The sequence below is a fragment of the Hemicordylus capensis genome, chromosome 5 (genome assembly GCF_027244095.1).
Source record: "Hemicordylus capensis ecotype Gifberg chromosome 5, rHemCap1.1.pri, whole genome shotgun sequence".
Taxonomy (NCBI): Eukaryota; Metazoa; Chordata; class Lepidosauria; order Squamata; family Cordylidae; genus Hemicordylus; species Hemicordylus capensis.
Window position 1 is genome coordinate 47,837,998 of NC_069661.1, and position 288,358 is coordinate 48,126,355.

The 288,358-nt window shown below is 42.3% G+C and overlaps 1 protein-coding gene and 1 long non-coding RNA gene across 2 annotated transcripts; one reads left to right on the forward strand and one right to left on the reverse strand.

Annotated features, from left to right (window-relative positions):
* Positions 1 to 27,552: 27,552 nt before the first annotated feature.
* Positions 27,553 to 200,690, forward strand: FAT4 (FAT atypical cadherin 4). The gene is made up of 17 exons (XM_053254941.1): positions 27,553 to 34,002; positions 113,196 to 113,327; positions 117,008 to 117,269; positions 118,155 to 118,505; positions 125,648 to 126,570; positions 127,390 to 127,564; positions 140,839 to 141,019; positions 151,940 to 152,190; positions 153,151 to 157,503; positions 177,230 to 177,334; positions 179,623 to 179,930; positions 182,434 to 182,519; positions 184,085 to 184,264; positions 188,295 to 188,419; positions 189,290 to 189,507; positions 191,739 to 192,000; positions 196,931 to 200,690. The coding sequence occupies exons 1-17, from the start codon at positions 28,738 to 28,740 to the stop codon at positions 198,796 to 198,798; spliced, it is 15,045 nt and encodes a 5,014-aa protein (XP_053110916.1). The 5' UTR covers positions 27,553 to 28,737; the 3' UTR covers positions 198,799 to 200,690.
* Positions 178,017 to 186,173, reverse strand: LOC128326975 (uncharacterized). Its single transcript, XR_008308373.1, has 4 exons — positions 185,953 to 186,173; positions 185,122 to 185,269; positions 179,870 to 181,243; positions 178,017 to 178,401 (listed from the first exon to the last, which is right to left on the reverse strand). It is a non-coding gene; the product is annotated as an uncharacterized LOC128326975 (long non-coding RNA).
* Positions 200,691 to 288,358: the final 87,668 nt, after the last annotated feature.

A 288,358-nucleotide genomic window follows, 5' to 3' on the forward strand; every position in this document is an offset into this window, starting at 1 on the left:
CAGGACTGGAATACAAGTAACTAAAGCCCCATTCAAAAACTGGTCTGGATCAAGGAATGGATTAACCAAAAACACTATGAGGCTATACACACACGCGTGCAAAGGGAGCCCAGCCTGGTTTTGAAGTGTGTGTGAAACGCTGGGATCGGCCTGATCGGTGGCAAACTTGCCTAAGTAGCCACCCTGTAAAACGAGGGAGCGAGTGCTTAACCTCCATGTCTCCCTTGTGGTTTGTTCTTAGCTTATGAGCCCCTTTGAGGCAGGGAGCCATTTTCTTATTTCTGTTGCTAATTAAACCACTTTGAGAGGGGTTTTTTTGTTGTTGTTGCAAAGATCTATCTATCTATCCATCTATCTAAATAATTGTCAGCACCCAGACTCCGTTAGACATGAGCAAGTCCCATTGAAATAAATGGGACTTGTTAGTCACGCCAGACTTGTCTCATTGATGTCAATGGTGCATGGCCATGATCTACCAGTCTAGATGCTGCCTAGTGTTGCTTTTCTTTCTGCATATGCATATGAACAGTTTTTCACAAAGCTCCTGTTCACCATTTGCAACTCCATGACTATGCCGCTAGTTTACTTCTTATACAGTGGTCCCTCGACTTACAAACTACTCGACATAAGTATTTTTCGAGTTACAAACGGCAGTTTTAGATCCGGTTTTAGATGCGGTTTTTTCGACTTACAAATTTTTAGATGGGGTTTCCTCGACTTACAAATTTTTAGATGGGGTTTCCTCGACTTACAAATTTTACATGCGGTTTCCTTGACTTGCCTGCCTGTTTACTGCCTGTTTATTCTTGAAAAGAAATGTTCCTGTGCAGTTTGCAAGCCTTACTGGGGGTCTGGGTCTTTTTTCTAGGCTCAGGAACGCATTAATCCGTTCCCAATGCATTCCTATGGGAAACCGCTTTTCGACTTACGAATTTTTCGACTTACAAATGTGCATTCGGAACGGATTAATTTCGTAAGTAGAGGGACCACTGTACTATGCAAGTTTACTTTATTATACTCAGTATAACTAGCTTTAGTGTTAGACCTCTGTGTACGTGTTTAGGGGTTGACAGCAGATGGAGCAAAGTCCATGCAGCTATTGTCTATCTTGTACAACCTTGATTATTCCAGTATCACAAAAGACATTGTCTATATTTGCATACATGAGACTTGGATAATCTAGGCAGTTTTCACTCTAATGGCTTTCTGGGATGACTTTGCTTTGTAAAACAGGTAGTGTCAGAAACATGACATACAGACAGTTGAGACTATATTCAGTACAATCAGAATGAAACACCATGCATTGGATCAGTTTTGTTTTTTAAAAATGAATTTATTTCATTTGCATAGTTTTACTTTACTCTTTTCCCCAAATTCTTGTCTGGATCTGGAGCCACTTCATTATATGCCAGAAAGCAAGCAAGCAAGCAAAATCAGGAAACATCCACACATCTTAAATAATCTTTAAAACAAATATCTGCTATATAGCTTTAATGAAATCATATTTGTAATCAACAATAATATTGTTTGCTTCCAACAAAGAGAGATGATCTTTATTTTATGGTGATTCCTTTAGGCTTTTGTAACTGAAGTTGCTTAATCAGTGCTTTATTTAAATTTAAAAGCAATTATAGTCATGCCAGGGGTTAGGCTTCAAAAGATTTTTTAAAAACATCATAGTAGCTTAGTGATGAATATGCAGAACATTCCTCCACATTAAATAATACAAAAGAAACCCTGCATGCTTTGAGATCAAATGGTTGTTGGGATAATATTTGTTAGTGTTTTACACAGTTTAAAATAGAAATGGCACTAGCGGCCTCTAGTGTTACCCATGTCTCCTAAGATGCTTCAGAAATGTGGTCCAAAGTGTGGAAGGACAAAAAGAAGCAATTAAAGACTTTGCTTCTTTGCATAAATAAGTAGATGAATCAAATATTGTGCTCAGCTCAGCTTTCCATATGATTTGCCAAAGGCAAATTAATTAAGAAGAATTAATGGGGACTCTGCAGATACTGAAAGAAAGCAGAGGAAGAAGATACCAGCACTCTCCTGAGGCCACATATGACTAGAGGCTAACTGCACATAGGCGCCAACCTTTCCTATTTGGCAGAGACAATCCCTACTTTTTACTGTCCCTGGTAAATCACATCTTATTTTGTCCCTGTTTGTGCTCTTGGGGAATGTCATGTTCAATTTTGTTCATACGAGTTGCTAAGCTTGTCATTCTTCAGGATTCAGCTCCCTCGCCAGAGTCTCTGGAAATGAAACCGCTAAGTAGGTGGGAAGATGCATCTGGTCTCAGACTCAGTGCAGCCACATGGAAATGAGTGAATAGCACTACAGCACTATGCAGGGCATAGCACATAGTGGGTAGATTCCAGTTTTCAGCAATGGATAATAGTGAGTGTAGGGCTTGGGCAGTAATCCTTGGCATGAGAATTGGTTGTTTAAAATGTATCCCTGTTTTCATCTGCAAAATGTTAGAGGGCTGAAAATGGATCATAAAATGTTGGAGGGCATAATCTACACCAAATGTTGGAGATTACTCTAATATATACTACTCTAACATAGACTACTACGGCACCCACGTACCCTTGTGTATATCTGTGCAGACCTTGCATTGATTGATTGATTAAGTGCCATCAAGTCTGTGTCAGCTCTTAGCGACCACATAGAGAAATTCTCTCCAGGATGAATTGTCTTCAACTTGGCCTTTAAGGTCTCTCAGTGGTGCATTCATTGTTGATCCACCTTGCTGCCGGTTGTCCTCTTCTTCTCTTTCCATCAACTTTTCCCAACATTATGGACTTCTCAAGGGAGCTGGGGTTTTGCATAATGTATCCGATGTATGATAGTTTGAGCCTGGTCATTTGTGCCTTGAGCAAAAATTCTGGATTGATTTGTTCTATGACCCATTTGTTTGTTTTTCCAGGCTGTCCATGGTATCCTCAAAAGTCTTCTCCAACACCAAAGTTCAAAAACGTCAATACTTCTATCTTGTTTCTTCAAAGTCCAGCTTTCGCATCCATATAGTGTCATGGGAAAAACCATTGTCTGAATGATTCTAATCTTTGTAGGTGTAGACATGTCACATCATCTACATATCATTTCCAAGGCCTTCATTGCAACCCTACCAAGTGCTAGTATGTGGTATATTTCTTGACGACTGGATCCTTTACTGTTGACGGTGGATCTTAAAAGGCAGAAGCTATCCACCACTTCAATGTCTTCATTATCAGTTCTGAGACCGGTTGCTGTACCTGTTGTCATCAGTTTAGTCTTTACATTTAGTTGTATTCCCATTTTTTCACTGAGCTCCTTGACTTTCATTACTATAGCTTGCAGATCATCCGCATTCTCAGCTATCAGAGTGGTGTCATCAGCATAGCACAGGTTATTGATTTTTACTTCCTCCAACTTTAAAACCACACTCATCTTCTTCCAATCCAGCTTCTCTCAGTATATGTTCAGCATATAAATTGAATAAATAAGGAGAAAGTATACAGCCTTGTCTTACTCCTTTGCTGATCTGGAACCAGTCTGTTTCACCATGTTCCATCTGGACTGTGGCTTCCTGTCCTGGGTGTAGGTGAGGAAGAGAAAGTTGGACATTGGGTGACAGGCTAACTACAAATGGCCTTCTTGGGCTTATTTTTTGCTTTGCATCCTAGAGAAATGGAAAGTGATTTGTTTAAATATGGTTAGTGGTGGTCTACGTACTGATACAATGAATCTATGTCTAGGGATGTGCATGAACCTGTTCAGCATTCTATTCCTAAAGCGCCGAACGGGTTCTGAACCCTGCATTTGAACTGGTTTAAAAGCATGGGCAGGGACATCTTTAAGGACAGGGGAGGTGCACTTACACACACACCCCAGCAGCGTTTCCCCCCCACCGGTGCTCCCTTGAAAACTGAGGCAGCAGGGAGGAAATTGGACACAGAAGAGACCGCAGAGAAAGAAGCAGGAGGTAAACAGGGAAAGAATATGGTATTTTCAGTAACTAATACCTAGACTTTGTTGTATTTGGAGCCAGAAGTGAGAGACACCCAGTGCATACTTCTTCATGGAGTGAGTAGTGATTTTTCACCAGTAGCCTGGGTGGGTCCCCCACTTTCTCTGCACCTCTTATGTCTTGTTGTTCCATGACGGAAGCTTGAGTTAGCAACACAGCTACTTTAAAACATCCTTCAGCTGTTAAAACAGTATCATTATAGTTCTTCAGTGTGCAGCTTGCTGTTAAAACTGGCAGGTGGTTAAGTTTCCTCAGGAAGTAATGTAAGTGGAAGTCTTTTGACACTTTCTGTGTAAGTATATAATTGCAGTAATAAAATGTTATGTAGAGTTGGCCACAGCATAATTGGTGCGCCCTTGGTATAGGACCACCAAGCTGGTGCATGTTATGAATAGAAACTTTTCAGGAGGCAGCGCTGGGAATCTATTTGCTCATATTTTTGTACAAGTTCTTTTTTGTGCTTTTTTGTCTTCCAAATATTAAAACTGCTATCACCCCTCTTGCCCCATTTTGTTTCCTACTTTTGAAAACACAGTGCTCAGTCAATACCTTTTTTGAAAGGGTTCAGAAAAAAAAAATCAGGAAAATACTTTAACCTATATGCTTTATAGTTTTGTTTGGTTACCTTCTGTTATGTTGTCATTTTTTTCAGCGAGTTAACATGAATTGCACCCCCAGGCCCCAATGAAGACAGGACGTGCTTAGTTGGAGTCTAATAAATAAGTAAATAAATAAATAAATAAGGGCCACTTTATTAATGTACAGAGATAACGACACTTGCAATGGGGACCCAACTAATCAGAGTGCAGGTATTCCTCTCATGTGCTGGCCCTTCCTAGTGAAGGGCACCCCACACCAGTGAAGGGCCAGGTCCTGATTTGGTCAGGCTCCAGGTCCTGACCTCCTCTCACCGTGGGGCGTCACCCCACCGAGGGGTGGTGCTGGTCCGACACCCCCCCCCCAATCCAAGCTGTCAAAGCTCTGAGCCAGTGAGTCACACCCACCCCCTGAGTGGGGGCCATCCCCAGCCTTACGGGCCGTCGAAGCCCTGAAAGGCTATTCCTTGACACCCCCTCATCCAAACCGGCCCTCCAGCCAAACACCGATCCTTGAATCTACCTACCCAACACCCGCACTCTCCTGCCAAGTGACCATTTGATTCCCCATGCCTACCTACAACCCAGTGACCATAGTTTTACAATGCCTACCTACGGCCCAGCTCCGGAGCCTCAGTGAGAAGTAAGTGAAAAAAGGCGGCACCCCAAGCCAATCTGGCGTGATTAAAAAAATTCCTACTTGGCCCCTGCAGGTTACCGGCTATCCCTCACTGAGTTCCAGGAGGGTGGGTGGGTGCCCAGAAGCAGAGAGACTGCTCATGAGGTGGCTGCTGGGCTAAGACATTCCCCCAGCCCCCTCTCCTGATTGGCCAGGCACTGGCCACGTGGAGGGGGCCAAGATGGCGCTGCCATGCCTGCTTCTTCAGGCCGGGCATACAACCCCGCCCCACTGCTCGGGCGCAGAGGCGGGAAGCGGCATTGCACCCCTAGGCCCCAGTGAAGGCAGGACACACTTAGTTGGAGTAAATAAGGGCCACTTTATTATTGTACAGAGATAACGACACTTGCAACGGGGTCCCAACTAATCAGAGCAGCTGATCGCGATCGGCCTGCAATGTGGCTGCTCGCATCTCCTCCCCAATGCCGGCCAACAGATAGGAAATGCCCTGTTTGTGACTGGCCTGCACACGTGGCCGATCGCTTCTCTCTTCCTCCCTGCTGGCCGACATGCATGTGCTCCTGAGGAGCAAGCACGGAGCACTCCCTCCCCTTGCCCGGCAGCCGTAAGACTGAAGACGAAGAAGGCTGCTAGGCTAGATCGTCTCCCCATCCCCTCTCCTGATTGGCCAGACCCTGGCCATGTGGAGGGGGGCAAGATGGTGGCCGCCGTGCCTGCTTCCCAGGCCGGGTGCACAACCCCGCCCCCGCCACACCGCTCGGGCGCGGAGGTGGGAAGCGGAATTGTCTCTTAACAGGTATCTTTATCATATAAATGATGAGGACTGTGGAAGAAAACTTGGTCTTCACACTATGTTTTGGTCAGAGAGAGCCAGTGGAAGTCACAGACCTGACCAGATTCCAAAGACCCCTTGCAAAGTAAAGAACACAGTCTTATCTTGTCAAAAGAGGACATTACATCATTTGTCTTAGTTTGCTCAAACATTTCAATCAGTTAGCTGGAGAGTTACACGTGTATATTAAAACATGGAAGCTACAGTAACAACCCATATTTACCCTGCATGATCAGAATGCTCTTAGACAGGATTTTGCGAAGTGCAGTTCCCGTCATGGTCTGCTATGAATTTTTCAAATTTCTAGGGACCTTTTCTCGAAATCTGTTTCAAGCCAAACTCCAAGCTCACCATTTCCTGCCTGCTTGCTTGTTTTCTCCTTGCATAGCATTTCTGCTTAAAAAGCTCTTGCAGCGAGCTAGCAAAATGGCTGCAGTTTGGTCAAGCGAGCAAAACGATTTCCATAGGACTCATAAAGGAGATAAAGCCTGGAGACACTGAATTCCTAACATATGGAGCTGCCTTATACTGAGAAATGTGATTGGTCCATCTAGCCCAGCCTTTTCTACTCTGACTGGCTGCTGTTCTCCAAGATTTCAGACAGGGGACTTTTCCATCACCTGCTATCTCATCTTTTTAAAGTGGAGGTATCAGGAATTGAACTGGGGACCTCAAGCATGTGTTCTGCCACGGAGCTATGGCCCCTGTGCACATTAGTACATTAAAGTACTAATCCACCAGTACATTAAGGTACTAGTGCCTTCCTCTTTGAGGTAGACAGGGAGATCACATTTTTGGAGCAAATAAGTTCAAAATTCTGCAAGAGGAAAATGGTTTAGGTCTGTCAGCAAGTAACTTGAGAAGTGACACTTCCATGTAAAAGAACCACTGTGAGTCTTGGCATAAACAAACTTTGCATAGCCCTCCAGGAAGGGCATGAAAAGAACTGGAGGATGAAAAGTTGAGCTGGCAAGAAGTGAGATGGGCCAGAAGTAAGAGCCAGAGGTACTCTTACATCTGGACTTCAGGACCTAAGTCCAGGGCCTCTATACCCCCTGGGCCCCCCCAAATCCTCTTTAGTCCATCCTGGGTGGTGTGGCACTGTGCCAGTTGGCCGACTGCAATTGTGACCTGCACCGCTTTATTGTTGTTGTTGTTGTTATTATTAATTCAATTTCTATACCGCCCTTCCAAAATGGCTCAGGGTGGTTTACAAAGAGAAATAATAAATAAAAAAGATGGATCCCTGTCCCCAAAGGGCTCACAACCTAAAAGAAACATAAGAAATACACCAGCAACAGTCACTGGAGGTACTGTGCTGGGGGTGGATAGGGCCCATCTTTTTAAGAGAAAGTAAAGATTTTTTAGTTCTGTTTTAATGGAGACCCTCTTTAATTCTTACACTTGTTCCAAGGCTTTGCCTGATTCTACTACTGCTGTGTAGCTAACGTATACGGAGCTGCCATGACCCACAATTTATATAGCTTGACAGTGGACCAGTTTGAATGATACTTCATCCGCTGGCCAAAATTACCATCCAATCCAGCCCAGAAACACTGGCAGCCATCTGTTGCCATAAGGAAGTGGTGTTCCTGCACAGGATGCCCTAAGCTCAGCCAATGTGTTACCAAGCAGGAAAACATGCATGGGGTAAGGGCAGAGCAAAGTTTGCTGATTCTCCCTGCCTCCGTTAGTGCTCAGAGTATATAGATGTATTCATTTGGATGTATTATATACAACCTAGTCTGGATAATTTTCAACCATCCCGTTTTATTAGTATGATATTGAAATACTAGTATTTAGCATTTGGATTCTTTTTTGATGCCTTGATATTGTCAAATCTGAACAGGATTTTGTTTTCTGTACTGTTGTTTGCCATCCAGAAATTTGTCCTTGGGAGTCATACAGCCTTCAGGGGTGTATTTCTGGATGGCCAACAGCACTAGTGGAGGTATGGAAGATCAGCAAAAATGGCTCTGCGCTCATTCCGCACATGCTCTGCTTCTGGACAAGATGTCAGTTGAGCTTGGAGCATCCTTGCTGTGCAAGGACGCAGCTCCCTTATAGCAGAAGATGGCTGTGCAACATGTGGGCCCTTGTCTAGGATTCAGACTGCCTGTTATTCTCTTGACCAGAGTTTATCCAAGTCTTGCAATTCTGTAAAATTGAAATGCCAGAAATTGAGCCTATGAGTTTTGTTTCGTGTCAGGTCCTTCCCCTTTTGCGCTGCAGGTTTTCTGCACCTACACATTACAGATGGAATGAATGGTATGGGATGAAGAGCATCGCCTACAAACAATAAAAATGCCAAGTGTAGGCTTTTCTTAAAGCGGATTGTGTACAGAACTATGCAATGCCAAGACCAACATGGGAGATATCAGTTATTTATTTATTTATTTATTTATTTATTTATTTATTTATTTATTTATTTAACATATTTTTATACCGCCCCAAACCACCCAAAACTTACATCATCATCATCATCATCATCATCATCATCATCATTAATTCTATTTCTAGTCTATTTCTTTATGACTCTTATGAGATCTAAAGATCACACAAAATGCTTTTTTTCTTTATTTACAATCATATATTAATTCATCTAGCAAATAATTAATGATTTGAAGATAATATATTAGCAATTGATTTTCTGTGACAGAAACCTAATATATTAAATTATAATAAACTTTAAGATATATATAAAAGAGATACAATTATTCTTAAAAAGCATTCCCATCCTACACATCCACCTCTATAAACAAATGGAAACTCAGTTTAAGTGAATTCTACCACCTGGTGGATTTCCTGAAAACTGCAGCTTCAGAACTGGATTTACCTAATTTGGTAAGGTACTTGGACTAAAATATCCCTCAACCTAATGGTGCAGTGGGGAAATGGCTTGACTACCAAGCCAGAAGTTGCTGGTTCGAATCCCCATTGGTATGTTTCCCAGGAACACCTATATCAGTCAGCAGCAATAGAGGAAGATGCTGGAAGTCATTATCTTATACTGCATGGAGATGGCATTGGTAAACCCCTCCTGTATTCTATAAAAGAAAACCACTGGACTCTGTGGTCGCCAGGAGTTGACACTGACTCGACTTGATGGCACACTTTACATTACTCTCTCTCGAAATCGATCCTTATATTTAACACATGCTGAGGAACAAACCTAAATGTATTCCCTAGGAAACCGTTGTTTCTGCAGGAATATAACAGTTTTAAAGGAAAACTTACGAGTTTATTGCTGTGTTGCTGTAGGCACTGGAACACCCTTAAGAAAAGAGATTCTATTTGTATGATTGTATACAACTGTATGTTGTGTCTCTTAGACTGAACCTCTTTCTTGGTGTCCAAAATTGCTTGGCAATTTCATTCATTCATTCATTCATTTGGATTATCATCATGTTCTTCTATCCCAAAGGTTCAGCATCAGTTCATAATATTACTAATGGCTGATTATTGTCAGTCATTATATGGGCTTCAGTTCTTCTATGCAGCTCATGGCCATATGCAAATCATCCCTGTTCTTCCCCATTCTTCTGGACTATTTTATTTCTACAGCCTTCTACTTGCCTTGACCCATTGGTTTCTTGGGTTCCTGCTTTCTCCTACCCTAGCCCATTTCTCCCACTCTACTTTCCTTATGCCATCGTGATGGTGACTGTCCTGTTCTGACCATAAGCATGAGCCTAAGGAACACAAGCAGGAACTTGAGGGTAGCAGGATACGTCTAGGGGTAGGGCTGGAGCTTCAGGAGCTCAGAGAGTGGATAACCTTTGCCAACAAGAGAATGAAACCTGAGACTAACAAAAGGGAATCAGGACAGAGATAGTGTGGTCAGAGGAGAATCCCTTACTCACCATCTCTATTCCCTAATCCCCCTAGTGGTCAACAGGGTTGCTGGTGCTAAGAGTCGATGCCTTCAGGAGCTGCATCTCTGCACAGTCTGGCTGTCATGGTTGGAAGCAGGGGCAGCCCTTCCATGAGGTGAAGTTAGATGGTTTCCTCAGGCAACTGATGACTGGGGCACCACGGAGGTGTCAAGATGCCCTCCTGCCCCCTGCTTGAAAAAACAGAATAGAAAGAGAGGAAGGTGTGCCTCAAGGATGTGGCATTTGGTCCTCTGCCTCAGGTGCACAGAGATCTCGGGACAGTGCTGCTCAGAAGGGATCTCCATGTGTTCTTATTTTCTTCTGCTCCTCCCTAGAATCTGAACTGCTCAGCTCATGGCAGTCAGAGACAATGTTCCCTCTAAGGTGTGCACAAGTGTGCACACACACAAGTTTTTTTGATGGCCATTCAATTAATTTTAGATCCCGCTCAGGTTCCAAAGGCCCCATTCAGCAAGGCCCCACTCTGAATGCACATGTGTACATACTGCCTTGATACTGCCACCCAGAAAAGAACCCATCCCTCACACACATGAAAAAAATATATAGAGGGAACACTGGTCAGAGAGTCTTCTGTCAGGGGCATAGCAAGGTTTGAGTGGGCCCAGAGACAAGGTTTTAAAATGCACCCCCCCCTCACTGAAGCTCAGATCATGAAGTAAAGAAATCTCCTAAATTATTTTTTAAAAGGTTTTGTAAATTGTGGACGATGCAAGTCGTAGTACTAGAGAAAAACATGCTGTTCTGTTAGCTCCAGGTCTTAACACTCACATCAATTTCGGAGGATGAATACAACTGAAGGAAGCCCAGCGGGTGTGTGGCTGGGGAATCAGTCATGTGACTTGCCTCTGGCCCCCCCCCCAGGCAGTGGGCCCCCAGACAACTGTCTCCCCTTGCCTTATTATAGTTACTCGCCTGTCTTCTGTGAAACTAGAGCAGCGTCTATTTTCTGGAGGAAGGGTCAGATTGGCTTGAAACTTCCTACCTTAGGATGAGTTCATCTGATGATTATCTATGTAAAATTTCAGATTCTCCCCCTCCTCCTTGCACTGAGCAGGGGGGTTGAACCAAACTTCTCCAAGGTGTCTTTCAGCTCTTATCATTCTCTGTGGGGGGTGGTTTGGGTGGTATTAAACACTTGTTCGTGTGCAATGCTAGATACAGCTGCATAGTTCCCTTGTGTATATTCTAGTGAAGAGACAAATCTGGAGTTTAGATCCACCATTCTGCCACTGCCAGACATCTAGTTCCAAGGAAGTGGTAGCACTGGAATGAACCACAATGTAGGATGTTGCACAATGTCTATATTACCTAAATAACACCTCTGCTATGGCTGTGGCCTTAACACATATAATTTCCTGGCATTTTTGGAGCATATGTGTGTGCGTGCCCAATGAGGCACAGCTGCCTCTGTTTCCCAGCAGCTCTGGTTGCTCGTCTCTCTCCCATCCCACTCTGTTCCACCCTGGCATTAATGAGAGTCGTGTTGTCTGTAGGTTGACCATCAGATAGAGCTGTGTGGCCTCTTGTTAACACCAGGGCAGGGTGGGATAGGAGAGAGAGGAGCAACAAGAGCTTCTGGGAACTGATACAACTGCGCCTCATTTGTTGCGCTTCCAATAAGGTGTTGCGCTTTCAATAAGGTCAATAGCCTATACTGTTGTTGACTGTTGAATTTTCTTCTGCTCTTCACTAGAATCTGAGCAGTTCATCCTGTGGTAGTTAGAGCACCTTCTGTGACATTAGAACTGCTCAGCCAGTGACTGCCAGAGTCTTCAAATTACCCTGTCTCTACCCCGACACATCGTATGATCCTTTAAGGCAGGGCTGCACAACTTTGGCCCTCCTGCAGATGCTGGACTACAATTCCCATAATTCCTGACTACTGGCCAGTGTGGCTGGGGATGATGGGAGTTGTAGTCCAAAAGCAGCTGGAGGGTTAACATAAGAACAGACCTGCTGGATCAGGCCCAAGGCCTATCTAGTCCAGCATCCTGTTTCACACAGTGGCCCACCAGATGCTGCTGGAAGTCTACAGGCAGGAGCTGAGGGCATGCCCTCTCCCCTGCTGTTACTCCCCTGCAACTGGTATTCAGAAGCATCCTGCCTTTGAGGCTGGAGGTGGCCTATAGCCCTCCAACTAGTAGCAGATGATAGACCTTTCCTCCATGGAGTTATCCAAACCCCTCTTAAAGCCTTCCAGGTTGTTGGCTGTCACGACATCTTGTGACAGATAATTCTACAAGTTGATTCTGTGTTGTGTGAAAAAATACTTCCATGTGTTGTTCCTAAATTTCCCAGCAATCAGTTTCATGGGATGACCCCTGGCTCTAGTGTTATGTGAGAGGGAGAAGAATTTCTCTCTATCCATTTTCTCCACACCATGCATGATTTTATAGACCTCTATCATGTCTCCACGCAGTCATCTTTTTTCTAAACTAAATAGTCCCAGGTGTTGTAGTCCCAGGTGTTGCCTCATAAGAAAAGTGCTTTAGGCCTCTGATCATCTTGGTTGCCCTCTTCTGCACCTTTTCCAGTTCTACAATGTCCTTTTTTAGATGTGGTGACCAGAATTGTATGTAGTACTCCAGGTGTGGCTGCACTACCATTTTGTATAAGGGCATTATAATATTAGCAGGTTTATTTTCAATCCCCTTCCTCATGATCCCTATCAGGGAATTGTCCTTTTTCAAAGCAGCTGCCGCACATTGAGTGGACACTTTCAATGAGCTGTCCACCATGACCCCAAGATCCCTCTCCTGGTCAGTCACCAACGGCTCACATCCCATCAATGTATACTTGAAGTTGGGGTTTTTCGTCCTAATGTGCATCACTTTACACTTGCCAACACTGAACCATATTTGGCATTTTGTCACCCACTCACCCAGTTTGGAGAGATCCTTTTGGAGTTGTGCTGGCCTGCCTTAGGGCATTACAATTTTTTATGTAATGGTAGCTTAATCCCAGCCACAGAACATCAGTAACAGTTGAAAGGTCTCACACTGCATTTGGCAGATGTCTGGAATTTGCAAGGAACAGCAGAAGCCACTGGGAGTGCCTTCCAATCACAGAATATCACTATTCCGTACTGCGGTTGAAAAAGGATGGAAATTCCTATTCCAAGGCAAACATTCAATAGGCAAACATTCATTCACTTATTTTAAAATGTTCTGCCCCACTGCTGCTATTAAGGCCCAAGGCAGCTCAGAACAAGATTAAGAATACAATAAAACCCTGCTAAAATAAAATTACAGAAAACAACCTGCTTTAAAACACTGGATAATTTGGAGAGCTTAAAAACATTCTAAAATCACTTTCAGTTAGGCTATAATGGGGAATGCCAGTCTAAGCAAATATGTCTTTAACAGATACTGAAAATTCAAAAGAGAAGCAGCCAACCACATCTGCTGAGGGAGGAAGTTCCACCAAAGCCCTATTCAGACATTATGCTGTATGTGCACAAAGATGTTTGTACATATATACACATTTTTGGGTGAATGGCCATACAACTATTCACTTTTAAAAGTTCAGTCCCCGTCAAAGGGTACACATAGAAAGGAAGTGCACTACTGTATGTGTGTTGAACATAATGTGTGTATGTGCATGCACTGTACATACAGACTGTAATACAGGCTGCACATGCATATAACATAACATGTGAATAGGGCTCAAATTACGGTCAAAGTATGCAGCTGGAATTTGCATGCTTGTTTTTTTTTAGTTTGTATAGCAGTCGTGGGAAGGGGCTTAGTGTGGGAGTATTGTGTGGTGGAGGGAGGTTATCTTCTGGGGCAATCCAGGGCAAATGGCAGCAATTGGGTTATCTTCTGGTTTGGGACTGTGATGGGGGAAAGGGTTAAAGCCCCCTGCACCACACTATGGTCCTGATCTGGGCTGTCCTGTCCTGTCCTGTGGCAAGAAGCATTCAAATGCACACTTAAAATGAGGTGTAAAGGTAAAGTGTGCCGTTGAGTCGGTGTCGACTTCTGGCGACCACAGAGCCCTGTGGTTGTCTATGGTAGAATATAGGAGGGGTTTACCATTGCCATCTCCTGTGCAATATGAGATGATGCCTTTCAGCATCTCCCTGTATTGCTGCTGCCAAATATAGGTGTTTCCCATAGTCTGGGCAACATACTGGCAACCTCTAGCTTGCTAATCAAGTCATTTCCTTGCTGCACAAGTGTAGTTTGGTCTTTTTCTATCCATGGAGTCCCACAGAGCCAGGCTGAAGATACCAAGGCACACCTGATAAAACCTGTCTCTTGAACAAGAATCATGGGCTACCAACCTGTGACTAACCTGTGGCAGGTATATTGTCTTCAGTAGGACAAAGTGTATATAGCAGCATGTAGGGTTGTAGCTAGATTTGTGCTGCCATCCTATGCAAACTAGTTTGGAAGGAAATCTAATTACGAATGGTGGGCTTGCTTTCAAGCATATATGGAAATGACCAGATGTTTGTAAAATACACCGAGATGGCAACAAGCAAGCTGTGTTACAGGTGAAAATATTCACAGAATCACTAACCAACCTGATCTGAATAAAAAATCTGCTATCCTTCATAGAGGATCATGAGTCACAAGAGCAGAACACAGCATGCACATAGCATCATGTAAATTGAAGCCTAACAGTCACATAGGCTTCAAGACAATACTTGAATCAAAAGGGCTATTTCCAAATAATATCATCCCCACTCTATTTTTCAAGTAATATCATTTTTATTTCGGTCATCACCAACCAGCTTCATCCAAATACAACAAAGTTACAATATAATAAAAGCATACAATCATTATCCAAGCAATCCTTATTTAGCTTTAATTAAATCATCTTGTCTTTTACATATTGCAGCACACACTTTTGTAGCCTTATAACTCCTGGATATTTGTCAGAAAAAAGATAGGTTAGATAGAATTCATCCTTGAAAACTTGAAAACATGTCCTTGAAAACTTGCTACTAAGGGGGAAATTAAAGACCAACTGATGTCATTATAAAACAGGCAGTAAAATATCATATACCTTATCAACTTGACCTCCTCTACACCACATATGATCCCCCCTGCCTATATTTTTAGCCTCTGTATTTATGACAATGAGAGCAGGAACATCCCTGCTAACTTGGCAAAGAGGCATCTTATGTGATGATTCTCTTTTTATTTAGCAGGAGGAGAGTAACTGGCCCTATCCACCCCCAGCACAGTACCTCCAGTGACTGTTGCTGGTGTCTATCTTATGTTTCTTTTTAGATTGTGAGCCCTGTGGGGATAGGGATCCATCTTATTTATTTGTTATTCCTCTGTGCAAACTGCCCTGAGCCATTTTTGGAAGGGCGGTATAGAAATCAAATGAATGAATGAATGAATAAAAGTACTGTCCTTGAAAGGCTTATTGGCCAGGGCTTTTGGTGACTTCAGTTGGCTAGATGTCCTGCTCAACATTATCTTTATATATACAAGCCTTAGGATGTATGTAATGAATCCCGTGGTATGTGGCACATCTCGCGAGAGTTCTGACTCGAAGGAGGGGGGGGCATGGAGAAGGAGGTGGCTCAGGAGTGGATGGAGGGGCAGCTGCTGCCAAGGAGGGGCAGCAGAGCCAAAGAAAGAGCAGCAGCATCACTCCAAGCACCAGCCTCCGATGCCTCACCAAGTCTCCTCACGAGGAGGATACCAAGCCGGGGCTTCCCATCCAGCCTGCATGGATGGCCCTCAGCACTCCCTGCCATTCTTCTCATGAAGAGACTTGGCAGGGCATCAGAGGCCAGCAGTTGGAGCTGAGGGAGTGAGAGGCCGTTGGGTGAGCTGAGAGAGCAGGTGAGTAGAAGAGAGGGGGTGACCGCGAGTGGGGTGGCTGAAAGTGGTGGTGGGGAGGAGTGGCTGTGAGTGGGGTGGCTGAGAATGGGGGAGTGGAGACATGGTTGTGAGTTGGGGAGTAGAGGAGGGGGTGGCTGTGAGTGGGGTGGCTGGAAGTGGTGGATGGGAGGAGAAGGGTGGCCGTGAGTAGGGTGGCTGAGAATGGGGGAGTGGAGGGGAGATGGTACCTGCGAGCAGGGTGACCCAAAGTGGTGGTCTGGAGGAGAGGAGGGGCTGTGAGTGGGGTGGCTTAGAGTGGGGGAGTCAAGGAGGGGATGGCTGCAAGTGGGTTGGCTGGAAGTGGTGGTGGGGAGGAGAGGGGTGGCTGCGAATGGAGTGGGTGAGAGTGGGGGAGTGGAGGTGGGGTGGCTGTTAGTGGGGTGGCTCAAAGTGGTGGTCGGAGGAGAGGGCTGGCTGTGAGTGGGGTGGCTGAGTAAGGGAGTGGAGGAGAGGGAGTGGCTGGGGTGGCTGGAAGTGGTGGATGGGAGGGTAGGGGAGGCTGTGAGTGGGGGAGTGAAGGAGGGGGTGGTTGCAGGTGGGGGGGCTGTGAGTGATGGTGGGGAGGAGAGGAGTGGCTGTAAGTGGGGTGTCTGAGAGTGGGGGATTGGAGGGGTTGGCTGTGAGTGGGATGGGGAAGAGAGGGGTGGCTGCAAGTGGGGTACCTGAATGTGGTGGAGGGGAGATGGTGGCTGTGAGTGGGATGTCCTAAAGTGGTGGAGGGGAAGAGAAGGGTGGCCATGAGTGGGGTGGCTGAACGTGGGGGAGTGGAGGGGAGGAGTGGCCGCGAGAGGGGTGGCTGACATTGAGCAATAAATCAGGGGCTGTGATGGGACTTTAAGGAGAGCAATAAAGTCCTAGCACGCAGATGTTCTCCGCAGGGCCAGCTAATTTATTTTATTTGCATAGCACCCACCATTTACATGGTGCTTTACAACAGAGGAGAGGACAAGCCCCTTCCTCAAGGGACTCACAGTCTGGAAACAGATACAAAGGAGACAACAGAGGAAGGAGAGAAGCAAAGGCAGGGGGAAATATGCAATAACAGGGGGAACTATGCAATTGTTTCATATATATGTACATTGGTTTCATTGTCATGAGTTGAGCATGGTGACTATTCCTCCTCAAGCCCACCCTTTCTGTGACGTCTATGACACGAGAAGGGATATGAGGAGAAGAGGCATCACACAGGAGATCTGAGGGGGAGTTTCTGGCTAAGGAGCAGCCAAGGGAAAGGGTGGATGGTTTGAGGGAGCAGCCAGGAGACTCTCCGTGGAGCTGAAGAAGTGAAGGTAATGTAATGGAATATGAGGTCTGCAGGTAGGGATGGGACAGGCCATGAGGGATTATGAAGGTAAGGATGAGGAGCTTGTGCTAGATCTTGGAATGGGCAGCAACCAAGTGAGGAGGGGTATGATGTGATCAGTGACTAAAGAGGTGAATGATTTGGGCAGCAGAATAGTGTATGAAGGCATGTGAACAAACGCAGAGGAACCTAGGAGGGGAAGGAGAGGAGGATAGTCTAGTGAAAACAGTATCCGTCCTTGTACATACACTTTCAGGTCTTGCTTCTCTCTCAAAGCCGAATGTGAGAAAAAGTGTCTGGCAGTTACTAAGTTTTTTTAAAAAAATGTTTGCAACCTGGGTGAATGCAGAAATCATATGTACAGTATTAGGCTAGGGGTTCCAACCTGTGGCCCTCCAGATGTTGCTGAACTTCAACTCCCATCGTCCTCAGCCACAGTATAGTGGGAGTTATCATTCAGCAACATCTGGAGGACCACAGGTTGGGAACCCCTATATTAGGTTATTTATACCCAGACATGCAAATTAGTCACAACCCTCTGTTTCACATGTTTTTGTTGCCCAGCTTTTTCTTGTGCAAAGGTGTAGGTATGTATAGGCTGTCAGCCTTAAAGTACTTCTGGGAGGGCAGTTTAGTTCCAGTTAGCTAGTTTCATATTTTATGAAAGAGCTGGTGGGTTACATATAAAAACTTTATTGCCCCCTCCATTGAGCCCAGATGTTGGGTTGCTGCTGGGCACAAGGTTGAGGGCCCTGTGTGCTGGAAAATCCAGTCACCAGTGCAAGTGTCTTCTCCTTCCTGTTTTGCACAAATGAAAGGGGAAAGGACAGAACGTGGAAGAGGAAATGAGAGGAAGTGCTCAGCTCCGTCCCTCCCACTTAACATGACATTAGCATGAAGGGGTGGAAATGGAGGCTCAGTGACAAAGGAGGCAGTGATGGAGAGTGCCTTCTGGGCTGGGATTTTTTAATTCTAACCCAGATCTTGTCCCCTTGCTGCCACCACCTGTTTCATCCAAACACGGTTGGTGGTGAGGGGTATACGGAGCAAACAAGGAGGGAAGAGGTTCAGGGTGTGCACCCAGTCAATCATTTGGGACGTATGCCTCTTGTGCCCAGTGCTAGCAATGCTGATGATATCCTATGACTTAAATCTCTTTTCCTCACGACATGCCCTGTACTCACCAGTGATATTTTTCCTTCTCCCCCCCTCAAAAGATGCTGATTTTCTTGCAAGAAATAGTTACAATAAAGAGTGTTTATTTGTGTGAACAAATCACAACCAAGAGTAGCAAAAGAAATCAGCAGTAGCCAGACAACAGGATGCAGCTACATGGGAGAATCAAATGAACATCAAAGTCTTGCTCCTTTTGCCATCTGTATTTCTCTCTCTCTGATTCTGAAAGATTCTAATCTGTAAAGACCATAACTGAATATCTGCTGCTCTCCCATATTTATGCCAGATGCCAAATTACTCATATGAAAGAACAGGAGACTTGCAAGAATTAATGACCTGTGATATCTCTTTGTTTTAGAGAGCAAAGTCATCCAGGAATCAGCCCAAACATCTCTCTAGTAATGAACTCCATCCAAGGATCCAAGTAATGTTTATATTTGATCTCCCTCTTTCATTGTAGCCATGGGAAAACACTACTACCACCAACACAACAGAAAACCTCTGGCACCACACACCGAACAGGAAACTGTGATTCTTTCTTTCTTTCTTTCTTTCTTTCTTTCTTTCTTTCTTTCTTTCTTTCTTTCTTTCTTTCTTTCTTTCAGAACAAAATATAATATTAAATACAATATAAATAATCATGTAAATTAACATGATCATACACCCATAAAAACTATAGGTAAATATAGGGGTGATTCTGTCCATCAGTTGCCCCATTTTACTTCCAAACAGTGCACATTTACCTAGGAGTAAATCCCACTGAATTCAATAGGACAATTTCAAGTGATCATGCATAGGTTTGGATGATCGTATCCAATGTTATCTGTGGATGCTTGGATGACATTAGTAGCCAAGAATACCTTTTACAAGCTCCAGTTGGTATGCCAGCTCTGTCCCTACCAGAAGGTGGATCTAATATCAGTCACCCATCCTTGATTACAACTAGGTTAGACTGCTGTAATGCACTCTACACGGACCAGCCTTTGAAGATGTTTCAGAAGCTTCAGCTACAAGAATCCTTGTAGAAGCTCACCAATATACAAATAATGATATAACAGCTATTCTGTGGCACAGGCTACTGCTTTGCTTCTGAGCCAAACTCGAAGTGTGGGTTTAAACTTTAAACACCTATACAGCCACAGACCCAGGGTACTTGAAAGACTACCTACACCTGTATGAACCTACTTTGGGTTTAGATTAGTGTTGATTTAGATGAATATCCTCCACTGCATGCAAGAAAGATACAACTGTGGCAAGAACACTCCAATTCCCATGTTTCTAAAGAACATGCCGACACAATCTTGGCACATCCTTTAAATGTGTGTTAGAGGTGTTAATCAGAATTGCCCGTCTATATGCACTGCAAAACCCTGTTGTTTGGAGTGGGTTTACAGTGCATGTAGAAAGGTGATTCAGATGAGCACCCCCCACAGACATAGAACATTGAAAGCTGGCATATACAAAGTTGGACCACTGGTCCATCTAGTTCAGTTATGTCTACACAGACTGGCAGCGGCTTCTCCAAAGTTACAGGCAGGAGTCTCTCTCAGCTCTGTCTTGGAGGTGCCAGGGAAGGAACTTGGAACCTCAGATGCTCTTCCCAGTGTGGCCCCATCCCCTAAGGGGAATATCTTGCTCACATGTAGTCTCCCATTCAAATGCAAAGCAGGGCAGACCCTGCTTAGCAAAGGGGACAATTCATGCTTGCTACCACCACCACCACCACCACAACAACAAAAATTATATTCAGCTTTTCAACAAAAATTTCCAATGTGGTTTACACAGAGAAATAATAAATAAACTAGCTGACCTGGTGCAAAGCATCTGCAGCCCTAGTTCTCCCTGTCTCTCCTCCCCCATCTTCATTTCATTCTCCCCCCTTCAGCCCCATTTCATTCTCTCCCCTATAGCCCCAGTTTGTTCTCCCTCAGCAGCTGGTCTGGCCACCACTTCTCCTCCGCGGCCAGCCAGCCTGGCCGCTGTTTCTCCTCCGCGGCCAGCAGGCTGGCCTGGCTGCCTGTCCCCATCGCTAATTGGCAGCTGCTCGCAAATTCTCGCAAGAGCTGCCACGCATGGGATTAGTGACTGGTACGCCTTAGGTGGCACAGCGGGGAAATGCTTGACTAACAAGCAGAAGGCTGCCGGTTTGAATCCCCGCTGGTACTATACCGGGCAGCAGCGATATAGGAAGATGCGGAAAGGCATCATCTCAGACTGCGCGGGAGATGGCAATGGTAAACCCCTCCTGTATTCTACCAAAAGAAAACCACAGGGCTCTGTGGGTGCAAGGAGTCGAAATCGACTTGATGGCACACTTTACCTTTACGCCTTAGAGAAATATATATATATATATAAAGAAGATAAAGATGGATCCCTGTCCCCTAAGGGCTCACAATCTAAAAAGAAACATAAGATAGACACCAGCAACACAATGGAGGGGTACTGTGCTGGGAGTGGGCAGGGCCAGTTGCTATCCTCCTGCTAAATAAAGAGAATCACCACTTAGTACAGACACAACACTACCATAAGACTAGCTCTCCTCCCATGATTAAAGGATTAAAATGATTAAAAGATGTGCTGAGATCACAACGGTATGTCCTTTAGTGACATGGGGGTGGGCACATTCTTGTCATGGCCTCTCCCTCCTTGCATGTACAGGAGGGTGTATGAACCAACCCATTATCTCACACTTTAATGGTGGCGACCAAGGACTACAGAGCTTTTCCAGCTACAGAAGTAAGAAAGGTCTGAAGACTTTCTGACATCCTAACTTGAGGAAGTTCCATTGAAATTAAACAGACAAGTGCCTAACTTGTCCTTTGAATTTCAATGGAACTTCCTCAAGTAAATTTGGTTAGACTGTCAACCTCTTTTGTGGAGTGGGGAGATTTTAGGTGAAATTTGTTTTAAATGTCTCATGTGGCTTCTAATTAATCATATTAAATTTTAACTATTCATCTAGCATATTTTCTAGGATTTATGCTGTTTACATTTTGATTTCCATGTTTTTATCAAATAATGTTTTGATTGTATGTTTTATAGTTTCAATTTTATTGTGAGTTGCCTTATGAAGGATTTGTTTTTGTTTCAGTGATATAACAAAACCCATTAGATAAAATAAATTTTAATTCAGGGGGTTTCTCACCAAGGTAATATTCAGACATCTTCATATAAATATGTAAAAAAATAAATAAAGTATGACGTTGAGTCAGTGTCGACTCCTGGCGACCACAGAGCCCTATGGTTGTCTGGTAGAATACAGCAGGGGTTGCCATCTCCTGCGGAGTATGAGATTAGCGTCTTCCTATATCACAGCTGCCCGATATAGGTGTTTCCCATAGTCTGGGAAACATAGGTGTTTCCCATAGTCTGGGAAACATACCCATACCCGTATGTTTCCCATAGTCTGGGAAACATACCAGCGGGGATTTGAACTGGCAACCTCTGGCTTGCTAGTCAAGTCATTTCCCCACTGTGCCATATCTGATGCTTTATTTAGAGCCCCTCCTATTTTCAATTTATCTTTGTTAAAAGAACCTACATTAAAAGATTTGAAGAATTGATGGCATCCATTTGGTGCATAAAGGATACTCTATTTCTCTTTGGTGTAGATTAGTTTCAATTAGTATTATTTTGCAGATTCCTGGACCTTTAAAAAGGATAGTTTTAAAATTCCCAGATTAGGCTTCCCCTATGTGCCCTTTTCAGTCCCAGATAAACAGGGAGGGAGGGAGGAACTCCTAGCCTAATCCTGAAGTCAGGAACAGTATACTTCCTTCCTATTAGTTTACACAGGGAGAAAGGAGAACCTGCAAACAGATATGTCCTATTTGAAAGCGTAGCAGGGTTTGAAGGAAGGACAGCATCTATAGGTTTTGTTTAAAAGTGTGTTTGTTGTGAGTAATTCAGAAAATATGTCTTCTGCTAGCAGGCACATACTATCCTACCTTTCAGCCTCAGATTTGCTTGTGATAATGAAAGAAAAAAGCAACAGACACAGAGCCCAAAGATGGAATCTGGATAAATGCAGACTAATTCATTTAAAAAACAAAACAAAACTCATTGTTTATGCATTGTTAGAACAGCCAGAAATAAAGAGCAATTCGGGGAACTGAAGAGGCCTTTCTTTGAATCTTGGACTGAGATGACCTGGGCCCTGTCTAACACAAAAATCTCATAGAGACTAAACGGCCAGTTTTGCAACGTCCCTGCCAAAGTTGGAAAGTGAATACAGTATATGAAGCTGCCATATACTTATCAGCCCATCTAGCTCATCATTCTCTATTCTAACTGGCAGCAATTCTCCATGGTCTGAATTGCTATCCAAGATCTTTTATTTATTGTATTTATTTACTGCGTTTATAGACCATCCATTACAAAATGTATCTGGGTGGTTTACAAAAGAATAATAATTTAAAACTGTCATCAATTAAAACAAATTTTAAAACACCTTAAAAACAATATATGGATTTGTTTAAACCAAAAGCCTGAAAGAACAGGTGTGTCTTCAGCACTTTCTTAAAGGCAGCCACCAGCCAGAGATGGGGAAGCTCTTATTCAGACAGGGAGCACGTTAAACAGTCACACATGCTTATCCCTCTGGGAGCCAGTAGTGTTGTTGAAGGGAAGACAGACGTAGCTATGATTCTTTACAATTGTGGAAACATGCACTATAGCACTAGAGAGGACACATGCATAATATCCACTTTTTTAAAAAAGAGGGGGTCCACAACTTTTTGTAGAAGGGCCACTAAGAGAGGACTTCTCCTAATGATCTCAGTAGGTAGTGGGGTTCATGATGAAGGACACTTTCTTAAATACCGTGGGCCCAAACCATTTTAGGAAGCAATCCTATGCATACTTATCTGAAAGTAAACCTTACTGACCTTACTTACAGGTAAGATTCATAGGACTATGCTGTTAGTTGGAGATGCCGGCAGTAATTGTACCTGTGTATACATATAAATAATATGCTCTACCATTAAGCTATGGCCATTCCATTTCCTTTGCTCAAAAGACAGTAGACTAAGGCTGCAGTCGTATGTCCACTTATTAGGGAATAACTCCTATAAAATTCAGTGGAACTTACACTCATGTAAACATGCATATGATCAGAGGCTGATGCTCAGAGTGAGGAGAGAAGAAGTAAGCTGAAGTTCCTTTTTTTAGCTCATATGGAGCATATACTGATTCTGGGATCCGGTGCCTTTGCCGTAATGTCTGAGAAAAACCGATAAAGTACCAAATGCATTACAAATAGCTCTTTTGCTAGTATCCAGATTTACATTTATTTAAATGCTTGGTGTACTGCCATTCCCTGATTTCCATAATATGCTATTTAGTTTTTGGCAGTTTGAGACTCAGGATTGCCAGGAAGTTTCTTCTTCAGGAAATAACTAGTGGTTGAATACAATTTGAAGTTATTGTAGAATAGAAATTATACCTTCTCCCAAAAGGTGCAATTCGGAGATTCCTGCAAATCTTTTTTCCCCCAGCTACTATCCCAAGGCAATAAAGAGGAAATAGCATTGTAATAAGAGACTTCTATTCTCCTAATAAAATTAAACGGGACAGTTAAATGAAACACACACATAGGCACACGATGTTTAATAGCACAAAGACACCAGAGGGCACTCTTTACCTTCTGTTGAATTGCTCAAGGTTGTCACTGCAGAAACTAATCTGCAGAGACTGAAACTGCATTAGGAAACCGAAATATAAGTATTTATAGCTGAATTACAATTGCTAATTCATGCTCTACTTTGATAAACAAAGGGCCTTTCCAGACAATAAAACTCATGGATTTTATTTCTAGTCACACATGCTTATCCATTTGGGAGCCAGCAGTACAATATACTTCCCCATATTACAAATTGGAGAGAGGAAGGGAATCTTACTGGTCTTAGGAGAAGAGCTGGTCTTAGGAGAGGAGAGTTGGTCATGTGGTAGCAAGCATGACTTGTCCCCTTAGCTAAGCAGGGTCTGCCCTGGTTGCATATGAGTGGGAGACTTGATGTGTGAGCACTGCAAGATATTCCCCAGGGGATGAAGCCGCTCTGGGAAGAGCAGAAGGTTTCAAGTTCCCTCCATGGATTCTCCAGGATAGGGCTGAGAGAGATTCCTGCCTGCAACCTTGGAGAAGCCGCTGCCAGTCTGTGAAGACAATACTGAGCTAGATTGACCAATGGTCTGACTCAGTATATGGCAGTTTCCTATGTTACTTAGCTAGGTAGTGGGGATAGTGTTGTTGAAGGGGAGACAGGTGTAGCTATGTTTGGTTCTTTACAACTGTGGAAATGTGCACTGGAGAGGACAAATGCATAATACATGCACACATAAACACATGAGTTCAAAACATTTTTCAGAAGGGCCACTAGAGAGGAGATAGATATATATATATATATATATATATATATATATATATATATATAACTATTTGTTGCACAATGTCCTCAGAGATTTAAAGGTGGGGAGCGGGGATCACAAAATGGTAAGGCATTGCTATAGTGGGAAGCATTAGGCTTGCTAGAAAGTTATTTTTAAAGATGAATGTTACTGTGTTTCCATGATACCAGGTGAAAGCAAACGTGATCAATTCAAATTCAAAAGCTCATAAATTAGTAGAGGCATAGGGATGGCCAGCCAGGGGCGTAACAAGGCTGGAGTGGGCCCAGAGACAAAATTTTAAAATGGGCCGCTCACTGATACACACAGTGTATCACACACACACATTGTGTATCACACAGTGTGTGTGATACACATGTGTGTGATACACACAATCACAGTGTATCACACACACACACACTTCACAATATACAGTCACGTGACTTGCCTCTGGGGGCCCCCTTGAGGCGTGAGGGCCCTCAGGCAGCCGTCTCCCCTTGCCTAATAGCAGTTACGCCCCTGTGGCCAGCTGTGTCACATCATCACCACTCATGCCATAGTGTCATCATGAGTGCTGTCCAACAGGTAGCCATAACACTTGCTCAACTGGTATAGTCAGAAGTACATCTAGGTAATTTTGGCGCCTGGACCTAAAGGCCTTTGAAACCCCCACCCCGCTACAAGTTAACCACCATTTTTTAACACTTAGGCTCATGAGAGCACAAACCAAACCACCCAGGACAGACTAAAGATTATTTGGGGGCCCCTAGGAGCTGTGAGGTCCTGGACTTTGGCCCTGAAGTCCAGGGGTAAGAGCACCTCTGGGCATAGTTATAGAATTAGTGTTCACAAAATGTTTTGTGCCAGCCTCAAATCTGGAAAGGCCTAAATATGAAATGCATCTGAACATTTACTGCACAAGTATGGATATGGATATTCCTCTTAATAAAGACTTATTTTCAACCCAGTCCACTGTCTTGTATGTGTATGTGTGTGTGTTTGGGGGTGGGGTTTTTTTGGGGGGGTGGTCTTTTTTTGATAGACAAACACTATAAATCATTGTCTTATACTGATGCATATCATGGCCTGTGTGCTTTACATTAAAAAAATAATTATATGTATTGTTAGGAATGTCTTACCAGGATGACTTTTTAGATATGTCTTGATTGCACACACATTCAAATTATCTAACCATCTATAAAGGAGTAAAATTAGAAAGGCAAAACATAAAAGTTCTACCTTTCTGAATCACAGCTGAAGAGGAATTAGATTTATAGTGATACAAACTTTTTGAATTTACATTTGTGCCTCCCTGCTTAACCCTTCCATCTCCCAACATCAAGAACATGCAGATTGATGTCCTTGCAGGAAACTTATAAGAGCTGAAGAAAAGATCTGTTTTCATTTGGAATATATGTCATAAAGAAAAGAATAGTGCATGATCCAGCTAGAGGTAAAGATTTTGCAGCTGGTTGATTTCAAGAGGAAACGAAGCCAGAGTTTAAGAATTAAGTTTAAGTTGCTGCCATTGAAATCAAGGGAACAGATATAGCCTTATATTTGGTTGGATAACTTGTGTCCCTCTTTGAACAACCTACAGAGAGCCTTACCTTTTTTTAGGTTAACAATAGCTAGTCCCAGTCCCATTTCAATGTTTGGAACCCCCTGTCTGGTGGATAAAAGATTAAATACCTTTCTCTGCTTCACATTAAATACCCTTCTCTGCTTCCCCAAATACATCTATGTGTGTAAAGGTTAAGGGCAACATAGTGTGATGATCATTTGTGAGGAAAAGGGGAAACATACGCGATTTTCAGATATGCTTTGACCCTACTACCTTTTTTTAAATCGAATGTTTCATCCTCATGCCTGAGATGCTAGGACCTTTCTAATCAGAGGTCTGCAACACCTCAGGAGGGCCCATCGGCGCTGACCCCCAACTAGCTGCAACTAGCTGAGAAGCCAGCAGCAAGTGCCCCCCACCCCGAGACTAGACCCCCACCGCAGTCCAAAGCGGGCGAGCGAGTGAATTCAAAACTCTCGGGCGCAGCGTTGGGCAGGTGAGAGGAGGACGTGCCTACTCCCCGGCCCCGGGCAATGACAGCGGGACGGAAAGGGAGCAGCCGCAATGATCTCCACGGGCGCGCGCTCTCTCTTTCTCTCTCTCTCCTGGGACAGGGAGGGAGGGAGGGAGAGAGAGGGGCTGCTGCTGTCCTGGGCGCCCCCTCAGCTGCATAAGCGGTGGAAGCTGGTGCCAGCCGGGCAGGGGCAGCGCAGGCGCAGCAGTCGTCTCTACGCAGTGCTCCTCTATCCTGGACGGCACCGTGGGACGGCGGGCGGTGGGCACCTAAAGGCACGTCCCAAGGGCTCTCTAAGGCTTGCGACCGTCCTTGACGGAGGCATTAGCTTTCCTCACGTTGAAGGAATTGGGGAGTGGATCTCGGAATCATCCATCTACTCTTGCCAACGCACAGCAAACGACATCCCGTATTTGGAAGCCCAGCGGAAGATAACAGAAGCCCTCCGTTGCAAAGGAGAGGAAAGAGTTAACGTTAAATCCGTGTCGCGCCTTCCCAGACATGCTTTGCTTAATCCCTTTCGGACTTATTGTTTATTGCAGTAGCCCAACGCTGCCCCACCCACCCTCTCTGAAACCCTGACAAGCCCTTCGCTTTCCACATCTGAGAAGGCGCCTCAGCAACAAATCCTCCTTGCTCTGCTCGGCCGCTGCCCGACAGCTTGTTGCAGAAATCCCTGCAGAGCGCTTCCCTTGCTCTACCCCGTCCCCAATCCCCGCTTGATTGACACGCCGGCCAGCCAGTGGAGCCCAGGTCAAGGGAGCGGAGCGCTTCGTGGAGGGCGGAATTAGGCGGAGACTTGACCTGGTCTGGCTCAATGAGAGGGCGCCTGGGCGGGGCGGGAGATGACAGGCCAATTGGAGGCGGAGACGGAGACGGCGCGGCCGGGGAGGGAGTCGCGTCTGGAAGTAAAGAGTGAAGCGCTCAATGAGTAGCGAACAAAGTTTCTGCCTGGCTCGCTGCTGTGCGGTGTGTGCGGGCAGGAGGCTTTTTCGCCCTGCAGAGTCCAGATCTGTCCGAAGGGGCTCCCTTTGCCTCCCTGAGTGGCTGCGTCAAAGCTTTCCAAAGGAGAGCGACAACTTTCGGGATTACAAAGGTGCAGCCGCTGATTCTGCAAGAGAAAGGAACCGCTCCTTCCCCCTCCCCGCTTTTCCACGTTTTGCTCCTGCGGTGCGACGAGCGACGCCCCCATCACCCCTCACCTACTTGGGCAGGGTACCCGGGCTGGGGACGCTGGGCGCAGGAGGCTGGCGGACAGTGCGCGCGTCGGATGCCCAGCCTGGAGCGGAGCTGGTGCGCTGAGGGATGTACAAAGAGCAGCCGCGCGGCGCCCGCTTTTCCTGAGAGGAGAACTTTTTAGCAATGCCCAGGAGCGCTCGGGGCTGCGCGCACGGCCAGAAAGTCTCCAGACGGCAGCCCCAGCTGCGGCGAAAGGAAAAAAGAGCGCAAGGCTCCAGTAGCTGAGGCGGGGCTAGCCTGTCGGTCCTCTCGGCAAAAAGGGCTTTCCTCTTCTGAGCACAGAGCGGTGGCAGGAGAGGAGCCCAGCTGAAGCTGTGGAGCTTGGCAAGTGATCCGCCTCGGAGTGTTTTTCTTTTTTCTTCTTTTGAGGGACTGGCTGGACTTTTCTCTCGCTGGGACTAATCCGCGGCGGGGGGCTTTCCTGGTCCCTGCAAACGCACCCACGGCAGCCTGCCGGACGGAGGGAGGGGAGCGGGACAAGCCGGCGTCTTGCTGGGAGGCGAGGACGGCGCTTGGACCGACGGTTCTTTGCGCGGCGCTCGCCCTGCGCCCGCTCCGAGAGGCGCTGACAGCCCGCGCTCCTCCCCTCCCCCGGGTGCCTCTGGTGATGTGGATTGAAGCTGCCCGCCTGACGTTCGCGGGACCTTTGGCATTGCGGGACTTCTGCCCCTTCGACGCTGGCTGTGAGGGAGCGTGTGCTACCCACTAGGTGTCCTCACCTGCGCCATGGGCCATCTGGGGACGGGCACTTGGCTGCTTCTCCGTCTCACCTTGCTCTTGCTGCTTCCACTTCATGCCTCCGCTGAGCCCAGGCAGGTTTTCCAGGTGCTGGAGGAGCAGCCACCTGGTACCTGGGTGGGGACCATCACCACCCGCCCGGGCTTCACCTATCGCTTGAGTGAGCACCATGCTCTTTTCTCCATCAACGCCACTTCAGGTGACTTGCACACCCACGCCACCATCGACCGAGAGAGTCTGGCCAGTGACGTGATAGACCTTGTGGTGCTCTCCAGCCAGCCCACTTACCCCAGTGAGGTGCGCATTGTGGTGCTGGACCTGAACGACAATGCTCCTGTCTTCCCAGACCCTTCCATTGTGGTGACTTTCAAGGAGGACACAGGTAGCGGCCGGCAGCTTATCCTGGACACAGCTACTGATGCGGACAGCGGGACCAACGGGGTGGACCACAGCTCTTACCGCATTGTGGGTGGCAACGAAGAAGGACGATTCCGGCTCAACATCACTCTCAACCCTAGCGGGGAAGGTGCCTTCCTGCACTTGGTCTCTCGTGGCGGGCTGGACAGAGAGGCCACCGCTGCCTACCAGCTCCTGGTGCAGGTGGAGGACAAAGGGGAGCCACGGCGGCGTGGATACTTACAAGTCAATGTCACAGTGCAGGATATCAATGACAACCCACCTGCCTTTAGCAAAACCCTCTACCAAGCTCGTGTGCCTGAGGATGCTCCTGTAGGGGCCAGTGTGCTACAGGTGACAGCAGCAGATGCTGACGAGGGCACCAATGCTGACATCCGGTATCGCCTGGAGGGGGCAGAAAGTGCTGGGGGCGATGGCGCTGGGGTGCTTCCTTTTGAGGTGGACCCAGAGAGTGGGGTCATCCGCATCCGGGAGGCATTGGACTATGAGTCGCAGCGGCAGTACTCCCTGACAGTTCAGGCAATGGACCGGGGAGTGCCAGCTTTAAGTGGTCGCGCCGAGGCTCTGATCCAGCTGCTGGATGTGAATGATAATGAGCCCCGGGTTAAATTCCGCTATTTCCCAGCCACCTCCCGCTTTGCTTCAGTGGATGAGAATGCAGCACCTGGCACAGTGGTGGCATTGCTGACCGTGAGCGATGCTGACTCCTCAGCGGCCAATGGGAATATCTCAGTGGCCATCCTGGGTGGGAATGAGCAGCGCCATTTTGAGGTACAGAGCAGCAAAGTACCCAACCTCAGCCTTATAAAAGTGGCCGCTGCTCTTGACCGGGAGCGCATACCCACCTACAACCTTACTGTGGCTGTGACTGACAACTTTGGAGCTCCTCCACCGTCACCTGTGAGTCCAGAAGGCGCTATGCCGGCCCCAGTGAGCCGCTCTTCTGTGGCTAGTCTGGTGATCTTTGTGAATGACATAAATGACCACCCACCTGTCTTTGGGCAGTCAGTGTACCAAGTGAATATCAGTGAGGAAGTGCCACCTGGCAGCTATGTACAAGGCCTGAGTGCTACTGATCGTGACTCTGGGCTCAATGCCAACCTCAAGTACAGCATCGTTTCTGGCAATGAGCTGGGCTGGTTCTGTATTAGTGAGCACAGCGGCCTAGTTACTACCAAGAGCCCTGATGCTGTCATGGCTAGGCCTATCCTTGGTGTTTCTGGCAAAAGCATAGCAGCATCTGGTGGGCTGGACAGGGAAATTGCTTCTCAAGTGGTGCTGAACATCAGTGCCCGTGACCAAGGTGTGCAACCCAAAGTTTCCTACGCCCAACTGGTGGTGAATATCCTGGATGTTAATGATGAGAGGCCCCAGTTTAGCCAGCCAGATGGCTATCATGTGTATGTGGCAGAGAATTCCCCTTCAGGAACTGAGCTGCTAGTTCTTAATGCTGTGGATGGTGACTTGGGAGACAATGGGACAGTGCGCTTCTCCTTGCAAGATACTGAGCCAGGGGGAGTGACCACTGGTTCATTGGTAGCCCCATGGCGGATTTTTCGCCTGGATCCCCTGTCAGGCAGACTCAGTACAATTTCACAGTTAGATAGGGAAGAGCAGGGACACTATACACTTCAGGTCCTGGCCACCGATCTGGGCTCTCCTCCCCTCTCCTCAGTGGCTCAGGTCAATGTGAGCCTGTTGGATGTAAACGATAACAGTCCTCTTTTCTATCCTGTCCAGTACTTTGCCCATATCCAGGAAAATGAACCTGCAGGCAGTTATGTTGCTACTGTGTCTGCCAGTGATCCAGACCTTGGGCCCAATGGCACAGTCAGGTACAGCATTTCAGCAGGAGACACCTCCAGGTTTCAGATCCATAGCCAGAAAGGGGTCATCACCACCAAAACTGTCCTAGATAGAGAGGAGAAGACTGCATACCAACTGCAAGTAGTGGCCAGCGATGGTGGCAAGCTCCAGTCCCAAAACCAGGCAATAGTCACTGTCACTGTCTTGGATACTCAGGATAACCCTCCAGTATTTAGCCAGGATATATACAGTTTTGTGGTGTTTGAAAACGTTGCCTTGGGTTATCATGTAGGCAGCGTTTCTGCTTCCTCTATGGACCTCAACACCAACATCACTTACCTGATCACAACAGGTGACCAAAAGGGTATGTTTGAAATTAACAAAATTACAGGCCTATTAACCACAGCTAGTATTATTGATAGGGAAGAGCAAGCTTTTTACCAATTAAAAGTAGTGGCAAGTGGTGGAGCCATAACTGGAGACACATTGGTCAATATAACAGTCAAGGATTTAAATGACAATTCCCCCTATTTTCTCCATGCAGTAGAAAGTGTGAATGTGGTTGAGAACTGGAGTACTGGGCACACCATATTCCAGGCCAAAGCTGTTGACCCTGATGAAGATGTCAACGGCATGATCCTTTACAGCCTAAAGCAAAATCCCAAGGACCTGTTTCATGTTGATGAGCAAAGTGGTGCCATAAGTTTAACAGGGCCTCTGGACATAAATGCTGGATCTTATCAAGTGGAGCTTTTGGCCTCTGACTTGGGAGTTCCACGGCACTCTTCTAGTTTCATTTTAACAGTTTCTGTTCATGATGTCAATGACAACCCACCAGTGTTTGACCAACTTTCCTATGAAGTCACCATTTCTGAATTAGAGCCTGTGAATTCTAGATTCTTTAGTGTGCATGCTTCCGACAAGGATTCAGGCGCAAATGGAGAAATAGCTTATAATGTAATTGAAGGAAATACTGGGGATGCCTTTGGCATATTTCCAGATGGTCAGTTGTATATAAAGAGTGAGCTGGACCGTGAACTTCAGGAAAGATACATGCTAGTGGTTGTGGCTTCTGACAGAGCAGTAGAACCGCTAAGTGCCACAGTAAATGTCACCATCATTCTAGAAGACGTAAATGATAATAGACCGTTGTTTAACAGTACCAATTATGTTTTTTATTATGAGGAGGAGCAGAGTGGTGGATCATTTGTGGGTAAAATTAAAGCTGTTGACAAAGACTCTGGATCTAATGGTGAAGTCAGATATTCATTTGAACACATGCAGCCTGATTTTGAGTTGAATGCAATAACTGGGGAAATAACAAGTACTCATCAGTTGGACAGGGAATCCCTTATGAGGCAAAGGGGTGTAGCAGTGTTTACACTCACAGTCATTGCAGTGGATCAGGGGTTGCCCAAGCCTTTGAGGGATCAGGCTACTGTGCAGGTTTACTTGAAGGATATAAATGATAATGTGCCAAAGTTTTTAAAAGAACTTTATCAAGCTACTATATCAGAATTAGCAGCAAACCTGACACAGGTTTTAAGAGTTTCTGCCTCGGATGTTGATGAAGGTACTAATGGACTGATCCACTATTCTATAATTAAGGGCAATGAAGAAAACCAGTTTACAGTAGACAGTGGCACTGGCCAGGTGACTTTAATAGGCAAACTAGACCATGAAGCTACTGCATCTTATTCACTTGTCATCCAAGCAGTAGATTCTGGGGCGGTTTCCCTAAGCTCAGTTTGTACATTGAACATTGATGTACTAGATGAAAATGACAACAGTCCTTCCTTCCCTAAATCAACATTGTTCGTTGATGTCTTGGAAAACATGAGAATTGGGGAACTTGTATCTTCTGCTACTGCCACTGATTCAGACTCGGGTGACAACGCTGACCTTCATTACAGTATTACAGGGACAAACAATCATGGGACGTTTAGCATCAGTCCCAATACTGGCAGCATTTTTCTTGCAAAAAAGTTGGATTTTGAAACACAGTCCATGTATAAACTAAATATAACGGCAAAAGACAAAGGAAGGCCTCCTCAGTCATCTACCATGTCAGTTGTAATATATGTCAGGGATTATAATGACAACCCGCCTAAATTTCCACCTGGGGACATTTTTAAATCTATTGTTGAGAACATTCCTATTGGGAGCTCTGTCATTTCTGTAACTGCTCATGATCCAGATGCAGATATTAATGGGCAGTTAGCATATACAATCATTCAGCAGATGCCAAGAGGGAACCATTTCCATATCGATGAAGTCAAAGGAACAATATATACTAATGCCGAAATAGACCGTGAATTTGCTAATCTCTTTGAATTAACAGTGAAAGCCACTGACCAGGCAGTCCCTGTAGAGTCCAGAAGATTTGCTTTGAAGAATGTAACCATTCTAGTAGCTGACCAGAATGACAATGTTCCTACTTTTGTGTCACAAAACGCTCTTGCTGCAGACCCTTCTGTTGTGATTGGTACAGTCCTAACTACTATTCTTGCTTCAGATCCTGATGAAGGTGCCAATGGGGAGGTTGAATATGAAATAATTAATGGGGACACAGACACTTTTGTTGTGGATCGCTACAGTGGAGACCTGAGGGTGACATCGGCCTTGGTACCATCTCAGCTTATGTACAGTTTCATAGTTTCAGCCACAGATCTTGGCCCTGAGAGGAGAAAAATAACCACTGAGATGACTATCATCCTACAAGGACTTGATGGCCCTGTTTTTACTCAGCCAAAGTATATTACCATTTTGAAAGAAGGTGAACCGATTGGGACAAATGTGATATCTATAGAAGCAGCTAGTCCCAGGGGGACTGAAGCTCTCGTGGAATATTTTATTGTCTCAGTGCGTTGTGAAGACAAAATGTTTGGCCGCCTCTTTACCATTGGGCGGCACACTGGTGTTATCCAGACTGCTGCTATTTTGGACAGAGAGCAAGGAGCACGTCTTTATCTGGTGGACGTTTATGCCATTGAAAAATCTACCACTTTGCCACGAACGCAGAGAGCAGAGGTAAAGTCTTTTATTATATGTACACATATTGTAAAGTAAGTAGTTTAGCAATGTTTTGGTCCTGTTATCCATTTAATCTTACGTGGAGTTTATTTTACAGATGCGAAGTTATTTTTATTATTAGCATTTCATGGTATAATAGTAGCTTTTGAAACAATTCACAAGCAGATATGTACTTCATCAGTAGGAGTATCTGCACAAAGGACTGTATTAGAACTTAGCACAAAGCTATTTCCACCCTCCTCTCTGAGATCAGTTAACTGATTAGCATGCTAAAGAACTGACTTTTCATTCTAGCTTCATAAGCCAGCAATTGGCTTTAACTGTTTAGCTTTCACTGTGGTTTGTTTCACACGTGACCTGTTATCCATGTGTGAAGGGGTCTGTTACTGATCATTTGTTTACTTAACTTGCTAAGTAGAGCATCAATTTTTAGCTAGTAGTAACAGAGTGGTCCATTTCTTTACTGGTCATTGTGCAATACTAGAGTGTTTTGGACAAGGCCCAGGAAAACGTAGCTGCTTCTTCCAAATTAGTTTCCCTTCACCTCTTAACACAGCTCCTATTCCTCTGGCTTTGCCAGTATTGAGGTCTGTGTTCAAAGTTTTGCAGATTTTCTTCTGTTACGAAAGCCACATGCTGACTGCTAAAACAATTCGGTTGTAATCTGATTGGTGATTCAGACTGAATGGATTCTAAAACTTTAGCTATAATAGCAGAACTATTTGCCTACTTACTGTTTACTAAAACAGTAAGCTTAATGGATAATATAATTGTTCATGCTGTTAGAAACACCCCGGCTATTGTTTTGCAGAGAGATTCAGAAATCACTAGGTCAATCAAGTCAGGGCTTCTCATTTCCCTTAGGACATTTTTCAGGTTCTGATTCCTGCTTTGCACTCTGAATCATTGGATTTTTGCTCATTGAGCAAAGCCTGTTCAGTAGTCAACCAGCAGGGGATGCCGGAAGTGTGGAATGATTCAAACATTTCCCTCATGGTCTAAGCACTTGAGTTCTGAAACTGAACCTAGTCAATTTCACATTCCAGGAATTGCTATCAAGTGCTGCTACATTAAGGCAACAAACCTATGTTCACTGAAATGGAGATAACGAATGAGTGATACTTATTTTGGAGTAAGCACGTGTAGGATTGGCTCCACAAATGCTGCATTTGGTTTTAAATTACATTTTCATCAGTTAGTGTAATTATTTGCTATGATATATAGGGTTGTTTTTTTGTTTTTTTAAAAAATTGTGATATTGACATATGAAGCTTTTGGTTTTAGAAAGGTTTTTTGTTTTTGTTTTTGGTATGGTTCTTATGTAGAGCTCGTAAGACTCCATAATCTCTTCTTTAATCAGCATACCACACTGGCTTATTCTGGAGTAGTACCTTTGACTTGAATGAAACTTTTATGTGGTTGCATAGGTGTGCTTTGATTTGTATTTTCAGTGTTTTATTAGAAACATTTCTAATCAGAAGAAAGGTTAAAATGTGTAAAGCAGTGTTATTTAATATTAAACTATTTCACAGTTCCATTAGAAACGGCAGCAAAGAATTTACCACTTTAGTGATTTCAATTATTACTGTCAAAACTGCATAATATAGCTTCCTTCAAAAGGTACCTTTTTGTGCTTCATACTTGGTATAGTGTTAACACTGTGAATATTGGTATCAGATCACAAAGACTGAAGCCATAAACAGGTTTACAGCTTTTTCTACAAGTTCAACCAAAGAAACTGACACAAATATTGGCTTCATATTTCAGTTTAGCCTGATTGTGGTTTGGCATGTTAATAAATGTTTCCTATCTTTCTGTAGTGGTATCTGATTATGGTAAAAGGTACATCCAAGACTTCAAACCCTTATTTGCAGTAGCTTAATTGAAACTTGGGGTATCAGACTATTCCCATGAATAGGAATGATCAAGTGTTTTACTGTAGAAGGAATAGATTGTTCGAAGAAAGATCAGCAAGCACTTTCAGAGTACTTTAATGAACACAAGCAAGCCATGATTCTGAAATATAGAATATAAAATAATCAAATTAAAATTAAATATACCATAGCAGAACATAAAAAAGCTAGAAACTGATTTTTTCACATTGCTATCGGTTGTACTTTTAAACTGTCTAAATTCTGTAAGTAATTCGGTGTCAAAATAATTTGTCATACGTTTTTCTGTGAAATGAAAACATTTCCTTTCTGGAAAAAACAAACAAAGAATTTGTGCTTCTACACTGTTTAGTGTAGTAGTAATATAAGTTTCTATGGCAGGACTTTCTCACTCTAAGTTAAAGAAGCAAGGTGGTTGTTCATAGTGCTAAAGAAGCTTATACACTAACTGTTACTAGATTCTGAATAAATACTTTGATCAGCATGTGTTTATTTTCATGTCATATGTTAACTTCATGAATATTCTCAGAATTGCCACAAAGTAAGTGACCATTCAAAGAAAGGTTTTTAATTTCAGTACTTTATCTTCCATGTTTGTTTTTTAATATGACAATTTAATAGGAATTTTACTATGGTATTGCAAAGGAATTCAAAACTTCAGTTTCAGCAAATTAAAAACATTAAAGTAAAAGAATGCTAAAACCTCTATGATTTGCTATACTTAAGATTGCTACTTTTCAGGACTTAGCATATAAGGTGAAAGACAAGCAGGCATTTCAGTGGGTGCTGCTTATATCAGCATGATGAGACACCATGAGGAAAGTTTCACCTGTTAAGTATCTGCAAATTAACAAGTGCAAAAGTTCATGAATCCTTTAGAAGGAGATAGCAGCCATAAGGTCTGCTTATCACTGGTGATTTTTTAAAAAAATCATATGAAGTCAAAGCAGACTCTAGAACCAGTTTGCAATGGTACAATTTAGCCATGGCCATTTTAACATACGAAAGACATTCCTCTGAATATATGCAAAGCTGGCCCTACTGGGACTGCCCACACCCCTGTCTTGGCAAGACTGCAGTAGCAGTGGTCAATTTCCTCCCTTCTCTCTAGTTTGCAGTCCTTCACTGAAGCCACTGCCACTCTCAGTTGAGATACTGGATCTGTCCTTGCATTTCAACAAGACATGATAATGGCAATGAGTGAACATATGTTCTAAAGGGGGAAAAGGTTTTGGGGGGAACTCTTAGCCTGACTTGCAGCCTTCATCCAAGGCACTTCAGCCATTATTATCTCAATGAAATCTCAGTAGTTGAGGGGTAAGACTGTCCTCAGTCCCAGTCCAGTTCCTACAAATTTGCATTGTTCCATCCTTGCCCTGACTGCTTCTTGGTAATGACCAAGATGCACTGTGCTTTTCTATGTAAAAATGATGTTTAACCTACCCTGGAAGATTTGTTTTGTTTGTATGATGGCATATTTAAAATGAACTTCTATTATAGCATGCATTAATAAAATAAATACAGCGTTCTTCTTATGTACAATCTTGCTCTTGATAAAATCAATGGAAAAATCCTTTGATTTGAATATTGCAGGATTTGTTGTTGTGGGTTGCCTCTAACCAGAAGAGTATTGACTTTGATCAATATGCCATATTTGCAGAAATATATCCTGCTTTCTGTAACAGTAATGTGTTCTGTTAAACGCCATAAATATTTCTGGTCTGTAGACTTGAGTCCTGCCCACTTACATTATATTAAAGTGTCATTGATTTCAAAGGAATTTAAACATAAGCAAATGTGGACAGTGATACAACTGTATACCATAATCCAAAGATGATGACCCAAAAGCAATAATGGGTGTCGAGCAGGGAAGGAGGATGGCATCTAAACTCAAGGGTAAACATGCTGTATGAGGGATGGAACTTTATTGTGACTTTACTCCTACATGTGCATCTGTAACTTTGGTTTATAAAACTCATTACTTTCACTTGACTTATTTAAGAAGTCAAGAGCTTTCTGTAGGAATACAATAGAAGGATTATTAAGATGCCTCAATTATAAAATTCCTCTGTACAAGTAAAGATTGATGTTTTCTTTGGAGTTTTCATATAGCAATTTAGGCCCCCTGGTGGTTTTTCTCCCTCTCAATTTTCCCTTTCTCCACTATTGTTTTTGTAATCCATCATAAAGCTTCACACTGTCTGAATGATAAAGACATATTGCCACTAGAAGAAGAAATGGCTGACTTAACTAGTTAATTTTTGTTTGAAAATCTGTTCTGGTTTCTCTTTGAATAGGTTTGTTTACTGCCTCTTAAATATACCCTTCTGTGCAATTCAGTTTTTTAAAAAGCTGCTACCTGACCTGCAGCATGAGCAGCTCTAGATACTAGATACTAATCAAATATAATTTGTTTTCAGAATAGTGGCAAAGGAATAATATAACAAGGACTAGAATGCTATCTAAGCATGCTGCATAGTACTATTAAGCCTGATGTATAGTACTAAAACATAGGGTCCAATCTGGCCAAAGTTAGTTGTGATTAAACCACATTGAAAGCAATACTTCAGTTGCATCTAACTTTTTCCATTGGTTTATAGTGATGGGAGAACTCTCCTAGGTTTGTTTGGAATAGAGCTCAACTATTCCCTCCCTCCCCAAAGTAGGGAGCTAGTTCATCCCCCCCCCCCCGACCAATTTTCAACCAGAAATGCCATCTCTCTCCAGTGGGGTATTTTCCTAAATTTAAGAATCCATTGTGTTGTCAACTAGTACTCATACAATACCTATTGATGGGCGGGGGGTGGGGTGGGATTAATGCTCTAACTGATATAGTTTTCCTAAAAAGTTAGCTTTCCTATAGTTTGCCTTTAAGGTTAGCTGAAAACTGCAATCCTGGAAAGCAACTGAAGATACATTGGCCGATGTGGCTGATGTGATTATGACATCACTTTCCTGTTCTGCTCTGGGGCAGAAATACTTCAGCTTATTCTGCTGGGTTTTCTCTGCCTTCTTCTTTGCTGCCAACTAACAGGCCCTAAAATTATTAAGGTGAGAAATTACATGAGTTGGGGTGCGGGATTTATTCAACTTTGCTACCAAATGGTGTGGAGCTTGCAGCTCTGATTTAGGTGGGATACTGCTGGGTTTGGGAAACTGAGGAACTCTTTCTTTCTCATATACTGCAGGCCTTTGGTATGTGATGCGGTAGTGTTGGAGACTTTAATTGTGCATGTTCTGTTATTAGAAGCATATTAGCAATAGTATTGATAAGGATAACTTCGATTTGACCAAACTAGTAGGCCTCCTGCCCTCAGGAGTGACCTTATAGAAATTTATGAGCTAGAAGCTGTCTGGCTGGGAAATTTCATAAGTTTGTGAACAGGTAGTGTGGTATAAGAGCTAATGATGAGAAACTTAATAAATTTCATATTGGAGGCAGAAAAACAAAAAGCCGCAGATATCCTGCAGCTGGTCCAGTTCAAACCGGGGCTGGGCCGGTTCAAACTCAGACCGGCCGAACTGGGCTGGTTCAATTTGATGCAAGAGAGCAACAGCAAGAGAGAGGGCATGCCCTCACCCCCTGCCTGTGGGCTTCTCAGAGACATCTGGTGGGCCACTGTGTGAAACAGGATGCTGGACTAGATAGGCCTTGGGCCTGATACAGCACAGCTGTTTATATGTTCTTATGATTCAAACCACAGTTTGAATCGAACGAGCTCACACATCCCTACCACCCAGCACCCCTGCCAAGAAAGATTCCATGTGCCATAGAATCCCTGCTCTTTAACTTTGGGTGTTTGGAGGGCACTCTGCGTTAACAGTAAGTCAAGAAATACAGCTCTGCAGCTAATGATGGAAGAAAGTAAAAACCCTAGAATAACTAACAATGGTGCCAACATATATGCAGAGTATATTTTTCTTGCAAAAAAAGAAAAATGTAAAACAGTTTATACTCTGCATACTTGTTAGCCAACCCCTTCCTGCTCTGATACTATCTTCATTTTCTTGGTGCTCCCAGCTCAGGATCTTCTTCCTTTTGGGAACATGGACGAGACTCAGGAAACACAGGTTCCTTGGACTTTCAGTGTAACTAAGTAAACACACTTTTGAGAAGATCCTATCTGTTAGCTTGCTTTCTGCTCCCCTCACACTCCAACACCACTCCCAGGATCACTAGAAAGAGAAAGAGTTCCTCAGCCCCCCTCCAGTATCCCCCAAATCAGAGCTGCAGTTGCTTTGTTCACCAAAGGCCTGCAGTATCTGAGAAAGAGAGAGAGCTCCTCATTTCCCCAGCCCCAACAGTATCCCACCCAAATCAGAGCTGCAGCCTCCTCATTACTTGGTAGCAAAGTTGAATGAATGCCGCCACCCCCCATGTAGTTTCTCACCTTGATAATTTCAGGGCCTATTAATTGACAGCAAAGAAGAAGGCAGAGAAAACCCAGCAGAATAAGCTGAAGTATCTCTGCCCCAGAGCAGAACAGGAAAGTGATGTCATTATCACATCAGCCAAAGAGGTGTGTTTTCAGTCTCCACTGTTAATAGGCTAAATTTAAAGTATATTTTCTTGAAAATTATAAAAGTTAAAACAGTGAGTTTTGTTTCACTACCTACTAATTATGTGATTGGATCATGTTATGGGACTGATTCAGAAATCTGAGTTAGGAAAACATCCCATTTGCAAGCATCATGGGATTTCCAGTAATCTCCTGCAACCACCCCAGCTCTCCAAACCTAATAAGCAGTGGGCCTGGGTGCTTTCCAGGTTAGCTGCTCAACAGCAGCAAAATGCTTCTGTTCAGGGAAATCAAAAGTTTAACGGAAACTAACAACCTGAAAAAACAGCAACTTCTTTATGCCAGATATACGATGTCATAGCACTATATCGCAGTGATTAAATTCGAAACAAGGCATTGAAAATATGAACGGCACCCTGCTGTCAGCATAGGGACTGCGGTGTCACAACGCAGGAAGTGTGGAAGCACACTTCAGAGATACAACGTGACCCCGTTGCAGGGTCTAATCTGGAAGGCACCCAGGCAAAGCAACAATAGCTTTTTGTTTTCATTTTCCCGGCCTCTTTCTGATGCTCTACAAAAGCAGCATCCTAAGTACAAGGAACCAAGGAAATGTAGTTCTCTAATGCTCCTGAGTATGGGCTCATGGTATGCAGATAAAGTATGGAGAATTATGTTTCTCAGGACTCCTTTCACCTGTGTTATTGCTGCTGCAGAGTTCTAGGTTTTGGTGTCCCACCAAAGGGGAGAGAGGGAAAGGCTTTAATGCTGCTGCCATAATCAGGTGAGTTTGAGGGAAAAGAAAGGAATGGGACAAGGGGAATCCCAGGAGAGAGGGCTATCAGGCAGTGTGAGCAAATACCAATATGCAACAATAAAGGTTAGGCCCAAATTTTGAAGGGCCTTATATTGGGGTGAGGAATTCCCGGTTGCGGAGTTTGTATTCTAAATTAAAAATATTGGTTTTAGTGGTAATTAATTGTGACTAACTTTAGCTGGATTGTGGCTTCTTTATCTCTCTGTCTCTGTCTGTCTGTGCATAGTTGTAATTGTCATGATTTGGGATAGTGCTGTCATGTTGATCAGATGTAAAGAAAGTAAATATATTACATTTTATTGGACAATTGCTGGAGAAAATAGTAAGTGTGCGTACAGAATGGTTTGTCAGCCTTAAGGGAATACGTGTACATCAAATGATAATCTGATGTACAATAATAGGTTTGTGGAGAAAGGCCCTCAGGACACATCTCTGAGAATGCTTATAGGTTCTTTAGCTAGAAGATATTGGTATGAGACCTGAAACACGCTTCACTCCAAACTTGAGTGGAGAAGCAGAAAATGGGGAGTGTAGGAAATTTGTCTTGTGATATATATTTTTCTCTTGATGGGCAGAATGAGAGGTAGCAGCAAACAAACAAACAAACAAACAAACAAAAAAGAGAGCATTATAATTTGGAGCTGATGCTTGTGCTCAGAAAAATAAATGTCAATTCACCAGAATCAATTAACCTTGCCCTTCTTGAACCACAAGTTTTTGTACTGGGCAGAGAATACAGAACACAACTGTGTTTTTCCTACCTTTTCCTCTGTGAGGATAAAACGACTTGGGGAGGGCAGTTTTGAGGTGACAGCAGTTTTTGATTGCAGCTTCTGAGTCTGTTTTTCAGCTAGCTGGGAAAGAAAAACCACCATATATGTAATATGTAGTTTGATTCCCCCTCTCTCAAAGCCAATTTCAATCATCCTATTGGGCTCACACTTAATTAAACATAGTCAATGATACCATATTATTTTAAATCCAATCCTTGACAGATTTGAAACACTACTTGACCTTTGTGCTGATAAAGAAAGAAGGAACTGGGAGTAAACAGTTTCTTTGCAAGGCTAGATCCTATTGGATAGGAGCGGGAAATACACATGTCTGCCAAAATACTTGGCTCAATCTAAAGGAATACAGATGGCTGTAACTGATAAATGTGTCTATTATTGCTATTTTCTGATCAGCATTCTGTGTAGGAATATACATATGTGACAAGAGAGAAACTAAGATAGTAAGAGCAGCAATCTAAATTGTTTTTTTTAAAGGGTAAAATAAATGTGATGAATGCATTGTTCTTCTGTGACTTTATTCAATACCTTCAGGCCAAACATAAGGCACTTCAGGCCAAACATAAGGAAAAGCACATGCAGATTATATTTCTATCGATATAGTAGGTCTGGGCTGCAGTAGTTAAATCGAGTTCTAGAAACCTGTCCATGTTTGCTAGTGAAAAGCCCTGCAATTGGCAAGGCATTTGAATGCTTCTGCTTTTGCAGCTGAGATTGTGGTGATGATTCGGGCCCTGACAACATTTGTGGATGCTGAATATATTGCCGCCATCTCATATGACCCACATATTGGATGGTTTTCAGGACTATGATCCTCAGAGAGTTACGTGTGACTCTCTAAGGAGGTAGAAAGTTATGTGTGCCTTCCTAAGGAGAAAGTTGCTCAGAAATATGTGAAACATTTATCTCACTCCACGGTTTTGATGTGTCCTGTCCTGGATGAAGGCTGCCAAGGTGATACCTACTGCAGATCCCCATGTGAAGTGGGGAACTCAGGTGAGTTTCAATAGAAGTTTGTGGTAAAATCAAGCTGAGCTTTTTATTGAGCACTAAAATAGCTCTTGTCCCTCCCCCCATCAAGAACTGGGTAGACATACTGGAAGGGTTTATTGATCACTCTCGCTCTGTCCATCCATTTTTTCAGTGCAACATCAGTCTAGTCTGGAGGAATGCTTATTTCATATCTTACTTTATTTATTTATTTATTTATTTAGTTAGTTAGTTAGTTAGTTAGTTATTTAAAATATTTCTGACCTTCCCCCAACAACCTGCCCAGTGTTGGTTGGGGTGGCTTACAAAAAATCAAGAAAACATACTGTGGTTGCTGTGGTCTTTGGGATTTTGTCTTCCTCTCCAGAGTTGTTGTATGGATGATCTCTAGTTGTGTTGGACAGTTGGGACAGATTCTTCCTGCCTGAAGTTGTCTCAGATACATCACTAAGGACCTTCAGACTTGAGAGGACCTCAACATTCATATCAGGGCTGCCTTATCAGTGGCATCTCAGAGGGATTTATTTACCTATTTGTGAGAGGGAGTGATCTCAGCCAGCTTGAACATACATATGCACTGTTCAGTAGGCTTTCAAGGTGTATAGCTGTATGCACACCAAGTTGACAAAGGGCATGCTCAATTTTTAAGCATGTACAAGTTGCACTATCTCAGTACTTCCTTCTCCACAACTAAATATCTACACAGGGCTGTTATCAAAGTTATTTAAAGAAATGCCTATGTGTTTGCTGTTTGCCATCTATTTTTCTTGTGCTGCTCTTGGGATCTTTTTTACTGGTTATTACACAATCCACCTATGTAGTCAAGATGAAAACTGCATTATAAAGCCCTTTTAACATATAATATTCAGATTTGATCAAATTATATATAATCTGGAGAATTATGTTCGACCATTGTAAATATAATTATGGAGAAATTGTCCCAAGATGAATACTTCCTCATCAGCATTCAGCTTCGGCCAAAGAAGTGATTATTTTTTAAATTGTGGTATTCTTCACCCTGTAATTTGACAGTTTACATGAGGAGAATTTGTTAATTAGAATTGTGAGACGATTGTGTTAACAAAGTACCACTCTGAGTGAGGTTAGTGATAAATTCAAGTACTAGGAGGACAACATGACAACTTAATGGAGAACACTTCTATAGAAACCCCAGTCAGGCAGTCAATTAGATTCTATGTAAACCTGTCTATGTAAACGCTTTGGAAATAGGCATTTCTTGATAACTGTATTATTTTCCAGCTTGTTTTGAGTTGTAAATTTAAGAGGGGGGAAATATTGCCAATTTTTGTTTATCTGAAAGAAGTCAAGTGAGTTGAATTCTGCTTACTCTGGCACCAGCAAATGTGGTGATGCAAATGAGAAAAGACTGTTTAATAGCAGGAGAGTATTGTAAGTCCTATGCTGTGTGGGTGACTTTCATGTTCGTTTCAGCTGTCTGTCATTTCTTATTCTTTTAGGTGAGATAGTTCAAGGGGCTAATTTTTTTTAGATGCAATTATTATTTATGGTTGTTTTTCTTTTTAATATTTTTTAATTTATTAAAAATTGATGGAAGATTGTTGACTTACATATTGTTTACATAGAAAAGGTGGGGTCAGACGACACAAGTTGGGGAAATGAGATGCAAGAGTGCATGCTCTCAGTGGATGTGACATCTGAATCCAGGCAGCATTAGTTATTCATAGGATCTTCGTGCCAATATAAACTTATCTAGTAAGTTTGTTTAATGAAAGAATGATTAACAGTATGTGCAGTTTCAAGTCTCACTTATTCATGCTAATACAGTAGTGCAGGGATGGGCACTAGGTCGCTCGGAAGCTCCTGAAGCTCCCAGGGTAGCTGAAGTCGCTCTCCAGGTTTTGGGGCTTGCTTCATGGAGGAGAGGTCTATCATCGGCTACTAGTTGGAGGGCTATAGGCCACTTCCAGCCTCAGAGGCAAGATGCCTCTCAATACCAGTTGCAGGGGGGGGGGGAGTAACAGAAGGAGAGAGGATATGCACATACCTCTTGCCTGTGGGCTCCCCAGAGGCATCTGGTGGGCCACAGTTTGAAACAGGATGCTGGACTAGATGGGCCTTGGGCCTGATCCAGCAGGGCTATTCTTATGTTCTCCTTTCTAGCCAAAACTGCAAATCTGAATGGCTGTCTGAGTGGGGGCATAGCCATGCTATTTTTGATCTCTCTTTCTTCCAGTACCCAGCATTGCTTTTACTTTGCCTCCCAATATTTCCCTTCCACTTTTTTCTCTCACAAAGCAGCACATCTTGCTCCCCTGTCTTGCCCCCAAAGTCTCCTAGAATTCAGAAGTTTTGGTCATTTTAAAATCAATTTTAATTTTTGTACAAGCTGCTATTTTTGCAACCGGCTTCACCTCTCCAAGACGCTGTTTTGTGCTGGTAGTTCTGAAGGCTCTGACCAGAAGAAAAAAAGTAAAAGTAAAAAAGAAAAAAAGTTTTAATGTAAACCGCCCTGAGCCTTTTGGAAGGGCGGTATAAAAGTTTTAATAATAAATAATAAATAAATAAATAACTCCCAGAAGCCTTAAGTCTGCAGTAGTGAATTGTCCAAATTCTCCTTGGTTTTCAAGGTGTAATGCAAATGCACATATCTTGCTGCCAAGACTTTGCGTTCCTGTTATGTGTACCTTTGCTGTATTAGAAATAAGCTCTATGGTATTAGAATAACATATATATTCAAAGCCAATGCCAAGTGGTGTTCTCTTTTCATTGTGAGTTTACTGTTGACTTTGTACAATCTTCCAAGACACAAAGGTCTTTTATTCAAAAAAGATTTTACAGGGGTCTCTCCATTGGTTGCTCAGAGATGCTCTTGGTAGGCAAACAGTCTGAGGCATCCCTGGGGTTTCCTACAGAAATCTCCCCTTTGCCTATTTTGTTACTAGTGGATTATGTGCATTAGCTGTTATCCCATTATATGGTACATTTTTAACTGTTCTGCTTGGATTTTGAAGTGACTAGGATGGAGCTGCATGTAGCCCTTTTAATATAATGCAACCATAAATAAAAGGGGAAAGTGTTTGATGCTATTGAGACCTTCAGACCTGCTTTCCCTGTAATTAGTGCTGTTCATTTTGGCCATAAGCCGAAGTTGGTTGGTTGTTTGTTCTTCTAAAATTGTTATATATAAGGACACCTGTTTTGTAAACAACTGTGCCTCATTCTGTTGAAGACTAAACCACCTCCCCCTTGTTTCCCCCCAATTTTTTTAATATTAGAAATTGGGAGGTTGTCTTAAATTCAGAGTCCTGTTCCTTTTGAGTAACTGCAGGTACAACCTTTATTTAACCTCTGCTTTTTAAGGGGGTAGTCTTGAATTTGGAGTTGTCTTCGATTTGGGTAAATAGGTAATAAGGATCAGAGCCATGAATGCAAGTCAGTTGTGCTGAACTCACAAGAGACTACAGTTGTGATTCTGGCATTCATGTTGTGGGTGATGGAAGCTGCTGTTTAACTTGACCATCCTGTATTCTTCTCAAATGACTTCTTAAAAATCAATTGTGGATCTTAATGATTCTCAGTCATATTGTGATTTATTCCCAACTAGCCAACCCCACACAGAGCATCTGTGCGGCGCTTTGGGGCTGGCTGTTTTCCCCTCCCTCTTCCTCCTGCCCTGGTCTCTCCTCTCTTCTCCTTCCCTCTGCCCGCGCTCTCCAGCCCTCCTCCCCTCCTGTTCCTCCCCCCCCCCACAGAGCCATGGTGGGAGGCCAAGAAGGGCCCCAGCGCCACCGTTTTTACTCCTTCCTGCCCACCCGCTGCCTGCCGCTGCCTTTCTCTCCATCCGCCCGCCACCGTTTTTCTTTTCCCCCTCCTGCTGCCCGCTGCTGCCTTTATTTTCCCCCACCTGCCGCCGCCTTTCTCTCCCCCTCCCGCTGCCCGCCGCCTTTCTCTCCCGCTGACCGCTGCCGCCTTTCTCTCCCCCCCGCCCGCTGACCGCTGCCGACTTTCTCTCCCCCCCGCCCGCTGACCGCTGCCGCCTTTCTCTCCCCCCCGCCCGCTGACCGCTGCCGCCTTTCTCTCCCCCCCACCCGCTGACCGCTGCCGCCTTTCTCTCCCCCCGCCCGCTGACCGCCACCGCCTTTCTCTCCCCCCTCCTCCACCGGCCGGCCGGCGGCCACTGACAGCACTTTCTTCCCCCTCTCCTCCTCAGTCCTCACTTCGGAACTCTCACAGCCTGTTGCAAGAGTTCCGCCGCATGCATGTCCCACTCACCAGCTCTGGTGCCAGGCCAGGGCCAGTCCTTCCGACTGCCTCCTGCCTCCCAGCCCAGGCTGCAGCTGAGACGGCCCCTCCTCACAATGGCCCTGGGCCAACGCCCAGCCAATCAGGCGCCTCCGCCGGCCAAACAGAGCTCAGCCAATCAGGTGCCTCCCTCGCTGGCACGCATTGCCTTGCGACATCTCCATGCTGGCTGGCTAAGAGAATTAATTATAAAGATAAAAGGAATGTTTTGGAATGCAAACTGTCAGGGAGAATAAGAGATAAACCAGACCTCCATCCATAGAGGTTTTTCTCATGCACAGCCTAACCCAGGCTAGGGATGCCAAGCCTGGTTCAGGCTGAGTGTGAGAACCACCAGTATTGAGCCAGCAGCACCTAGTCCAGCTTTTTAGCCGGGCTGCTAGCCAAGGTTAAGAGGGCAAGCTTTCCCTTAACCTAGGCTACTTGCTTGTGTGTGAGCTGGGCTGCTTCCAGCCCAGCAGCACACAGAGATGGGCGCCTACAGTGCCCATCTTTGGGGGGAATCCCCCAATGCATTGTACGTGTTGCACGGTGCATTGTGGGATCTCAGGAGGCCAGGACAATGATTCCTGGCCTATGTTTACCTGTGCTGCCTGGAGAAATGCAGCGATACATCCGCATAGCTCCCAGCAACACTTGCTGCTTGCGCACCTTTGGGGCTGTGAGCGATCATCTGGGGGAAGGTAGGTTGAACCCTGCCTTCCCCTGTGCACAACTGCGTGCACAGTTGTGTGAACAGTGTGTGAACACTACACTGTCTCATTGAAAAATAAAATGCAGATTCAAATACACAGGTAAAGATGCAACCACCCTATTTGCACTTTTTTAAAAACTGTATTTTCCCCCAAAGATGCACTTTATAATTCCTAGTCCCAGGCTGTTCTTTGAATTCTCTCAAATTGAAATAGTGGTATGTTGATTAGATACTAAAAGTTTTCAAAAGGATACAGCCACTGGTGATGAAATTTCCTTCTATTCTCTCCCTCTCCCCCACTTTCCAATTTCTCATTTGAAAGCTTTTGTATCTAGTAATGAAGTTGACAGAGATAAAAAATAAGTGCTCACATTCTGAGATTCATCTTGAAAGAAGGAAACTGGAGGGGAAAATGCAGTGCACCCATGAAATCAATGGTGGCAGATGAGGGCAGTGCATGGTGAGAGGTTCTTTAAAAAAGTTATTACTGGTGGTACTGCGAGTTCCTGCAAGTTGCCATGAACAGCAGCACCCTCCCCAATATCCCATGTTGTGGCTACTGTGCATTTATCTGCTTCTGCACTTGTGAAGAGGCCATTTGGCATGGCATTACCCCTGCTAACTTGGCAAAAAGGCACCTTTTAATGTGGTGATTCTCTTTATTTAGCAGGGGGAGAGTAACTGGCCCTGTCCACCCCCAGCACAGTACTTCCAGTGACTGTTGCTGGTGTCTATCTTATGTTTCTTTTTAGATTGTGAGCCCTTCGGGGACAGGGTTCCATCTTATTTGTTTGTTATATCTTTGTGTAAACCGCCCTGAGCCATTTTTGGAAGGGCGGTATAGAAATCTAATGAATTAATGGTCAGCATGGTGTTGCATGCACAGAAGCCAGGTGTGTGCTAGAGCCGTGGCAGCCGCCATGTGGGATGCTGGGTGGGGTGCCACTGCTTGCAGTGGCTTGCAGGTACCGGCGGTACCATCAGTATCACTTTTTAAAGGTACCTCTTGTCTGCTCCCAGCACCACCCTCATTGGCTGTCACTGCATTAAATATATTGGTTCCAAGCCACAGCTTGCTCTGGTTCACTACACATCATTAGCTATTAGGCTTCCATGGCTGGCCTGGAGAGATTACCTGCTCCACCCCTCTGTTGGGGCAACTGCAGCTATTTGTGCTGCTGCACATATGCTGTGGGAAAGCCCTCCTATAAGGCAGGAAGGAAGCCGATTCTCACAAATGTTGCACCCAAAGGGCTATGGAAGCAATTCCACCCCTCTAAGGACAAAATTGAGGCAAGTGAGGCAATGCTCTTCTGCCCCATGTGCCTGATGCTGTTGCAGCAACTAAAGCTACAGGCTGACATCCTGAGTACCAAAGCACATGTGTAAAGAGGGACTGTGAGGATACAATTGGAGCTTGTGTGCAACACCTCCAGTTCCTCTACAAATGGGCAGGTAGAACTGTTAGAACAGGTAGAACTGTTCCTTCGCTGCCTGTGCTCTGGAAGTGCTATAGAAGAGACGAAAAATATCGAGCATTTCCAGACCATAGGTGGAACAGTGACATTTCTATCACTTGTACAACTTTGTAAAAAGTATATGTATAGAGGGACTAGGGGGGTTGTGTACAAGCTCCAATCATGTCTCAAAAGTCCCTCTTTGCACATTCACTTCGATATTTCACTCTATCATTTCATAAATTAAGAGTGATTTATGAAATTACTCTTACCTACACAAGCTCCTTGATTTATATTAATAAATTAGGAGAAGAGTATAGGCAACATTCTGACGGTTGCTTGCATGCAGCAAAGAAAGTATGCATGCAGCTGCTGCGTTCCAGAGTAAAGCAGCACATGGAGGTCACGTGGGGGATTTTAGCTGCTCTTCTCTTCCCTCTGAAGTGCTCTGTGCTACCTGAAAATATGTCCCCGAGGGCTGCATGATCCTTCAAATATATTTCCAGGCTGCACAGGGCACTTGAGAGGATACAGGAGACTGGCAAAGAATTACCTCTGCTGCTTTACTTAGGATGTTGGCCTATTGCATTAACAATAAATATATTTCAATTTGAAAGATGTATTTCATTCAGATATCCACTTAAAATCGTGGCTTTAAAAAGGCCTGCCTTCAAGTTATAGTTGATCCTATCAGTTTTAGTTGATAGTGTTCCATCAGCCAACATTAAGTAGATTTCCATCTCATTGATTTCACTGGAAGAATTAAGCATGTGTTTAACTCTTTTCTGTTGAAATCAATGGGGCCTGAAATTCCTTACTTTTGTTTATTCTTGCCATGCTTGCTTTGTGTCCAGATTTTATTGCGTTGGCGATTATGACATGGTTAATTTACTGAACAGATAGAAATGTTAAATGCTCACTCCCTTTCCACTCTCATTACCTCCTCCTCCGCCTACCCCATCTCAGGTCAAACCATAGTATATGAGAATAGTCATGGTTCATTTGGGTGCATCTGATCTACTGGAGATTAGTTGTGAACAGGATATGTGATTTAAAAAATTATTATCATTTAGTTTCCTTTCTACAAAAGAGGCTTTTGAAAAAAAGTAATGCTCTTAGAAGGTCATTAGACTTTTGAGGACTATTCACTCTTTTGGCCCTAACACCAGAACTTTGGATTCTGATTAGTGACGCTTTAATAAAGTCATTTGAAGTTCAGTAGACTGCATCTTCTACCATTTCTAATGTTTCTATGGTCACCAAGAAGCAACCCTCATTCAAGCCCCTCTGTACAGTCTTTTTTGAGTGCAAATCTTTGAAAAGTAAAAGAACTCTTGAGTGTATATGGTTCTTCATTGGCTGAATTTCTAAACAGCTACAAACATGGATCCTACCCCCATCCCCAGTTATTTCCTTTTTAATCTTTTATTTTTTATTTTTGATGTGACGGCAATTGACTAAACTTGGGCCTTTTAAGATGACAAAAGTTTGGGGAAATCTTTAGACGTTTTATTGCTGTATTTTCCCCACAATAGAACATGGCAGATAAAGGCTGTTTCCACTTGATTAGATAGTTAGGCAAACACAGTCTGCAAGGAAAAAAATACCTTAACATTCCCTGATTTCCCCCCCCTTTATTTCTTTCCTTTTTCTTTTCTCTGGTTTTTTTTTTATTTGACAAAGAAGAAAACTGTGCCTAATCAGTCACAATACAACCATTCAAGAAGAACTTAACTTTGCAGGAATTAATGCATTTTTGTATTGGCTAATGACTTGAGTGAACATTTACAACACGTGAAAAGTGGGGGGAAGAAAAATTATAGCCATCTCTTGGTTCACAGGAGCAAGAGATGCAGGTCATTGACTTGATTTTCATGGGAAGACTGACTCTGGCCTGCTCGCATACTCAGAGGCTAAACAGCCTGATATTGACAGCTGTGGTATGGGGAGGGCAGCCTGCATCAGCATTGTGCCTTGGTTTGTTGAGGCAAAACAAGGCAAGATTTAAAAGAAAGCACTGAAAGAGAACAGTAGTTCTTGTGTCCCGGAGCCGACTGGCTGCTTCTTATTAGAGGCTGATAAAACTCCTGCTTTCTTATTGAAAACATCATTTAGCATTGTGACAGGAGAAATACTTATCATGAAAGTGAGAAATGCCACTTAATTAAATGGAAGGGGGGAGTACACAAAACACTCTAACAGAATACATTGTTTGGGGGCAGGGAATGAAGGATTTATACTCTTTCCCCTCTCAACAATATGTGCAGCACCAAGCTTTAGTTATATAGATGTCCTTTTGGGGGTAGGGGAAGTTGTTGAGCATATTTTGACAAAAATGATTTGAAATGTCTTTTTTTTTTTAAGTGTGCCTTCTAAAACTAAGTCATCATTGGAACATTCCTTGAATGTCATGTTCAGCACCAGTCAATTTCTTTCACATTTCTGAATTTTCTCATGCACATCCCTGAAGCTCTTATGTTTTTAAATCAATTTGATTTTCTCTCTTGTGCGCACACACACAAATTAGGTGGTTATACCTCAACCTTCTAACTCCATCTTGATTCTTAAGGATATCTGTTCTCAGGACCATATTTAGCATTTCCACTCATAAGTACACTTTCCTGCCACACCTCCAGGGAAAACAGCAATGTCAGAAGGCCTTATACCTGTGACTTCTCACAATTCAGAAAAGCAGGGAATGCTGGAAGTGGGTTGTCATATTCCTTTCTCATTGGTGATTAGGATTGGGTATATGTTCCTCTGGCACTATGAGTTCTGTTATATAAAAGTATCATGTAAGATTATTTCAATGAGTGGAAACAGGAAGGCGGCAGTATTTAGTCTATTAATCAGTTATATTAATTGATTTTTAAAAAGCTTTGATCAGCTAGAATGATGCCCTGATTAATTGCACTGGCATATATAAGTTTTCAATATGGTTTATAAAAACTGCAGGTTGCAATCCTAATCTTAAAAGAAAAATTTGCCTTTTTTTCCTACACAGAATGCCTCTTCTAAGCTAAAGGCTGCTGTAATACAGCCATACATTACTTACAAACAAAAAAGGATTTGTTTGCTTCAGAAGTAATGTTTTTGCTAATATACATATTTAATCAATCAATTACTAAAAATTTGCATGATTAATCAAGATGATTTCTTAATCAGATGACAGCCCTTGCACAGAGCCATATCTGAATCTGTTTCCTTTCCTTTCCTTATTTCAATTTGATTCCACAGCTTTGTCTAGTTTAAACACAGTAATACCAATATCCAGTACTGTATAACAATTCTAAGGTATATACATTGTCCACCTAACCAGTGCATAGGCAATCATTCAATGGCTGCTGTGCTGATTAATGTTTTTTCAGTACTACTGCTAAGGGAGTAGTCTAAAGGACTTATACTTTTCAATAGGACTTCCTCTAGTAAATTTAGTAGGCCAGTGTCCTTATCTTAGATCTAAAATGTCTGAATGAATTTGTCACAACAAAGCACTGCAAAATGGAATTGGTTTGATCAGTAATCTTGACACTCAGCCTAGGAGATTATCTCTCTGTCTTACTTGCAGGGTGACACCGTGTTAATCCTAAGAAAGAAAAATGCCTTCTACAGTTCTTACTCTTACCCCCACCCCCAAGAGCTCTTGTAATACACACATGAATGAAATTGTTTTCATTCAAGCAGTCAGATTATACGCAACACAACAGCCCATAGCCATCATAGAACCATGAAAAGGGGAAACTGAAAAAGTGTCAATGTTGACAAATGATGACAATAGTATTAAGAAATATTTATGTGCTTATTTGGGTAACAGGTAACATTAAAACTTAGTTCATGGAGCTCCATGGAATTCTGAGAGGTGATATAATAAACTGCTATGCAAATCAGAATTGCATGTTAGACCAGACTGCAAGAATGAACATACATTCACATTTGTAAGTCTCATGGCACAGAAACTTAATTTTTGTTGTATAATCATTGCCAGCCTTATTCAGAGATATGTATTAACATCTGCTTTTTGCTCTTCCTTTTTCATGGCTGAAGACTGAAAAAAACTGCTGATTCTTCTCTCTACCAGTAATATACATCTGTGATTGGCATCCACGTATGCATAGGTGGGTGTAAGATTGCTTCCTGCCTTTAGGAAGATAGACTCCCCTAAGCAGATTAGCTAATTAAGATAGCATAGTTAAAACCCATTATTAAAAATGTGCTTGACACAGGATTAAAGCTTTTGGTCAGAAGCCAATGCAAAAGATAGGATGTGAAGGTTGTGATAATCCCAAAGAACATCAAGGTTTACTCAACTCCATGTGTTCTTACATGCTAAGCTCTGTTGTTGATGAATGCACAATTGTTCAGCAAACAATAAAATAAATAGTTCCTGCATTAAATGACTTACTACATGATAACACAGATGAGGAACACACAGTTGCATTTATTTAAGAGTTACAGGTCTTCAGTCTGCTCTGCTAATGAGTAGACACAGCAGATCCCTTGGAAACCGAAGAAACTTTTATTCCTAGCATTTCACTGCAGTATCTAAAGGTAAACCCTGACAAAGACTGGCACACCTAAGTAGCTATAACATGTTAAAAAGCTGTCTGTATCACAGCTGCACCCGCTGATTGACATGTTAATACCCTAAAAGTAGCAGCCCTGCTGTTTTGACTGTGTTTTGGTATTTTTGTCAGCAGTATATCCGCAGTATTTTTTGCAATGGGCACAAGTTTGCAGTTGATAAAAGCTGCCTTGTCATTGTAACTCCCTGTGAATTATTTCAAAGGCTAAGGTGGCAGCTGCCTTATTGCTCACATGGACAGCTAGGGTGGCCTCGTTTCTGTGAAACCTAATAATTTGTTGCTAGCAAAGTGGTGCATGTCATTATATGGCTCAGCCGCCCTCCTTTTATCTGGTAGTGACTGCAAATAATGAACTGCTGTATGTTTTTAATGGGTCTTTATAACCCTTTTAAGGCTAAGAACTTACTATAGCTGTGCTGAAGGCATCATATTTTAAGATATTATCAACATCAACACTATTCTGAGTTATTTATAGCAAAAAAAAAATATTATAGCTGAGCAGAATCCCACTCTTTCCCCCTAGACTATACAAAGTCATTGACTCTCACTTCAAATAACAGGGGAAAGAGATATGCTGTTGCTGCCATCCCACCTCCCTGGTGGCTTTTACCTCTTAAAGTCATGCCTGAGAACATGAAGGGAACATCAAAAGTGCTTTGCACTGATGTCTCTGTGTGTTCACTTACAAACTTGCCTGGGACTTTACCATTTCAGAATATAGGGGTGTGTCTGAGGGTAGGGGGAAATGTCACATGAAAGAGTGCTCCAGTGCCTTTAAATAAATAAATAAAGAAATTCACCTGTATTTTGACGTGCTCTTGACGTGCCAAGAGGCTTATACCACATTATTTTTCTGAGTGAGTAGAATAAATGTTATGCATTCATTGTTACCTCAGGAAATTATGCAATGGTGAAAACCAGGTTAGGAGGTGAGGATAGTTCATCACAACCACTGGGTGGGTTCAGATGATCAGAGAATGGTTAGCTATCATATGATCAGATGATGGTTAGTTAGGAATAAGGATGTGATCTGAAGCCAAATGAGCCCACATTGTACCTCCTCGCCCCTCTTTATCTCCTTACTCCTGGCTCAGAACCAGGATTTTCCTTCCTGATTTGTTTAAACCACAGCTGCATTGCTTGTGCAAAGCAAAGGAGCCTGGAAGCTAAACCAACTTTAAATTTTGGTTTAACTTCCTGGTTTGTAGACCAGAGTTAAACCATAGTGCCCAGCTTTGCTTTAGCTGTGGAGCCATGGTTTAAAGAAAATGGGAAGTTGATGAGATAAGCTGAGGTGCTAAGGGGAGGTGGAGGAAGGAGCATGTGGGCTTGTTAGGCTTAAAGACTGCATTTCCAATCCTAATTAAACATATTCCATAGATCATGTGAACCCACCCATAAACTGTGTGAACTCCCCCTCAGATGCTGTGATTTTTTAATCATATCCAGCACAGGCAATTTCTTAATGAGGTACACCATATTTATGTATAGCACAAATTAGCTCAACTGGTTGCTAATAGAATTACAGTAGATAGGCAATTGGCATGAAAGGATGTTGTGCTATCACTAAGGATAAATTCAGAGGCCCCACTGAACAGGCAAATGACTTTTGAGTGGTGGGATCCCTGGGAACAGACTTATTCTGTGGCATCCCATGGCTACCTAGAATGCAAAACTCTAGTTTACTGAAACTGTGGTTAGCATGGAGTCAATCAAATATTGGCTTCCTTTCAGATAATCTGGCTATACAGGAATCCATTCCCTGTACTGCAACCCCCAAAGCTGTTGTGTTATAGGGTGAGAGAAAGAAACCCTGGTTACCTGAATCCACCATTAAAAAGAGAAAAATGATCTTTGCTGCTGAGCCTGAAAAGTTGACACACAAAGTATAAATTTCTGCACACTGTGGTTTCATGTACTGTGGAGGTTTTTGCAACTTAGTTTCGAAATGGTATGTCCTTTCTGTAAGGTTTTTGGCACCAAACTTTATTTTTCCACCTATAATCTTTTGATTAATATTACATGGTGCAATAGAAATAATGAGATCCCGAAAGATTTACAGGTAGTGGAATTTTTTTCACAGATATATTTTAATTAATCCTTTCTTTACCATAGTGCTAAAGCTCAGAACTTTTAGTTCTTAAATTTCAAATTTTACTGGTGTAGCTTTCCCTTTGTGCGTTTCTTGAAAGAATTTAATAAGACATTGATGCAGCAGAATAGATTAAGTGAAGTACATGAAGAGCACAATTTGCCAAATATGGTTGCATAAGAACCACCATTAACTTCTGTTGGGTTGGTGTGAGAATATAGGACACTTCCTGTTAGAGAATGTTCGTGGCTGACAAGTGCAGTGATTTGGCTTAGTCTGGTGTTGATCCACAACAGTTTAAAAGGCCAAGCACCAGCTAGCTCAGGCTCTGGCCTGAAGACCAGGGCCATTAGAGCCCTGAGGAGTTTCCCAGAGTCCAAAATCGTGCAGTAAAAAAAGATTGCGGCCACTGATAAGTCTTCAAGCTGCTGCTACTGAGGTCTTCAAGCTGCTGCTACCTCACCACCTTCACCAAGATAAATCTTCCCAAATGCTGTGGACTTACTTTGGTGGCACTGCATCAGCAGCTCAGAGCACTTCTTGGTATCTGCTCTGATGGTTGTCTTATTTGTACCAAAAATATAATGGTTACTGTACAGTTAATGTACAGTTGCCAAAGAGCTTTAGAGATAAGCCTGCTCTAGGAAATGGAGTGGTGATCATCAAGGTGCCTGGTAATGGCCCTCCTTGAACCTGGAGCTGGCCTTCAGTATTCTAGATAAGTATTATTGTGAGCATGAGTACTACAAACAAAGCAAGGAATTGCCTTAATGCAAAACCCTGTGCAATGCTCCATCTCTTTTTTCCAAGTTCTACTGTATCTTTGGTTTAGTGTTCATTTGTACAACCAGCAATGCCAGTGGAGCCATATTTTTGCTTAACTAATTGAGCTTTCTGCTTCAATTCTTAATGCACCTAACATAAAGTCAAGTTCCAATGTAATCAACAGGATTTTCTGATATGTATTTAGGACTGGGATTGTAGCTGGATAAATGAAACTATAGGCCAACTATATATCAAAATAGTAATGAAACTGCTCTGTCTCACTAATCCCATAGCCAACAATGTGGAGTGTTTCTTCCCCTGTAATATCAGCATTGTAGTGGTTGAAAACGTATTTTTTTAAAATGCCAAGTTAAGAAAGTTATTTGGAATGAAAGGTCATTGCTCTAGGATCATTACTCTTTGTCTATGTCCCAGTTATCTTTAAGTCAATACATTACTGTCACCATTGTGGCTAACTACAGAATGTCTCTGCTATCTCCTATGGATTATAGAATCCAGCTTGCCTTCTTTATATAATTAGAAGCAATATTAATGTTGATTCAAAATGTTTCTTGGTAGTTGGTATACACCTCTATGTTTAATAACACAGTCATTTTTCTTTGAGTTTACTTCAGTCTTTGATGGGATTATTGTGTGTTGCTTTACTACATTCAGTTGGTTTCATTTAGTTGGACCTCATGTTTTTACAAACCACATAGGTGATGCCTCCAGTTGTTGAGGTCACATGTCCTCTGTTGTCAGATTGTTACAGCCTTATGTGAGTAATGAGCTGAGCAGGATTTGAAATCTTGACCTCAAGGTGAAAGGCTTTGTATCCCATTATAAACTTCACAGCTCTCCACTCCTTTCATACAGGTTTTTTTCCTAGAGAAGGATATGTATTGTGCCTAACATTAAAACAAATAATGACAAAGTTAATGGTTCCCCCAAAAAATTCAATTAAAAAACCAAAACAAATAAAATTGTGTAGGCTTAAAAGTAAAATTAGTCTGAATAGACTCAGTTCATTAAATTAGTGGTAACTAATGTGAATAGCCATTCTTATTTTAGCTGTACTGTTTTTTGGAAGTAGTGCTATTCCTAGGAATAATTGTGTTAGAATTCACCCTGCAAGAGGAACAGTGACAACTAAATTATGCTGGAATTTACTACTACCCTGTTGAATACAGCTCATTCTTAAAGCTTGCTTCACCAGACTTTTGCTTATTAGTGCTAAACTTGAGCACTTCTTATTCTATAAGAGCATAAATTGTATGAAAACTGTATCTGCATATCTGCTGATCACCAAATTTAAGGGTATGCTCGAGTTGCTGCAGCTGGCATAGGTACACACATTTCAGAATGAGATGCAAGATGCTAAAGAATCTCAGATAATGGATCATTACCGCCTAATAATAAAGCCTTTTTCTGTGAATAGGATCTCAGTGTATTGTATAAAAGCATTGTCTGTCAACCAGACTAACAGAGCAGTTGTGCAATGAAGAAGTTGCACACCTGCAAGAAAATCACATAGCTGTGCAAAACCCTGAAGTTGGGCTCTGGTGCAAACTAATGCTGTAGCGTAAATGGAAGGAGGAAAAGGTTTGTCAGCAGGAGGTGCACTTATAGGTTGTGAATTTTGTTGCTTAAGCACAAGGTTTTTCTTAGTACTCATCTGGAATTCAAGCTCTCAACATAGTAGTGCTAGCTAGTGCAACATACTTGTGCTTACACAGCATGTTTGCACAAGCTCTTTATTAGCATGGATGTTAGCCACTACCTTGCAGTTGACTGCAAAAAATATGTTACAAGAAGAAAATATCCACAATAAGTTGTTAAATGTTCAGAAAGTTTGTTTAACTACTCAAGTAGGCAGTTCCTGTTTGTTTTGTAAAGTTCTCATTTATACTTTCATAATTGGCTTTGCATATATTTTCTTATGTTCCAGGTGTATTATGGTTTAGGTTAGAAGAATCCTCCCAAATGCTGCAAGATACAGGAAAAGCAGCTGAGAGTGAAAGTAATGGCAAATGGCATAAAGGCCAGCTGTAACGTTCTCTGGTGTGGGGATGGAAAAAAAGTCGGATGTCTGACATCCTTCATGCTTTATTTTTATTTTTATTCGCTATCTTTGTAGTTCAAGCCTTTTCACGAGTAGCCAGTGAAAACAAAGGCAGGCTCAGAGAATCTTTAGAAAAAGCACATGCTAGGCAAGGTACAAAGGGGAAAAATACTCAGGTTCCATTTGTGGGATCTCTACCCTTAGTAGGTAAAGAAAACATATAATTTGTGCAACCTCTGTGTCTTTAGAACTACTTGTACATATTTTTAACATATACATTTTTATGCATAATGTACATAATGTACTCTAGAATGTGCTTATCATTTGATTTGAGGATCTTTGCTGGTGTCACTCTTATCCAATTTGTTGGTATTATTATGAGAAAGCTTGAATTGAGGTCTAAGCATAAGAATAAATTCTAAAAATTGAAATTAATTTTTTTTTTGTAAAACAAATTCTCATATTGCATTTTCATCAGTCTTGGTCTCTACAGTTTTAATGGCATAAATATGTACATCCATCCATCCATCTATCCATTCATCCACCAAGAGATGAGCAGGATTATGCTGATAGAGGAGTGGGATTATGCAAACCAGAAGTGGGATGTGTTTTTTTCCCATTTTACCTCCATCCATCACTTGTATGGTGAGGCCTTCTTTGTTGCTCTTCAATTTAATTGGGTATTAGTTAACAGCTGCTTCACATATATGCAGCAAGTCTGGTTGGTGTGAACCACTGCTTCCTGGTGAGCATGTGCTCCTGGCGTGAGTCACAAGTGCCATTCCCAGCATGTCATGTGAACCCACCAATATCCAGTTCCCCATCTACCCTTCTGTCTGCCACTAGACATCCCTAACCAAGATCCCTAACCAAGTTGGGTGGTGGAGGGAAGTGCAGCTGGAGAACTGGCACGTCTGCATGACATGGCAGGTCTGGAACTTGTGTGCTTGCAGGGAAGTGGTGGTTCACAGCAACTGGATATGCCATGTGTTGCGTGAAGCTGCCCTACATGTGATGTGTCTGCCCTACATGTGATGTGTAACCCCCAAGGAATGTGGTATGGCAATCAGCTCAATGTTTCTCTTTTCATCTTGCTCCCTCACAAGTGATATGCTTCATGTAAGAATATAAAGAAATTGTTGCATTTTAAATTAATAAATAAGTGAAAACTGATTTTCCTATTGTGAGTAGGACAGACGTGAAGAAAAAATTATCTTTCAACAGTTGGGAAAAACTCAAATCTTATGTTATGTAGGAGTATTTTTTAAAAGTATGATCCATTTTTCTTTCATAATTCAAAGTGATTCACAAAAAAAGTTAGAACAATAAAATAAATAAAACATAAGCACTAGTATTAATGAGTTTATTCCAAACTCTAATAAACATCTTTATAATTAATTCTCTTAGCCGGCCAGTGTGGGGATGTGGCAAGGGTATGCGTGCTGGCGAATGAGGCACCTGATTGGCTGAGCTCCGGTTGGCCGGGTGCCAGTTGGCCCGGCCGCTGTGAGGAAGCGGCAGTGGCAGCAGGCCTAGCCCGGCTGTGGTTGCGGCCATTGCGGCCGTGACCTGGGCTGCGTAGAGGCAGTGAGATAGACTGGCCCTGGCCTGAGTGGTGCCAGAGGGGGTGAGTGGGGAATGGGTGGTGGGGGCGAAGGCCCCATGCCTGTTGCAGACTGGGACAGGAGGGAAATGGGTGGTGGGGCACAGCCCCCAGAGCCCGTTGGAGGCCGGGGTGGGAGGGAAACGGGTGGCGGGGCTTTTATGTTTGCTGCCCAGGAGTAGGTATGGTGGTGGAGGGGTCCTTTTTGGCCTCCTGCTGCATCTCTGTGCAGGTGTGGGGGGGATGGAAGGGGGGGAGGGCAAGAGAGCATGGGGCCGGAGGGAGGGAGGAGAGACCGGGGCCGGAGGGAGAGGGAGGAGGGAACAGCCGGACCCAAGGAGCGCACAGATGCTCTGTGCGGGGTTGGCTAGTTGATATAGAAAAGACTGAAGCCAGTGTCATTTTGTTGCCGGAGACAGCGTAGTCTCCACTGCTATTATTGCAAACATTTTTGGATCACCGCTATGATTGAGCTTTGCGCCTAGTAAATTCAGGATGTTTTCCTTACCCAATTCCATCACCAGAGGATGAAAGTTGGTATCTTAAATGCCCCCAGATTTTAAGATTACTGTAAAACCATTTTAAAAGGACAAAATGATGCAGGTTTGAAGTGGTTTTTAACTCAACCTTTGTATCAATCATCCTGTCCATGTTTATATAAATATCACTGAAATCTGTGAATTTGAAGTTTGTAGTTTAAAAATTAAGCATTATATTTGCTTAGCCATTGAGTTATATATCGCAGGGAAAAAAGAGGCAAAGTTCATTACTGTAAATGATTTTTTAATTAAAATTGCCAAAGAAAGAAAAGCTGATATAGGTGACCATCAACACACTATTTTTTCTCAAATTCTAGTTACTAAATAGTAGACTTTCTCTTGTTGAGTACTAAGATGTTTTCCAAGTAGTGTATGTGTATGAAGTATGTGTGTGTGTGTGCGCGCAAACACACACACACACACACACAGAGTTCTTACATACAGACTAACCCCATTAGAGCTAGGACCATGGCAGCATCAGCTCTCAGATGCAATGTCCCATTGTGACCTTTGGGTGGTGGTGGTTAGGGTCATGGATAAAAGTGCTGGACGACTCTCCTCTTTGTTCTTCCAGTGTTAGTCTCCATTTTGTCTCTCCAGAGATGGCTGCAGGCTTTTTAACATTTGTAACTTTCCTTTCAATAAATCCTTGTAGTTCTTTAATAGTAAAGAACTGTCACAAGACCTTTTGCTTTGCTGCTTTCTCACCAAACTGGTTTTACTTTGCTGTTTGGGGACTGAACTGCCATTCGTCCCCTACAAACCCAGGCTCGGAAAACCCACCCTGGGTTAGGCACAGGGATTGAGAACCACAGGGATTGGGCCAGATCCTGGTGGGGCAGCACCACCTAGCCCGGATTTTAGCCTGGGTCAAGGGCATGAGCGCTCCCTAGCCTGTATTTTAGCCTGGGTTAAGGGCACGAGCGCTCCCTTAACCCAGGTTCTGCGGTCGTGTGACTGCGTGGGCTGCTTGTGGCCTATAGCACCCATCTCCTGGCAGATTCCCCCAATGCACCGCACAGTCATGTGAATACCCTTAAAGAGCATTATGTTATTGTAGGACTTTAGAAGACCAATGAAAAACTGGAGTCAAAGATTAATCTTAATCTTTTCCCACAGAAGAGGTTCTTCCTTTCAGTTAGAAAAACTTTCTCCCAACAAAAGCCCCAGCTCTACCCAGAAGTGCTGTGGCATCAATGGTATCAAATATATCTTGGGGCTCTGGACCTTAGGGATGGGCCCGGACCGGTTCGGAGGCCATTCTAAAGGCCTCCGGACTGGTCTGGACTGGTCCGGACCTGGCCGGTTCCGTTCGGGTGGGGGGGGTTCCTTTAAGGGTGGGGGAGGGTTTACTTACCCCTCCCGCCGCTTCCCCCCCTCCAGCGCCCGTATTCCATGTAGTATTTGGGGCGGCAGGATAGCTCCCTGCCGCCCCTTCTCCCACTTGCGCTCAAAAGGCTGCACGGAGCCTTTTGCGCATGCGCACATTGTGCGCGAACTTCACGTCTCCCTCACATGCGCACGTGTGGCCACTCCTCTTCCTCCCTCCCTCCCTTCCTTCGAGGATCTCTCTCTCTCACATACACACACTTGGGCAAAGTGTTCGATTCCACCCTCCGCCACAAAACCAAGCTTTCCTTGGCCGCTGCCAACCCTCCTCCTCCCTTCTCGCTTTTGTCTCTCTTGCTCTCAAGTCACCCGACGACGCTGTTGTTGGGTCAGGGGGAGAAGATGCTCAAACACGCCCCTCGTCGCCGGCTCCTGCTGCATCCCAGCAAGGTCATCAGCCGCCCCACCAGCCTTCCAGCCGCCGCCTCCTGCTGCATCCTTCCCGCATCGGAGTGTCCGACGGCCGCCCGAACCCCTCTCTCTCCCTCCGCCCTCCCCACCCATCTCCTCCTCCTCCTTCCCCTGCCCCTGTCCTAAGCTGGCCGGGAAAGGCGACGCTGGAACTGGAGGCGACAGCGGCCGAGGCTGCTGGCCGCTCCTGGACAAAGCCAGCAGCGCCAGGAGGTGGTGGCGGCTCAGGCAAGGTGGCCACGCGCGCGCACGTCGGGGAAAAGTGAAGCTCGCGTGCGACGTGCGCGTGTGCAAAAGGCTCCATGCAGCCTTTTGAGCTCAAGTGGGAGAAGGGGCGGCAGGGAGCTATCCTGCCGCCCCAATTACTACATGGAATACGCGCGCTGGAGGGGGGAAAGCAGCGGGAGGGGTAATTAAACCCTCCCCTGCCCTTAAAGGAACCCCACACACAGTGCCGGACCACAGCTCTGCGGTTCTGTGCACACCCCTACTGGACCTCCGAACAATATGAGCCAGTCTCATACAATATTCCATTATAGGAAACCTGTGATGAAGTTATTTTTATTTTTCAGATTCTTATGCCGTTTATCTTTAAATAAATCAATCAATCTCAGAGCTTGCAGGAAGGTCCCTTTCCCTTATCTTTCTTTTCTCTAAGCCATAATGTTCGTTCTGTGGTTTACAGGTGAGAGGGAAATACTAAAGGACAGAAACACAGGGAGCAGTGTGTATTGCAGAAAGGTGCTGTCATACACAACAGGGTTCCAGTTTGACTGAGTTCTGCTCTGTCATTTCTCATGTACAATGATTAATCCAGCCCTGCTAACCAATTTCAATACCTATAGAGAGTAAACAAGTCCGGAGGGCTCAAAATTTAACCAGAATTAAGACACAAGATGGCTGTTATGTTGTGAAGTGTTAAGAACAGTAAACAGGCGTATCCAACCCCCCCGCCCCTAAACTGGGTATATAGTGCTTTTGAAGCAGATGTGATAGACCTACCTACACTTACACAACTGCTGTGAAATAGATCATCTATCGTAAAATTGCTTTAAAAATATTAGATTGATGTCTTAATAAGAATAATGTAGTTGACACATAGGAAAGGTAGAGGGATAGAATAGATGTCTGTTGGGTGCTTTTCAGCTTTATATTTTTATTACCAAGAGCTTGTCTGTAATGCACTGATAAACATCTCAAGATAATGTTATCAGAAGGGATACCACTATTTATTTTAGTATAATATGCAACTGTCCCAACCTCTGGGTTCAAAAAGACACATTTCCTGCTCTGACATGGACCTCGCAACATGAATCCTTAGCAGATTGATGAGGTTTCTTTTGCTGTAAAATTAGAGCAGTTCATCACAGCTGCCTTTGGAAAAGAATGTCTTGTATTTCAGGTTTAGGAGACTTTAAAATAATGCAAAATATATTATTTCCATCATCTAAAGACTATTCTCTTCCTATTTTATAGTTTCCATTATAAAATGTTTTATGTTTTTCTTGAATGTTGCAAATATCAACAGCAGGAAAAATATTATAAATAAAAAGAGAAATAACAGACTAGATTCCTTTGTGCTTCATATTTTAGAATTATGAATATAATAGAATCTAAGAAGTATCCTAATGTACCAAAAGTCTTGGAGGAAGAGAAGTCAGCCATGTGATTATGTACATTAATTAATATAATAATACTAGCTGGGCCGGGTGCAGAGCATCTGCGCCTCCAGCCTCCCACCCCCACCTTCTTCCCTCACCGGCCCGCTGCCTCCCCCCCGCCACTTTATGGTGAGCCAGCTGGCCAGCTTCTTCTCCTGCCCACCCCGCTGCCAGTTTCTGACTGGCCAGGCTCCAGCTTCTTCTTCTGCCTATCCCCACCCACCCCCACATCTTTCTGGCTGGCCGGCTGGCTTCTTCTCACCCACCCACCCGCCCGCCACTTCATGTCCCTCCCCTCCAACTTTCTGGCTGGACAGGTGCTGACTTTTTCTCTCTCCCACCTGGCGGCTTCTTCTCCCACCCGCCACCACTGCCGCTTTCTGTCTGGCTGGCTGCCACCATTTTCTTTCCCCCACCCCTCCTCTGGCTATCTGGCAGCTCTCAGAACTCTTGCAAGAGCTGCTATGCCTGGGATTAGCCATGGGTATGTCTTAGAGAATTATATATAAAGAAGATAATATATAATATAATATTCCAGGACTTGGGAGGTCCTGGAAGCCAAATTTAGACTGATAGGTAGCATATTGAAGTCTAGGACCCCCAAGCAAGCATTCTCAGAAATGCTACCTGTTCCACATGCAGGTTCAGCTAGACAGGAAGAGCTGAGGGGTCTCAAATGCATGGATAAGCGGTGCTGGGAGGAGGGGTTTAGATTTGTTAGGTACTGGGATACATTTTGGGGCAAGCAAGGCCTGTACAAAGGGACGGGCTGCACTTGAACCAAGATGGAACCAGACTGCTGGTGCTTAACATCAAAAAGGTTGTAGAGCAGCTTTTAAAATAACACCTGGGGAATAGCCAATAGGAGCTGAGAAGTATCCAGTTCAGCAAATGCCATCTCTTAAGGTGTGAGGGTGTAAAATTTTTATATAAAACAGAAGGGGACAGAGCAGAACCACATAAAGAGCAGACAGAAGGCTGTGCTACCTGGTCAAAGAGATCAACAAGCCAAAAGAAAGATAGCATACACAAGATAAGAGATTCAGCATATAGGTGCTTATATGCCAATGCCAGAAGCCTCCGAGCAAGATAGGCGAGCTGGAGTGCTTGGTTGCTAACGAAAAAATAGATATAGTGGGCATAACAGAAACATGGCAGAACAGTGAGAACCAGTGGGACACGGTTATCCCTGGATATAAACTGTATAGAAAGGAAAGGGAGGGGTGCCTTGGTGGTGGAGTATCACTGTATGTTAAAGAAGGGATAGAATCTAACAAGTTAGAAACCTAGGAGGACCGGAGACCTCCACAGAATGGCAATACAAGGCCTGAAAGAAAATGTGCTGCTGGGGACTTGCTATTGCCCTCAGGATCAAAACTCTGACAGTGACTGGGAGTTGCAGAGGGAAATCAGGGAGGTGTCAAGGAGAGGCAGGGCAGTGATAATGGGTGACTTCAATTACACACACATTGATTGATTGATTGATTGATTGATTGATTGATTGATTAAGTGCCGTCAAGTCGGTGTCGATTTAGCTGATAGATTAGCGCATAGATAGATTCTCTCCAGGATGATTTGTCTTCAACTTGGCCTTTAAGGTCTCTCAGTGGTGCATTCATTGCTGTCATAATCGAGTCCATCCACTTTGCTGCTGGTCATCCTCTTCTTCTCTTTTCTTCAACTTTCCCCAGCATTATGGACTTCTCAAGGGAGCTGGATCTTCGCATAATGGGTCCAGAGTATGATAGTTTGAGCCTGGTCATTTGTGCCTTGAGTGAAAATTCTGGATTGATTTGTTCTATAATCCATACATTTCTTTTCCTGGCTGTCCATGGCATCCTCAAAAATCTTCTCCAGCACAAAGTTCAAAAGTGTCAATACTTTTTCTATCTTGCTTCTTCAAAGTCTAGCTTTCACATCCATATAGTGTCATGGGAAAAACCATTGTCCAAAGGCTTTTTAGTTTAGAAGAAAATACGACCGCGGGGAGACATGATAGCGGTCTATAAAATCATGCATGAAGTGAAGAAAGTGGATAGAGAGAAATTTTTCTCCCTATCATGTAACACAAGAACCAGGGGTCATCCCATGAAACTGATTGCCAGGAAATTTAGGACCAACAAAAGGAAGTGCTTTTTCACACAATGCATAATCAACTTGTAGAATTCTCTGCCACAAGATGTGATGACAGTCAACAACCTGGATGGCTTTAAGAGGGGTTTGGATATCTTCATGGAGGAGAGATCTATCAACAGTTACTAGTCGGAGGGCTATAGGTCACCTCCAGCCTCAAAGGCAGGATGCCTCTGAGTACCAGTTGCAGGGCATGCCCTGCCTGTGACTTCCGGCAGCATCTGGTGGGCCACTGTGTGAAACAGGATGCTGGACTGGATGGGCCTTGGGCCTGATCCAGCAGGGCTGATCTTATGTTCTTAATAATTTGGGATTTATCTAAACATTGGAGGATAGGAAGACATTATTAGTAGATACAGGAATGGTTTATACAAACTATTAATTTATGCACGTATTTCATTCACTTGTGACTGATATGTGTGTCCCAGCCACAGATAGTGTAAGCTGGTCATGAGAAGAGTCCCCAGACCAATACTATATATTACTAGCTTCGCCACAGAAGGAGAAAAAAGTTGCACTTTAAGTGATGTTACAGTAACTGCTTGGGGGAGATGCAGGGAGGAATGTATGCGGGGGCCATGAAGTGATGATCAGTTTAAGGCTGCAAACCATTTTATTAACTTGAGATTACTAGTCAACTTGTGGAGCTTTGTTTGTAATCTCACATTGGCCGCATTTGTACGTAACACGAAACTGGAGGTGAAGGGACCTCCATTTCATTTTCAGTACATTCAAATGCGGGTAACCACAGTTCTGCATAAAAATGGACCTGCAGTTTTCCTCCCAGGACAGTTGATTGGTACCATTTGGTTTGTAGTGAGGTACGCTCTCTGGACCTCTGGTTCCATGGTGCCAGCATTATATCTGAACATTGGCACCGAGTCTGGTTGCTTTTCAACCAGGGTTCAGGGAAGATGACCATCTCTTGCTCCAGCTTCTATCGGCTGCTGGGGCTGTCCTTCAGTAAAGAAGAAACCTCAGGCAGCCAGTTCCCCCTCCTCTCTGCAGGCAGAGAGACTGCAGAGATGGAGCTCTTCTGAACATCTGAATTTGGATGGGAGAGCCAGGGGGCGGGAGCAGAATCGTGGGTCCATTGAACCTGCAGTTCCATGTTACATCTGAAGGTGGCCATAGTAAATACCCTAAACATGATTTTGTTCACAAACTTGCATTCTTCTGGAAATTAGAAAATGCACCTTAGTGGGTTAGCAACCATTCACAAAACCATATCTCACATGGATCTCTTTTGCAAGAAGGGGAAAAGAATAGTTGCATTGATTCATCCAAATACATTTCCTTAAGCTTCTAGAAGACTGTCTAGTTTAGTTTAGTTTGGAATGCAACTCATTTACCATATAAAAGGTTCTGTGAACATAGGGTGGTATCTTGACCTGTGGAAGCAGAATGGAGCTCGTGAAGGGGAATTTCCCAACCCCTTCCCCCCTGCAACAGCCTTCTGTTTCCCCAAAAGGTCCCTTCTAAGGGTTGAGGGATTCTTCAGAAGATGGTGGGATGTGGCATGGGCATGGGGCACAGGAAAATGGAAAGGGGAAATTCAGCCATAGGCACTTTCTGTGAGTTGAGCTTCATTCACAGAAGGTACCTCCACCCAGTTTTGACAGATTCCTTTGTCTCTCTATTGTCATCCTGTTTTCAAACATCCTTCAACTCTCAGAAGAGGCTTTTTAAGGGGTGCTGTAGACTTTGTAGTTGGGAAGAGAAATTCCCTTGTGCAAGATTTTTTCTATATATGGAAATTAGGATACAACCCCTTCTGTATCTGTTTAGTCAGAGATGAACAGATGAACTGTTATTTAAACGATTGATTTTTGGATTGTGGAGCACACTAATTTGAATTTGGGGACTTTCACAATGAAGTTTTATACTATTGTAATTCTCTTAACAATATGGTTTACTCTTCTGCCATAAACATGGACTGTTGGCCAATCAGTTCATATTCCTGGGGGGGAAATCATACCAATAATTTCTGTCAATTCCTGATAAAATTTCTCACTGGCTGCTGTGAATTTGGTAATTTTAACACAAAATTTTGCATAAAAATATATGAATTGTCTGAATCTTCATCATTTTGTGTATAGGTTCAGACAATCACACGTCAGACAACTAAAATCCACAATTGCTAATGTTGGAAGAATGTTTAATTAATGAATTCCTGGAAAGTAGAGATTAGTGATTGGGAGATGAGGTGCATTTGGTGGAAATGAGTACTGGGTCTGCTTTTCACCTGTTCTCATGAGAAAGCCAATAAGAGAAGGTAATCGCACAGCTGTGGTATGTCTGGCTTTAAATCTTATTACCCTGAGAATATGAGTGTTTGAGAATTATTTTAGTTAACTGCTTCTAGGAAGCTCTATAGTTTTCAATAAACAAACAAAATGAATGTATGAAGCTCTAGACCCAAATTGTATTGTCACAAATGTTTCACAGGTCTGTTAATTATTTTAGTGTGGCACAAACACAGAAACTCACTCTCTATGAAATAATACATTAGACCACTGTATGGTCTTTGTGCTTGAAAGTTTTATTCTTTATTGGAACTCTGAGACTCCTGTTTTATACATGTTGAGAGAAGTATTTGAGAGGTAAACTTTTTAAAGAGTGGAAATTAGAATAACTGAGAATAAATAATTAGCTCAATTTGTTGTTTCAATTGTTTCTGGCTGCTTAAAATATGCAACATCATATTTGGCAATGCAATAGTTGAAAAGGAAACTGAAGCTTTATAACTACTATATACTGCTTTCTAATCAATTTTGCCTTGATGAAATTAAAAATGCTGTTTCACAAAGAATGCATGCATTTATGCAAAGAAATGTAATCATTTTTCTGGGGCATCTTTCTTGACTATCAATTGTCTGTTTCTTGGAAGCAATTATTAAGATACCTTTTCTTGAACTGTATCATGTGCCAAAACAATCAATAAATCATTCATTCTGGTGAATGGCCAATGTTGAATGGTTAAAAACAGGAATAATTAAATGGAAAACATAAGTAGGAAGTGGCACCTGGGAAGTGACCTCTAACTATTGTATTCTTACTAGAGAGTAAATCTCTTATCCTTGCAGTTTAGTGCTGAAATCTTACATGCAAAGCTTAGCCTCTGACTCTCATCTTCTGCTCCCTGCCTGCGTTCCCAGTTTGGTATTATGTATGTATTTGTAATCAATGGCTGTAAGTGTACAGTAAGGATTATGTTAGAAGTACAGTGACACAGACATAATTGGAATTCAGACTCTTTGGGTATTAAGCCCAAGGCATTCTGTTGTTTTTTTCACAGGATTAGAATTTTTACATTCATGGGTCCCTGAAGCACAGCCCCAAATGGGTCACAGATGTATTTGTGCAAGGCTTGTCATATGCCAAATGAAAGCTTTAGGAATTTACCTCAGAGAAGAAATGCCAATAGCATATCTTCCCATTGTTGTGTGGCTGCTGTATAAAATAAAGGCTACCAAAACATGCACAGTCGTACGGTAATGAACCTAGATTTCTGAATCTCTTTTAGAAATCACAAGGAAGTACCCTTGTGGGCATAGACTATATTAGTGTTAAAATAATAGTGGGGTGGGGGATGGGGAAGAGTTTTCATAGGAACAATAAGCCTAGAGGACAATTTCATCACAGAGTGCCCCTTTGTCCTTGATTTCCTGAGCAAAATATCCTAGATCTTTGCCTATTTAAAATATTTCTGTAGTGATCACAGAATGTTCACAATGTTTCTATGCAATATTTAAAAACAGTCAGGTTCGGCACATATCACATTTTATAATTTCATCATATCTATGTGTTAAAGCAGGGTGTTGTTATGAATATAATTTCTCTCTCATATGTGACATTTCCAAACTGGTAAGTGAAGAAGTTGCAATATGAAGATTGACTGTATTTGGTAAACTTTTGACTTTTACAAAAACTTTTAAAATAAAGGCTTCTGTCCTTAGAAGCCTTTAAATTTAAGCCAGTGAAGCCACCTAATGGTTCAGCGAGGAAATGACTTGCCTAGTGAGCAAGAGGTTGCCGGTTCAAATCCCCACTGGTATGTTTCCCAAACACCTATGTTGGGCAGCAGCGATTTAGGAAGATGCTGAAAGGCATCATCTCATACTGCATGGGAGGAGGCAAAGGTAAACCCCTCCTGTATTGTACTAAAATAAAACCACAGGGCTCTGTGGTTGCCAGGAGTTGACACCGACTCGAAGACACACTTTGCCAGTGAAGCTACTGCAGAATGACACTGCCCACACAGCGCATGCTAGGTGCAGTGATTTTGCCCACAGCCTTTGATAAAGCATGAGGCTGGTGGGGTTATTTGATTGGGGGCAGTGTCTGGCAGAGCCAGAAAGTCTTTCGAGCTCTCCTCTAAACCCTCAGTCAGTATTGGAGAGGCATACCTCCCCCTTTCTCCATGGAGAACAGTTTGGGTCTCAGCTGCTTGTCTTTTCAGGGGTTGGTTAGGAATTTTGGCATCTCATCAAACTGGCCAATGGTGAGGGCTGGTTTTTTGCATACTGTGTAAAGTTATGTTACATACCTTGGGTATACTTGAGTAAAGTTATTAAAGTTGGGTAAAGTATACTTGGGTAAAGTTATTAAAATTGAAGCCAAAGTTAGCTAGGCTTCATGATCATAACTGCAGGTATGGTGTGTGTTGGAGGCTAGTTAGGCCCAGCTTATAGTAAGCACACTATCAGTGGCATAGCAACTATGGAATGGGTTTCAATTATCTTTATTACGGTCCTAAACCAGCATAAAACAAGACAAAAGGGTACATGCCATAATAACATACAAGCAATAGCAATCTATAAAACTGTAGCTAATAAAACACTGTAGAGTTATGACATCTACAACTGCAGGGGGAATGGAGCGGGGACAAGTGTCCCCCACCCCCAGGCTAATAAACACTCAGCTGGGAGGCTGATGGATGGCACTCCTGGTTTTTTACCTGACCACTTTGCTGGAACATGATGAAGATGATGATTAATTTACATTTTATATCCCGCTCTTCCTCCAAGGAGCCCAGAGCAGTGTACTACATACTTAAGTTTCTCCTCACAACAACCCTGTGAAGTAGGTTAAGCTGAGAGAGAAGTGACTGGCCCAGAGTCATCCAGCAAGTATCTTGGCTGAATGGGGATTTGAACTCAGGTCTCCCCAGTCCTAGTTCAGCACTCTAACCACTATACCATGCTGGCTCTCCATGGGGCATGGTTGGCACTAGAGCACAATCCCACAACCTGTCACTTGCCCCATTCGGTGAGTAGTTCCTTCATCAGCCGAATGCTTAAAAGGAGAAACTAATATGACCAGTTCTTCTGTCAAGGCACCTGGCTTCACACACTAGGGTGTGCATGGACTACAGTTTGAGCACTGGGAGCGGGGACCAGGAGTTTTAAGAAAGAGGAAAGCAGATCCTTATCCCATGCACCTCCTGCATGTTCCAAGTACCTGTGCACAGCACCAGCACACACATGGCATCCATGGATGCATGGGCACCATTTGCGTGGTCTGCAACACTATGCTGCCGACCACAGGTGGTATTTGGGATGCACGCTGCCCCAGCAGGAATCTGCATGGTGCGGCAGAGAACCCCTGCTCTCCTCTTCCTTAACACTCCTGGTCCCTGCTTCCAAACAGTACTCGAACCGCCGTTCAAACTGTGGTTCGTGCACACCCCTGTCACATACACCCCTCCTCAAAAATGTGATGGTGATTAAAAACAGACTCAACCTATTCCTGAGCAATTAACCTACATCAAGAGTCGTTCTCATGTGGTTGCCCACACTTGACTTAGCAATATGTCAATTACTGAAGTAACAGAAGACTGAAACTGATCCAGGTGAAAGTGACAATGATAGTTCTGGCTTACAGCTGTCTAAATTCAGAGCAATCTTCTCACATGTATTAAATGTGAGATGTGCATAATGGATACTGCCCCCCCAGGGCTTGGCTCACTTCCAGTCAGTGGGCCTGGCTTGCTTATACACGTAGGCAATAACTGCATTGTTGGCTGTATAACTTGAAATCCCAACCCTATGTGTCACCCTTGAATTTTCTAAGTAAAGGTTTGTTCTATCTATCTATTTATCTGTCTGATTTGTACACTGCCCCAAACTGCCTCTGGGAGGTTAACAATAAATAAGTGTGCCTATGTGAATTAAACTTTACAAATAGGTACCACTAGTTGTTATGTCTAATGTGCAACTATTGTCCAAGGGAAGCAAATAAGTATACCAGAACTTTTATAAATCAAACAACCTGCTTTTTAATTATCAGACAGAACTAAACGTGATTTGTACTTCAGCCCTATAAGTGACTCTGGGGATGGGGGTGGGGGAGTAAATGAGATGTTTTTCCCAAATAAAACAACAACAAATGGAGATTTTGAAAACTGAAATGGTAGGAATATGGACATTTCCAAATTTATCTCTTGCCAAAATAAGAGACACAGAAGTTTCTCAAAGTATCTGGCTAACTTTATTTGTGTGTCATTGAGAAAAGCTTTCACAATTTTACATTTCCAAACTGCCCACGGCATATCTTTAAGGGAGAGTCCACAAATATCCAGAGGAACAGTGCCTCTGCTCCTGTGGGGCTGGCCAAGTGGTATATCCTCTATGTTTTACACTGTCCCATCTATGATGTGATCAGGGAAAAATGCTGGGACAAATTATAGAGAAATTTAAGGGCTCGGATGTGGAATGTTTGACTTATCTTCTTGCTGATATGTTTCCATATGTCAGTTGTCAAGTTGCCACCTTTGCTTTACTTTCTTTTAAACTCAGAAAGAAATTTATAGCTGCCACGCTCTGTCCTAAATTGTAGCATTGGTTTTAGCTTAAGTAGACTGTTGAAGTAACTTTATGGTATATTGAGTTCTTTTTTTGTTTCTCTTTTATGTCATGTCTTTGTATGCCATGATATGACCAGTGGTCACAACAATAAACTTATTACTTACTAAATATCATTCCAGCCCTCCTGCTCTTCCCAGCAGATCAGGTTATATAAAACTAGCTCGCCCGGACACAGAGCATCTGCGCCTCTAGTTCTCCGTCATTCTCAGCCCTCCCCCTCCTCTTCCCTCCTCCAATTTTTTTCCGCTCTCTGGCTGGCTGCCTGGCCTGTCTCTTTTTCTGGCCAGCCGCAGCTTTCTCCCCCCCCCCGCCCGCTGCTGCTTTCACTTTCTATGCCCCCCGGCCGCCACTGCTTTCTCTCCTCACTCGCCTGCCTGCCTGTTCGCTGGCCTGTCCATTGGCCTTATGTTCCTTACTACAATTGCTTTCCTCTCCCATTTCCCTAGCTTGCAAACTCTTGTGAGAGCTGCCATGCATGGGATTAGCCACAGGTACATCTTAGAGAATTATATAGATAGATAGGGAGATGTCCATGGATTATATGCATTCCATATGTTTGCTTAAAGGTGTGTTCAAATGTGTACTTTGTAATCTGTTATCGCACTAGTTGTTTGGGTAGGAAGTATGTGTGAGTACTTTTTAAAAGGATATTTTAATACTTTCTTTCAGTGTCAGAAAAACATATGGGATTTTTAGCAGATGAGGGTAGAACAACCATCAAAGAGAACCATGCAAAGTTCAGATAGACTGGAGAAAGAGAGAGCCAACCATCCCCAATCTAGGAATCAACAGTTAGTGTATCCTTTGTGTACTGGCTTGATTCACTGAAGTGTTCCATCTGTAATTGTGGTAGAAAAGCGAAGTAAACTGAAACTTCTATGTACAAATCTTTAAGTGGTCGTTTTTTGTTTTATGATGTCATAAAACAAAAATTCCACAACCAAACATCAGTAACTTAACATAAGATTGTTTTAAGTACCTTTTTTTAAAAAATGAACTCAGTTCTACAATGCTGAGCTTTAGTTGTGCATTCCCAAATCCAACTGATTTTGAAGACATATCAGCTGTGCAGAACTGCAGTCCAGTTCTTGTCGCAATTTACACAAGTGCCTCTCAGGACATATACCTGACACACCAAAGGCCACTAAAATATTAATGTAGCACAGCAGTAACCCAAGAAAAAGTAGGCATATCATTTACAAAGGCCACAGGATGTGTAAATAAATAAGTTAATAAATAATGTTGGTAGCTTCTGAACATATTCCTAACATTCAGATTGCCAACAACTTTGTACTTGTGAAGAGAGAAACATTGTTCAGTGTCCGTGAATTAGTATTTAAGGTACAGTTGGCCCTCATTATTTGTGGGGGTTCCATTCTTGCCTATAGGCGCAAATATGGAAACCGTGAATAATGAAATCTTGAGTCAATGGGAATTGTAGGGTTAGATTCCTAAAAACAACAAAAGGGCAGAAAAAAGGGTGGGGGAAGGGTGGGCAGAAATAAGAAGAAAAGGACAGTACCTTATTCTCCAGCTCTCCAGCAGTGCTCCCCCAAATGGTAAAATATTTGCTAAAACCCTTTGAAAAAGAGCAACAAAATGGCTCTACACTGTAAAATGGTAGGCCAAAATTACACAGGAAGTAACTTCCAGGTCATTTTTGCTCAAAACCGTGGATAGGTGAATTTTGTCTATTTTTCTACCCATGGATAATGAAACTGGGTCTCTGAGATCCAAACATGGATATGTGAAACCATGAAAATGGAGTCTGAATAACGAGGGCCAACTCTACTGCAAATCTCTTTTCCTCTTTTGTTGTAGCACACTAACATGGCTACCCTTTTAGAATTTTAGCTACTTGTGGATACTTTTTATGTGATGAATGTGAATAATAACATGTAGCCAGACCCTGAATCTATGAATGATCATCATAGACTGTCACTTTCCCCCATTAGCTTTATCAGGTTGTCAAAATTATTATATGCAGAATTCTCCGTCTTAAAAGGCAGCAATGCAGAACAAACATTACAATTCAGCATATATGGGTGATGTTTTTAGATCTGTGGTTCAGGAAGCCTGTGTTGCATATCTCAAAACTAACTGTGGATTTATTTTACTGAAATCATAAGGACTGTTCTGAAGTGACTTGAATGTTGCTTTTAAAAATGTTAATGAGTGATAATGGGGCCTTCTCTTCCATGCTTTCATCTGTGAGTAGAGGGTTATTTTCAGTGATGGGCTTGAAAGGTGTGCAGTTGAAAAGTTATGGTTTAAAGTTGTTGGTTGAAATGGGTTATATTGCAAGAGTTTAGGGCACAAGAATCAGAAAAAGGGGGTGTAAGTTGCACCTGCATATGCTTTGTGTGGATTTAGGACGAGGGTAGGAAGCACATCCCACTCATCTGCTTTCCTTTGTGAATAATGGAAGTACCCTAAGCATATGCTGGATGCTCTTTATAGGGTCCAGGAGGGAATTTTTCACTGATTGGCATTTGAGCAGAAGAGTTTTGCCCTCCTTTCTTGTTCATGCAGTTCATATGTATTCATTACCACATTATCACAACTTGTGGGGGAAGCAGAATGGTGTGTCCAGTTAGCTGTACTGAGAGGCTTGCATGACTCACAGAAGAGACATGGAGGTTATTGGGGACAACATGACCAGCAGGGCTGAGCACCTGCTGGCTTTGACCTATAGTCTTTCCCTTGGCTATAGGTTGTAAATAGGATCCCTGATTTGGATAGTTATTGCCTCGGACAGTTAAGGGGGATAGTAGCATACATGGCAGGATAGTTCAGCCAGTCCACTAGGCAAATTTTCAAGTTCTAGTCCGGCTTTCCACCCGGCCACCTGTGTTGGGCTACTGTTTTGTTTTAATAAGGTTGTGGAAATTTATTTTATCCAGCTCGTTTGTGTCTGCCACTTCCTTACTTGCCGCTGCAAAAGGGTTTGCCTCAGAAATAAATGGATTTTAAACAGTTTATTCAAGATCTTTAAGTCATAATCAAACAGAAGTCATAAATGAAGAAAAATGAGGTTCTAGGATGAGGGACTGAGTAAGAATGAGAAAAGTTGGCTGCAATCCACCAGTCATTCACTAGAGACACACTAACACTAATGATATTAATAGATTTATTCAGTCTGAAGTTGTTTGGAGGTTGCAGTGACTGTTGCTTGGGATACTATAAGAATGTGTTGTTCTTTAAGTGCAGCTGGGTTTTTTGAAAAAGAATAAAGTTATTGTGAATCTCTAACAAACAACTCATACTGAGTTTTATTTAAAGACATTTCAACTGCAGTGTCTCTGTGTGTGTGTGTTTAACTACATGGAAATGAAAGCATAAAAAAGCAAAAATATGAAAATGAAAGCTTGCAGGAAAATTTTTTATTTTTGAACTAGTTTTAAATGTAACATAGCATAGTGTACTACCTGGGTCACCCACCAGCCTACCCTGGTAGGATCCCTGGCAGTTCTCAGGATTCTGTCAAATCCCACATTATCTAGGTCTCTTATCTAGGCTTCTTAACTACAGGAGGGCCTCTATATTTGCAGGGGTTCAGTTCCTGGTTGTAACTACGGATACGGAAACCGTGAATATTGAGTCATTGGGGGCTATAAGATCACGGGGATTAGGTTCCCGGTTGCCAAAAATGCCCGAAAATTGGCCAAATATTTGGGGCAATGCAGGTGAAGCTCCCTACTGGCTTTGCTGCCCCCCCCGAGTCATATTGTGCCTTGGAATGCCCCCAAATCAGCCGGAAATTGCCATTTTTTATTTTTTAACAGAGCAATTTTGAGGCTCCGAAATACAAAATGGCAGCCAAAAATGACCTCCGGAGTCATTTCTAGTCACCCCCGACCCATGGATATGTGAGGTTGACATGTTTCTCCCCCCCCCCATGTATGCCGAGGTCGGGTGTCTTTTACCTGATTGCTGATACGCAAATCTGTGGATAATGAATCCGTGGATATCGAGGCCCTCCTGTGCATGCAGAAAGTGGCATTTAGTTACTGTGACTTATAATTAATAACAGCTCTAGGTGAATCAAGACTATCATTCTGGGATGGGACATAAACACTCATTCTATATATTGTAACACAGCCCCTATATATGAGGAAGATTGTCTGTACCCAAGTTATAAAAATATTGTTCAGTTAGGTTCTGTGGCTGACATATACCTGTAGAGCAAGGAAACACTGGCACAGCAAGATAACATCCTAACAGAACTTCCCAACTAACTACACTGGGGTAGTGGCAACCTTTGACACCAGTGTAGTTAGTTGGGAAGTTCTGTTAGGATTTGACACGGAGACTGCAGGAAACAGCGCCACAGCCACATGTGGCCTTTTGAAGAGCGGGTGCCGCCGCTGGAAAAGCAGCAGGGTGGGGATGAGCAGGTAAGGCGCTCTTTACCTAATTTTAAAGGGAACCACTCTTTGCCCTGCTGGCAGCTGCACAAACACCTCGTGCACATCCCTAGTTACAACTAAGTTGTCTCATTGATTCCAATAGTCCTTAGTCATGATTAATTTATTGATCACAAGTTCACAACCATTAGGTACATCTTTATTACTGATGTTCATAGATATGTTGACCCTCTCATCCTGAACATTTGTTCATCGCTTCCTGAATCACTATGGTGCAGGTAGGATGTGCAATGCTTGCATTACACTTTAAAAAAATAATATAAAAAGCACAGTAATTGGTATGTTCCATCCTAAACATCATGGGAATCAAGTCTTGGAATTAGGCTGTTATACTCATATCAATCAAAGAAATAAATGTTGTAAAGAGGGATGAATCCTTTTATTTCCCTTCATTTGAAGATACCATTAGATTGTTTAGGTCCCAGTGAAGAATGAGGCTTAGCATAAATTAACTTGCATTCTTTGCTCCCTCTCTCTCTCCCCACCTCACCCCTGCAGTGGAAATTTCCCCCATATTGGGGGTGGGACCCTTATAGTGATCCGGCTCTTAAGGCTAAAAAAGGGTCTCTGTTGAGTGTTCTTGCCTTCTGATAAGAAGCTTTGTTTGAGGACCTGCCGTCTTCTGACCATTGCATTCTTACTTAATCTGTCACAATGGTGACTGATGCCGCCCAGAGACCGGATTATCATGGGTTTGTACTAAAGGCAGTATTGTAATTTCCCAAGAAACACTTGTGATAGAAATACTATAGCCTAAGTGATTTTCTTCCCCTCTCCTTTCTTTCTTTGTTAGCTGGTTTAGCCTCAGAAGCCTTTATAACATTAAACTGCAATAATTCCAAGCATTCTTAGGAGGTATATCACTTTTAAAGTGAATACATTTCTAAAACTTGTTTAGGTATTTGATATGTTAACAGATTGACAAAATACCCTGCCTAAATTATTAGTTATTTATGTATACAAATGGTGAAATAAGCAATACACAAAAGTTAAAAAGATCATCAGCTAAATTCCATGTAATATCAAACAACACCATTCTTATTTGCATTATCACCTTTTGCATTCATTTTTGGCCCAACCCTTTACTCACCATACTTGACTGTAACTAAGCCTAGTGTAATACATGTAGCAGAAATAAATGCATATACTTCCTCTATTTATCTCAGACTCCATTTACTTGGCCTTCCTCGATTGTTTCCCCTGTGTTACATTTTATATTGTAATCTCCTTGGAGCAGGGACCAGGCCTCTTGTACTTTGAAATGCATCAAGGACATTGATGATGCTATTTATAATAAATAATAAATCGTTAGTATTTCTGGGGAAAAAGTTATATTGAAAAGTATTACATCAAACTGGGAAGCCCAAAATATGAGTGTTCTTTTCTTAATAAACATTTGGATGATTGAGCACTATTCTTCAGTGGTGAGAAGAGTTACTTTTCATGAGATGCATTTGATGCCATTGCCTGTAATTATATACATATACAAATACAAATACGTATACAACAAATATTTATATACTGCTTTTCAACAAAAGTCCCCAAAGTGGTTTTCATAGAGAAATAAAAATAAATGGCTCTCCTGTGCCCAAAGGGCAGACAATCTAAAAAAGAAACATAAGATAGATACCAGCAACAGCCACTAGAGGAATGTTGTGCTGGAAATTGATAGGGCCAGTTGGTCTCCCCCTGCTGAATAAAGATAAACTTTTCCAGCTAGAGTTCCCTCCTATAACTAAAACATGGCCCTGTCGCTGGGAGTGCCTTAGCTGCTGTCCGAAGCCGTTTTTACAACCTAATTCCAACCACCCGTATGACCCAATGATTTCCACTTCCCCCCTGCTTAGTCTGTTTCAGCAAATCCTGGTGCTGACAGTGAGTACAACCAGAAATAGTTAGCCAAATGTTATGATGATTAGCAGCACTCAGTTAAAAAGTGTAATTGAAGCCATACAAAATAAATTTGCTTGGTATGCACTCAAAGACCTAATAAGTCCTGTTTGTTTGTTTTGTTTTGTTTTATGTTTATTTAAAGAGTGGAAGGTTTTGAGGAATGTGATGGGTTTTTATATGCTATATAAAGTCAAGAGAGGGAAATATTTTATTATGCTGAGACATGAAAAATTTATCAGTTTTTGTTTCTTTGTCTAAATATTTGTTAAAATTGTGCTGTTGGAACAATTGTTTTTAATAGTAAAAAACCCCAACAATACCATGTTCACCGCTCTGAACTCCTCGGAAGAAGAGTGGTAAATAAATAAATAAATAAATAAATAAATAAATAAAATCATTGAGCAAATCATGCATTTCTCCATCACCATTTTTTTTGTTTCAGCTCATTATGCTCTAGTTAAGCATAATTGTATGTTGGCTTAGATCATTTACTTTTTTCAGTACTATGAAACGAATATTTCTGTCTTTTAAAAGTGTATTTCTTTTAAAAAAAAATGCTTATGCTTTGTCATTGCTTTACACAGCATAGTGACTTTAGTTGTCTATGTAGTTTTGAAGGATGGTTGACATCGAGACTAACAGAGTGCTGGTACAGTGACATTATGCAGTTGCTACCAGGGAGGGCAGATTTCCATCAATCCCCCATGAAGCCAGCTATGGCTCTCACAAATATGTCCCTGAGAGGTTGCACTGCCCTTAGTGACATATTTTTTAGAGTTACAGTGGGCTTTAGAGGGAAGGGAAGCTCAATGGAAATTGTTCCTCCCTTATATCACCAGCTCGCCATTTGCAGCAGCAACACTTTGTTAGTCCAGATGTCAGCCAGTATTTATCCCTTCCTGTGGACTATCACAAACATTAAATATTGCACAAGTTTTAAATTACCAATAGAATTTTAAAATGTTGAACATTTTCAACTTTTGCATGATTGAACTATGAGGCTAAATAAGATTTTCAAAATGTACTCAGGATCTTATGTAAGGAAGTAACAAGGATTATTTATTTATCCCTTGATGTATTCATTTTGAGCATATTGTTGTAGGCTCACATTTCTGGTCATTATATTGAATATGAAAGGAAATTAGAGTAAAAACAATTCCAGGAAACTTCTACAATATCTACAAGCAGATGGGATCTTCTTGAGCATAGAGCCCAGTGCTATTTGGGTGTTTTTCCTTTTTTAAAACCTAAGAGTCCATGACTTTGCATATTATGTTGTCATAAGGATTGGCAGTGAAGCGTAATAAAGTAATAAAAGGGCAGTGTGTCCAGCCAATTCTGTCTGGTAGTGATTGTGGTAGTGGTATGCTCAACGGCAGGAAGAGCAAATTAAATGCAGATGTTTTTACATGGAGACTTTGACATTTATTAGCGATATGGTGCTCAAGGTGACATTGACAGTGTGAAAAGGGGATAAAGAAAGGCGTGTGCTATAAACTGTTTATATATGACTATCCTTGGTCTCCCTGATCCAGCAGTTGACTGAGACATCTGGTAGTTGTCTTGTGTGCACAGAACAGCTGTTCTGTGTGTGCAGACTTCCAAAGTATTCTACTGCACTCAGAGACCAGTGGGTCCAGTGATCCTGCATATAGGTTGGTGCTGGATCATGCTGCGTGTACATTAGCTGATCTTCTATTGTGGATCTTCAGGGACGGGATGGATGGATCTCCACCAGCCAGTCATCTATAGCATACAGTTTAGATAACGGCTGAACAACTTCAGCCCTCTAGCTGTTTTTGGTCGTCTACTCCCATCATCCCCAGACACAATGGCCAATAGTTAGGAATGATGGGAGTTGCAGTGCAACATCTGCAGGAGAGCCCAAGTTGTAAAGCCCTGGTTTAGATGAAGGTGCATATTCACGTTCTGCCACACAGTGATGCTGTTCTCACATGCATCCAAGACCAGGCTAAGAAAGCCAAGCCTGGACTTGGCTGTGCATGAGAACTGTCAGGATCGCACCCAATCTTGGTGGTGCTTCGGTGGCAAACCTGCCTGCAGAGCCAACCTCTTAAACCAGTTTAAAGGAGTGAGTGCTCCCTTAGCCCTGCTTTCCTGATCGTGTGCAGCGTAGGCTGCTTTCAGCTGACACTGCAACACTGACGGGTGCCTGCTTGTTGCTGGGGTTATCCCCACAATGCACCATGCACCTGCAGTGCACTGTGTACCCTCACTGTGTACCCTCAAGGGTCAGGACAATGCGTTGCAAGCCCCACACCTCTGCACTGCTGAGGAAAGCGGCAGAGCATCTGGGCATGTGGGAATGTGTGCACCCTGACCCTCCCAGACTCAGCAGCCGGATCATCTGCTGCCTTCACTGCCGCTCGCTCAGAAGCCCTCTAATGCGATTGTGAGAAAGGGCTCAGTGTGAATGTGTATATGCTGCTGTGTCACAGTCCACCCACTGTGTGGGTTTTCTCCATGTACTGCATTTTGCATACAGCAGTCTTTGGACTGGGGATCAGCTAGTTCAAGAGTGTGCTCATAAGTAAACAATCAAGTTAGGGAACTTTGATGAGCAGTAAGATGGCACTTCTTTTTCTGCTGGTAGAAAGTTAGATGCTCATTTGTTTCTTATAATCATTGATAGTTTTATCTAATATTTAAGACATCAGTCAGGGTGAGCATATGCAGAATTTTTATGGGAATAAATGCAGATGCTGCAGCAAAGCAGCTGCTGTCCTTTGGGTAATATTTCAGAGCCAAGTTCCTCATCACTCTGGATGCATATAATGGTGTATCAGTTATAAAATATAGGAAGTTGTAATGCATTGACTGTATGCAGCCCTCTATATAGTCCTTCTGCTACTGCATCCACCGGTAATGTCACTCTTGGTACAGGAAGGATGTAGTTCCCAATATATATTAAAAAATTATACCCAGATTGCACCTTAGATTGAGAATAGTATGGAAAAGTAAGGAAGGAGCTATTTTTCATAGACCAGAGGAGAGAAGATCCAGCCAGTTCTTATTCACAGCCTATAAATAATCTTTAATGGAGAAAACTAAATGAAGGAAAGAAATTATTCATGACTGCAGGTGTGGACTAGAGGGAGAATGACAGGATGCAAAAGCAGGAAGTGTGTATGATGTGAACTGGTAAAGTTTAATGGTAAAGACATGTAGAGGTCAGATGGATGGCTATGTTATTATCACTGTCAATAGCAGCTTTGACGAGATAGATGAAAGTAATGCACTGTGTCAGACTGGATAATTCAAATTAACCTTTCTTCACTGGCTATACAGCAGAACTTCACTTGCTTCCCAAGGAAGCTCTACCCTCTAATGTGTTATCGTTGATATAAACTTTTGATATTTCTTGCTGAACCAAATATAAAGGGAATCTGACAGTTACTATGCAATTTTCTTAGGTCAGTACATTACATAGTTATGCATGAATGTGCTGCAGATTGTGGGCTAATAACAAGAGTAATTGTTATTTGTAATATAACATATTATATTGCAATACATTACATATTGTAATATAACATTTTATTTGTAATATGTATGCAAGTGTATACTAGGAACAAAAGTATTAATCAGGTTTTTACTGTATTAATGGATGAACATCATCAATTTAATTTATATAGTAATTAATACATGACAAATGAACGTGAAAACAAACAATCAGCAATAAAATTCAAAAACGTTATCACTAATCCCAGAGAAGCTATAATATGAAAACCAAATGTTAATTAATTTGCAAATCTTTGCAATTCATTACATTTGCTGGATGGCTTTAAGTGGGGTTTGGATAACTTCATGGAGGAGAGGTCTATCAACAACTACTAGTTGGAGGGCTATAGGTCACCTCCAGCGGGATGCCTCTGAGTACCAGTTGCAGGGGAGTAACAGCAGGAGAGAGGGCATGCCCTCAACTCCTGCCTGTAGACTCCCAGAGGCATCTGGTGGGCTACTGTGTGAAACAGGATGCTGGACTAGATGGGCCTTGGACCTGATCCAGCAGGGCTGTTTTTCTCTTCTCTTCTCTTCTCTTCTCTTCTCTTCTCTTCTCTTCTCTTCTCTTCTCTTCTAAAATAGTTCGTAAAAACATGTAATATTACAGGCATAAATTCTGCGACGACATATGTTCCCGTGGTTCCTGGTAGACTGTTAAAATCAAACACCAGGGAGACACCAGCAACAGTGTCTCCCTTGTGACACTTCCTTGTGACACAGTGGAGATCCTGTGCTGGGGCTGCATGTTCTCCTTTCGATCTGGTAGACCCCAGAACTCCTTGAAGGAACTCAGGACTGGAAATTCCAATGGCATTCACTGGACTCAGGCTTGGAAATGAGCGTTGGGTGTTCATAATGCTTAGCTTGTGGAAGAGATGAGATTCTAAAGCACTCAAATGCTTCTCTGGATCAGATCTAAAATCTGGGAGAGAGATGAATTCCTGGCTTCCCTTTCATCCACAGACTCCTAAACCCTCTCCCTACTTCCCTTTCAACAAAACTCATCCATCAAACTGCCAAGAGTGGCAGCCCTCCTGGAACAAGGAGGACAACTCGATTCCTATCTCCTATCTTTCTCTGGCATGCTGCCAGAGTCAGAGGGAGAAAGGCCTTAGTGGGTGCTGGGAAATTTGAATTTTGATGAGACTTACTGCCACTGAAGATAGGTGGTCCTCAGTTCCAATTCTGGTTCTTCTTGACTTGTCTGTTACCGCAGTATGTGCCTATTTGATAAATGGTTGTATGTAGTCATTCTGTTTTGCATAACTGTATCATGAGTAATGGCTAGGCCTACTGATCATTCCAGTCGTATTGCAGGACATAAAGTTGCTGCACCAAGTTGTAGATATTGCTAAGGTTGGTAATGTAGAAAATAGAAAGCCCATCTGTGATTCCCCTTGATTGAAATGTGTCATGTGAAAGGGTTGAGGCTACAGGTCTCTCAATATGCTGCAATATGCATGGACAGTTGTTTCACAGAACATTTAGAACCAAAGTTGACCCAGACATTTTCTAATGCTGGAAAATTGTTAGCCATGTCATATCTGTATGTGTCTGGGAATTGACCTCTCACTGAGATAGCAGTAGATACATATGCTAATGCCTGAGCTGTCATGAAAGGAACACGTTATGGATGCTACTTCAGTTTGCTATACTACTGTACTTACCAAAAGAAACAGAACTTATATTCCCCTACTGATATACATATGGTTTGGCTTGGTCAAAGTACTAGCAGTTTTTCAACAGTTTTCAATATAATGCAATTATACAGAACTTACTGTTAAGGAATTTATTGGGAAACTGTGGGTTCCCTGCTAAGAGTATGCAATTTGGAAGGTGTGCATTTAAAAAGTCATTTGGGAACTGGACTGGCTAGGTGAGTACCATGAAATCTGCATTGCAAGAATAAAGGTCAAAATGGTTTAACCACAAAGTAATAGAAATCATATGCTTTTCAGTTTTCGAAATACTCCCCCCCGCCCCACTCATTCTCCTTACAAAGTGTTTTGCCTGGTATTTCAAAAAATATATTTGTGTATTATTTAATGGTGGACAATGTTGAGAGTTTTTGCAGTACCGACATGAGGATGCAGCAAGGGTGTCTACAGGGGTGGCAAGAGAGGGAACTTCCTACCCTGTGGAATTCTAAATTTACTGGTGGTGGGAGGTGGGGGCTGATAGAAATTCATTAATAGCAAAACCCCTATTCAGGTGCTCAAAACAATGCTACTCATCATGCTTACAAGTGCTGAAAGCAGGTCAGAAGTCCCACACCAGCATGTCACCCAGCTCGTTCTTGGCGCTGCTCATGGAAACATTAGCATTTGTGTGAAGAGGGAAGCACCATAACCATGATGGCAGGTGCTTCTGTGATTGGCAGCCTGGGGCAGGACTTCCAATCCACTTTCGGCACTTGAAAGCATGATGAGTGGTATTCTTCTGAATACGGGAATAGGGCTAAAGTCACACTGACTTTAAACCTGATGCCTGTTATTCCATAGCTTCTGTGTAAAAGGTGTGAAGTGTAGCTTTGGGGACATGACTTGAATCTGGTCTAGTTTCTGATTTCATGTCTGTCTGACTACCGTTCTACTGTATTGTTGTTTAGTGGACAAATTAAAGCTGGCTAGTTCTGAAATGTATGTTTAGAAGCAATTTCCTGCCTGCAAAACCTGATACAGCTAGTTATTTGTTAGATATGATATCTGAAGTGGAGTGGAAAAGGCTGTGATTATTCAGTGGGTGAAGATTGAGTACTGTATCCAAAAGCACGTACAGTAACTGGGAAATCAAAGATGTGCTAAAGTGGTGTGTGCTACACCCACAGAACATATATACTATGACTACAGCCCCACCAACTCGTGCATGCATTTTTTACTAACATTGTTGACCGTTCCACTTAAAACCCAACTCAGCCATGATCATGTGGTGGTTTATGTACTGGGGAAGTGCCTAATTGGGTACCAAACTAGAGGACATCCAGCCCTTGGGAGGAGTTTTGCAGGGGGAATGCTGCTTCAAGGAAGAGCTTTAAAAACCCCATGAATGAGTGCTGCTGCTGTTCCCATTGGTCTGTATCCTGCCCAGTGAATGCCAACATGATTTGGCTGTATTATTATTATCTATTATTGATATGTATATAGCACTTTTCAACAAAAGTTATCAAAGCGGCTTACTTAACAAAGTTAGAACATGGTTCCCCGTTCCTAAAAGGGCTCACAATCTAAAAATAAACACAAGGTAGACACTGGAGGGACGCTGCACTGGGGACAGAAGAAGAGGCTTGGACTATGACTTGGATAAGTGGGCAAGTCAATTTGAGCTGACTCAGAAAATGATACACCCCCTCTGGCAGCCTGCCTGTCAGCCCACATCCTTGCTTTGAAGCAGCCCTTGGGAAGACTCCAATTTTCAATGCCTTTGCTTGTTGCTCTACAGAGCAACAAGGGGATGGAGTAGGAAAAAGTCCCTTGGGCCCCGCACAGCAGTGCTGTGTTCACTTCTCCCATGGTGCACTCTTCTGGAGCATGCCAGGAAGGAGAAAAAGAAAGCCTTTATGTGCCACCAGCACTGCTGGTACTTCTGTCACAAAGATCATAATTAAAAGGTGGAGGGCTGATGGAGAGGGGAGCAACTTCTCTAATCTTTGTCAAATTCGCAGGGTTCTGGAAGTTTGGCTCTCCTTTCAACAGGTATGCAGACCGAGGGGAAGCCTGAGGAGCAGCATCACACTTACTATTTTGGGAGGAAGAGGAAAGATTTTTTTGGGGGGGAAAGGATTTTGGGGGTTTGGGGGAGGAGAGGAAATACACTTGTGAGGAAGAAAAAGTTTGTTTTGGGAACTGAAGATATGGTGGGGGGAGTACAGTAAAATGGGGTGAAACTTCTCTAATGCTTGGTGGGAGGGGACTTCTCTAATGTTTCCCCCTTTCAATCATTAGGGGCCAGGGGACTACCTTATAAGCTGTCCCTACCCCTTAGCTGCTGCAGTTCACAGTTAGCTCATTTTTTAATCTTGGCCAGTTCTTGAACATAAGTCTCTGATTTCAGTAGACTTATTTCAGAACTTTTCTTGCAAGCATTTGTGCTTCGGATTTTTGACTGATGCTTTCCAAGGAGATAGTTGTCTTATAATTTATCATTTTTGAGATCAAACTATTTCATTCATTCTTTTTAAAAACTTATTTAAACTTTGAGCAACTCTTTCATTAAATAAGGTTTAAGTATGTTTTGTCTTTATGGCAGTAGGTTTAAAAATGCAAGTGTATAAGTACTGAATATCGGAGATGATCTTTGGAGATACAGCTGTGAAAGGCTGAAATCACATAGGCAGGAACTATGTTTGAAATGTAAACAAATAGGTAAGGTCAGAATGCAACAGTGATTAATGTAACTGAAGGCACAATAGTAGGCGATTTATATTGCAGAAACAAGATAATATGTTCAGATGAAGATATCTCATTTTTAACTGTTGCAGGCCATGAATCTTTAAAGAGGAAGAGGCCATGGACAAGAGAGCTTCAGAGTTCTCCCCTACTGTTTGCATCTGCAATTGGATTAGAATGCAGAATATAAATGTATTCATAACTGCATGCCCAGTCTACCTTTCTTCTGTGCAAAATTTCCCATATGTTTTTTGACCTTTAACAACTTTTTGTTGCTGTTAAGAGTATATCCATGGAATGTTATGGCCATGTTTAGGATTTACCATGCCCTGAAGAGTGCATACTAAGAAAGGCCATTAGATTGTAGCAGATTCCATTGCTTAATAGAGCATTCCCTGTTGCATTAAAAATCATAGACTATAAAATATATAAATACCACAACCAGAGGAATGGCATAGATTTTTCTACAGCTTTTATTAACATGATGCAGACCATGTAGGTTCTGGCAACCTAGGAAGGAGAACTGTATTGTTTCCTTCTTGCCATCCTCATTAATTTTGACAGATCTGAGTAGTTTGCATTTTTGCACTAGCATGTTTTGATTAACCTTTTTTTTTGTTTTTTGCTTCAGAGTTCTTGCTCAGCAAAAGTGAACTAGTAAGGCAATTTATGTAATGTGAGGCGAGGGCCATTGATACAATTGGATTCATTTGGAATTTATAGTGGTCTGACACAGTATATCTCAATACTAATATAATATACAGATTTTTTTCCCCTTTACAGCTGTTGCCTGCATCTCAAGTTATTATGTTCATTTCATATACTGAAGCACTTTGTGAAGAACTAGAATGCTGAATATATTAGTTTACAGGCACAGTGTCATGTTTTGTGTTTTAGAGGTTTCAGGGCAACCTGAACTGTTCCATACAGAGGTGCCATATAGGGTTATGGGATGGGAAGGTTGACCTTAACCCCATATTTCAATATGCATGTGGTTATTCCTCAGGACCATCTTTGGCAGGGATTCTCAACGTGTGGGTCCCCAGATGTAATTGGACTTCAACTCCCATAATTCCTACCAAAGGCCACTGGGGCTGGGGATTATGGGAGCTGAAGTCCAATCACATCTGGGGACCCACACGTTGAGAAACCCTGATTTATGGAGAGGAGTTTGGCTCAGTAGCACAAGCACATGTCGTGCACGCAGAAGGCCCCAGGATCAATTTCCTGAATCTCCAGGCAGGGCTGCAAAAGACTCCTTCTGAAAGCCCAAAGAGCTGCTAACAGTCATTGTAGAAAATGCTGACTTAGATGGACCAATGGTCTGACTCAGTACGAGGAAGCAGCATATATTGAAAAATGGATCCCTGCATGCGCAGAAATTCTATTTATAGAAGGCTCTTCAGCTGAGAATATGCTGCTGCACCAAAAGAATGGATGCCACTGCAAGAGAAACTGTTTTTTAAACAATTAAATAGGCTATGTGCTAGCTATTCTTTGCATTGTGCACCTCACTTCTATGCATGTTTTATTAGAAGTTCCACTGAACACAGTCCCAGGTTTGCATAGGATTTGTAGCCTTAATATTGAATCTGTATAAGAAAGGACATTTAAACTGTGCTAAGAAATTTTCTATCTCTCAACCCTCCCTCACCATCAATGGCTCCCATGATCAATACAAGAACTGGAAGGATAAAGGATGTGCTGTAAATGCTACGTTTACTTATGGTACATCACTCTTAGAAACCCAAAACTGCTATTCATACACAAATCAATGAGATGGACTGATCATATTTCATTGAGGAGATACTAGCATTACTAATGGATTAAATAGTGGTATAAAGTACCAAATGCACATTTCTTTCTCCTGATATAACTAAAAGTTAAGAGAACACAAATAGAATAATCCAGTAATTCAACAATCATTTTGACTCTTCCATTTTGACACTATACTTGCTTCTGTTCTTACTGTCAGATCATCACTGGTCTTTTAAGAATGTTTCACATTCCTGGGATTCAGTTGTGCAGAAAATCTACTCAAAACACAAATATTGCACTAGCAGCTCACATTTTCCAGTTCCCTTTAAAGTTATCACTTTCAACTGATGTTCCCCAAATTATGGTTGTAGTACTACCTCATTCTCAGATTTCACTCTTCAAAAATCTATCCCTGACTTTGGCTTTATGCAACTCAGATAGTCCCATCATCCAAGCCTTAATGTTGTAACCCTCCCATTTCCCTGTGGATGCACATCCATGCCCTTTCTTATCCTTCCCATTTCTTAGTTCCACTTAGCTGGGACTGCACCACCACTCTTGTTATATTTGATTTGTCATCCTTTTTTAAAATCCTCCCTGTTATGAAATATTCTCTATTCATACCCTCATATCTACAACTTCCATGTTGCTAGAACTGTATGTTCATGTTTTTCTAAATCAACAGATGTTAAATTTGTGCAATTACATGTGCATCCATACACAGGTACATTTTCCAGTATGCTTTATGCGGTCACTGACATGATGCACAGTTCTGATGTCTTCAGTAGAACTAGCAATGCCACTGCTGCAGAGCCGGAATCAACAAAGCTGCTCCAGAAAACTGTTGATAGTGCTACAAGCATTACCATATCTATTCCCATTGTCATAAATGGGAAAGACTGTAGCCAATTTAGAGATTACTAGCTGGGCCGGGTGCAGAGCATCTGCACCTCTAGTTTCCCCTGTCTGCCTGCCATTGCCACCAATTTCTTTTCCAGCCCTCCTACTACCACCGCTTTCTGCTGCTGCCGTTTTCTTGCCCACCCTCTGGTGCTGTTTTCTTCCCCCGCCTGCCACCGCTGCCGCTGTTTTCTCCTGCCCGCTGCTGTTTTCTCCCACCCACCTCCCCACCACCACTGCCGTTTCCCCCCTCCCCGCTGCCATTTTGTTTCCCACCTCACCATCACTTCCCTCTTCCCCTGCCGGTAGCTTGCTCGCAAACTCTTGTGAGAGCTGCCATGCATGGGATTAGTGACGGGTATGCCTAAGAGAAATTTATTTTATTTATTTATTTTTACATTTCTATACTGCCTTTCGTTAAAAGAAAACCCCAAGGCGGTTTAAAAAAATTAAAACATACAATAAAAGCAATAAAAACATCAAGCAATAAAAACATCAAGCTAAAAACATATAAAACAAGCATAAAAACAAGACAACAGATAACAGATAAAAACACAGAGAAACCACAGTAAAAACGATTATGCAAAAGCCTGGGTAAAAAGCCAAGTCTTTAAAAGCTTTCTAAAAGCCGTGATGGAGTCTGAGGAACGAATGGCCACTGGGAGAGCATTCCAGAGTCTAGGGGCAGCAACAGAGAAGGCCCTGTCGCGAGTGCACGAAAGCCGGGCCTCCCTCATTGTCAGCACCCAGAGCAGGGCCCCTCAGATGTCCTTGTCAAATGGGCAGCAACCCTTGGGAGCAGGCGGTCCCTCAAATACCCCGGGCCCAAACCGTTAAGGGCTTTAAAGGTCAAAACCAGCACCTTGAATTGGACCCGGAAACTAACCAGCAGCCAGTGCAGCTCTTTCAAAATGGGGGTGATATGTTCCCAACGGGCAGCTCTGGATAACACCCTCGCTGCCGCGTTTTGCACTAGCTGCAGTTTCCGGATACTCTTCAAGGGCAGCCCCACGTAGAGCGTGTTACAGTAATCCAGCCGCAACGTGACTAAGGCGTGGGTAACCGTGGCCAGATCTGCCTTCCCGAGAAAGGGACGCAGCTGGCGCACCATCCGAAGCCGTGGAAAGGCACCCCTGGCCACCACCTCCACCTGAGCTTCCAAAAGCAGAGCCGGGTCCAGTAGTACCCCCAAGCTGCGTACTTGCTCCTTCAAGGGGAGTGCAACCCCATCCAGAACCGGTAAAATCTCCTCATCCCGATTGGCTCTCCTACTGACCAACAGTACCTCCGTCTTATCTGGATTCAATTTCAGTTTGTTAGCCCACATCCAACCCATCACGTCCTCCAGCCCCCGATTGAGGACATCCACCACCTCCCTAGGATCAGATGACAAGGACAGATAGAGCTGAGTGTCATCCACATATTGCTGACAACTCAGTCCAAATCCCCGGATGACCTCTCCCAGCGGCTTCATGTAGATGTTAAACAGCATGGGGGACAAGACCGATCCCTGCGGGACCCCACAGGCCAACGGCCACGGGGCCGAGCAGTAGTCCCCCAGCACCACCTTCTGGACCCTCCCCTCAAGAAAGGACCAGAACCACTGCAACGCAGTGCCTCCGATTCCCATACTTGAGAGGCGGCCCAGGAGGATACCATGGTCGATGGTATCAAACGCTGCCGAGAGGTCCAGCAGAACCAACAGGGACGCAGTCACCCTGTCTAGTTCCCGGCGTAGGTCATCCACTAGAGCGACCAAGGCAGTCTCAGTCCCATACCCGGGGCAGAAGCCAGATTGAAAAGGGTCCAGATAATCCGTATCATCCAAGACCCTCTGCAACTGGGACTCCACCACACGCTCCATCACCTTGCCCAGAAAGGGAAGGTTAGACACAGGTCTATAGTTGTCTAGGTTGGAGGGATCAAGGGAGGGCTTTTTTAATAGTGGTCTTACCACCGCCTCCTAGAGGCACGATGGCATCCTGTCCTCCCTTAATGAAGCATTAACGATCACCTCCATCCATCTGCCCGTCCCCTCCCTGGCAGCTTTTGTTAGCCATGAAGGGCAAGGGTCAAGAGCGCACGAAGTCGCCCGCACACTGCCCAGGATCTTGTCCACATCCTCAGGCCGCACCAACTGAAAAGAATCCAACACAACGGGACCAGATGGTACCAAAGGCACATCTGCCGGAACTGCCAAAACTCTGGAGTCCAGGTCAGCACGGATGCAAGCAACTTTATCTGCAAAGTGACAGGCAAACTGATCACAAAGAGCTGTAGATGACTCCTCCCCCATTGTTTGGGGGGATGTGTGGAGCAAGGTTTTCACCACACGAAACAGCTCTGTTTGTCTGCACTGAGCAGACGCAATGGAGGCGGAGAAAAAGCATTTCTTCGCCGCCCCCACCGCCACGGCATAGTCCCTAAAATGGGCTCTAGCCCATGTTCGGTTGGATTCGTGACGACTCTTCCTCCAGCGTCGCTCCAGCCGTCGCCCGAGTTGCTTCATCGCCCTAAGCTCTGAGGAAAACCAGGGAGCAGAATGGGCTCCACCAAGCCGGAGAGGGCGTTTAGGAGCAACCGTGTCAACAGCCCGGGCCATCTCTCCATTCCAGAGATCAACCAAGGCCTCAACAGGGTCATAAGTAAGTAAGTAAGTAAATAAATAAATAAATAAAGTGTAAGTGTGTGTGTGTGTGTATAGAAAATATGTTGTACGAGTGTGCAGATATCTGTTCACTTGTACATGTGTTTATATGAATGACTGTACCTGTATTCATTTTAAAAGTGAACCTGGATACAGGCCCTTCAAATGCATGGTACAGATAGGAAGTGTACTTCTGTTCCGATGTTCAACATAACATGTGAATGACTGTGCCTGTGTACAGATCTGCACTTGTGTATACTGTACGCTCATTGATGAGTATTGAACATAATGTGTGAATGGGCCTTGTGATAACACTCATATTGAAGATGTTAGAACTGTGCTTTGTGTCAGCCATCATGTCCCTGGACCATAGGGCAGCCAAGTTCTAGGATATGGGTTTTTAGATTTTACTATTTTACTAGTTGAAACAGCAAGTGTCTAAGTGTCTGAATGCAAGCGTACAACCTGCAGATTAGCCAAAGAAAGAAAATAAAAAGGAGGGGGGAATTCCAGTAGTAGAGGAGGAGGGGTGGGACATTGACCTGGGAGAGGCATAGCCTGAGAATAATTCTATAGTATTTGGTCATTGATTTAGGGAATTTTACAGTCACTTTTCTTATAAATAGATTCAGATTATGACTCTCCTGTCTAACCTTATAGAAACAGCAGTTTAGGGGCCTGACACAAAAGGTAAGAGGACGTGCTGTAGTTTGAGAACCTGTGTAGCAATCTGTGTTTGAATTTGGAAATAGTTCTTAGGGTGCTATGGTCTCCCTTTATGGTACCACCCCTTCAACAATGAGTGTTGGATCTTTTTTAAAGAAAGCTTTACTTGATGACCTAATCAAGTTTTCAGTTGCCTTTAGCTTCCAGATGACAGGATAGTTTGTTTATTATTTATTTAAAATATTTATATCCTGCCCCGTGGGGGTATAAAGTTGAAGGATCTGGCCACATTTACAATTACATTTTTTAAAAAAGTTTCAAATTAAAGCTAAAAATGGAGTTGTGAATGAATTCAGTATTAAGGAAGATGTTATCTTTATATGTATTTGTTTGTTGCCAGCGTGGTGTAGTGGTTAGAGTGCTGGACTAGGACCGAGTAGACCCGAGTTCAAATCCCCATTCAGCCATGAGACTTGCTGGGTGACTCTGGGCCAGTCACTTCTCTCTCAGCCTAACCTACTTCACAGGGTTGTTGTGAAGAGAAACTTAAGTATGTCGTACACCACTGTGGGCTCCTTGGAGGAAGAGCAGGATATAAAATGTAAATAAATAAATAAAAATAAATATTGCTATATAGTGCTTAATTTGCCTCAGGATTAGGGGATAAACAAGTATAAATTGGTTATTTTGCCTCATCTAGATTTTTTTTTTTTTAATAGCTTTTTTAATTCCCTCCTGCCAGACCTTGGCTCGCCACTCCATATTCTTCTTGATTTTTAAGTCAATCCGTTCTGCTTCTAGGAGAACCTAGGATGCGGTTCAAAAGACATTCACTTGGAAAGCCCATTGAACTCAAATGGATTTAGCAAGTAATACAAGTGTTTGCAACATTCTTAATTGCCACTGCGAACTTTATAGGTCAGAAATTATTATGGTTTTAGGCTTCAGTCAAGCATGCTTGAGGATAGAAAAACCAGCAGGTGCTCTGCTATGTTTTACCCTGCAGTCTTTTGAAGATACAAATGGCTTCATTCAAACTTTGCACACTTTGGGTTCACTGGTTTTGCTAATAAGGCAAGGAAACCCTACTGTGAAGTTATGCAGCAAAGGTGCTGAGATCAGTCAAAACCAACCTTATAAAGATTTCCTAAGAAGTAAATAGCATTTGTGTTTTTTGTTTTGTTTCTGAATGGTGTTATACATATTTCTAATAAGATTATTTACTAAAGGGGAAACAGTGTTAATTATGTTTCATGGGGTACTTAACAGAAAATGTTACCAACTTCTCATAATTAGAGAAGTTGAACTCAAACTAACCTCTGCTTTTCAATCATCTTATGAATTATCTTGTTATCACAATGGATCTTGTTAGAAAACTTAAATACTAAATTGCATTAAACAGAATAGTTGTTTTAGCTGTTATTTAACCAATCACTTGGTTATTAATTCAGTTTTTAAAATGGTTTTCTGAGCAAAACTTGAGCAAAGGCAAATATTCCTTTTTATTAGATTTCATATTCTTTAAAAAAAAGATATTAACATTTTTAACACTGGACCAGTTCAGTCATAATGGGGAACCATGGTTTAGATGTAATAGGAAGCCAGCCAGCTTTAAATTCTGTTTTCACAGCCTGGTTTGGAAGGCTGAGTTAAACCACAGTTCTTGCCTTTGCACAAGCCACAGAGCCATGTATAAACAAGCCATGATGGTAATAAGTGCAAGCCGAAGACGTGAGGAGGGAGGAGTACACAGACTTGGGAGAGTTTGAAGCCGCATTCATGTAGTGGGAAACCATGGTTTCCTGTTATGTCTGAACTAGCTCATATACTTTAATGTCGTCGTTTAAACATAATTCCATCTCAAATACTTCGGAAAGAATATTTATTCAGTATAATATTTTCAAATTTCTCCTTTTTTCTGTGAACTGTGTAGTCATTTTTCAAGTACAAATGAAGCTATTGTATCTGTGGGCAACTATGGTTTTGCCAATAAATGTTCAGTTTTGTTGTTATCAAGTGGTGGGGGGACTCAAGTGAAGTTAGACAGTCTGAAGATAACCAACGAATAGAAGAGCCAATAAGCAGATCTGAAGTGTATTTTTAAAATTTCACTATACTAGTAAAGCATATTGTTTGAGAAGATTTGCTTGTTCCTGGTCCTCTTAACAATGGGTAAAGGGGTGAGAAAGATGGTGTGCTGTCCTGGGCGTACACACCAGACACCATTACAGTGTTTATAGGTTCCAGAGATAGATTAGTTTTGGGTGTGTGAAGCTGAGGTTCGTTCTTGAATCCCAGAATGTTGCCCTGAACATATCCTCTGTTTCTGCTGCTCCTTAGAAATCGCAAGGAGTTCAGGACTATACCTAGCAGAAGCTGGGTTTGGATCCACAAGGCTGTGGGAGACTTTTCCCAACAGACAGAGATATGAGCATCAAGGGACTAATGGACTTTATAGCGAGCCTTGGGGGCGGGGGTGTCTCACTTCTTCCTGTAACTGTTCAGAGCATAGATCTGGAACACATGTGGGGTTTGAACAGAGCAGATGGATGAGAGGCCCCAAGCTGCCAAATGGATACTGTGTCACTGGACATAAGCTTTGGCCTGGGTCCATTGTCAACCCTACTCCTGACGCCCTGGAGTAATGACGGAGGGTCCAGAGCTGAGGCGGGAGTCACAAAAAAGTTGCTATCGAGCACCCTTGGGTAGAGTGACATCTGAGGGGGTGACCTTTGACTATATCAGGGAGTACTGTGCCCCTCAGATCTCCATCTGTGTTAGGGGTTGCGACAGGATCCTGAAGCTCATGGGATTCTCTTCTTCAACAGAAGACTTTTTGGGTCTGAGTACTGGCATAACACTTGCATGCTAACTTTTCCATCTGGTAACATATTCTTTACATTACATATTACATTGCATGGTCTTCACATCTTTCCTCTCCCTTGAAAAATAGGTATGGGGTTGAACTGATTTTTGTACTTGAAATGCCATTTTGCTGTTCAGAACTTGCTCACCAACTTCCATCTCATTGTCTGTATAACTTTTAAGGGAGATCATATCTTTGCAATAAATTGCATTTTCCTTCTCCCCACCCCCTGCCTTTTAAAATTGGTCTTGAGTCAAACAGGTACTCAGACTAGAATGTCCTGAAAGTGCATACTAAATTTCATTCTGATATCTCAGTATTCAATGAAGTTATCATTTTACAAACAAACTGACAAACAGACTTACAAATGGAATGCTGAATCGGCCAGTAGTTAAACAAAAAGCCTCACTTCACCTAGCCAATTAATTTCTCATCGTTCTTCTTTGGTTACAATCCTTGTTTTCTTTCAGAGGTTGACACTGATGAAATTTGTAACTGCTCTACGATGCTATCTGCAAAAATCATTAGTGGCTCTTATATTTCACTGCTAGGATGTCATTTTTACATAATAAGTTTGCTCTGGAACTGAATGGTATGCAAAAAAGGAGAACTAAGCAGTTTCAGTGTTATACCATGGTCTCCAGAGTGATTAAGTAATGCTGAAGATTGGAGATTTTGATGGGAATTTAAAAAAAAACCTTCAATAAATTCACCCAAATGCTCGCCATATCTCTTTATTATTTTAATTGCTCTATTATGGGCAATTTTATGATACAAGCCTTAGCAAATGAACTGCAGGCACATACTTTTTGCCATTTTAGCTCATTGATGCATCATATACAATGTATATACATCTCATTGCATGTGTGTTGTCACAGAACGAGGTGGAAGGAAGTCATGCTAAGCAAACAAAGGCGTTGAGGGTGCCTTTTCTTCCTCCCTTGAGGCTGTGACCATCTGTTTTTACTTTCAAGAGGTGGATATGCCTCCATGTGTGGCCCTAGAGCAGGACTGCACAACTTCAGCCCTCCAGCTGTTGTTAGACCACAACTCGCACTGTGGCTAGGGATGATAGGAGCTGTAGTCCACCAACAGCTGGAGGACTTAAGTTGTGCAGTACTGTCCTAGAGCACGACCGGCTTTATCTTTTAACTTCCTGCCTCTTGCCCACGTTTCTTTCCCCCCACTTTAGTGTTGAGAATGGCTTGCCTGCAAAGCCTACATTTGCTTTATCTGTTTGGGTCATGATCCTTCCCAAGACTAGTCTCCAGTTGAGGAATCAGCCTTTTCTTCTGTCCAAGATCTTCCTCTCTTACTTAGAATAAAAATACAGGTCCACACTTACATCAGACAGTATAGGAGGCTCAGACTGCCTCATTGAGTTCTGAAAGTTAGAGAGTGATGGGTTTTAGAAAATTCTGTAGGTGGTTTTTCTTCCAACAGGCCTTTGACAACTTTTAGTCAGCTTTAATCATTTCTGGTGAGTCAGTTTGAGTGGTTTATTTTTAAAAATGATTAAAATAAAATGATTTCATAAATATGTCTGTAACATGTAGGGCTACGCACAATTCTGGATCAGATTCGATCTGATCCAGTCTGGAGCCACAGATGTTGGTTCTGGGTCCCTTGGACTCTTCAGAATTCCGGTATTAAAAAAATCCCCTTAATTGCTGGGAGAGGTGGGAAGCTTAGAAAGAGAGCTCTAAAAGTTATCACACAGGGCTGGATTCTGTATATTTAATCACAGGTGAATCCAATTATGTGTTTTTAAATTATTATTTCTTAAGTAACCTGGAAATTGTATTCACAGGGAATTGCAAAATAAAAGTGATGTAACAACCAAGAATCTTAGGGGAAGTGCTGAAACATCAGAGAATCTCAGGGGAAGTGATGTGACATCCACGAACCTACCACTTTATTTTTTAAATTGTAAGTAAAACTGGCTCTGAAGACACTGGAACGTGAACGCTGCTGAAATAAGAGCCTCCCCAGCTCTCTCTAAAGTCTCTAAAGACATTTTTCCCCACCCAAGCTTTTTAACTGGACTGTGGTTTTTAATTGTGTTAAAGTCTTAATTTTTAATCTGTTTGATGTTGTAAACTGCCCAGAGTGAGATGGATGTTTGGAGCGGTCTACAAATTTGAAAAATAAACAAATAGATAAATATTGCATGGCCTCAGTAGTATGTATGCATAGCATCCAGGGCGAGGGAGGTGGAGGGGCTTCCCCTTCAGGAAAGGAAAACTTAAACATTTAACCACAAGAATTTCACCTGATAAGTGTTAGGACTCTGCAGTTCTCAAGTTTGAATCTGAGTATTGGTAGAAGTCAGACCTTTCCATTTAGTTGCACAGGAGAAGTTTAAGACTCTGGCTCTGCGCCTCTTTAATAGTCTTCTTCATTACCTCCTCTGCCAATACATGAGGTTTGGCACAGTTCCCAAACAGCTGAAGGTCCTGTGTAATCAAAGGTGCAAAGCAGATCACTATTAGCATTTTGTAGCATTTCAGCTGCAGAGATAAGATCAAAATAACAGCAACCTGCATACTCATACAGCCCCATTTATATCTTGCTCTGTTATCTGGCTTCTTTCATAGTTCTTGGTTCTTATTGATTTGGGTAGAGTCTTTTCTCTGTTAGTGAAATTTTACACCTGTTTAGAAAATCAATGCTCTGAAAGGAAATTCTGTACACCTTTCTCCTTAGATGTTTACATTGCAGTCTTGACGACTAATGTAACTCAATAACTACATTGAAAAAGACACTAATAAATAGGGAAGCAAATCATTTGGCAATAGTGTTTAGCCAAGTGATTTACTACCCTATTTATCAGTGTCTTTTTAAGCAGGAAAGGTGTTGAAGTCTGAATTGAATTTCAATTTTGATTTGAATATTTGATTATGTGTTGCCACTTACATCTGGACTATTTGCTGGTCATAGTATTCTGTTTGCATGCAAATGTAGTGAGAAAAACCTACTGTGAAAACCCAAGCAACCTGCAAATGTGGGGCTGCATTTGATGAAGATGTCCACCAGGGTTCAATTTCCAGTGTAACTGTTGTTCTGCTACTGCTGCAGGAAATTATTCCAAATCTTCTTTACGTCCAGTGCATTGAGCTTACTTCTGGTAAAGAAAAAAAGCAGAGGCTGAATGTACATCCGAATTCATGGAATGCACACCCAAGTGCAGATGTCCCCAAAGGCTGAATTCAGATGTACAGTGTAACCACAGTTCTAGCTGGTCAAGGTTGTAACTGCAGTACACCAGAATGTGTGAAACCATGGTTATGGGCCAAAATCTAACTCTGCTTTGCCTTGCCAAACTCCAGTTGGAACCTTCAGTTATCTCTAAGTTTTGCCACTGACAGCTGAGGTTTTGCTGCTGAAGCGTTACGCCCGAATGCTACTCAGCTATAACCGTAGTTTCTTGCCTACTCCAAACTCCAGTTGTAGAGGGGATGTGCCTCACTGACCGGGCAGCAAGGAGGAGCTTCCCTCCCCTTCAACTGGAGTTTGGCCAGCCATGGTTTGGTGAACGTCTGTGGCATGATTTGGAGTTAAGAATTGAAACCTCGGCCATGGTTAACTCCAGTCAACTTGTACATCTGGACTGGGCCAGTGTATCATTCTCAGTGGGATGCACATGTGCACTCAAATGCACATTCCCATCTACAGTTAGCACAGCTTACCACACAAAATTAGACACCTTTAGAGACTGGGCATATGTGAGCAAAGTCCAATGTGAAACAGAAACAGAACAAAACAATGTGGGTAGATGAGTTATTAATGACTAAGCACTGTTGAAATCAATGAGTCAGGTTAATCCTGACTAACTTGTTCCATTTATTTCAATGGGACTTCATCAGTACTAATTTAGTCTGGATGCTGCCCAGTGTTTTCATCCTGTAGCTATCACTTTGCAAAACAGTCTATGTGCATGTGTTTGCAGATCTGGCTTTACTCTTCTATTCTCATTGCACACATACATGGGGATGCATCAAGACAAGGCAACAAAACTGAATGGGAATTGAGGCTCAGCCATAATACTGTATTTGCACTACATTATAACATTGGCCTGTTAAAATGTATATCTGTTTGTGTGATTGTTTAGTCAGGAAGAAAAACATTATTCATCAAAAAAACAACATTATTTGAGACAATGGCCAACTTCCTGACTAAGGCAGAATACACACAAAAGGAAGAAGCATCCGTGCAGTGAAAGGCTTCCCAAACTGGTGGTCATATGGCTGGGGCAGGTTGTGCTGATCTCCTTTTTCCCCATAAGTGCCTTGTGCCACCCAGAAATGTGTCCCTGAAGGCTGTGCACCCTTCATATTTTGGGGACATATTTTTGGTTGTGTTTCCCATTTTTGCTTTCCCACTTACAGGGGAGAGGGAGATTGACGAAAATTCCACCCCTTGTGCAATTGACGCAGCTGCATTAGTATAAGTTTTCTAATGCACAGGCACTTCTCACCTAGCACACATGCATCCTTAATCAGGATGACAGCCTCTCTGATAATAATGCTTAGCATTTGTATAGCACCTTTTGAGTGTATAAAGCACTTCTTGTGTATCTTGATGCACATCCTTAAAACAACCCAGTCAGGTAAGTAAGTATTATGCTTGTATTACATCTTGGGGACTGAGGTTGAGAGGCAGTGGCTTGCCTAAGACTAGGGAATTAATGGCAGAGGCAAGATTCAAACCAGGGAAGTCCTGATTCACAGCTCAATATCACAGCCACTACTGTTGAAGGGGGAAAAACTCTAAATATACAGGATAACATCTTGAAAATATATCTCCTTTGAACATTGTCAAGACCAATTTGATCAGTCTTTTATTCCTGTTTCTTCTCATGTCTATTCCTGCGTTGCATTCCTGTAAATCTTTTAAGAAACACTCACAAAACACTTCAGACGTATGCAATGGAAGTAAGAGAAGAAAAGGTTCTGTATAGAGGTGTTGATGTACAGAGACATACCACAAAAGCAGGTTTTGATTATCTGTGTCTGATGTGATGTGGAACTATAGGCTAGTTCACATGACCACTGGAAGGGTGGGAGAAGTGTCCTACCCAGCTTTGGGAGCTGTGTGCACTCCAAATTTTTGGTTATGTGCTTGCAAAAACATAGATAGGAGAAGGGGAGTGTAATTGCATGTGAAACAGCAGCTGGGTAGGATGAGCATGCCTTACCCAGATTCCATCCCCAGCATTTTACCAAGGTAGGAGGAAAAGCTGTTCTGCTCAGCTACTGCCTTGCACATGATCATGCTCCCTTCCTCCTACCAAGATTTTTGCGAGCACATGACCAAAAATTGGGGGCCCTTATAGCTCTTGAACCCAGGTAGGATGCTTCTCCTATCCTGCAGGCAGTTGTGTGAACAAACCTTATATGCTCTGTAAACCGATCTCATAGATCTACACATGCAAAAGAAACATTCTCATTGGTTTCAACCACCATCCAGCCTGATGAGGTTAATTATTTTCTGGGCTCAGTTTAAAAGGCAGTGTTTAATGTGTAAGTCATATGAAATTACACCTGTAAACTTAATTGTTCATTTATTAATATACTCTAGGTGACATTCCTGTCTTTGACATGCAGACTGGTATTCCCCCCCTCCCCGCCAAATGGTAATGTGCATACCTTTGAAATCCATATATTATTAAACAATGATACATCTCATTTAGTTAAATATAAAGTTGTAAACTATATGATTCCCAAACGTATACAATTCCAGTATTTTACCCTTAAAGTATCCAATGAGAAGGTGCTTGCCAAGCATTTGTATCAGTTTGGCAGATGGCTAAAACAGATTTTAATGACTAAAGGTAATGCTAGCTGCAGGAAGCTTAATGTAGGCTTAAAGGAAAATCACCAGACCTTACCAAAGGGAATGACACACTGTCTGTAAGACGAGCTGAAACTCAAGTTATTCAGGTGTAAAGTGTAAAATATGCATGAGAAGTCTCCTCCCCTGGTCAGTTCTCCTGTGGAGGACCGTAAGAACAGCCCTACTGGATGAGGCCCAAGACCCATCCAGTCCAGCATCCTGTTTCACACAGTGCCCCACCAGATGCCTTTGAGAAGCCCACAGGCAAGAGGTATGTGCATGCCCTTTCTCTTGCTGTTGCTCCTCTGCAGCTGGAGGTATCTTGCCTCTGAGGATGGAGCTGGCCTATAGCCACCAGACTAGCAGCCATATTAGAAGCCGCTGACAGCCTCAGTCCAGCTTGTTGGTGGTGCCCCTGCCCCCTGCCATACTCCCTGTGTCTGACATCAGACATAGGGGGGTGGCACACTCGCAACGGAACTGTGTGCCCTGTTTTCAAGCATATTCTGCTCAGTGCCGTGTTTGTAGCGAGACGGGGAGTGGCTCTTCCTGCTTTAAAAGGCGGGGAGCTGTGTTCTCGACCAGTCCGAGAAGCCGGCGCTGGCGAAGCTTCTCAAAAACAAGAGTGGTGCAGCTCCGTTTTTGAGAAGCCTAGCCAGTGCTGGCTTCCCAGCCTGGGCAAGAACACAGCTCCCTGCCTTTTAAAGCATGGAGAGCTGCTCCCAGCCTAGCTGCAAATGTGGCGCTGGGCGGAATATGCTTGAAAATGGGTTGCATGGCTCTGTTTGCAAGTGTGCCACACCCCCTGCATCTGACATCAGATGTAGGGGGCATGATCCTTGACCCCTGAGTGCAGCGGCCTGGGTTCTTTGAACCCGTTCATGTAATGATGGCTCTGCTCCTGCTAGTAGCCATTAATAGACCTTTCCTCCATGAATTTGTCTAAGTTCATTAGAACATGGGCTTAGACATGGGCTTAGACATGGGCTTAGACAGAACAAGAAGCCTAGTCAAAAGGGCACATCTCATAGGGATGTGCACAAATCATGTTTCGAGATGCAATTTGGAACACATCCCCGCCCCTTTAAAATGGAGGAGGGTAGGTGCATACCTGCTCTTCTGCTGCTCACCACCACTTCCTGAATCGGTAGTGTTCCTTCCAGCTAGCTTTACGTGCCAGCAGTGATCCCTCTCAACTGCTCCCACATGACACCAGCACACTCATGGCCTCTGTGCATGCATGGTAGCCATGTGCATGCTGGCGTCGTGTGGGGAGGCACGAGTGGCAGACGAGCAGGTATGCACCCACTCTCCTCCGTTTTAAAGGGTCAGGGGATGTGTTCCGAATCGCTTCTCAAAATGTTATTCATGTACGTCCCTAACTTCTGATGAGAAATGCAGCCTCAGGGGAACTGGCCAACTAGATAAGGAGAGTCGTATCTTGTAGGAACACTTCCAGATATGAAAGTTTCAATTCCATGTTAAACTTCCTTTTTCAGAAACAATTTACTTACTTGGTCAGTTTCCCTCTGGAAGCTTTTTCAGAAACAATTTACTTACTTGGTCAGTTTCCCTCTGGAAGCTTTTATCATCCAGGAAGGACACGGGTTATTTGCTGTCTATGATTGTCACCAAAATTGCTTCCTCCGTGCATGCAGTAAAATGAAATGCCTCTTCTGAATGTCTTGTTCTAAACCAGGCCTGCTCAACTTCGGCCCTCCTGCAGATGTTGGCCTACAATTCCCATAATCCCTGGCTATTGGCTGCTGTGGCTGAGAATTATGGGAGTTGTAGTCCAAAAACAGCTGGGGGGGCCTAAGTTGAGCAGGCCTGTATAAACCCATGGAACATTTACAGACCAGTGCCACAGAACCCTGGGAGCAGCTGAAGCTTAATGTACTTGGACTGACAATAACAACTTGCAGTTCTCCTCTCAAATGCCCTTCCTTTTGCAGATTTGAGGGGATTCTACTACTACTGTTACAGCGAATATTTATATACCGCTCTTCAACCAAAGTTACCAAAGCTGTTTACATAGAAAAAGAATTCATAAACAAGATGGTCCCTTGTCCCCAAAGGGCTCACAATCTAAAAAGAAACATACGGCAGATACCAGTGGCAGCCACTGGAGGGATGCTGTGCCAGGGTTGGATAGGACCAGTTGATCTCCCCCTTCTAAATATAAGAGAATCACCACTTCTTTTCCAGCAAGGGCATAAACCAACTATGGAACATCTGAGGGAGAATACGAGGCATCTTGGGGTGGAAAGAACTCGCCTATCTGCACATGCAGAAAGAGTTCCCCTGAGGTTTATACCTTCCACTTTGAGTTTTTTAAGCAGGAGAACCATTTTGATGGACCAGCTGAATACTTTTGCAAGGACACAACCACCCACTTTTCAATTAGCTTCTTTCAGAAACTAATATTGTTGACAGGTCCTGCATTTCCTTTTTTGCAAGAAGAAAAATATTCTCATATCTACTTAACATTTTTATTCTTGATCATATTTGTGTTACTTTGATATTTCTTTCATTAACTTCTCAGTTGGGTTGCTATTTTTTATTTATTTATAATAAATGTCTTCCATGCACACCTTATACTCCCTCAGATACATGTTTTGAAACCCCTATAATTTTATTTTGTTTTCCATATTCTTGGATCTGTTCTTGTAGACTCAACATGCTTTCACTACTCAAACGGCTACTAAATGAAAGCGCTCTATTGAGGTCACTGGTGTCTTTGGTGGCAAATACCTTTTGAGAATCAGGCTGTCAGTTACAAGAGAGATAGCACTTCTCTTAAAAAGACCAGTGAAAGACTAAAACAATCACTTAAACTGTATTAATTTCAAGTGAAGCTAAAAAAGGGCAGTATGACTTAGGGAGTGGGGAGGGACTTACTCAGTCCCAGCTTTTCAAGGAACATTATAAACTCACAAAAGCCCCACTCTTTATTATGTCAGCACACACTCAGTGTGTTTTTGAAGGTATTTTCACGTCAAGAGGAGAGCTAACCACTTCTTGTCCACACTACTGGCTGTTCCTGCAGTTCTTGGCTGTTTGCCCAGTTTGTCTGTCATTCATATTACTGCTTTCCACTGCCCCCGTCCCCCCCTTGATAAGGAATACTCTCAGGTCCCAGAAACAGATGCTGCTGGCTGCTAGGTGATACTTAGTGATTAAAAGAAATAAGCATCTTAATTTGAGAATAAAAAGCCAACGGTGGTCACATGCAGACTTAGACTGTGGAGGTGAAAGACAGTCTGTATTGCTGGCTCTTATGAAACTGGAAACAGCGCTTAGATTTATGTTTCTCCTTTCCCTCCCCCATGCCCTGGAGGGGCTTAACCCAACACCACAATAAATCTTTGCCCAAACTAGTTTGACAGAATATTTAGACTTATAAATGAGTTTGTTTCAATCAGGGAAGCAAGGCTGGGAAACACAAAGTGCATTTTTGTTTGGGAATTCAAGGCAGGAAGTATACATTGGAAGGGAGAGGGTTGGATCAATCCCTGGACCTAGTGTTTATTGCATTAGACAATGTATCAGAATTTTTGTTTTTGCATGCCTGCAAATTTTATGGCAAGTGTGTTAGGATTAAATAGTACAAACAATGGTATCTAAGTGACTATCTGTGTATACTGTAGTGTTTATTCATCTGTTTCCGTGCAACTTGAAAGGGATAAGAATTATCAGGCACACATATGTCTTGACTCACTAATCATTTGGCTTCTCCTGATATAGAAATTAATGAGTAGTTTTTATTGTATGATAGATTTTTCACACAAGGAGATTAAAAGGTACGCTACAAGTCTTTACCAAAAATAGCATTTCCATGCTTCCTATCCTCAGTAACTCAGTGGTAGAGCACATGCTTTTCAATAGCATGCAGAAAGTCCCAGGTTCAATTTCCAGCATCTCCAGGTAGGGTTGGAAAAGACACATCTCTGAAAACTTAAAGGGCTGCTGCTAGTCAGTGCAGACAATACTGAGACAGATGGATTAATAGTGTGACTCAGCACGTGATAGCTGCAAATGTTCAAACATGGTCATTGTTTCTTGTACTAATATCATTTGAACCACCTACTCACAATAATTTGATTCACCAACAGTAGGAAAGCAATTTCCAGACAAGATTTTATTGTCTGCTAGAGCAAATATGCATACCGTCATGGAATGATGTTTAAATTGCTGACCTTTTGACATTTTGATGTAGAATGTTATAATAATGTTGATGCAAATGTGCTTTATTGTGGCCTTTCATCGCTCAAGAGTGAGGCACTTACAAACCAGAACAGATTTTGGCTATGCGGCACATGATGAAGTGTTCTGAATGCAGTGAAACATTTAATCCAGACCCCAGACTGTAAAATTCTGAGTTCTCTCTTTGAAAATAAGGTGCAATGTGGTTTGTTAGTTTTTTTAAGTTTAAATGTTATGATTATCAGGAGTGATTATAAATAAATATTTTTAAGTAACCAGTATTACAATGAAAAAGGTATGGATTTAGTTAATTGGACATAGAGTAGCCCGCTGAATTTGGGTGATCAACAGAAGATGTACTTTGTCAAAAAGTTGTCCACTTAAGTTGGAATAATTATATCCTAGAAGAAGAACTGTGTAAACACACCCTTGTTTCTTCAAGATTACTGGGCACTGAATCTTTCCTTTTGTTTTTGTAGATCTTCATTTTCTCAGTGTGAACAAAGTGTGATCTATTGTACATTTGTGCCCCTGTAGGAGAGGAGAGCTGGTCTTGTGGTAGCAAGCATGACTTGTCCCCATAGCTAAGCAGGGTCTGCCCTGGTTGCATCTGAATGGGAGACTTGATGTGTGAGCACTGCAAGATATTCCCCTCAGGGGATGAAGCCTCTCTGGGAAGAGCAGAAGGTTTCAAGTTCCCTCCCTGGCTTCTCCAAGATAGGGCTGAGAGAGATTCCTGCCTGCAACCCTGGAGAAGCCGCTGCCAGTCTGTGAAGACAATACTGAGCTAGATAGACCAATGGTCTGACTCAGTATATGGCAGCAGCAGCAGCAACAACAACCATAACCATGCATCTAGGCACTCAGGGATACTAGGGTAAATGGAATAGAATGTCCTGGGTCATTCCTATACAGATATGCTTTCTTATGCTGGTGGGGGGGGGGAATCCCTTAGGAGCTGATCAGATTCTTCAGAAGAAAAGAGAAACCCATTTGAATACTTATGAAACAGAAGTTTAAGCATAAGCAAGCAGCATCCTTTTCTGCCTCTTATATCAAGGCGTAACATGCTGTCTTTATGTGAGGTTGTCTTTCACAAGTCTTTCAGAGAATCCCACTGCAGCAAATGAAAAGAAAGTGTGACCCAAGAATGTACAGGGTGGGAGGGAAGAAGAGAAAATTCAGATCAGTGGACCACTATCCAGCCAGGTCTCACTGTGTTTTATCTTTAATAAAATAGTAGGAGTGCACACATAAATAGATAATTATAAGACATCTGGTAGTCCTTCTTCAATCAGAAACTGTCTGTAATATTCTGATAAAGTACATATACAAGGGCACAGTGGTTGGTAGAAAGGATTACTGAATGTATGTTACTTTGCCAATCCAAACTGTGCTTGCCACATGTGAGCTGGCTCAGCATTTCTGCGGCCTCTTAGTTTCGTTGCTTTCACTGGACAGTGGAAAAGCTTGGGGGAAGAGGAAAAAAGCATTGTGTTTCTGCCTCTCATGCAGAACATTATTCCCCATTTTTGACTAGTGTACAGTAAATTATAGACCTGTTGTTGTTATAACACAAAAAAGAGCACTTCGAGTCAAGGATACTTTTAAATAGCAAACTCTGGCCCACTGCCACCTCAAGCATTGAAAAAAATCAACAACATAATTTAACAAATGTGTCTTGGTAGCAAATACTAGGACTCTGCCATTGTGAAGGTCCAACATACTGTACATGCTGCTCTGAAGGGCACTGCTGGAGGAAGTTCTGCAACAACAGCAGGGAGTCTCTGACAGTCAGAACTGTCAGGAGACTCCCTACAGTTGCTGCCAAACTCTGTTGTAAGTCCAGCATATCTGTTGGGCACCTGCCACTGCCCTCTCTTCCTCCTCCTCACCTTTTACTGGATGGGGGCAGGGAACAGGGTTGCACATTGCTTTATCTTCACTTTGGAGGGCGCATTAAATCAGCTGCCTTGTCACCTGAGGCTTGATTTTAAAAATGACCTTTCCCCCCTTTTAGCTCTCCTTTTGGTGCCCGAGTGGCCCAGGTAATCCCAGAAGCAGCTGGCCAATTCAGGCATCTGGCAGAACAGCTTTTCTTTCAGGACTCTGAATGGCCCTCAGGGTTCTAGTCAGAGACCTAGTGGAAAAGCTGTCCTATTAGATGAAGCCCACTGTGCAACACAAAAATATGTCCTCGAGAGGTGCACAGCACTCAGGGATATATTTTTGTAACTCACGACGGGCTTCAGTGGGAAGGGCAGATTGCCAAAAACTGCCCCTTACCCCACTCATGCAAAGATGCACTGTTAGTCTGGAACTTAGCACTGCTGCACCAGTTCAGTGCATGTCAGCCATAGCCTCCTTTTACCATGAAATTAGGAATGTAGTAAGCTAATTTGTACTGAGGCAGACCACTGTCTAGCTCAGTATTTTCTACGCTGACTGACAGCAGCTTATTTTGGGGAATTCAGAGGTCCAAGCAAATTCCTTGTTACATTAGTTACCCGAATAACATTCTGACCCAGAGTATTTAAGGAAGAGGCAAACTGGAGATGGTTTAGAGATAACTAGGGCCATCCCTAGTTAGGGGGGCGGGTCTTTGACATACTGGCCCCACTCTAAACTCAAATTTATCAAGTTTTTCTCTTAATTTGCTTGTAAAGGAGCTAAGGTTGTGTAGAGCTCTAATGTGGTCCAGCAGATCAGATATTATCAAGTTGTTTTATTGTAAGTTAAATGACCTTGGAAAGCTTACCTTAATTTGCTAATAGCATGAGATGTGTGTGTCCTAAGGATGTTCACTGAACCGCACCTCCGTGGTTCAAAGGTGGCGGGTGTGCCTCTAAGGGTGGGGGAGGGTGCACTCACTGCTCCCCCCACTTTTCTCCCACCGGCGCCATTTGTTCCTAAAAACCTTTGGGGCGGCAGTGTACCCCTGCCTCCCCGTTGCCCTCATCAGCCGGAAGTACCGGGCGTGGGGGCGCACGTTGCATGCACGTGCGCACCCATCCAACATGTGTGCACACGCGCATGCAACATTCACACATGCACCTGGTATTTCAGGCCACCTCTGGCCGATGTCATCAGTGGGCGGCAGGGAGGTACACTGCTGCCCCAAAAGTTTTTAGGAACAAACAGCGCCGGTGGGGGGGGGGTTAGGAAGCAGCAGGAGGTGTGAGTGCAGCCTCCCCTGCCCTTCCCTCCATTGAACTTCGAACCGGGGGCTGTTTCAAACCTGTTCGGAGGCCCATAAGGGCCTCCGAACAGGAGCACATCCCTAGTGTGTCCAAACCTATTGGGCAGGCAGTATCCAGCATAGTTAGCTATGACTAAGCTTCACTTGAAATCAATGAGACAAGTTTGTCATTACTTAGTTAAATCCCTTTAATTTCAATGAGACCATCATGACTAACTTAATCTGGATGTTGACCACTGTCTTTTAAAGCTAGATGACTTGTACTAATGTTAAACAAAAACAAAAACAAAAACTGTCACAAACATTCCTAAAAATGCAGCCTATTCTGTCTTCGATTGGTTGGCGTTTTCTTTTCAAATGAACTTGGTAGTCCCTAGAATTTAAGTGGGACTTCAATATGAAATATTACTGCTGTGTTTTATGAAGTGCGCTGAATTTTCAGGATAAGCTGCACAGTCATAGGTTGTTCCTAGTTTTCCTTCTTTTTAATCATTCTTAATGCCAGACAGTTGGCCAGCTTTCTTTCAGTTAATTTTCCCTATGCTTCATGAGTTCAGCCTTTTGTGTTCCTTCACAACATAACATATTAAGTCGTTTGCAGTTACTTTAGAACAAAAAATCTTGGAATTAAAAAGTTGTGTTTGCACATTTCACAATTGCACATTGTGAAATCAGGTTTCTAGTGGTAAAATGTCAACTTGGAGTTGCAGCATTAGCTGTGCATGATATATATGGTATTAATCAGTAAATTTCAGAGCTTTGCAGCTGCTGTACCTTGAAACTGGATCTGCTGAAATGTAATAGGTTTGGTAGAATGACTGCTTGCTCTAGCTGTGTTCATTTAAGGGCCAAGACTTGATTGGCAGCTATAACTATAATATATAACAGTCCATCTTTTTTTTCTTATGTTCACTGGATTGTTGATGTTTCTTTTAATTAATTATCACAATTCTGCAGAGGTTCTTTTTTCACAATGAACTTTTCAGGCATTTTAATTATTTGAAAATTAAACTCTAAAGCTGCTTAATTTTAGACTCTCTGCTTTGGATGCTATATTTAATGCTGTATCAGCAATACTTATGCTAATTCTTACTTCCAGAGTCTTCCACTTGTTATTATTATTATTATCAATATATTATTCCACTTGTCTTACAAAATCTCCAGGTGCAGATCTGGTACAAGAGGGCCAAACCCAAGGGACTCATTATTTATGTTTAATTTAATTAGCTTGTGCTCAGTTCATTGATTTATTTACTTGCAAATAAAGGGCCTTTCAGTGGCACTTCCAAAGCTGATTAGTCCCAACGGTGATATCTTTAAAAGATTCTTGGCTGATTTGGTACTTTGAAGGCTGTTTTGTGGCTGGGCTGCTGGAAGTATGGATGAGCTGCAAGTGAGTTGATGTCATAATAAATGACCAATAGGGAAGACTATGACGGAGGAGTTGGTGAAGATGCAAAGAGGTGTGCTTAAGAGAGAGGCCCTGTTCACATGACATGTAATTTAAAGTCACCTCTTTGCCCAGCAGTGAATGTGCTTGGATTGTGAATTACCTGTTTGTTGTCCCTTTAAAGAAGCCATATTTCAAGTCTCCTCCCCTGTTACCATGATCTAGGAGAAATCCTGTTGCATGTAGAGCCCTGCCCAACCACTGTACACAACCTTGTTAAATCTGTTAATTACCAACACTTGTATGGAGCTTGAAACCAGTTGTCAAGGTTCCACAGGGGACAATTACACACCCCTATCCCTACCTCCTGAGCCATTTTGGAAGGGCGGTATACAAATCAAAACAAATAAATAAATAAAAATAAATACTTCCCAGAATTAACCTGCATCTATGAGTTGGCTGTATACCTTGCCTACACACATTTAAATAAGGACTACATATGAGCTGCAGGGCAGGTATGCCAGGGGTCCAGGGTGGTAGGAAAATCTTGTTCCCCAACAGATGTTGATGCTGCATACTTTAAAATACATGTACTTAATGTGCAGGAGGAATTGGGCAATATAAGGAGTTGAGCATTTTTTCATTTACTGTATATTCTTTTTTTTAATTAATTGCATTCAAATTTAATTTTGACCCTACATTTGGAAATACATAGTTTTTTCCTTTCCTCATCAAACAAATCTGATACAGCCGTGCATGGTTCTTATCCACCAAAGGGTGGAACATGTGCACGCTTACTGGAAGATGAAAAATGCCAGCAAAAATTGTTGTTTATACTTGGTGATGGCTTTTTAAAAAATTCTTGTTTCTTTTCAGTCATATATTTTAAACTAGATTTGAGGAAATCCTTTGTGAAGAGTGATGAGGGAGATACTGAAGTCCAATTATGTTTTCTTCTGTCAGTCCACTTATCTTCTTTGACTTTTAAGTTGTCCCTCAGTCAGATTATTTTGCCATTTTAGTAAACAATGTTTTTTGATAGCAGACCTACCTCAGTTATATCATTAACTTCGTGGTGGTCTTCATTTGTTGGTGACCACTTATTGGTTTGGGCCCTCTGGGAATCCCTTGCTTTTTCTACAGATATAAACCAGCTGTTATCCATCTTTTCTTTATTGGGAGATTATTAGTATGTGTCTACCTAATAGTGAAAAGCTAAGCAGTCAGCCTTTTAAATGCAGCATCAGGCCTATGAGAACTAAACAATCTTGCTTGCACAGGACAATGAGTAAACAGCTTTGGCAAGTATTGGAGACGCTGCTATTAATGTTTGTAAAATATATAAACAGAACTTGTGAAAAAATAAAATGTTTGGTTTAGTTGTGAAGAGAGGGGGTCAATAGAGAAGTATATCACAGCATGCTGTAAATACTATTTTTTAAAACTCCAAATTCATTAAAAAGCAAAAATCAGAAAAACAAATTTTAATGCTAAAAGTGAGCTTTTTGGGGGATCTTCGTAGACATGCCAATATGTAAACATTTCAAGGAGAATTTTACACCACCTCATCTTTATGTCAGGCAGCGTTTAATGGTTGAATGATCTTGTGCCCCAGGTCTTGGCAGCTATCCTCCAGAGGCCAACTTTTGGGGATTACAGTGACAGTCAATCAGTGGACCGTGTCCAATATAAACTAGACTAGGGCCATTTAAAATCAGTTACTATCAACAAGTCAAATTAGCTTTAGAGACTGTTCAAGGAAGGTTTCATAACAATGTGGAGTTTTAACAGCCCAGGGACTTTTTCTCTTGTTTGTAGTTTTTGTTTGGAGAAGTTCCTGGCCATTAGACTGTTCACCGTTACCCAACACAATGTAAAGTTAAGTCATTTATAGCACTTGTGTTTAATAAATGTCTCATGACATTTTTTTCTGCTGCCCCCTAGGTGGAAATAACTCTTCAAGATGTCAATGACAACCCACCAGTGTTTCCTACAGATATGCTTGATCTGACTGTAGAAGAGAATATAGGAGATGGATCTAAAATAATGCAGCTGACAGCCATGGATGCTGACGAGGTAGGAGATTATTACGAGTCTGAATAGCAGTACTCCACAAATGTCATACCAATATTGTTATGTTTGAACTTCCAACCTAACTTTCTGGTCCACTCTCAAGTTTCACCTGAGAGGGGGATGAGGATAAGTGCTTCATTTATACTGCTTATGGACATACATGAAATTTTGCAGAAATATGTGAGGTGGGAGACTCCTAAGTAGCACAGAACTGCCTGGTGAGTTTCAGCAGCAATCTGCCCTTGAATGCATTCCTTCCCTTTCTCTGTGATTGTCATGGTAGCCATGATTTCTATCTGTTCTTGTGCCCCTCTATAAGGAAGCCACATGGGCCTGAGGGGCAGGTGCTTCGGAAGGATGGTATGAACAACATACAGGCATATGGAAATGGATGTTTGTCAGATTTGTCATGTGTCTTATAGCTTTTTACTGCCCTTGAGAAACCATCAAGAACAAAAAACATGAGACAGTAGAACGCTACTCCATTGTTTGTAACAAAGACCTTGTGTGCTCCTTGTGCTCCAGCCCCATTCTTTAGATGTTTCAGAGGGTCCTGTCCCTGCATCATGTCAGTGTGCACCAAACAGTTTAGTGGGGTGCCAAAAGACCCATGTTGTTTTGAAAGATAATCGAGACTGCCCTTCACATTCTGTGATCAATTTTATTTATTATTATTTTTAGTTGTAACACTCCATGAGCTATAGAGAAGCAAAGATAGCTCTTTGAAGTTAGGATTTGTGTGGTCTCTAATGCATGGCAAATCTTTTCAGTATGAATGTGCTATTCAATATCAAACTGCAGCTACCTTACCCTCTTCTAATTCTGCTCATGTGCCTGACTCCTAGCTCTTATTGTTAGGTACTGCTCACATAGAATAAAATATACAGTACTTACTCAGTAACAAACAAACTGCCTAGTTATTAAAAAGCAGTTTAAATAGCAGACAACACCTATTACCTCCTCAGCTTTTCTCCCATGATTAGATGTCTGCATGGTTTTACAAAGGGCAGTGAATTGTGATGTGAGGATTATAATATTCAGGTCCTTATTTGGTAATCTAGTGAGGTATCCACCAAATGATAAAACTACTTATGGAAATATAGCCATAAGGGTGTGCTGTAGTTGAATGGGTGGAGGTGTGTTGCCCATTTTCCTCATGTTTCCCCCCACTTCTTTGTCCCCATTGCTTTGATGTGCTGCCTCATCTGTTGCCTTTCTTCAAGATCCTACCATCACCATTCTTTCCCTCCTTGCTTTCTTCTTCTTTCCTAAGGAGAAGGGTGTCTTATTCTTAAGGTGAAGATACCCAGGGTGTATCTTTCTTTTCTTTTTTAAAGCTACGTTTCCTCCTTAGAACATAGGAAGCTACCCTCTACTGGGTCAGACCATTGGTCCATCTAGCTCAGTGATGTCTACCCAGAGTGTCACTTTTGGACAGGGCATTGTGCTCAAGTGCTGGGGTCTTCCAGCTAAGGTTCCTTGGAATGATCAACTACATCCTTCATGCAGAAACCTTCTTAAAAGTGTTGTCTATGTAGTGCTTCCAGCAGCAGTATGGTACTACTGATAGATGCTTTCTCCCATGCCCATCTAATAATGTTTGAAGCCTGATGTATCAATGGTAATTATTAATTAACCTCCTGTAGCACAGTGAATGTGATTGTATTGTATGTGCATTATATAAGTGAACCAGCAACAGTTAGACAGTTTATACAACTGCTTTCTTTCCTATTTCTTTCATAGAATTTTCACTACTACTTCATTGTTGAATTATAAAAGATATTAATAGGAGCATATGCTCTTTTTATACACTGTTTGCATGCACACTAAAACATTAAAATGAATGGTTCACATACCATGCAGCATTCTGCAGGTGTTTTGCACACAGCGGGTGCTGCTGTGTCTTCCAAATGCAAGTTGCGCTAGAACGCATGTCATGCAAATGCTGAAATTGCACAAGAGAGTTGTGCAATCACATAGTCATTGGAAATAGTAGCTGTGCAATCGCACAGGCCCCCCCCCTTACAATTTCAGCATTTGTATGACATGTACTCTAGCGCAACATGGATTTGGAAGATGTAGCACCACCCGCCGCGTGCAAAACACCTGTGGAACTGACAGAATGTGCAGAAAACCAAGCAGCCAGCTACAACAGTAGTATATCAATTTCAAAAGTGTCAATGCTTAATTTTCAGAGAGTGTGTTATTTAGCCAGACCAATATTCAAAGTAAATGATTTTATAACCAGATCACATTATTTTATAACCATGATTTTATAACCAGATCACCATCTATTAGGGATGGTGTTGCAGTTTCCTATGCTGAGCAAGGGGTCGGATGAGAAGTCTCCAAGGTCCCTTCCAATTCTAAAATTCTGTTATTTTGTTCAATGATCTGTGTTAGTACATGTAAATGTGCTAGACAGTACAGATTTGCTCAGCAAGAGATTGTTATTTGATGAGGGAAATCGGTTGTAACCAGTCTTGTCAGTTTTAACTTTTCCCAGTGCACAAGTATATCTGACAACTAACAACTGTTTTAAAGGCCATTTGTCAGTTTATTCTAAATGAATGATTCACTGTTGTAAAACAAACATTTTTAGAGCAATCCAAGAGCATTCCATTGCCAATCCAAAAAAGGGGTCTAAGAAATCAACCCTTGCAAACTGGACAAAGAGGCACCTTTTAAAGTGGGGGTAGCAATAATTCTTCATCCCAGAATAGTGTCTCTTCCATTTATATGTTTTCTGGTGTCTCCCTTAAGTTTGTTTGGAGGGTTTTTTGTTTTTTTTTTAATTTGAGAGTCTCTTTGAGACAAGGAATTTGTTTTTTCATTTCCTTTGCTAAGTAAACTGCATTGTGAACTTGTTTGGTTGAAAATATTGGCCAACTTTCCCCATTTTACAAGAGCTCTGACTTTGCAGGGAGCCAGGGACATATTTTGGGGAGGCATCCTGGGAAGGAGAGAGTGTTGAAAATTGCCCCTCTCACCTCACATGGCGGTGTAGTGTTAGTCTGGATTGTTAGCCAGTATTTTGAATTAATAAACTGAATTTGTAAAATACATTTATTAGCATGTTCTAGCATTTATTAGCATTTGAATGTTATGAATATTACATTATTCAATACATAATTGTCATAATAAAGTAATGGCTGATATCCTGACTCAAGAAGCTTTGGTGCTGCTGTGCTACAGACTAACACAGTGCCCTGTTTGTGTAGGCAGGGGTAAGCAGCCTTGGCTATTGTTGAACTTTGTTGAACTGTTGTTGAACTAATAGCTCAACTGTTGTTGAGCTATTGTTGAACTACAATTCCCATCATCCCCAGCCACAGTTGTGGCTAATCTTGCAGATCTTGAGAAGCTGTGAGAAGCCGAGAGGGACATGGCCTTCAGGGACACTGTGGAGAGGTTACATTTCTGTGACTGTTGGGTCTTGAGGGACGTTTAACAGTTTTCGCTCTTTGAATTATTCAGCTTACTGTACTTTGATTGGTTTTTTAAAATATAAAAGAGAAACAGTTCATTTACTTAGATCCACCCACCTCATAAATTTAACTGTTTTGTGTGTAATTTTAAAATAGATTTAATTAAAGATTTGTAGCCAATTTCATGGAATGTGTGGAACAGGTAGATGTTTGCAACAGATATGATTCACTTTCACCTTTGTCATCACTGTTTAGGGTGCAAATGCTCTGGTCACATACACCATAATTAGTGGTGCAGATGACAGCTTTCATATCGATCCCGAATCAGGGGAATTGATAGCCACCAAGCGTTTGGACCGAGAACGCCGCTCCAAATATTCTTTGTTGGTTCGTGCTGATGATGGCCTTCAGTCTTCAGATATGAGAGTGAACATTACTATTAGTGATGTTAATGACCACATACCCAAGTTCAACAAACCTTGGTATTCTTTTGACATCCCAGAAGATACTACTCCAGGTAAATGACAACAGTAGATGCCATCATTTTTAATGGTTTTTTATTTTTTGCAGAAGTAGCAGAGAAGGAGACAGCAGCAGAGAACCATCTCATGATGGCTCTTTGCAAAGTGGTGGCTGTGCTGCTACTCTGCAAAGAGCCTCTACAAATGAAGGTGAGGCAAGGAGACTATGGGGGACTTCTTACTGTCCCCATGGCAACCCAAAAATCTGTTTGAAGTGAGCATCTCATCTCACCCTCATGTGAGTCCTGCCCCTGTTGTTTCTTTTTTGCAGAACCTTATACAACTCTGGTATTTGTAAATGTATTTCATAATCATTTAAAATATTAAATCATATTTCAGCAGTAAAACCAAAGTAAATATCATTTGGATGATGATGATTATTTTTTTAACATTTATATCCCGCTCTTCCTCCAAGGAGCCCAGAGCAGTGTACTACATACGAGTTTCTCTTTCACAACAACCCTGTGAAGTAGGTTAGGCTGAGAGAGAAGTGACTGGCCCAGAGTCTCCCAGCAAGTCTCATGGCTGAATGGGGATTTGAACTCGGGTCTCCCCGGTCCTAGTCCGGCACTCTAACCACTACACCACACTGGCTCTTCAGCTTTACTGGTTCATTAGGCTTACTCATAAATAGAAATCAGGATATGTATTTATAAACCTTGACTAAATAAGAATCTTTATAACAAATTTTTTATCCAGAGTCATTCATGAGAGAGTTGAAGACATACTTAATTTTCCCCTTGAAATTAATGGAACTTAACAAATTGTTCTTATAGAAATAAATTGAGATTCTCTAAGAAGGGAGTGGTTGCAGCTCTGTTCTTGGAACAGTTCTGTTTGAAGATCCATGTTGTTGATTATTTTTCTTGATTCCTACCTAGGTTCTTTAGTGGCAGCCATCTTAGCTACTGACGAAGATTCAGGTGTGAATGGTGAAATCACATACGCTGTGAGTGAAGATGATGGAGATGGAACATTTTTCCTCAATCCAGTCACTGGAGTTTTTAACTTAACTTGTATGTTGGACTACGAAGTGCAGCAGTATTATATTCTCACAGTTCGTGCGGATGATGGAGGCGGACAATTTACCAGCAACAGAGTTTATTTCAACATACTAGATGTAAATGATAATTCACCAGTCTTCAGCATGACTTCATACAGCACATCCTTGATGGAGAATCAGCCTCCAGGATCTACTGTCCTTATTTTCAATGTTACTGATGCAGATGATGGTATGTACTTTTCCATATTTTAAAAGTGTGCATTTGGAGTATGTTTGCATGTATGTGTTTATATATCTTTTGACAAATTGGAATAAACAGTATTTGCCATGGAGAGGCAAATATATTTTAAAATCTGGTGATGAAAAAACCGCACTCTAATCATGTACTGCAGCAAAAGCAGAAGTCCCACCCTGGCACATCACTAACCTTACTGCTCAGGTTACAGCAGCATTCATCTGAAAAAAGTGAATGCTGCAACCATGATGGCAGGCATTTCTGGGATGGGGAGGCTGGGGGGCCTCCCTGTTGAGGGTGATGCCACCAAGGTCTGAAGCAAAGGGCATATGTTGTCCTTTGCATTTTGTTGCCCTCTCATTAAAAGTGTGCTGAGGGAAGTCTTTTCTTGTCCAGCTTTGGTCCTGAAATAGTCACTAGCAATGCATGTACTGCTGCCACATAGGGAAGGAGGCCAGGGTGCTGTGGCTACTGGCAACTGGTGAAGCGGGAGGTGGGCCCAGCTTCGTACCATTGTGCCCTTAATGGCTGGGCCTCACAAGGTCTCAGATCTTCTCTTGTTCCTGCTCCCTCCTCATGCTTTCTTCCAAAGGAGGGAGCAAGAACAGGAGAACAAGGGCAAGTCTTCTCCTGCTTGAACAATACAGGAGTGTGAATTCTGAGATTCTGCTTAGAATCAGATCTGCATGTTGAGTCTCTTTTTAGATTCAGAATCTCATGTTATTACCAAGAGTACTAAATATATTTATTATTAGAGCCTCTGGATGGGGTGGTTTATAAATGTAATAGATAGATAGATAGAAAGAATGAATAATAATAAATTATTAAAGTGGTTTATTAAGAAAGATAGAAAATACATGGTTATTTCAGATTATAATGCTAATAAGCCAGAGGCTTCAAACCAGAGGAAATCTGTTACACTTAAGTCATATTGAAATCAGTGACCAACACCCAGACTAAGGTAGTAATGGTACATTAATGCAGTGGGGGACTGGGGATTTTCATTGATCTCCCCTTCCCTTTGAAGCCAACTGTGACTCCCCAAAATAAGGTTGACTCCTCAAAATAGGGTTGTGCAGTCCTCAAGGACATATTTTTAGGTTGCACATTTGGCGTCAAAGGTAAAGGGAGATTGATGAAAATCACCCCTCCCTCATTACGCCAACACAACATTAATCTGGTTGTTTAATAAAGAACCCAGAAAAATAATCTAATTGGGCTTTAAAACCCGCTATCTTTAGGACCTGCTGTCTGTCTGTGTATGTTCTAAATGTGAATCTAGAAACAAAAGATTGCCTGAATGCTGACTAATTTCCTGTTTTTTTCAATTATAAACAATAATGAAGACAGACATGAGAGTTCAGAAACTAAATATCCATTGTCACTTCCCTGTTTAAACCCACTGCTCAAAACAATAGTTATTAACACCAGCTTAGTATTCTTTATATTCAAACTGGCATAAATAAAATAGACTTCAAATATAAGTATAGCTTTCTAATCTTGGATAAATAAACTATATTTAATATAGTTTTGTATCTCTTTTAAAGTTCACTTGTAAGGTGTCATTAAAAATGGCCACATGATTACCCCCCCCACACACACACACACAACATTCATGCCCAGGCAATGGTTCCAGTGCTCTTGAGCTGGTGGCGTGAGGGTTCTGGGGTTCTTGTAGCCCTTTTTCTTTTTGTCCAGCCCTGAGAGGCCTCAGACTTTAAGTTGAGGGAGAGAGCAGGTCGCTTCACCTCATTCCCTTTCTACCCATCTAGTGCTCCTCAGACTGGAACAGACTCACAGGGGGATCGCTACTCTGTACCCAGCCCCTCCATCATTGGCCTTGCCTTCCTGAAAGCGTCCTCCATAGACATCACAACGTGTGTGTGTGTGTGGCCATGGCCGTGGCCTTGGCCAAGACCATTAGTGAAAACATCTGAGAACTGCAAGGCCCCTTCCCTTCTGCCTCCACCCCTGTTCTTCCCTGCCAGGCCAATTAGGCTGCTGGCTGGTCACCAAGGCTGGTGCATGCCCCAACATGTCATCAGTCAGGGATGACAGTAGGCATGTGCGTGGTCACAGATTTGCTTCACCTAATCTGTGCCTCAGATGAATTCCCAATCACCTCTTCTCTCTGCTCCTTAGTCTCCCAACATATGGGTAAACACATTTCAGGAAAAGAATATCAATCTGTTGGCTATCTTAATAATTGAAGGAAAGTGGCATCTTGTCTTAATTCTTACTATTCAGTCACCGGCACTAGCTCAACTGATATGAACTTATGAAGCTCTTTGACCAAGTCAGACCATTGCCCCATCAACCCAGTATGGTCGACTCTGATAGGTAGCAGCAATCCAACTTCTCAGACAGAGACCATTCACATCCCTGCAACTGGATCAATTTAACAGAGAATGATGAAGACTAAAACTGTAGCAAAGCACATCCTCTGCCCAAAGTTATGACCCCTCCCTACATGTAGGGCTAAACGTTATTGCACCATCTTCACTTTCATAACTTTAAACCAGAAATCCATGACACCAAGTCATGGACATGTAGTGTAAATGTGTGCATTGGATGTTGCCCACACTAGAAGAATTTACACAAGAATACAGAAACACTGTTTTGAATACATAAATAATGGTTTGCAAGAAAATGCAGCAATGCATGAAATAAAGTAATTGCAATGGAAAGACCGAATATGACAATTACTTAAAAAAAACTGGGATTTTAAAATCTAGACATAAATATTATATAGACATAAATATATGAAGTTAAATAATTTCATATAATTTAATAGTTAATTTATTCATCCACACAGCCATGCACAGCTTTTGGGAAGGACAGTGCCAGACCAGAACAGCGGCGGGACAGCAGAGGAGCAGGCAAGAACCTGCGTGCCTCATTCTTCGTATGAGCCAGCGTGGTGTAGTGGTTAGTGTAGTGTAGTGGTTAGAGTGCTGGACTAGGACCAGGGAGACCTGAGTTCAAATCCCCATTCAGCCATGATACTAGCTGGGTGACTCTGGGCCAGTCACTTCTGTCTCAGCCTAACCTACTTCACAGGGTTGATGTGAGGAGAAACTTAAGTATGTAGTACACCACTCTGGGCTCCTTGGAGGAAGAGCAGGATATAAATGTAAATAAATAAATAAATTCTTAAAGCTACCGCTTTCCACCCACCCCATCCCCCACAGCTGCCCAAAACGATTCATCACGTCCCTATATAATTTAATAATATTAAATAACTTAATAGTATGCAGATGGTAGAAAGATGTGCACAGTAAAGTCCCACTAAAATCAATCCCATTAAAATCAGTAGGAAATAAGCATATTTCTGTGAAATGACTGTATATCCATATCGCTATGGTGGTTGCAGATGTACAGTGGCAAATGAGGTTTTTGTGAGCAGCCAATTCCCCAGGAGCATGCACACTCCCCGCATGAGTTTCTGCTTCCTACCCTGTTGTCAACATGCTGAGATTCGTTGCATCCATACTCACCAATCTTGGCATCTCAGCACCTGGGGAGGAAGTAGAGGCTTTCACAGGGACCACATGCTTCTGCGGAACCAGCTACTCACATAAACATCAGGTGCTGCCCTATGCCTGAACCTGCCCTATATATCCTATCATTTATTCCCAAATTATCTAATAGATAAGCATTTCCAGGTGTGAGTTTGTTGCTTTGTCACTCAGATTTCAAATCCCCACCTTACTGTGACATTGAAGGCTTTAGAAAATTCAGAACTGGCAGACACTCTATCGCCATACACAAAATGAGCGCCTCAGATGTTTCATTCCTTTTAATCACCCTTAAATTAAGTGCCATTGTTTTCAACAGCTCTAGTGATATGCTCACCCACTAATAGCTCTAGTGAAAACAGGTCTAGTGAAATGTTCACAGGGCATATGTTCTTTGCTGGAGCAGCAGGGATAGCATCTGGAGAAGAGAAAGCAATGTGGGGAAAGAGATGAGGGGAAAGCGGGGCACGGATTGAGGGCTAGGCAAAGGGTAAGCAAGAAGTGCTGGAAAAGAGAGAAGGTGGAAGAAAAATATTGGAAGAAGGAACTGTTCTGGAAGAAATGGGGCTAGAAAGAAGAAGATGGTTAGCAGGAGGGCTGGAGAGAAAGAGGGCCATATCAGGGATAGAACACAAAGAAGGCAAATGGAGGACGGTTAAGTGCTAGAGGAGGTAAGGCACAAAGAAAGACAAAGAAAGGAGGTAGGTAGGAAAGAAATGAGATACATAAAGGGAGAAAGGCAACACAAAGAACCAACAACTGTTCCCCATCATTCCATCTGTCACTTTTGACAGATCTTTGGCTAGTACAGCATACAATCATGCTAATGACAGTAAAGACATTCCATGAGCATTATTCTTCTCTAAATGCTCCTAATATATGGAGTTACAATCCCAGCTCATGCCTCTTGACCAGCCTCCCTGGTACTTCTCTCTCCCTTTCCCAATAGCATACACCCTTTCTTCATCTTAATGTAAGCCTCTAAATTTCTTCGGTCCTCCATTAGCCCATTCTTCCTCAGTTTTCTATCTCCTCTGCCCATTTCCTCATTGTATAGCCACTTTTCCTTCAGATTCCTATTTTTTTCATCTACTGCCTATTTTGCACACTTCCTTTTTTGGTGTCTGAGCAACTTCCTTCCAGTTCTTAGTCATCCCCTTGTGAGATTTAGTCCCAGTCAAACTGACATTTTCCTTTCCTTCACAGAAGCTGGACTTATGCTGGCCTTGGGCCGAAATAAACCAATGCATACATACATACATACATACATACATAAGCTGGACTGACAACTATTTGCTATCTCACCACCCAATAAATATCAAAGGCTTCACTGCCACAAGTATAATACAGCATAGATTTGGAAATGGTCTTTTGCTTTAGGTCTAAACTTTTTTTCCATTTAAATCAATGGCAACATTCCTGCTAGTTAATAAATTGTCAGTTTGTGATAAAATATGGCAATTTTTCATGTCCGGTTTGTAGCTTATATACTGTTCTGTAACATATCACGGCATTTTTTATCTGTAGAGTTAGCCATGCTGAATGTAAGGTAAATATTGGACAAAACTATAATTGTGTAGTTGCCTTGTGCAAAGCAATATGCAAGCACACATTAATTTATGTCTGGCATAAGAATGTATGCAGAATGTTATATAGCATCATATTTCTCTTGTAGTATTCTAAAATGATATAGCAGTTCTCTAATTTTAAAATAATAAATAGCAGTGATTAAATACATTGCATATTGTAGAATTAAATTTGTTCTCTAAAGAATGAATCTGTTCTCTCAGAATGAGAAATATTAGCATAAAGAACAAACTGTGCATCTATAGCAATAGTTAGTATGTTGTACAATGTGAAAAAAGACTTCTGGGAAGAGCAAAATAGAAAATAAAAGTTCATAAAATGTGAACCTCAACCTTTATTATTTTTAAGGCAGATTAAATGTCCACATTATTTAGTGCTGTAAAGCCTTAAGCATTAATACAGAGACAAATATTAGAAGTTCAATGGCCTTTATGATGAATAATATAAACAAAATGTGTTCTGGCTTTTAAAGTGTCACCATATATTTTCCATATATAATGCATACCTTATATACATTAAACCATTACGCCATATATAATGTATAGCTAAGCTTCTGCTGCAATTATGTGCTGAGTTGGACTGCTTACAATTCATTGAATTCAAGATGGACAGTGTGTATGTGTTTGCGCATCTGTGTATGTATGTGTATATACACATGCACACACACATACCAGAATAGTAGGCTGCTTATTTGGCCATAGCTGTGCATGGATGAGGTATATGCTTTTTGTGCTCTCAACTGATGCTTTGAATAGAGTGCCTGACAATCATTTGCCATAAAGCAAACCATTGTATACTGTTCTGAAATTCCATATGTCATTATTTCACATCTTAAAATGTAGAAAGTTATTTCCTTTTAGGAACTGTTTCAAAATAATTGTAAACATTCATTTTTATCTGCCAACACAGCTAACCTGGGGTGCCCGTCTTATTAGGTCCACTCACGATCTTTGTTCTTAAACATCTTCCAGCAAAATCCATACTGATTCAATTGCCTTCATAACATTAGCCCTATTCATTCATTCATTCATTCAGAAAAACCTGTACTCGCTTGGAGCTGTCAAAGGGAGGGGCAGAAGTCCCCCCAACCCTGATGCATTAATCAGTCTCTCCCACTCTCCCTCCCACGGCACTCATAGTTACTGCAGTCATCTGAAGAGACAACCACCGTAAGTGTGATGGTGGATGCTTCCGTGATTGGAAGCTTGACGGACCTCAGACTGCTGATCACGGAAACGGCCAACATCACTCCTATGTCTACCCGCCGCCAGCACCTCCCCTTTGAAATCTGTACATCACCACTTTTTTTTCATAACTTCTGAATAGGGCTGTAGTAGTGTCACATCAGGGATTTCCTGTACTGCACATTTTTTAGTACTTCAACCTAATTCTGTTTTTCTCTGTGTGAAGAAATCCATTCAGTTATATTTATTTACTTGTGCTTATTTAAAGGAAGCCCTGCTTGTCTTTTTTTCCAATGACATAAACCACCCTGAGCCATTTTTGGAAGGGTGGTATAGAAATCAATCAAACAAACAAACAGAACACAGAAGGCTCATGAGTCATCAAACATTTGCTTGCTTGCTTGTCTTCTTTCTACCACAATGTCAATGAAATTGCGGGGGGATTAAAAGCTGCTGTAAGTAAACACATATTCCTATACATTTTTTTGTTTCTTTCAGATTAACAATTTCAGTCATCTGTTTTCCAGTTTCTTATCAGTCCTGTATACCGTGATCCTTCCATATCCCCAGTCATTTCGCTCAATTTCTTGCTCTGTATGTGTGTATGTGTAAAACAAAAGAGCTTAGTCATACTGTATCCTAAAATATTGATACATCAGTGCAATATCTTCTGGATTTTTGTAAAATGTATTTTCAGGACATTTTGTAAACCCTATTTCTAGACCTTTTCTTCTGGTGTAATCTGAAGATTCCTAACTTGCTATCTTTGTATAGTATATGTGATATCCAGAATGACTATCATGCTTGAATAGGAGTGCTTAAATCTCTAATTTGCTTTGTTTTTCAGGTTCTAATTCACAATTGTCCTACACCATTACCTCTGGAGATAGCCTAGGCCAATTTAATATTGAGAAAAATGGAGTTTTAAGCATCAGGAAACCATTAGACCGTGAAATCCAGTCTTTCTACAGCCTTGTTGTTCACGTTCATGACATGGCTTCTCCTCCAGCCACCAGGTACACAAGCACAGCACAAGTATCTATTATTCTGCTTGATGTGAATGATAACCCACCAAGCTTTATCTCTCCTAAGCTAACCTACATACCTGAGAATACACCTATTGACACCATTGTATTCAAGGCCCAAGCAACTGACCCAGACAGTGGCCCAAACAGCTACATTGAGTATAATCTACTAAATCCCTTGGGAAACAAATTCAGTATTGGTACAATTGATGGAGAAGTAAGGCTCACTGGAGAGCTTGACAGAGAAACAGTTTCTAATTACACCTTGACTATAATTGCTACAGATAAAGGGCAGCCATCTCTTTCTTCATCTACTGACGTGATTGTGGTAGTACTTGACATCAATGATAATAACCCCGTCTTTGCTCAAAAATTATACAAAATTGAGATTGCGGAAAACATTCTGACTGGGACAGATGTGGTCCAGGTCTTTGCTGCAGATGGAGATGAAGGTTCCAATGGACAAGTTCGCTATGCCATCATCAGTGGAAATACTAATAATGAGTTTCGGATAGACTCTGTCACAGGGGTTATAACAGTAGCTAAACCTTTGGATCGAGAGAAGAAGCCTTCCTATTCATTAGCCATTCAGTCAGCTGATCGAGGAAGTAGCCCACGGATTGACACAACTACAGTCAGCATTATTCTGATGGATGTTAATGATTATATCCCTACATTTGAACTTTCTCCCTACTTTGTAAATGTCCCAGAAAATTTGGAAATATTACCAAAGGTCATTCTTCAGGTTAGTACCTTTTAAGAAAGTAATAAATGGGAAGTTGTATTATACACAGGAAGTTCTGACAGTTAAATAATACGTACGGTGGCTAACTTGAAGACTGAGGGGCAGTGACCTATCTTCAGGATCAGAGTTCTGTTGGGGCAGGGAGCCTTCAGAGTAGTTGCCTTGCAAACTTAATGGGCAGGGCAGTGCGTGGGGAAAGAGACCAGGAAGCAATTTTTGCTTCTCTCCCCTCCCAGCAAAAGTGCTGCTCACTGCCATAAATATTGCATGAGGGCTGTGCTCATCAAGCCTGTAGGGCAGCTACTCTGAAAGTTCCCTGCCTCGACGCAGCTCTGATACAATTAATAGATCACTGCCCGTCATGTCAGCCAGTGATCTGAGATGCTTTATTTGTGTATTTATAATATTTCCTGACAGTTCGTTACAGATGGACTGGACAGCTTTTTACCTAGACCTGTGCCTCTCAATCCTGTATTCCTTTATTTTTAATCTTTACTCTTGAGTAAGGTATTGTTGTAGTTATTGAAGTGTTATTCAATCTTTCCATAAAGATGCATGTCTCACATTTGTTTCCCAAATTAGAGACACTACATTAAGGTAGCTGAAAAAAATTAATTGGTGTTTTTAAAGGAAGTAGTTTACTCTGTGCTGGATCTTTTTGATAATTTAATCAGTTTTTAATAAATGTGTAGCTATTTGCTCTGTCAAGCATAGGATCCTTTCTCTTGATATTCATGAGAAATAATTGAATGTTAACTGGACAAAGGCATATCTGTTAGTAAAGATTTACAGTTATGTTGTGTTTCATTGCTTCTATAGGTTGTAGCAAGGGATGATGATCAAGGTCTAAATAGCAAATTGACATATCTTCTTGTTGGTGGAAATGAAGATGGCTCCTTTACACTTTCAGCCAGTGGGCAGCTTCACCTTGTACAGAGCTTGGACCGAGAGAGAAAAGAACAGTATATCATGTTGATCACAGCAGCAGATTCAGGTAAACCAAATCAGTTACTTGTAGAATCCTACGGGGAGATATTAAAATACTGGAAAATATGCATTATTTTGCATTTGGAGGGAAGGTGAAGATATAAATATATACACAGTTGAGAGGACGTACTGATTCCACTGAACAATTACAAATATTAAAAGATTTAGGCTCTTTAACTTGAATTTATATGTTTGTTTAATTTTAACTAGAGGCTTATGTATTCCTTCATTGTATGAACATGGAATTTTTCTGTTGATTTCTTTCTTCTGTCATCATCGCTCAACAGTTTCTCTACTGATGCAGATACTGACTTTATTCCCCACAAGGCTAGATCTGTTTGCCAAACAGAAATGGAATGGGATAGAAATAATAGAAGTCAAAATAGGAGAGGGTTAAATTAATTTTTAGAGTGTTGTAATTTTAACACTGTGAAAATTCTCCTGAATTCCACTACCGGTTGCCTCTCTCCTCTCCGCTTGGAGAACTTTCTCACAGCATTTGAGTAAGGCTGCAGGTGGGGTAGAGGCAAAGGTTGCAAAGGGTCTGTGGCATGGGAGCTATGGATTTCTTCAATGTCTTTTGGGTGGCAAAATAATCTCAGTTTTGTACACAGCAGCTCTATCTCTTTTAAAATATATATGTATTTATCTAATACCTGCCAGGCATTCACTTCTATTTTCCAGCTTAGATTATTTGCAGTGTTTTTAACCAAGATAATATGATAGTTTCTCTGTTGCAAAGTTGTGCATGCCAAGAGGATGAAAAAAAGGCAGCTTGTCAAAAATTATAGTCATCCATACGGTATCTGAATATAAATCAAGGAATAGATATTACCTCATGGACTTTGGTTTGGTTTTATTACCTGTGAAAAAATCCTGCTTGGTTATTTTAAACAGTGCAGTTGTCACTCTATACAGTGCCTTATTCAAAGTCAATGTGGCCATCTAGACTTGCATTGCACTAGTGCAACAGTGCCAAGATCCAGGCTAAGACTGTGCCATCATGCCCATGGGAGGAGGTGCAGTTTTTGATGAGCCCCCCATTCCTCTTAAGTCCACTGTCCATCACAAAAATATTCCCTAAATGTGTATTGCACAGTGGGCTTTAGCATTAAGGCGAGAGAACTGAAAATTGCCCTTCCACTCGTGCAGTGGCACAGCCTTTGTCAGTGAGGTGACCAAATTTGCAGATGATATCAAACTATTTAGGATAGTGAAATCCAAAACAGGTAGTGAGGAGCTCCAAAAGGGTGAATGGGCGACAAAATGGCAAATGTGGTCCAGTGTTGGCAAGTGTAAAGTGATGCACATTGGGGTCATGGTGGACAGCTTGTTGAAAGTGTCGACTCAATGTTCGGCAGCTGTGAAAAAGGCCAATTCCATACTAGGGATCATTAGGAAGGGGTTTGGAACTAAAACTGCTAATATTATAATGCCCTTATATAAAACTATGATGTGGCCATAGTTCTGAGTACAATTCTGGTCACCATACCTCAGAAAGGGCATTATAGAGCTGGGAAAGGTGCAGAAGAGGGCAACCAAGACGATCAGGGCCTAGAGCACCTTCCTTATGAGGGAAGACTACAACACCTGGGGCTTTTTAGTTTAGAAAAAAGACGACAGTGGGGAGACATGATAGAGGTCTATAAAATCATGCATGGTGTGGAGAAAGTGGATAGAGAGAAATTCTTCTCCCTCTCACATAACACTAGAACCAGGGGTCATCCCATGAAATGGATTGCCAGGAAATCTAGGACCAACAAACGGAAGTACTTTTTCACACAATGACTAATCAACTTGTGGAATTCTCTGCCACAAGACGTGGTGACAGCCAACAGCCTGGATGGTTTTAAGAGGGGTTTGGATAACTTCATGGAGGAGAGGTCTATCATTGGCTACTAGTTGGAGGGCTAGAGGCCACCTCCAGCCTCAGAGGCATGATGCCTCTGAATACCAGTTGCAGGGGAGTTACAACAGAAGGGAGGGCATGCCCTCAACTCTTGCCTGTGGCTTCCAGCGGCATCTGGTGGGCCACTGTGTGAAACAGGATGCTGGACTAGATGGGCCATGGGTCTGATCTAGCAGGGCTGTTCTTATGTCTGGAACTCAGCACTGCTAGTCTGGATGCCAGCTGACACTTTTCACTTTTCACATCCTGACTAATTCTGCACTTGCACAAAAAGGAAAGTTGCAAGAAAATTATGTAGCTGTGCTAAAGTATGGGGATTTTTGAAATTGTGATCCTGCACAAAAGTTCCCTTTAAAGCATATGGGGCATGCCACGGTTTGTGCACCTGTTGTGCAAGCACAAACATGCTTTAACAGCACTAGTCTGAAACACAAGATCCAAACATAGCACAAGCAGTGCAGCAGCCTTCTGCTAGCACAATGTCCTTAAAATGTGTGAACATTTTAAACTTTCCATGATTTTTTCTCTTTTTCTACTGTAGAGCTTTCTTTGACATAACTGTAAGATATGCATGTTCAAGATAATTCAATTGTAAATTATTTTAGGCAGTGACTTGGGAGTAGGTCCCTGAAGGCTGCATGACCCTCAGGGACCTACGTCTGGGGTACACAGGGCACTTCCAGTGCCAGGGAAGATCACTGAAAATTGCCATCCACATGGGGCATGCATTCTGCATTTGTGCAAAATGCAGTAGCAGCACTTGTGCAGCACCAACACTTCATTGAAAGCACTGGTGCTTCCTTAGTCTGCATGTCAGCCAGTAACCTTCACATCCCATCAGATAAACAGAGCTGCAGTAAAAAGAAACCTCTCTCCATCCCCAACCCTTATTTTGATTTCCAGCTATCTGTATTGGTGTGTCTGATGGCCTTTACCTATGGCCATGTCCACTCATGGCAGCTTGAGGAAGAAGTCATCTTCTTTCATAACCATCTTGTGAGGAACTTTGAGTCACCACCAGAATATGTAGAATTCAGCCCACATTTGGTTTTTCACAAACCACCCACCATTTGGTTTGCTTTGTAGTTATGTAAGCAAAACTGATTCTGAGCTGAATCCTCTTCTGGTCAGCAATTTCTTAGAACTGGCTTACATAGTAAGTCGGCATGGGATGACTTTTTCCTATGGTTGTTGGTTGAGATGATGATTAGAATAGACCCGTCGTGCATGGCACAAACATATGACTATGGAATCAGAAGGCTCCCTCCAGCTCTTTTTATTAGTTTTCAAAGAATGACTAAGGAAAGCATCTCTTCATTTTCTGAATTAGAAGGCCCCTTGTTTACTACAAAGGAGAGATGTGGTTAATAAGTAAGAGAGCCAGGTAATATGATAAACTTCAACATAATGTGACAGTATTTAGATTGCTACTCTGAGTCCCTTATTTGTACACAGTCCAAAAAAGTGTCATGCAGTTGTTTGGAAATTATTTTATGAGTCTCTGAATAACTTACTGTTTTGGTAGCACTACCTTTGTTATGAAAAGGCTGATAGGAAAAAAGAGGTGCTTTTCTTTTTTAAAAAAAATCCATCTGTTGAAAATCAAAGATGAGCAAATAGCAGCACGCCATCAGAAAAGCAGCAGCTTTTATCCTAAAATCTGTGTCTTTGAACATTTTTTTCTGGAGAAATTTGGCTTCCATCCTTTATTGTATTAATTGTCTGACTATAGAGTAGCACATCTGGATCGTAAGTAACTGCCTTGGTCTACTATCTGAGTGTGTGGTCTCTTGTCCCCCCTTGTATATCTGATGCAGAATGGCCTGTTACCTGAAACGTTGCTACAGCCAAAATACTCCGCTTCTAACCTAAAACACTCTTCATTGTTGTTTTTAATGAAACAACTAGCCAGATTAGATGAAAATTTATAAGTGGAATATTTACCATTTGTTTGCATTTACTTTTTTGAGGTTTCTGTCTACTGTGCTTAAGCACGAGGGTGCTTAAGTCCTATATTCTTCCCTTTATGTATGCAGGAGGGTTACATTTGAATCTAGCCTGTTTCACTGGCATAAGCTTGTAAGGCTTAAAATAAACCAAAACCATGCAGCTTCACAATCTTGATTCGCTACACTTCTTTCCTCACAGTTAACTATGTTCCCTTAAGTGGTTTGGCAAATTACACATTTCAGAAAAGCTATTCTAATTTTTCCCTGTGCATTCCAAACTGTGGTCTCCAAGCCATTTAAGTGCCTTTTAAAGAGTTCTGGATAAATTCAAATGTTTGCATATTTCTACATTCCTACAGAATGTTTTGACTTGCTTTATAGCACCATTCCTGTTTTGTTGTTCTATTTTATTGTTCTAGTAATAGTATTGGATTTTATAATCATTATTTCCGCTAGTATGTTAGTGTGGGAAAGCCGCTCCCCCCCCGCCCTTTTGCTGCGTTAGCAGAGATATGGGATAAGTGGGGAGGGCGGAGTTGTGGGCCTGGCCTGGGAGATGGTAATTCAGACTTCCATTTTAGTCCCCCAGCACGTGACACTGACGGACCAATCACATGCATAAGTAGTCAGCTCCTTTGCTCTGTCTTTCAGTTGCTCTATGGGCAGGCACCCTCCTGCCCGCCCCTGGACTCATTGAGGAATATTTCGGTTGCCACTGGGACCAAGTAGGAATTTTGGGGGTCTCAACTAATTGTTTAGTGTTGGGGCCTTCCCCCCGCTACTTCTCACTGATTTCTTTAAGGCAGTCCCTTGGGTTAGATGGTCAATTTGTGGATGAGTGCGGGTCAGGGTAGGTTAATTTACACTGGTGTTGGGCTGGAGGGCCGTTATGGTGAGAGGGAATATGGAGGAAGGTTTGGTGATCTTGCAACTCTCAGGCTGGATCCGCTCCCACTCGGATGTATCCCAGCAAATGCTGCTCAGTGTCTCGTGATCTGGATTGAGGTGGGCTGGCATGCATCTCCTCAACAGGTTTAACCTCATGGTAGAGAAGAAGTTTGGACTGGGTACCGAGCCAAATCAAAGCCCGGTCCTTCACCCTCCTGTGGGCATACCTCCTTTGAGATTGTCTCACATAGAGAGTACCCACACTTTACTTAAGATTCCTCGTTGCAGGTTTTGCAAATATTCAATAAAGTGGCCCTAGTTTTTTCCAACTACACATGTCCTGTCATTATTTGGGCCTGGGTTTGCAACCTCCAATTCTTTTTCTATTACGTACATATATTGATCAGGGTTCACCTGATCAAAGACATCTCAGTTGATTAATCAAATAAAATTTGAATAATTGATTCAATCTGCATAAATTTGCATATGACTCAACAATAGTTTTGAAGAACAACTATACTTCCTTTGCTTTGAGATTGTATATGTATATTTTGCAGCAGCACCATCCTGGAAGAGGCATTCTTTTCTATCTTAGTAAACAGAGAATGCCTCTAATAAGATGGTGCTTGATATCTACAGATTTGTTCTTTAAAAGAATCAACATTTTTGTATAACCTAATTATTTAGTGATGTCCTTGTAGTCAACAAGAATATTTTAGTTGATTAATCTAGCCAATAATCATTTAAAAGGTGCTGTCCTATCCTGCTCCCCCCAGCTTTTTTGTGCTAACAATTTATCTTGTAATCTTTGTGTTCCTATTCTACTGCTGCAACTCTCATTACACCTGTCAGAAACTATGTCAGCTGAAAAGTTAACCATTTGAATCTAAAGAGGCTGGTTCATAAGCCTGATGAAAGAAGGCGGCTTGCCTTCTGCCACTTGGCTGCAAGATGACAGGAAATGGGGGGCACATGTGATTCAAATACATACTGAGCCACTTCTCCACTTATGTCAGGCTCCAGAATGATAGAAGTGGCAGAAGTGGAGAATAGGTGGAAGTTAGTTTTGGAATCATTCATTCATCATATTTTTATACCGCCTGAGATGTGAACTCATTTATTTATGGTCAACGACCAAATAAATACTACAGCAAAGAGCATACAGTATTATACAATAACATAAGTAAATATTTAAAAATCAGTTTGCAGACACCTTATTTTACATGCCTCCGAACAAAAGCAAGCAATCCTATGAGTAACTTCTTCATGCCTATCTCCTAAAAAATAAACAATAAAATGTTCCTCAGACCAATCCAAATGTTACCTCCTGATATGTATATCTCTAGTGTTACAAAACAATATAAATAAAATTATTCAAAATGTATTTATTTATTTTTGAACTTATATCCCGCTCTTCCTCCGAGGAGCTCAGAGTTTATTTATCATGTTTCATCATGTTTATCATGTTATCAATTTATTTATCATGTTTATTTTTATCCTCACAACCCTCTGAGGTAGGTTAATTATGTTAAGCATGTTGGACTCTAGGTTTTCTCTTGTATTGCAAAAACTAGTTATTTGAACTATATGTGTAACAATTGCATCTCAATTACTATTTCATTTTGGATGTATTATTGTCTTTATTTTCTATTTTATTTCTGTCATCCTTTCTGTTGAAGTACATACATACAGACCACTAACAAATTAAACATTTTAAATTGTTGCTGTGCACTAAAAGTTAGATGTTTATCTTTATATTTATATATTTTGACTTGCAAATCTTACAAAGACAGTCCTTTAAGAATATTATTTGAGGGTGTATAACATTATGGGACATTATCATTGAGACAGTTGAACAGACATAGTGATTTGTAAAGTTCCCAACTTACAAGTTATCTCAAAATTTTACAGAAACAATTATCTCAGACCTCTGATTAAACATTGTTACAACTTATAAATTGAAAGTCTGGTAGTTAATTCTGTAGCTCCGAGATTACAAATTGAGAAAGCTTAATTGCTAGTATAAAACCAGTAAAACAGGAACATATGGCAAAGAATGCTTGTCCTATAGGTTAATCTTCAAGAGTCAAGCAGGGTTTTTAGAGTATAATTCAATAACAAAGAGAAGGCAGCTTACTGTGAGTTATGCAGGAATCATTAAAGGGCATGATTGACTTAGTCAGTGGTTCCTTAAGGAACCAGATTTCCTGGTGTTCTAACAACAGTGACTTATTCAAAAGTATATGGGTTTTTAAGAAAATATTTTAAAGAGGTTTACATTTGAATTCGCAATATTAAAAAACCCACATTCTTCAAGATCTGAACTTAACAAAAGAATGCCATACTGCACACAAAGAAAAATCTATAAGCTTATTGTACTGATCATAGGAAAGAGTATATAAAGCATGGCAAATCAACAATCTTCATGAAACTGAAACAGTCAATTCAGCTTTCTCATTCTACTTAGCCTATGAAATGAATTATAGTCTATACTTGACTCTCTAAATGCCCTACACATATTTTTAGTATCACTTCAAAGCATATATTGAGTTTCTGGAAGGAGATACAACATCCAAAATAAAATCATATGGTTCAGCCAGATCCTGTGCAATATGGGTCATATCAACAATAATTTTTAAGTAGTTATCACTTCATAGATTTGGATGTCAGCTTTTCTGTATAAACAGATGGTTTGGTATACTTCCCACTCAAAGCAAGAATTTCATGCTAGGATGCAGAACCCTCGCAACTTTCCAAGGATTTGGATTCACTAATATGGTTTGCTTTAGGGTTGTGAGAGTTTTCTGACCAAATAATTAGCTGTTTGGTAGAAGTTAATGGCATATCTTGACTTAATTCTGCATGACAGAGACTTTCTAATTCTGAGCTTCAGTTCTAAACCAGATACTGACTGACATCCAGACTAGCGCTGTACTAGCGCTGTGAACAAGATTGCGCACATGCAAGAAAGTTCTGTAGCTGCACAGATGATTAGAGTTGAGCATTCTCTTGTGGTACACTCTACTTCACAACCGTAATCCTTAGCTTGCAAAGAAGATCAAGCCAATGCACCATTCTCTACAATATAAATGGACTGAGGAAGATGTTCCCAAGCATGGACCATGCCACAGGTTGTGCACCCTGTTACACCAGAACAACACTAGTATGGAATGCAAGCTCTTGACTTAGTGGAACTAATGAGCGCAACTTCATTATGCTAGCACGACATGGGACTGTTCACTCAATCACGCAGGTGGGGGGAGGCAGGGTTCAACCTACCTTCCCCCGATGATCACTCACAGCCTGGGCTGTGCACAAGCCACATGCCCACACAACCAGTGTGTCCGAGAGCAGCAGAAATGAATCTCCACATGGATGAATCTCGATATACGGATGAATCTTCCGGCAGCGCTGGTAAAACGAGGCTGGGACTTCTTGTCTCAGCCTCCGTGAATCCCACAATGCAGTGCACATTGCGACATGCACATTGCATTGTGGGATTTCCCCACGACACAGTCACTCTAAGTGCCATCTCTATATGTGGCTGGGCTGGAAGCAGTCCATGCTCACATATGAGCAGGTAGCCGGGGGTAAGCCATGCTTAAAAGCCGGGCTAGGCAGCACTGGCCCGCCCGGATTGGGCCTGATCCCAGCAGTTTTCACGCAAAGCCTAACCTGGGCTTGGCGTCCCTAGCCTGGGTTAGGCTGCGTGTGAGAACAGCCTCCATGTCTGCACAAGTGCAGCATTCATCTTAATGTCTTCCACTATATTTCATTGTGCTAAGTTATGATTTACACACAAACAGTCCCATAGCAGGAGGATGGTTTGAAAGACAATTGCGTAGATGCTGCTCCACATGGTAAGTTGTTCATGTACAGTGGCTAGCCGTAACCTGCCACTACAAACTGTTATAGTGCACTAAGGCAGTTTAACTTGGTAACGCTACTGTTTCATTCTTAAGTTATTGTATATTCCTTAATTCTTGTGTGCATAACATGCACAGTCCCCATGATTAGATTATATACATAGATTATATACAATCTATATAAAGACATGTCAAGGTGGTGGCACATTTTGACTTGCATTCCAGGATGTGTGTTCATAGTCAAGAACAAAGAAATTGAAGTGTAAATATAAGAATTAGGTCTGGAATTCTGTTATGAACTGCATTATTTATGTTGATCTGTGTTGCACTTCCAGTGACTGTTGCTGGTGCCTGTCTTATGTTTCTTTTTAGATTGTGAACCCTTTGGAGACAGGGAGCCATCTTATTTATTTATTATTTCTCCATGTAAACTGGTTTGGAAACTTTTGTTGAAAAGCAGTATATAAATGTTGTTGTTGTTGGCGCTCTTGATATTTTTAATAGAAAGACAGGATACAAATAATAGAAAGGTAGGATAGAGGAGATATAAGTAAATACATTACAAAACCCTTTTTTACCACTATTCTCTCTCTCTCTCTCTCTCTCTCTCTCTCTCTCTCTCTCTCAGTAGGAAATCTGTATGCACAGGTTTTCAGTGCATCACAATGTTGCAAAGTTTGAAAGTGGTAGTCATTTTAGAACTTGCAGGAGAAAGCATTACATCACAGAAAAAATATTTATATAAACCATTATTTTAAATTAATCTACGCACATATTTATTCTTAAAAGATTTATTTATTTATTCAGTTTATATACCACCCTTCCTAAAGTGGCTCAGGGTGCTATTGTCATCAATATTTTATTTTAATGTTTGTGTTATTTGTTTAAACAGACATCCATTCTTCATCCAGTTTCCCATGTTTTCTTCCCCTTTGCTCTCAATGGGACTTTGGTAAATTGGGTACTATAGTTATAGGTGCCGGCTGAATTATGAAGAAATCACTGGCTGACATCCTGACTACATTTGCTGGAGGAAGTCCCATTTAAATTAAAAGGACACATTTGGCATTAATGATAATGGGACTTCCTGGAGTAAATTTAGCTACATTTTCAGCCACTCTTATTTTATTAACAAATTTTAAACCACAGCTATATGTACAGGACCTTGTCTGAATTGTGCTACGTTTTGAAAGATTTGCTTCCCAACAGTGAGAGAGGCTTGTTTGCTGCATGGAAAAGTTAACGCTTTCTAATAATGTATAGCTTCCACTTTGAGCCCCATTCAGTGAATGCTTGGCTGAAGCTTTGTTGCAAAGCAACAGATTTCAATTTAGCAAAAATTTCCACCTCTGTTAAATTGCTTAGCATAATGATATATTAATGCACATGGGGTGCTTATTAAATTAGGATTCATCTGTGGTTTAAATATAGTAAACTGCATTTTTCATCTGACATTTGTTTGCTTTTTGAGTAGCAAGTTTCTGCACAGTTTGCCATTAACGGGCTAGCATTTTAATCTTTCAGAGCTGGTACCTGTTTTGGTCTTTTTTATTTTGAAAGCTGCAATATCATTATCATTTCAAATATGGCACATATTTTCTGCACTTGTGAGAACAAATTGGGTTTTTTTGGGGGGGCAGGAAAATAAAAGAACCTTGGACCCAATCTGGATTGCTTCCTCCCATGGCTGCTCTTCTAAAGGGAAAGTACACACATGCAAGAGATGCTGACATGTTTAATGTCTCATGATGTTTGGCTGAAATATATTGAAAATCTAAGAACGGCATTTTGACCTGTGCACATGTTCTATTAGCCTAGATAGTGGATAGATTTCTTAAAACTGTCATATCTCTGGTTCTAAATAGGAACTCAAACATGGACCCAGAGGAGATGGCATCAGGGATCCCACTTGCCCCAAGTGAAGCAGTAGCCCCTTCTGTAGAGGAGCAAACTGTGAATAGAAGCTGTTTGACCTGAGCTGTAAAACCAGGCTTCCTGACTTTAGAAAGCAGCTCACCAATGCTCCCAATCCCTATTCCCCTTTTAGTCCTCCCGCAATGCACCAAGAACTTGGATGCTCCAGATAGCTGAAGGAGCAGACTCTAGAACCAGAGTTAAACTACTTTAAGTCCTGCTTAGTGAGGGCTGGTTGTTAAAAAGATACCTTTTAGTAATCAAACTTTACTTGTTGAGGACAGGGATAATAAAGGAAAGGGGTATGCACTTTTTGAACTGCAATTCCTCACATTTTTATGTACCCCAGACTCTTCTTCATTTTATATGTAAAGTTTTTTGATACCATGAGCAAAGGTAGAGTTATCTGCTGGCAAATAAAATGTGCAGAATTCCATGCATATTGACTTGTGTGCTGAAAACCTGCTGGAAGTTTTTCACATAGGGCTTTTAAAGCCCCTTTAACTTGCATCTTCTCTGGAATGAAGGATGTGCGATATGTGAAATCTTCACATATTGGCCAGATTTACCCCGAAGTCCCTGAGAGTTATCGCGGAACAGTTCACACACATTTTGGGTTTTTCACTGCATGCGTTAGAGTGTATCCTGATTTATATCTGGGGTTAAAAAAACCCAACAACTTTGAGTTCACAGTTAAGCCTCCTAGTAAACCCACAGTAAAGCCTGATGTGTGTAAAGGTCCCTGATGGCAGAATATGAAATTTGGGAGAGTATGAAATTCTGTATGCATCACCAGTCCCTACATGACTGCCTGTACTCTTGGTACTAGCACCTCTTGGATTCAGTGCAAGCAGTGCTTGCTGTTTGAGATTGGTTGTGAAAAATTATTTTTAGATGGCACATTCTGCAGTTGGCAGAACTGACTATATGGCAATACGTCTGAGACATTTTCCTTAACAGGCCCTGCTGAAATGAACACGCAACAGAAACATTGTAGAAAAACTGCTGTGTCACTGCATGTATGCACTGTAGGGAGCCTAAATGGTGTATAGTTGTCACGAGGTTGTCTATTGTCTTTGATAAGCATTAGATAGATTACATGTTCCACCTAAGAGTACATTCATGTTCTATTCCATTCTGTTTGTCATTATTTAATTTAGATTGCAATTAGTTCTTTTCTGACATTTTCTTCTAAATTGTTTATAAATTATTTTCTTTAAAAACAAACACTAACATGGCTGTGTGGAACCTGTATCCTGTGATTTAGAAACGTAGGATCCGAGATAGATGAGCTCGGTTGTGGTTTATTCAGAGGTGAGAGAATATACTGTACACATCATTAAAGACACTTAATAAATTTTATGTGTGCAAGGGTGATGGCTAGGACTCCATCACCCTTGACTGTAGGGCTGTATTTATAAGCAAAAATATTAAACACGTGTGGAAGGTCCATTTGACTGCCTAGGCAGTACAGTTCCTTGGGCTGCTTGTGTGATGCAGCCGAACTAAATATTTAGCTATGTGTAGTAGATTAGTTTTCAATGTGAGGCTACCTCAGAAAGGTGGTCAGTATGGATTACCTTGGAAAGGTGCTTGGAACTTCAGTTGATTCAGAATGCAGTAGCCAGACATTTGTCACGGGGTGGGGTGGGGGGTGCATTCCAAACATATTCCTCCAGTGTTATTCCAGATGCATGGTTACTATTTTGCTTTTGGGTCCAATTCAAAGTGCTGTTCTTAACCTTTAAGGCCTTAAATGACCTGGTAACAGGATCTCTTAGGACTGCCGCCTTCCATCCACACATGCCTGGAAGCTTCATGCAACAACTGATTGTCACCTGTCCCCATACCATCTAAATAAAGTATGGCTGATTGGGATGGATGACAGGGCCTTTTCAACGGTTGTGGGACACCTCCCCCCCCCGCCCGCAAAAGCTCCCCATGTCTACCACACTGCCTTTCAGTGTGTGGGAAAACCTGGGTTTTTAGGAAAGCATTAATTTAGAGTGGTAGAAGGAATTGTTTTTTATTGCCATGACTGTTTTTTGTTCTTAAAATGTTTTTTCCTCTGTGTGTGTGTTTTTTTAAAAATTGATTGCACGGTTTAATATTACAGTAGTATAAGTCATCCTGAGTATTCTTACAGAAATGCTTACATATTTAATACAGGAATAGATATTATAAGCAAATGTGTATTATAAGTAAAAGACAATACCTTTTGCTTCCCTGTGCTTCAAGAGGGGGCAAAAATAGTATCCAGGTCCTGTTGTACACAGTAGCATATAACATTTATTTGTGCCCTTATTCACCATAGTGGCACTTACTCAGTGACCAGTCCCAGTCATTAAAGTAATCTAGATTGTTACAGGTCAAGATTTGAGTATTGCTCTACATTTCCCTGTGTGAACAGCTGAGAGAGATTCCTGCCTGCAACCTTGGAGAAGCTGCTGCTAGTTGGTGAAGACAATACTGAGCTAGATAGACCAATGGTCTGACTCTATATGGCAGCTTCCTATGTTCCTATGTAACAGCAAATATAGTACAATACAAAGCTTTTCTTTTCTTGTGTGACTTCATTCTTCAGATGACCTTCTTTAAAAACAAAAATGACCTTGTTCTTTGCATGGATTTGCCTTTCCAGCTCTGTGAACTGTGACATGTTCAAGTGTGATATAGTAAATGAAGAGTGGCATATCCAGTATCAGTTTTGTTACTTGTGTAACCTCTAGCATTTCAAATCTCTTTATTTCCCTAGGAAGTCCTGCCCTCACTGGCACTGGGACTATTGCTGTCAAAGTTGATGATGTCAATGATAACGTCCCCAAATTTGCCTTTAATATGTATTCCAAAACTATTCCAGAGGATGCACCTACAGGGTCAGATGTTTTGCTTGTAAATTCTTCAGATTCTGATGCATCAGTGAATGCAATTATCAGGTATGATCTCTATTTGTGGTACTTCTGATGCTGTTTAATGTATTTCTTTAAGACCCATTTCTTCATCCTCCTTTATTAATAGAGGCTGAGAATAATGAGATTGGTAGAGTTTATCTTGAATTTCCCCCAAGTACAAATTTGTTGACACTGTGAAGAGGATTGTACTAAGGAGTTCAACTGAACCCCAAAACCAGCTCAGAGGGGTCTTTGGTGAACCAGAACTAAACTTGAATCTAAAATCTCTTGGTTGCCTTTAACCTCAACGGATACTAAACCATTCAGTACCAGTTCCAGGACCAGTACCAAAAGTGGAAACCAGTTCAAAACCAGTTAAATAGTTAAGCACTCAGTAGGCTCTTTTGAGGAGTGATGAGGGTGCCTCTCTGTTCCACTTATATTTGGAGAAACAATATTTGCCAGTGAGCCGTCTGAAAAGAAAAGAAGGATGATTCGGAGAGAGTATTAAGCAGGGCCTACAACTAGTAGTCCTCCTGTTCTCTCTGTTCACAGAGAGGCTTGCCTGGTGTTTAAGCATAGGCTTCCCCATCCAGAGGGTGGTTGTCAGTGTGGAGGATTCTTGAATTGTAGTTGGAAGCTTCTTGTATTTCTTTGGCGTTGAAATTCCTCCTTGCTGCCATTCTAACATTAATCCTAAATTGCCTTTTGCAGTTGTTGTTATTTTAATTTGGTTATATGTTTTTCGTTTGTAACAACCTTTGCAAATACAAAAGTTTTTTAAATGATACATTAAAAAACTTCTAAATTTTAAAAACATGTTTTTAAAATGAAAAAATATTTTTCTGAAGTGAAATAGTGTTTATTGTGTCCACTTTATACAACAGCATTGCAAACGAAAGAATTCTGTAATATTGTGCGTGAAATGTATCTAAACTTGTTCAAAGTATGTGGACTGGTTACCGAACCACATTTTAAAATTAGTGTCTGAACTGGAAATAAACTGGAGAGGTGGGGGTTTTGGGGTTGTTATTTTTAAGTAAAAGGCAAGAACCTGAGCTGATACGAAACACAAAATTTTAATGGTCCACCTCTCTCTAATGTTGCATACAGCTATATTACTAAATATTATTCTAAACTGAATAGAAATTCTAATTTGATTCACATGCCACTTCTTAATTCAGCTTTCAAAGTTAAGATGTGATCTGCAGGTTATTGCAACCTTTGGCATTGCACCAGCATTTTAAGGTAATCTGAGAGAGCTAGATGAGTCCACCACTGTCCTAACAACTGCCAGCATTATGAGATAAAGTGTTGTTTAAATTCATTGTATAACATAGAAAAAGCTGGCCATATATCATGGTTGGAAGGGATAGGACTGTTGTAAATCACTAAAAATAATAATACCCTTCTTCATGGTATTTCAGCCACCAGCTGAAGTTACACAACCGCATTGCAGGTATGAGTTAGCAATGTGTTCAAAAAGAGATGATAAAGGACGTTTTTCAAATGATAGCCACCAAGCAAGCCATTCTGAAGCACAACAAATGAGGTTGCCCAAAACTGGCACTGGGAGCAGAATCCTTTACATATGGTTAGTGATGGTGCCAGGCACACAAGGGAGATTAGCTAAGTACCTTTGCGATCCCTTTAACTTTTTTAAAAAAACATTTATATCCCACTCTTTCTCCAAGGATCCCAGAGCAGTATAACATAGGAAGCTGCCTTATATTGAGTAAGACTATTGGTCCATGTAACTCAGTATTGTCTACACTGACTGGCAGCGGCTCTCCAAGGTCTCCAGAAGTCTATCTCAGCCCGACTTGGAGATGCCAGGGATTGAACCTGGAACCTTCTGCATGCAAAGCAGATGATCTTCCACTGAGCTATGGCTGCATCTCCTAAGGGGAATAAAGTGGTCACATGTAGTTACCCATCCAAATGTAAACCAAAGCAGACCCTGCTTAGCAAGGGGACAATTCCTGCTTGCTACCACAAAACGTCACATAAACCTTGTGAAGTAAGTTGGGCAGAGAGATACGTGGCTGGCTCAGAGACACCCAGTGAGGCTATTCTCACGATGCAGGAAAACTGGACTAAGGGAGCCCAGCCCAGTTTTCCCCATCGTGAGAACCACCAGGCTCGTGGGCGAGCCTGGTGGTTCCATGGCAGCTAGCCCACCTAAAAAAAACACCCTCCCCTTAAACAAGGTTAGCGGAGCAAGTGTGTCACTCGCTTGATTGTGTGTCAGCCGTGGCTGCTTGCAGCCTCAGCTGATACACTCGAGGTTGGGGGAGAGGGGAGAGGATCCCCAGGAAGGCACCACACACTCACATGGTGGCTTCCTAGGGTTTTGGGGTGCCACGCAGCAGCGCTCCCCAACCCCCAGAGACCCCGAGGGAGCTGCGGCCGGGCACAGGAGCACCCAATTGAAGCAGCCATTCACCTGGACAGCCAATCCGGCTGCCCAGCAATGAGTGACTGCTCAAATGCGGAGAGAGCAGGCTAAGCCCGCTTTCCCCACATAACCTCATGAGGCTGTACACATGGGTCATGTGTAGAACCTCAGTGAGTTTCATGGTTGAGTGGGAACTTTAATTTGGGTCTCCCTGTTTATAGTCCAACACTCTAAGCACTACACCATGCTGGCAATGGCAAAGAGGTGAGGCAGCTGCACTGGTGACCACAATTTTTTATCTGTGCAATAACACAACATCCTTGCCATTAAACCCAGTGACACAACAGTGGGGGCATTGCATTAGAGGTAAAGGAAGATGGTGGTTGACAATGCAGCTATCAAAGAATGTTCCAAGCCTCCACTGCCCCTGTTAAGATAAACCACCAAAAGGGTTTGGGGGAGGCTTACCTTGATGGTAGTGGAGGTTTGGAACACTCTTTGACAGCTGCATTGGCAACCACCATCTTCCTTCACCTCTAATGTAGCTTGCAATGCTTCTGATAGCCACCATCTCTCCCCCCCCCCCATTAGGGCCTCTGGGGTCAGCCAAGGACCCTGTGATGGTCCTTGTCCAGTGCCCTACTTCGCCGGTATCATACTTGACCAACCCTTGTCACTGACTGTGTATATGGTTTAGTATCATGCTATCAGTTTAAAACAAACATGAATATATATTTTAAGGCCTCAGTTTCATACATGCCAGTCTAAAAACTGGATTTATAATAGGTGTTTCTCTAAGCAAAGTTTCCCCTCATGTGAACATAAATATGAAAAATAGCTTATAAACTGATTAATATCTTTTCATATAGTGAACAGCTTTGCATTGGCTGGCAAATCCATTTGTCTTGGTTGTATTAAGCAAGTTTATATGAAATGAAACTGTAACTTTTCTGCCAACATTAAATATACCCCACACACACACCAAAAAAGGAAGAAAAGAATTTGCAAATGACAACTGAACTTGTGTCTACCACTCAAAATAGCTGAAGAAAAGTCAGCATTTGACTGGTTTGTTTTATGCCAAATGCCTTTCAAATTTCTAGTTGCTGAAAGAACTGTTTTAACTAGGAAATACCCACTGCTGAATATCAGAAGAAGAAAATTAGATATTAAGTGACAGTGACAGCCTGAGCGTTTACCTTTGAGGAGTGTGTGTTTCTAATGGAATGCAGAGAAGATTCATGCAAGTTATTAATCACTACCAGTACCTGCCATGCAAGAAAGCTAGGATAAGAATTTTCCATTCAGCTTCAAGGAATATGAACATTCGTTTATTGCTGGGCACACAAGGGGCTACAGTATTTGACTTTCCTATTTTAAATAACTTTATTGCAATTTAGATCACATTTTTCCAACAAGGAAATAAAAATAATCATTTGTACAAAAGAAATAAAGTAACATTTAAAACAGAAAAAAATTCTGGCTGATATCCAGACCAGCACTGCACTGATGCAACACTCCTTCAAGGTTGCAGGCAGGAATCTCTCTCAGCCCTATCTTGGAGAAGCCAGGGAGGGAACTTGGAACCTTCTGCTCTTCCCAGAGCGGCTCCATCCCCTGAAGGGAATATCTTACATTGCTCACACTTCCAGTCTCCCTTTCATATGCCACCAGGGCAGACCCTGCTTGGCTAAAGGGACAAGTCATGCTTGCAACCATAAGACCAGCTCTCCTCTCCCGCATCTTCCACATCTCCTGTAGAATTTATCCCCCATCTGCTGATATACTGATTTATAGTGGTGCAAGTTATCTTAGAAGTAGGGATGTGTGAAATGTTTTGGGTACAAAACATTTTGTACTCGAAAATGGCATTTTCAGGTGTTTTGTATACAAAACGAAACACAGAATCCAATTCCAAAGATTTTTGTATACAAAATGAAACAACCCTATTTGGGATCCGAAATTTTGTATTTCGGAAAATGTTTCGGATCTCCATTTTGAGAGAAGTCTTTCTCCTCAGTCTCCATTTTGAGTCCTGACATCTGTTTGAATTTCCCGCCCTTCAAGCCTGTAGATTGGCCAGCGAAAGCAGGGGCTGATCTGCTTGCTGTTGCCTCCTAATTCCTTTTAAGGAATTTTAATGTTTAAATTCATCCTCATTGGCTAGGTGGAGGGCAAAGAACAGCAAGGTGTGTGCGGGGGATTTTCAGAGGAGTTTTGCACCAGGGTATTTATTGGGGTTGCAGGCACCATTTCTTCCTTTCTGCTGCCTCGTGTGGGAGAAGAGAAAGCTCTATTGCCTGATTCCTCAGTCTTGATACCCCTATCGTCCACCATTGCCTCCAGTTGCCCAACATCGCTGCTATTGTCCAGCATTGCTGCCATTGATTGCTGCCAGCCACTACTTCTACCTGTGCCATTCTCTCCTGCATTTTTTGCTGCTTTTTTTTTTAGAAAAAGAGATTTGGAAGAAAAGAGGGTTTAAAAATTATTAATTTTTAGTTTTCTCTGTTTTATACTTCTTCCTGCTGCTGTGAGAATAATCACCCACTGCAGTGGACTACAAAGAGACCCAGCATTTGAGAAGACTGAGTGAGAGTACCCATTTATAATGGTAACACACGCGCACACACCACACCACACATACACATCTCTAATCTTGATTTGTGTATTTAGGGTTTTTTCCTGTTTGCAGGGAGGTATTGGTTTCCCCTTGTCACATTGTATCTATCTGGCTGCTGCTTATTATTGACATTATATCAAATCCATCTGTCAGTAGAGTTATTATTTTAATACAATGTTCCATTTGTGTCTGATTCTGTTAAATTCCCTGTTTTGGAAACCTGGTTCCTTGCACAACAGTGCTGTTGTTGATGTGCACTGTATATTTATTTATTTATTTATTTATTTATTTATTTATTTATTTATTTATTTGATTTTTATACCGCCCTTCCGAGCTGGCTCAGGGCGGTTTAAAATTAAAAAACAGAAATCATTAAAAACAATTAAAACAGAAATACAAATATAAACACCAATTTAAAAACATCTTAAAACACAAACTATCAAAACAAACCCTGAAAACCAGGTTAACATTAAAACAATTAAAACTAATTAAAAACCCTGAAAGGCCAGGTCAAACAGATGGGTTTTAAGGGCTCTCTTGAAGGTCAGTAAAGAATTAAGATTATGAATTTCTGCTGGGAGAGCATTCCACAACCCAGGAGCAGCTACAGAGAAGGCCCACCTCTGAGTCGCCACCAAACAAACCGGTGGTAACTGGAGACAGACCTCCCCAGATGACCTTAACGTGCGGTGGGGATCATGTAAAAGAAGGTACTCTCTAAGATATCTCAGACCCAAGCCGTTCAGGGCTTTAAAGGTAATAACCAGCACTTTGTATTTTGCCTGGAAACATATCGGCAACCAGTGTAACTGTTTTAAAACAGGCATCATATGGTCTTTCCGGGTTGCCCCAGAGACCAATCTGGCTGCCGCATTCTGAACTAACTAAAGTTTCCGGACTACATACAAAGGCAGCCCCATGTAGAGCGCATTGCAATAGTCAACCCGGGAGGTTACCAGCTGATGCACCACTGTTTTGAGGTCATCCTCTTCAAGGAGTGGGCGCAGCTGTCGAATCAGCTGAAGCTGATGGAAAGCACTGCTGGTCATGGCCTCCACCTGAGATACCAGGGTGAGGCCTGGGTCCAGGAGTAATCCCAAGGTGTGCACCTGCTCCTTCCGGGGGAGTGTAACCACATCCAGCACAGGAAGATCTAACTCACCCCTCAGATTCTGAGCCCCCACAATGAGCACCTACGTCTTGCTTGGATTCAGCTTCAATTTGCTCTCCCTCATCGAGCCCATTACTGCCTGTAGGCAGGCATTTAGAGAATGAGTTAATGTTCTTTGGGGCAGATTTGGGGCAGAAAGAGGGCTTCAGGGGCAGATTCGGGTGGTAGTGCCCCAATGGGTGGTGGGATTACAAAGGAATTGGTCAAAGGGTGGATTTTTTTTTTAAGGAATTGTAGTTTGCGTGTCTTGGGGGCTGATTTAGGGAAGAAAGGGGGCTTCAAGGGCAGAAGAGTGGGTTGGGTTGTAATGCCCCAATGGGTGCCTGCCCACCACCCTTATTCAAAGAGAATTGGACAAAGGGTTGATTGTTAAAGAATTAATGAAGTTTACATGTCTTTAAGATTTTTTTCCCATAGGGAATAATAGGAGGTTTCAGCAGCTCCATAACTGCACTTGGGGGGGGGGGGCACTGAGATGGCCCAGAGCGAGTGGTGGTATAGTGCACATAGAGTCCCAACTACCTCATACCCACAAGCCCATGGGGTACAGGGTTTTGTTCTTTCTGAGGTGTTCAATGTAGACTCTCTGGTAGCAGATGAGAGTGGATTCTCATTTGTCACTGAAAAGCTCAATGCCAGCAGAGAATCTACACTGAACACCTCAGAAACAGAAAAACCCAGTACCCTGTGTGCACCACACCATCACTCACTCTGGGCCACCCCAGTGCCCTCCAAATGGAGTTATGGGGATGCTGAAACCTCCATTATTCCCTATAGGGAGAAATCTTAAAGACGCATAAACTTCATTAATTCTTTAAAAATCAGCCCTTTGCCCAATTCCCTTGAAATAATTGTGGTAGCTTCCTTGCCCCCATTGGGTACTGCCACCCACCACACCCCGCTCTGGGCCACCCCTTTCCCCCTGCCGTAAAGCAATACTTTTTCTGTAACCTCTATTATTCCCTATGAGAAAAATCTTAAAGACGTGCAAACTTAAAAAATTCACCAACAATCAGCCTTTTGCCAAATCCCTCTGAAATTTGGGTGGTAGCTTCCACCCATTGGGCACTACCACCCCCACCCACTCGTTTTGCCCCAGGGCCCTTTTTAAAAATCTGAAACGTTTTGGATTCGGATCGTGAAAATTCGGACCGAAAATGAAATTGGTGTGTTTCGGATGGGTTGATTTCGAACAAAAAACAAAATGGGAGTGTTTCAGATTTGGTCAAAATTGAAGCAGAAAAAATCCAAAATGCACACTCCTATTTACAAGCAACATTTTTAAAATGTTGGAAATGCCATCCTGATACATATATTTTCATAGTAAATGGAATTTTAGCCTTGCTAAATAAGAATTTTTAAAACCCACCCATCGTTCTGAATATAATGTGCTCCAAGTCAGAATATGAAGCTACACATGCATTGCATAAAATTGCAAACTTATAGGAAACATAAGTCTTTTTCAGACATTTGTGAGCACCAGTGTGCTCATGGTTACAGCACCCAAAGTGGGGAGGAAGTCCTGCCCTGGAGCTGTCACTCCATCCCTCCAGCTGGCTGCTTGTGGTTATGACTCCATTTGTCTGAAGGGGGGAGCGTCGTAACTGTGATGGCTGGCACTTTCAGCAGCAGCCTGGATTCTGTGAGCAGCAAACCTTTGGGAGCTGTAACTAAATGCAGTGGTGCTCACAAATGTCTGAAGAGCGCTCTAGATAAGCAGAAAATCTACAGCCCAGTCAGCAAATCAACATGCAAAAGAGCAGAAAGCTGCTTTACCTTTAAAAAGAAAATACCATCATAAATAGATTACAACAAAATAGTAAGTTTTTGCCACTTCACATTGGGGAGGAGGTCTTTGAAACGAAGTACTGTGACCAAGGCTCAACAAAGACTGTTGAGACTCAACAGGTTTTTAAAACCTGAACAGCTTATCCTTACTTCACAGAAAGTAACATGAATTACAGCTGACTCCTATTTAGTTTTTGTTTGTTTGTTTATATTATATTTGTATACTGCCCCAAACTTCCACCTTTGGGTGGTTTACAGCAACATAAAACAAATTAAAACAAAAATTAAAACCTTGAAACAATTTAAACCACAAGTCTAGTTAAACAGCTTGGGTGAATACATGTGTCTTTAGAGACTTTTTAAAAGTTATCAGGGATGTCTCTAGGCAACCCATGACCTAATGTGAACCAAAAGAAAGAAAAGAAAGGGGAAATCAGCACCAGAGAGTAGGATGAACAGAAAAATAAGATCTGAAACTGGTACCCAAAAATGATTATTCACTGAGATATCTATACTGCCCTGTGTGCTCCAGTAGAAACTCTTTTTCAATGACCCTATTCATTTATATAAAATGTAAATATGAAAGTGAATACAAAATGCTGAAGCAAATCAATAAATGTCTGGTTTTAAGTGAGATATATTTGTTTTGTGATATTAACTGAAAAGCTTATTGTGATGTGAACTTATTAGTATAATAAAAACTAATTGCACATTTCAATATAGCCTACAACATCCATATTTCAAAGGATTTGAGAAGAGACAATAATCAACACCAATTTTAATTAGTGGGATATCATTGTAATTCAAACTTTATTGCCTGTTTCACTCTTTCAGCTTTTTTTTTCATGGATGTTCAGTTGCTTAAGACAGTTTTGGATAAGAGTGAGGCAGTCAGTACCATTTCAATGAAAATGAATTCAGTTCTGAGTGATATTCTGATCCACTTTGAATGACTGCCAACCAGGCATGAAATTTATTGCATGTGCTAGTGTTGTACCATGGGCTGATTCCCTTGAGCAACCTAGCATGCCATATCAACATATTGGGAATTTTATTCAGCATGCCCATCCCTGGGAATTCCCACTGTCACAGTTGCTACATGAGCTGCAGTGGGGCATGACATTTAATGCAGTAGTGACTAGCACTGTCCTGGATGTCAGTCAGATTTCTCACATATTAAATTCTTAGGAGCTATAAGAGCACATACATGATTGTATTCTACACATTTTCCTGTGCTCCTCCTCTTCTCAGTGTTGTAATTGTGTGAAAAATGAAACTCATCTGAAAACTGTCTCTTGGGATTTGGGTGATGCAGGAATTTCTTTTTCTAATAGTCATATCCCAAACAACACTACATTATTTACATAATCATGACTTTCTTATTAAATAATAATCAAGCAATTATTTTGCTACCTAGGGCATTTTCTTAGGATGAATGGCTGGTTATGAGAGCTTGCTCCAATTCACTGAAGTTGATGATCCTCTAGGCAGTGTAGCTGACATTTTTATTATTCTTTTCATTTTGGTTTAAAATTAGAAGCAAATGCAATATTTTATGTATTTTTCATAACACCATTGTTTTTCTTAATAATTTCAAGCAGTGCTGCTCCTGTATTAGGGCCTAACCAACTTGTAACCATCTCTACAGAAGAGCTGGTTTTATATATGTGCAGTAATGAGGTCATTCTCACAACCAAAATAACGAGGGCAGGGGAGAAGGCAGGAGCCTATCTGTCTTTCCCCCACATGATTGGTGGTTCCTCTAGGCTCCACCACCTTCGCACCCACACAAGCAGTGTAGCAGTGGGAGAAGCTAGCAGAAGGAAGCCCAGCTGCCACGAATCCCACAGTGCAGTGCATTGTAAAAGTTCCTGTTGCCTGGTCGCTCCTTCCCCCAGCCTCTATGGTTTTAGTGGCTGCCGGCAACACGAAAAGAGCTGCCAGCAGACTAAGGACCCACACAACTGGGCAGTGAAGCAGGAGGCATGCGCACATCCTCCTACCTAACTTTTAGCCTGAGTTTCAAACCCAGGCTACCCGGTGGAGGAACACCTTGCGCTTTTCATAACTAGCCCTACCCGGGTAGGGTTAGCTAGCATTGCCTTACCTGGGTAGGGTTGGTCATGAGAACAATGTCATTGTGCTTTTAAGACTTATCAGATGTGTTCTGTTATCCAATTGTAATTATGTGGTCTTTTCTTGAAAAGAAAAAAATGCCCTTATTTACCTCTGTATAGTCCCATCTCAGTCTCTATAATACTGAAGAAAAAGTAACTTCATCACCAGTGTGGTGTAGAAGTAGGACTGGGGAGACCTGAGCTCAGATCCCCATTCAGTCATGAAACTCACTGGGTGACTCTGGGCCAGTCACTTATTTCTCATCCTAACCTACCTCACAGGGTTGTTGTCAAGATAAACATAACCATGTACACCACCTTGGGCTCCTTGGAGGAAGGATATAAATGTAGTTAATGAAATAAATACATAAATAAATAAAATTAAATGTTGCATTCCTTCTTATTAGAAGGCTGCAACCTTCTTATTTGCATGCTCCTCTGAAAGGTCTGTTCACATTAGCTGATGACTTAAAACTTGTCCTATACCACACAGGTCTGTATAAATGTTAATTCATTACAAATGAATTCTGCTGTTCACTCACATGACAAGCAGAGACCTTGTAATCTTCAGGGCACTTGAAATATCAGACAATTAATGTTGCCTTTATGTCCTTTTTCAACTCTGTTCTTTTTTCCTGCTGATGCTGTGGTTTTATTGTTCCTTTTAAAATATTACTACAACTGTTTCTGTAGATATTAAGTTGCCTTGCAGATCCTTTTGGATAGAAAGGTAGTGCATAAATATTTTAAATAAATAAACATATGTATCTATGATTCCATACAGGGTTTGTAGAAATGCAAATAATAAATCAGATTATTTCACATTGAAGTAAGTGTGCAAAATGTCTCCTTCCTTGTTTATCTGCAGCTATAGCCTTAGTGGTGGAAATTCACAGTTCACAATCAACCCTTCAACTGGGCAGATCATCACAAGTGCCCTGCTGGACAGAGAGACTAAAGAGAATTATACTTTGATTGTTGTGGCCAGAGATGGTGGCTTTCCAAAGGCTCTTTCTAGTTCCACAAGTGTTCTTGTCACTCTTGCTGATGTCAATGACAACCCCCCCAAATTTCAACATCATCCATACGTCACTCATATTCCATCACCTACAAGTTCAGGTAAGGTAATAAAACATAATACTGTATTAGCTTTGCTGTTACTTTTGGGCTAATCAGGGAAACTAATGAGCTGATACATCACACTGATCTCTGAGATTTTAATATGCAAGTAATGTTAAATGCCTATATTGGGCAGCAGCGGTATAGGAAGATGCTGAAAGGCATCATCGCACACTGTGCGGGTGATGGCAATGGTAAACCCCTCCTGTATTCTACCAAAGAAAACCACATGGCTCTGTGGTCACCAGGAGTCGACACTGACCCGATGGCACAACTTTACCTTTAATGTTCGTATGAAAGAGCAGACTGGCAGGTCTGCTACTCCTAATGACTAGTATCCCAACACCACAATCAGAGATGCTCTCCATCATTATGGAACACATCAGAGTATAAGATCAGCCAGAGCTCACAGCCTTGAGTGCAAGGAGAGGCTGAGCAAATGTTTTGAATGAATCTGAATAAATAATTGCTCATTTTGCAACTGCACCGTTCCTCTGAATGCCAGCCACTTTTCAGTAGAATTCATGATAGAGTTTTAATTTATTCTGGCATTTATATTGCTACATAAGTACAACAACATCCTGAACTCATTTACTTGCATATTAGGTGCTATAGTAATAGCACTTACTTTCAAGAAAGTGTACTTAGGAAATATTTACTGATATGTCCTAAGTATACTGATCTAAAGCATCAGATAGTTATGTTAGTAGATACAGTTGTATCCATTGTTCAGATTTGTAATATGAATGCTATTTCATGATTTAATGGTAAGGTGTAAATTGCGAATGCATTTTTATTTTGTTCATCTCTAGCTGTTGAAAATTTGGCCTCTCATCTAATTAACTCTTATTACTATGAAAAAGGCAGTGTATCCCAATACTAAATAGGTCAGAATTCCCTGTTCAGAGACTAGTATTCATCTCATGGGATTACTTATTCTCTATTTGTTTTCCTTTGCAGGTACACTTGTATTTGCTGTGACAGTTACAGATGCTGATTCTGGACCTAATGCCGAACTTGATTATTCTCTTTCGGGAAAGAATTCTGAAAAATTCATCATTGATCCAATGCGAGGAGCCATTATGGCTGCTGACCGACTCTCTGGAACTTCTGAAATGACCTTTTCCGTTAATGTGAAAGATGGCGGCTTACATGCAAAGACAGATTCTACAACTGTGACTGTAAGATTTGTGAACAGAGCAGATTTTCCTCAAATCCGAGCTGAACAACACACATTCATGTTTCCTGAAAATCAAGCAGTTGGCACTTTTGTCACTTCAATTTCTGGACTGTCATCCAGAGGCGGTTCTTTGTCTTACTACATTGCTAGCGGTAATCTTGGCACTACCTTTCAGATTGACCAGCTAACTGGCCAGTTCTACATCAGCCAGCCTTTGGATTATGAAGCAATACAGAAATATGTTGTTTGGATTGAAGCCAGAGATATGGGGTTTCCACCATTTTCTTCTTATATAAAATTAGACATAACAGTGATAGACATAAATGATAATGCACCAGTGTTTGAGCGAGATCCACTAATTGCTGAAATACAAGAGAACCTTTCACCATGTAAAATAATTACTGTGACTGCAGTGGACAAAGACAGTGGCCCAAATGGACAGTTAGATTATGAAATAGTCAGTGGTAACAAGGAGAACAGTTTCAGTATCCATCGTGCCAGTGGTGAAATCAGAAGTATCAGACCTTTAGATAGGGAGAATGTTGCCCAGTACACACTTACTATAAAAGCTACAGACAGAGGTACTCCTGTTCAGAGTACAACTGTCCAAGTACTTATTAATGTCTTAGATGAAAATGATAATGCACCCAAATTTTCTCAGATATTCAGTGCTCTTGTACCTGAAAATGCACCTTTGGGTTATACTGTTGCACGAGTCACAACCTCAGATGAAGATATTGGAGTGAATGCTGTCAGCAGGTATTCAATATGGGATACAAATATACCATTTGTCATCAATCCCAATACGGGGGATATAACCATTAGCAGGCTTCTAAACAGGGAGGATACAGATCGCTACAGAATCAGAGTTTCAGCACATGACTCTGGGTGGACAGTAAGCACCGATGTTACCATTTTTGTGACAGACATCAATGACAATGCTCCGCGGTTTACAAAAACATCCTATTACTTAGACTGTCCTGAACATTACGAAGTTGGATCAAAGGTGACCCAGATATCTGCAACAGATCCAGATGAAGGATCCAATGGACAAGTGTTCTACTTCATAAAATCCCAGTCAGAGTTTTTCCGAATTAATGCATCTACAGGGGAAATTTTTAATAAGCAGTCATTGAAGTTCCAAAACTCCACTGGCTCCAGCAGTGTCGGTCTTAACAGACACAGTTTTGTGGTGACCTCCTCAGATCGAGGCAGCCCTCCTTTGCTGAGCGAGACAACAGTCACAATCAATGTTGTGGATAGTAATGACAATGCACCCCAGTTTCTGGCTAGCCAATATTTTACACCCGTCACTAAAAATGTAGCTGTGGGTACAAAATTAATTAAAGTTACTGCTGTGGATGCTAAAGACTTTGGTCTGAATTCAGAAGTGGAGTACATTCTTTCCAATGATGACAATCTAACCGGCAAATTTAATGTGGACACTAAGACAGGTTGGATTTCAGTAGCATCTTCACTGATAAATGATATGAATCAAAATTTCCTAATAAATGTAAAAGCTAAAGACAAAGGCAACCCTCCTCTCTCATCAGAGGTGACTGTGCAGATAGTAGTAACAGAGGAAAACTATCATACACCAGAGTTTTCTCAAAGCCCTATTAGTATAACTGTTCCTGAGAGTCATGCTGCTGGAGCCATTCTCAGGACTGTGTCAGCAAGGGACAAAGATTCTGCTATGAATGGGTTGATCAGATACAATATTTCTTCTGGAAACGATGCTGGCAACTTTGCAATTAACATATCTACCGGTGCATTAAGGCTTGCCAAGCCCCTTGATTATGAGTTATGCCAAAAGCATGAGATTACTATTAGTGCTGTAGATGGAGGATGGATTGCTAGAACTGGGTATTGTAGTATCACTGTTACTGTTATTGATGTGAATGATAATTCTCCAGCTTTCAGCCCAGAAGACTACTTTCCAAGTGTTTTAGAGAATGCTCCTAGTGGGACAACTGTTATACGTCTTAGTGCAACTGATGCTGATTCTGGAGCTAATGCTGTGATTGCATATGCAGTTCAGTCTTCGGACAGTGACCTGTTTGTTATTGATCCTAACACAGGAATTATCACCACTCAAGGTTTTTTAGATTATGAAACCAAACAAAGCTATCATTTAACCATAAAGGCCTTTAATGTTCCTGATGAAGAGAGGTGCAGCTTTGCTAATGTCAACATCCACTTAACAGGGACGAATGAGTATGTGCCACGATTTGTGTCCAAGCTTTACTATTTTGAGGTGTCTGAAGCAGCTTCTAAGGGTACTGTTGTGGGAGAAGTCTTTGCAAGTGATCGGGATATGGGGACTGACGGAGAAGTCCACTATCTAATCTTTGGCCATAGCAGAAAAAAGGGTTTCCAGATTGATGACAAGAGTGGGCAGATCTATGTCACAGGCTCTCTTGACAGGGAAAAGGAAGAAAGAATCTCACTGAAAGTACTTGCAAAAAATGCTGGAAGCATTCGTGGTGCAGATGTAGATGAAGTAGTTGTGAATATCACTATACTAGATGCCAATGACCCTCCTGTCTTCAGCTTAGAAGTCTACCATGTACAAATCAGTGAAGGTGTTCCTTCTGGGACGCATGTCACATTTGTAAGTGCCTTTGACTCTGACTCTCTCCCTAGCTGGAACAGGTTCTCCTATTTTATTGGTACCGGGAACAACAACGGTGCCTTTTCTATTAACCCGCAGACGGGGCAGGTTACAGTTACTGCAGAACTGGATCGAGAAACTTTACCAGTGTACAACCTAACTGTGTTAGCAATTGATTCAGGAGTGCCATCGGCTACAGGAAGTGCCTCTTTATTAGTATCTCTGGAAGATATCAATGATAATGGGCCCACCCTTTCTACCACCGAAGGAGAGATAATGGAAAATAACCGTGCAGGAACACCTGTGATGACGCTTCAGTCTACTGATCCTGATCTTCCTCCAAATCAAGGTCCCTTTTCCTATTACTTACTTAGCACTGGCACAGCAACTAGTTATTTTAGTCTCAGCACAGCTGGAGTGTTGACCACAACTAGAGAGATTGATAGAGAACAAATTTGTGATTTCTATTTGTCAGTGATTACCAAAGACTCAGGCATTCCTCACATGTCTTCCACAGGGACTGTACATATAAAGGTGATAGACAAAAACGATAACCCATCACAACCTAGAACTGTAGAAATTTTTGTTCATTATTATGGCAGTCTGTTCCCTGGTGGAGCATTAGGCAATGTAAAACCTCAGGATCCAGATGTTTTAGACAGTTTCCAGTGCTCTCTTACATCAGGAGTTACAAGCCTTTTCAATATTCCAGCAGGCACTTGTGATTTGAATTCCTTGCCGAGGTCCACAGATGGAACATTTGATCTGACAGTCCTAAGCAATGATGGGTTACACAACTCAGTTACTAGCAGCATCCGGGTATTTTTTTCAGGATTCAATAACGCCACAATTGATAACAGCATCCTTCTTCATCTTAATGTACAAACTGTAAGAGAGTTTTTGACCAATCACTATCTTCATTTTTTACGAATTGCCAATTCACAGTTAACTGGATTAGGAACTGCTGTGCAACTTTATGGGATTTATGAGGAGAACAACCGGACTTTTTTGATGGCAGCTGTGAAGCGAAACAACCATCAGTATGTGAATTCTGGCGGTGTAACCACCTTCTTTGAAAGCATCAAAGAAATACTTTTCCGTCAAAGTGGAGTTCGAATAGAGTCTGTGGATCATGACTCTTGTTTACAAAAACCTTGTCAAAATGGAGGTAGCTGCTTGAGGAAACTTGGTGTAGGCTCTAAGTTAAGGAGCCATGAAAGTGTCCCAGTCATCATCATGGCAAATGAACCTCTGCAGCCTTTTACATGCCAATGCATGCCAGGATACGATGGAACATTGTGTGAAATGGACATCGACGAATGCCTCCCATCCCCTTGCCACAATGGTGGAAGTTGCCACAACCTGGTGGGAGGATTCTCTTGCAGTTGCTCCACTGGTTTTATTGGAATGGCTTGTGAGAGAGATATCAATGAGTGCCTGTCCAGTCCATGCAAAAATGGTGCTCTCTGCCAGAACTTCCCAGGAAGCTTCAAGTGTGTTTGCAAAACTGGTTATACAGGTAAGAATTTGTTGCTTGTACAATTATTCTAAATGAAAAACAGAGTTTAATTAGCAGTGAGCAGTAGCATCCAGTCTAATTCTGCCCTTGCTTTAGAACACTTTGTGTGCACAAGATTTTTTCCTGATCCCCCTGCTTCCTCGATGTATGCCCCTGAGTGTCTACCAACCTTCTGGGACATTTTGGGGAGGGAGCATTGGTTATGGCAGAAGGAAGATGGATTGGGGAGAAAGTGTTATGTGCGTGGAATGTTCTAGTATTAGTCTGGATGCTTCCCAGTATACATACTATTAATTTTTAAACTAAAATTATACATTTTGATTTTATCATTGAGTTGGAAACGGTGAAAGATGGTGCCACCAGATACATGAAAATTCAATTTTAGCAGCATTATGTTCTTAGTGTTCCCACCTCCAGCAAATGTTTTCTTTGCTTGTCCATCTGGCTTAGTCCTGAAAAATACAGGTGATAAGCCTGTGTCTGCACTGCACCACTTCAGACTACAGTGGGGGCTGACATGATGAAATTCTCTCCCAGCAAGGAACACCTATGTGTAGAAAAGTGTTATGCCTGGGAGAAGGCAACATGAAAACCTCCCCCTGACAACTAGTTTTCTGTGTGCAGGGATATGAACATAGGAAAAAATCTTATACATAAATAAAGATGTTGATTTATTTGGCGTAGCTTTCGGTCAAATAGCAGAAACACATTTGCCACATCATCTGCTGTTTATGAAAATTAAAACTGAGAATTAAGCAGTGAATGTTGCAAAGCCTTTGTGTTAGACTTGCAAGAAACAAGTCTGAATTAAAGTTTGCAAGGTTTCATTCTACTCATCTGCCACAGAGAACCTTGTGGAAAATTCAAAATGAGGATTTTGTGCCTTTAACATATCAGTTGAATAGGCAAGATGCCTCTTAGCTTTTTGCGAAGGAAAAGTACCAAGAACTGTCAACACCATGCATTCTGCATCCCCATTGAAAGAGCACCTGTGGCAATAGACATGTTCACTGTAAAAGCTTCCTTGACACAAAAGGAACTGATGGGATCCTTCTGTCTATACTCCAACAGCATAGCATGCTGAGCCTCAGGTCACGAGTAATTATTTGTAATTGAATGGCTGTTCTAATTAACCAAATGATCTGAGATTGAGTTTCACATTGAGTCAGCACATCAAATTATTTGGCCAGCAGCATAGCAGAACAATTCCACGGCACAATGGCGGATAACCCATGGCAGATAACTCTTTAAGTCATTAGCACTGGAGGTTAAATGGGCATTTGCTCACTGGGACACCTCAGCAGAACACTCATTTTAACTGTAGCACTAATGGCACAGCAGGGAAATGACTTGACTAGCAAGCTAGAGGTTGCCGGTTCAAATCCTTGCTGGTATGTTTCCCAGACTATGGGAAACACCTATTATTGGGCAGCAGCAATCTAGGAAGATGCTGAAAGGCGTCATCTCATACTGCGTGGGAGATAGCAATGTTAAACCCGTCATGTATTCTACCAAAGACAACCACAGGGCTCTGTGGTCGCCAGGAGTCGACACTGACTCGATGGCACACTTTACCATTTACTTTACAATGCAGTTACACCAGCCTTGAAGTTTATAATTGGGCTTAATGGAACTACAGTGTTTTGCTGGGATTCATACCATATCAGATGCCTGGAATGTGTGGTATTTTCCCACATTGTTAATTTTCCTCGTCTGCTTGAAAGCAGCAACATACAGCATTGGATCTCTTTCTGTGTCCGTATGATCTTAAGTGTGCTCAGTAAGTTTGGGTTCCTTTTTATCTCTCCAAAAATAGTTGATATAATGGCGATGCAATACCCATGATGGATCTACTGCAATTTTTATCTCCAGACGTTTTTTATTGAGTAAATTAAAACATAGGAAGAGGAGATTGCAACAAAGAACAGACATTTCAACGTATATACGTCAGCTTCAGTGTTCTATATCCCACTGTTTAAAATCTACACTTATATCCAAGACCAGAGGCATAACTAGGGAAAACGGCACCCAGGGCAAACACTGAAATTGCGCCCCCCCCCCCCAAGCGCCCAGAGCCTTTGGATGGATAGGGCGGTAGTATTTTATAGTAATAAAATAATAGTATAAAATAAAATAGTAGTAATAATAATGTAATAAAAATAATAATAAATACCACAAATGTGTGTCCTCCGAGGCGAGGGGATGGCTGTGGGCGGCGGGGGAGCAAGCGGAGTCCGGACTCGTCCCCATAGCGGCGGCTGCCACCAGAGCAACACCAAGGTCTGCCGTGTGGCCCGGCGTCGCTAACCAATTGAGATGGGGCAGGTGCGGGGGTGAGCAAGCGGCAAGCAAGGTCCTTGATTTGCTGCGGCGGATATAACACAGAGCCGTGGCGGATGTAACACAGACGCCGAAGCCTGCCGTTCGGCCCGGCGCCGCCCACAGCCATCCCTTGCCTCGGAGGAGTCGGAGGACACACGGCAGCAGGCAGAGGGACAAAAAACTTTAGGTGCCTGTGGCGGTGCCACGGTGGATGTAACACAGAGCCTTGGTGGATGTAACACAGAGCCCAACACCGAGGCCTGCCATTCGGCCCGGCGTCGCTTCTGAACTGCAAGGCGTGCCTGCGCAGTTTCAAGCTTTGGCGCGCAGGTGTGCCTTGCAGTTCAGAAGTGACGCCGGGCCAAACGGCAGGCCTCGGCGTCGGGCACTGTGTTACATCCGCCGCAGCACCTGTGTTACATCTGCTGCGGCACCGCCGCAGGCGCCTAAAGTTTTTTTGTTCCTCTGCCTGCTGCCATGTGTCCTCCAACTCCTCCGAGGTGAGGGATGGCTGTGGGCCAGAGGCGTAACTATAGGGGGCAGGGGGGGCACGTGCCCCGGGCACCATCTTTTCTGGTCACGTGGGGGGCGCCGCCATGACAAATTTTTTAAAAAATTTTTGTTAATACAAATGTTTCCTGCTCAGTGCAGCAGCGCTGCAGCAGTCAAGGGAGCACATCGGCGCCCCCTCCCCCACAAGCGGTCCCTTCCACGCCGCCCCCCCCATTGCTTTGCTGGCGCCTGGCGGCCAGTCAGTGGCCTGGCTTGGTGGCGGCGGCGGGCGCTTGTGAGGAAAAACCTAAGTATAATGTAGTATGTTGGGAGGGCGGGGGGGCGCCATTTCAGTGCTTGCCCCGGGCGCAGTTTTCCCTAGTTACGCCTCTGCTGTGGGCGGCACCGGGACGAACGGCAGGCCTCGGCGTCTGTGTTACATCCGCCGCGGCTCTGTGTTACATCCGCCGCGGCAAGTCAAGGACCTGCGGCACCCAGCAGCCAGCCGGAGCGAGGCAATGGGGGGGCGCCGGAACCGCTCATGGGGGAGGGGGCGCCACGCACTCCTTTGCGCAAAGGGCGGACTGCTGCTGCGCTGGCGCTGCCATTAAATAATTTTTTTAAAAAAAAATTTGATGGCACTTTTTGGCACCCCCTACCAAGTGGTGCCCAGGGCACGTGCCCTGCCTGCCCTACCATTAGTTATGCCCCTGTCTAAGACTTTCCCCCAATCTACTTAAACACCTGAGTGTTTAATCAGAAAAAGAAATGAGGAAAATCTTAAAGTGCATAGGCCATTAAAGTGTGCAAATAAATATTTTATGCCATACCCTCCGTCTTCCAGGTTTTTTCTCTCTCTGTGTCAGCGATAATCAGGCATAGCTGTGAGTCATCAACCTTCTCCTCTCTCCTCCCCAGTTTGTTATATATTATCCAGGTGTTTAATTAGACTGGGGGAAAGTCTTGGATAGAAGTGTGAATTTTAAACAGTGGGATATAGAACAATGAAGCTGACGTGTATATATATCAAAATGTTTGGTTTTTTTGTTGCAGTCCCCTTTTCTATGTTTTAATTTATGCAATAAAAAAGGTCTGGAGAGAAGTATTGTAACAGATCTCCAAAAATAGCTGACAGAAGAACTTTGGTAGAAATGTAAAGTTGTGTGTTTTCACTTTCTGCTTGCCACAAGAAAAAGTGAAGTGTGCTCAATGGCATTTTTTCTATGCCATTATCTAGCAGCATATTGAAAGGAAAAAAGAAAAAGGCTAGTTCACTCTGGGTGGCTTCACACAACATGCAGCTAGTATGGCTGCCACATACTTCCAGTTCCTGGCAAGCGCACGCTCTCAGCACAAGATTTAAATTCCAGTCCCAGCCTGTCATGTCAACCTGCAATGTCAGGTTGCAGTGCCACACTTCCTTCTGTTACCTGACATCTGTAAACCAAAATTTGAAGCTGGGTGGCAGATGGGTGGTGGAGGGAAGTGTGGCTCAGCAACCCAAGATTGGTGGGTGCATAGGACATGTTGGGACCGGGATTTGCGACTCGCATCTGGAGTGTGTACTTGCCAGGATCCGGCAGTTTGTCTCCGTGATGCTTGTCACCTATTTTGTGAAGCTGTGCTCTACTTCTCAAAACCAGGATTCCACAAAAAGCACTTGCTCGGTGACTGTCCTTCCAATTCAGGTGAGTGGAGCAAAGGCGCAATGAGGGTCAGGCAGGCTTTAGAGCTTGCTATTTCCTTGGAACAGTTAGTGCAAATTCTAAAAATGTGAGAAGCTGGGCTAGTCACTCTGAAGAATTGTTTTGTTGGTGTGTGTGGGGGTGGCGTTAATTATCAGAGTTAGCAGGGATTGCAGCTGAGCTTTCTCTCACAGCCAAACTTTACATTAAGCATGCCATTGGCCCTTTTGTGTTTTTGTTTCCTAGAAAGCTCTCTCCTGCATGTGCACTAGTTATCCCTCTGAGGGTGCCAGGATGTGCAGGAAGGCATCTCCAGCTGACCTCAGGAAGTGGGCAGTGTAGAATCCAAGGGGGAAAGTTGTGGTGTGCAAGGACAAGGCAGTGCAATGGAATCAGGAATATTAATCGTTTAATGATATATATATTATGTACAGAGGAGCAAGTGCAGACTGCTTTCCTGTGCTCTTGCTGCTGGCTGTTTGTTAGCCCCGCCTCTATTCCAGGAACAGGATACAAATAACTAAAGCCCCATTCAAAAGCTGGCCTGGATCAAGAAATGGATGAACCAAAAACACCACAGGCAGGTTCATACAAGGGGAGACTGTCCCTCAAGCACTTTGGACTGAAGCCATTTAGGGCTTTAAGGGTTATGAAGACTAGCACCTTGAATTGAGCCTGGAAAGAGATTGGAAGTCAGTGTAGTTGAAGCAAAACCAGTTTTCTGTGATCCAATGGTCTGGTTCCTTAATATCATAACTGTTGCACTCTGTATTAGCTGCAGTTTTAGGGTATTTCTTTGCCATAAGGCGAGAGAGAGAGAGAGAGAGAGAGAGAGAGAGAGTTGTGAAGAATGCTTCTGGATAGTTCTCTCTAGATAATGGGGTATCTAATTTGGAATAAAGCTTTAGAAGAACAGAACAAGAACTTGAAATGATAAAAGTCTTCTGCAAGATCATTTAGCTTGTAGTTAGAAATGCAAAATTAACGCAAAGAGCTTTTGTTAAGACCTGGTCTGTGCATGTTTTTTACAAAGCAAGTCCTAGGGAATGAAATAATAATATTATTTGTTGTTGTTGTTGTTGTTGTTTACACAGTCAGACAGGTGTTATTGACTGGTTTGTTTTATCCAGACATAGAATCCTTCCCAAGGACCGGGGATGGCTGAATTTTATTATCAGTGTTGTTGCTGTTATTATAGATATCGTCGCAGAATATAGGCTGTTCCCAGTAAAGTTGCTTTTTATAATTGGCTGGTAGTGATTTCTGTGGCCCCTATGGTGTTGAGGTGCTCTTCAAGGTCTTTTGGAACTGCACCTAGGGCGCCAGTTACCACTGGGATTATTCTGGTCTTTTTCTGCCACAGCCTTTCAATTTCAGTTTGTATATCTTTGTATTTTGTGATTTTTTCTATTTCTTTTTCTTCTATTCTGCTATCCCCTGGTATTGCTATATCGATTATTTTAACTTGTTTTTCTTTCTTCTCAGCTACAGTTATATCTGGTGTATTGTGTGGCAGATGATTGTCTGTTTGTAGTTGGAAGTCCCATAATATTTTTGCATCTTCATTTATTTTTTGCATCTTCTGAGCCTGGGAGGGAGGTATAGCCTATCTACATCACTGCAGGGGTGCAGAGCATGATTGATGGTCATTATTTTCCTGGTCTTTGATCTAGCGTCTCTAGCTCGCCTGGGTCCAGTCTATTATTCCTGCAGTGTATCTAATAATAGGTATAGCCCAGGTGTTTATGGCTTGTATGGTGTTCCTGCCATTGAGTTTGGACTTTAGGATTTTTCTAACTCTCCTGATGTATTCACTTCCATTTTTTCTTTTAACTTCAGTGTGTGCAATGTTATCAGGCTGGAAAATGCCCAAGTATTTGTAATGTTCTTTCTTTTCCAAGTACTTGATGTTGCTTCCATTGGGCAGTTCTGTTCCTTCTGTTTTTGTTATTTTCCTTCTGTTCATTATTAATGCAGCACACTTGTCTAGTCCAAACTCCATTGCTATATCGCTACTGAATATACGGACAGTGTTTAGCAATGATTCGATTTCTGACTGGGACTTTCCATACAACTTCAGATTATTATTTATTTATTTATTTATTTACACATTCAGACAGGTGTTATTGACAGATTTGTTTTAGCCAGACATCGAGTCCTTCCCAAGGACCTGGGATGGCTGAATTTTATTATCAATGTTGCTGTTATTATATATATCGTCGCAGAATATAGGCTGTTCCAAGTAAAGTTGCTTTTTGTAATTGGCTGATAGTGATTTCTGTGGCCCCTATAGTGTTGAGGTGCTCTTCAAGTTGTTTTGGAATTTCACCTAGGGTTACCACTATTATCCCCAATTACCACTGGGATTATTTTGGTCTTTTTCTGCCACAGCCTTTCAATTTCAATTTGTAGAACTTTGTATTTTGTGACTTTTTCTATTTCTTTTTCTTCTATTCTGCTATCCCCTGGTATTGCTATGTCGATTATTTTAACTTGTTTTAATTTCTTCTCGACTACAGTTATATCTGGTGTATTGTGTGGCAGATGTTTGTCTGTTTGTAGTCGGAAGTCCCATAATATTTTTGCATCTTCATTTTCTACAACTTTTTCAATTTTATGGTCCCACCAATTTTTGGCTACAGGTTGGTGGGACCATAAAATTAAAAAAGTTGTAGAAAAATGATGATGATGATTAATTATATTCTATTTCTATACCGCCCTTCCAAAACTGGCTCAGAGCGGTTTACATAGAGGAATAACAAACAAATAAGATGGATCCATGTCCCCAAAGGGCTCACAATCTAAAAAGAAACATAAGATAGATACCAGCAACAGTCTCTGGAGGTACTGTGCTGGGGATGGATAGGGCCAGTTACTCTCCTCCTGCTAAATAAAGAGAATCACCACATTAAAAGGTGCCTCTTTGCCAAGTTAGCAGGGGAGCTTACTCCCAGGTAAATGTGCATAGAATTGCAATCTTAGGAACATTTCATAAGGAATAAAAGTTTATAGTCTGGAACTGTTGGGAGTTAGGAAGTATTTTTCTAATTGGAATACAGTAGATGCACCTCCTCCTTTTTATATTTAACTGATCCAATGCCTTAGCTCAATTTGATGCACCCAAGCCTCTGTGGGATAGGTTGTCAATGTACATAATTGAGATTAGATCCAATCAATTCTAATTACTTCATTCATGCACAGCCCTAATAATACATAACTTCATTCAGTCTGATAAAAGTGATATTTAAGAACATGTCTTTTTAGCATTCCCCTAAAATTCAAGTCCATATGGGACTGGTGCCTTTTGCTGGTTTGAAAAGCACTGATCTAGTGATCTTTGAGTAATTACTGTTTGAAACCCTCAGAATAAAAGGGAAAATAACTAAAGGAAAGTTAGCTAAGAGCATAACTGAATCTACCCACTCAGAATTCTGAAACCAAAGTTGGGAGGGGCAAGTCCTGACAATTTATATGAGTGACTTCATGGGTGTAGTGTCCATTAGACAAGAGGGGAGACATGTCCCCAGGCTGAGTGGGTCAGAAGGCCGACAAGGCGTGGGGTGCACCCTGCTGCTGCCACCCTTTCAGTGCTGGGTGCTGGTACCCTGCAGCTGGAGAGCATGGCCAGTGGACCACCCCTTGCCATTGCTCCACCCCCTGGCTGTCATGCAGGAGCCACCAGAGGAGGGGCAGCCCAGCTCCGGACCACTGCCGCCCCCGGCAGTGGATGGCAGCCCAGCACCCGGCTCTGTGCCATCGAGCCAGAGCTGCTTCTGGCCACAGTGGCGGACAGCCTTCTGCTCTACTCTGCACCGGTTCACCAAATGGTGAGTTCAAGAAACGGGGAGGGGAAGGCTTAGATGCGTTCGGTTGCCCTGCCCCCTTGCATTTGATGTCAGATACAGGGGGCGTGGCTTGGGACGCTGGGGCACATGCACGATAGAGGCCCCCCAGCTGAACTTTGTCACCTGGCTGCCGGGAACCTCGCTACGCCCCTGAGTGACTTCCTGATTCTGAACCTAGGTGTCTGAAAAGCACAGTCTGTGTGTACTCTGGCACTTGCGTAGTTAAACAACCGTTTCTCCTCTTCCTTTTCATGAGCTTTTGTTTTCTCTCTCTGCCCTTTCTCTCATCCCTACCAAAGGTGTGGGGGGCGGGGGAGCAGAGGCTCTCAGCAAAGCTTGGAATAAATTACTCAAAAGTAAGTCAATTGATTCCACAGGAGTTTACTTACTTGGTAGGTAATTTATAGAACTTCAGTTAAAACAGAACTTAAAATTTTACTATTTGGAAACTGATCACTCTGTTGGGTTGAGTGGAGTGTTGCCAAGTGCTCAGACTTAAAATATTCCTTAATAACTATGTGTTGTCAAAAGAAAAGAAAAAGAGATGGGTGCTACTAAAGTGGGGGTGGTATTCTCTGAGTTTGAAGATCAATTATGTGCCCAGCCCAGTTATTCAGGCCTACCATGCTATTAGTCTGGAGAGGCATGGGTAGTAACTTTTATGAAACCAGGCTTAAGATACTACACTACCCTCCAAAGAATACTGATCAAAATCAGCAGTTTTTCAGCTGAAAGGAAAATTATCCTTCACCTACAGAGAAAGCTTCTATGGTATTGAAAACTGCTACCAAAGAACTTTTCTTATGGCCCAGTTCTGTTAATATAAATTAAGGTGGGGGAGTTGTTTGAGCATTTTTACAACATAAGCTGTGAACATTCTCTTGGTGATAAAATCTAAATTTTCTGCTTGCAAGCATCAATTAGGGGACACCACCCTTTCAGATCTGGTTCAGAAAGTAGCTAAGATGCAGCACTTAAAAAAACTTACCCTTAAATGCTAGAAAACAAGTGTTCGCTACTAGGGCTGTTCATTGGGTGCTGCAACCCCAATGAATCTGTAGCATCCCCCCTGGTGCTGCTTCCACTGTGGCCATCTCTAGTGCAGTTCATTACATCCCTGGTACTGGGAGGGCCTCTTCTGCAGCAAGCATTTCCTATGGGACTGAGAATTCGCAAAGGGCCATTGGGAAAGTACATGGGGACATCTGGGAAGTGTACTTCCTTCCGGTGCTATTTCCATGGCTGTGGTGGAGTGCTGTATGAACCTGTGCCAGGTAGGTGGCACCAGGTGTGGAAGAGAATTTGTTAGGGTGAATGCTTATGAGGAAGCGCAAGCTGGTGGCAAGGTAACAGGTAGGGATGAGCCCGAAGTGTTTTGACAAATCTTTGGAGAGGTGCTGAAACACTTCGGTTCCCTGGTGCCGAAACATTTTGGCGCTGGGTGAGAAGTTCCCTTAAGAGGAGGTGGGCAGGTCCTACCTGCCTGTCCTCCAAACCTCCCATCGCCCCACTGTGATGCTGTTCAAGCCTAAAGACCTGTGTGAAAGTGGCAGCTTTCCTCTTTAAAACACCGCTTTAAAACACCGCTTTCCTCTTTAAAACACCGCACCCCGGCAACGGGATGCTTTCCTGGCATCCCTCGCATGCATTGGCCAGCATGCTGTTGCGATTTTGGGGCATAACAGATATTCCAATGCAAAAGAGGATTTTATTAATCCTGGACATAAATTGGGCTAGGTTCCAATACGGAGGGAAATACCTGAATCGTGTGTGAAGTGCTCTCTGAAATATCACAGCGACTTCAGGGTAAATCTGGCTGATGTCTGAACACACACACCCTCCCAAAGTAAAGTTGCAGCAATGTCACAGCCTGGAAAGCTCTTGGAAATTCAGTAATCCAAAAATCTTTGGTTTGAGATGAGAGTTAAGATGCTTTACATTTTCACCTGTGCTCTAAAAAGAATGGAAATTGCAAATTAAAGTGACCATCTTAACTTCTGTGCCATACAGGTCAAGAATCCTTTATCCGGACTGCTTGGGACCAGAGGTGTTCTGGATCTTGGATTTTTCAGGATTTTGGAATATTTTCATAAATGAGATATCTTGGGCATGAAAGGTCACTGGTTCTTTTTTAAAAAAAGGTTTTATTTAATATACTATTCTATACCCCTCCTTCCCCTCTCTCAGACCGGCTTGAGAAGCGTGTGAGTGGCAGTGCGATCCCATTCACAAAACCGACTTGGATCTGCCCCGAAGGAGGGCTCTTCTTCGTGTTTATTCTGCTAGATCTTTACTCATCTGTGTGCCCCGTTATCTCCTAAACTCTTATGTATATATACCTTTTAAAAAAAACAAACCTTCTTTCGTCTTCCCCCCTCCTCCCCACCCTTTCCTTTCCTTTCCTCCTTCTGGGAGCTAAGCTTGAGAAGCAGTAAACAAAAGGCAGATAGCAAAGCCTGAGGGGAAGAGATAAGGATCCCTAATGAGCTGAAGAATCAAGGGCCCTATCCCTCCTGCAAACTGGAGGAGGTTGAAGCTACAAGCATTCTCTCTCTCTCTCTCTCTCTCTCTGCATGGTGTCCGGATTTTGGAGCTTTCCGGATTTCAGAAGTCCAGATAAAGGATTCCCGACCTGTATAAGCTGTAAAGACTTTGTACAGTCTGGTATGCTTTGCCTTAGTCTTTCAGTTGGACATTGGGCTGAAGACGGATGCATCCAGGCAGGCATTTAACAGGTGCAGCTTCCCCAGTCACTTCCTAGATATATCCTTTATTATTATTTTTTCATTATTATTAGTTTTACATTTATATCCCACTTTTCCTCCAAGGAACCTAGAGCAGTTTATTACATACTTACGTTTCTCCTCACAACAACCCTGTGAAGTAGGTTAGACTGAGAAAGAAGTGACTGGCCCAGAGTCACCCAGCAAATATCGTAGCTGAATGGGGATTTGAACTCGGGTCTCTCCGGTCCTAGTCCAGCACTCTAACCACTACACCATGCTGGCTCATGATGAATTTGATTAATTTCTGCTTGATGCCTCTCTAATAAACCCAAAGTGTGGATGTGTGGAACCTCATTTCTAAAGCCATCATCATATACCAGACTGTACAAAGTCTTTACATTTTATATGGCGCAGAGGTTAAGATGAGTAACAAGTGAAAATCTAAAGCATCTTAACTAGCCTTGCCATGTCCCCCAGAATTTAGGGTAGCACCCAGCTGCTCAATTCCACCCGGATTTACCCAGATTTCAGATGTGCTACCCGGTTTGCCCGGATTTTACTCTGGATCTGATCACAAGGGAGGGCAAGAGAGATGGGTGGGATCTGCTAAATAAAGAGAATCGGCACTTTAAAAAGGTGACTCTTTGCTCAGTTTGCAGGGGTAAAATGCGTTGTAGTTGTGGATTTGCATCACACAGCTATGTTTACTTAGGAGTATATCACATCTATTTCAATGGGATTTACTCTCAAGTTTGTTTAACATTGTGACCATAATATGATGGCGATTGTCCAAACAGGATTTTCCTCTACAGCAGGCTTTGTTCTGCACAAAGGGGCTTTCTCAGCAGTCATTGGTTTGTTTTATTGTTCTAAACCACTCAGAGACTTGAGCAGAATACAAATCTGTCAAATAAATAAATAAATAAATAAAAGGCAAATTAGTTGCAGCATAATATGCAAATTAGGCTGCCCGGATTTGGGAAGCTTGAATATGGCAACCCTAAGCTTAACTCTCATCTCAAACCGAAGGTTTTTGGATTACTTATGCACTGTGTGAAATAGTACTTCCTTTTGTTAGTCCTAAATTTCCTGACCTTCATTTTTATGGAATAGCCCTTGATTCTAGTTGATCCTTGTAGTTGCCCATTTTCAAAACTAAAACGCCTCAGATGCCAGGGGTACCAGGGTGCTCTGGTTCTCCCTGTAATTTATACGGCAGGCCTGCACAACATACGGCCCCGCCTGTGGGCCGAATCTGGCCTGTGGAGACATTTTTGCTGGCCCGCAGGCAAACCCACCCTTAAAGAGAAAAAGCTGCTGAAAAATAACTTGCTTTTCCATTGCCATCTTCCCTTCAGCAAAAGGTGGGGATTTGACCAGCAGAGTTTGTGTTCTGCTGCTGCCAGGCATATCTGTTGATAATCACATCATTCTCTCCTCATAATGTAAGGACAACGATGCAACGATCAACAGCTTATGTATGTCAGCCACAGCAGAACTGAAACTTACTTTTCTGAAGCGATCTGTGCTGAACAGTAATACCCAGTAAAGCAAGTTACCATTTTGCTGCCTACAGGCATACTAAAAAGGCAGCTCTTTCTCTTTAGGAGTGGGCTTGCCTCCATTCAGGATGGCTCTCCTGTTCTTGACTGGGAACTGAAATGTTTATCCCTGGAGTATTTAGAGTGGTGAGGAATCAGTTTTTAAAAGTTGATTTGCTCTACTAATCACAAGCCTAAGCATGTTTACTCAGAAGTAATTCCTATTCAGTATTGATTTCATTTGAGAGGGGCATCTAAAGAAGTGTGGTAAGAAGCAGGGTGTAGTATTTGCTGTGAGAGTTGTGGAGAGCTGAAAGGACCAGGAATAATTATATCTGTATCTCTTTTCTTTTAGAAACATTAATGCAAAGCTGGAGAAATGATTGCAAATAAATGTACAAGTAGTATGTGGAATGATGTAGTGGTTGAAGCAGCCCTGCTTTTTCTGTTTCCGTCTTTCTTAAAATTAATTTTATATAGGTATAGATATATAAGTCACCTAATGGCACAGTGAGGAAGTCACCTGCCTAGAGAGCAGGAGGCTATTGGTTCAAATCCCCACTGGTGTCTTTCCCAGAATATGGGAAACTCCTTTATTGGGCAGCAATGCTATAGGAAGGTACTGAAAGACATAATTTCATACTAGGCAGAAGATGGCAATGGTAAACCCCACCTGTATTCTACCACGAAAACCACATGGCTTTGTGGTCGCCAGGAGGCGACACTGACTCAGTGGCACAACCCACCACCATAGATATATAACTTTAGTAATTGTAATACACTGAAAATTGACCTTGGGCCCCTGCACACCAAGTCATGGTTGGTTCCGGCCCACTGGAGCATTTGAGTTGTGCACTCTTGGGATATGGGATCCAGCCCACACAGCTACTTCCTTTCCCCTCTCCCTGATGTGCACTGAAGTGCCAAAGCACCAGCCAGTTTCCCCCCCCACACACACACACACCCCTACACCTCCCTCCCTCCGGCCAATCGAAGCAGTGGCATCCAAAGTGCCAACCAGCTTCTCTCATCCACTTGAGCTGCTCCCTCCTTTCCCCTTGCCATGTGCCAAAGCACCAGCAAGCTTCCTTCTCCCTCCCTCCCTTATCAAACCGCCCCATCCCCTTTGTTGTCTCCCTTACTTGTGGGGTTTGGGGTGAAGGATCAAAAAGTGTGTAGATCCATTGGAATGTTGGCAACCGTCCTCCTCGTCCTGCCTCTTCATTGCAAACACTTCAGCACGTGAAGTGCTAGCCCAGAAGAGGAAGAGGGGAAATAAAGCAGGAGGTGGGGGAAGGCAAACTCAAAAGATGGAGGGAGAAAGAGGGGAGGAGGAGAGTGAGGGGGTGGGAGGAAGAGAGCAGAGAGTGGGGGAGGAAGAAATAAGGGTGAGTGGAGGGTAAGTAAGAAAGGGGGAAGAAGGGTTCTGCTTTCCTTGGGCATACTGTTGCTTTGGATCGAATTATTGAGTGTTTAAAATTTGTTGAGAACAATAACAGTTAAAATATGATGGTTATGTTCAGAATTACTTCCTAAATTTTTTAAAAAAATTCCCTGAGCATATTCTGATGATTGGGAAGTATGCTATTCAGCATTTCTTCCAAAAATTACCAAATAATTGGTAATTTTTGGTAATTACCAAAAAATTACCAAATAATTGGCAAGAGAGCAAGGAAATAAGAGAAAGAGGATGGAAGAGCAGAAGGAAGACAGAAGGCGCTGTGAGGTGGGTGCAAGGTGACAGAAGACAGCGCAAGACCTTGTGCGGCCCCCTAGAGGTGCATCAGAATCCAATCCGGCCCACCATCAGATTTGAGTTTGACACCCTTGAGTTTGACACCCATTTGAGTTTGACACCTTGGAGAGAGAAAATCCAAGTCCCAATATTTTTATGGGGGGAGGGATTCCTGTGGCACCCCTTGCAATTTCCTGATGGATCTGCCCCTGCCAGATGTTGTAGCCTTGCCTCATAAGGAAGGAGCTCCAGGTAACTAATCATCTTGGTTGCCGTCTTTTGCACCTTTTCCAGTTTTAACAATATGTATAATATTGTTGCAGTATTACAATAGGATTGGAGTACAGATGACTAGTGTGAAAAAAATTGTTAGTTATGAAGATTCAGCAGAATTTTGGGCCTCTGCTCAAAACTAAGGGTGGAACTATACATTATGTGTAGTGCCCTGATTACTTGGGAGACTTTTACTTTAAATAATGCATCTGCTGAGGTTGCAGTTTGACATGGAAGACAGACGCAGAGGGAGAGGAGCTTCTTAATATTTCCTCCAAATGCCATTTTCCAGCTGAAAATCAATCTTACACACACACACACACACACACACACACACACACACACACAACATTTGTGCACCGATGAAAACCTTTCCACCAACAGGATAAAAACAGCTTGGGGACAGGGTGATTTTCAGTTGGAAAACAGCATTGCACACGTTTAAAAAACAAGCAAAAAGCCTTTGACTGCACTGGTCTACTATGTCCTCAGCAACTTAACTGTGTAAAATATAATTCCCAAAAAGAATTGTGGACTAAGAATACATATAGTTGCACCTTTGTATTTCATACAAAATAAGGCCACTAGTACGTGCAAGCTTTCCTGTTGAATCAGGCTGAGGGATGTGCTTGCTTGTTTTTCCTCTTCCAGCTGGGAATTTGCTTGTGCCTGTCTTCTCACTGGATTGGGGTAACTAACTTTAGCTTCTGTCTGCAGCTAATGCAAGCTTTCTGTCCATTGTATATTGGAGTTCATGAGTTATAGACCACTAGAATGGATTATCTTGAAACAGAGAGGGTACACAGATCCCCCCCTCCCGCCCCCCGGCGCCTGATTTATTATGTTTAACCAGCTGGATTTCACTTCATCACTCTAAAGAGGCAATTAGGTTCATTCCAGTAAGCATGAATATAATGAAATATTACTTCAGTGTAACAATGAGGTTTAACCAATCTGTTATAATTATATATATTAATGATGATCATATTTTGCTTTTGAAAGAATCAAAATAGCTTGTGGCATACAGTAGTATGTTGCCTGCACTTTCTATGAACCTTTCATTTTCTGTTTTGGGGGCCTTATTACACAAATAAATTGATTTCTGTTAAATAATTTTATATATATATATATATATATATATATATATATATATATATATATATATATATATATTTGAATGAATATGAATGATGCCACAGTCCCAGAAAGAAAAGACAATCTTGGGAAGACAGTTTCAGAAAGATACTGAGGTCATTCACAAGACCGTTCACAAGAGAGCGGTAGGGAGGGAGGGCAGTTGGGGGGGGCTACATTTCCCCCAGATGATCCACAGAGTAACTAAGCCACACAGCTTGTGTGCCCACATAATGGGCATCACCATGAGCCGCGCAGCTTCCTGGAAGCTGAGGAAATGATTCCCGGCCTCCAGGTATCCCACAGTGCACCACGTGAGTACTGTGATGCATTGGGGAAATCCCCTATTTGTTGGGCACTCTAGGCATCTGACTCTGTATGCACTCAGGCTGCGTGAAGTTGGAGGGTGTGCTTGTGCCTCTAACCCCAATTAAGGGCCAGGGTTAAAAGGACTTGCAGTGGAGAAAGCACCGGGATTGCCCTTGATCCCGGCGCTGCACACAAGCAGCCCAATCCAGGTTGGGCTGCCCTACCCTGTGCTGGGCTGCTCATGTGCACAGCCTCATTCTCATAAATGAATGCTGCTCCCCCTGTATTTTTCAACTACAAGCAAATGCTATGTGCAAATCCAGGATATTACAAATTGTTTTTTCACTTTCCTCACTGTCCCATGTTGGGTAATCAATGCAAGGCCATCCATGGGGACTTGGTTGCATTTGATCCAACTGCCTGTATTTACCAGAGACAATCTCCACTTTTTTGTTATCTGATCCTGGTAAATCACCTTTTTGCCTTTAAAAATTTTTGTGTGTGTGTTGCTAGGGTTTTCATTCTTCAGGATTCAACCCTCCCTCCCTACAAGTTTGAGAGTGTGTGTGTGTGTGTGTGTGTGTGTGTGTGTGTGTGTGTGTAGAGGAGGTACTAGGCATCTTGTACCAAGTGTGCATGCATATAAATGCTTGTGTATTAACACTAAACCCCCACTATGTAGTGTACCCTGCCATTTCACCCACACTACAAACTCTGAGGATATCTTGAACTGCAAGAGCATATTATTACACAATTTTGCTTTCTAATATATCTTTACTGACAACAAGAAATACTGTGTGTGTGTTTAAATTACTGGAGCACAGGCCATTGCAGAGTAAATGAATACAGCACACACAAAAATAAAATGGTGCCTACAATGAGTGGCATCATAATGGTAACCATTATGTATCTTCCAGCTTTGAATCTGCCAACCAAATTGATATACTGGAAAGCAGGCTAAGAGAGGAGAATTGAGAAGTTTTATATCACAAACTGTAGAAAAGTCCAATTAGTTCAATCAGTCACAATGAAAAGGGCCACAAATACCACGTCTTGCCCCGGCTGAAAATCAAACAGCTAAAGGTATTAACCTAGTGGTTAACGAAGGACACACCTGTATTTTTAAAAAGATGTATATGGTAGTCGGCAATTCAGCTTTAGAGTAGCCTTCAATCTGCTCTACAATCAGTCTGTGACATGAGCAGTCTGCAGCTTTTCAGTGCTATTTGAATAATTAAATATGAAATATTTAAATTTAAATATATTTAGATTGTTTTTTCCAGTATTTTTCTTGGGCTTTGAGAACATGAATAACAATGCAAGAAATTCAAATTTATTGTCTGTGTTGCTGAGTGCTTTGGCTTGGAAGGTGATGTCATTCAAAGTACAGAGATCTTGGTTGCAGCAGTATGCTTCCAAGGATTATTTATTTATTTGAAACATTTGATATACTGCCCACTCCGAAGACTCCGGGGGGTGCACAAAATCATGCAAACAAAGCAACATTAAAAATTACATTCTAAATTAAAAACTAAAGTAACTAACAAAAAACAAATAGGTAAACTACAGGGCAAAAGCCTGGTGAAAAAGAAAAGTCTTCAGTAGAGATTTGAAGATCAGTAAGGAAGGGGCTAAATGAATCTGGAGGGGAAGAGAGTTCCAAAGAAGTGGGGCAGCAACCGAAAAGGCCCTTTCGCAGGTCTGGGAGCCCCGAATCTCTCAGAAATTGGGGACCGACAAGAGGGCCATCTGAGATGCCCTAACCAGACGTGATGTAACTGGATGGGAGAGGCAGGTCTGTAGGTAGACAGGCACCAAACCCCGCAAGGCTTTGAAGGTCAGAACCAGGACCTTAAATTGAACTAGGAAGCGAATAGGCAACCAGTGTAATGACTTCAGGAGAGGTGTTACCCTGTCATATTTTCTGGCACCCATGAGTATGCGAGCCGCTGCATTCTGGACCCGTTGCAGCTTCCCGTTCATCCTCAAAGGTAACCCTAGACAGAGGGCATTACAATAATCTAAGTGGGAGATAAGGGCATGAATCAGTGTCATTAATGCCTGCCGGTCAAGGGAAGGGCGTAATTGGTGAACCAGATGAAGCTGGACAAAAGCACTGCTGGCCGCAGCCTCCACCTGCTGTTCAAGCAGGAGGCGCGAGTCCAAACTGACCCCCAAATCCCGAACAAGCTCCTTTGGGGGCAGCGCCACCCTATCTAAAACAAGGTTCACATCCAGCTATTGGCTAGTATGAGGGCTGAATAAAAGTAGTCGGATTCAGTCTGAGCTTGTTTTGATTCATCCAGACCTTAACAGCTTCCAGGCATCGAGTAAGCACAGAAACAGCATTCCCAGAATGGTCTGGATGGTGATATACAGCTGAGTATCACAAGCGTATTGATGAAATCTCACCCCAAACTGGGAAATGACCTGACCCAGCGGCTTCATATAGATGTTAAAAAGGACAGGGGCAAGAACTCAACCCAGGGGAACTCCATAAAGGAGTGGCCATGGGTCAGAGCACCTGTCCTCAATGCATACTGACTGGACACGTCCGCTAAGGTAAGAATGGAACCACTGCAAGACAGTGCCCCCAATATCCAACCCACACAGGCGGTCAAGAAGGATAGCATGATCGATAGTGTCAAAAGCCGCTGAGAGATCTAAAAGGACCAAGAGAGGGACACTACCCTCGTCAAGGTCCCGAAGAAGGTCATAATGTATATCATCCTGTTTGCTCTTCTTCAAGACCCTTGTAGCTAGTTTGATATTTTTAGACATCTACGTATTAGGTAGCAGCTTTCTCAACATATCAAAATTAAGCCTGGGAAAAATGATCCAACTACATGATATTGAAACTTGTTGATCAGTTCTAAGTCCTTGAGAATTTGTGAAGCTAATCATTTGGTGATTTTTTTATTTTTATTTTTTGGCCTTCAGGGCATAATTTGCCCAAGCAAATCATTGGTTTGACTCATCAAAACATTATTATTTGAAACGTATGCAATTAATTAAAAGTGTGAAATATTTTTGAGGAGGGGGGAAATAGCCTGAGGAATGCATTTTTAAAAATCAACCACCCTTCAGCTTTACAAATTTAATTAAATTCAGTGGATAAATCTCTACAAAGGCAATAAAATTGCGCAGTTTGCACCATGCTGAGAATTCCTTGCAGTGATCAAGGGCTATGTATGCAAGTAATTCCATCATGATGAACTGGGAAAGTCACAAAAGTTGAGAAAACAAATTTACTTAAAAACTTCATCCATGTTTGCAACAAGTTAGCCAAGTTTGTGTCAATGTTCTGTTCTCCTAAATTCACCCTACACATTAAATTGAGAGAAACCCATGGGTTATGCAACATTAACCTTCATTGTTGCACTCACTTTCAACATTGTGACATGCTCTTAATAAGTAATCATGGAAGCATGAAGGGAAATACTACTTTATTGTGTTTCTTCGTTCTGTATAAACTCACCCCAAAATGCTAAAAGTCAATTCTAGTCTGAAATTGATGAACAAATTCCTTCTACTTCTTTAACTGAGAGAATTGCTTTCCTTCATGCAAATGTTCTTACTTTATTCAGAATGCAAATGACCAAAATGCAAATGTATTCACACCTGCTAGAAACCTCTAATATTTCAATTCTTGATGTCATCACAGGGAAAATCTGTGACTCCACTGTCAATTACTGTGAATGCAACCCCTGTTTCAATGGAGGGTCCTGTCAAAGTGGAGCCGAAGGATACTACTGCCATTGTCCATTTGGTTAGTACAAACCTTTCTATTTCATTAACATTCACTTGAACAATATTTGTGTATTTACTTAAAAAAATATTCATCAGAGTCCCAAGGTACCTAAGATTCCATCATTTAAAACAATATAATCATAAAACAAAATAATCAGCAAATGATATAAAACCCCCAACCATAGCATAGATAGGACATAGCAAGCAGAAAACACCATAAACAGAACAACCTGAGTTGGTCAATTACCGTTAAAAGCCTCAGCAAAAAAGAATAATCTATACCTGGAGCATAAATAATAGGTGCCTGGTGAACATGTGGCAAGGGAATTCCATAAACGTGCCACCATAAATAAGTAATAATTTAAAAAAACACAATCACAACAGTGTTAGAACAACAGCACAATTAATGCATGAAAAGGCCTGTGTAGAATTTTAAAAATTATATAGGATGTTTTAATATATATATCTCATCTGCGTAGTGTGTACCCCAGAAGAAGAGCAGTGAAATTTCTTGTTAGGCTCTCCAATTTCGCTAGCCCACTTAACCCACATAGAAAACAGAGAAACCCAAAGCTTGAAAATATAAATGCAGAAATTTATTAATATTTTTATTGGGTCCAAAGAAAAGATCATCACTGCTGTAGCATTCAGCCAGCAAACATGCTTAAATAGTGGTTGTTAGATATTTTAAACATTAAAAAGGCAGATAAACATTAAAAGTTTTCTAAAACTACTGTTTATAAAGGTAATCAAATTTGGGGGAAAATAGAATATGGATAGTATGCACGGCTCATATGTTTCAAGAAAATGGACATCAAAGGAAAATACCACACATATGCTTTGAAATGCTTTGTATGCTGATGTGAGATCTAAAGAATAGTAGATGGTGTGCTGCCAAATGGAAAGTGGAATGCAGTGGTCATCAGCTCCATATTGGCTTCCATTTTTATTCCATGTTTTTAATGTAACTGGCAAATATTGATAGCAAATGTCTTTTAGATTAATTCCACAGTAATAAAAAAAAATCTGGTTCAAAACACTGCAAATAGTGTTCCAGTGGAATAGTAGAGATGAGTGCAAGTGGAACTGCAAAGATATGGGAGGGAGAGAGAGAAAGAGTTAAGATGCTTGAATTAAGATGCAAGAGAATTAAGATGCATTGTTTTTACATTTGTTTCTTAAAGGAACAGTGGACTGGTTGGGCATCACATAGAGCCAAGATTAAACCTTGGCATTGTACACCATCAATCAATCAACTTTAGGAGTACACACTATTCCCCCCACGCCACCCCTGTCTGCATGTGATTTGGAAGAATTCTATTTCTGATCATGGTCAGAAACCAACCAGGATTTGTCATGATGTCTGAACCAATGGATCCTAGGTTATTCTAGCCAAAGTACATGAAATAAATCACAGTCTGAATTGATCATCAAACCTTGTATTCAGATCATGTTTTATTTTCTAGCACTTTAGTTAGATTAAGCCAGGATCCATTGGTTCAGATATCACAGCCAATCCTGGTTTGTTTCTAACCACAATTGGAAGTCGAATTCTTCTGACTTGTGTGCAGGCAGCAGAAGGGGAGTGCACACTCCTGAGGCTGATTGATGGTCCAGCAAAGTTTTAATTTTGGCTCTGTATGACATCTGACCCAATATGTAATGCAGAATAGAAAATGATACACTTTTTGATAATTATAATAATGATTCTATTCCTTATCAAAGTAGGTTTATGTATTTGTCAATACAATTAACAAATCTAGTTCTCAGTTAAGTAGTGCACATTGATAAATATTTAGCATAGATTGAATATAAAACATATAACACTAATGAAAGTGTTATCAAGTGCTGCTTTTATTTTGGTTTGGTTTGGTTTGGTTTGGTTTGGTTTGGTTTAGAATACATGCTGAATTATTTCAAGAACTGATCAGTCCTGTTAAACCATACAAAAAATATTATTGCGTATCTTAAGATTGGTCATAAGTAAGTACCTCTATATCTCATTTGAAGAGATTCAAGCATATGGCTTAGCTCCTCAATTGAAATAAATAAAAATGCAGCAAATCTTACAGGTATTTATTTGGAAGTACTGTAACTGTAACTGAACCTGTGTCCTGTGGGAGTTACCTTTGTAAGAATGTTCTGTATTGAAGCCTGAAATATGTTTAACTTGGCTGGATCATGCCCAATCTCTTACTTTAGACAGTCTCTTCAGCAGATATATTACATTTTAAGTAATGCCACAAGTCTGATCAAAAGTGATAAACTAAGCACTACTTGATAATTGCTTAACTTTTATTTTTATAGGTGTTTTTGGAAAGCATTGTGAAGTAAATAGTTATGGATTTGAAGAACTGTCTTATATGGAATTTCCCAGTATGGATCCAAACAATAATTATATTTACATAAAGTTTGCAACCATCAAAAGTAATGCTCTAATGCTGTATAACTATGACAACCAGACTGGAGACCGGGCAGAATTCCTGGCACTTGAAATAACAGAAGAGAGGCTGAGATTCTCATACAACCTTGGCAGTGGCACATATAAACTTACCACAGCGAAGAAGGTGTCCGATGGGCAGTTTCACACAGTTATTGCCCGGAGGGCTGGAATGGTAAGCAATGCTCAAGAGAGAACATTAAATAAAGTTTCACTTTGTTACAGATCACTTTGGCTTTCAAGTAAGCACAAATGGACATTTGCAAGTCTCTCTAATAACCATCAGAAATGGTTAGCTATCATACATGAATAATTCTAGCTGTCCACATTTTGCACTCACTGGAGAACATTTGCAGAACTCATGACAATGCATATAGCAATTATATAGCTTTTAGTTACCAGGGCTTTTGTCCATACTTTATCCCAAGCATTAAATCTGCCTCTTAATTAGTCTTCAGAAATTATTCTCCCTATAGTCTGTAGCAATTAATTAGAACTGGATAGTCATGTATTCCTTCCTCATTAATCATGCTAATACATTGAAGGTTCCTTTTGAAGAAGCTATTTAAGTGCTTCATGGAAAAAAAATTCATTGAACAAAAAAAGAAGACAGACCAGCTTGAACTACAATTCAGCTTCTTAAAAATATCCTTCTTTCTGAATTTTCTCTCATAGATGAGCACTAGCAAGCTGCTCAGGTTCTGAAGGGGACATCTCACATAAATAAGCCATCACCAGAATATGTAGACCTTTGTGTATTTAAGTTAGCAAAGGAGATATAAGAAGTAACAATATATGTACTCAACTGTTTATCCAACCTATATGATGGCCCCATCTCTATACTTGAGGTGTTTTTTTTCTTTCCCCATGTTTACAAGCTCAAGATGTGAAAGGAGCAGCCTTCTTATCTGAACTATTTTTGGTGGGTGTGTGTACACACACACACACATACACTTTACCTGTTAAGTGTGTGTAAAACAACTCTCTACTGGATTTAAAATCTGTCATTCCCTACAGGGCTGTGGGATTTTATGGGAAACTGCTAAAATCATTAACTTGTCAGATTTGAGATATAGCAAAGTGGCAAGGTAGAAACTCTCATAACTGAAGAGGTAACAGTAGCAAATTAACTGCTGAAGTAACAAGCAAGAACATTTGACTATCCTTAGGAATTTGAATTGTATGGAATCAGATCCAAGTAAAATCTAGTTTCAAATAACTCATTTCCGGTGACTCACACCCAGCTTACAGAATATACAAAAACATAAATTGATAGAAATTCCTTGTAAGGAGTTTCCTGAAAGATAGAAACCTAACTAACGTGTATACTGTGGGTATTTATTCTGACGCAGAATGTCCCTGTTTCACAAAAGACCAAAATAATGTAAATGAAAGCACACCTGCATTTTTAATAAAGATGCTACTAATTATCACAGGGTGGTGATCATCTAAAAGCCTTCTATGTTTCTTTAGCTCCAGTTGTCTTCTCTAAACACAAACAAAGATTTTAGCATTCAGTAAATGACAGTTATTTCTCTCTTTTTCACATCAATATTTCTAGATTTATTTTTATTTATAGGTGGTGAAACATGTCGTGTGATAGGTTAGACCTTTTCATAAAGGGATGTAGCAAGGTTGGGATGGGCCTGGGACAAAATGAGAAGATGAGGGCCTGCCCCACCCTTCAGAGAGGCAGGAGGGGGAGAGCTAAGAGGGCCCCCACTCAGGGACATCCCTCCCCTTCTTGTTCAATTATACTCCTGTTTTCTTACTCTAAAGTGCTCCTGGCAGACTGAAGAAAACTACTGAGTAGGCTGGGTTAATTTCACGGATAGAACTATTCTTTAATTTAAGTAGGAGAACTCGGTGGGAGAAGACAGTCATAATATAAAAAGAGGGTTCGCAATGCATTGTATAGCTGCTCTGAACAATGCAGTTTTCGAAACTGAACTGAGTTTTGCACATGCCAGTAAATAGAATGCTGGTTGGAGTTCTGCTCTTTTCTGCCAATACTGTTTACTACTTCTCCCCTGCCTCCTCCTGCTCCAGCTGGGAAAATTTGAAAAGCACCTTGCAGTCATATGCTTGAGCTTCCCATCTCAGGCACCCAGCTACAGATAACTTTCCCTGGCCGGAGCAGGCAAAGAAGAAGGCAGAGGAGCAAGACAGACAAGTTGATATGCTCATCTGCCAGTTCAGTTCAATTGTCAAGGCAGTTACAAAGCCCTGTCAGCTCTGCTCATATATTATATCTGTCTTATTCCTATATTTCACAGACCATGTATGAAAAATAAATCAAGCTCCCTTTTGCCTTGCTTTCCACGGGTTTTAACTTCTGCATGATCTTCACACTGCCTTATAGTGGTGTTCTAAGGACTAAGAACAACCCTTGTCTTTGCTACAGAAATAAGCTGGTTTAACTGCCATGGTTTCCTCTGTCTTCCAAATTCTGCCTTAGAGGCAAAGGTGTTCTTAAAATGAACAGTTGTTGTCAAGACTGGAAATGGTTTATTTACATGCAGTGCATTGTTGTGTCCTAATGAATAAAAATTGAAAGGAACCTTAAACCACATATTCACATTACATTTTGTAACTTTAGTAATAAATGTCATACAAACTTAATAGGGTGATATGCATAATGCATAAGTGTTAATCCTATCTTGATGCAAATTTTGCAGGCAGCATCCTTGACTGTGGACTCCTGCTCAGAGGAACAGGAACCAGGTTACTGCACTGTTAGCAATGTTGCTGTATCTAGTGACTGGTAAAGAATGCTTCATTTTATTCCTTTGCTAATTATAGGTTCCGTATACACAGGCTGGTCCACTGAGGCTAAAGCTAAATAAAATTGATACCATGGAACCCAAGCATTTTAAGATCACATACTTTGACTGAACTGACTTGCTGTTTATGCTGTTAGAGAGACATAACTGCTAGTATATATTAGCACATTTTCTCCTCATTTTTATACAAAACAATACAGAAGAAGCCTTGGGTGAGAAATGGGTCACTGAAAATTAGCAGTCCTGTTACACCACTATTGCCACTGCAGAACAAGCTATCCAATGTTTAAGCAGCCACAATTATTAGACTTATTATAACCCATAAAACTGGTGAAACTAGTATGACTCATGAGCTTTTAGATGCACACTTTGATCTAAGAACAAAGGGGATATATATATATAAAATCAATGACAGCATTTTTTCTCTAGCAAATTTGGATAATAATCTATATTGAGGATAGTTAACTGGTGGCCATATGTGGACTACAAAACAAATTTGTGCAGCTCTCCAGCAGCCTAACAAACCTTATTGATGATATGGTAAAAATTTTACTCCATTTTAGTCATAACAAAAATAAATTTGTTGGCAATAGTTGTAAGAGAATATTCCACACTAAGTCCGCATCTTTATTCGAAGTGGACTTCTATGCTACAAAGAACAAGGGTCTGCAGCTGAAAATGACAGCCTTGTTTTTTGTTTCCCCCCTTCCTCTCTAAAATATCTTAGCCCAAGTCCTGATATCATTATAGTGTGTGTTTTCCTGGCCCGACCAGCAACAGCCAGTGATAACACACTGGAGAATATAATGGTCCCCAAGAATGCATAAGTAGGCCATTTCTTCTCTATGTGTAACAGTTTTATTTCTGTATTATGCCTGAGAAGTTAAAAACCATTGGGAGGACACGTGTTCACGAGAGAGCAGAAAGAGAGTTGAAATAGAGATGTGGCGGGGGTGGTGGTGGAATTGTGTACGTAATTTCAGAAGACGATATTCATCATACACAATAACATGAAGTTCATCAGAGTGAGATCTTAAATTTTTGATAGTGGCTGACATGTGCAGTTTATTGCAGGCAGTTCTGCACTGCCCTCACTGCTGTGGGTGCCTAAAACAACACTGGCAGTGTTAACTAAGAGTGCACTTGCAGTAATATGTAAAAAATGCATAATTGCACTTCTGTGATGGGATGCCCATTCTTTCCAATGGCCATAGCATTGCACAAATATGATTGCACAATTTTACATATTAATGCAAAAGTGCTCTTGCACAACAGGGCCAGCGTCATTGTAGGTGCCAGGCAGTGCATAATTACCCATGGTGTGTTGTGCATCATGTCAGTTCTTGATTAAATATACTTTGGAAGAGTTTTTTGTTTCAGTGAAATCTACAAAGGAAATTCAAGTTTTGATTTTCCAGTAATAATAGGTTACCAAATATTTTAATTATTGTAAATTATAAGTAGGTCTTGGTATGCTTCTATAGGATTCTACTTTTGATGTGGTCAGTCATTGTGCTATTTGGATTTTTTTTTTCTCCCCATCCAGGACTCTAGATGTACAACCAAACAAAGTCACCATTGGAGGTATCAGATCCCTAGAACCCATACTTCAGAGGAAGGGACAGGTGGAAAGTCATGATTTTGTGGGTTGCATAATGGAATTTGCAGTCAATGGACGTCCTTTGGAACCCAGCCAGGCTTTGGCAGCTGAAGGAATCTTGGACCAGTATGTCATTTATACAATATCAGAATAAAAGAGGGAGCATTAACAATGGCCTAGTTTTAATGCTTGTGATGGTCATTGTAAGTCTGAAAAATGAGTATACATTATACCTGTATTGTGTACATTATACCTGTATACCTGAATTGATTATTCTACTATGACTGAATACTCACTCCTACCTCAACATGCATTTGCACCTCACAGTGTGGGTGGTATCACACATTTCCATCTGTATAACAAAGTATATGGGAACGTGCATCCCCAAGCACTGTCTCTAGTTTCAAGGGGATTATTGTGCATGGCTGTATCTTCTGGACCAAGAGTTCAAGACTGTCATCCCAAGTCCAAAACAACTCTGAAGGAGTTTAGTGCACACAATTACTCAATGGGGGTTTAATTGCACACAAGTGAAAGAAGGATTGTACCTGGGTAATATTATAATATTACTACTGTTTGAAAGAATTTGGACACTGCAGAATACCACAATAAATTATAAAGTCCAATTTCTGATCTGAATTCAGAAAGCCAGCATTCTTTTGGAAATTTCATTGTGTCCCAGCTGATTTGACTTCATTGGTAAGATTTGGTACATTAAACACCCCCTTTACAGTCCAAGGGTCTGTTATCCCACTTTTCCTCTCAAATATCAATGCACTTCCCCTGTACTATCTCCCCCTGTGAATGGTGTTTCAAAATGATTGATTAGCTGAACCTGTTGTTTCTTCCATCCTGCTGTTTGAACTTTGAGATGGAATAAGAGACTGTCTAGAGTGGTTAGCTCATCACTCCACCTTTCACGGTCTTAGCTTGTGGCATGATATTTCCTAAAGCTCTATAATGTACAGCTCAACATCAATTACATTTTCATAGACAGCCACACATTGGAATTCCACCAGTGAAGGGTAGTCGTGCCTATAATTTTTGTATCTCTTGTCCACCAGGGTTCCTTCTTTAATGCCTTGGATGATTTCATAGTGAAAAGTGGTTTCAGGCTCCCTTTCATATTTGCTTGGCAGGCAATAAAGTAAAAAGAAAAAAAGAAACTGCTCTCAGTTCAACGTACAGTTAAAGTTTATTCCACTCTGGTTACTTTCTGCATTATATTTTCAGACTGTTGGCAATATGGTTATTTCAACTAAATATTTCTGGAATTCCTTTTCACTCTTAGTGTTAGTATTTGGGGGGGGGGGGCGCAGAGGCTCACAAGTGGCCAGCATCTAGTGTGAAGCCATAAAATTGAAGATTATGTGGATTTTATATGTTCTAGCTGTAAAAATGAATTGTAGGATTCTCATGAAGTGATTGTACATAATTCTAAGCAGCAGTGTACCAAGAGTGTAATATAAACCATTCATACTCATTCACATCCTGGCTTCTGAAGTAATAAATAATACATTTAACGAATACACAAATATATAATAAAAATGCTCTAATATCTAAGGTAAAGGTGCACTGATAAAGGTTAAACAAAAGGAGCCCTTTAAATCTTACTCTAGCAGCTTGGGAACTACTTTTCTGTGAGCACTTCCTATGTAGCTGGATAATATTTAAATGGCCAACCACATGGATGGGAGCTGTTTGCATGGGACTTGACTATGGAGTCAGCTCCCCATTACAGAAAGTGTTTTGACACCACTGTGTGGTTAGTTTAAAGGGCCCTTCGGGTACGTTGAAAACACCAAACTGTTTACCAGAATGCCACTTGGAGAACAGTGTATCATTTGAAGTGTTGAGACATCTCATCCCTGGGGCTTGTGTTTCTTCAAAGAAGCAATTCTTTGAAGAACCTTCAAAGAAAAGAAGAGAGCCAGTATGATGTAGTGGTTAGAGTGCTGGACAAGGACTGGGGAGACTCGAGTTCAAATCCCCATTCAGCCAAGATACTAGCTGAGTGACTCTGGGCCAGTCACTTCTCTCTCAGCCTAATCTACTTCACAGGGTTGTTGTGAGGAGAAACCTCAGTATGTGGTACACTGCTCTGGGCTCCTTGGAGAAAGAGTGGGATATAAAATATTAAAAAACCCAAACCCAATGATCACTCCTGATTGAGGCTTTGAGGAATAGATGGGGAGTGGGGCTGGGTGGGGTTGAAGCAGGATTTGGAGTAGAGCTGTATGTGATGGTCTCAAACCCCTCAAAACCAGAAGAAAATGAGATATCTTCTATTCAGCTAGTGTTCTTTGTGATGAGCTTTCTGAATCTAAATTTCCTACTTACCTTCTATAATGACATGATTAAATTCTTACTTGAGACAGTAGAAGCTAAGCAGAAGCAATTGAAGCAATTGAGATAAAGCCACTCGTATGCAATGTCACCTCAGCATCCCAGCAGACTCTCTGGCGAAAGCAAGAAGTGTCCACTCTGTTGTGGTCAGATAGAAGAGTCATAAAGCTGTGGTCAGAGAAGAGATGGGGCAAGTCATGAGCCTAGGTAGCAATTCGCTTGTAAAGGAGATGCTGGAAATAAGGAGTTGTTGTAGGGGGTACTGTTCGTTGAGAGAACAAAACAAGGAAGGGGCACTTAATCATGCCTCAACAAGTTCTGTGTTAAAGTAATTCCTGGAGCTAGATTTAAGGGATCATAGAATCTAATCAGTGGTAAAGGCAACACGAAAATCACATATAACTCCAAAAATAAGGTTTAGCAGCTGGTGATGATGCCTGGCAAGAAGTAACTCATTCACTAAACCAGTGGTTTTCATTGTAATACCTGGGGTCTAATGGTGGACCCCATCAACCCTAAGTGCAGCTCCCTGACTAATTGTTTATTGGGCCTGTGTGAACCTTTGGCCAAGGCTGGATATGCTGCACAGTCTCCCAGGCACCATGGGAGAGATTACCGTTCAGTACTCCACTTGCCCAGGGTGGGTGCTCCTTTAAGGGAAACAGAGCTCTCTTGAAGCCCTGCACCATCCTGGAATGTATGCAGAGTGCTGGGAAGTATAACTCTTCTCAGTGCTTTTCTCCTAGAGCTTTGGAGAGGACTCCCTCTCTTAAAAGGCCCTCCTAGCACTAAGAAAAGAACAGTATTGTACAGTCAGCATAGTGTGAAATGGCACTCCCATTGAAGGGTTTTTGCCAATGTGGCCCTGCTTGAAAAATAGTGAACATCATGGCACTAGACACAGATTATCCAAAACCAGAAGAAGATATGGATGGACCATTTTATTGATTTACAAAAGAGGGATGTAAATGTAAGCCCAAATGGACCAAACTAATCTGTCGGTGTGGGTCTAGTAAGAGGCTCACCTTAGGGCAATTCTGCCTCCTGAAAAGGGAGTTGCATCCCCATCCCTTTACCATAGTGTAAAATTCCTTAAAAGGGTGAGGAATCCTCAGGTCTGGCCAGTCCCAGGCTGAAGAGACACATGGGATCCTCCAAGTCAGTCAGATCCTTTAGAGCTTCACAAAGGATGCTTCCTCATATTAGGCAATGCCCCCAAGATGCTCACCAGTTCTTCCTGCTTTCTTCCATAGTGTGCACTGTTTCATGTTGCGACAGTCTTCATACAGATTGAATTTGAATTGAACCAATTAGGTATCAATGCAATTCCCTCCACAATCCTTATTTCTTATCATCACAAAGCCTTGCCTGGGAGCCAGAAAAATTGGGCCAGCTGATCCCTACATCTGACCTGGAAGCCTGCATAAAAATTCTTACTGGGTTTCTACTAATGTGACCAGGTTGGGTGGTAGCTTGTCTTGTCTTGTCCTCTGATTCAAGGCAGGTGACTACATGAGGGCTGAGTCTACACGACCGCCTTCTGAATCTGGCACTGCTGGTCAACCTTGCTGCACACCCAGCCAGTCCTTGGCCCTGCTGTTTTTTTCAGCATGGTCAGGGACACCAACCTTTCCCTTCAGCACAGTTCTCTCTGGGGAAGTTCAGCTTATTCCCAGAGACTTGCTGCATATAGATCTAGTTTCATAGGTGTTCACAGACACAGGCCATCTCAAAGGACATCACAGATATTTGACTATGTTTCCTGTTAAATAAATATGGTTCTCTAAAACTTTACCATTGGTTTGTTTAGGTGCCCTAGGCTGGAAGGATCCTGTGCTGTTAACCCTTGTCAACATGGCGGCACCTGTGTGGACTACTGGTCTTGGCAGCAGTGTCATTGCAGAGAAGGACTAACAGGGAAACACTGTGAAAAATGTAAATTGTTTCTTTTTTCCCCTTCTGCTTTTAACCTGCATTTACTTCTATAAATTCTTCTGTTTTCTGCAGTTACATGTAATATGTAATGATTAAATTCATTAATAAGAATTTGTCTTGTGGTAACAAGCGAGAATTGTCCTCTTTGCTAGAAAGTGTCTGCCCTGCATTTGAATGGGAGGTGTGTGTAAGCACTGTAAGATATTCCCCGTAGGGGATGGAGCCACTCTGGGAAGAGCATCTGCATGCAGAAGGTACCAAGTTCCCTCCCCATCAGCTCCAAGAAAGGGCAGAGAGAGACTCCTGCCTGCAACCTTGGAGAAGCCACTGCCAGTCTGTGTACACAATACCAAGCTAGATGGACCAATAGCCTGACTCAGTATATTGTAGCTTCCTATGTTCCTAAGGTTGCACAGGGCAACACGTTCATTTCTGACTTGCCAGGGCTGTTGTGCACATGAAAGCCAGCCCTGGTAGTGTTGCACAAGAGTGTACTTGTAAACCTACTTAAAACAGCACATGGGCAATTGTGCCATTCTATTTCCATTGAAAACAATTGAAACAGCACGGTGCAAATGCCCGCATGCTCTTTTAAGTAGTTGCACAAGTACGCTCCTGTTCAACACCACCAGGGCTGGCTTTCATGTGCACAACGGCACTGGGAAGTCAGAAATGAGCATGTTGCCCTGTGCAATATAGCCGCTATTATTTTATATTTGAAACTTGCACTAAGGATTAGCTGGTATAGAAAAGAACTGAACTGTGGAAGCACAGATTTTCCTTCATTACTGGAAAATTGGTCACGGGGGGAGGGGCGCGATGATTAAAATCAGACTATTGACATATGTGATTTTTTCGCGTTTATGCTAGATATGACTGCGGACACTGCCCTGTCACTAGAAGGCAAAGGTCGCCTTGACTACCACATGAGCCAGAATCGGAAATGGGAATACGTGATGCGACAAAGCACTGGAAATGCTATTTTTGAGCCCCAAAGTATGACTAGCATAGAAGTCAAATTCCGGACAAGGAGTGAAAGTGGAGTTTTAATTCATATCCAGGAAAGCAGCAATTATACTACTGTGAAGGTAAGATTGAGCTGATTTGATTGGGCTGCTTGCTATGAAGTGGTCCATTCCTTCTGTATTAACCCCAGTCTTTCACTTTATAAATACCAGAGTGTTGACTAGTGCTGGGCACAACTCCAGGTATCAGAGGGGCTGAATGATCTTACTTCTAATCAGCTTTGTCTAGACTCCAAGTACTGACTAGCTGAATGGCAGCCGGAAGAATGTTTGTTGCATATGTTCTTAATGAAACATTGCATGCTAGAATGAAATCTTTTCTCCTATTAACTTTTTCCTCCTCTTTCAGACCTCCTATAAAATGTGACCACCAAGCTAAAAATTTAGAACTCTGTTTTTAAAGGCATACTATAGCACAACATCTAGTCCTCAAATCAAGTGCTTGGTTTAAGTCCTTGGTTTAAGCCAGCTTTGTTTCTTGGACGTCTGTCCCCTGCTTGGAATATATGTCTTTTCCTCTTCTCAGTGGCAATGTTAAAGTATCATTATGACAGGGAAATGGATTTCGACTTTTTGAGACTACAAATGTACCTTCTGCAAGGAAAAAAACAGGTTTCAGTCCTTAGCTGTGACCCAATCTGTTTAGTCATAACACTAAAAGAGTAGAGCAGTAATGCTGGCAAACTTCTTTACTGGAAGGTACAAGTTCCAAGTTTTCTTGACTATTTTAATTGTTTCAATTTTCCCTGCAGCTTATAAGAACCTCTAGTGTAAGACCACAGTTTTATGCTTCAGCCAGCATTAATTTATCAGTTTTATCTGGCTTCCCATTCTCTCAGAGGTACACAATTTTTCCAACACATAAAGTTACACTAGCAAGTTCTCAGAATGTTGTAACATAATTTGCTTTCCCCCGTACATGTTTTCTTAAATAGCAGCTTTCACTTTTATAACAATTTTCCTTGATCTAAGGTAAGTTTATACCTTGGTAGCAGTGTTCCTTGTAACAGGGATGCCCAGATGTTGTGGACTCCCATAATCCCCAGCTACAACTCCCATAATCCCCAGCTGCAATGACTTTTGGCTAAGGATTATGGGAGTTGTGGTCGACACATCTGGGAACTCCCTACCAAGTACAGGTTACTTGGTAGGTACAGAAAGCTTTCAGTGGTAGGGGGTGAACCTTTCCACACCATTGGTATGGGGGCTAGCATTAGAGCAGTTTATGTGCATATGTCTGGATGTGTTGGTGTCACACTGGGGAGACAGGAGCAGTGCAGAGGTGGAATGCTGCCCCACAGCTATGCAAAAACACTCTTCCTCAGCAAACTTTCACGGCAAGGGAAGGGTCCCTGCCAACCCTACAGCAGCTATGGCCTTTGCCCCACACTGCTTTTCACAATGAGAGTGTGTAAAGTGTCTCTTTGACCAGCACTTCAAATAGTGTTCAAATAGTTCACGTTATATTGTATGATGGAGGTCAGTTTTAAGCTGTGTGATTTTGTCCACACTAGGTAAGACCATATGACCAGATTTCCCCTCTCTTAAAACTTTCGTAAAAACCAGCTGTAGGGACCTCATTTGGATCAGGTACTGGGGAGGGGGCGGGGGAACTTCTTACTGCCATGTTGATTTCCTAATCACAATCCAGTGCAGAGGGAACTTTGCCTTTCCTAGACTATGGTCCCAAATCAAATTGCCCTCACCCCATAGCTGCTTCTTTACAAAAGGTTAAGGAGACAAGAGATCCAGTAATGGATATCTGTCATCTTGCCTAGTTTTGTTCTTAGTTATCTTGCCGTCTGTCTGGTTGAAGAAGTCAAAGCTTAGCTTTGCAGCTGGAATAGTCATTATATGTAAGTTTTATGACAGGTGTTCCTCACCCCTGCAATAGATCACAACAGAAAGTCTTGCCCTTAGAAAGTGCCATTGCAATACAGACAATCTATTCACAACCCTTTTGCGGAAGTCCGCTTTTTAATAGATTTGCATGCAGAAATAAGGACTATCATATGCAAAACATTACGATGAAATATATCCACTGCTGAGCACTCTGTCTAAACCCAGTAATAATAAAAGTGGATTTAAAATTTACCTCCCTCATCCTGCTTTTGAAGGTTGTGTCAAGGAATTGTTTCCAATAAATGTGGCAGCCCTAATATCAACTTTATGTTCAGCTGGTAGGTGTTGTAGGCCTGGAGGTATAATTTCTATTATTCTGTTACATGTTCAGAAAACATGCAATTATTTTAGTCCTTTGTTATACTTAAATATATATTTCTATTTTTTTATAGATAAAAGGTGGCAAAGTACAATATGTTTCTGATGCTGGAGTTGGTGGGAAGGTAGAGAGAAGCATTCCTGAAGTTTATGTTTCTGATGGTCATTGGCATTCTCTATTCATTGAAAAAAATGGGACTACTACAGCACTAACTGTTGACAAGACCCACAGCAGAGACATCCTACATGTTACACAAGAATTTGGAGGACTAGATGTTCTTATTGTTTCTCTTGGTGGAATTCCACCCAACCAAGCCCCCAGAAGCAGTGATCCAGGTAAAACAAGAATACATACATCTCAGCCTAACCTGCTCCACACATCTCAGCCTAACCTAACTCACAGGGTTGTTGTGACGAGAAACTTAAATTTGTAGTACACCACTCTGGGCTCCTTGGAGGAAGAGCGGGATATAAAATGTAGATGATGATGATGATTGATGATGATGATGATGATGATGATGATAAAGTTAAAATAATTGACATAGCAATACCAGGGGATAGCAGAATAGAAGAAAAAGAAATAGAAAAAAAATCACAAAATACAAAGATCTACAAATTGGAATTGAAAGGCTGTGGCAGAAGACCAAAATAATCCCAGTGGTAATTGGTGCCCTAGGTGCAATTCCAAAAGACCTTGAAGAGCACCTCAACACCACAGGGGCCACAGAAATCACCATCAGCCAATGACAAAAAGCAACTTTACTGGGAACAGCCTATATTCTGCAACAATATCTATAATAACAGCAACAACATTGATAATAAAATTCAGCCATCCCAGGTCCTTGGGAAGGACTCGATGTCTGGCTAAAACAAACCAGTCAATAACACCTGTCTGACTGTGTAAATAATAATAATAACAACAACAACACCACATAGTGGCAGTGTGACAGAATAGATTGGTATCATTTCTGGGGGAAACTCATAATTGAACATGATACTGTTGTATTAGTCCATTTGTATATTCAGAGAGTTACATTGGGGATTGAATATACAACAATGCTCATTGTTCTGTGAAATGTATATTGGTGCAGCCAAGGCCAGTTCTCTAGTTCCAGGCTCCAGCTGTGATACACATAGGATCAGTCCTAATAAGCACTCATTGCATAGGTATCCTCAGGAATTTTTCTGGGGGGTTGGGGAGAGCAAGCTATATACGTGCCAATATATATATATATACCCACGGCTCCACACTAATCTGGCCACGAATCCAGGAGGCAACTTCCCCCCTGCAGAAGCCCACGCACACATTCTATGAGCAGTGGTACCAGTGGCTGACATACATAGCAAGGAAGCACCAGTACAGTGAGGGAAGCAGGCTAACAGCACTTCTCAAGTAACTGCAGTGGTATACCAGGGAAGGGGCAATGCTTGATCACTGCCCTTTCTTTAGGAAGCCCTCTATGCTGAGATAGCACTATCTACTGGTGCAGCAGTTTCTAGTTGCCAAGATATGGCAAAGCATTATCCTCTAAGGCCACTTGTGCAATGCTAGTGATGAGAAATGTCCCCATAACTATTAATCCTGGTGGCTCATCTAGCATATTCTTGCACCACATTTTGTCAGTAACTAGTTCTTAGGAGCGGGCCATCTACTGTGCTGTTTAACTAGGGCAAGCCATCACTTTAGCTGCAGGGATGTTTTGCTTTCAGAGCAAAAGTCGCTTGTTAGTACCAATTTAGTCAGAACCACCAATATTATTATTTATTATTATTATCTTATTCGATTTCTATACTGCCCTTCCAAAAATGGCTCAGGGCGGTTTACACAGAGAAATAATAAATAAATATGATGGATCCTTGTCCCCAGAGGGCTCACAATCTAAAAAGAAATAAGATAGACACCAGCAACAGTCACTGGAGGTACTGTGCTGGGGGTGGAGAGGGCCAGTTACTCTCCCCCTGCTAAATAAAGAGAATCACCACATTAAAAGGTGCCTCTTTGCTAAGGTAGCACTTCAGATACAATGCCAGCTAAGCAGTAAGGAGTGAGGTTTTGGAGAGAGGTCTTTATACTAAGAATCTGTCTGACTTAAAGGATTATCACCAGATAGAGTAACCTTGCCTGTTGTAAGTTCACACTTCACATTTTTTACTGTATCCAATGAAAACAATAAAACCCACATAGCCTCAGATGGTATGAGATGTGGTGTGAATAAAATCACATATATGGCATTCCCCCTTCTTACCCTATTGGTGCTTATAGACTATGAAGGCCAAATTGTAGTAGTTTGTGCATTTTCAGGGACGGGATTTGGAGCAAAGGTGGGCAGAGAATGAAGTATTTTAATAATGACTGATGCAGAAGCTGACAAGTTACAGGAATCTGGCCTGCACTAGGAATGTATGCTCCAATTTTTCTCTCACAGTGTTTTCTTTATATTAGATTACTCTGCAAGTGACATGCCAAAGATTTACAAAGGGAAGGTATAAAATTCTCTGTGAATTCAGAAGTTCAGAAATACCTGAAGATGCAGGAAGGCAAAAATAAATATGCGTTGGTAACAATTCCAGAGAAGTGCAAATAGTATTAAAAGCACATGAGAAAAAATATGTTCTATACCATTTCCCACCTCCATAACACAAGATGCTCTTTAGGCCACACTGCTGGTCCCTGAAGCTATTTGAAATACCTTTTGACACCTGGAGAGTTGGTGCTTCTTCCTTTTATTTATAGACCAAAAAGAAACTTGTCTGGATTTTCAGCTCATAGTTGATTTTGCAGTGTCAGATGAATTAGTCCAAACATTTAGGGTTGTTTTAGTTAGTTTAAATTAGGGTGGTTTTTTTTTTTATTTTCTGCTGAAGATGTTATTTCGGTCACAAGCTCAATTGGTAATTTGACAAAGCCTGAGTCAGTCTTCAGATCTAGATTTTTAAACAGAGAAATGACTTTATCCTTTTTTAAAAAAAATAGAAAAAGTACATTTACCTCAAGAGATCCATTTCTAAAAATGTATTCACAGGCCTTAACAAGTTACCATTGTATACATACAGAGCTTGATTCAGTCAACCATGATACACACGTACTGGTATGTGTGCAGGCATCTAGCCAAGTCCCGATTCCCTATAAGAGCCTGGCACATTGATGTTCATGCTTACATGTGTGGACAGCAGAATATCAAGCTCTGTTCAGTGTTATGGCAATTCTTCTTCATACACATGCATGAAGGATTATGCTGTTGGCCAGGAACAGTCTGGCTGAAATAAATAGAAATTTTCTGAGTTTCTTGTTTAACGACTATAGTCTTACTACCCTTGCTTTCTAATCATGCATTTACAGATAGTGACTGACATCCAGATTAATGCTGCAAAAGTGCGAGGATGTTGCACTAGCTAGTTCTGCCTGCTCGGGAGCTTGTGTTCTGGACTACTTTGTGCTGATGCAGTGGGAGGTGCTTGTGCAACCTATAGCACACTTTCCACTGGGACCTCTTCTTCAGCCCATACACGTTGCAGGGAATGATGCCAAGTTATCCACTATTGTTGTTGTGCAAGTGCAACGCCTGCACAAGCAAACCAAGAGTGCACAAGACTGAGCATCTGGTCAGCTACGTGACCTTGTGTGGATGCATTTTTGTTGTTGTTGCACTAGCAGAGTGTTAGTCTGGATGTCAGCCACTGATAGAAAAAAATGTGAAAATAATAAATTTCAGCACTTGGTTGGTAGGTCAGAGTGCATCTTCATGTACTCAGGCTAACGTCACAACAATCTCCAGTTTAATTTCAAAGTTCAGATGTAATCTGGTCACTGGCTGACAGAAATGTGCCTGTTTGCAAGTGCCCTTTGTAGCCTTAAGGGTTTTCTTTTCATCTCAGACTTGTTTCTAAGCTTCTGAAGGCAGTCAGCTATCAAGCAGAAAATGTGGGTGAAGAATCTGTGAGCTATTGTAAAATGTAGTGAAAGTTTTAGAAATAAATTTGGGTTAATACTGCAGTTCTAAACAATTCTACTTAGAAACTGTGGCAAAACAACCTACTTGTGGTGAAACAGGAAGAAACGGAGGACAGGATCAAAGTCAAGCAGACTTAATTCCCATTGACTTCAGAGGGAGAGATGTAAGCACATGCTTCCTTCTGCCACTGAAATAAATTTGATTTTAAAGTGCTCAACTTTGGCTGGATTGTATTTTAATATATTTTCAACTTGGATGTATACATTTGGGCAAGTATACATTCTTCAGACATCTGAAAATGGCTTATTATTCCTATCACACCTTCCTGCAAAAGCACACTGTGCAGTGTGAAATTATGTCTCAGAGGGTTGTATCTATATGGCCTTCAGGGACATAATTATGCACTGCACAGAGTGCTTCTGGGGGAAGGAGAAACTTGTTTTAAAAAAAATTCCCTCCCCTTCGCAAGCTCCCATACTTCAGGAGCTGGGGTGCTGTCACTGTATGATTGCCTCTTTTGGATGCATGTGCTCAACTTTAATTAGGATGTTGGCCATGGATTACAAAATTTGAGTGCAGACACCTAATGGGAGTGTCTGTTCAAATCAAATGATGACCAAAGATTCTCAGAAAAGGAATACAGTTAGTTAATATAATCCTTGTCATTTGAAAGGTATGTATTGTTTTAGAAATGAATATGGCCAATGCTAATGACAAACAATTTAATAAAGACTGTTCTTTGTCCAAAATACTTTGCCCAGTAATTGTTTCGAAACTGAGCTTATCAACCATTTTTGGCCAAGTGGGCTGTTGAACTGAGAATCAGTATATATATAGATGTAGGTGTCTTTACCTCCCTTTTTACTACAGCATGCCCACTTTTTGTGCTGAACGCTGTTTTTTTAAATCTCATGGGGAAGTAAAAGCTGGTTTTATATTTCAGCAATGAAAATGTCTCCTTTGAAAATGATGATAACCATCCAATGCCTGCAGAGGCTTAAAAAAAAAAAAGTCCAGTGCTATACGTGCTAAAGTTTGAGCCTGTTTCTTATGAAAGTCATGCTGCTGTTTGCTAAACCAGGCTCCCACCCAAGCTCCATTGAATCAGGAATCAAGCCTGTGTGGCAGCCATGCTTGGTGGACCATGCATTTATTTTTCCTGTGCTGTGCAGATAACCACATGTGGCATTTATTGTTGCTTTCCTGGTTTACATTGTTCCCCCAACCACCCTTGCAAAAATTTAGTTAGCTTTTGTTAAACACACTAAGCTCTTGCAGCACTGAAATCACTATTCTTCTTTTCATTTTCCTAGATTTTGATGGCTGCATTGCCTACCTAAAGTATGGTGAAGAAAGTCTTCCCTTCGTGGGAAAGCACAGCCTGGCGACAATATCCAGATCAGACCCCTCCGTGAAGATTGGCTGCCGGGGACCCAACATCTGTGCCAGCAATCCCTGCTGGGGGGAACTGATGTGCATTAACCAATGGTATACATATAAATGTGTGCCTCCAGGAGCTTGTGCCTCCAACCCTTGTCAAAATGGTGGCAGCTGTGAACCTGGAGAAAGGGTTGGATTTATCTGCAGCTGCCCTGAATCTTACACTGGAAGGACATGTGAGATAGTGGTGGCTTGTCTCGGTGTCATGTGTGCCCAGGGACATATATGCAAGGGAGGAATGAATGGAGGCCATATATGCATCCCTCAGCCTTATCCTGCAGAGCTTTCCTTACCACTGTGGGCTGTTCCTGCCATTGTTGGCAGCTGTGCTACAGTGCTGGCCTTGCTTGTGCTTAGCCTGATCCTGTGTAACCAATGCAAAGGAAAGAAGGCAAAAGTGCCAAAAGAGGAGAAGAAGACAAAGGAAAAGAAAAAGAAGGGAAGTGAGAACAATGCCTTTGATGACCCTGATAACATACCACCCTACGGCGATGATATGACTATCAGGAAGCAGCCAGAAGGAAATCCTAAGCCTGACATAATAGAAAGGGAAAATCCCTACCTCATCTTTGATGAGACAGACATACCACACAATGCAGAGACTATCCCCAGTGCCCCTCTAGCTTCCCCTGAACCAGAAATAGAGCACTATGACATTGACAATGCAAGCAGTATAGCTCCTTCAGATGCAGACATCATTCAGCACTATAAGCAGTTCCGGAGTCACACTCCCAAATTCTCCATTCAGAGGCACAGTCCATTAGGGTTTGCAAGGCAGTCACCTATGCCTCTAGGAGCTAGCAGCTTAACTTACCAACCTTACCAAGGTCAAGGCCTAAGGACAACTTCCTTAACCCATTCTGCATGTCCTACACCCAATCATCTTTCTCGTCACAGCCCTGCTCCATTTTCCAAATCATCAACATTCTACAGAAACAGCCCTGCAAGGGAAATGCATCTTTCGATACGAGAAGGAAGCCCTTTGGAAATGCACAATGATGTCTGCCAAACGGGCATTTTTAACTATCCCACCAGACTAGGGAGAAGAAGCAAGAGTCCTCAAATGATGGCAACCCATAGTTCCAGGCCAGGAAGTCGCCTAAAGCAACCAATAGGTCAGATTCCTCTGGAGAGTGGTCCCCCTGTAGGGCTTTCCATTGAAGAAGTGGAGAGGCTTAACACTCCACGTCCCAGAAATCCAAGCATCTGCAGTGCTGATCATGGAAGGTCTTCCTCTGAAGAAGACTGCAGAAGGCCACTTTCAAGAACAAGGAATCCAGCAGATGGTATTCCAGCTCCAGAATCCTCATCTGACAGTGATTCCCATGACTCTTTTACATGTTCTGAGATGGAGTATGACAGGGACAAGCCCATGGTGTACACTTCCAGAATGCCCAAATTGTCTCAAGTTAATGAGTCTGATGCTGATGATGAAGACAATTATGGTGCTAGACTGAAGCATAGGAGATACCCTGGCCGCAGAGGAGAGGGTGGTGGGGCTGTGGGAGCACAAGCAACTGCGCCTAATGTTAATGACAATACATCACCTTTAAAACTTGGTCAACAAGGAGGCAACTTCAACTGGGACAATCTGTTGAACTGGGGCCCAGGGTTTGGACATTATGTGGATGTTTTTAAAGATTTGGCATCCCTTCCAGAAAAGGTAGCTGCAAGTGTAAATGAAGAGAGTAAAAGTGGTACAACACAACCAAAAGAGGGGGAAGCAGAGCAGTACGTATAGAACTTCATACTGACAATGTCAAAATGCAAAAGCAAGGAACACTTAAGCCATTCTATTGTAGATAAGAGAAGGGCAGACTTTAAAAAAAAAAAAACAACCCAGGGCCAGTGGTTAGAAGGACACATTTAAAAATAAATCACCATTATGCTGCTGAAAAGGACAAATACATTTTTGTGTTTAATTTAATTGGGATTGGTTGAATTTGATTCTCCTGCATGCATTATGTTTCCAAACAAGATATTTGCCATGCAGCATTTGGAAGGAATTTTATATGTATCTTGTTTGGTTTGTGATTTTTAAATTAATGATGATTGTTCTAAAAATTGACACAATGGTTTATTGTGGAGAGTGTGTTTGTATCCAATTTTAATACGTCGTTCTGAAATTCAAGAAAACAAGTATTTTATATTTGTTGGGAGATGTTTGAAGCAGTTCTGCAGAGCCTGGATGAAGAAACTATGTTGTTCGGTGCTCTTGGAAAATATTCTTATTATTTCCTGCAGTTGCTTAAATCTGGAAACTTTAAGGAACGATAAGCTTGAGTGATTGCTGTATTATCTTTCTCAATACAATGGGTGCTAGAACCAGCTCAAGCTCATCAGCACTTTAGGATTTTATTATTTTTGACAAGGTTGTGTGAGAACTTCTGAATCATGGATCCCATTTTCCCCCCAACCAACATTATGCCTAACTAGTATGGAAACTAATGGACATTACCCTAGAACAGGTAGTGTGGATGGATGCAAGGTGAGATTAGGAAACCATTGGTTCTAATTTAATCTCAGTTTAGCCATTTGACTCTCTATGGTCTAGGCCAGGATGTACAACTTTGGTCCTCCTTCAGATTGTGGACTACAACTGCCATCATCCTATCTACTGGCCATTGTGGCTGGGGATGATGGGAGCAACAGCAGTTGGAGGGTTGAAGTTGTACAGCCTTGATCTAGAAAAATCATTCAATGTCTGTTTGTTTTGCCATCTGTAAAAATAGGAGCAGGACGTTATATAAACCTACTTCGGAGGGGACCATTTTGAAGACTGCTTGCCTATAAAAGTGTTAAAAAGCCATAAAGCACTATAGATGAGTATTATTATTATTGTAAGCACTGCCTTGACTATAAGATCCTAGGGAGACCTTTTTGCTACACCACAGAATTTGTCCCGATGGAAGCTTTTGAAATTAAAAAATATATTTATTGGAATGAAAAATCATTGCACTCTTCTGGAATGGAAAACTGCTTCCAAAAATACATCTTGTACTGAGTTACAGGTACCAAGTATCAAACACGACCATTGTATCTGTTAGAAATGGCACATGTATGTACACACTTCCACTTTGCAAGCTGGAGCCATTTCTTTCCTGGCTGCTGCTCAGATGCATTTTAATGAGGAAAGTAGAAAACGATATATGCATGTATCATTCACAACCTACATGATGTGGCGATACAAGTGTATCCATACCTGAGTGAAAGCATATTGTAAGATGTGGCCCAGAGATGAGGGAACCTTCCAGGTTCGTCCACAATAGGCAACTGTTTGTTGTCAATCACCTCATTTTAAATTTGCTTTATGTATTTAAAAAAAAAACACCCTTCTGTTTCCATGCAACTCTGAACATTCTTTTGTACTGTGTAAAAAAAAAAAAGATGTGGAATTTTGGTTTTTCTTTTTTTTTAGCTAAACTGTGTTTTGTTTTGTTTTTGTATCAATATTTTCCTATACTGAATAGTTTTCTTGCTTTCAGGGAAAGTAAGAAAATACTTTTTTTTTACATTTGTTACTTATGTAACATTCATATTTTCACGTTTTGATAAAATTGTAACATACCGTATGCTTTCTATGTGTAAATGCCAATAATAGAATTAAAATATTTATTTAAAATGTCTAGTGTGCATCAGTAGAAAAAATGTGTTATTTCAACAAGAGCTTAATCTGCTACTGCTTCTCATGCCAGTTTATTTTCACCAGAGAACTTGTTAGTAGTAGTAGTAGTAGTAGTAGTAGTAGTAGTAGTAATAAACAATACATAGCCAGCAGGGGGAACAATGCCACAGGTTCTTCAGCATCATTAGCTCTAAAGTTATAAACTATATTTTACGCATTTGTCTCATGGGCTGATTCAAACAATAGGTCCATTGGCTCATCCTAATAGCATGGGCACACATGTCTCCCCTGCCAGTCAAAACACCATCCTGCCGCCTCCTAACTATGTTGGGTGTGCATTTCATCCAAACCACCCCTCAATGTTTGTATCAAATACTACTGCTTCCACTCTGTGACTTACATTCTGCACAGTGAGTCATGTACGACTATCTGCTCAATGGGCAGAAGTTGTGGGGGTGTGCTTGGTGCAAGGAGCTCCTGGCTCTCAGGGAACAAGTTTGTTCCCTTGAAGTGAAGGTTGCTGATCTGGAGAAGCTCAGAGAGTCAGAGCTACGTGGATGAGATCTTCAGGCACATGATAGAGGCATCCCACTACCAGGCCAGTGGCATCTCCTCTGTCATGGAAAATGGAGGACATCATTCTGAGGAAGAGGGAAAGGCTCCCTTAGAAGGGACCCCTTCTGTGAATGATGAGCCCATATCCTCTCGCACAGAAGGAAATGTTTTACTAGGGCCATGCTATCATCCTCCTGATCAAAATGCTGACAGTGACTGGGAGCTGCAGACGGGTGTCAGAGAGAGAGACATAGCTGTAATAATGGGTGACTTCAATTACCCACACATGTACTGGGTAAATTCATATTCAGGTCATGACAAAGAGGCCAGTTTTCCAGATACGCTGATTGACTGTGCCTCAGAACAGTTCATCTTGGATACAAACAGGGAGAATGCATCCTTGGACATAATCCTGAGTGGTGCACAAGACCTGGTGTGAGATGTCAGTATCATGGAACCTTTAGGAAATAGTTACCATAGTGTGATCAAATTCATCATGCACACAAGCAGAGAACTGCCAAAGAAGTCTAACACAGACACTTTGACACTTCGAACTTGACACAGACACTTTGAACTTCAGAATTTGAAACTTATCTAAAATGAGTGTGGTGCGAAGAGAACTGAAAGGAAAAATCAGGAGAGTCTCTTTGCTCCAGAATGAACATAAGACCAGCCTGCTGGATCAGGCCCAAGGCCCGTCTAGTTCAGTATCCTTTTTCACACAGTAGCCCAATTTTTGACTCTGGAGAACCCACAGGCAAGAGGTATGTGCATGTCCTTTCTTCTGTTGTTGCTCCCCTGCAAATGGTAATCAGAGGCATCATGCCTCTGAGGCTGGAGGTGGCCCAAAGCCACTAATAGCCATTGATGCATGGAGTTTATTTAAAACCACAATAATAAAAGCTTAATTAGAATGTATACCAAAAAGGAGGAAAGGTACCAATAAGTCAGGGAGGATGACAGCATAGCTAACAACTAAAATCAAGGAAGCTATACTGAGGAAGAAGACATCCTTCAGAAATTGGAAGGCCTGCCCAAATGAAGAGAAACAGAAACACACATTCTGGCAGGAGAAATGCAAGGAGAAAATAAGGGATACAAAAAAATGAGTTTGAGGAACATTTATCTAAAAGCATCAAGGGGAATAACAAAAACTCATTTTAATACATCAGAAGCAGGAACCAGCTAGGAAGGTGGTTGGACTGTTACATGATCGAGTGAAAGGGATTAAGGAGGATATGGAGACAGCAGGGAGGCTAAATGAGTTCTTTGCATCTGTCTTCAAGGCAGAGGATACTGTGAGCGTATACCTGTGCCTGAACCAAGCTTCTCAGGGACAGATGCTAAAGAACTGAGTTAGATAGAGGTGACAAGAGGTGACGTTCTAAACAGTCTGAAAAAATTAAAAATTTACTAATCGCCAAGACCAAATGGCATCCACCCAAGAATTCTTAAAGAACTCAAATATGAAATTGCCAACCTCCTTGCAAAAATATATAACTTATCCCTAAAATCAATCTCCATACTAGTAGACTGGAAAGTAGCCAATGTAACTCTGATTTTCAAAAAGGGTTCCAGGGGGGAATGTGGGAAATTACAGGCCAGTTAGCTTAATGTCGTTCCAGGCAAATGAATGGAAAGCTTTCTCAAAGCTAAAATTTTCAAGCATATAGAAGAACAAGCCCTGCTGTAGGACAACCAACATGGCTTCTGCAAAAGTAAATCTTGCCTCACCCACCTTTTGATGTTCTTTGAAAATGTCAAGTCATAGGAGCATAGGAAGCTGCCATATACTGAGTCATACTATAGGTCCATCTCGCTCAGTATTGTCTACACAGACTGGCAGCGGCTTCCCCAAGGCTGCAGGCAGGAATATCTCTCAGCCCTATCTTGGAGATGCCAGGGAAGGAACTTGGAGCCTAGATGCTCTTCCCAGAGCGGCTCCATCCCCTGAGGAATTATCTTACAGATAAAGGTGATCCAGTTGACATCGTATTCTTGAACTTTCCGAAATCTTCCAACAGTGTTCCTCATCAAAGACTCTTGAGAAAACTTAGCATTCATGAGCTAATGGGACAGGTTCACGTGTGGATTGGTAAGTGGTTGAAGGAAGAGAAGCAAAAGCTAGGTATAGATGTTCAGTTATCTAAATGGAGAGAAGTTAGAAGTGGGGTCCCCCAGGGATCTGTACTGCGAGGACTAGTGCTTTTTAAATTATTCATAAATGAACTAGATGTTGTGGTAAACAGCGAGGTGGCCAAATTTGCAGATGATACCAAACTATTTAGGGTAGTGAAATCCAAAACAGATTGTGAGAAACTCCAAAAGGATCTCTCCAAACTGTGCGAGTGGGTAACAAAATGGCAAATGCTGTTCAGTGTTAGCAAGTGTAAAGTGATACATATTGGGGCAAAAAACCCCAACTTCACATATATGCTGATGGGACTAGAGCTGTCAGTGACTGACCAGGAGAGGGATCTTGGGGTTGTAGAGGACAGCTAGTTGAAGTGTTGACTCAATGTGCAGCAGCTGTGAAAAAGGCCAATTCCATGCTTGGAATAATTAGGAAGGGGGTTGAAAATAAAACTGCTAATATGCTGTCCTTATACAAAATTATGGTGTGGCCACATTTGGAGTACTGTGTACAGTTCTGGTCACCATACCTCAGAAAGGACATTGTAGAACTGGATAAGGTGCAGAAGAGAACAACTAAGATGATCAGGGGCCTAAGCACCTTCCTTACAAGAAAAGGCTACAACACCTGGGTCTTAGGGTATTTCGCTGACCGGGGCAGCAAGAGGATATAGAACCACTTCAAGCCAGTGGTTTTTGAAGCAGCGCCGGAGGGGGAAGCGCAACTTGGAAGGTAAGGCCACCCTCCTTAAAGGAACTCCCACCCCCACATTTGAACTGGTTAGAACACCAGTTTCCGAACTGGTTTGGCATTCTAGGAATAGAACACTGAACTGGTTCATGCACATCACTACCTCTAGCCTCAGAGGCAAGAGGCCTCTGAATACCAGTTGCAGGTAGCATCAGCAGGAGAAAGGGAATGGCCTCAGCTCTTGCCTGTGGGCTTCCCAGAAAAATATAGTGGGCCATTGTGTGAAACAGGATGCTGGACTAGATAGGCCTTGGACCTGATCCAACAGGGCCATTCTTATGCCTATCAAAGAGGAAGGTGCACATGCTGCTTCCGTGTCAGTGAACAGCCAGTTCACACTGCTGGCATAGGCAGAAGTTGCCCTGTGCCTATTACACCATGAGGTTATTCCCATGATCCCTGGAAAGCGGGCTAGGAGAACTTAGCCCACTTTCCAGGGATCGTGAGAACCACTGGGCTTGCAGGCAAGCCCGGTGCTCCCAAGGCGGCTAGGCCACCTAATTCCCGCTCCCTTTAAATGAGGTTAACGGAGCAAGCACTCTGTTAGCCCCCATTTTTTTTGCTCATGTGTTGCCGCGGTGTGCGGTGACACACGAGTAGACCCCTGACCGGGAGTAGACCCCCTACCCCACTCGTGTGGTCTATCCTGGAACTTCCGGGGGTTGCACGGCCCCTGATCCCTGCAGCCCCCGCTGACTCTGTGACATTCATCAGGATTAGTGAGCCAAGGAGAGCTGATTGTGTGAACCCAGAATTTCAGGGCAATCTTGGTCAAACTGCTCCAATGGAAGTAGATTGCAAATGTGCTGCTGAAAAGCAGTTAGGTCAAACTGCTCCAAACTGCATTTAACCAAGACAGATAACCAGGATTAAATAGCAATTTAATATTAATTTTAGTGTGCTTTAGTTCATTGTATTGATTGATTGATTGATTGATTGAATAGCAATTTAGCCAGGATAGATAACCAAGGAGTTATTTGCACATGGCTTCATGCTGCACGGTAAATGTTGAGCAAAGCCATTTCGAATCACACTCCCGGCATTGAGGGAAGCAGCCCCTCCCCTCTGATCTCGGGTTTTTGTATTTGTTTATTTTTAGTTACTTATTTGATTTATATACCCCCTGATTCCAAAGCTCTAGGCAGTTTACAAAAACATACACACACAATAAAAACAGAATAAAACCAATTATTAAACAATTAAAATTTAAAAGATCCAAAGAGTACCACAATTAAAAAATTTAAGCAGCAATTAAAATTTAAAACGTTTAGAGATTATTAAAAGCCTGGCTGAAACACACACACAGAGGCTATTCTCACAATGGATGAAAACCAGACTAAGGGAGCCCAGCCCAGTTTTCATCCATTGGGAGATCCACTGTGCTCGCGGGCAAGCCCAGTAGTTCTCTGGCTGCCAGCCCGCCAAAGAAGCCCTTCCCTTAACCCAGGAGTTTTCTGGTCATGTGCTGCCATGCCACGGCAATACACAAGAAGACCCCCACCAGGAGGCTTAAACAAGCCTCCCGGTCCCGGGGGTTTCTCCAGGATGCCCCGTGCACTCACACGGGGCATCCTGGGACTTCCGGGTGCCAGGCGGCCCCCGATCCCCACAGCCCCTTCTGGCTCTGTGACGGAGCCAGAAATCGTGGGAGCGGCTGATCTGGGGCTTCTCAGGGTTTCCTGCTTGCTCATGTGCAGGGAGAGCGGCTAAGCCCACTCTCCCTGCATAACCCACCTCGGCTCTCCACACCGCTAGTATGGAGACCCTCACAGAGGGATAGTAGCCCACATATTGAGTGCACAAGAAAAGGAAAGTAGCATAACTCCCTGCATGTAGCGGCAACACACAGGCTCCTCAGAGCAAGAGTTGTCCTCCTTGCAAGAGTTGTCTCCTCAGAGCAATAGGAGTCCTCAAGGTTCCTCCTTTGAGGCGCAAGACTCACTGGCTGATATTCCATGCAGCAAGCTGTGGATCCAAGCACGTTCTGTGCCCACTGTTTCTGAACCACTCACTCCATTTGCACGGAGCAGTCTCTAGCAGAGCTGATCAGCACTGCCGGAGATGGTTCCGTGCAGATGAAGTTCTGCATCAAAGCAGCTGCAACCTACTCCCATCATTCCCACAGAGAGTAGGTTATAGCTGCTCTGACACACAGCTGGGTCTGCACAGAGCAATACACATCAGCTAACCACATCACCAACCAGCTAGTGATTGACTTGGAAGCAGTGGGCACAGATCTCTCTTGGATCCACAACTTGGGCACGGATGGCCAGCTATATAGGAGCCCCTGGTGGCGCAGTGGTAAAACTGCTGCCCTGTAACCAGAAGGTTAAAAGTTCAATCCTGACCAGGGGCTCAAGGTTGACTCAGCCTTCCATCCTTCCGAGGTCGGTAAAATGAGTACCCAGAACGTTGGGGGCAATATGCTAAATCATTGTAAACCGCTTAGAGAGCTTCGGCTATAGAGCGGTATATAAATGTAAGTGCTATTGCTATTGCTATTGCTATTGGGAGGAAGGGCCCATTAGTAGGGAAAGTGTTTGTAGTTCACTGCACAGGGCTCTAGACTGGAGGCCAGACAAGCAGGGTACAAGTCAAGCCAGGGGAATGGTAGAAGTAAGACTAAACTTGCCTTTTACATGCACGTCCTGAAATACCCACATCAAAAGGGGAGGTGAAGGCAAATGCTGAACCCATACAGAGCAGCTCTCTAACCACCAGATAGGCAAAAGTGCATCATGAGCCATTAAGCCTATTCCCACAATAACTAGAAAGCGGGCTAAGGAAGCCTAGCCTACTTTTTAGTGATCGTCGGAACCACCAGGTTCGCAGGCGAGCCCAGTGGTTCCTAGGCGTCTAGCCCGCCTAATTCCCCCTCCCCTTAAACGAGGTTAACGGAGCGAGCACTCCATCAACCTAGTTTTTTTTAATTGTGTACCACCATGGTGCACAGTGACACATGACTAGACCCCCAACTGGGAAACTACAACCAGCCTCCCGGTGTCAGGGGTCCTCCCAGAATGCTCGTGCGCTTGTGTGGAGCACCCAGGGACTGCTGGGGCCAGGTGGCCCCCTCCGATCCACACAGCCCCACTGGCTCTGCAATGGAGCCGGTAGTTGTGTGGGCGGCAGATTTGTGTGTAGAGCCTTGTGTGTAGAGCCTCAAAGTCTTTCCCCAGCCATACATCCCTCCCAGCAATGGAAGCCAACAATGTACACCAGAGATACAGACAAAGCCCTAGCCCTGTGGGACAGCACAAGACTCATACAATAAAATGCAGTTTCAAACTCTGGATGTGCTCTCCCCCTGGAAAGGGAGGAACCCCCACCAACCAAAGGCTCCAGTGACTCAGCCAATCAGAGGAAACACTGCATGAGACAATTACCTGGCTCCTATAACAGGTGTTTTGATAGGGCACTGTGCTCTGTGAAACAATCTATTTATAGTTGGTGGAACAGATTCTGAGCTCTGCATAGTTTGTGGTGTGAGGGAAACAATCGATTATGCCCTTTGGAATTTATTTATTTTATTTATTTTACATATTTTTATACCGCCCAAAACTTACGTCTCAGGGCAGTTTACAACAAAATAAAAACAAAGTAAAACATTCGTTAAAACAAAAATGAAAAGTTTAAGACATTACAACCATTTAAAACTTTTAAAACAATATTTTAAGACAGCATTAAAACCATCAAAACAATATTAATCAAAAGCCTGGGTGAACAGATGCATCTTTAGAGCCCCTGGTGGCGCAGTGGTAAAACTGCCGCCCTGTAACCAGAAGGTTACAAGTGCGATCCTGACCAGGGGCTCAAGGTTGACTCAGCCTTCCATCCTTCCGAGGTCGGTAAAATGAGTAACCAGAATGTTGGGGGCAATATGCTAAATCATTGCAAACCGCTTAGAGAGCTTCCAGCTATAGAGCGGTATATAAATGTAAGTGCTATTGCTAAAGACTTTTTAAAAATTGTCAGAAATAGGGAGGCTCTTATTTCACTAGGGAGCACATTCCAAAGCCTTGGGGCAGCAACGGAGAAGGCCCGTCTGGCCCGAATTGTCTGGCCTTTATTCTAGATTGGGAGACTTTGTGTCATGACTTACAGCAGGGGTTCCTGACCTGTGGTACTCTGGATGTTGGTGAACTACAACTCCCATCACCTCCAGCCACAATAAATTTTAGCTGGGGATAGGAATATAGGAAACTGCCATATACTGAGTCAGACCATTGGTGGGAGTTGCAGTTCAGCAACATCTGGCGTTGCACAGGTCAGGAACCCCTGACCTACAGGGTTTGGGTCCTGGGGTCAAACTTTAGAGGCTCCTTTCAAAACAGAAAGCTTTGGGGTTTGGCATGGAAAGTGCTGTGGAGATTTCTATGTACCACTGGTCTCTAATATAAGTGGCTAAAACAGAAGGAGATAAGTTGCAGACCAGTAGCTGGCGGTTATAGGGCCTTTTCTTGGTCTTGCTATGCCATATCCCATCAAAAGAAAGAAAAGTTGATCAGCAGCCTTATCTAGCCACACACATACCATGCTTGTTTGCCTGGGCACCCAGCAGCCCTTATCTGGCCACCCCCGTCCAATGTACTCCCTCATCCATCACTGCAGCAGTGGTGGGGCTGCTTGTGACCTCAGAGGACCCTGGCTCTTGTGGAGTTCATGCGGTCAGAGAGTGGAGAAGCTGCAGGCCCTGAGCCCTGGTTGCAGAGGCCCCTGCCCCCTCCCCTTCAGAGTCCCAGCCTGAGGTAGGCTGGAGGGAAGGGATCCCTATCTGCTAACCCCTGACATGAAGTGACAGCAATTGTGTTTACTGAACAGCAGTGGGGATGAAGCAACATCTGGAAGACCCATGAGTGGCATTGCCAAAGTGTCAACCATCTCACCTTAGCAGGGCCCCTGTGCCTTTGCAGACTGCATGACAGACAGCAGGGTAGTGGTGGGCTCTGATGTCACCCATTACACACCTGTCTGACATGAAGCATGCAAAGTTACAGCAGCATGTCTAGAATCAGTAGGCTGCCAATCCCATAGAGAAACATCTGTAATTGCAATGAGCACAGCTGTTGTGTACTTCCATAAGAACAGCCCAGCTGGATCAGGCTCAAGGCCTATCTAGTCCAGCATCCTGTTTCACACAATGGCCCACCAGATGCCTCTGAGAAGCCCAAAGGCAAGAGGTGAGGGCATGCCATCTCTCCTACTGCTACTCCCCTGCAACTGGTATTTAGCGGCATCTTGCATCTGAGGCTGGAAGTGGCCTATAGCCACCAGACCAGTAGTCATTGATAAACCTGTTCTCCATAGATTTGTCTCAGCCCCTTTTAAGGCCATCCAGACTAGTGGCCATCACCACATCCCGTGGCAGAGAATTCCATAGATTGATTATGTGCTGTGTGTTCTTCCTTATGTTGGTCCTAAATTTCCCGGCCTTCAGGTTCATGGGATGACCCCTGATTCTAGTGTTATGAGAGGAGAAAAATTTCTCTCTGTCAGCTCTTTCTACTCCATGCATAATTTTATACCTCTCTGTCTTTTCTCCCCATAGTCACCTCTTTTCCAAACTACAAAAGCCCCAGTTGCTGTAGCCTTGCCTCATAAGAAAGGTGCTCCAGGCCCCTGATCATCTTAGTTGCCCTTTTCTTCACTTTCTCCACTTCTACAATGGCCTTCTTAAGATACAATTCCCAGGTGGTCTGCACAACATGGGGCATGTTGAAGGTCCTATCCTTTGGACCTGTTGACACCACAGAGCATAATGGTCCCTGGGTCTGGATGCACAGTCAGTGTCTGCAAGTGAGCAGTTGCATGAGAGAGGTGCCATCTAAATACCCACATAGTGCCCTCACTCCACCCTGCTCCCTGCAGTGGGAATGAGTGCAGTAAGTGAGGCAATACTTTTACCTCTCCTGTGGGGAATTGCAGTGGAACTCTGTGTGCAGTAACTGTTCTCCTCTGCCACATGTGGCCCGGCTGCAATCCTAAGCACTGCTACCGCTGGCCAGATACTCATGAGCCCTATTTATTCATAGGGCTCAAGAGTATCTCATCAGCAGTAGCAGTGCTTAGAATACCTAGCAATCACCAAGAGAGAATTACCTTGTGTCTCCTGTGTGGGAGACACTGCTGTTAACTCTTGTGGGAAGAAGCTAAGCTAAGTCAGTGTATAGCCAAGACACATTTCACAACACTAAAGTAGGCATTTGCAGCATTCATACCCCGAAGCATGGAATTGCCCCTCTCATGCTTATCTCTGTGGGGTGCATTGCAGTGTTCCCCGTAACAGGGATTCCAAGACATTGTTGACTACAATTCCCAGTATCCTCAGCTGCAGTGGCCATTGGCTGGGGATTATGGGAGTTGTACACAACATCTGGGAATTCCTGTTACAGGGAACACTGGTGTCCTTGTCCTTATATTCCCAGCTACAGTGGAAGTTCCAGTCGGGTGCTTCCTCATGTGTCTCTTCTCAGAACTGTTACTCTGCCTCAGACCCACATGTGCTCTTCCCACATGTGTTTTGAGGGCAGCAGTTACTCCAAAGGTCCCATCAGCAAAGTTTATCTTTGAGTGCTCTAAGTGTGCTTACCATGATGCCAGAGAGATATACCCTCCTGCCGTTTACCCTATCACCTGTGTCATGATCTCCCTGTCAGGGGCGGGCTTGCAGTGACTGGGTGCAGGGTAAGTCTGAATTCTATTATCCTTTCTGGCTGCATGGCTGTGGGGATGAAGCAGGAGGTGGTGGCAGGATGGGGGGGGGTCCCTTTCCATTGAGTTCAATTGGTGCTTTTTAAAATTGTCTGACATGATGCACAGTTCCAAGGGGGATGGAAGCTGTATTGTACCAAGGTTCTCTGCATAAACAAATGAGGCATGCCACAGGTTGTGCAACTTGCTGGGTAAGTGCAAGCATGTTTGCGTTAGCACAAGAGTAGTCTGGAACACAGCTAGCTAGCACATGCTTAGGAACATCCATGTGCAATTCCAGTGTTAGAATGTTGGCAAGTATTTTCCACAACCCAAATGTTGGGTTGTATTTTTCCCTAACAACCACAGAAATAGAAATTGTATTGTCCAATGGGCTTCAGTGGGACCCATATGTGTTATAGTTGTGGGTATAATGGTATGCCATGCTGTCAAATAAGCCACCTATTCTGATGCTGAATTCAACCTGGCTGCTTTGGAATGATTGGAATTAAGCTTTCATCCTAAATTGGGGGTACAGGAGAGCTTCTTTTGAAAGACTGAAATCTGTATTGTCAGGAATACAAACAATTTGAGTTGTGGGAGCCTGATCAAAATATTACATTTATATTCCACTTTTCAAATATCTCAAAGTGGATTATAGGCAAAATAAAACCAAAATAAAACACAGTGCAATACAGTACAATAAAAGCAAATAAACAGTCAAAGCTAATAAAACAACTGCATAACAAACTGAGACCTTGGGTTAGGGCGGTATAAAAATGTGCTAAATAAATAAATAAATAAACAAATAAATAAATAATAAACCTTATACCAGGGAGAAGGCCTGTTCTAAAAGAGATGTGTCTTTGGCTGTTACTTGAACATAGCAAGTGAGGGGGCCAAGTAAGTCCCCCTAGAAAGGGAAAGGGAAAGTTGCTTGGGGCCAGCACCAAAAAGTGCCTCATGATAACATGCCCTTATTATGGGGCCAAAACTGAAAAGGATCTGACAATGATTATTTGTCTGTTTGTTTAACATATATGTTTTAACTTTGTACACTGTGTAAAAAGTGTACAAAGTGTACATTTGTTTTACACTTTGTACAAGTGTAAAAACAATACAAAATAGTTAAAATTGATAAACAGATAAAAACAATCTCAGTAAATAAGAACAATAAAATTTCAATTTCAATTAAAAGCCAGGGAAAACAAGAATGTCTTGAGGGTCTTCCTAAAGCAAGCAGAGAAGGAGATGCTCTTATTTCAGCAGGGAGTGTATTCCAGAGCCCCAGAGCAGCTACAGAGAAGGTACTCTCTTATGTACCCTGGACCCAAGCCATTGAGGGCATTATAGGTAATAGCTAGCACTTTGTCTTTTGTTTGGAAACATATCGGCAGCCAGTACAATTCTTTCAAAATCAGTGTTATATGATCCCTTCAGGTTGACCTAGAGACCAATCAAGCTGCCAAATTCTATACCAATTGCAGTTTCCAGACTAAGTATAAAGGCAGCCCCATGTAGAGTGCATTACAGTAGTCAAGCCTAGGGGTTAACAGCATTTACTGTTTTAAGGGCATTTACTTCCAGGAATGGACGTATCTGGTGTATCAGCTGAAGCTAATAAAAAGCACTCCTGCCCACTGCCTCAGCCTGAGAAACCAGGGAAAGTTTGGGATCCAGGAGCACTCCAAGACCACATACCTGATGTTTCAAGGGGAGTGTAACCCCATCCAGAACAAGCAGTTCTAAACCATCTCTTGAGTCCTGACCCCCTATAGTCAGTTCTTTCTTCAACCTCAGTTTATTATCCAGCCCACTGTTGCCTCCAGGCAGGCATTTAGTGGGGTTATGCCAGTTCCTGATGAAGTTGGAATGGAGAAATAGATCTGGGTGTCATCAGCATATTGATATCACTCTACACCAAAGCTCCTGATTATCTCTCCCAGCAGTTTCATGTAGATGTTAAAAAGCACTGGCAACAGCCTTGTGGAACTCCACACTTTAGCTCTTGCTTTGCAGAATAACAGTCTCTAAGTGACACCATCTAGAATCAACCAGAGAGGCAGGAATGGAACCACTGCAAAATAATGCCACCCAAACCCACACCCTTCCAGCGTCCCAGAAGGATACCATGGTCAATGGTACTGAAAGCCACTGAGAGATCCAAAAGGATCAGCAGAGTCACACTCGCTCTGTTGATAGCCAATTGGAGATAATCCATCAGACCAACCAAGGCAGTCTCAACCCCATAGCCTGCCTGAAAGCCAGTTTCAAATTGGTTTAGATAATATATGTCATCCAAAACTGCCTGGAGCTGAGAGGAAACCACCTGCTCAATATGCCCTTATTTTGCCATATCATATGCCCTTATTGCTGCCTTTATTATAACTTATGTTCATTTTGAAAAGATGGGGTTAAAAAAACCCTAGTCTAATATTTCCATATTAGACTAGGGGTTTTTTAACCCCATCTTTTCAAAATGAACATAAGTTATAATAAAGGCAGCAATGTATGAGAAAAAGTCTCACTTTTATTTATATAGAGCCAAATGTGGTCATTTCTGCTTCCATACGAGCAAAGATCAGTTGAACCAATCTTCTGGCTAAAATACTGTTGTTGTCAAGTTGACACCCAATGACTTGTGATTAGTAGAAGATACTGGGCCAGAACAGTATGCATTTGTTTCTAAGTAGTTACATCTGAAATAACAGGACATCTACAGCTTTTCGTTTGGTCCACAACTTGCTGTAATTAAACATCTGTTAAAAAGCTGCCTGTTTTGGTTTGAATATTATCCTCTTAATACTGACTGTACCCAAGCCAAACTGTGATGTTAACTACAGCTGAAAGCTTCAGTGAACAAAATCTTTTGAAATTAACACTAGGCATCTTAAGGCTTGCAATATGCATGTGAAAAACTTACGGATTATCAGTTTATTTTGTTACAGGAAAAATTATACAAAGTGCGGGGTTAAACTGAATTGACAATATTCCTTTAAAGTAGTTTTCTGTCTTCACATTTGTAGGACATTAATCTAAGCTCTTTTTTTCACTTTATCTTGTTCAATCAAAATATATATTTCACCCTTTACTGATGACCTTGTTATTTCAAGTGTTTGATGAGATGAAGATGCAAATAGAAGTTCTATGATGTCATAAATATAGTATAATCAGATCCTATTTCCATACTTTGTTCTCCCCAGACCCTAGAGAAGTCTGAGTAATTGTAACTAAAGAGAGACTGAACACACAAAATTGTACGTCAAAACGTTTTGACTCGAGACAGGCCCTTTTAAGTGTTTCGAGCCAAAAACATAATGCCTGCTCACCCATTTCTTATGTGGGTTGGGTAGTAGGTAGCACCCATCATGCCCTACCACTCAACCCACTTTGGTGTCCCTACAAGCTACCCATGGGGAACAAAACCCATGTTTTGACTTTCCCCATTGTTCCCTATGGTTGCAACACTCAAAACATTTTGAGTTTTGTTCCCCTGAAATAACCATTGTTTTAATGAAACGTATTGGCCATCTATATTTTGTCTCCAGCATGAAACAAAACACAAACTAAGTTTTGTGCACATTACTAGTACACATAAATCTTGTTGTATGTAATGAAAAGCCTTTACACAGGACTGCTTTCTACAATACCTGATAATAGATTTATCTGTAACTGGGGTTTTCCAAACCATTTTTCATTCTAAATATGAGAGATACATGTCATAACAGGTATATATTGTCTGGTAAGTAATAGCATGCAGTAATATTATGTTTTCTACAGTCTGGCTGCAGAAGAAAAACAGTGGCCTCTTTGTGCATGCTCCATCACCTTTGGTGCACAGAGGGAATGGTTGTTTATTCCTTTTTCTCCCAGCCTGGGATGTCTCTGAGAAACCAGTAAGCATGGCATGAAAACAATAGCCCTCTTGTGCAAGCAGACCACAATCACAAAAGACTGAACAGCTTCTCTCAACCTCAAGAGATTGCTTGAGCATCTGCTCAGCGATACAACCTTCTTGCCTGTGTGCATCTTTGTTGTTCATTGCACTACTGCAGTGTCAGTCTGGACGTCAGCCACTCATATTACTATCCCCCATGAGCGTGTTTAATGCCCTCTTATGAAGCCATCCCAGCTAACGTGGCTTTAAAAAGGGGATTAAACAAATTCATGGACAACAGCTTTAAAAGGGACAAATTCGCGGTGATCAGGTCTATTAATGGCTACGAGTCTGGTGGCTATAGGCCACCGGCCTCAGAGGCAAGATGCCTCTAAATACCAGTTGCAGGGGAGCAACAGCAAGAAAGAGGGCATGCCGTCACTTCTTGCCTATGGGCTTCTTAGAGGCATCTGGTACTCCATTGTGTGAAACAGGATGCTGGACTGGATGGGCCTTGGGCCTGATCTAGCTGGGTTGTTCTTATGTTCTAAACATCAACAGTGGTGTCTAATTTGAAGATGTGCCCCCTTTGTGAATAAAATGTGCTACTGAAGTGCATCTTCTCTTTAAAATATTATTTACCTCCATAAGTCGTCACTCCCTGCCCCATTAAAACAACAACCACCTGTTACAGCAACTGAGTTTTTAAAAGGGGGGGTTCATTTTCCTCATTAGAAAGTGAGGAACACTGGAAGCCGTTTGAGAGCATTATTTTATTTAATTATTTTAAATACTGATATCCTACTTTTATGCCTGACAAGCCTCTCATGGGTGAAGGCTGATATCGATGTTGGGATATATCAACACTGATATATGTATCAATATGAAAATATAATACCTCAACATATTAAAATATAAGGATGATATCAAATGCAGCTCTGGGGGATTAAGGTGGAGAGACTCTGCAGGATTGACATGGGGAGGCTCTGGGGGACGATGTCAAATGTGGCTCTGGGAAATTAGTATATCATGGGGGATCGAAGTGGTGAGGCTCTGAAAAGTGACATCAAATGTGGTCTGTGGTGACTGATGTTAAATGTTTCAGCTGCTGAGGGGATTGGCATCTCCACATCTGGGCAAGTGGGCAGCCTATAGTTCTTGGTTCTTCTCAGGGGTGATTGATCAAGGTTTCTTGGGGGATTATCATGTAAAATGTCCATTTCCCCATCCTTAGAGGATGCGTCTGACCACCATACAGACATCTGAAACAATGCCGCTGAACAGCTACAGTATTTGCAGAGAATCTAAGAAACTTCTGGATGTCACTTCTGTCCTTGATGTGTGGAGCACAGCCCCGTCCCCCTTCCCTCACACACAGTGACAGGATGAGAGTGAAACAAACTCTTCCCAGCAGCTCTGGAGGCCCTGAATAATTGAGCCTGACAAGTGTTTTCTGAAGTGCCATTGACGTTTCCTTTGCCTCATGACTTTAGCTGCTTCTGTTTTGACTTTATGATTTCCCAAGATAGCTGTAATAGGATACAAACCAGGCAATTTGTTGTGTTTCAAGTGACATTCAATACTTGAAAGAAAAACAAGAGAGTAAGGCAAGCACATCAGAGGCTGAGATCTTTCTATTTCCAGCCATGACCTAATTGGACGTGCATTTATCTAAGTGTTTCCATAGTATGGTACAGCGTGTTCTATACATTCTCTTTCCCCCCAATCGTGCTCCCGCATCATTTGCTTGAACACTTGAATGTGGCTTTGTTAGCATCTCTGATCAAATAACTTCACTCTCAGGAGGCATTAGGGAGAGTTGACTTGAAATGGTCAGCAGCCTCATCTGCTTGACAGCAGTGCAAAATGCAATGTAGTGCTATACAAATACAACTGCATTTAATGTTGCAGGCAACAGTTCTATGCACTGAACTCAATGGACCTAACTTCCATTTATATTCCGCTCTTTCTCTCAGGGGCCCAGAGCGGAGTACATAATTATGTTTCTCTTCACAACAACCCTGTGAGGTAGCTATGGAGCCATTCAGGCAGCTTGGCATATTTATGTTGGTGTCTCTACTAACTGAATTCTTCTTTACCGAAAACAGCCGGTGACCAGAAATTTCCAAACACTTACCACCCAACAGCAATAAAGTATTGGTACTGTATGGAAACAAGAAATGTCCACACCATTACAATATAGAGGCGTGCATGAATCATCTGATCCTGAACTGGTTTGCCTTGAACTGGGGCAGTTTGGTGGCTTGATCATGAACTGAACTGGAGGTGGTTCAGTCTGCGATCGAACCAAACCAAGCCCAGTTTGGGCAGACTGCTTCAGGATTGAAATGGCAGCTGGGTAGCAGCAGCGAGAAAAGTAGTTTAATGTTCTTACTGGCCTGGCGGTGGCTGTCGGCTCCATTGCATGCCCCCCGGCACAGCCAAAGCACAGGGCGATCCCTCTTCAGCAAGCTGCCCATGCAGCAAAAGAATGGTTCCAGTCTCCGCACATCCATGGAGGCCAGAACCGCACTGCCACCATGTGGACAGGTTGCTGAAGAGGGATCGCCACATGTTTGGGCTGTGCTGGGGGGACAAGCGGCCATGCTGGCAGCCGCCGCTAGACTGGTAGGAACCTTAAACTACTTCTCCTGCTGCTGCCCCTCGGCCTGCCTTTAGAGGATACCCCCACCCCTTTGCTTGAAAAGGGGAATCGTCACTGGAGTCCCCTTTACAAGTATAGCCCCTTGAATTGCCAAACCAGTTCGGTCAAATGAATCAACTGGCCAGTTGATTCAACCAAACTGGTTCAGGGACAGGCTGTTTGGTTCAATTTCAGTGCAGATTTGTACTGAATCAAAATTTTTGGCTCGTGCACACCCCTATTACAATATATGTTGTTATAGATTTAATCTTGTGGAGACAAAATTGCTTGCAATTCTCTTTTATAGCCCTGTAAGACCTAGAGCTTGTTCTCATGACCATATCAGGGTGGGTTAGAGGAGAGGGACACTCCTACCCTGTGCCTCCCGGATGACCCAAGCCCTCAGTTGGGTTTATGATCGGACTGCCATGCATTCCAGGAAGGAAGGAAGACAGTGGGGCTATTCTCACAATCAACCAAAATCGGGCTAGGAGAGCCTAGCCCAATTTTTGATGATCATGGAAAAACCACCGGGCTCACAGGTGAGCCCAGTGGTTCACGAGCAGGTAACCCGCTCAAGTAGCCCACCCTAAAGCCCGGGTTTGTGGAGCGAGCGCTCCGCAAACCCAGGCTTTCTGATCGTGAGTAGCCGTGGCGCGGCTCCACGCAGCAGCTACTCGCGAGGAGACTCCTGGAGGGGAGGCAGAAAGCCACCTCCCGGCTCCGGGGTCTCGCCAGCATGCCCTGTGCACTTGCGCAGGGCATGCTGGAGCTTGCAGGGGCCACCGCTCCCCCAGCCCCGTCATGGATCCGGCAATCGTGTGGGCAGCCAATCCTGCTGCCCAGGGCTCCATCCCCGCTCACCGCCCCAAACTAGGTCTCACTGATCATGAGACCTGGTCCAGTATTTCAATGTGCAAGCAGCAGAGAGGCAGCCTTTTGTCCAGCAACAACCCTTCTCTCCTTGCCCCTGCTTTCCACCCAGCTCTATAGTTAACATGGCTTCCGTCAGCCCAGGAATAATTGAAAACATGCTGGTGCTGCAGACAATGAAAACAAAAAGGTATGATGTCAATCTGTTGTCATTCTACCTCACGTTTAACCTGGGTAGCAGATCTGGGAGACCCAGGTCCGGAACTACTGGGTCAGGATGACTACCTGTGCCCCAGACACCCATAGGTTCCTGGGTTAACCCTCTCCTATCCAGGAATTTGTGGTCATGAGAAGATGCTCCTATTTTTCTAATGTCTCCTTGTTTTGCTGGTTCCCACTTAAGTTTTAAAAGCACTGCATGGAACTTCTGCTCAGCCCTGAATACCATGCACAACACACACAAAGGGGTGCCTATTCTGAAAACAGAGTTTTCATCAGTCTTTCCTCCCATCCTGCCTCCCAAATATACACTTTTATTTACACATTAGATTTAATACTTTGAATTGTAAAATGCGCTTTCTGTGAATTTTGAATTGTGTGATACAGGATCATGGAAAACTCTTAGAATTTTAAAAGAAATCCACATGGTTCTATGTTTGCTTTCCCACTTCATATTAAAATGATAACCACTTCTGCTGATGATATCATCTAAAACGGTACAGCACTTTCATAAATCTGGGCCCATATGCAGCTTAACTACATTGCTAGTGACTAAATCACATGGGCCTACATTCAGTAACTTGCAGCAAAATGCAGGAGGTTCAGCACCATCTGCATTGCTGTGTGTAAAACCTTGCTGGTGCTGTTGTATAAAAGGGCAGTTCTGATCTGACTTAAAAGCTGCACAAACGCAGTTGCATGCTGCAATGCTCATTGAAAATAATGGGTGTTGCGTAGTAAGTCAGAGCAGAACTGCCCTGTAATAGTGCCTGTGAGATTTTACATACACACACGGCAGTGTGGATGGTGCCCGTGTTTCATTGCATGTTATGAGGGTCACAGAAGGGAATTTAGATAGTTGAGACCAATTTCTTCTATAGATTTCAAGGGAAACTGCTGGCCAATGCTCCCCCGCCCCTCAGAAGCAACTTCTACAATGTCTTACGAGGTCTACTCCCTAGTAACTCTGTTTAGTATTCCAGCCTTAATCATGATTGGTGTCAGTACAATAGCTTTTCAAAAGACTCTGATTCCCTAATCAAGGCGGTATAGCTCAAGGCAATTAACCCAAATAATTTCATGATCATAAGATCATTCAGAGGCAGCATGTATGGGTTTTTGCAGTGCCATTGAGCTCTTGAGGGTGTGAAAGAATAACCAGCTCCATGTTTCCACAGCTGTAGCCAGCCATAAAAGATGCTGTGCCATTCTTTTATTCTTGTTGCTGACCAAAAAAAAAAAAAAGTACCTCCAAGTGACCTAGATTTCCAGGGACTCTGTTTTTTTATTATAATGATCTCATGACTAGACACGGGCAAGATGCAAATTGCCTACTGAGCAAATTTACTTTTATTAGAAGGGGAATGTTCTCAGAGTTTGCCAGGCTTGCAAAGTGATATGGCAAATTGAGTCAGCGAGTGAGAGAGAAAACCACACACAGATTCCAAAGTGAAGTCTCAGTAAATCAAACCGTTCAACTACATGTGGCAGAATGCTTGCCTCATTACGGTTTTGTCTCCTCTTACAGAGTCTTCTGACACTTTCTCCTCCCTGTGTAAGCATCAGTAAAGATAAGAAAACCCACTAGATATATATTATCTCTTTCTAGATTAGTTTCCATTTTAAAATAACAAAAAAGTTAGAGAAACTACAGATAATTAGATCCCTCAAAGATCTATATTTTAGCATATTTCATAATGGTCATCTTGATTGTGGCATAACATTTTGTATGCCAAGATGGCTTTGGTCATCTCCTAAGAGATAGGTATCAATCAGTCAATCAATCAATCAATCATCTTTATTATGGTCCAAAACCAGCACAAGATAGAACAGTAGAGCATGATTCAAAAACAAATTATTAAACAGTAAAATCACATTACTTTAAAATTACTACTTCATAAAATTATGAAACTATATTATAATGCAATAAAGCTGCTACCCTTAGAAAAGAGGGTAGCTATAAGATTATTAGCAGCTGTATTTAAAAAGAATTATGAGCAATTTGATACTACGATACTGTTTTGTAATACTGTAAAACTACTACACCTTAAAATAGAGAGAGAGAGAAATAAAAGCAAGACTATAAAATCAATAAGATTATAACCATAATTGAAAGCATCTATATTTAAATGATAAGAACAGTAATGATAATAAGGTAAAATAAAGAAGTGGAGAGAAATGTAAAATAAAGTGGCTAAAACAGGATACAAAAAATAGGTTAGCTATCTGGGAGGATGGAGCTAGGCATATATTCACCTTAGTACAGATAGAAGAAGATGTTATTTTTTAATTTTATTTTTTAAAAGACTGTTCAATCAATGCAAGAGACAGCCGTAGGTGTATCACATTTCAAAATGATTGTGGTGCTTCAGAATCCAATCAACAGCCAATCAGAGTGGATGTTGATCAGTGATGATCACGCCCATACTGAATGGATCTTGGTTGGATTTTTTATTCATTTGCCTACAGAACACAGACTCTTGTCCTTTTAGACCTCATTTTGTAAAAAGCAACTCATATTTTCTTTTTTTGCATTATACTCAGGGGCCATGTTGTGCAGCATAATGTGGATTTCTGAATTCTGCTATGGTCCTCTAGGAAAATCTCCCAGAGTTTCTGGTGCCTGTGACAATAATAGTGTGCATTATACAGTGTATATTAAAAGTGATCCAAAGTGCTGCTTTAAAGGGGTGTGTGTGTATGTGTGTGTGACTGTGTGTGTATGTATATATGCACACACACACACACACGCACGCATATGTCCCCCTTCTCACACGCACATACCATCTTTCTGAAATACCAACACAATGAATTGTATGAAATGTACAAAATCCTGGTACACACTTATCCAGATATTTCCTGCTGTTTTCTTGGCTAACGGCTACAGTGTGTGTATTTTCTTTTGCCTTAGCAATGAGCTTAAAGCCTTACTGTAAATATCCAATATGTTTTACAAGGAAGAATCAGCACGCCAGTCTGTCAGTTCTAAAAACCTCAGAACTCAAAATACTACTACAGAAGATTATGGAGCCACTCTGTTTCTAAACAGGCACCAACAATGTGTCCCTTTTACCTATGGCAGATTCAATGAAGTTGTACAGAAAATATGAACACTATAGTGCCATTGCTTGCTAGAGTTACTTCTGATAAATTGTGCTATGGAGAAATCAAGTACTACTTAAGTATTATAAGTATAAACTTGCTTAGGAATTCTGGAATAATAGAAGCAGAATGAAATAGGGCTGTACAAAGCAGCCCAGTTTCCATTCAGAAACAGCCTCAATGTTTTGAGAGTGTTTCCTATTCATTTAGGACCCACTGCCGGAGATGGGGAGCAATGTGCCACCTTACTTTGAACCTAACTCTTTGGCCCTCTAAAGTTTGCTTTGGAATCCCCCCTATCATGCCTACTCCTAAAAGTAATTTCAAGACTGGACAGAGGATAGGAGACAGGCTACCTTTCTGTATTTTCCCTTTCAATGCCTCAGAAATGACTGTAATTCCTGGGAGCACCTGTACCACTCCCAGATTCCTGTATCTTAGCTTCCAGTGGCTAGGAAGCAGGCAGCATCTTCTACAGCTTGTATTTTAAAATGTCTCTTTCCCCCTTTAATTCCCCTGTAATCCTGGGAATAATGCAAGCTTCTGGACATTGTAGTCTTTTCTGAGGCTTTGGGAGTGAAGATACAGGCAAGTGACCTGTGTCCTCCCCTCTGTCTGGTCCTGTAAGTACTTTTAGGGGTGGGGGTGGGAGGGGCTGAAGGGTCCAATCTGGTTTTATTTTCTTAGGCCCCGCTGCAGCCCAACTAGTCAGAACTGTGATTTGGATCAAAGTGGGCTGAAACCAAGTATGCACTTGAAGCTTCACACAGCCCTAGAAGGAACTTCAATGGTAATTCTGAGAAAACTAGTGATGGGCAAGTTGAATGGGTGTTCAGGAAGCACTGAACTTGATTCAGAACTTGGGTTCAGATAAAATTATCCCACACAGACAAACTGCAAGTAGGAACATAAGAAGCTGCCTTATAACACTCATTGGCTTCTCCCTGTAGCAGGAAGCATAAAAGGCTTTCTGGCTGAGGTAGGCCTTGTCTCTGTATCAAGGTCTTTTTGTGCTGTTGTTTTGTCTTGTTACTGCTTGGTGTGATTTATAGCTTCTTTGTGACTCCTGCCTCTGATCCTCTGGCTCCTGGTGAATACTTGGTCTCGATGTGTTCCTGACTTCTGTCTTCTGCCTTGACCTTCCAGGCTCTTGATGGCCTGCTTGACTTAATCTTGGTGAACTTAACATCTCCCAGTCCTGGCTTTGGACTTTTGCCCCTAGGGACTGCTACCCATGACAGCTACGTGACATTATTCTGAGGCTACAGCTTTTGGCCCTGTCTTGGAGACAACAGGCTCCATGCCCATGGCTCAGCTCCTTGACAAAGAGTCAGACCATTGGTCCATCTAGCTCAATATTGTCTACATTGACTGGCAGTGTGTTTCTGGGGTTCCAGGCAGGAGTCTTTCCCAGCCCTACCTGGAGATGCTAGGGATTGAACCTGAGACATTCTGCATGTAAAGCAGATACTCTATCACTGAGTTGCAGCCCCATTCCCTAAGGGGAATATCTTACTTGGACAGTGTTCACATAGGAAGCTGCCATATATTTTTAAGAGAACGGCTTCTTCATAATGAACCCCGCCACCCATTGAGATTATCAGGAGAGTTCCGTCTGCATTTGCCACCGGCTCTTCTGGTGGCTACTCAGGGATGGGTCTTCTCCGTTGCTGCCCCGAGGTTTTGGAATGTGCTCCCTAGTGCAATAAGAGCCTCCCCATCTCTGACATCCTTTAAAAAGTCCTTAAAGACGCATTTCTTCACCCAGGCTTTTAACTGATATTGTTTTAATTGTTTTGAATGTTGTTTTTAGAATATTGTTTTAAAATTTTTAAATTGTGTTTTACATTTCTTGCTTTTAAATTTTTGTTTTGTTTTGCTATTGTTTTTAATTAATGTTTTACTTTTTAATCTTGTTGTAAACCACCCAGAGACGTAAGTTTTGGGCAGTGTAAAAATATGAATGAATGAATGAATGAATGAATGAATGAATGAATGAATGAATAAATAAATACATACATACATACATACATACATACTGGGTCGGACCGTAAGTCCATTTAGCTAAGTATTGTCTACACAGACTGGCAGCGGCTTCTCCAAGGTTGCAGGCAGGCATCTCTCTCAGCCCTATCTTGGATGTAGTCACCCATCCCAAATGCAAACCAAGACACATCTATTTTCTCAGACTTTTTAGCTGAAATTAATTTTTAACTGTTGAATTGTTTTCATTTCTTTTCCTAAGTATCTTTTTGGAACTCAAAAGCTCCAAGATCACAGTTATGAAGGCTAGCAACATCTTATCCAGTACTCCTGCATGTCAGCAGCAAAGCAAAATTACCGCTGTCTTGTGGCTATTACCATATGAAATTCCAGTTATAGTGCTTGTTAGCCCGAAGCAGAGAGTTAAAATGTCTTTTTCAGAAATGTAAGGAAAATCCATTAGCTGATCCAATCTGTGCTTAGAAGGGCACAAATATATGCCCTCTTAAGTGGTTAGTTTAGCATTCATTTGAAATGGTGACAAAATCCTGCATTTCCATATGTATCTATCTATATAAAATGGAGCGCATGGGTTTCAAGGACCTGCACACTTCTGCCTCCGGGACTGCCTCGAGGCTCCCTAGGACTGCCTCACTCACCTCCCCCACCCCACTGGCTAGCTACTCCTGGGGCTGCTGCGCATGTGTGTGGTGTGAGGAGGCAGAGAGAGCGAGAAAGCCCTCTGACAGAAGTGGCAGGAGTGTGGAAGGCTCCAGCAGCACTGCAGAGCTCCCTTTCTATCCCCGCAAGCTGCCCATCCCCAGCACCACACCACGTGCAGTACGCTGTTGTGTGGGGAGAAGCTGCCACCACCACTGGGAGGAACAGAGTAGGGGATGCCACCATGGGGGAGGAACCACTGCCCATGAGAACCCAGCCTGCCTATGCCCTCCCTACACAACTGTGCCAATTGGCATCATCTTCCAACATTCCGATTGCACTTCTTTTTCATTTCAAAAGCCAGTAACTGATGCTTTACTACTACAAACTACTACCATGAATATTTATATACTGCTCTTCAACTAAAGTTCACAAAGTGATTTACACAGAAAAATAAATAATACATAAATAAAATGTAGAATCCTGACCATTAGACCTGCTATTTCCTTTTTAGAGATCTGCACTCAGCAGCTGACATACTGCACAAGATTCCGTGTCCCTTTTAACAAAATGTGCACGCAATTGTGCAAGAGCACTCTTGTGTAAAACTCAGGAATTGCACAAACACAGTTGTGCAATGGACAGCCACTGGAAATAATGGCCATCCACTGCACAACTGTGTTTGCACAATTCTTGCACAACTGTGTGCATGTTCTGTTAAAAGCAAGTTGGAAAATTGTGCAGTATGTCAGCCACTGATCACAATCCAGAGTCAGAATGCTCACAACCAAGAGGTAGAAGCACAAAACCAGGATTTGTGAAGTCATTCTGCAGAGTCACTGGCACCAAACCATTAACTACAAATCAAATCTTTATTGTTATGGTCATTCGACCAGCAAAATTAACTACTATTTAACACAAACATATTTCCAAGGACTCTGAGGTATGAACCAGGTTGTGACTTAACTTCATGTCACAACCTGGTTCACAATTTCATGTCACAACCTTCATGCACTAGGTGTGATCAAAGCCCTCTTCAGGAGCAGAAGGGAACATAACTTTCCAACACTGGTCCCTGGGATTGAGGACAGTATGAAGCTTCTGGATTGGATAGACCCAATGTTAATAGTGGGACTCTGGCCTCATGGCCTGACATGGCTAATGAACTAATATCTGCTGCTCATTGACATCCACCTACTTTGTCCTCTATCTCCAGAAACTGATCTCATATACTCTGCGCTTTTGCAACACAAAAGTCTATATTGGGATATAGTCACCTAAAGCCTCAGCCTGACTTTGACACAAGTATGCATGTACCAACTGAGATAACACCAATACTGTGGTTTATTCTTCAACTAGAAATATGACAGATCCAGGAACTTGATCCATGGAGTGAGCCTTAGCTTTTTTATTCAGATCAGTCTTTGATAGCTGGATAGTCACATAGAGCACTGTTTTCCAACCTTTGGTCTCCAGATGTTCTTGGACTATACATGACACTATTCCTAGCCACAATGGCATTCACCCATTGTGACTAGCGATGATGTCACTTATAGTCCAACAACATCTGGGGACCAAAGGTTGGGCAACCCTGACTTACTCCAGTTACTGCTCACAACTCCACTTGTAATCATGATTTGATTGCCTTAACTGGTTGGCATACTGCTCAGTGTTATGCGCATGATGCAATTTAAAATTCATGCAGCTGTGCAAGAGTTCTGTTGTGCTAAACACAATAATTGTGCAAATGCAGTTTGTGCAAATTATAGCCATTGGAAATAATGGTCAATTGCATAACTGCCTTTGTACAATTTCTGCCTTTATCTCAACAATGCTCTTGAGCAACTGTGTAAATGTTATGCTGTGATGTGCATGAAATGTTGCTCAGTGTATCAGTCACTGAGTACTTGATTTTTACAACTGATTTTATGACTTCTACATTATTGATTATAGTATTTTTCACCTGGCAATAACTTATTATAAGATGAATTGAAACACTTCTAAACAAATAACATTTAAATAATGTTGCTAAAATTATAGTGTGATTATTGACCAAACCACACATTACATTTAGCATGGTGTTAGGGCTGACCTTGGTTTGTTTTTTAAAACAGGAATCACAAGGGAAACAATCTGGATCAGGACCATAGAATGGGGGAGGGGAATTATAACTCTTTAGTCCCATCATGGTCCTAATCCAAATCAATTTGTTTCAGGAAGAAGGCTCCCATGATACTTTCCTCCCAGGGCAGCCAGAGGGACCCTCAGTCTGGACTGAAACTATGGTGGGAGTAAAGGGTTAAGTCTCTTTCCCCCAACACATTGTGGTCCCATTCCAGATTGGGTCACAGCTGTGATTTAGGGAAAGAACCAGGCGCATCAGCTTTAATAACTCACTTAAAATTAACATGCTGTTTGGCCCAATGAGACTTAAAGACAAGTTAGCTCTGCAGCTTCCAGGGTACTTGAGTGAGCACCTCCTTCTGTACAGACTCCACCACTTCTTCAGGTCAACTGAAGAGGTCCATCTACTCCGAGCTGGGCCTTTCCTATAGCTGCTCCTGAGCTTTGGAATGCTCTCCATGCCAAGATGCAGGGTTTGACTTCCTTGTCTGCCTTCAGGAGAGCCCTGAAAATTCACTTGTTTATCCAAACATTTGGCTGTGTTCAACTGGTTACCAAAAAAAAGTCTGTTTAAAGTTAATTAAAAATCTGATTGTACTATATTTGTATACCACCCCAAGACCAAATGTTTAGCCTGTATAAAAATGTAATAATACACCAACTTTATTTATTTAGGCTGCATTCCAATTAAACAGGCACAGACATTTTCCCAAGCTTATCAGTCTTTGTCATATCAGGTTTTTGGTTTTTTGTGGGGTTTTTTGGTCTTTTTTGTTGTTAAGGAGCAATTGTGAGGGAAGGTACATATGGATAGGAAGAGACTCATTAGCAATCCTCCAGTTCTGGAGATCAATGTCCTTATTCTATTAAAGGAGATGAAAGGTTCCACAGCTCATAGTTTAGCTGCTACTTCACACATGGTAATGTGGGCTTGTTTCGTTAGGAAGGCAGACATAATTCCTGCTAATAGTGTCAGATACACTTTCTGTTGGACTATTTTGTCAATGAAAATCAAATCCTGTGTACAGATTTCAGGGGCTGGGAGTTTCTCAAATGAGTGCATGGACGATTAACATCCATTCAGCAGGGATGGCTTTGATCTTCTTTTTAAAAAGAGCAAAAGAGAAAGCATGTGTGTGAGAGAGAGAAAGAGGGAAAGTAATGTCAGCAACTCAAAAGTTCCCAATTATTATTCTATATATAGCAATCTGATTGAGGAAGGGTCCAAGCAGTTTTTCTCCATTTGGCATTTTGTGTTTAATGTATTCTAATAGCTCACAAGACAATTGACTACACTTACGTAAAACTACTGGTTATGTATGTCTGGGATGTTATTTCAATTAAAAAAATCTTTCACTTTCATATCAAAATTCTAATCTTTCTTTGTGAAAACATTTCAACGGCAGCAGTCCAAGAACAGCCAATAAAGTCTTGTTTGATGATGGAGGGAGCATAAACTGGGATAATGTTTTGTTAACACTTATAAAATGTCAGCCTTTTGTGAATTAGAAGTTTGGCTCTATACGCATGGAAGTCCACTGAATCTTGCATAGCTTTCAAATGGCTTCTAATTCAAAGTTCTGGTGAGAGGCCCAGTGTGAGCGCTCTGACAGAGTTTTGTCAGGGCTCAGAATCATCTGAGGTAACTGCGTAAGACAACAGACTGGTGGTCCAGTTCCAGAGCTGGCAAGGTATGCTCTGAGGGGCCAGAGGCAGATGGCATGGCCCACAACAAGTTGGGTGTCAAGTTCAAGCATGGGCAAATGGAAAACCAAGGACTAGCTGAGTATGGTGTGATCAAGCCCAACCTGGAGGTCAGTTTTTGTCGTGGGCCAACAGAGATACAAGGGCAGAGTTGTATGGCATGGCCAAATATTAAAGCAAGGACCAGCCCTTTCTTCAGCCACTTCCCCTCCATCCTCTAAATGATCTCATCTAATAGACTTGCAGGATGTAGTAAGCTTGGAGTGGGTCCTGGCTGGGACAAGAAGCAAAGATGGGCTCCCCCAAACCTTTGCTGCAGAAGAACTGAATGGTCATTGTGAAAAACAAAACATTCTCAGCATGCCCTTCTCTCACTGTCATGCACCAACAGTTTCACACATACACTTTCATGCATGCATTGTCCAGCTCAGAAACATTTTTAACATGTAAGTCTACTACAATTACATCATACATCAATACAACATCGACAGGGAAGAGTGAACTGTTGGCGGGGGGGGGGGCTCAAGGGCGACAGACATCCCCCACCTTGTTCAATTATAGATATGTCCCTGTAGTCCTGTACCCTCTTCTTTGGTGAGGGACATTAAATCTCTTTCCTGCCCAGAGCTGGAGGAAGCATGGTGGGCAGAGCGCTTGCTCCTTCCCTTCTCCTTCTAGCAGGGCTGCCAACTGGAAGAAGCCATTCCAAGCTAAAGTGGAGAGATGGGCAAGGAATCCTACAACTCCCGAGAACAGCCTCGTTTTTTCTCAACCACATTTCAGTGTCTCTCTTTTTCTCTCTGTCTCTGTGTGTGTGTCTTTGTAGACTGACCTAATCCTGTTTTCCCAGTGATGTTTGAGAAATGCTGCTCTAATTAAAATCAGGCAAATATTTTCTGCCATATGTAATAGGTAATGTAAAGTACATGTGCAATGGTTTAACGAAACAGCTAAACTTCACATAAAGAAAGGTTTTCATCTGGATTCAGCGTCTTGGCCAGCTCTCTGAATATTGCCCAGTCCTGCCGGTGTTCTCTGTTACCCTCAGCACTGGTGAAGGCTAGGCCTTGTGCATTAATTCTTCACATACAGCAGACATTCAAAAAAAAAAAAAAGAAAAGAAAAGAAAAAGAAAAGAAAGGAAAGGAAAAGAACAACTTTGATCCAAGTAAGGAAAGCAGCAGAACGGCTGGGGGGAAATGCGAGAAGGATAAGCTGTAGGCTAATTTCTGTGATGTTTCCTTGAAAGCATGTATATTAATCTAATCTCATTTTGGGAACACTTGGTGGTAGCAAGGCATATACAAAACAAACAAACAAAACATTTCAACTGGCAGTCAGATGCCTGGCTAATGTACTCAGGGCAGACTTTTAAATATTTTTTAACAGCTGAAAAACCAGATGAATGAAATTTCGGCTACTGTTCAACAAAAGCAGCAAGTACTCCTGAGAGCCTAGCTTTTTAAAAAAAACGTACAGTTTAAAAACACATTCTGCATTCAGTCTGTATGAGTAATGCATTGGCTTGTAACAGGGGCTGATAACCCACCAGCAAGTGGGTCTATCTAGGGCTGAGCTCCTCTAATGGGATGAATCAAGTCTTTCTCTTCCTAAGTACATATTCTGTCTACCTGAAGTTGCCTCTCCTTGTGTATTGCAGAACAACTTTTATATTATCAGCAATGGTGGGGAAATTGACATGTGGACCCAGAGCTATAATTAGAAACAAGGACCCCTGCATAAGGCAGTCTAAATGCATCATGTACCACTGTGGCAATAGTTGCCCTGATGGCATCCTTCCTATTTTAATCGGACTGGAAATTAGTCTCTCCGAGATCTTCCAGAACAGAAGAAAAAAGTTGCAGGAGATGAATAATTGGCATTGCCAATAATCAGAGGTGTACTTAAGCAATTTTGGAGCCTGGACCTAAAGGCCTTTGGAGACCCAACCCTCCGCTGGAGGCCCCCCTGCAAGTTAAGCACCATGCCCCTCCACACATACCCCGTAACACACATACCCCGTAACAAACACTGTATATTTAACACGTGGATTCTTGAGGTCACAAACTGCAACTGAACTCACTAGAATGTAAGAATATAGAACAGGTATATTTATGCAAATATGAATTAGCAGAAATATTTCAACACCCAACTTAACATATTCCAGTCCCACATATTTCTTTCCCCATTCCCCCCTCTGTAAAGCACCTGGCACAGGTCATAATCATACTCGGCTGCCCAGCACAGTGTGGGCCAGCAGCGACCACACCACCCAAGACAGACTAAAGAGGATTTGGAGGCTCTCAGGGGGTGTGGAGGCCCAGGACATCGGCCCCGAAGTCCAGGGGTAAGAGCGCCATTGCCAATAATTCTTACACTCACAGGTGAATTTCTTGCTGTTTCCCCTCCCAGACAATTATAAGCTTGCAACAGTTTCAGACCACAGCTTGCTTCAGTTTGAACAGGGGAAGACAAGACCACATGGAAACCACACTTTCCCCTATTTCTCAAAGGTCACTGTTGTCATTGCTGTAACAACAATAACTCGTGTGTGTGTGTGTGTGTGTGTGTGTGTGTGTGTGTGTGAGAGAGAGAGAGAGAGAGAGAGAGAGAGAGAGTACATGATGTGAGTGTGTGTGTGTGTGTGTGTGTGTGTGTGTGTGTGCATGAGAGAGAGAGAGAGAGAACATGATGTGAGAGTGGTACATAATGAGTGTGTGGGTATGTGTGGGTGGGATAGAGAGGCTCCCTTCAGATGTAACACAGAACAAATGGACCCGCGGGTCGACGCCCCTTCCCCCACTCTCCCCTCCATATTTGGATGTACTGAGAGTGTCCTCTCTGCAGTCATTGAGACTGCAGAGAGGCAGGGGAGCTGGCAGTGCAGGCTTCCTTCTTTCATGGAAGACAGCCCATACAGCCAATAGCACTATAGCAGTCAGAGCAAGGGAGGAGCTTCCTCCCTCAGCTATGCCTTTGGAGAAGGCTAACAGCAGTGCCAGAGAAGACGGAGGTGAAGGGACTTCCGGTTTCGTGTTATGTGCAAATGGAGAGGGGGGAGTTTGCTTTCACATGTTTGCCACAATTATCAAGTGGCTTGACCTACATCACACACACAGATGCTGTAACAGAGCAAGAATTTAAATCTACCACCTAGAGCCCCTGGTGGCGCAGTGGTAAAACTGCCGCCCTGTAACCAGAAGGTTACAAGTTCGATCCTGACCAGGGGCTCAAGGTTGACTCAGCCTTCCATCCTTCCGAGGTCGGTAAAATGAGTACCCAGAATGTTGGGGGCAATATGCTAAAATCATTGTAAACCGCTTAGAGAGCTCCGGCTATAGAGCGGTATATAAATGTAAGTGCTATTGCTATTGCTATTGCTAGGCTCACACCTAACACTTTGTGCACTTGTCCATACTTCTTGCTTCAAATCTCTCCCCACCCCACAATTTTGGGGCCTGCTTGACTAATTGTAGAAGGAATTACCTCAATGCAATAACTCACAGAAAGTGCCAGAAGATCTGTTGAGTAAGGATCTAATGTTAATGAATCTGTTTAGATTTAGGACACTGAACTAGATATTCTTCATGGTGTATTTTATTTTTGATCAGAAAATGTGAGACCTACACCATATCTGCACATAATGGCAAACTACGGGTAGATGAACCTGAGATTAATTTTTGTAACCCTAAATCGCATCACAGGCCTTCAACCATAGCCTGGCACCCTCCGGTATCAGGGAAGGGGAGCCACTCCCTTTTCCTGGTCCACTGAGGTCACATCACAGCATACTCTGTAGCACTCATGTCGCCAGACTGTGGGCAAGGAATCAGAAAGTCTGCAGGGTGGCAGCCATTGTCCATGATCTTCAAGGTGTCATGCTGAATGTGATCATGCCTTTTCAGAATGGTTGGCCCTCTCTCAGCAAGGAAAGGGCCTAGGGCCCCCTCCCCAACTTCACTGTACAAAAAATAGAATGGAGACATTCATGAATTCCTGGGTGGAGCTGCCTTTTGAATTTGACCTTGGGTGAAATGCTTGACTAACAAGCAGAAGGTTGCTGGTTCGAATCCCCACTGGTACTGTATCGGGCAGCAGTGATATAGGAAGATGCTGAAAGGCATCATCTCATACTGCACGGGAGATGGCAATGGTAAACCCCTCCTGTATTCTACCAAAGAAAACCACAGGGCTCTGTGGGCACCAGGAGTCAAAATTGACAGCACACTTTATTTTATTATTATATCACTGCCCTGCCTTATGCTGTTTTTGCAGCGATCGAATAGGGTTGCCCGGTTTATGGTGCCACCACAACTGCATGTGCTTGTGAACATACTTCTTTATTGAGTCATGTTTGGAGACTAAAACACATAACACCTATCTTGCCATCCCATCCCCTTTCTCTTCTAATTGCCAGAGGCGGGGGGAGCAAGAGACATAGGGGAAAGTGGACATCCCTCAATGTGACTTTTCATTTTCACAGACCTAGGAGCTTGGGATGGAACAACGCAGCATCCCTGTTGCTGGGCAACAACTTGAGCTGTGTGGAGACAAGGGGGTCGAGGCAAGTGCTCAGAGAGGCAGCCAGTGAGAAGGGTGACAGCTATGGAGCAGGCCCATTCCTAGGCGGCTAGGGTTTGGTCCTTTGGCTCTTTGATTTTGGTTCTAGCAACACCACAAAACCCCAGTTATGACGGCATCTGCATTTGGATGAAATGCTGTCGCCTTCAGACCTCAGGTTGGAGCAGTGAAGTTCACTACAAACCAAAGGTTCATACTGGAGTTTGACGAGGGAAACCACAGGTCCCTTATGCCATGAAACTGCAGTTTCACGCATTTGGATGTACACAAATTCCGCTCTGGTTTGAGATTACCTATGAATGAGGCCAATGAAAAAAGCAAGAAGCCCTACTGGAAATTTTGAGAGATCCAATTTTTAAGTAACAGAGAGAACTAATAAGTACTTGGTAAAGAAAGAAAACAGTGCTTTACACCAATCACCAGTTCCCTGGGATTTACAGAATGGATAAAGCCTTTAAAGGATTTTTCTTTCAATTTAGAATTTGGCATTTGAGACTTTTTTTTTTTTAAGACCAGCATGTATATAACATTACTGTAAAGTAAAACCTTTAACATTTATAGATTGGAACAATTTCCAAAGTGAATTATTTGGCAACGTCAAAAAAAGTTATAGAGATTCTTTTAACCTTGCTTGAGATACATTTTTCCCCCATCCTCCTAAAGGCTTGGTCGAAATATTAAAACTTGTCTCATTCTTTTCACATTCCCATTGTGTTCATTTGAAGGTGATATGAGACAGGTTATGCCATACTTTGCTGCCTACAAAAAAGACTCAGACTCCATCCCTAGATCTCATGGGTTGAATATATATCATCAACCTACATTCCATGGTAAAAGTAATGTAACATAAAGATGAAGTCTGGAGAACGTGTAAACTGATCTTTCAGTGTTTGGATTGCTCTTAAGTTTTGACATCTTGGATTGCATTCACCTCTGACAAACCTCTAAACATAATATTTGAAATGGTGGTTTAGTTTAGTTTATTACTATCAATGATCAAAGATCAGCAATGCAATTTAAAACTTTACAGAAAAATATGGATAAAAAAGAATACATAAAATAAAATATTTGACATGAAAGGAGACCCATTTGAACCTGAAGAAAAGTTGATTATAGATATGAAAACACTATAAACTAATGGAGAGTACCCACCTCTTGTGCGAAAAAATAAAGTACAGTGTTCCACTAAATCAAAACAAGGGACAAAATCAGATAATTCCCCTGTTTGAACCCCTTTAATGTTTCTTCAGTTTGCTTTGCCCTGCAATTCTCTGGCTGACATACTGTGTATGCTGAAACCTAACATCCAGCATCCTTGTGCAGTTGCTCAAGGGCACTTTTGCACAAATGCAAAAATTACACAAATGAAATTGTGCAACAGTGCAGCCATCTGAAATAATAGCCACATTGATGTGCAACTGCCATGCACAATTTTTGTGCATGTGAAAGAGCCAACTTAAACACCAGTATGAACATTCTATTGCACTATGCATGTAACATTGCACAGTATTTCAGCCACACTTCCTAAATTCTAGTTTAATTAGGATAATTTCTAGAATTAATTCAGGAATTCGAGCCTGCTAAGTTGCTCAGCTTTCAGTTTAATCAGTACATTTCAGTCCCCCTCTCATATTACCACAAAAAGCAGTTTTGATGAGATTGCATGCATGATTCGTTCAATATTATTTTGTGCAGTGTTTTAGTGATATGCACATATCCTCTGCATTTTGGTAAAACACCACACAAAATATCTTGATATAATCTTGTGTATCATCACATCATTGTTGCTTTCTTTGGTAAGAAAGCATTGATAAAATATACACGCACATCGATAAAACTTGCCACAAAAGGAATCTTGGTGCAATCATGCATATGACGACATCAACATTGGGTTGTTTTTTTTTGTTTGTTTGTTTTGCAGGTTTCCATCATAGGAAGCTACCTTCTACTGAGTCAGACCATTGGTCCATCGTGCTCAGTATCGTCTACACAGACTGGCAGCAGCTTCTCCAAGGTTACAGACAGGAATCTCTCTTAGCCCTATCTTGGACATGCCAGGGAGTGAACTTGGAATCTTCTGCATGCAAGCATGAAGATGCTCTTTCCCAGAGTGTTCCCATCCCCTAAGGGGGATATCTTACAATGCTCACATGTAGTCTCCCATTCAAATGCAACCAGGGCAGATCCTACTTAGCAAAGGGGACAATTCATGCTTGCTACCACAAGACCAGCTCTCCTACCATCAATATGCACATGTGCATCAGTAACATAGGGGGGAAAAACACACACACATGAATATACTGAAGGAATGGCAAACTATGGTGAACTGTGTATGTGCAGTGCAGTGCAAAAATCTGAGGGGAAAACTTTTATTTTTTTTAAGTGGGGTTTTGTTTCCAAGAAACAATACCTGATCGTTCAGAATTATAAAATCCAGGGAGAAATTCCAATGAGAAGAATTTTGGAAGCACGCTTGGGCAGAATCCCCCTCCCAGTTTCCTGCACCAACCTCTCTTAAATGAGAGAGGATTGAACAAGAATATTGGCACTTCCTTGTGCCAGCCCCACTGAAATGAATGGGGCCTGCAAAAAAGCATGATGGTTGTATACAACCATTCATTTCAGTGGAGTCCACACAGGAAATATTTCTGGCAGATGCTGCCTTAGTTTTGTTCAGGGAATGGACGTCTGCTCTACACACTGAAGCCCGACTTTCATACAGTGATTTGTTTCTAAAAAGAAAGGGATGCTGGGAGTCTTCACCCACACCTGGAGGCTTCCAATCTGGTAGCCAAGTTTCCAAATCCCTAAAGTGTCAGGAATTACCTGTTTGTGAGGGAAATGTACCCCGAATATGGCCTGACATTTATTATTGTTATTTCACATGTACCAGTCCAAGCCCTGCCATTCAGAACAGGTTCTGTGGCGGCCCTCAGCCCTGCTTCCAATTATGCGTATTCCACCCAACAGGAATGCTAGGTGAGATCTATCTTGGGAATTCACAATAAATCTCTGTGTAATTCTTTGGGCTGAGGTTTAGCAGTGTATTCCTGCTTGCATTCCTATAAAGCCGGTTTAAAAATATACACTCACAAACATCCCAGCATTGCTCACTGATTACTTGATATATCCAGTTCTCACAATCAGCAGACCAAGTATGCCTAGACTACACCAGAATGACAGCAGGGGCTCATGATAGAATAATTCTTTACGCACACACAAACACACACACACACTCCCTGTTCTAGCTTATACTTCTTTCTGACACATATTTAGGTCTGATGGTGACTTTAAAAATAATAATATTAATCATACTAGCCCACATTTGCAGTGTGAAGTGGTATAGTCCAGACACCTCATCTGCTGCTTCTGAGAACAAGGCTTCCACATTCATCTGCAGTCCCACAGGTAAGATACTCTCCTACTGCACACCCAGGTGCTTCCACTGCCTGTAACAAAAGCACACACTAGAGCGGGCCAGATTATTCAGTACATTTTTCTTGTGATGACTGATGGGTAATTTCTGAATAACCCTTCCCTTAATTCAGAGTGGATCACAGCCATGCATTTTCCTCATAACCTTTTGTAATTAACAGAAGCTTTGCTGGTACTGCTGACCTTGAACTGTGTCCTGCATGTGGAATATACCTTGTCTACATACCAGCCGGCTGTGCAGTCTCTTACCCTACTACCAATCTCTTTTTGCATCTTTCAGCTAGAGTAAGCAATATCTGGAGGACAGAAAGCTAAGGATATTCTCAACAGGACTCATATTTCAAAATGTAAGTTGAACAGAGATCAGCCCCCTACCCTGCAAAAACAAAAATAAAAATAAAAATTGAACATATGGATCTCACTCAACACACACACACACACAGGTTCCTATTCTCTCTCTCTCTCTCTCTTTCACACACACACACACACACACACACCTTGTTCAAACATGTAAGATGTTAGCATAGAGGGAGGTCTGTACTGTAGCTGCTAGTCCTGACTAGGGGTGTGCACGGACTGTTTTTTGTGGTTTGGTCCAAATTTGGACCAAACCACGGGGCCATGAACTGGTTCAGTCAAACTGAGCAGCTGACCCAGTCCATTTGACTGAGCCAGCTCAAACTGGTTTGGCAGTTCGAAGGGCTATGCCTGTCTATTTAAGAGTAGCTCAAATTCATTGTGATTGGGAAAGAAAGAGATGAAAGAGCTACGGGAATGAGAATTTATGGGAAATGCTCCATTCGTGTAGAACTGAGAAATAGTTGCAGGGTTGTTGGTTTTGTTTTCATCGTGCAACCAATTCCAGAGAATTCTCTAACAATGCTAGGCCATTAACTATAATATCTATAATATTAGATATGCAAGGCTGACAGCACCTTTTTTGAATACTGTGTTTGCTACCTCATTAGGCATCGATGGTTTCATATCAATGGTTTGGACCTTCATTAGAAAAAGCCATGACAAGAACCAACACATTAAAAATATATTGTTTTCTGCAAGCTAATACAACATGCATCCATAAGAGAGCTGGGAAAGCACAGGTTTCTCTGAAACAGTTTTAAGCTCCAGACGCAAGTCTGCTCTGCAGAGCAATTAAACAGAATCCAACTGTGCATTATGTCTGACAATGTGTCATTTTTCCTTTCTCTTTTCTAATCTGCCAGATTCTGTAGGAAAAAGACACTTTAAGAAGCAAATCAAGCAGCTTTCCGCCCTTTCCTTTCCCAGTATCTCATAGCTGAACTGCACAACACACCTAGTCTCAGCTGGTTCAGAAGTGGGGTTCAACAGAAGAATGAGTTTTAGCATTTCAGGTTTACACATGTTGTGTCCAAACAGTGTTTCCAAGAAAAGCCTGTGGGAATAAAAAGAGTGGGAAAATGCTCAAGTCACTCTTTCAGAAAGAGTTGCTAACATTCTGCTGTCTCAACAGAGCTCTTTTCCTTAAAACCATATGCTGGTTCAAGCTTTATCAAAATTCATGTGATTTGTTCCAAAGGCACAATTAAAAGATAGGAGATTTTGGATCAAGGTTCTGGATCTCAGTATTGGATAAAGAAGTACACAAAAATAGAGGCACACAAATAATATGCTAATATTTGGTTCTATGTGTTTAAGGGCGGGACACAGAATTAAGTGAGGAGATTCTCACGATCGACCAAAAGTGGGCTAAGGGAGCCTAGCCCGCTTTTGGGCAAGTGTGGGAACCACCAGGCTCGCAAGCAAGCCCGGTTTCGTCAAAGCGGGTAACCCGCTTAGGTAGCCCACCCCTTAGACAAGGTTAGCGGAGCAAGCACTACGCTAACCCCATCTATTTGATCATGTATTGGCGTGGAGCACACAAGGAGACCCCCGCTGGGAGGCTGAAACAAGCCTCCCAGCCCTGGGGGTCTCTCCAGGATGCCCCGCACACTCGAGCGGGGCATCCTGGAACTTCTGGGGGCTGCACACACCCCCCCGCATGGCCCCCGATTCCTGCAGCCCCTGCTGGCTCCGTGATGGAGCCGGCAGTCATGTGGTCGGCCTATCCAGCCGCCCAGGGCTGCCGCCATGCTCGTCTGTGGGGAGAGCAGGCTAAGCCCGCTCTCCCTGCTAACCCCATTCAGGCAAGTCTCACTGATCATGAGACTCGCCTCAGTATCTTCTAGTTTCATAACTGTCAGCTAAACAAATTAAAATTGTTAGATGTGAGGAAATCCATTGATTTTGAGCAGGATTACATTAATACAGTTAGAAAGCTGGGGTGAATTTGACACAGCGATTTTCAGATATCCCCTTGTAGAAAAGTAGTGTTTGTCTAAGGATCTAGATAAACATCTAGATCCTTAGATAAATTGTATCTAAGGACAGATTTTTTTTTTTAAAAAAACAAACTTTATAAGATTAGTGTATAGATAGGTAAACAGGTGGGTTTTCTGCCCAGAATGAGATAAATTTTCACCACATTTTCACCATGTGGTGGTTACATGTCAAACACCACAAGAAGGGAAAGCAAAACATAAGTAATGGCTCTACCTCAGTCAAAACGAGTTCAAGATAATTGTGTCATGCATGTTGTGCGACAGATTTACTACATTCTATATTTACTAAGGGCCGGTTTGCATGAGCACGGGCTGCAGCACATGAGCAGGATGGGGCCACACCGAAAGTGCACTTGCCCTGATGACACTGCAGGACATCCCAACATGCTATCAGGGTGTCCTTTAATCGTGTGAGGGGGCACTCATTTGAATCGCTCCTCTAGACCCATGGCAAATGCTCAAAATCTTGTTTCATATTCCAAGCTGAAGAACTGCTTCTTGAGAAATTAGTTCTGAATCCATAATTAAGTGCTTGGTATTTACTACAGCCAAGTATTATGAGCTGGCCAAATTGGTCTGTTGGGCAAAGTAATTACAAGTTTTGGTAATATCACTACTCTTGCTGGCAAAATAATAAAGTATATTTGGATACATAACCATGTTTAACATTAGCCACAGAGCAGGAAATTGGTCAGAAGGTATATATTCTAGGAACGATTCTGCATAGTTTGTTTGTTGATTGATTGATTGATTGATTGATTGTTAAATTTCTATACCGCCTTTCATTAAAACAATCTCAAGGCAGTTCACACAAAAGTTAAAACAAGACTATAAAAATTGCACAATTAAAATATTAAGCTAGAATATATAGAGATCTGATTAAAAAGGGGTTTAAATATATATATATATGAAGCACATACAAAGCATCAGCAATAGAGATAATCATATAAAAACCTGGGTAAAAAGCCAAGATTGTACACTCTTTCTAAAAACTGTGAGGGAGACTGAGGAGTGGATAGCCACTGGAAGAGCATTCTAGATTCTGGGAGCAACAATAGAGAAGACCCTGTCCCATGTGCAGGACAACTGAGCTTCCCTCATTGTTGGCACCTGGAGCAGAGCCCACCAATTGTCCTCATCAAGAGGCCAGCAACCCTTGGGAGCAGGAGGTCCCTCAGGTATCCAGGGCCCAAACCGTTATTAATCAAAACTGAAAACATGAGGCAAAATGGCCACATATAGCAAACCTCTGTTTAAACCCCCTCTTACAACACTAGAAACAGGGGTCACCCCATGAAATTGAAGATCGGGAAATCTTGGACCGACAAAAGGAAGTACTTTTTGTTTTTAACACAGTGCATGGTTAATCTATGGAATTTTCTGCCATTGGATGTGGTGATGGCCACTAGCTTGGATGGCTTCAAAAGGGGCTTGGACAAAGTCATGAATAACAGGTCTATCAATGACTACTAGTCTGGTGGCTATAAGCCATCTACAGCTTCAGAGGCAAGGTAGCTCTAAATACCAGTTTCAGGGGAGCAACAGCAGGAGAGAGGGCATGCCCTCACCTCTTGCCTGTGGGCTTTTCAGATGCACCTCTTGGGCCACTGTGTGAAACATGTTGTTGGACTAGATAGTCCTTGGGCCTGATCCAACAGGGCTGTTCTTATGTTCTTATATTCTTTTGACATAGTGCTATCATGCTGAGTAAAGAGATACCCTTTAAAGTGGTGATTCTCTTATATTTAGCAGGGGTAAAAACAACTGGCCCTATCCAACTCCAGCACAGCATCCCTCCAGTGGCTGTTGCTGGTATCAACTTTATGTTTCTTTTTTAGCCCTATGGGGACAGAGAGCCATCTTATTTATATATTTTTCTATGTAAACCATTTTGAGAGCTTTGATTGAAGAGCGGTATATAAATATTCATCATCATTGTAGTAGCAGTAGTATCCCCCTTCATTTGACAAATCTACTAACCAAAATATCATGGGGGACATTTTCTGATGTTTTGCTGAAATCAAAATCAATTTTGTTCACAACATTTCCTCAATCCATAGTTCTATAAACTTTGCTGCTCCCTTTAATTTATTTTTACAAAGCAACTATTGTGCTAAAACATCACATTGAGGCTTGAGACTAGCTTGTCTCTAGATGATTATTTTTCCTATGCTTTGAAATATGGTGGAAGCTGAACACAAAATCTGGAACAGAACATGCATCACCATTTCATAGCTGGCTGTATTGTATTCATAATTTGTTTTTATTAATTTTGATAATGCCCTTGCAGAGAAGATGCACATACTTCATTAGTTTTTCATGAGACAAGGTCTTTTCAGTTGTGGCCCCTCGGATTTGGAACGCCCTCCCTGAAGAGCTTCGCCATGCTTCGTGTGTGTGTGTGTGTGTGTGTGTGTGTGTGTTTAAAAAAAACACACAAACAATTGAAAACATCTTTTTATTTATTATTTAACATATTTTTATACCGCCCAAAATGCAAGTTCTCTGGGTGGTTAACAAAACAATAAAAACAACTAATAAAAAGATTAAAACATTTCAACAATTAAAATTTAAAAAGTTAAAACTATTAAAGCAGAATCTAAACAGCATCTAATTAAAAGCCTGGGTGAACAAATGCATCTTGACTGCCATTTTAAAATTTATAAGAGATGGGGAGGTTCTTATTTCAGCAGGAAGTGTGTTCCAAAGCCTCAGGGCAGCAATGGAGAATACCCGTCCCTGAGAAGCCACCAGTCGAGCAGGTGGGAACTGCAGACTAACCAGATGATCTCAATGGGTGGTGTGGTTATAGCAAAGAAGACATTATCTTAAATACTCAGGGCCCAAGCTGTTTAGGGCTTTGTAGGTTATAATAAAGCCCTATCTTTAATAAAGCCCTTATCTTTTTAAAGAGGTTTTTTAATGTTTCATCTCTGTTTATATCTGGTAGCTTCTTTAGTTTTTATAGTTTTCAGCTTTTAGCTTTTAAAATAACTTTAAATTTGAAACTTGTTTTAAAAATGTAATTTTAAGTGGTATTAGCTTGGTTTAGCTTGTTTAAGTTCAATTTAGTTAACTTTATCTCATCTTTTTGTATCATTGTATTTTTTTATTATGTTGTAAGCCACCCCAAGCAGTAGTGTGTTGGTGGGGTGGGGTATAAATACTTTAAATAAATAAATAAATAAAATATCTGGACCAATGCACTTTAAAAATGCTTCTCTGCAGACAGAAGTTCAAATACAATGGACGGGTTATCTTATCTGCTTCTTTCTAGGTACCGTTTTTCTGTCAATATGATTTGTACATGTTCACATGTTATTAGATACATAAGAAACCTAGAAATAATATAAATTGGTCTATTCTGTAATGCTTACTGCCAGTTTGTGGGGAGGGCAGAATGCATGCCCTAAGAAACTTGATTTTTATATGAATATCTAAAATGAATTTTAGACTTCCATAGGGCAGATTAAACATGAAACTGCAACTCTATGCATGTCTACAATGCAAAAAGTTCTATTGAATTCAGTCAGACTTATTCCTGGGTAAACATGTTTAGGAGTATGCTGCAGCCCTAAACACATTTATAAGGAAGTTAAGTCCTGTTGAACTCAGGAATATAAATAAAAATAATATGAACATCCTCCTATTTTTAATACTCTTTTTGGTTTTAAAGAAACCCCAGTTATAATACTTCCTGGCATCAAATTCCATGACAATGTTTTCCACAGTTCAATTGTTCGGTGTGTAAAAACGAATCCTTTTGTTGACTTTAAATCTGCCAGTGGTTGGGCTTTTACATTAAAGCCGTGTATGTCTATTATGCTGTTCAACTTAAAACAGTTTACCAGGCAAATCTTTTGAAAAGAAGAGATTCTTTCTTCTTTCTCTCTTACAGCTGTGAATTGGGACAAGAGTGTTTTATAACCTTGGTGCACAATTTCCAAAGTCATATATTCATAGGACAAATGCCAATAGCTAGAATGTTACACAAATAAGAACACCATAAATTATGTTGAGGGTATTTACATAAAAACTTCAGCTTGAGGCTTTGCACAATAATTCATTTATAAGCATTTTACAGTATAACCAACACAGGGTCACCTCGTTTAAGCCAGTCCTTCATTTATGGCTAGGAAGTTTGGAAAACATAATTGATTTATGGATTGGTTAGTTACATGTTGCTGGGTTATGAACTATCAGTTTTGAAGCCATGATGGCTATAATCATTTAGCAACAAATATAACTCTGACTGTCACAAACGTATAGTGCTTACTGCCCAATAAAATATTGATGTGAAATGACAAGGACTTTTCTGCTTCAAGGAAAGACTGGAGTCCTATTCAGACACTATATTATTTTATTTTAATTTATTTATTTATTTATTTATTTATTTATTGTTAAATTTATATACCACCTTTCATTAAAACAATCCCAAGGCAGTTTACAGCAAAATTTAAAAACAAGATTGTAAAAAAGACACAATTAAAATATTAAGCTAAAAATATAAAACAAATCTGATTAAAAATTTAAAACACAAGCATAAAAGCAATGCAGAGTATAAAGAGCAGCAGCAGAGACAATCATATAAAAGCTTGGGTAAAAAGCCACGATTTAACATGCTTACTAAAAGCTGTGATGGAGACTGAAGAGCGAGTAGCCACCGGGAGAGCATTCCAGAGTCTGGGGGCAGCAACAGAGAAGGCCCTGTCCCGAGTGCATGACAGCCGAGCCTCTGTCATTGTCGGCACCTGTAGCAGAGCCCCCTCAAATGACCTCATCAAGCGGGCAGCAACCCTTGGGAGCAGGCGGTCCCTCAGATATCCCGGGCCCGAACTGTTAAGGGCTTTAAAGGTCAAAAACCAGCACCTTGAATTGGACCTGGAAGCAAACTGGTAGCCAGTGCAGCTCTTTCAAAATGGGTGTGATGTGCTCCTACCGGGCAGCTCCAGATAAAACCTTAGCTGCCTTATTTTGCACGAGCTGCAGTTTCCGGATATTCTTAAAGGCCAGCCCCATGTAGAGTGCATTACAGTAATCCAGCCTTGACGTGACTAAGGTATGGGCAACCATGGCCAGATCTGCCTTCTCAAGAAAGGCGCACTAGCTGAAGCCATGCAAAGGCACCCCTGGCCACCGCCTCCACCTGAGCTTCCAAAAGAATACATAATACATGTACATTGTCTGGACACATGTGTACATTCTATTTGCTCCCAAGTTAGGTTCAACACATGTACAGTCTGTGTTCAATGCATGTACGGATCTGAATATACATACAGTTATTGACACATTAAGTTCAATGCATGTGAAGTAGTTCACTTCCTATCTGTACTCTGTAGAGGTGGCCCTCGACACCCGCATTTCCAGCAAATGTGGGTTCACGTATCCACAGACGGGTCCTAGAGACCTGGTTTCTTTATTCACAGTGCAAAAATAGGCTGAAGTTTGCCTATTCACAGTTGTGGATTGGCTGGAAATGAATTCAGGTGTCACTTCCAGCCGCCATTTTATAGACTGGAGCCATTTTGAGGCTCTTTCTTAAAAACAAACATTCTTCTCACTTAAAATTCAGCTGACAGGAGTTTTCGGGGGCATTTCTGGAGCCCTGCAGCCCTGTAAAGCAAGGTACTGTGCAGTTCTACTCTTATTTATCCCCCTTCCCACTTTTTAGGCATCCTTAGGCTTTTTTTTTTAAACCTACCCCCCTAGTCCCCAGAGAGGTAAGTTTGTTACTCGCAGTTTCTTTATTCATGCTAATTGGTGGGAACAGAACCCCCGCGAATAATGAGGGCCACGTATATTGGAAGTAGCTGGTATCCAGATTCATTTTTGATATGAGTGCTGGTACAGTCACTCACTGAGACACATAATGTAATATCTGAATAGCTAGATTGCATGTGCATTTGAATATCTATCTCTATATATAATTCACTAAGACATACCCGTAGCTAATCCCATGCATGGCAGCGCTCAGTAATCCCATGCATGGCCGCCAAGTAGTGAGAGGAAGAGATGGCCATGCCGGCCACCGGGCGGCAAGAGGAAACAGTGGCCAGGGCTGAAGAGGGTGGGGGAGAATTGCTGAAGGGAGGAGGAAGACAGGGAGAACTAGGGGCACAGATGCTCTGCACTAGGTCAGCTAGTTATATTTGAATGCCAGATGATCTTGGCATTCAAATATAGTGGGGCCAGGACTAGCTCTTCTTTGGACACATTTTATCCCTTTGTAGGAGCTACAACAGGAAAAGTGTTTATGTCAGGGCTGCATAATTTAGGCCCTCCTGCAGATTTTGGCCTACAACTCCCATAATCCCTAACTATTGTCCACTGTAGCTGGGGATTATGGAATTTGTAGACCAAAAACAGCTGGAGGACTAAAGTTCTGCAATTCTTCTTTAAAGGAACACACCAACATCTGATCTAGGAACACTGATGTTTGTGTAGGAGGAGGTGAATGGAAGTTTCTTGGGAGTTTAATCTGCTGTAGGAAAAGGGCAAGCAGTGCTTTAACATCTCATAGCCATACAGCAAGCTCACAGCAATCCTGTGAACACTGGTCCATTAGGCTGTGACTAACCCAACCAATGACCAATCCACGCATCCTCTGGAACATCTCTGGAATAACAGTGTTAAAGAATGTGACAACAATTTCAGAGTAGCTTTGTAACAAGAGTAGCTTACATCTATTTCCAAAAGAGCTGGAAATCTCATGAAATCACAGAACACATAACCAGAGCACCTGTGGGTGAGAGATAGAGATAATGAAGACTAAACAACACACAGATAAGTCAGTTTCACAAAAATCTGAAGGGGAAAACTCTGGGAGCCAATCCCTCTCCCCTAAGAGTGGCCTAATGTACCTCAGTGGAGCAGAATGTTCAGGGACTCAGAGGGTGCTTAAAAGACAACCATGTAGGCAGAACTAATGGAACTCCGTGGCAAGGACGGCTTGAACAAATAGAATGGGAAATTTATTGGCTTGAAGAATAATCCCTAAGGACAGTCACAACATCTTCTGCTTCTGAAGGAGAATGTCTAAAATTCTGCAGTTTTCTGTAGTTGCTGATGGGTAGGGGTGTGCACAATACTGGAAAACCCAGTTCAGCTTGAACTAGACTCAAACCAGGTCTGATCTGATTTTGTGCACAAACCAGGTCCTGTCCAGCTTGAGTCCTAACCAGTTTGGGCCTGGCTGTGGGGGTGGTGGACTTTTTTTAAAAAAGGGAGGGAGGGAAATGGTGACCTTACTGCCCTTGGGGGGGTGTTGCTATGTCTGGGGAGGGGGTCTCCAGACACCCATTCCCCACCGGCCTCCTCCAAGTCTCAAATGACCCATTTAGCCATTTCAACCCAGCTACACAGATGGCCAGTGAGCATGTGCAGCAGCCTCCAAAATGGCCACCACCAGCACAGAAAAGCCCAAAATGGGCAAAAAAGGCCCCAAATGGGTCATTTGAGACTGGAGGGAGGCCAGTGGGGGGAGGGGGAACCTCAGGAAGCTCCCGAGGCCACGCAGTGGTGGTGGAGCTGTCTTTTTTTTTTTACATTTAACAAAAATCCAGACTGGCCCCACCTTGACCTCAAGCCAAACTGAGCCCAGTCCGGCTTGACCTTGAGCCAAACCAGGCCTGTTTGAGTGCAAGACCTTGACCTCCAGCTGGCTTGCACATCCCTGCTGTGGGGGGAAGGAGTTTGCCACATTCAAACTCTTGGTGTATGTGGTGGTTAACATCCACCCAAGAACATAAAGACAACTATGTGTGTGTGATCTCTGCTGAGGAATGGAGAGGGAAATTGCGGACTGAATATGTTGATCATTGTATGTTCACATGCACACACACACACAGCCACACAATACATGTTGTTCAATATTCACCGTTAGATATAAACTATTCCATGATATTTTTCTCAGCAAATATTGATGAAAATATTAAACTGACCCCTCACCAACCATTAATGCTTGAAAGCTTAAGACTTGATGAAAAGCAGCAGGGACTGAGCACCAATGCCCCCCAACCCCGAAAACAGCAGGTTTGCATATGAATTAGAACTCAAGTTAGGAGTATGGGCTCTGTCTTTGTTGCTAGCTTTTGCTTTTTCACCAGACTCTGGTAACACTTGCACACCAGGGACATACTGAAACATTTTGCAGCATGTCCATATTTGTCAAATTAAAATTAATATATTGATAAAATCACAGCAATCCAAAACACAACAATAAAACAAGCAGCAGTACTAAAATAACTTAAGGCTATAAAACAGCAAGAAGCAGCAGAAATAAACAAATGCCAGTTGGAATAAAAACATTTTCAAACTCTATCTAATAATGGAAAGAGAAAGCAATGAAAGTGGGGTGAATGAGATCTCTCTCCAGGGGGTGGAGAGAGTTCCAAAATTGTGGCACCCGTAAAGAAGGCTCTTCCCTGGAATGGACCAGAGTGCAGGGACTCCAACTCAATCTTAATTGCTACATTAAGCCATTTAAATCTGTATCAGATTACCTTATATACCCCCTCCCCCCAAGTCCTGCTATGCTCTCAGAATAACAATGGTGTTTATGACTCGGTTAGACTAAAGGCTTTTGGATGTCTAGCAGCTGACGTTGCCATGCAGGAAAAGAAAATCTGAAGCTGCAAAGACAGAATTACAATGGGAACATGGAATTTAAGAAGCATGAATATGGGAAAGCTCGACACAGTGAAAGATGAAATGAATCTACTACAGATTGACATTTTGGGCATCAGTGAATTAAAATGGACTGGAATGGGATACTTTCAATCAGAAAATAATACCTTTTACTACTCAGGACACAAGAAACAGGGGACGGTGTTGCTTTTATAGTCAGGAAGGATATAGCAATGACAGTACTTGGGTACAATGTGGCCAGTGACCGACTAATATCAATTAGATTTTGTGGACAACAGTTCAAGTCTATGCCCCAACGACTGATGCAGAAGAAGAAGAAGTTGATGGATTTTATGCTCAAGTTCAGTCTGAAATTGATGGAACATGCAAGCAAGATGTGATGCTGGTGGTTGGAGACTGGAATGCCAAAGCTGGAAAAGGTAAGGAGGAAAACACAGTCAGCCTATATGGCCTAGGAAACAGAAACAAAGCAGGAGAATGACTTATTAGTTTCTGCCAAGCCAATGAGCTCTTCATTGCTAACACATTCTTCAAAGAACCAAAGCGGTGCCTATACAAATAGACATCAACAGATGGAGGACACAGAAATCAGATTGATTACATTATTGGTGCAAGGAGGTGGAAGAGCTCAGTTATAACAGCAAAAACATGGCTGGGAGCCGACTGTGGAACCGATCATGCTCATGTGCTAGTTCCAAGTCAAGCTAAAGCAGAAAAACAAAGCTATCCAGCTTCCATGATATGTGCTTGAGAATGTTCCCACCATTTTCAAGGAGAACATCAGGAACCGCTTTGAAGTTCTGAACCTCATTGATAGGGAACCAGAGGAATTGTGGAATGAAATCAAAGAAGCTGTTAAGGATGGATGTGAAAAGAGACTGCCAAAGACAAAGGAACAGAAACATGCAAAATGGAGGTCATAACAGACGGTGGAAATTGCCAAGAAGAGGAGAGAAGCCAAAGCCAAGCAAGATAAATACCTCAGGAAGGAACTTAATAGGGAATTTCAGAAAGCTGATAGAAGAGACAAGGAGCAGTACTACAATAACATCTGTAAAGACCTTGAGGATGGAAATAGACACATAAAAACAAGGCAAGTTTTCCAAAAGATTTCTGAACTCAGAGGGAGGTTTCAACCTTGAATTGGTATGTTAAGGGATGCCAAAAGGACAGATAGTAACTGGTTCAGAAAAGATCAAACAGAGATGGAAGGAGTATACTGAAAATCTGTACAGCAGGAATGTGAATATCTAAGATACTCTAGCAGATATTCCCTACTTGCAAGAACCTCTAGTATGGGAAGACAAAGTTTGATCAGCACCCCGGTCATTACCAAGCTGGAAGGCTACAGGAATTGGCAGACAACAGAAGAAGAATCAGTCAAGGCTCTAACCAAATTATGCCAGCAAATTTGGAGAACAACATGGTGGCCAACAGATTGGAAGAGGTCAGTCTACATACCCATACCAAAGAAAGGAGACTTAACAGATTGCACAAACCATCACACAATATCCTTAATTTCACATGCTAGCAAAATAATGCTCAGGATCATCCAATGCTGATTAGAGCCCTAGATGGAAAGGGAAATGCCAGATGTTCAAGCTGGTTAAAAAAAAAGCCGAGGAATAAGAGAAGTCATTGCTGATGCACGCTGGATAATTGAGAAAGCCAAAGAACACCAGAAAGAAGTCAATATATGCTTTATTGACTACAGAAAAGCCTTCGATTGTGTCAACCATATCAAGTTTTAGGATATCCTTAGGAAAATGGGCTTAGGAAGATGTTCCAGAACATTGTTCTCATGAAAAACTTATACATAGAACAGGAAGCCACTGTCCAGACAGAACATGGTGAAACAGACTGGTTCCAGATTGGCAAAGGAGTAAAATAAGGCTGTATACTTTCTCCTTCTTTATTCAATTTATATGCTGAACATATACGGAGAGAAGCTGGATTGGAAGAAGATGAGCGTGGTTTTAAATTTGGAGGAAGAAACATCAATAACCTGCACTATGCTGATGACACCATTCTGATCGTTGAGAATGTGGATAATCTGCAAGCTCTAGTAATGAAAGTCAAGGAGCACAGTGAAAAAATGGAACTATAACTAAATGTCAAGAAGACTAAACTAATGACAACGGTTACAGCAACCAGCCTCAGAATTGATAATGAAGACATTGAAGTGGTGGATAGCTTCTGCCTTTAGGATCAACCATCAACAGTAAAGGATCCAGCAGTCAAGAAATACGTCGCAGACTAGCACTTGGTAGGGTTGCAATGAAGGCCTTGGAGAGGATATTTAGATGCCGTGACATGTCTACACCTACAAAGAATCGTTCGGACAATAGTTTTCCCTGTGACACTCTATGGATGAGAAAGCTGGACTTTGAAGAAGCAAGATAGAAAAAGCAGTGATCCTTTTGAACTTTGGTGCTGGAGAAGACTTCTGAGGATACCATGGACAACCAGGAAAACAAACAAATGGATCATAGAACAAATGAATCCGGAATTTTCACGTGAGGCACAAATGACCAGGCTCAAACTATCATACTTATGCGAAGACCCAGCTCCCTTGAGAAGTCCATAATGCTGGGGAAAGTTGAAGGAAAGAGAAGAAGAGGATGACCAGCAGTAAGGTGGATGGACTTGATTACGATAACAATGAATGCACCACTGAGAGACCTTAAAGGCCAAGCTGAAGACAGATCATCCTGGAGAGAATCTATTTATGTGGTTGCTAGGAGCTGACGCCAACTTGATGGCACTTAATCAATCAATCATATACCCCCTTTTAATTAAGAAGATCTCAAAGTGGTTTACGCAGGAAAAAGAATAGTAAGATTATAGCTCCCTGTCCCCCCAAAGTTTCATAAATGGAAAAGGAAACTGGTTGGACACCAGCAACAGCCACCGGAGGTATGCTATGCTGAGCTGAATAGAGTCAATTCCTTTTCTCCTGCAAGATATGAAATGGATCACCACTTTGAAAAGTGCTTCTTTGACCAGAAAGAAGGGGTTAAGCTGTTAAGCTAAGGGGAGCAGTTTTAAACAGTGGCCATCTTAAGTGGTGCAGCAGGGAAATGCTTGACTATCAAACAGAAGGTTACGGGTTTCAATCCCCACTGGTATGTTTCCCAGACTATGGGAAACATATATATTGGGCAGCAGCGATATAGTAAGATGCTGAATGGCATCATCTTATACTGCGTGGGAGGAGGCAACGGTAAACCCCTCCTGTATTCTACCAAAGAAAACCACAAGGCTCTGTCGTCACCAGGAGTCGAAATCGTCTTGACAGCACACTTTACCTTTAAACAGTGAGGCTGTGAGTTAAGAGATGTATTGATATGGCTGTGTTAGCATAATCGTGAATGAATCTAAATATACGAAAGATAGCCTTTCCTTCTAGCTGTGAATTAAATCTTTTTGTTTACTAAACCTTTGTTTACATTCTGCATATTCAAGATGTCTGTTTGCGGAGTGTTTTCCAAGATCAGATTGCATTTCTTCTACTATCCTCATTTGCTGACTCAAACTACTACTTTCTAATGTGTGCTTCATAATCCAGTTCTAGTGAATACTACATTGTTAGCATTTACAAATCAGTTACCACCATATGCTAAACTATTTATCTCATCAGTTCAAAATCTAGCCCCCAAAAGGCTAATAATGGTGATGCGATTTGAGAACTGTATTTGCAAAGCTACTGCGTTTGAAACTAAAAAAAGTGGTTTTCCCCTCCTTAAATTTTGGAGACATCTGCATCTTATAAATGTGGCCATGAGAGTCATAGAAACACACTGACTCCTTATGGTTTAGTGTACACACACACACACACACACACAGGATTCCTTAAAAACAGGTTTTCTGCAATGTAAGTTATTTGACTTTATCTTCCCTGGAAATAATCCTTTCTAAGATAGGAAAACCAGTTAAGCAAGTAAATCGGGGGTTTAGCTATAATTGAGTGAATGGGTTCAAAGAACCGGGGGCCCCAACTCATGAGGTGCTCCCAGCTCCACCCCTCCCTATTTTCTTCATTATCTCCTCACTCCAAAGGGCCACCATGGAGAAAGGCAAACACAGGCCCCCTCTCCCCTAGCTATGCCCCTGAAGTGAATGACAGAAAGAGCAAATACCAAATATATAATCTGAATGACATTTAGCAAAAGCCTGAAAACCTGTGAAGGTAACCCAGTGGACCAAAGACAGCTCATTAGCCATGATGACAGCCCATCACGGACTCAATATATACTTTCTGTTTTTGCTGCCTGCATGAGTGGCAACACAGGAAGCTTGTCAAGTACCTGGCAGGTCATAACAGACAACTGGTGGGCATTGTCCAGATTGGTGGGTCACAAGTTGTATAGGCCTGATTTAGGAGTTCAACATGAAAAGATGCAGCTTCCTTTTACTGAGTCAGATCATTGGTACACTTAGCTCAATACTGTCTACACTAGGCCTGTTCACACAACCATTTCAGGGTAGGTTGGAGGGTTAGAGAGCGCCTACTCCAGCAGCAGCATATGATCAGGAGTTCTGTTTGGGTAAGCAAACCTAGGAAACACATGAGGAAACAAATCCCCTGCTAACTGGGCAAAGAGGCACCTTTTAATGTGGTAATTCTCTTTATTTAGCAGGGGGAGAGTAACTGGCCCTATCCACCCCCAGCACAGTACCTCCAGTGACTGTTGCTGGTGTCTATCTTCTGTTTCTTTTTAGAATGTGAGCCCTTTGGGGACAGGGATCAATCTTATTTATTAATTATTTCTCTGTGTAAACCGCCCTGAGCCATTTTTGGAAGGGCGGTATAGAAATTGAATTCATCATCATCATCATCATCATCATCATCATCACGCTGAGCGAGGTGTCCACTGATGAAACTGGGAGCTGCAAGCATGGAAAGTCCTTCAAAAGCCTAGCAAGCCTTCCCAGCATTCTGTGTGCTGCCAGTAGGCTGGAAAGCCTCATGATGTCAGCAGCTATCCTCTGATTGTCCACAAAGGTACAGGAGGCTGCTGAAGTGGCTCCATCTACAGGATCAGAGAGTATGCTTTGCAGAGAGATACAGCCATGGTGGCAGACCCTATAGTCACAGCTCTCTATTGTTTCCAGTCCCTTTTGTGTATGCATGTCCAGAACTGCATTTTACACTTGAGCCAAAGAAGATCTGGTGGAAATTATGCCCACTTCATAATACATCCAATCAGTATTTTGATTGATTAAGTGCCATCAAGTTGGTGTTGACTCTTAGCGACCACATAGATAGATTCTCTCCGGGATGATCTGTCTTCAACTTGGCCTTTAAGGTCTCTCAGTGGTGCATTCATTGTTATAGTAATCAAGTCCATTCACCTTGCTGCTGGTCGCCCTCTTCTTCTCTTCCTTTCAACTTTCCCCAGTATTATGGACTTCTCAAGGGAGCTGGGTCTTCACATAATGTGTCCAAAGTATGATAATTTGAGCCTGGTCATTTGTGCCTCGCGTGTAAATTCTGGATTCATTTGTTCTATGATCCATTTGTTTGTTTTCCTGGTTGTCCATGGTATCCTCAAAAGTCTTCTCCAGCACCAAATTTCAAAAGGATCAATGCTTTTTCTATCTTGCTTCTTCAAAGTCCAGCTTGCGCATCCATAGAGTGTCATGGGAAAAACCAATGTCCGAAGTATTCTAATCTTTGTAGGTGTAGACACGTCATGGCCTTCATTGCTACCCTACCAAGTGCTAGTCTGCGACGTATTTCTTGACTGCTGGATCCTTTACTGTTGATGGTTGATCCTAAAGGCAGAAGCTATCCACCACTTCAATGTCTTCATTATCAATTCTGAGGCTGGTTGCTGTACCTGTTGTCATTAGTTTAGTCTTCTTTACATTTAATTGTAGTCCCATTTTTCCACTGTGCTCCTTGACTTTCATTACTGGAGCTTGCAGATCTTAGGCATTCTCAGCTATCAGAGTGGTGTCATCAGTATAGTGCAGGTTATTGATGTTTCTTCCAATCAGTATAAGCTGACCAAATTCATATACTTAACCAGGTAGTTACAATCTTGGGTTCACATACATTTCATATAAGCAGCATTCCTGTCTATATAAGTCACTGATCATACTTACTTACTTTTATATCCCACTCTTTTTCCAAGCAGTCCAGAATGGTATACATGGTTATGTTTATCCTCACAACAACCCTGTAAAGTAGGTTGGTCTGAGAAATAAGTGATTAGCCCAGAGTCACCCAATATGCTTCATGGCTGGATGGGGATTTGAACTTGTCTTCCCAGTCCTAGTCCAGCACTCATATTAGATTATATCTAGTCTTTTGATGAACAAGATTTCTATATATTTATTGAAATCCTTTGAGAAGTAACATTTTTACTTTGCTTTATTTATAGACATACTACCATGCATGGGGGGAGTGATGGGGTGGAGAGGGAAAGAAAAGATATAAAACAATTAAAATATGCTTTTTGGTAAGTTTTTCTGAATTTACGGGATTGGTAATTATTACAATGGCTTTATATAGACAAAAAAAAAAGACTCATCTATTTTAAGTTTGGTTGGTTTTTTATCAGCCCTATGAAAGTCCCCAGGGAACAATGTATTTTCAACTGGGAATTTATTTGTACACATACCAGTGTGTCAGCAGCATTCGCAGGCTGTACTATTCAAGAACAGCATGTTCCCCAAAGATTGTTTTTATACAATGTGTGCATGAAACAAAAATAGTTGTCTTTGCATAAGATGCAGTATCTGTAATATTCTTAATAAGGTCCCCCAATCCCTGACTAAGTTAAAGATGTAAGAAGAGCTCTGATGTCTTCTAGTCTAGCTAGTCCAGCTTCTTGTTTCCTGAAGTGGCCAGTTAGGTAGTTCTAGGAAATTCACAGAGTGGGAATGAATGCAAAAGACCTTTCCTACCATAAGCGCTCTTACCCGTGGATTTTCAGGCAGAGGTCCAGGGCCTCTACACCCCCTGGGGCTCCCCAAATCCTCTTTGGTCTGTCGAGGGAGGTGTGGTCATCGCGCTGCTGGCCCACACTGAGCCAGGCAGCCGAGCGTGACCTCTCCTTTAAAGACAGAAGGGGGAGTGGGGAAAGAAATATGTGGGATGGGAATATGTTAGGATGTGTGTTGAAATGTTTCTGTTAATGCATATTTGCATAAATATACCTGTTTTATATTCTTACATTCTTGTGAATTCAGTTGCCGTTTGTGCCTTCAAGAACCAACATGTTAAAAATACTGTGTGTGTCACGGAGCGTGTGTGCAGGGAGATGGTGCTTAACTTGTCGGGGGGTGGGGGTGGGGGCTTCAAAGGACTTTTAGGTCCAGGCTCCAAAATTACCTAGGTGCACCTCTGTTTCCTACTAACATACCTCAGCAACTGGTGTTCAGTTATATACTTCCTCTAATCATGGACGTTCCTTTTAGCCGTCATTTGTAATAGCCACCATGAATTAGTCACATTCCCTTTTAAATAAACCACAGCTACTTAAGATAGAACTTTTATATTTAAGTTTGCTGAATCTCCTGAGGCTATATAAAGAGTCAAATCAAAGTATTCCAGTGAACTTGGTTTGTAGTCAATATTTTGCAACTTATTTCCTGTAACATAATGACCACCACAAGTACACAGAGTTCAGAAAACTGGAAGTTGCAGTGACCAGCCTTGGAGAACATGACCATCTCTGTCTGATGAGCCTGCTCAGCAGGAAATAACATGGCAAAGCATCTTTTACACCACTACATCACTGTCAGTGCCTATAATTTTGAATTAGTACAGAGGATGGCATGCTCATGAGATTTAGCAGCTACGACTTGACATCATCCTTTGGCATCCATCTTCTCTAGCACATTCGTCAATCAGTATTCAGTAGAAGCCCTTCTGCTGGAAAAGTGAGTGGGCTTCAGGGGCTTTTGAATAATGACATCATTTCTTGCTCTGATTCCACATGAGTGTCTCCTGAGAGCAATGAATTCAAAACTGGGAATTCAGTTCACATCTCAGCAGCCCAAATGGCTTCACATCTCAGCTCAGCTGGGTTCCCTTGATTGTCATCCTCCTGGCTCTGCTTTTGTGCATTTCCTCTTCCTATTCTCTTCTTGCAGCAAAGTTCTATATTACTTCAATATATGTAGTAATATTTAGCTTGAATGTGCTGCTCAAGTGTCATAACCATGGCATGATGAAGTGTTCCATGATCATGTTTTTGAAGCTCCATCACTGCCTGAAAATCATGCCTTCTAGCTCCCTTCCCCTAATCCCAGATGTTCTGGGACTGCTTGTGGTTAGTCAGTGGTAAGGAGCAAGCATACAGCATACACGGAGGTCATCCACACAATCAAAAACTGTGTTCTACTTGGGTTTGGGAGCTGTGTGTGCTCCCAGTGTTTGGTTGTATGGAAGCAAAGTAAAAGGAAAACCTGGGTAGAAGTGATTGGGTGAAAGTAAGGTAGGAGGAAAAGCTACACAGGTTTTCCTCTGACCTTGCCTCCACACAACCGAAAACCAGGAGCATACACAGCTCCCCAAACTGGGAAAAACCCAGTTCAAATTACCTCACTCATAGGCATTATCTTTTTGTTATTATTTCATGAGGCTTTTCTCACAAGCATCCAAGCCCAGGCTGAAGAATTGCTGTGACTGAGAACCAGGCCATGAGAACCACCGCGATCTGCACGGTTGGTAAACCAAGCACCGAAGCCTGACTTGTTGCCAAGGTGAAGGGTGCAAATGCACCCTTAACCTCAGCTCTGGCATCGTGTATCAGCATGAGCTGCTTGCATCTTTTACGGACACAGAGACAGGCACTTAGAGCACCCATCCCTTGGGGGACTCCCCCAGTGCACGGCGCTCAGCACATGATTCACTGTGGGATTCTCAGAGATCAGCAGAACGAGTCCTGGCCTCTGTTTACCCACATTGCTGAGAGCAGCATGAATTGTCATCCACTGTGCTCCTGGCAGTGCTGGTCATGTGGGTATGTGGACTGCACACCACCCGGGCTCAGAGCGGTTGTCAGGAAGAAGGTAGGTTGAACCCTGTCTCCCCCCACCCCCCCACCCCTCGCCCACATGTGGACACATTTGTGCGATCAGCCCAAATAAGTCCCTAGGGTGAGTCCTAGCACTGAGATAGCTCTGAGGTATACTCGCTAAAATTAACCCTCTGTGCTCCATGGAAGGGCCGATTTTGTACCATCTCTCTAGTCTGTCTGGGGGCTTTGGATGTCAGTACTGGAAAACTAGCTTTAAACTCAGCTGTTAGATTGTATTACACCACCAGCAATAATATGAACTACTAATCTCAATAGTCTGCAATACTTGTGTCAAATTATCAATTATTTTTAAAGGACAAGTTAATACTTACAAGTTTGGAGTATAAAATGTGTTTAATTTATTATTATTTAGTTCTTTATTTATTCAATTTCTATATCGCTCTTCCAAAAATGGCTTAGGGTGGTTTACACAGAGAAATAATAAATAAATAAGATGGATCCCTTTCCCCAAAGGGCTCACAATCTAAAAAGAAACAGAAGATAGACACCAGCAACAGTCACTGGAGGTACTGTGCTGGGGGTGGATAGGGCCAGTTACTCTCCCCCTGCTAAATAAAGAGAATTACCACATTGAAAGGTGCCTCTTTGCCCAGTTAGCAGGGTTTAATTTGCTTCCATTGAAATAAACAAGACTTGAAAGCACTTTTCTTTGGCTGGATCAACGTACATGGTGGCTGGGTTTACGCAATCATCAAAATCAGGATAGGAGACAGATTTTCTTGGTTTGCATGCTTGTATGAACTCACAAAAATCCCCCCTGCCCAGTTTGCTCAAAGCAGGGTAACCCAGCTTCCCTAGGTTAAGGAAAAGGAAACCTAGCGTACACTTAACCAAGGTAGGAGGAAAAGAAAGCTCTCCTACCTTGATTCTCTGGTTGTGTGAACTCACTCACTTCTTCTACCCAGCCACTAGAACCCAGTAGGCCTTCCCTTGCATAGAAACAATAGAGAGCTGTAGCTGCAGGGGCTGCCATCCATGGACATGCCACTCTGCAAAGCACACTCTATGATCCTGAAGCTGGAGCAGCTTCAGCATAGCTGGGTTTGCCTTCTGCTTCTTTGTGACCAATCAGAGGGCAGCTGCTGATGTCACAAGGCTTTCCAGTCTGCTTGCAGAGCCAGGCATGCTGAGAAGGTATTCCAGGCCTCAGAGGATATTCTATGCTTGCAGTCTTCAATTTTAACAATGGATGCTGTACCAGGCTTAATCGTGTATTGCCTGGGTTTGTTGACTCAAACAGAGGTTCTGGTCATGAGGTGCTAATGGTAATAGCAGATCTGGTCATGTGCTGCTATAAATGCCCCCTCCCCCAAATGGCCATGTGAACAGGACTAATGTGTTGTGGCTACATATCATGTTGCATGATGTTTCAGATGTGTGGAAAATCAATGATAGCAAGACTATTTAGCACACATCTGTACAAATTTCATGGAGAAGTAATAGTATAAAAATATTAGAAAAGTAAAATTGATTCTTTATGACAGATGACATTATTGGCCCTTGTGTGCATGCCTCCCCATTTAGCAGCCACAGGTGGGGAGTTCTGATCAGGTGAGGGGCTTTAACCTTTTCTTCTCCCCATGATTCTGGTGTAGTCCCCCTCCCAATGGCTTTCTACCTTGGGAAGGAAACCTACCAGAGTTAATAGCAGCCTCCCAGAAACAAGTAGCAGCCCTGGGAGGTCCAATCCAGATCATGCTTAAAGTAACATGTAATTTGATCCTTGGATTCCAGTATGAAAAACCAGTATGTGGTTGTTTCATCCCGCTCTCCTGCAAGACATCCCGTACCCCAAACTAGACCCTATTTAAAAGAAAGTACCTAAAACCAAGGAGGTCCCTCTGGGTTGGTGGGGGGGCTTACCAACCCAACATCTCCTTCTTTGACATCTTCAGCTGGAGTATGACCAGGAGGGAGCTCAGGCAATCAGGCTCAGCAGCACACACTGGCACTCAGCAGCCAGGGGGAGGGCAGATGGGGGGCCAGCAGGCAGGCCATCCATCCAAACCAAGAACAGACATAAAACAGCAACCACCTCTGGAGTGCTGTAGCTTAGGAAAATAAAAAGCAGCTGGCACTGCAAAAAAGAAAGAGATAACCCTCTAAGGCCCAGCAAGAAGACAGCACAGGCCCAGCAAATCCAGCAGCAGAGCAGGGGCCCAGACTAGCAGGGGTCCAGCAAAGAAGGCCAAGCAGGGTAGGGGCCCAGGCCAAGGAAGGCAGCAGCAGCAGCAGAGCAAAGCAAAGCAGCAAGGCAGCTCTATTAAAGCACTGCTTGGCTTTAAATACACTTTTATTTATTTATATTCATTTAAAATATTTATACCCTGCCCCTCCAGTACACTACTGCCTGGAGTGCCTCACAACATTAACAATAATAGATACAATGTAAAATAAAAGACAAATAAAGTCAAACGAGTTAAAAGATCAGGCTAAAACCAAATTTTTAAAGAAGTTTCAAATTAAAAGTTATTATTAAAAAGCTAAAAACTGAGAACTATAAACTAGAACTTTGAAATTCTCTCCTTTTTGCTCCCCCATCCCTTGTCCCTCTCCCCACCCCACAGCCAATGGGTCCACAGTTGCCCTGACAACATTTGATTTTGAATGACAACAAGCCAGCCAGAGCAAAGGAGTTCACAAGCCAATCGAAAGGCAGTGACAGAAAACCAATTAGCAAGGGTTAAACTAGTAAACACACAAGACAAAATGGCAGCCAGCATAGATCTTCGAAGAATCAAACCTGATCGAATGGGTTCAAATTGAACAGTATCTGATTTGGTTTGATTGCATACCGGCTCCCTTTTTTTGAGGTTGATCCAGTTCCTGATCAAACCGGCCAAACCACCCTGGTTCTAATTGAAAACAGTTCGATTCGAACCATTGTGGCACACCCCAATTTCAAGCTTGACATAACCGGTTAAAAATAAAGAAGAAAGTAAACTGAATTTTCTGAGTATTTTCTAACCATAGCTTTATTCAGACATTATAATGCCCCTCTGTGATTGTCTGTTCCAAAAAAACCTTGACTGTTCAGGGGGTTCACAAAGGTTTTCAGTTAAAAATTTAAAAAAAAATTTTTTTACCCTACTCCCTTTGAAGGAGTTGCTGGAGATGGCGGGGGGTGTCCACAGAGGTTCCCCCCTCCCCGTCTGGCTTTCTTTATGTCCCCCCTCTGGCTGGTTCAGCCACTCTTCGGCCTTCCCTCCTCAGCACAGGAGCTATTTTGGAGGCCAATCACGCAGGCGCACGGCCTCCAAAATGGCCACCACACCGAAAAGGGAAGGTAAAAAACCAGCCGAAGAGCAGCCAAAAGAAAGCCTGCAGGGGGAGGGGGAACCTCTGTGGACTGCTGCCTCCAGCAACTCCCCCAAAGGGATTAAGGGGAAAAAATGTTTTAACTGAAAACATTTGCGAATCCCCCCCAAACTGAATTGGGGGGGGCGGTTTCAAGGTGGTGCCGGACCGAACTGGCCTGGTTCCATGCACACCCCTAGTTAGAAGTCCCAATCCAGGAGGAGAGCTGGTCTGGTAGCAAGCATGAATTGTCCCCCTTTAGTTAAGCAGGGTCCAACCTGGTTTGTATTTGAATGGGAGACTACAGGTGGGAGTACTGTAAGATATTCCCCTTAGGGTCTGGGGCTGCTCTGGGAGAGCACCTGCATGCTTGCATGCAGAAGGTTCCAAGTTCCTTTCCTGGCATCTCCAAAAGAGGGCTGAGAGAGATTTCTGCCTGCAACCTTCGAGAAGCCACTGCCAGTCTGTGTAGACAATACTGAGCTAGACAGACCAATGATCTGACTTGGTATAAGGCAGCTTCCTATGTTCCCCAAGGCATCACTAAGTTACAGGAGCATTCATCTGAAGATGCAAACACTGTAAGCGTGATGGCAGGCATTTTCATGATTGGGAAAATATATTTATTTTCATTAGATTAGTGTGTGAGTGTGTGTGTGTGTGTGTGTGTGTGTGTGTGTGTGTGTGTGTGTGTGTGTGAGAGAGAGAGAGAGAGAGAGAGAGAGAGAGAGAGAGAGATGCTATGGGGCCTTTTGAGCTCGACATAGCTTAAGCCCACAGCATGTCATAGTCTGGCCTTGCTGCTCTTTCCCATCAAAAGAAAGTAGGAAGCTGCCATATAATGAGTCAGACCATTGGTCTATCTAGCTCAGTATTGTCTTCACAGACTGGCAGGGAGGGAACTTGAAATCTTCTCCTCTTCCCAAAGCAGCTCCATTCCCTGAGGGGAATATCTTCCAGTCCTCACACTTCTAGTCTCCCATTCATATGCAACCAGGGCAGACCCTGCTTATCTAAGGGGACAAGTCATGCTTGCTACCAGAAGACCAGCTCTCGTCTCCATGCATTCATATCCTTAGTCATGTTATGTGAATAGGACTCTCTCATTGTATCAGGCAGACTTGATCATAGTGAAATTGGCTTCAATGAATAATGAGTTGATTTGCAGCTTGGTCAGCTATGCTTCTGTTAAGATGCTGGGGGGGGGGGGGTGTTGAAAGGAATATCCTGTTAGAATGCCCCACACCTGTCATTTATACTCAGCAAAAAAGTACTTGATTAGGTAGTTGGATGTTGCTCTGCTTGAAGCGGTCAAAGCAGTTAATTACTAGAACTGTCTCTTCTTGTCACTGGTTTTGGGAAAAGAGCACACTTTTGTGTGATAGGTTGCTGTGTGTTAGTATGTCAGGCCTGGTGTAGCCAACTCCTAAAAGCTACTTCAGTTTTTCAGCTATTCAATGTGGTTTCTCTGTTGTGAAATAACTTCAAACTGAGAATCCACACCAAGAAGCAAGGGAGATCACCAGCCAATCGTAAGATAATGCAAAGGAACCAACCAGAGTGGTAGAGAAGCTTGGAGGGCTGGCATTGTGGGGACAAAATGGAGACAAATGGCCAAACCAATTCGAGCTCAAATCTAGGGTGATTCAACCTCAAATCTGGCCAGTGCCCTCAAGAGTGATTCAATTTGAGGTTGAATCAAATCTACCAGATTGATTCGGCCACAAGTCAATTCATACATTCCTAGAACTGAGGTCCCTTTTCCTTCATAGGAAGTACTTCTTCACTCAGTAAATAATAGGATTAGATACATTTGTGGAGAAATTGTCTATCAGTGCCTATAGCTGTAGCAGAGATATGGAACTCCATTTTAGGGACAGTACACCATTGAGCACTAAATGCAAAAACAACAGCAACAGAATATTTCATTCTTGCTCTGCTTCTGAGCCTCCTAGAGGCATCTGGCTGGTCACTGTTAAAAACAAAATGTTGGACTAGAAATGGATCTTTACTCTGGATCCACAAGTCAGTTTCATATTATTTGTGGCCATCCCCTGCTAACTGGGCAAAGAGGCACCTTTTACCGTGGTGATTCTCTTTATTTAGCAGGGGGAGAGTAACTGGCCCTATCCACCCCCAGCACAGTACCTCCAGTGACTGTTGCTGGTGTCTATATGATGTTTCTTTTTCGATAGTGAGCCCTTTGGGGACAGGGATCCATCTTATTTATTTATTATTTCTCTTTGTAAACCGCCCTGAGCCATTTTTTGGAAGGGCGGTATAGAAATCAAATTAATAATAATAATTATTATTATTATTATTTCTTTTCCTTGGCCTCTTGTCACTCAACTATAAGATTTACCTGTCCTTCTTTCACTTAGACAGAGATCTCCTTCCCTGTTTCCTAATTCGCAGTGGACAGCCAACTTTACCCATCATCCTACCACTGAGTTCCTTACTCTTATCTCCCTTTCTTCCTGGATTTTCTTCTTCCTCATATTTCTCCCTCATTATCCTAACAGAAACTTGTGCTGTTATACCCCTTATGAATGCTTTTACTCAACCCACAGATATTTCTCAGCATACCATTGCCAATCATTTTGACCTGAGCAATCTGAGTATTATGAACATTCTACAGCACCACAGTAAGTCAACTCACCCACAGACACCAAGCAAGCAACAGCCAGTTTTTAGCCTGTGATATGTAAGATGTTGTGGGTGCGCTACAACATCTCCAGTTTCCTTCATTTTGTTTGCATCCTACTAGAATGTCACCAGCATTTTAACAAAAATATGAAAGCGCTTTTTTAATCTAGGAAAATGCTGAGTTAAGAACTGTAATCCACAAGCCAATTAGTCAGGACATGTAATATTCATGAGAAAGAGATAAAGGAAAATATTGTTTGGCTGTATATCCTATTCTGCTTACCACGGTGAATTTAAAATACTTTTGGTTAACTTGCACACATTTGAAAACAGAGGAGAGGAATAGGTAGTGCTCATTATCTAGTCACCGAGAGGATTTCTCACCTCAGGAAAGGCTGTTGTGGGGAAGGAGAAAGCCATTTGGGTGCTCATAATTGGCCCTTTCCTGGTGATTTTCTACATGAGTGATTGCCAGGAAATTTAGGACTAATAAAAGGAAGTACTTTTTCACACTGCACCTAATTGATCTATGGAATTCTCTGCCACGGGATATGGTGATGGCCACTAGCTTGGATGGCTTTAAAAGGACAAATTTGTGGAGGGCAGGTCTATCAATGGCTACTAGTCTGGTGACTATGGGCTATCTCCAGCCTCAGAGGCAAGATGCCTCAATACCAGTTGCAGGGGAGCAACAGCAGGAGAGAGGGCATGCCCTCACCTCTTGCCTGTGGGCTTCTCAGAGGCATCTGATGGGCCACTATGTGAAGCAGGATGATGTACTAGATAGGCCTTGGGTCAGCAGGGCTGTTCTTATGTTAGTGCCTTTATCATGCCTAAGTAAGTGGGGAGGGGAAGTGGTCAGTCCTTAGCACCTTGGCAGCATGAGGTTTAATCCTGGGACTCCTCCTTACTTTAGTGGTACTACCCACCTTAAGGGCTGAATGTCTGGGGGTGGTAAGACGACTGAAACTATGGGGTTGGCAAGGAGGAACAGGGATCCAAATTGTTCTGAGTCAAGGTCTGAACTCGCAAGCAAGCTTAGGGGAAGGAGTCTAGTGTCTGACCTTCTGCCCGAGTGTAGGGCCCACATTGCTGGGTGTGGAGTGTATACGTAGATGTACTGCAGTTAAAATGTTATTTCACTGGGGCCTTTTCACCCACATTTATTTGTTGGAGTTCCTGTCTTCATAGGTGTGAGGCAGCAACTGCTGTTCTTTGCAGGTATTCAATATGATCCTTAAAGCCCTTGAATGTACACATTCCTCTTTGCAACTTTTAAAAGATCAGAGTGGTACAGGGAAATTAATTCAGTTCAGCGGAAAGATTGCCAATAAACGACTTACTATGAATATTTATATACTGCTCTTCAACAAATTTCTCAAAGCAGCTTACATAGAACAATAAATAATACATAAATAAGATGGCCCCCTGTCCACAAAGGGCTCACAATCTAAACAAAATCTAATGCGAGATGTTGTTTTACCTTCAGCTGCCACCAGTTATATCGGTTCAAAAAGCTTGTTGTGGCCTTAGACTTCTGCATGGTGTCATGTTCCTGTTCTGTTCCTTGGAAACTGAACAGATACACACACATCTCAGAATGTACTAATAGACTTCCATAAAGAAAGAACTAACTACTAACAGAGATAAAGCCTAGATCCAAATGACATTCTAATCTATATCAAGAGGAAATTAATGATTAGATAAGCACATACAAAAGTAATGGAGCTATGGAATCTATGTAAAGAAAGCGACCCTTTTATCATCTGTTCTCAGTTGCAGTAGCTGATGTAATGACTACATATACTGCACATAGTCGAGGTTAAAAAGTAATGATTGAGTCAACAGTTGTTATTCTACCATTCTTCCATTACTTTTGGGGTCTGAATTCCTGGGAGCTTTTTTCCTATTGTTGAAAGTTGCCTGTGTGAGGTCTAAGAATTGTCTATTCTTTCCCTCCCACCCCTTCCTTAGACATAAATAATTTGTTGTTTTCGGTTTAATGGCCCCTCTCTTTCCCTATACTCCCCAAAGCTCATGTAATCCATGAGCAGAGTTTCTCTGACATCATGAAAACAGAAGAGATGAACAAGTAGTGGAAAAAAGATAAAACGTTTTAATTTACAGCATGTAATTTCATGCCCAGTCAGAAACATGGAACTCACATGAGCATGTCCTTTTTAATATATTAGATTTTATTTCTGGGTGTTCCTTTAGGCCAGAGAAATCAGTGCCAACATAAGGATATATTTTGGTTTCATTTTATTAGACCCTTGGTTCAGTGACAAACTTGGTTATGTCATGTATTTCCCTCCCCACATGAAGCTTTGCTATGCACATGAAGGAGCCCAAAGTGATGTACTTTGTTATATTTATCCTCAGAACAACCCAGTGAGGAAGGTTAAGCTGAGGGATACGTGACTGGTCCAGAATCACCTAGAGCAGGATTTCTTAACCTTGGGCCCCCAGATGTTGTTGGACTACAACTCCCATCATCCCCATCTACAAAGGCCATATCTGGGATGATGGGAGTTGTAGTCCAACAACATCTGGGGGCCCAAGGTTAAGAAACCCTGACCCAGAGAGTTTCATGATTTAATGGGGTGTGTGTGGGTAGGGGGGACAAATTCTTTCAAATTTCACTTTGGAGAAATCTTGGCTCCAATCCTAAATCAAATCTACTCCCACAGTGAACTTGGAACTTTTAGTCAAGGCCTATCTGAGTTATGGGGTGTGATTCTGCATTCCTGACTCATCCAAACCAGATGAACAGGAACAGTCAAAAGATGAGAAGACATAGTACACTACAGGGAAAGTGGAAAAGTTACTGCAGCATCCTGACGTAACTGGACAGATCATGTGACATTCTGTAGAGGACATATGAAACATCATGATATCACAACATACAGGACAAAAAGAAGGGCGAACATTCTGGTGTGTCTTCAGACAGAGAGCTCATGTGGAAGAGAAATACAATTGCTCTTCATTTTCTGCTCTTATTTATGACTGTGTCTCCACCACAGTCAGATATGTTTTGAAAAAATCTTGTCCTATTTTTGACACTGAAGAACAAGACTAATTGTTTTTTTTCCTTTTCATTTTTCTATAAGGATGCCTACTTCAAACACTGAAGGAAATACATTCACTCTATAGCCTTATCCACACATTATGTTGAACGCACATACAGCAGTAGACTACCTATCTGTACCTTGAATTTGAGGGATCTATTACTTTAAAAATGAATAGATATAGTTATTCACACAGACATGTATATCTGTACAGACACCTGGATGTACAACATATGTCTGAATATGACTCTATACATATGGGGATCCATCCTAAAACTGGATTTACTTGTTCTTAGAAGACAAGTGCCAATTCCTCACACAACACGGCATAATAAGGGTATTTTTAAAGGAAACAGAGAAGATGCATAAAAACATAATAACACACTAGTTCAGAATATTACACTATAACATTACACTGTAAAACACCTAGAGACTTGGATAGTGGGCAGTATATAAATTTGTTAGATAGATAGATAGATAGATAGATAGATAGATAGATAGATAGATAGAATCAAATATGATAATGTAAAAGTAAACAATGTTGTTCATTCACTACTTAGAATTAATTAGAATACAGATGGCCCTCATTATTTGTGAGGGTTCAATTGTAGCCTATATGTGTGAATACAGAAACCATGAATAATGATAACTTATCACTATGGGAATCCAGGGATTAGGTTCCTTAAGCTTTAAAAAAAGGCCCCCAAAAGCAGAAATAAAGGGGATAAATTATAGTACCTTACTCTCTATGCCTGCAGCTCTCCAGGAAGGCCCACCTGTCAGATTCCCAGGGGATGGGGTGGGCTCCTAGACCTTCTTGAACTCCAGAATGATTTGGTAAACACCAAAAAAAGGCCAGCCTCAGAGACAACCAGGGGAGGAGATTAGTTTGTCACCTGACCTGAATCCTCCTCCTGGCTTGCTGCATTCAACCAGCTCTCACTCCTGGAGAACTCCTGGCTCTCATACTCAGAAGCAGCCCCTCATCATCAGCTGCCTTATCTTTAAATACCCCAGTGCAGAGCTGACAGAGCTTAAAGCCTACTTCCAGCCCTGCCCACTTCCTGACCTAGCTTCCTGTTTCCTGCCACACCCAATCTAGCCATCTCCCTGGAGCTGTTTCCTGCCTCTTTCCCTGCCTTGTCCTCTCAACCTCACTGGGATCTGACCAGCCTGGACCCTTCTCATCCCTATTGTCCCTGAAGGGGACGAAAGGCCCACAGGAGGGATGCCACGTCCTTCTCCAGACTCCACAGGGCAACCCAAGCAACCAGGTAATCCTGACAACCCCCCAAACCTGCTAATTCTCCAAATCTTTGTGAGTTTTTGCTAAAAAAAAAAAAAAAATCTAGGGGAGGGGTTGGAAAAAGCCACAAAATGGCTTTGTGTTGCAAAATGGCAGCACAAAGCCAGGAACTGCAAATAGGCAAATTTAGCCTATTTTAGCGAGTGCTCCGCAAACCTGGGTTTTTTTGCTCATGAGTTGCCATGCCACGGCTCCATGCTGTGGCTACTCATGAGTAGGCCCCTGGCCAGAAGGCTTAAAAGCATTGTTCTGCCCCGGCCAGGAGGCTTAAAACCATCATTTGCGCAGGTCATACTGGAGCTTCTGGGGGCTGCACGGCCCCTGAACTCCCCAGCCCCGGCCAGCTCCATGACAGAGCCAGCAGTTGTGTGGGTGGCCGCTGCAGCTGCCCAGAGCAGACTGGCTGGTCGCAAAGCCCGCTCTCCCCACTCACCCACCCCAAGTGGGTCTCTTAGACGCAACCACAGATACATGAAACTGCAATCTGCAAGGACACAGATAACGAGGATAATCACCTGTATTTAGTTTTGTGTGTGTACGTGTGTGCATGTGTGTGTTTAAAATGCTTTCAAATAATTCAGTTCCATCCCCTCACCTACCACATCTAGGCAAACATCACAACTGAAACAGATCCTCTGTTGGTTTACATCATCAACACTTTACTAAATATTTGTTTGTTAATAGTACTAGCTAAGGACATGGGCCATCTGTCTGGAAGGAGAGAACATTAACATGTAATTCTATCATCAGCTGGTGGGGGAAAGAGAGTTGTGATTCTATCCAAGGCATATTGTTTTCAAAATAAACAATTCTAAGCCTAGAGTCCTTAAACACACACACACACACACACACACACACACACACACACACACACACACACCAGTCTATGTACAGACATTCATTTCTAAAAGGAGATTTTACCCAAAAAAAGCTGTTAGATCAGATTCTCATCTAAACACAGTATTTGCCATTTGTGACCAAATATTCTGGGTTACTTAATAATGCTGTGCATGGAACAAACAGGATAGCCAAAACAGAAAATGAGCAACAACCATAAAACCCCACCTGTTCTACAACACCCGTTTGATCCTAAAAGAGTTTTATTCTATAAAAGATGTTGGACCGGGTCTCACGATTTGGGGTAGTGAGACCCGGTTTGGGGTAGTGAGCGGGAAGAGCGAGCAAAGCCCGCTCTCCCCGTTCACGAGTGGGCAGGGAGCCCTGGGCGGCCGGATTGGCCGCCCACATGATGGTCGGCTCCGTGACGGAGCTGGTGGGAGGAGCGGGGGCCACGTGGCGAGTGCGCAGGGCATACTGGGCAGACCCCTGAGCCGGTAGGCCGGGGGTCACAATCCTAAAAAGCAGGTTTGCTGGAGTGCTCACTCCATAAACCTGCTTTTTAGCAGGGGTTCTCGAGCAGGTTACCCGCTCAAGAACCACCGGGCTCAGTTGCGAGCCCGGTGGTTCTTACGGTCAACAAAAATTGGGCTAGCGTCTGCTAGCCTGATTTTTGTTGATTGTGAGAATCGCCCCATTGACTAGCCCAAAATAAAATTATTTTTATTTATTTATTTATTTATTTGGTTTCTATGCCGCCCTTCCAAAAATGGCTCAGGGCAGTTTACACAGAGAAATAATAGATAAATAAGATGGATCCCTGTCTCCAATGGGCTCACAATCTAAAAAGAAACAGAAGATAGACCCCAGCAACAATCACTGGAGGTCCTGTGCTGGGGGTGTATAGGGCCAGTTACTCTCCCCCTGCTCAATAACTCCCCCTGCTTTCACTCAACCAGTAGGTGCCCACAAGAGTCAAACAGGCTGTACCATTTTACTACTGGGATAAGAGATTGAGGTCCTCATAGACACTGGAGTTACATTTAATGTGATAAAATGAACATACAGGTGTAACTCAGAAATAGAAGAATAGAACAATATCGGACCTCTGAAAAGTATACAGTGTACTGTGCTTGATTGGCCAGCAAACTCGCCTGACCTGACCCCATAGAGAATCTATGGGGCATTGCCAAGAGAAGGATGAGAGACATGAGACCAAACAATGCAGAATTGCTGAAGGCCGCTAATGAAGCATCCTTGTCTTCCATAATACCTCATCAGTGCCACAGGCTGATAGCATCCATGCCACGCCGCATTGAGGCAGTAATTGCTGCAAAAGGGGCCCAAACCAAGTACTGAATACATATGCATGCTTATACTTTTCAGGTCCAATATTGTTCTATTCTTCAATCCTTGTCTTCTTGGTTCCATGTAATATTCTAATTTTCTGAGATTGTGGATTTGGGGTTTTCATGAGCTGTACGCCATGATCATCACAATTATAACAAATTGAGGCTTGACTTATCTCACTTTGCATGTAATGCGTCTGTCTCATATATCAGTTTCACCTTTTAATTTGCATTACTGAAATTAATGGACTTTTGCACGATATTCTAATTTTCTGAGTTTCACCTGTATGATATGTTACTCGAAAACCAGCACTTCAGCATACACAAGTGAAGATTTACGCATATGGAGCATGTCAGCCATTACAACTCTGTGGACAGTTTTTGACACATCTGCAATTTTGAGGTGCCCAATCAACTGCAACTTCTCTGATTGCAAAAATGGGCCCAACACCCTTCTCAGCTGTGACACAACATGCACTTTGAAACTCATTTATATGGCTTCAACCAGCTCGCATGATCATGAAGAGCTTGATCCAGTCATCTGTTTTCCATGGCATTGGGAAACAAAAGACTTGTTAAGTCAAACTCCATATAGATACCTCAATAAGCCTGTTGTTTTGCCACACTGAGGCAGTCTCTTCCATGTACAAAAGCTAGTTGAAAAAGAATTAGAATGCCTAGAAAAAGAAGGTAGAAGGTAGAATCATTGAGAAGTTAGAAGGTCCAACCCCTTGGGTATGTCTGATTATGGTAGCACCGAAGCCTAAACAATCTGAGAAAATTCACCTTTGTGTTGACATGTGCTTACCCAATCAAGCTATCAAACGAGAATGCCATATCACATTCACAGTGGATGACATTATTGCAGACCTCGATGGAGTTAAAATGTTCTCTAAATTTCATCTGACAACTGGGTATCATCAGCTTTAGCTTCTTCCTGACTCAAGATTCATCACCAAAGCAAATGCTGCTTCATCCTGACTCAAGATTCATCACCACTCGTGTTAGTTTGTGACTCTATATGCAGCTTTGCGTTGGCATCTTAACTATTGCAGAGATTTTTCACAATTTTACCCATGAAACTTGAGCTGCCACGGGTGCTAAACCTTAGTGATGACATTCTCATCTTTGGCACTACACAGATAGAATATAATGAGCGGCTTGTCTCCGTTTTAGATCACCTGCAACATTACAACTTTATTTTGAATCTTGACAAATGTGAATACAACAAAGATAGACTTAAGTTCTTTGGATATGTTTTCTAAGCTGATGGCATTTCTCCAGATTCAAAGACAGTCACAACCATTAAGAATGCTACGGATCCTCAAAATGCAAAAGAACATCAGAGTCTTCTTGGGCTTGCTACTTATTGTGGTTGTTTCATCCCTAATCTGGCCACCATCACCCAACCTCTCAGGGAACTCACCAGTAAAACAAAATTTTGGGAATAAATACCTGCACATCAAGATACCCTATCACGCTTAAAATATCTCTCTCAAGTAACACCATCATGGTATATTCTGACCCTTCAAAGAATACAGAATTCATAGTAGATGCCAGCCCATCTAGATGCTGAGTGCCATACTGACCTGTTGGCTCTGGTGGTCATATTTTCATCATCACTTTAAGCAAGCAAAGATATCTTGGCTGTTGAATGTTACTATTCACAAACAGAAGCTCTTGCTGTTTTGTGGGGTTGCCTGCATTTTCAGCTCACATAGGGATGCTGCGCCTCCAGGACTATAACTATGCCCTAATCTATCGTCCTGGTAAGAACAATCCTGCTGGTTCTTTTTCTAGGCTCAAGTGTCCACAGTTCATACTGTTACTGAACTGGGGGAGGCACATGTCCTCTTTCTCACATCTCATACTGTTCACAAGGCTTCTTCATGAGAGGAAGATAGCAGCAAGTCTGCTTAAGGAGTCTTGGCTAGTCTAAGGCAGCATTTACCTGCTTGGGGAAAAGTTGGTTTTGTATGACAGGATTTCATTAGAAAATATTTTTCCTCTAAAGAAGACTTTGGCTGCGATATGCATTAGGTTGCAATAAACAATTTCTCAGCACCGTGGGACTTTAGTCTCCCCCTTTTTTGTATCATGCTACTTCCACTGGAGCAAGAAGGGTAGGTACTTGCTTAAGGAATGGCAGTATGAGCTTGGCCTTCCTCAACACCTCATCCCTGGGGATGTTGAGACCCAGTGGAACTCTACCCTTCTCATGCTCCAGTACCTCCAGGAACAAGAGGCAGACATCCATGGCCTGGCCAGGAGGTGTGACTTGTGGGTGTGTGACCTGTCTAACTCAGACTGAAAGCTCATCTTGCATCATCCGAGTCTGTCTCGGCACACGAGCTCTTCCTGTTTGCCATGAAGAGCTCGTGTGCTGAGACAACGCCTCTGAGCCAGGCTTTGCCTGCAACACTGCTCCTAAGGAAGCTCCAGACCACTAAGGAAGGCAAAGCCCTGGCAGGTCAGCTGAGGACTGGGATGGTGGATCTTGAACTCTGCATCAAGATGGCAGAACAAGTCGGCAGACCATGTCTGGGCCTGCTTATGTGACCCAACTATGAAGGGCAACACTATCACCCCTGGTGAGCTGCCAGGGTGGACAGCCCTCCTGGTTTTAATGGTTAGAAAGTGGAGCAGAGGAGGCTTGGTAGGAACCAGGAGGAGGGTGCTGGGGTGTCTACTTCCAGTGCACAGTCCATGCCCAGCTGTAGTGGCAGATCTCCCCCGCTTTTCCCAGTCCAGCAGCATGGCATCTCTGGCAGTACCAACACAGCTGGCAGTTCCACCCATTAGTTCCACTCTGTGAATCAAACGGAGGTGCCTTGGCTCCTTGCCAGGTGTCCAGGAAGTGCCAACCAGGCCCTGTACATAAGAAAAGCCCTGCTGGATCAGGTCGAAGGCTTATCTAATTCAGCATCCTGTTTCTCACAGTGGCCCAGCAGATGCCTCTGAGAAGCCCACAGGCATGCCCTCTCACCTGCTGTTGCTCCCGTGAAACTGGTATTTAGAGGCATCTTGCCTCTTAGGCTGGTGGTGGCCTATAGCCACCAGACTAGTAGCCATTGATAGACCTGCCCTCCTTGAATTTGTCTAAGCCCCTTTTAAAGCCATCCAAGCTAGTAGCCATCAACACATCCCATGGCAGATAATTCAATAGATTAATTGTGGGATAGTATTTCCTTCAGTGGGTCCTTAATTTCCCAGGCTTCACTTTCATGGGATGACCCCTGGTTCTAGTGTTGTAAGAGAGGGAGAAAATTTTATCTCTATCCACTCTCTCTACTCCATATACACAATTGTATATACCTCTATCAGGTTCCCCCACCCCATAGCCACCTCTTTTTTCCAAACTAAAAAGCCCCAAATGCTGTAACTTTGCCTCATAGGGAAGGTGCTCCAGGCCCCTGATCATGTTGCTTGTCTTCTTCTGCACCTTTTCCTGTGTAGTGGTGCTGAGCATAGCATTCTTCAGTACCTACAGGATGATGACCTGGAAATGGATCACATCCAGTTTGGGGCAGCGCGTTGCTAAATCTGGCTGGACATGGTGATGGTCACCTCCTCTCATGTCCACCTACTAGTGTCCAGAGCAAGAGGGTATTCTCCATGGCTGGGGACATGGTGACACCCCATTGCTTGTAGTTGGATGGTGGCTTGGTGGAGCAACTGGTTTTCCTCAAGGCCCACCTTCCCCTGCTGGGTTAGCCTGGCAGGGATGAATGAGGATGAATTACCCCTGCTAACTTGGCAATGAGGCACCTTTTAATGTGGCAATTCTCTTTATTTAGCAGGGGGAGAGTAACTGGCCCTATCCACCCCCAGCACAGTACCTCCAGTGACTGTTGCTGGTGTCAATCTTATGTTTCTTTTTAGATTGTGAGCCCTTTGGGGACAAGGATCCATTTTATTTATCTTATTTATTTATTATTTCTCTGTGTAAACCGCCCTGAGCCATTTTTGGAAGGGCAGTATAGAAATTGAATGAATGAGTGAGTGAGTGACTTACAGTCACCCTTGCAGTCCTGCAACACCATTGCCAGCTCAGAGCACACATGACCCTGGCCAAACCAGATGTGTCATAGTCTGCTGTTAGTGCTGCTGACACAAGCAGACACACACACATGCACCCCACTGGGTTTGTACTGACTTCACAGAAAATAGCATCCTATGAAGTTGGTATAAAACAAAGAATCCACAGTACAGAAAGATTCCTTAAATATCACCCGTTTGCCCATTGCTTTGCAGGTTGAGTGGTAGTTGGCACCCATGGGGTCCTACCACCCAACCTGCTTCAGAGTTCTTAGGGATGTCCCATGGGTAATTATGGGCTGGTTTGAATCCCCATTATTGCCTATGGCAGAACCTTTTAGAACCAGTTTGAACATGGTTTGAGCTAGAACCGGACCCAGGGTCGGTTTGACCAAACTGGTACTTGAACCGGGGGAGCCTGGTTCGAATTTGAACCAAACCACAAAATCTGGTTTTGTGCACACCTCTGCCATGTAACAACTGAGGTAGTTGCTCCCTTCCAAACTCCCACCACAGCGCGACCAGGGACCATCTTGAGGTAGAGAAGAGAGAAAGCCTAAAGAACACAGAGATGCAAGATCTAAAAATTTTGCTTGTAGGCTGATTCTTTATTGATGTGTTTGTGTCAACTCCTTTGGGAGGTTCACTTGAAAAGCATATATAAATGTCGATCAATCAACCAATCAATTAATCTTCAATTGGATTATCTTACACAAGTCAAATAAAATGAATTCCAGGCTTCATATTCCACACAAGAATTTTGGGCCACAGATTTTATCATTTTTTTCCTGATTTCTTTCTCCTTATGGATTGCATATGGATAATCATAAATGGAAGGTAGGCCTCTGTGTGTATTTACATCAGAAAGAGAAGGAAAGTGGAAAATTATAAGGATTAAAAGAACAATGCAGAAAGTACAAAAACAAATAAAGCTGTAAAAGAAGAAATGTCAAATTTCAGAATTAATCACTTGTGCTAGCTTCAAGATGTAAGCTGTAGCTGAATTTCACTGTTCTTCATTTCCCATGCACTAAATCCCTGTACTTGATACATTTGCCCATCATCATTACTGTATGGTAATTAATTGCGGACAATCTTTACCATGTGAAGGATTTGCTTCAAGCAGCAGATGGGGCATGATTTTCCTATTCCCAGTCTCCATCTTTGGGTGTAAAAAAAGAGAAGCCAAGTCAAGAAAAGGGAAATGTCATTTTCTATACTTCAGGTGTAAAACAGTCTATAGCTATTAGCCAGTACTGTTTAAACAGTTGATTCACACATAACAATCTGGCATGTATTCTTAAATTCTATACCACATAGAGCTGATTCCAACTGAAAATGTTTTACCAAGAAGAAATATCAATGGGACAATATAACCTACCTCACAGTGTTGTTGTGAGGATAAAAATAAGCCTGTACACCACTCTGAGCTCCTCGGAGGAAAAGTGGGATATAACTGTAACAAATAAATAAATAAATAAATAAATAAATATGAAAGAAATGTTGTATTAGCATATGTGGATTTTGCAGTAAAAAATTGAAAACAAGACTGATTCCTTACAAACCCGGCCATAAACCCTGCCACCTGTTACGATCCTCTGGAGAAGTCCAGTTACGGATGCCACTGGCTCATTTGGTGGCATCCCATGACTGGGCTTTCTCTGTGGCTGCTCCAGTGCTTTGGAATATGCTCCCTACTGAAATAAGAGCATCTCCTTTTCTGTTTGTATTCAGGAAGAACCTCACAACTCTCCTGTTTTTGCAGGCTTTTAATTAGGATTAATTTTAATAATGTTAAAACTTGTTTTAATATCTCTTTTATTCTGCTGTCTTTTTATGTGTTTTAATTTGTAACTTTTAAATATTTTAAATTTTGTACACTGCCTAGAGATGTACATATCAGGTGGTATAGAAATATGATAAATAAATAAACCCTACTCTAAAATCCATATGGTTTTTAAAAAACGTTTTTTGTATTTCATGAGATATTCCTCCACAGCCTGGGTGACTCTAGAACAACTAGTTTTGGGGAGCAAAGCAGTGGCCAAATATGTTATTAGGATAGTATGGATTTTGCTATATATTACATACTTATAGAAGTAACGTCAATAGCAATAGCAATAGCACTTACATTTATATACCGCTCTATAGCTGGAAGCTCTCTAAGCGGTTTACAATGATTTAGCATATTGCCCCCCAACATTCTGGGTACTCATTTTACCAACCTCGGAAGGATGGAAGGCTGAGTCAACCTTGAGCCCCTGGTCAGGATCGAACTTGCAACCTTCTGGTTACAGGGCGGCGGTTTTACCACTGCACCACCAGGGGCTCTGTTGCTGTGTTAATGTTGTTGGTACATTTAACCACTAGAGATGCACATATCAGGTGGTATTATCTGTGTGGGTTCTGTTCCGTGGCAGGTGCAGAGAACAAAACCACAGATAATGGGGCATTAGGGGAATGGGAACTGGGTGGCTAGGTTTCCTAGCCAGCAAAGAATGAGCAAAAAAAGGGCAGAAAGTAGGGGAAATGGGGGGGCGGTTGCCCTACCATGCTCTATGTGTCCCGCAGGGGAGGGAGACTAATACTTAAAGTTGTACAGTCAATAGCATCACAATAGTAGGAAATAAAGTCATGCAAGTGCTATTGCACAACTTTATATACTTCTTGTACTTTAGTGCAAAAGTATTCTGGTTCAACACCACAAGTGTTTTTCCCCCGTGTCTACTCTACAGTGGTGCGGGCAGTTCAGAACCATCTATGTTCCACTGCGCATCTCAGCCTATGTCTTTATTTTCTGATGATTTGTTGAGACAGTCTCCTGGTGAAGAGCTGCAGCTCAAAATGCATTGGGGTTTCTTAATAAAGGAATTATTTTGCACTCATGGATCTTCTTGTCATTGGGTTTTGGTTATGGTGCTGGTCTCTTTGCCCTGCTTGCATGTTCAGTTCTCCATATACAAAGATAACTTCATCAAGTGTGCTAGGTTTCCCCTGGTTCATGACACATGTCCACATCCAACTGTTATAGAGATGATAGAATTCAATAAGGTCGGATTCAGACGTAAACTATAACCACAGTTAACCCTGACCAGAATTAAAATCACTAACTCCAATTTGCATCACAATTGCAATATCTTTATTATGGTATTTGACCAGATTTCAGCATTATAGTATAAAGTTAACATTCAATGCAGTTGATACAGTCTGTAAGATATCACAGTCATTGTAGTTTTTTGTTGTTATTAATTTATTCATTCAATTTCTATACCACCCTTCCAAAACTGGCTCAGAGTGGTTTACACAGAGAAATAATAAATAAATAAGATGGATCCCTGTCCCCAAAGGGCTCACAATCTAAAAGAAACATAAGATAGACACCTGGAACAGTTACTGGAGATACTGTGCTGGGGGTGGATAGGGCCAGTTACTCTCCCCCTGCTAAATAAAGAGAATCACCATGTTAAAAGATGCCTCTTTGCCAAGTTAGCAGGGGTCAAATTGTTCTTTGCTCCTCCTCTTTCATCTCTCTGCAGACATTTACCCAAAACAGGGATATATATTTACCTAACTGATTGCGGTGGGGGAGGGCTTTGTTATTGCTTGACAAATCTTGTATGCAATGGCAAATAATTTAGTAACACAAGAAGTAACAAATGCAGTCTTATCTGCAAGAAGATAGGTTACATTAAAATCCATTGGTCTCCCCTGTAAGTTATCTAAAAGGGGTAAAATCAAGTTGCTACATGGAGTGCTATATAATTTACAATGAAGTAAAATATGAGCCAAATTTTCAACTTCATCTGATCCACAAGAACACTTGCACAGGTGATGGGTATCTTTTTATATCTCCCCTCCAGCCAAGCTGATGGAAAAACATAATGAGAGAGAGCCTTCATCTTAGCTCGTTATAATGAGCTAAGATGAAGGCTCTCTGATGAGTTGGACATGGCAAATTATAAAAATAACTTGCCAGAGCTAAAATTGAGATGACACACCAATTCTTAATAAAGTTAGAGAGTTTACTTCTCTTTTCTTGAGATTTGCTATCTAGAAGACGTTGTTCTAGAATTCTATTGGCTTGCTCAAACCCCACAGCAATTAAAGATTCAGAACAGAGTCCGACTGAAGTTTTCCCATTAACTTGGATAACCACTTGGATGCTCCAGAACTAGGGAGGCCAATCCACTTGGTTGAAATTCTAGCTTTAGCCAATACTTAAAGATTGCCAACCCACTCTGGTCTCCACCTTATTCACCGCAGCTTCCAGCCTTAAGGCCAAGTTGGATACGCCTTTTTGGCATTTGAAGAACCATTCTTAGAAATGTCGTTTGGACAACCTCCGTGTGGGTAAAGTTTGAATACGGGCCCAACTGAGCTCCAAAGAGCAGCTGTGTCATTGACTTGGCTTGACACAGCTTAATAGCTGCTGAGACAAATTGTCCCCCTTTGGAGCGATAGAACCTTGAGATCATAGTAGCACTTTGCTGCTCTGTTTGTGTTATATATTTGAAGTGTGCTTTCCTCCCCCCCGGAAGCATGAAACATCACCTCCAAGCACTTAAAACACTTAACCTTTTCAATCATGTTGCTATTAATTCTCCATCTGTGAGATTTGGGTCTCTTGGCGAAGATCATTACTTTAGTTTTTGGGTAATTAATTAGCAAATTTGCATCATAGAGGTATAGTAAACCACCGTTAGGCTAACTGGAGTTGAAGGAGAGGGGAGCCACTCAGCCTCCCGGCCTGATCCCCACCAGCTCCATGGTCAGATTGTGGGTAAAGTGTCACAGTGTCAGCTGCTCGGCCATGATTGGCTGTGATTGATCTCCAGTGAGGTGTTGCAAGTGAGATTGTGCGTTTTTGGAGCACTCTGCCCACCCTCGACAGGGGAAGCACATTGAAAGCCTTTTAAATGCCATGCAATGCCAGTACTGCTTCTGCCAGCCATGGCACTGCCACCACCCCAAGGGGCCCTGCACCCCAAAAGCACCATGCAATCTCTAATTCCCAAGGGTTTCGAGGGGCCGCAGGGTTGAGTCCCACTTCTGTGGGGGAGGGGGAAACCCACATTCGTTAAAATGGGATATGCAGATGGGAAAGAGCAAAGGTTGCGGGGGATCTGCCCCACCATGACCAGGGAAGATGTTGCGAGGGAAGACCCCCAACAGAGCAGTCCAGCCAGTGCCATCACAAAGCTGCTGCATGCAGCTTGTTGACCAGTAGGCTCACACTCTCATGACAGGAGCAGTCTACTGGGGATATGCCTGGCCCCCGACTATCTTTGTTGGAAAATAGATTTGTAAGCCCTCTACTTCCCTCTCACCAAATCCCTTTGCAGCCTTGCACATACCCCAGAGGACATCTCCACACCCTGTGCGCCATAGCCTGGCCGCATGCACAGCCATGGGGTGGGCCAAACAGGGCAGTATATTCACTCACATTTTAAAAATCCCAGGTCTGGTCCATCTGTGCATCGTATGCAAATAAGTGGGCACGGGCAATCATGGAAGAGGGCACTTCCCTCTGCTCCGCAGACCCTGGGGCAACCTGGTTGACTGCAGGGGCCACTGGCAATGGTGTGCATGTTCACAGGTGTGAATGGCCAGGCAGGGGGCTGGTTTCCTTGGCACTAGCACATCAGCTGCATACCCAGGAGCAGGAAAGCAGTCTCCATGACACCCCTGCCCACTGGTTCCAAACACAGCTGAAGCTGATAGAAAACACCTCTGGCCACTACCTCAACCTGAGATAACAGGGAGAGGTGTGGGTACAGAAGCACTCCCAGACTGTGTACCTGTTCCTTTGAGTGGAAGTGTGACCCCATCTAGAACAGGCAGATCAAAATCGCCTTTGGAGTTCCAACCCTGCACAATAAGTACCTTTGTCTTATCTAGACTCAGTCTCAGTTTATTCTCCGTCATCCAGCCCATTACCTCATCTAGGCAGGAAGCTCATGCCTTCTCTTGATGATGTTGACGTAGATCTGGGTGTCATCAGCATACTGATAACACCCTGCACCCAATCTCCTGATAATCTCTCCTAGCGGTTTCATGTAGATGTTAAAAAGCAACCCCAGAGAATTAGGAAGCAAATATTTCCACATAGGGAAGGGGTTGCCCCCCCCCCCCGCTTTCTGTGTGAAAAATAGAATTTGTTACTCCAGCTTTCCTGCTTTGGTCTGCCTTTTGGCTTCTCCCTCCCAGCAGCATGGTGGTGGTGCCCTGCTTGTGCGCTGCCCCTTGGGGTATTTGTGCTTGTGGATATCCATGACGGTTTCCCCCAAGCAGTTGTGTGGCTTTACAGGCTGGCCACTCCAGGATGGGGTGTGTTGGCATCCCTGTTGCCTGGCTACTCCATTGATGCACGGCTGATAGGAGGGTGTGTTCTCCGAGCAGCTGCCAGTGAGAAATGCCGGTACATCCTTGGGCGGGTCTTCACCTCTGCCTTTACGATTGGGGTTTGGAAATGGGTACTTAACTGTGGCTATGGCCAAGATTGCATTTGGATGTACCTCTTCGGTGGCAAAACCACAGTTGTTGTCAGCAAAGCTTAGAGAAAACCTCAGGTTCCAGTTGGAGTTTGGCGGGGGAAACTGAAATTAACTTTAGAACTGAAATTAACTTTATTGCACATTTGGGAGTACTACAGTTACAACCTCTGCCAGCTTTAACTTCACTTAAAATGTATGTGTGAACTGTCCCAATAAGTGTTATATTTATTGACAACCAATCCAAATATACCAATGAGTGGTGTGCTCAACCATTGTATTTCTTGAAACTACCATTTGGGGTAATCATGCTGAGTGATTTCAAAACTAGGTTCCAAGTTCTTCCAAATGCAATTTTAATGTGCTGCCACATGGTCATATGAAATTAACCCATGCAGATTTATATTCATCAGAATAAAATTATTACATGACATCTGTTAAATTATGAGTGTTATGAATCACATTTTGCATATGGATGTCTTGAAGCATTTAGTGTTAATTTTTTTGAGCAAATTACTCCTTTAGTTTAGTATAATCACTGCATTCAGCATAGTTTGTTCAAAATATTGGAAGCTAAATGTACATGCCTTTTTAAAAAGTTTAAATTAAAGAGGGTTTAAACACCAGGGAAATTTAATAAAGTAGATTCTTACGACAGGCGTAATGGAAGGTGAAGAGTTTGTTTTCTTGGAATTATTTTTTTATTTCTGAATGTCGACTTTTCAATTCCATGTTTGGCTTTGGTCTTAAAATAAATAACTCTCGAATAAAGTAATAAAAGAAGCAGAAGAAGGCTTGTGCTGAAGAGACATATATTAAGAAATAGTAACTGCTGAGTGTAAGAGAAATAAATATACACATTAATTACAGCACGGTAAGTGCTAAAACTTTAATAGCTTTATTGCAAATAAAACAGTGTTCACAGAGTCAATACTAATTAGTTATATAGAATATACGATACTGAGGACAAAATGGTGAAATATTTAGTTAATCTAAATCTTAACAAATGGCCTTTAGTAACCTTTTCTGTATCATTTGTTGTGTTAGGCAAACCTATTAGCAGCAGTTTCAGCCTGAAGGTCTGTGTGCCTGAGATAGGGTGTCAAATGATTATTCCCTTGTGGGCATCTTCTTCCATCTGCCCCCCCCTTTTTTTTAAAGCAGGGGGCAGAGGGGCATCTTGCTACTTTGCTGATGCCCCAACAATCTACTTCCTAAGGCAATTGCCTCACCTTGCAACATGGAAGGGGAAGGACATAAGCCAGCTGTTATCCAAAAGTCCCACTGTAGCCATATACAGTGGTGGAGGAAGTTCCACCTATGGGTGTGCAAACAGGTTCGGTGTCGAATGTGTTCAATGTCAAACCAGTTCGATTTGACCATTTGGAGTCGAACCGAATCACCCCCTGTTTGGTCCAACTTTGGACCGAACCCCACGAGGGGTTCTGCAATTTCTTTTTTTGATTTTTAAATAATCACGTATCCCCTCCAGGGTGCTTCCTCTAGGTGTTGGTGGGGTTCACGGGGGTTCCCCTTCCTCCCGCTGGCTTCCTTGCCGCCCTAACCAGCTGTTTGGCCAGCTCTTCGCAGATCACGTGAAGACCCAGGCCATGCAGAGGGCCATTGCGCAAGCACGGCGGCCTCCAGAATGGTCGCCATGCCAGAGGGGTAAAGAGCCAGCCAAATGGCCAGTTAGGGTGGCAAGGAGGCTGGCAGGGCAGGGGGATCCCCCAAGGACCTGTCTGCCACCTAAAGGGTCCCCCGGAGGGGGTAAGTGATTTTTTAAAAAATCGCAACCCCCTGGACGGAACCAAATCGGGGGGGCGTGTTCGATGGGGTGCCGGACCAAACTGGCCTGGTCCGGTTCATGTCCAGTTTAGACTCGAACTGAACCAGGCCAATCGGTTATGTGCACACCCCTAGTTCCACCCGCCGCATCAATCACTCACATGCCCTGCTGTTCACAGTTTTGACGAGGCTTGAAAGAAGGAAAGCCCTTCCTGTGCTGGTGGACACATCCACGATTGTGAGGGTGGATTGACCTCCCCTCACAGTCATAGGTCTGCCAACCGTCACAAGAAGGCTCTTCGCTCTTCAGATAAGCCCTGTCATAATCATGAGCATGGGTGCATGGGTGATTGACACTGTGGGAATGGAACTTCCTCTTCGTTGACTTGCTGTGGGGCTTTTGGATAATGTATGAAGCAGGCTATATTTAGAGACTATTCTGAGTCAAAGGTCAAAAGTGGGTCAGTTCAGATGAACCTCTGCCCGCTGCCTCTTTTACACAGGATAAGCCTGGAGCCTCATTTCGAACACACTCACCCCTCACGCAACAGACATGCCAATGCATTCTCAGCACATCTTTTAGTCACATGCAAGGGGTGATTATCTGAATCACCCCTCTGTACATGCTGCAAAATCCTGTTTAAGCCCTCTTCATCCACAAGACACATGAGGTCTATCTCTAACACATTCAGATGTCCACTCAGGGTTGTAATGTTCAAATATTATAGGCTAGTTCACACATCAGGATAGGAGCAACACCTAACCAAGATAGGAGAGTTGGACATGCTCCTGATTGGCATATATAAACCCAAACACCAGGTAGGAGGACATGTGGGAGGTGGGGGCTGGCTAGGACAGTAAAATGCTGGGAAGATAATCTGGATAGGGCATGCCTGTCATATTTAAACATAGTTTTGTACAGCATGCAGAAGAGTGATTAGGATTAGGGATATGCAGAAGTGGTTCGATCGCGAACCGGACTGCTACAAACCGGGCCGTTTCAACCAGTTTGACCACAAACCGCTTTGAACCAGTTCAAGTTTGTTTGTCAAATTGACTGGCCCAGCCAATCAGTCTCACTGAACCGCTCACATTCCTGCAGTTCAGTCCAAATTTGGTTCAAATACAGACTGATGTGCACGGACCAAACGGTCCGTGCACATCGTGAATTAGGATGATTATCCCTCACATGCAAGTAAAGGACATGCCAAGAATGCATCGGCATGTCCTTTAATGATGTTGGGGCAGGCGTGTTCTTGGCGCATCCTTGCTTTCATTGCATGTAGGAGTCCAGGAGAGGAGCGAGGCTGGTGGCAACCCATGTTCAGCTGCTGCCGCAGCCCCCTGTCCCCAGCCCCGTGTCTGACGTCAGACACGTGGGTGCGGTCTTCCTCCCAAATGGGGACTCACGGCTCTCTCCACACGGCCACATTTTGGAGGGAGATTGGGCCTGCTGCATTGGCAGCAAGGCCAGGAGTAGCTTTCCCTGCCTTTAAAGACAGGAAGAGTCACTCCAGCCATGCTGCCAATGCAATGCGGGCCAATTTTGTTTCCAGATGGGGCCACGTGGCCCCATTTAAGAGTGAAATAACTCCCCCCCCAAGTCTGCTGTCAGACACGGGGGAGGTGTCGGGGCTGCGAGGCACAGCTCCTAATTGGTGGTGTTCCAGCTTCTTTGAACCCATTCTCCCAATGGTGGCTCTGCCCCTGTAGGGGTCCATGTTCATGTAAACTGGGCCTTTGAGCACATCACTTCTTCTTGACCTTGACTTCTCCAAGATTCCTTCTTACTGCTCATCAAGGCCCCAAAGTGGGTTGGGAGGTAAGACATGACACACCCTACCTTCCACCCAACCAACAAAACAATTGGGCAGTAGATCATTGACCTACTGACACTGATCTGACACAAATAAAATTCAAAGATTCATTAAAAATCACCTGATTATCCAATTGTTTTGTGGGTTGGGTGGGTGGTGGGCAGGCTGGGTCATGCCCCACCAGCTAACCCACTTTGGTGTCCCTAAGACCTACCGATGGGGAACAGTGGTGTGATTTGAGTCCCCCATTGTTCCCTATGGGGCGATCCACAATTTTTTGGTGAAATTCCAATTTGATTTGTCAAACTGGCTGGCTATGGATCGGTGAATCAATTCTCCCCCAGCTTCCCCCCCCCCCATTTAGATTCACTAGGAAATCAAATATCAAAAAACAATTCATGCACACCCCTACCATAATCCCCTGAAACAAATCAGCCTTCATGTGGCACTAAAGGAGGAAAACAGTGAGGGAGAAGAACACATTACCCACAGGGGGTTCAAAAACCTTAGTGCTGCTCTTGAGGAGGCCATGTCTTAGGTAATTTTCCATCAAATTCCAAATGCTGACAGGCCTCAGAGCAGCACCTCTAAGGACGTTATTTGAAAGTGGGTAGGTTCACATGGGGGTGAGATGGGCAGTCCTTTAGGCTTCATGTGCATCCATATTTGAAGATATCACACAAAATCTATGTCCTGCCACTTAATTTACAATACATGCTGCACACTTCTTGTCTCGACTGGAGGGAAGGTCAGTTCAAGAGTCAGATTGTATGCTCATTTGTTTATTTAGTTAAATTGTTTATATTTCACTTTCTAGCCTGCAATTCAATCAGTTCATGATGGAGTCTTCTCTTGCGGGCAATTGGGAGGTACTGGTCAGCAGCTCCCTGTGATGGCCTCTGAGGCAAAAAGATTGAGGCTAAACAGTTGGAATTCACTCAGCCTGTCTTCCATTGCCAGCAGTGGGCTTGCTGAGGACTTCTGAGGCAAGGAATGGGGCCAAGCAGCTGGAATTTATTCAGCCAAAGAAACAAGGCCTATACATTTAATGTATATACAATCTGTTTACAGTATACACACACAGATCTGTACACAAAAACATATTCACACACTCTGTTCAACATGCATAGGTTCACACAGTCATTTTAATCTAGGTTTAATGTGGGTTACCAACATTAGCATGATTGTATGAACACACAGCAAGGTGGTTTATGGCCCAAGATGAATCTGAGATTCCCACCTTGGTGTGGATTCCCACAATAATGCTAATGTCAGTAACTCACATTAAGCCTAGATTTGAACAACTTTGTGAACTAGGCTACACAGTAGTAGACTTCCTATCTGTACCTAGCATTTGAGGGGATCTGTACTCTGGTTTTAAAAGGAACACATGTATACAAAAACATGTATATGTGTACAGACATCTGTATGCATGTACAACATAATCTCAAGTAGGGCTATTGTTCAGTGGTCCCAGGGTAAATTGGCCACATGATAAATTAGTCATATGATTGCTCTATTGTGTGTTCAGCATAAAATATTAACCACACTCACTGTGCCATCACCAGCTGTTGAAAGTCAGTTGAATGATGGTATGGCAAACGTTAGCTGAATTACAGGCTTGGCAAATACTGAAGTATGCCTGGTTCAACATACAACAAACTTAGCCTGATTTGCTTAACTCAGATCTTCAGCATGCTAACTGGGTTGTGTGAATTGGTCCTGAGGCAGAATAACTCTGCCACACAGTCAGTTCCAGGTGAAAAAATTATTTTGCCATTATGATATCATCTGAAAAGAGCTTGTGAATTATGTGCTTCCTAGATTCTACTATTTAACCCTAAAATTGAGACAAGAACTCACTAAGTGATGTCCTAGTTTATGTTAGTAATTTTTGCAGCTGCTCTGAATTTCTGCCAGCACCACCAGGTTGTGTAATTGAAGAGTGTTTTCCCTAAAGCTACAGGCCATATTGAAAACAGCCTCAGACTCTGAAAAATAGTTTCTGGCAAAACTGCAGTGTCAACAGAAAATGATGTGGACGGAATGACTTTTAAGTTTTACATTTCTAGGAGAAATCAGAAAAGATACAAGGTGTATATGAAACTGATGAGCTGGCAGTATTTAATAGAAATGTTTAAACAGATGATTAGTTCTTCAAAATTCAGATAATAGCTAAAAAATGTTAGCTAATGGTTTGGTTTGGTGTTTTTTTTAACCAGACCATGATTTGACTTCCATGGTATATAATACTACAAGTAAAAAAAGAAACATATTCAGCATGCCATTTTTTTAAAAAGTTATGTTAAAGTACTAGAGAATTTTTGTTGAAAAGTGGTATATATAAATAATAGTAGTAGTAGATAGGGATGTACAAACTGGCTTGAGTTAGCTGAAACAAATTCGAACTGGCTCACTTAGAAGACTTGACCTAGAACCAAACCTGACCCAGTTTGGTTTTAGACCAAGCTGATTTGGTCAAGCTGGTTCGGGCCTGGTTCATAGCCCCTACTGTGCACTAAATTTGTTCAAAAATTAGTACTCACGAGGGTTGGTCCAGGGCTAGGCCAGGCCTTCTTCTGCCCATTTCAGCCTGCTTCAGGCCTCTGCATGGGTGTGGAGGTCATTTGTTTGACCTCCGTGCATGTGCACAGGCCATTTGTGCGACCCAAACATTGTTCAGACTATATCACATCTGCATAACTAAGCCTTTCCAGACAGAAATTTGAAAGTGTAAAAGGAACAAGCTGGTATCGTTTCCATTCCCTTAATGCAGATGTCTTGTGTACAATATATGACAAGTTCTCCAGATGTTAGGCTAAGTAAAGCCAGGAGTGCTTCAAGACATTTTGCTGCCTGGAGTGTAGGACAATGTAACCACCACAACCACCCTGCTGCTGCAAGTGGTTGCTCAAGCCATGCTGCTAAGTCAGAAGCATGCAAGCACTCTTAGACAATGCCACCAAGCCAGGGGCTTTTCTACCTCGCATTGAGGGGAGGGCAAGAGGGGAAAGAAGAGTTGTGCCCCAGCGGGATGCAGAGGGGAAAGTCAATAGCATACTCCAATGGGCTTTGGCAGGGAGGCCCATGGAACCCTTGATAGCAGGGGAGCCACTGCTTACCATCTCTGCACTGTTCCTCATGCCTCCACTTGAGATGCCCACCTCATCTTGCCTCATGGAAGGACCGCCTCTGGTTGAAGAAAAGGGAATATTCTTTCCAGTGAATGAGAACACTAATAGCTATGACAATACATCTACTGGAAACAATCTTGAACTATATAACCAATATAGACCAAGAGAGTCAAGGGAACCCCAAAGCAACTTCTAGTGCAACCCCATGCATGTTTACTTGGAAGTAAAATCCCTCTTAATTTAATGGGGTTTACTCTCAGATAAGTGTGAATGTGCTGATCACCTGTTTTTGAATGGCCCACTCGACCAAAAAACATAAACACATTTTTAATGTTATAAATAGGAACTGAAAGGGTGATTAAATGTGAGGCACAAGGTGAGTTTGAATCATTAGGAGATTGGGACACTCAAAATGACATACTTAATCTTCATAAATCTTCAGTCTGCAAAAAAAGGGTAACACAAAATATCTCAAAATGATATGATTATCAAAGTTATTAATATTAATGGATGAGATAGAATTCGTCTGCTAAGCCCAGACATCCATGAGAAACTGATACTCAGGGTGCTATATACTAAACTTGTGTACAGTTCCAGAAAGATAGAAATGTATAGCCTTTTTTGACACCCATGTTGCTTGTAATGAAATTTTAATAATTACCCTAATCAATCCATTTGAGAAATAGAAGGCTGTTACATCAGTAGGTTATGGTCATACACATTGGGTTTTTTTAAAAAAATCCTTGACATTTATTAAATCAAAGATAATTTCAAGCCATTGCAATTTTCTAGGTGGTGGCACTATGCATAAGACGCTCTCAGAAAGTCCAGAAACATATGTTGCAAACATCCTATCAAGAATATTTCTACCAATTCAGAAGGGTAAGATGCCATTTAAAGGCTTTGTTAGCACTGAACCAGGACTGTGTATATTACCCATGGTTTTATTAAAAGTTATGAGAATAACATTCCATGCCAGTAGAGCCCTTGGACTCATCCTCTTCTTACTTTAGCATTCCATTTGTAATGCATTGCCTGTGCTGTTCATTTGTTTCACATGACAAGAAGTTTAAGAATATTTTTCTGATGATATAATTCACACTGGGTTTCAGCCAAAGCCCACTGAATTCAACGGACTGATTCCAATTAATGTAATGGACTTTCATCCATCACATACCAAAGCTGATGAGGGGGAAATGGTTTAATGAGTTCATTTTATTTTATTTTTGTTATACTCTGATGGAATTTCAGGGACTGAGATTCCTTGGAGTTTAGACCAGTGGATTATGCAACTGTTGATAAAATAAAACACATCACAAGTAGAGAGATTTGCTCAATCTTTGCTCAAACCCTGTCAAAATAAATGGAATATAAGTGCTTAACTTTCTCTGGCTCACAGACACAGGGCTTGAACCACTCCCAAAATAAGTGAAGTGCTTGTATGCAGAGCATGTCTATAAAAATCTGTCATGGTCCCTTCCCCACCTTTGGGATAATTTGCTGCTAGGGGATATTGGTAGTTCTCTGAAGACATCTCACCATTTCCCTCATCACAGTACACATTACTCATACTCATGCATAGTGTTCATTGGGCAAAGTGGGATGGTTGGGTGCTGATATGAGAGGCATGCATAAGCCTCTCACTTGTGTGTGTGCGCGCACACAGCTGTGAAAGCAGCAAAAGCCAGGCTCTTTAAAGCCCTATGACAGTCCTCTGAGTCTGGGTGCTACATCTGTCCTGGTGAATCAAAAGCAAACCCACAGCGTTCCAAAATGTCAAACTGCTGGTTATAGAATTTGGTAAATTAGGATGGTGATTTTTGGCCCTCCAGTTGGATTTAGACTACAACTCCTATCATCCCCAGCCACAGTGACCAATAGGGCTGATGGGAGTTGTAGTCTAACATCTGCTGGAGGTCGAAGCTGTGCAGATCTGGTCTAACAATTGGAATCTACTTACAAGATAAAAAATACTATTTTAATTTAAATAGGTATAATTATGGGGTGTTTGTGTGTATGTGTCTTCGTTTCCGATGACGAGGAAATGAACAATGAGCATTCAGAGCTTCACATATGCTGTGAGTTTTTTATTTACTTTGATAGTTTCCTGACTTACCTTTGACTCACTACAGGCCTTACCAATTCACTCTTTTAAAAATGTTCTGAACAGATTAGCTCAGGTGAATTGAGGGGAGGATAGTTACAATAACACTTGTAAAGAAGTTTCTCATACAACAAAGAAGTCTGGTGCTAGTTGATAGAACACAGAACACATGCAATTCAATTGACGTAAGGAAGAAACTAATTTCCCTAAGATCAATAGGTAGAGATAGAGCCATGTTCCCTGAAGAAACATGAGTTACTGTGAATGGGGACTGATTCCTTAGAGGAACTGAAAGACAAATTTGATGCCTTTCCACAACAAGGCATTAAGATTTGCATACAAGTTGCTGTTTTGGCGTTCTGGAACCCATGCCCAAGATATCTCATTATGCAAATATTCCAAAATCCG

What these genes read in the sequence shown, in the direction of transcription:
- FAT4 (XM_053254941.1), top strand. Translation starts at nt 28,738, where the DNA reads ATGGGCCATCTGGGGACGGGCACTTGGCTGCTTCTCCGTCTCACCTTG. An exon ending in TGTTACTGATGCAGATGATG is followed by an intron (nt 118,506 to 125,647) that starts GTATGTACTTTT and finishes TTTGTTTTTCAG; the next exon opens with GTTCTAATTCACAATTGTCC. An exon ending in GATCACAGCAGCAGATTCAG is followed by an intron (nt 127,565 to 140,838) that starts GTAAACCAAATC and finishes TTATTTCCCTAG; the next exon opens with GAAGTCCTGCCCTCACTGGC.